The sequence below is a fragment of the Aulostomus chinensis genome, chromosome 14, assembly GCF_037954235.1.
Source record: "Aulostomus chinensis isolate RoL2024-O1b breed Wild chromosome 14, RoL_Achi_v1.0, whole genome shotgun sequence".
Classification (NCBI taxonomy): domain Eukaryota; kingdom Metazoa; phylum Chordata; class Actinopteri; order Syngnathiformes; family Aulostomidae; genus Aulostomus; species Aulostomus chinensis.
In genome coordinates this window covers 1,705,699-1,968,836 of record NC_141333.1, presented here as the reverse complement: position 1 = coordinate 1,968,836, position 263,138 = coordinate 1,705,699, and the positions used below count along the sequence as shown (strand labels likewise).

The 263,138-nt window shown below is 47.6% G+C and overlaps 9 protein-coding genes and 4 long non-coding RNA genes across 15 annotated transcripts; 7 read left to right on the top strand and 6 right to left on the bottom strand.

The window, feature by feature from the left end:
* The first annotated feature begins 21,175 nt into the window (after positions 1–21,175).
* Positions 21,176–27,594, top strand: LOC147249399 (uncharacterized). Its single transcript, XR_015119356.1, has 3 exons — positions 21,176–21,470; positions 26,185–26,329; positions 27,194–27,594. It is a non-coding gene; the product is annotated as an uncharacterized LOC147249399 (long non-coding RNA).
* A 41,308-nt stretch (positions 27,595–68,902) lies between these two features.
* Positions 68,903–71,932, top strand: atpaf1 (ATP synthase mitochondrial F1 complex assembly factor 1). The gene is made up of 9 exons (XM_086224986.1): positions 68,903–69,131; positions 69,350–69,458; positions 69,561–69,623; positions 69,811–69,873; positions 70,119–70,169; positions 70,277–70,324; positions 70,411–70,506; positions 70,768–70,875; positions 70,944–71,932. Exons 1-9 carry the CDS (start codon positions 68,923–68,925, stop codon positions 71,142–71,144), a joined length of 948 nt encoding a protein of 315 aa, XP_086081112.1. The 5' UTR covers positions 68,903–68,922; the 3' UTR covers positions 71,145–71,932.
* A 2,593-nt stretch (positions 71,933–74,525) lies between these two features.
* Positions 74,526–90,439, bottom strand: rhpn1 (rhophilin, Rho GTPase binding protein 1). The gene is made up of 16 exons (XM_086223612.1): positions 90,224–90,439; positions 90,002–90,094; positions 87,590–87,705; positions 81,116–81,244; positions 80,324–80,399; positions 79,688–79,765; positions 79,351–79,475; positions 79,083–79,249; positions 78,336–78,523; positions 78,098–78,254; positions 77,860–77,985; positions 77,543–77,737; positions 77,379–77,455; positions 77,157–77,303; positions 76,421–76,573; positions 74,526–76,336 (listed from the first exon to the last, which is right to left on the bottom strand). Exons 1-16 carry the CDS (start codon positions 90,245–90,247, stop codon positions 76,124–76,126), a joined length of 2,064 nt encoding a protein of 687 aa, XP_086079738.1. The 5' UTR covers positions 90,248–90,439; the 3' UTR covers positions 74,526–76,123.
* Positions 90,440–94,045: 3,606 nt separating this feature from the next.
* Positions 94,046–101,471, bottom strand: LOC147249396 (uncharacterized). Its single transcript, XM_086223723.1, has 3 exons — positions 100,721–101,471; positions 99,242–99,331; positions 94,046–97,518 (listed from the first exon to the last, which is right to left on the bottom strand). The coding sequence occupies exons 1-3, from the start codon at positions 101,106–101,108 to the stop codon at positions 97,286–97,288; spliced, it is 711 nt and encodes a 236-aa protein (XP_086079849.1). The 5' UTR covers positions 101,109–101,471; the 3' UTR covers positions 94,046–97,285.
* A 20-nt stretch (positions 101,472–101,491) lies between these two features.
* LOC147249395 (uncharacterized) lies at positions 101,492–122,203 on the top strand. The gene is made up of 3 exons (XR_015119164.1): positions 101,492–101,599; positions 111,790–120,848; positions 121,674–122,203. It is a non-coding gene; the product is annotated as an uncharacterized LOC147249395 (long non-coding RNA).
* A 50-nt stretch (positions 122,204–122,253) lies between these two features.
* Positions 122,254–125,059, top strand: LOC147249394 (uncharacterized). The gene is made up of 3 exons (XR_015119151.1): positions 122,254–122,621; positions 123,655–123,727; positions 123,795–125,059. It is a non-coding gene; the product is annotated as an uncharacterized LOC147249394 (long non-coding RNA).
* tut4 (terminal uridylyl transferase 4) lies at positions 124,750–143,295 on the bottom strand. 3 transcript variants are annotated; one of them, XM_086223347.1, is made up of 30 exons: positions 143,143–143,295; positions 140,725–141,283; positions 140,488–140,639; positions 139,566–139,682; positions 139,293–139,470; positions 139,118–139,206; positions 138,943–138,994; positions 138,500–138,569; positions 137,879–138,005; positions 137,166–137,285; positions 136,099–136,293; positions 135,846–136,020; positions 135,168–135,754; positions 133,543–133,693; positions 133,236–133,322; positions 132,771–132,874; positions 132,619–132,676; positions 132,360–132,463; positions 132,173–132,262; positions 131,093–131,206; positions 130,904–130,981; positions 130,613–130,790; positions 130,476–130,523; positions 129,891–129,973; positions 129,656–129,771; positions 128,747–128,913; positions 128,503–128,600; positions 127,861–128,413; positions 126,185–126,313; positions 124,750–125,294 (listed from the first exon to the last, which is right to left on the bottom strand). In XM_086223347.1, the coding sequence occupies exons 2-30, from the start codon at positions 141,200–141,202 to the stop codon at positions 125,206–125,208; spliced, it is 4,587 nt and encodes a 1,528-aa protein (XP_086079473.1). In that variant the 5' UTR covers positions 141,203–141,283; positions 143,143–143,295; the 3' UTR covers positions 124,750–125,205. The 3 variants fall into 3 exon arrangements, with proteins under 3 accessions (XP_086079473.1, XP_086079475.1, XP_086079474.1); XM_086223348.1 differs by having other exon boundaries at positions 124,751–125,294; positions 128,759–128,913; XM_086223349.1 differs by lacking the exons at positions 140,488–140,639; positions 140,725–141,283; positions 143,143–143,295 and adding an exon at positions 139,921–140,063.
* An 850-nt stretch (positions 143,296–144,145) lies between these two features.
* On the top strand, positions 144,146–149,356 carry gpx7 (glutathione peroxidase 7). The gene is made up of 3 exons (XM_086223350.1): positions 144,146–144,442; positions 146,478–146,739; positions 148,909–149,356. Exons 1-3 carry the CDS (start codon positions 144,311–144,313, stop codon positions 149,070–149,072), a joined length of 558 nt encoding a protein of 185 aa, XP_086079476.1. The 5' UTR covers positions 144,146–144,310; the 3' UTR covers positions 149,073–149,356.
* Positions 149,357–159,057: 9,701 nt separating this feature from the next.
* LOC147249391 (phospholipase A2 inhibitor and Ly6/PLAUR domain-containing protein-like) lies at positions 159,058–165,366 on the bottom strand. Its single transcript, XM_086223947.1, has 5 exons — positions 165,293–165,366; positions 164,817–164,918; positions 164,560–164,727; positions 164,367–164,483; positions 159,058–163,627 (listed from the first exon to the last, which is right to left on the bottom strand). The coding sequence occupies exons 1-5, from the start codon at positions 165,342–165,344 to the stop codon at positions 163,332–163,334; spliced, it is 735 nt and encodes a 244-aa protein (XP_086080073.1). The 5' UTR covers positions 165,345–165,366; the 3' UTR covers positions 159,058–163,331.
* A 7,352-nt stretch (positions 165,367–172,718) lies between these two features.
* Positions 172,719–174,501, top strand: LOC147249390 (uncharacterized). The gene is made up of 4 exons (XR_015119202.1): positions 172,719–172,774; positions 172,853–172,940; positions 174,050–174,162; positions 174,319–174,501. It is a non-coding gene; the product is annotated as an uncharacterized LOC147249390 (long non-coding RNA).
* A 1,315-nt stretch (positions 174,502–175,816) lies between these two features.
* Positions 175,817–177,716, bottom strand: LOC147249389 (antiviral innate immune response effector IFIT1-like). The gene is made up of 3 exons (XM_086225114.1): positions 177,664–177,716; positions 177,285–177,313; positions 175,817–177,144 (listed from the first exon to the last, which is right to left on the bottom strand). Exons 1-3 carry the CDS (start codon positions 177,714–177,716, stop codon positions 175,817–175,819), a joined length of 1,410 nt encoding a protein of 469 aa, XP_086081240.1.
* A 721-nt stretch (positions 177,717–178,437) lies between these two features.
* Positions 178,438–196,010, top strand: pomgnt1 (protein O-linked mannose N-acetylglucosaminyltransferase 1 (beta 1,2-)). Its single transcript, XM_086224539.1, has 22 exons — positions 178,438–178,564; positions 178,735–178,973; positions 181,686–181,788; positions 181,882–181,997; positions 182,260–182,325; positions 182,399–182,512; positions 183,520–183,637; positions 184,671–184,769; positions 184,866–184,993; positions 185,444–185,514; positions 189,265–189,340; positions 190,096–190,179; positions 190,336–190,377; positions 190,609–190,667; positions 191,815–191,887; positions 192,267–192,395; positions 192,577–192,702; positions 192,829–192,893; positions 192,984–193,028; positions 193,139–193,274; positions 193,622–193,731; positions 193,872–196,010. The coding sequence occupies exons 2-22, from the start codon at positions 178,854–178,856 to the stop codon at positions 193,951–193,953; spliced, it is 1,962 nt and encodes a 653-aa protein (XP_086080665.1). The 5' UTR covers positions 178,438–178,564; positions 178,735–178,853; the 3' UTR covers positions 193,954–196,010.
* Positions 196,011–198,420: 2,410 nt separating this feature from the next.
* Positions 198,421–209,923, bottom strand: tspan1 (tetraspanin 1). Its single transcript, XM_086225467.1, has 7 exons — positions 209,867–209,923; positions 206,736–206,942; positions 205,652–205,726; positions 200,011–200,109; positions 199,563–199,706; positions 199,137–199,220; positions 198,421–198,563 (listed from the first exon to the last, which is right to left on the bottom strand). Exons 1-7 carry the CDS (start codon positions 209,921–209,923, stop codon positions 198,504–198,506), a joined length of 726 nt encoding a protein of 241 aa, XP_086081593.1. The 3' UTR covers positions 198,421–198,503.
* Positions 209,924–263,138: the final 53,215 nt, after the last annotated feature.

The window sequence follows — 263,138 nt, the reverse complement described above, 5'->3', positions numbered from 1 at the left end:
ACTTAAAACAACCCTCCCAGTTTCATCAGTCAACACCAGTCCTGCTAAAATATTGCCAGTTTTGAGGAAACCACAACAGCGACACCTCAAACGAGGCTCAGATCAGTTCCTCCGAGGATGGAAGCGGCGGTCGCCATAGAGATCGTAGATGTGGGCGGCCAATCAGACGACTGATCTGGTGGTTCGTCTAGTAAACAGGTTCACTGCGGTGTATTTCTACATGTGGAGGTAGAAGTTTAGGGTATCCTGAAAGTTTTCCTCTGTCACATTTATGAGTATCACAGTGAGAAGAAAGCGTCTAAATTCAATCACGGCGTGTGACAGAAGCTGTCAAAGTTGGAGGAGGCGACGGCACGACGTCGTCTTTCTTCTGCCATGTAAGTGTAACTGGGCTACACTCAAAGCCAGCGCCTCTCAAAGCTTGTCCTCATTTACCTGTTTAATACGGAGCAGAGGAACCGTTCTGCGGGAAGCCAGAGATGAGGAGAAATAAAGAGCATGAAGAAGTGTTTGTGGTGACGGAGTGCAGACTCAGCGCTGCTGCCGGCGTAGTGCTGAGACTGTCGTGGCAGCCCTCACCGAGCGGTGTGAGCCGTCAGAGGAGACGAGGAGGAGGAGGAGGTGAGGAAGAAGAGGAACTGGAGGGAGTTGGTAAGAGAGAGGAGCTCCTTGTCTGACATGTTGCCTTGAGGTTTTTTCTGTGGTGAGAGATGTTGGCAGTTTGGGGCCAGCTGCTCCCGTCTGTCGCACCGCCGCGGCTGCCGCCACGACTCGGCTTCTTCTTCTCGGTGGAACATCGGAACAAACGTGGATTTATGTCAAATTAATGGAATCAAACCTTCTGCTTCAGACCGCTGGTTCTCTATGGGGGGGCTCACCGTCGTCCCTGAGGCTTGTAAAATGTTTTTGTGACAAAAATGTAAGAACATTTGAAAGGGTTTTTAATATCTACCGCCTGTAGCGGTGATGAGTCCCAGCAGAGTTTGTCTGAGGCAGAGGCAGGTCACCTCGGTCTCACCTTCAGGCGAGGAGGGACAAAGCTCTTCGTGGTCGCCGGCCATTTCACTTAGAAGTTGCTGAGAGAACCCTCCCGTTTTAGGAGGCTCTTCAGGAGCGTTTGAGGTTCGTCTGAGGCCTGGGAGGCTTGTCAGTTTGATTTTTTACGTTACCTCGTGAGAATGTGTTTCTTTCCTTTATTGAACTTTCAGGCCCAAAGTTCATGTGTTGGCTGTGACGGCGCAGTTGTGGAGCCAAAGCTGGCGGCGTATTAGACCACGCCCTCTCCTCTGTCAAACGGACGGACCAGACAAATGAGGCTCATGTAAGGAGAAAGTAGACGAGAAACTCTCAGAACTGCAGCTTGTAGTAAGTCATTAGAAAGGGGGAGGCCACGCCCACAGCTGCGGGGGCGCCGTGCACGCTGAGCCGAGGCCCACCGTCTGTGGTTCCGGTGTCCGGTATGAATATTCAGCCTCATCACAGCCTCACGTATTCTGTCCTCATGGTGATTCCACCACCTGTGATTCTCAGCAGCTGTTGACATCCACACGCGATCAGGACCCCCAGGTCAGACCGGCCTCCATGGATCAGTCACGGTCCACTCGCCCTGTTCACATGCATTAAACTTGCATCGGCCTGATGAAGACTCAAGAACAAACACAGCAACCAGGAAGATTGAAGAGTTCAGCTTCTCTGCTTCTTCTGTCCATCTACCACCTGCACCCTGCCTCAACATTTCTTTCCTTATTCTTTCCACTCTTCTCCTTTTGTACCGTGCCTCTTCCATCCTCCCTTCCATCCTCCCTTCGTCTCACCTTTCATCCTTCATGTCTTCTTTCTGTCCTAACTTCTCGTTTTCCTCGGTGAACTCAGACTCGGCGTGATTTCATTTCACTGTGTAACTCACTTCATCTGAAGTGCAGTCATTAAAGCAGGAGCTGCTTATCTGGGATGGCGTCCTCTTGTTGCATCATCTCGCTCTGCTGGCGCTGTGTCATACTCCGAGATCCTGGTTTTCCCTCCAGCCCTGTTGACTTTGTCCTGGGAGCAGAAGGACGAGCCACATCTGCAGGGACTCGTCTCCAACCTCTCTGATGACGGAGCAGCGGTGCGTTTGGTTAAAACTTCAGGATTTACGTCCGGAGCGGAGGAGAGGTGGAGATTCATCAAACCTGTCAGCAGGGGAGTGGGTGGGAATCCCCCCTGGAGGGGGGGCTCGCCCCCAGCTTGATGAGACAGATTCATCTTCCACATCCTGTCAGACCAACGGGCCTCCATGGTTACGTAAGGAGCCGGACCAAAGAGGAGCGCCGGAGTAGAGAAGGAGGGATTGAGGGAGGCAGACAGATGTCTGCCATTCTGGAGGGAACAGTTTTCAGTTTCTTCTGTTCGGTCTCGTGCACCAACATTCATCCACCCCTTTAAACCGGCACAGATCCGAGCTCCCAGGTTCTCCTGACCCGTAAACCTGCTGATACCAGCTCATCGAACCTGCTCCAGCTGTGAGGCGCCAGGAGTTTCCCCTCCCATGCCTCACATTTAACGCCATGGCTGCTGTTAGACGGCGGCGGCGTGGAACATCAGGGCTTTCCTCATGATTGTATGAACCTGAAAAAGGGTCAAAGGTCAGAGGATGTCCTGCCTCCAACAGACTGTATGTGATCTGTATAGTCAGAGAACAGAATATTTTAAGACTTTTATGAGTATCTGCACTAAATCTGAAACATTATCTTTACATCATGAAGGTCCATTAAAGATTTCCAGAGAAATTTATTCAATTTGGAAAAATCTGCTGTGAGAAAGAAGGAAACGGGAACCTATGACAGGTCCCTCTGTGGCTCAAGCTCCACCCTCCACCCCTCTCACCGACATCAGCCTGGTAGTTTTGATGTGACAACAGTCAGACTCCTTGTTGGAGGTAAATATTCTCTTCACAAGTGTGTGTGTGTGTGTGTGCGTGTGCGTGTGTGTGTGTGTTCCTGCTGCAGTGTGGCGGTTAATAATCAGACAGACGGGATGTTTCTGCTCTGGTCTGATCCTGCTTGTCATAGAACCATCTGATTAAATATTCATGAAGCACACAGCATCTGTGTGTGTGTGTGTGTGTGTGTGTGTGTGTGTGTGTGTGTTGGGATGTGACAGGGGTGTAGGTGAACACAGCGGGAGGTCAACCTCTGGAGAGAGAGAGAGAGAGAGAGAGAGGGGGGGGGGAAAGGTGCTGGGTTACCAAGGAGACAGTTCTCACTCCTGCCTGGCAGAGTGACACCCATCGTACACACACACACACACACACACACATACACACACACTGCATACAAATTGATATTAAAAAAGAATGTATTTGAATAAAGTCATCATTAACTTAACTTAATTTATTCCAGTAAGACCTGCAGCGACCCAATTCACAGCGCCACCTCTGGTAATAAGCAGTAAATGCAGCTGGTTGCAAGCTGACAGATCCAGACGACGTCACCTCTGTCACCTCTGCCCTCTCTGTCCTGTTCTCACCTTCTCTCACCTGGGAGCTTTTCTTGCACACACATGCCTCATTTCAGCAGCTGTTCATGATGCAGGAATGTGTAGTGACTGGTAACTCAGAGTCTCAGGCTCGGCTCACGCTAAGGACGTCAGCAGCTCCTTGCTTCTCTCATCAGAGGTCAACACGTCACCCTCCAGGTAAAATGCTGCGTTGCTTTTGGAAGTGAAAAAAATAATTCAACTTATTCGATGAAAACATCCCAACAGGACAGCGCTGAGCTGCTGAGGCGTCCTGTGGCTTGCAAACCCAAATTTAAAGTTCAGCTCAACCTAACCGGCGTTGGTGCAGCAATTCAAGTGTTTTAGCCCGCAGACGAAACACTCCACAGCGAGCACGACCTTCCCCCTCCCTCACACCTGAGAGTTTGGTCACCTGTGTCACTGACATCCTCCCTCAGGCTTCCTCTCCTTCTCGTTTCATCCTTGTTTTCATCCGCTCATCTACTTTATGTGGTTCATTTCTCCGAACCACACACGTTTATTTCTGCTGCTACTTTAAAAAAAAAGTCTTCAACTGCAGTCGTGTCGTGACGCATCACCAGGATTTCTCTCGTCCTGTCTCCAATTAGGAGCTTATTTCCCATGATGCCTATTGTGCTGTGACTCAGTCCTCAGAGAGTGAGCATCTATGCGTGTGAGTGTGTGCGTGTGTGTGCGCGTGTGTGCGCGCACTGATGAGGACATGTACAGTCAGCAGGGATTAAACACAAGATGAGAGGGAAGTCCAGGCTGAGGAGGGAGAGAAGACGACGTACACAAAGAAACCAAACACAGCAGGAATCACACAAGAGTTTTAAAAATGATCAAAATTAGATGCATGAAATATTAATGAGGGCCGGCGTGGCTCAGAGGTGGAGAGGCCGTCTAGCAACCGAAGGCTCGCTGGTTCGATCCCCACCTCCACCGGTGACCATGTCCAAGTGTCCTTGAGCAAGATACCGAACCCCTAACTGCTCCTGATGGCCCTGTGACGGACTGGTGCCCCGTCCTGGGGGAGCCCCGCCTCTCACCCAATGTCAGCTGGGATAGGCTCCACCCCCGCAACCCTTAACGGATAAATGGTGAAGAAAATGGATGGATGAGTGGGTGGAAATATTAATAAAGGTATTAAAATGTGACTAACAGCAAGATATCAGCGTGAGGCACCGGAGGAGGAGTCAGCAGGAAAGGTGAAGATGGAATCTTGCCAGACCACTCGCTGAATTATTCACACCTGGCTTCTCCACACCTGTCGTCTGCTTTCCTCCTAATCCTCCTCAGCCTCCCTTGGGTTTGGTCTCCTCAGGAACAGAAGCTGAAACAAACAGCTGATGTTCCTGCTGTTCCTCAGCTCCATCAGGCCTTTGTTGTGTTGGAGGAAGTTGGCCCGGACTGTGGCTGGACCGGCCAGCCTGCTTCTGATGAATGGATTCACTCCCAACTGAGTGAATCAGGTTCAGTGTGACAGGCCCGTGATGGACAGGTGGCTCTAATGGCCACAGTCCATTTGTCCTCGCAATTTTCCTGAATTATTGAAGGCGGGGCTAAATCCAGGTGCTGTGAATAAGTGACAGGCGTCCCAGCCTGTACCTGAAACAGGAGTTTTCTTACTTTTCTTATTTTTCTTACTTAGCAAATTCCCTGGTTTCTTAGAATTCCGAAATATCCAATTTGAGTTCATTTCATAGTCTAATCTTGTCAGATTATAATCTGGTGTCCAATTTTTTTCATGGATGTGTCAGGTATCAAGGATCCTTTAACTCCACAGCATCGGAGCCCTGGAAGCTCCTCTTGTGTTGAAACTGTGTTTCACGTTTGATAAACTACGTCGTAGATTTGCTCCTCCTGTTTTCAGACGAGTCGCCTTCTGACGGAGGCTACATGGACATGAACGTGGACCACCGACATGAAGACACCGAAGCCCCCTGAGGTGACGTAGACGTGATCTAATATTTGTTTCATTTTCTGTCCGTCTCCTTCTTGCTCATCCGCTTCCTCGGGAGAGAATTTGTTCAGTTTGGGGAGACGAACGCACGGAAGCTGCAGGTTCATACGCCGCTAAAATAGGACATCCGTAGAATCCTGCCCCGAACATTGAAAGTAAGGAGTGATACACAGCCACAGCGACCTTTAGTGAACTTGCGCCACAGTGTTGTGCTGCGCGGCTGAAAGCATCACCTGACCCCTCTTTAAGTCGCCGGGCGTGTTCCCATACACGGGTCATCATCCCTCCAGAGAAGTGCTTGTCAGCAAACCCAGGATCTCATCAATATTAATCAGACTTGGTCAGGGAATGCATGAATTAGACTTCATAAAAATCATCATGGGCATCATCTAAGGTCACATGCCTGCATGGTGACTTGGTGTAACAGCCCCCCCCTGCAGTGGCGCCTCTCAGCTGGATGAAAATCATAGCTGAAGCAGTTTAAAAATAACGTGTCTCAGAGATCGTTCTAAAGTGGGAGGTTCTGAACAATTTCAGAAGACCCTGAGTGAATGGAAGTGAAAGCATGAAGATGACGCACGAGGGCTGAGCACCCGATTCAGAGTCCCAGGCTTCAGTGTGTCCACAGTGAAACGCTGAAACGGCGTGAAGCAGCAACAGAGGAAGTAGAAGCAGGAAACATGGCAAGCGGACCAACATCGTCCCATGTCAGCAGCAGCCCAGGTGAGCGGTAGCAGCTCTGAGTCAGAGACCCCCTACTGAGACCATTTTCATTAAAAAAAAAAAGGATGTGTAAAACCAGAAATGTCACAAACACCCAAAAGTGCAGAATTTGTTGTGGATGGTTGAAGTTCTCGCCAAGCCAACCTGAGGATGTTCCTGCAGTCTGAGGCACGTTGGTAGAGACACTCACCGACAGAACCGAGGACGGGAACACGGGCAGGACTGGTTTGAACTGGTATCACTTTGTCCCGTGGCAGGAAATCAGCTCGTATTGCTGCAAAACTCTTGGAAAATATCACGTTTGACCCAGCAGCATCTCCTTATGTGTGCAGAAATCCAGAACACTGAGGCTGTGTGTGTGTGTGTGTGTGCGCGCACGTGTGCGTGTGTGTGTGTGAGTGAAGCCGCTTAGCGAACGTGTAAATGTGAGCACTTATGTCAGTGTAAACTTGGAAAGACGAGAGCAGCTTCAAGTTCATCGACGCCCTCAGTGCTCGGTTTCTGAACTGGACAGACGTTGTGTCAGCAGGTTGGTTTAAGAGAACACACACGTACACAACAGCAACATCATCACACAAACACACACGCGCACACACACCGGCTGAGCAAACAACATCACCAGCACATAAACAGGTGTAATCAAACGCACAAAGTGCTGAAGAGGGTGGAATGTGTGACGTGCATGATAAAAGGAATCTCTGAGCACCTAAAAGACCACAGAAGAAGAAGAGAAGAGGTCCTGGCCTGAGGCTTGTTAGTTTGTGGCTCTAACAGCAGTTTGTTTGAACCTCTGTGTGGCCTCTTTTCTTATTGACAGCTTCTCTTTCATCACCCTGCCACGCTGCAGGGCCTCGGAGGGGGGAGGCGGGGTGCTCCTGAACGGGATGGGGAGGTGGTCCGACACAACCCGCCCCCCTCCGAGCTGGACGCTGCACTGAAAGCGCTGATGGTTGGGTAGCACAGCTCTCATTGTGCTGAAGTCCTGTTTTAAAATGCTGCGTCTGCCTCCAACACACACACACACACACACACACCCATCTCAGCAAAATACACACTGGGCCCGTCGATACACACTCGTCACCTGGTGCTGGCAGAGGAGCATGAAAAGCCTGAACTTCACACAAGTGTGAGCTGGCATATGAGTGTGGATGTTACACACGCACACAGACACACACACACACACACACCAGACCCCGCTTTCGGGTCTGAGGACGTCTTGATTCGCTCCTCACATACTGACGTTTGGTCAGTTGCTCTTTGAGTCGCTGTGATCTTCAAAGCCGGCTGCCACTCAGGTAACAGAGGCTCAAGTGAGACTGTTGTTTGACAGCAGCAGGTGTTGTGTTTGCTTCTGCGTGATCATCAAACTGGACCCCAGCAGTTGTGTTCAGATGTGGTTGCTAACGGTTACGCTGACCGAGCTACACGTGGTCAACCCCGCTTCTCTGCTTCACTTCCTCCGTCGACACTTTTCCAACCCCACTTGAACAACCACAGCTGTCACACATCATCGCACACTTGTTCCTCAGGACTGATTCGTTTGTTCTCAGGCTCATATGTTGAATGTTCAGAACCGATGCTTGTGGGTTCCTGCAGTGTTCCGGTTCCACTCGTAGCGCCACTTGCAGGCTGGCGTGTGTCGGCGAGGATTATTTACAACCCTTTCAAGTTGGTCAGGGCAGTTTTATAAATCGTCACGTTCAAAGAAGAACACGTGGACGGATCAGGGCTGCAACAAGTCATCGATGAGTCGTCAACTATTAAATTAATCGTTGAGCTGAACAGTTCGACTCCACGTCCAATTCCAGATTGTCTGGTTTAAAGAAGTCTTCAGTGTAAAAACATCTCCTGTCTTCATCCCTGTGACAGGAGATGGAGTGTGTGTGTGTGTGTGTGTGTGTGTGTGTGTGTGTGTGTGTGTGTGTGTGTGTGTGTGTGTGTGTGTGTGTGTGTGTGTGTGTGTAAGAAGGGGGTATGGAATCCCAATGCTGCATCTGGTGTGATGTTGACATTTTGCTGGTTTGGCATTTTAACATGCTGCTGTTTGCAGTGTGTGTGTGTGTGTGTGTGTGTGTGTGTGTGTGTGTGTGTGTGTGTGTGTGTCTTTGGTTGTGATGAGTGTGAAACTGTAAAGATTGTGCACTTTCATATTGATATCTCTTGATCTTATTTCAAATTTATTTTCAAACACAATCAATTAGACATCAAATGAATACAAACTTGAAGCTGACCAACTGAAGCAGTCGACTCAGATAAACACTGATGGCTTCCTCCTCGTGTGAGGGAGTGTGTGTGTGTGTGTGTGTGTGTGTGTGTGTGTGTGTGTGTGTGTGTGTGTGTGTGTGTGTGTGTGTGTGAGTGAGAGTGTGTATGTGACAGTGAAATAATGTGCATGTGTAGCGCTGTAAATCCCCTCTGTTTGTCTGGTTTCCCCCTCATTAGTGAGAAGGAGTTAACGCTAGCACAAGTGTCCTGCGCTGGACCGTGAGATTAGTAATTAACGGCGAGTCTAACGAAGGGAGAAAAAACAACACCTCGACAAAGTCCGACCATCAAGCAGCCAGAGCTGCTGACGGAGAAACTTATCCACTTACACTTCCAAACTCTACCCAGGGTGCACAGTCCTGTAGGCAGGAGCGTGTGTGTGTGTGTGTGTGTGTGTGTGTGTGTGTGTGTGTGTGTGTGTGTGTGTGTGTGTGTTTAGGATATTTTTATCCAGCTTTTTTATGATATGGAGGGTAAAAAGTGCAGGAAACCCAAGGCACAAAAAGACAGAAATAAAAGTCTTAGATGAAGAATTGAAAGCCGTAAGAGAAGAAACAACACAAAAGTGTCAAGTTAAAGTCCAACATGTGAACTCAGTTCCAAAGGTTCTGGAGGTCCGGTTCTTAACCAGAATAAATGAAGACTAGCTTAACCACTATCAGGTCTACGGGCCTGATCTGGGCCCCCTGGACTGGTAGGAGCTCAGAGAATTCTGTCCCAGTGTCACTGACCCTGTTATTGACAATAAGGTTCCATTCTGTTCTGTTCTGTTCTCTTCTGTTCTCTTCTGTTCTGTTCTCTTCTGTTCTGTTCTGTTCTCTTCTCTTCTCTTCTCTTCTCTTCTCTTCTCTTCTCTTCTCTTCTCTTCTCTTCTCTTCTCTTCTCTTCTCTTCTCTTCTCTTCCATGAAGTGAATATTGAATGCTTCATATCAATCAAGTTCATGCACTTTGTGTCTATTTCAAATCTCTAAGATTCATTTTTAATTTCAGATTTCATCACAGCATCAGCTTTCGACCAATCACACGCTCCGGCCTCTCAATCTGGTAGAACCTCTTCCCGACCAATCGGCCTCTCGCACCGTCCAGCTTACAGAAATCCCAGAAATCCAAGCGGATGGAAGCTCCCTGTGGTTAATGATGTCACAGGCTGATCCATTCCTGTGTCCGCTACGCTCCCACTCAAATCCCCCACAGTTCCCATATGTGCTCCATGATAAGTCCCATCATGCCTTTCAGCTGACCCTCCTCTGCCCCGCATTCATTTGGCTCTGTGTCTCCCTGAGCCTGGATTTGGGCGAACGGGGGCAGGTTTGGAAGGGTTAATGGGAAGCTGAGAGGGAGGAGATGAAGGAGGGAGGAGAGACCAGTCGTTTAACTCACCTTGACAACAATTACTGCTCAATGTTCGCGTCCGGAGGAGCAGGAGGCATCCTGGGAATCCTTCAGCTGGGATGTAATGGGAGGAGACGCACGCCGGCGCTGAGAGAATAATCGCTTTTCTGTCATTTTCTTTAAAGTCAGACTGTCCTGCAAAGGTGGAAGTGCTGAATTTAATCCTGCAGCCGCTCATCCTGAGTTTAACAGTCCCCCAAAATCATTATAATCTCGCCATTCTGCCTTTGCAGTCTTTCACATTAAAGCCGATAGGTGTTTGATCTGATTTGAGCAGAATGATCTGAATGGACGAATGACACGAACGTGCTGGTGAGAGAAGAGGGCGATGGGATTTTTTTTAGCTCCGCAGTGAACTTGACACACGCCTCCAAAGCCAACAGAGGAAGCTGAGAACATTAGAGATTCGTCCCTGGAAGCGTCTGAAAAAGACTGAAGTTAGCATGACGGCTTCATCCGTGACGCACCTGGGTGACACCTGAACATCCACCGGCAGGTATTTCTGTTTCCTGTCATCTGTTCTGTGCGTATGACGTACCTACATCGCATCTGTCTCTCTGCTCTCGACCTTCATAGGGTTCTCTGACGTGGGCTGGCGGGCTCTGGAATCAGGCACCACGACGTCATTGCTGGATCTTTGTAGCCCTGGAAGTTGCCAGGTGGAGCCCGAGAACCTGTGCAGTCAAACTCCACCGTTGCCTCAAGAGACCTGTGAGTTTGACCGCGAAGCAGCACGATCATAAAAGTTTGCATCACATTGATGTTGGTTTGTTTCCAGCTGCGACTTCGATCTGCGTGTCCCTGCACGCCTGTGACCTCCAGGGTGAGGAGGGCTTTAGGGAAGCAGGCTGTTTGGTCTGGTCCTCACTTCCACAAGCAGCTGTTTTTAGGGTTAAGGTGAGGAAATGTTAGAGCTGCAGTTGGGATGTTGATGGCTTTCACAAGTACTAACGTGTGTGTGTGTGTGTGTGTGTGTGTGTGTGTGTGTGTGTGTGTGTTTGTGTGTGTGTGTGTGCGTTCGCTCCTGAGGAAGTGGTCCAGCCTCTACCTGGAGGAGTGAGAGAGAGAGAAAAGTGTGTGTGAATAATTGATAATAAGTAGATTTCAATAGGCTGAACATGTCCCTCCTGATGAGCGACCCGTCAATCAGCCGGGACCTCCTTGTCACTGGACGGGGGGGCGTTGGGGTGCTGATGGACCAGGCAGGGACGGAGAGAGACGATCAGAAGAGGCTGCTCGAAAGCACCTGGAGACACTCAAGCGTAACGTTTCTGCTCGGACCTCAGGGACGTCAAAACCAAAACACGTCTGGAGCGGAACACGGTGAACCCGGGCCGTGACGAGGAGCTGAATTAGAGGTGGAAAGTGGCTAAAAAGCTCTGAGGAAGTTGCTGACGGAGGCGGTCGAGTGGCTCAGCTCTCTCAGGTGGCTGCCAGCTTCTCCACCTTCCTTCCAGGCCTTCATAACTCTCTAAAGTCTGTGTGTGTGTGTGTGTGTGTGTGTGTGTGTGTGTGTGTGTGTGTGTGTGTTTGCGTAAATGGCAGCAGCGACCAGCCGTCTCGTCGACCAAATGGGCCTCAGCTGTCAGATGTGGTCGAGCTAAACTGAGTTTAGGGGAGATTAAGGCAGAATGACATCCTGTTTGCTTCAGTCTAATCCTAATCTAATCTGACGGAGCTGCGAGTGGGGAAATGTTGTGCTCACTTTACCTCCTCGAAAAACTTGATTCACATTCCTCCATCATGTCAGGCAACACAGGTGAGTTGGTGTCGGAACCCTGGAGGGTGAATCCATGAACAGGAGTGTGTGGGAGTGAGAGGATGAAGACATGGATGGATTTATTGATGGAGGAGTGATTGGATGGATGAGTGAGTGAGGTTTATTGATACCAAATAGCCCAAAGAAAAGGAAGGATGGATGGATGAATGTCTAGAAAGTTGATTTGGAAACTATAAAGATGGACAAGTTGGGAGATGGAAAGACAAGGATGAGTGATTGATTGACAGGAAGAAGAAGCAGTGGGTTGGTCAATGATAGACTGACGAATGAATAAAAAGGTGAAATGATGCAAAGCTGGATGGGTTGATAGGCGGATGATGGACAGATTTGTCAGTGGACGTAGAGGTAATTGATGAATGGAAAGATAAAAACAAATGATTGATAGAAGAATGGACGTGTTGATAAATGATAGGAAATGAAGAACAGAGAGAAAGATGAAGTGATGAGAGGAGGGCTGAGGGATGCAGGCCTGACAGATGGATACACTGATAAATAAATGGATAGATGAATAAATAGATGAATGATTGATGAACAGATGAATGTTTGGTGTCCCATCAGAAGCAGAACACACGTTCAGTAACACATGGACCCCACTCGTTCTACATGGACTGACTTAAGTGCTCCTCTTTCACCCCCCTCCCCCGTCACCACACACACTCACACTCCCTCACTCACTCACACACACACACACTCACATACACACTCAGACACTCACTCACGCACACACACACTCACTCACACACACACACACATACACACTCAGACACTCAATCACACTCACACACACACACACTCTCTAGGCGTGGCGTGTCTCTGGTATGAATTTTTCACGGTGGTGATCTGGTCTGTAAGTGGCCGACCCTCGGCTCCGTCTCTGCTGGGAGCTTCTGCACACATGTGAAACACCGCTAACAGCTGCCCAGGGAGGAAGAGTGTGTGTGTGTGTGTGTGTGTGTGTGTGTGTGTGTGTGTGTGTGTGTGTGTGTGTGTGTGTGTGTGCGCGTGTGTGTGTGTGTTCATGAGCGTGTGTCCTCCTCTGGGCTGAGAGTGAAGGAATAAATAAATAAAATATCCTGTTCCCTCCCTTTGTCATCTCCCTCAGTAAATATCTCCTGAGCTGCGCTGCCACACTTGAAGGACCAGATATGTGACAATGACACCTCCTCCTCCTCCTCCTCCTCCTCCTCCTCCTCCTCCTCCTCCTCCTGTCCATCTCCTTCATCTCAGTGGTTCATGTTCTCTCAGGTGAGGGCAGACAAACAGTTGTGTGTCCTTGACAATCTTATTGAAAAACTCCCTCTCCTCCTTTACCCCCCCATCAACTCTCCTGAGTGCAGGGAAAGGTCAAAGGTCAGTTTGCTGAGACTTCCAGCTTGTGTTCTCCTCTGAGGCTGCAGGCGCCGGATCACTGACTCAGCCATTGCGCGACACGGCAACATTATTTTAAATTTTTAGGGAGATCCTCATGCCTCAAACCGAGAGAGCGAAGGAGGGAAACATGAATCAACAAACCGCCAACGATCCTTTTTATGAATTTAAGTTCTGGCATTGCATTCACCAGTTCCTTCTCTGAAAGAAAATGAGCGGACCCTGGGTCCATTATGGGGCCTCTGCGTTGAAGCTCAATATTCTGCACCCGAATCTATCACAACATTCATCACATTTTCAGAAAAAAACAAAAAAACTGAAGACAAAATATCATAAGGAGTTGTTTTAGGCCAAAAGAAAATGGTCAAAATATGACTTGAGCAATTATTTTAAGAAGGTGAGGACATGAAAACGTACCTCTGCCTCTGTGGGGGCATGAACATGACAATTTAATGAGACAGTTTGGTTTTCTGCCCTTGAAATAAAAACAAGTAAGCAGAAAGACAGCGCGGCGCTTCTGTGTCTGAGCATCCTGCCTCAGTGACCTTTGACCTCCACACTTGCGTTCCAGAGACGACCTGAACAGCCCCCGGCCGAGGGGTTTAACTGGTGTGACAACATGGAAGAGTGACAGTATCACGTGATGGAAGAGCTGGAAAAATGATGAACACAAGATAGAAACAAGTGATGGCATCGTTTTCCCAACAGACACAAAATCAAGAAAAACTGCGTTTCGTCTCTGAGAGCGTCGCAGTTCATTCGCCTCCTGATTCACCTCTAATCTGCCAACTTGAGTTTGAGGTTTAATCTGAAGTGTGCTGCAGGTGGGTGAATAATCCCACATGGATACCACAACATCGACGACATCTAATATCCGCAGAGGCAGGATCAGTTTCAGATGCGCCGAAAATCTCATCTTCTGACCAACGGACGCGTCAGCTCACAAAAACTACACACACCTACAGCTCAGATTAGCGTCTCTAAAGCAGTAAACACGGTGTGTGTGTGTGTGTGTGTGTGTGTGTGTGTGTGTGTGTGTTCGTGTGTTTGTGACATCACTTATTCATGGCCCTGCTGTCTCACACTGGTTCACTCAGGACCGTCGTCTCCACTCGCTGGTTGAGAGCCACTGATCTGTATTTCACGATCATGTGCTGCACCATGTCGTCACGGTGACGAGAACTCAAACAGGGTCTTAATCAGTGGGATGTGTGTTTCTGTGGATGTTTACATAAGTGTGTGTGTGTGTGTCTGTGTCTGTGTGTCTGTGTGTGTGTGTGTGAGTGAGAATATCTGCTCAAATATTGGCAGCAGATCAATTTTGTCTGTTAACTCACTCTGTCATAAATGTTGAACTTGCATGATCGTCTCTTGATCAGTGTGTTTGCTTCTCATCAGCACACACACACACACACACACACACACACACACACACACACACACACACACACACACACCCTGATCGTTACCCCTGATTGTTTTGTTCTTCATCACCACAGAAAACGCGATTGTGGACTTCCCTCTGCCTCGCACGGCGTTCTTTTCTTCCTCCTCCAGAACCTCCAGCAGCCTCTGTCTCTAAGCCGGTGAGAGCGCTCCTCTTGATCCCGTGGAAGCCGTTTGAAGAGTTTCAGTCCTTCTTGCTGCTCTGACTGACAGCCGGGCTCCGCCGGCCGGTCGTTGGCCTGAATCCCCGGCTTTGGGCCCCTCGAGCCGGCTCTCATCCAGGCCTGATCCCACGAGGAGAGCGCGGTGCCGTCAGGAAGGATTTGACAGTCCTGCCTCATCCCACGGATGTCCAAAGTGCTTTCACAGTGGGTGAACGAAGCCCCTCCACCCTCGCTCCCTGCTCCCCCAGCCAACCAGAGAGCAACACTGTGTGTGTGTGTGTGTGTGTGTGTGTGTGTGTGTATTTAAATTCAACATGGCCCATCTGTCAATATATGTTTGTAAAAATGCTCAAATCATACGTCAGATTCCTCTGGGATTCCTACGTGGGTCATTGGGAGCCGTGTGGTTCAGCATGTTATCTGACATTCGGTGGCCATCTTGTGTTTCTGTGTCCAGCCACATCTCTTGACTATTAGTTAAAAGTTTTCTTGTGTACTTGGATGCTTCAGAGGTGTTTGGTCATGAAAAATGTCCTCACAGGTGTGGAAAGTTCAAGACGAACTCATGGAAATGGAAAGATGTGCACGATTGCTGTGATTGTGTTTTTGCTGGTGCTGAAGAGGTTTTTTCACCTGCGTTTTTTGTGGGTTTAGTGACACGTGGAGTTTACCAGGAGTGAATGTCCATTCAGCCTTTGTGTTCGTTCGTGTGGGAACGTGTTCACATGTGTGTTTCTTCCTCTGGTTTAGCCAAACTTTTGTAAATGGTTCAGAAGATTCAGAGGCAAAGTTATGTGTTGGGGTTACTCTCCACCATTTAAACGTGTGTGTGTGTGTGTGTGTGTGTGTGTGTGTGTGTGTGTGTGTGTGTGTGTGTGTGTGTGTGTGTGTGTCAGGAGGCAGACAGGACATTGACCGGGTCAGGAAGTGGCTGCCGTGTGTAGACAGAGGAGCGTGAGCTGAGCTTCATTGATAAAAAAAAACCTCCTGGCTGGAGCAAGGGATGGAGGGAGGGATGGAGACACTATGGATCCAGTATTGGGACAGGAGTCCAGCCATTGATCAGGATCACAATCAATCAGGAAACCATTGAGCAGCCGAGTCCAAAAATAGAGCAAACAAAGCACCTGAGAGTGGAGCAGGAGGTCAACCCTCACACCCCGATCGCCCGGGGCAGGAAGTGGATCAGAGCGCCACTGTTCACCTCAGAGAAGTGTTTCATAATGGCTTATGGTTTATGCCACTTGACCTTTGACCCAAAATGCTATTGACATGTTTGGTTGTTCTCAGGTCAAGCCCCCTGGAGCCAGAGGCCTCCCAGCTCAGTTGATCCAGGCAAACACTTGAACTCTGCTCTTCAAACTTTGCTCCAGTCAGATCTTTACAGCCTCTCTCTTCTTTCCTTTTAAGGAGAATTTCCTTCCAACACAAACTGTTAAAAGGGATATTAACTGAAACTTTATATTTTGGCATATAAACATAGCAAGAGGACGATTGCAGGCAGCATTTGACCCTGGACCATCAGCTGCCTCCAGGCTGCGGTGTGAGCGCTGGCTCTGGTTCTGCAGCGTTCTCTCTGTGTTCCTGCAGATTCTCCACACAGGAAGCAGTCAGAGGCAAGACGACTCGTGTGCGTCTCTTTATCCTGTGACTGTCTAAAATGTGTGCCTCCTGCCCCAAACACACGGTGAGGACAACTGGACAGCAGTTTGGGACCAGCACGACTGAAGGAAGAAGCTTCTTCCTTCGTTTTCTGCATCTCATCAGTTCCAGAAGTTTCTCCAGCGCTTGCACCCTCTAGAAAACCCAGTTGCTTGCTTCCTGTGCATATCTTAAGTTTCCATCTCAGAATTAAACTTCATCACATACGTGCGTTACGACAGAGAGAATAAAATCTTCCCCTGAAATGAAATATCACTGTTAAGCTGCTGCACTTTGTTTTGGAGCCAGCGAGCCGGCGGAGGTGCCAGCAGAGTAAATCTTCCTGGGTTTGTGTGTTAAACCCTGGGAGAGCGAAGGAGGCGGCCGGAGGAAGACTGAGGGGGGGAGGGTTAAACGAGGCCAGCGGTAAGATGCCTGGGTCCTGCCCGTTGGAGATAAGTGTCCATCCCCCTCATTCTCAGAACCTGAGAATATGTAGAGTATGTATATGATACGGAGATGCTCAAACACACACTCTATCTATATTATCTGCTGGAAGGGTTTACACACACCTCACATCTAGAGGCTAACGTGCACATATTTCAACTCACATAAATGTATCCGAAGATAGCGTTTAATGTGGCGAGGACACCGCACATCCGGCGGTGGCTGTGTGGAAAATCGGCCTGACTAAGCTCTGAATTTACATGCCTAAGCAAAGTTGTTAACCCTGAGAGGCAGGGCCAGCGAGGGAGCTAATGGGATTTCTCTGTTAATGAAATTTATAAAAGCGAGTGAGAGAAACAGGGAGGGAAAGGATGGAAAGCAGGAAGAAGCGCTGGAAACGCAAAAGACCAGGCGGCTCCTTCGCGTTGTTTCTGACGGGAGCAAAAGTGGAAGTTTCCACCTGTTTGGTTGGAAATGAAGTGGGGGGGGGGGTAACATTCATGCTTCCTCTCATTAAAGCAGCTGATAAAAACACATGATGCTCCTGGATCATCCATCAACACTAATTTACATATTTTTGGGGCTCAGTGATGACATTGCTGCCATGTATCAGAGTTTCTGGAAAGCCATTAATTATGTAAACATGTCACTTCCTGTTGAATACATTGACATGATGGCTGGCTGATGGGAACATGCACAGATGAACTTTAAGCTCTGCATAGTAAAAGTAGTCCCTCCATCCTTGTCTCTACCTGAGCATCTCCTACGGAGCGCCGGCCCTTCAATGTGATGACACGCTTAACTCCAGGTGAAGGAGTCGAAACAGCAACAGCGGCGCCGCAGTGGTGAAGTTCACGGATAGAACTGATGTTGCTAACGAACAAACTCAAATCTTCCAGGGGAAGACAACGTTGTCTTTGGTGTTCCGCTGGAATAAAACCAGTAAAGAATGCTGAGAGATGAGCGTTCTCATGGCGCCTTCTCTCTCTCTCTCCCTCTCTCCCTCTGGAGGAGAACATTAAAGACAAACCACACCACTTTTCTCCTGTTACAAGTTTCCACTTTGGATGCAAAGTTTATAAAAAGACAGAAAACAATTCACAGCAAACAACAAAAAAAGATATGGGTAGCTGCTCTCAGTGCGGCATGCTAATGCTCACCGTACTGGAGACTGCTAGCTAGATCAAGTTGGAGTTTCTCCGAGACTGAAGTGCAGACGTCTGAACTGCCGGGGAATTTCTGGATGATTTGAGCACGCGAGGCCGTTGTTGATGGCACCGACTGCAGCTAGCATGCTGGCTACTGGCCTGCTAGCTGGGTCATGCTGAGGTTAAACATGAGATGTGAGGTCGTGTGAGCTATTGGTTATAGCACAGTCGTTTGACTTCCTCATCACTGACATCAAATGCTGTGATTGGCTACAGATGAGGACCCGCTCTTTGTCAGCGCTCCTGAATAATGAAGGGAAACCAAACACAACCCAGAGTCTCCGGATGGTTGTGCTTTGTCGTTGTGAATGGAACATGGTGGTCTGGGGTGTGGTGGCAAGCACCCGCGTTCTTGTACTCTTGACTGATGGATCTGGTGATTCTTCTGCCTGCTGCAGTACAAACAGCCTGTTTGGGACAAATAACACAACTTGAAGTTGAGCAAACAGGAAGTGTGATTGACGGGCTGGTTGGGTTTCGCGCTGCCCTCCGGATGTGTGAGCTGCATCTCTGCCTCTCAGCGCCAACCCAGCAGCAGCAGGAGCGTCTCACCGCCAGTTTGTCTTCCTCCTGTTTGCCCCGGAGTGAGTGGGCAGAAGATTGTGATGAGCGCTGAAGAAGAAGAAGGGGGCAAGTGTAGAAGTGAGAGAGGGGGTGTGCTGATGGGGGAGGAAATAACCCCCGAGTCTGCACATTCTCCTGCACAAACACACACACACACACACACCTACATTTTCCTGGGTTTGGTTTGCTGTTTTAGTTTGATGCTGAGGCAGATTTCTCCAGGCCCCCCCCCCCCCCCCGTAACACACACACACGCACACACACCCCTAACCCCTTAGCACCTCTCACCCTCCGAACCCGGCACAGTCAGCATCGGCGTGGCGACGCCAATCGATGCTCCGCGCCCCGCTGAGCGTGTCCGCAGAAGGCCGAGCGAAGGGCCCCTCCGCAGGGGATTGTGGGAAATCTGATTTATGATGCCCGCAGTGTTGCTGACCACTAACTTTTGCTCTCTCTCTCTCTCTTCGTCTTTCCCTTTGTCTCTTCTTCTCTCTTCCAGTCTCGCTCTCTTCTCCGTGACTTACCTGTTTAACCGCAGAGTGTCGTTGCTTTATGAAAACGAGAGCGAGCGCTGAAGAAGCATCTGGAAGCTCAGAGAGGAACTGCAGAGAACAAAGACTCGGGCTAAAGTGAATTCCCCAGTGGGTCAATAAGATGGGACTCTGGGCAGAGGGGAGCGGCCGGCGGATGAGAGGAGTTTGTGAAGGAGGATGGTGAGATGAGGAGGTGGAGGAGTGGAAGATGATTCCATTTCATAGGGATCTGCCTGCAGAAGGTGGAGGATGTAGAGCGGATTTCCACGGCTGCTTTGGTGCTCAGCCTCTCTCATCTGCTATCGTCTCTGCCCTCCTGGTGACGCTCGAACCAGCGAGCAGTACCAGTTCAACTCAACTGGACCTGGTTACATCATCACCATCAACACCATCATCACCATCATCAATACCATCAACACCATCATCATCACCATCATCACCATCACCATCACCATCATCACCATCAACACCATCATCACCATCATCACCATCAATACCATCAACTCCATCATCACCATCATCAATACCATCAACACCATCATCATCACCATCATCACCATCACCATCACCATCATCACCATCAACACCATCATCACCATCATCACCATCATCACCATCACCATCACCATCATCACCATCAACACCATCATCACCATCATCACCATCATCATCATCACCATCACCATCACCATCATCACCATCAACACCATCATCATCATCACCCTGCCAGCGCAGAGACTGGGTGACGTAACGAGACTTGGATCCAGAACTGGAGCTGCTGTAGACTCAGGACCACAAGTCATCACAGGCCCAGCGCTTCATCCCCAAACCTCCAGAAATGTCCTTCCTGGAACTGAACCGGATCCCCAACTTTAAAAGCTGGAACCTGGAGGCATGCAGAACCAGAACATATCAGACTCAAACCCTGAGACTCGATCGCGCACTCACTCGCTGTCACGGTGACAAATGACAAACGCGGTTTATTTACAATCAGTTGTTTGTTTGTTTTATCTAGAACAAGAAATAGAACTTCAGCTGTTTGTTCTTTTGAACTACTATGAGTTTGACCTTTGACCTTTGACCCTCCCTGAGAATCAGCGCTGGCACATGCAGGCTAACAGCTCAGGGTTTTCTCTGACCAGATATTACAAATAATGTTCAACAGACCCAGTAAGAGAAGAGACCCGCGACTGCCCGTATGAAAGGTGGATCTGAACCTGTCCAGGTGAAGGTCAGATCTCAGGTCGGGGGCACGTAGTGCAGCTGACTGACAGCCAGGTGACGTAAAACCAAGCGAGAGTCTCCGTCTGACCTCTGACGGTATGAACTTGTGTTGATCCTTGATGGACACCCAGGAGCCTGAGGAACCAGTGTGGTCACCACTGCCAGGACCAGCTAGTGAAAGGATACTACCACAAAAAGAAGTTAAAGCTTTAGTTTAGCACGTTTGTCTCCATCTTCTGGCAGTGACAGGTATTACAGCCAGCTGTTGACCAGCCCACACCTGAGGCATCTCTCAACCCTGGATCCCTTTCAAGTTGATCCATTTTGTCTGATGACGTTAGGAAAGAGATGAAAATGTTGATGCACTCTGAAGTTAGCACGCCGCTAACGGGAATCCAGACGGAGGTGGATCAGCTCACTGTCGTTGACAGGACTTAGCTCGGTTCTGATTGGGACCCTGAACTTCCTCCCTAGCTTGCTTCCTATCGAGGTTCCAGGTCTGCATGCAGGCCCGGACACACAGCAGTCAGGATGCCGCTGGAGCCTGAGCACAGAGTCTCATCAGACAGTCTGAGTGTGTGTGGAGCTGCAGGGGGCCGCCCAGCCCCCCACGGCGTGGGAGACCCTCTTCTCCTCAGGACGTTAATTCACTAACTCCTCCATCTCAAGAACACAGTAAATTAGAAAGTTAACGCGCTGATGGGGCGGAAGATTGCTCTGCTGGGCTTTTGAGTGTGTGTGTGTGTGTGTGTGTGTGTGTGTGTGTGTGTGTGTGTGTGTGTGTGTGTGTGTGTCAGCATTAAACGCAGCTCCCCAAACAGCAGGTGATATGCATTAGGCTAATGTGTGATTAAACACATCCATGCATGTGATTGGTTGATTTATGTGCTTTGACAGACGTAAGTGGTTGGTTTTATAGATCAGTCGAGGCGGGTTGAGGCCGGCGATACATGCTCGTTAAGATAATAAAGCTTCATGATTGTCATTTTTAACATACGGGGGGTTTGGTTAGTTAATTCTTAATTTTCATTTCCATTCCTGGTTAAAGGTTAGAGCCATGGCTTCAGATGTGTTTCCAGGGGTACAGTCCTCTTAATTAGGAATGATGTCTACTTCCTGTTTTGGCCTGTCATCAGGTGACGGTCAAAAGAAGTCGCCGTAGCCTCAGTGACATCACCCACCGAAGCTCTGAGTTTCCTATTTACGACAGCGCCATCTTGTTTTTTGCAGCCAAAAGTGACCGGCACAAGAAGGTGAGGCTCTCTCCATTTTCTGCTGGTAAACGTCTGCAGGCCAAAACATTGAGCTGACCTGGTTTTCTTCTTCTACTTCTTCTACTTTCTTCCATTCGCCTGAAACCACTTGATGGAAAAGTCTAGAATTCACCTTTCATTTTTGCGGCGTCTCAGAGATGTAAAAATGCACTTGGCGTTTGATGGAAACGTGGCCGATGATGTCACGTCACTGTGGAAGCTAAACTTAAATGATGTGCAAACAAAATACATCATGGAAGCTCTCTCGCTCTCTCCCCTCTCTCTCCCCTCTCTCTTGCTCTCTCCTCTCTCGCTCTCTCCCCTCTCTCTCGCTCTCTCCCCTCTCTCGCTCTCTCCCCTCTCTCGCTCTCTCCCCTCTCTCCCCTCTCTCGCTCTCTCCCCTGAGTTGTAATTCTATAATCACTGTGAAAGGGAGATGTATATTTAATATCTCATCTTGCTGTGCTGATGATGTGGCATGTTTTGAAACATTGGTTTCATAACTATATCAATACCTCATCTCTTTTTCATGCCATTGATGATTGTCTCCCTACAGAAGTAACATCCGCCTCTGAGGCAAATAGAAGCACTTAGCTCGACTTATTTCAATACCTGATTGAAATCTGCTGCTCTGCTTTATTAAGAGTTCATCAGGCTGACACCACGGCGCGGTAGGAGGGGAATAAAAAAAGTGTGTGGTCATCTACCTGAGGAGGAGGTGGACGGACTTCACGGGACGTTAACTTGATGAACGGCATGCAGATTTGCACATTTACATTTTGTCGCCATGCTTGTTTTATCTGTCGTTTATTGAACCTGCGCTGGGGGAAGTTTGTTTTTGTGCACTCTGCTTTGAAATTAAGTAGTTGTGACATCTCTGTTACCCACAATCCCCTGCGGGAGGAGCTGGCTGTTAGCAGTCGCTCCCTGGTGGTGGCTTGGGCTTTACATTGTGTTGCTGCAATTAGAACTCAATTAGCTGCAGAGTAAACACGCTAGTGGAGGGAGAGCAGTTAGCAGATGTAAACGGGCCTGATCTCTCCGGGGCCTTGTTTGAGCCGCCATGTCCCGTGTGACTGCAGCCTCAAGAGCCAGATTCAATCAGCTCCTGAACACACACACACTCACACACACTTTTTAACACACATAAACAGGGAGTTTGAGCCGGAAAGGCAACAGGGATCTTGGAAACACACACACTGAAACCATGGCGATGCACCATGAGGCGTTCAGGTGCCTTTTTAATGCTGCAATGTGACGATTTTACTTCCAAACAGCTTTGGTTGACGGGACACTTGGATAGTTTGTCCCAGTTCGGGGGGGTCCAAGTGGATCCCATGAAGGCAGCTGTTGCCGAGATGAAGTGGTTGTTATTCCAGTGACTGCAATGGGATTCAGACGATAGCCAGCATGGCTGTGAGACAGAGAGCAGCAGCCGAGGTCTGGGAATTAGCAGCCATGTTTAAGGCAACAACTTCAGTTATTTTAATGAGACGGAAGAACATCTTTGGGTGTTGAATGGCGAGGGTCATGGAGGTCATCGTCCCTGAGGTCAGGGGTCAACGTCAGACATTTAGTTTTCTCTGCAAGTTTTGTTGTGCTTGGCGAGCTCGAGTGACACGTTGCTGGTCGGCAGCTTGGTGAAAGTATTCTTCCTGCATCTCTTAAGTCTCTCTCTCTCTCTCTCTCACAGCTGTTTCTCCTTTTTCCTTGTTCGCGGTAGTGAGCTCGGTGTGGACACGTCTCGAGACGTGAACATGGCGCCTCTACTGGCGTTTCAAACGCACATGACTCTCGTCTCCAGCTGTCATCCGGAGCCAACCTCTTTCTTTTCGGGAAGCTTTCATTCCCTCCTCCTCTCCCGTCTTTATTCATCTCCATCTCAGCTTATTCTCATGTTCTGAACTTTCTGCTCTTCTGTTCTCGCTCCTCTTTGGTCTCTCCTCTTCTTTTCTTTCCATCCAATTTCATCTCCATCCTCCTCTCTCTTTTCTTCTTGCTCACTTTTTTCTTTTCCTATTGTCACCTTTCCTACTCTGATCCCTTCTTTTCTTTCTGCCCCTCCTCTTTCCTCCCTCCTCTCACCCCTTGTTTCCTTTCCTTCCTTCTATATCAAATCCTGCCCTCCTTTAATTTTTCTTCTTCACTCCATTTACTCATCCATTCTCTCCTTCCTCTTGTGTATCTCCTCTTTCATGTCATGTTTGTGCCATCTTTCCTTTCTTCTGTCTTTGCCCTCCCTTTCTCTGCCCTTCTTTTTGACTCACTTCTTCCGTCTCCTTGTTGCCTCTCTTCTCTCCTCTCCTTTTCCTCCTCTCACCTTTCTTTTCTTCCTGTCACCTTCCCTCCTCTGATCCCTTCTTTCCATTCTTTCCTTATGTCATGTCCCTCCTCTGTCCGCCCTCCTCTCACTCCTTGTTTCCTTTCCTTCATTTCCTCTCCTACGTCTTATCTATCTCCTCCTCTTTCTTCTCATGTTCTTGTCACCACCCCTTCCTTCTCTCATCTTTCCTTTCTCCTCCTTCTTCTTTACATCCCCTTATCTCTGCTCCGTCTCATCTCCTTCCTCTCCTCTCCTTCCTCTCCTCTCCTCTCCGCCGGGTCGCTGTGCTTGTCGCGGGTGATAATCCGTGTCACGGCGGCTGATTGGGGATTAGGACTAGCAGTTTATTCACGGCAGGGAGAATGATACAGCGCTTAGTGGCAGCGGCTCCCGCGGCAGCCGCTCTCTGCTGAATTAGCAACATGTTTGAATGAGATAAAAGAGGCAGCTTACCCCACCGCACTCCTCCACCTAATCCCTATACAGCTGTGAAATGAGCCGGCCGGCCGCTGCACACCTACACCCACGCCGGCCTCTCTCTCCCACACACACACACACATCCCCACATGCTGTTTATACTGCACCTACCTGCACACACGCACACACTCACACTCACGGCTCTTAATTCCAAACTAAAAAGCCCCACACGGCTGCATCACCGCTGCACAAACCTCTGAATGGCGTATTTCAATAACAGAAGATGTTGGAAATTCTAGTGCCCAGAACTTTGTCAAAGATACACACAGACCTGCACAATGATTTCCATTGACTGGCGGCGGCCCTCAGCGGTGTAGAATATAGAAACGGGAGGATTCAGGCCTTGTACCAAGATGAACGGTCCAGAATTCCAACATTCCTGAAGAGTTATGACAATTTAATTGATCGTTTATTGGTGGAATACGATCACATTTGACTGGGTCACTTTCATGTCGTCCAAACTTGGCAGCGGCTCCAGATGAGTCACGGCAGTTTGAAGCCAAATTTTAGTTTTATTACCTTCGCTGAGGAGGTCACGTCTTCTCTGCTGTTTGTTTGTTTATTACACCAAAACTATGAAGCTGATTTCCCTCAAACTTGGTGGAGGGGGGCGGCACGGCCCAAGGAAGAGCTCCGTCAAATTTGGGACAAATCCGTTTACCGCAGCAACAGAAACGTCATTTTCCTTCATCAGAGGGTTTGGCTGACTTCGCCTTGGCAGAGGTGCAAGCTGTCCTCGTGGCCTGGAGTTTTGTCGTCTGTTTTTACAGGGGCACAGTTAACCCTCTGAACCCGGCGGCGGTTCCGGGCGTCCTGGCACATCTCTGCTCCCCGTGGGCTCATTTCTGACGCATAAAACCTGAACCTCTAGCATGGCAGTTGTGATGTCATCCAAAGGTTCCGCACAAAATTGGAAGAAGGTGGAATAAATATACAAGTGGCTCCAACACGCCTATAGATGTTACAAGTGCTGAAATATGTTGCCATGGTTACAGCCTCAACAAACGTCCTGCAGGTGAGATGGATTTTCCTTAAAATACTGTCACGTGACTGCTGCTGTCAGCCGGGTCGGCCGGGACTTCCTGTGCAGAATTTCACGTTTCTCATTGAATGCAGTTTGGATTATTTATTTATTTTTGGTCAGACATTTTTATTCAGGCCAAGTTTCAATGATTTACCATCTTTGTAAGGAAGAATTTATTTTATTTTCCATTTTTTTATCAATTGTGTGATTTTGAGTTGGGGGGTTAGGGTTCAGTCATCAGTGGATGTGGGCTCAGTCAGCAGAAGTGGACTCATCTCATGTTTGTCTGCCTCTTTGACCTTTGACCTCTACCTTTGTCCCACACACATTATGCCTGGTTCTAATTATGAAGTCATTGCTGCGTTCTGAGCCTCACTTGAGATGCAGGGTTTTTGTTTTTTTTTCCCAGTGTCCACTTGTATGTAGTTTCACCTCCCTTAGTGGAAATCAGCTGATTACGTCATTTATTTGTTGTTTTCTACATGTGATTAAGCTCTAAAAATAGCCTCCCGCTCCTCGCCACACAACAACACGGAAACCAGCGGGAGACGAAGTGTTGTCCATTTCACTAATGGTTGTGGCCAGGAGGGATTGGCCATCCCCACCAATAAACCCGGCCGTATATCTCACTTCATTTGGCTCGCATCGTGTCAGCAAAATACAGCAGGGAAATAATAACGCTGGGCTATCTACATATGGAGAAGTAATGAAGGAGAGAGGGAGGAGGACGAGTGCAGGAGTGGAGAATCAGCGCTCGTATTAGAACTGTAGGATTTGCAGTCAAATCTTTTCTGCTGTGAGGTGAGCGAAGGTGATGCTCCAAAAAAAGCTAAGCAAGCTTTTTATTCAGCTGCACTCGTTTTTAATTCGCACCGTCCTTGTGTCTCCAGATTGTCATCCTGCACTAATAAACCAGAGGAAAAGGAAACGGGGAGTTTAACTCGGACGGTCGCAGCTCATCAGAAAGTGAGATGTCCTGAGATGCCAGGAGAGGCTCGGCCCGGGGAACCCGCGGCCGCAGCGTCTGATTGATTTGTGAGTGATAAACACACCTTCGTAAAGCCAGCGAGGGCTTTAACTGTTGTGTTGCTGTTAAAGCCGAGCAAGAAGAAACCGCATGTGAAGGTTTTATTCAGTTGTGCATATTAATGGTTTAAAAGTGCTGACTGGTGTGGAGGCTCATAGGATCCTAATCAGGGAGGAACTAATAAAAGGAGATGGATTAGTTCCCTACAATCAACTGAAACTAGTATCACCGGAGGAGGGAGAACCGCGCACTCTCAGATACGCTTTTGTCTTGTTGGTGGTTTGTAGGCTGAACGTTTATTCAGATGAGGACCAACCACATGTGTCTCTCTCTAAAGCAGACGGTGTATTTTAGTGAGGCAGCTGCCGGCGCTCTCGCCTCCGTGTTTATGCTGCAAACTCTGGTTTGTGCGTGGTGGCTTGTAGCGGAACCCTAACGGGACCCGGAGACGCCGCTGCGAGCGCAGAGTTCCTCAGAATCACTGACTCATGCATTCTATTTCCTCTTCTTCAGATACATATTGCTATGATCCTGCCGTCCTCTGGTGAGAGCGGCTCCTCTCTGATTTCCTCGCGTGCGTGCGTGCCTGCGCGTGCGTGTGTGAGTGTGTGTGTGTGTGAATTCTTTGTCTGGGGCTCAGAGGCCACGTCAGTGTCACCTCCGAGCGCCGCGCCGCCTCAGTCATCTTTGGTTACCGACGGATAAGCACTTTTCCCCTGATTGGTTTAGCCAGAGTCTCTTAATATCATATTGATGATAATTTCCCTGTAATGCGCCATTTGCACTAATTGTGATGCAGGGAGTGAGTAATGGCATGTGACTGCAGCCGCTCCCCAGCCACTCCTCAACACTTAATCTCCTGATTGTCCCAGAGAGACGGAACGTGACAAGATCGCCATAAACAACCCGCCTCGCCGCTGAGAACACACACATGCACAGGACGACCCCAGCTCCTTCGCTCTCCACTGACCTCTGAGCAGCCCCACCCCTCCCCTCTCACCGGTTTTATCTGAATCTCTTTCTTGACATTTCAACTTCAACAAATCCTACGAGTAAAAATATCGTCTGAGAACAATAAGGACCCCGTTGGCCTGGGCAGCAACGATCAGATGTTGGCCCGATCAGGACGCTGTCATGGATTCTCCAGCCACCTTCACCTGGATACAGCTGACAAAAGTCCGAGTTGCGTTCATGTTCCTCCACGCCGTCACCTCGTGTGCTCCAACACAAATCCACGTCACAATGTAGCAGCAAATATTTGAGAGGAATTCATGACCCCAGTGAATAAATCCTCTGCTGTTTCAGTGTCAACAAACATTTCTGGCTTCATCTGTTTTTAAAGATCTGCACATCACTTTTTTCAAATTCTTTTGTAATTTTGAGTTTCAGTCCTTGGTCAGATTTTGCTCTTCAGCACGTAAACAGGCGCATCCACGGAAGATTCCAGAAGAAAGTGATGTCAAGTGGTGATTGTCTGATGCAGAATCAGGTTCAAAGCCTGAGTCTTGCCCTCCGTGCGTCTCTCCTCTTCCGTCCTCTGACTGAGCCTGAAGACTCTCATCTCCTCATGTGACTCCTCCTCAACTCAAATAAACTTGATTTATCAAATAAGAGACCAGAAGTATGGTCGTCCACGGCGCACGGACACACAGAAGTAGCTAAATATGCTAATACCACTTAAGCGAATGAAATGCCATGATTGGCTGTTGGAGTTGAACCTTTGAACAGTGACCTCCTGCCAGGCTTCTCTCCATATGCAAACCATTTACATAAGAGTGCATCGTTTGAATGCATTTTTTCAGACCCATCATCCAGCTTCTAAATCCTCCTCTACCTCGCTGCAGCGTGTGTGTGTGTGTGTGTTCTCTGTCTTACACACACACACACACACACTCACAGGTGACAGTTGACCAGCTGATTTTCTTGTCTTTATCTGAGCGTCGGGGGGTGAAATCGATGTCGGTGGCCCATCTTTAGCTCAGCAGGGGAGGGGAGCGTCCACGGAGCCCAGCAGCAGCAGGACGTCCGTAGAAACGGGTAATTCTGTTGGTCATAGTTAGCAACCCGGAGAAAAGGAAAATTATTTCTTGTCTTTATGAATGAATGAGATTTATATCTCGATGTGAGGGGAAGAAATTAAAGATTTGAATGGAGCCAAACGCTATTTTCATCGCCTGGATTGTTTTCTCCTCCTCTATTCGCCTCTAAGAGCTGGAAAAGAGGATGAGCTGCTGGTTGGGGGTGTAAAATGAAGTGCAGAGGGTTGAGTCAGGGACTGTTAACCTCAGGGGAGGTTCAGAGCATCGGACCTGATTCCCAGGCCATCTCATTGTTCACGGCGCAGCTGTAATTTAGTAGGAAAGCGGCGTCAAAGCACCCATAAATCCTCCAGGTGCCGAAAGCGTCCCAATCTCAATCTGTCAGGGAGACACTGGTCAGCCAGTAAATACCCATCGCCTGCTCTCCTTCATGTGATCTCACACACACACACACACACACACACACACACAGTTTTGTTTGTGTGCATGTATGTACTTTTGTAGTTCTACATGAGGAAGCTGCTCTGCTGAGGTGGCAAGTTTGCAAGATGAGCGCCAAATGCACAGATGTGCGAACACCCTCAGCACACGCCGACATATGTTACTGTACATGGCGGCGCTCGCGTCTGCAGCTCAAACAAAAAAGATTAAAGCTGCACTACGCTCATTGTTCCCATTCCAGCCGCTGCTGGAGGTCTGGCGTTCTGCATTGCACATTTACTCTTGAACGTGTCGGTCATATGAAAGTGTTTAATGTTCTTTTATGGCTTCAGTGGCTCACGTACGGAATGAGAAGAAAAAGGAGAAATGAAGACTGCTCTGTACAACAAGCCAGCGTTTCACTGACAACACCGGTATTTGTTGGCGGTTCAGTTCCGGAGGATGACGGAGAGATTCCCTCTGCGTTGCTGCGCAAAAAAGGCAAAGCGCTCTGAAGAAAGATGACGGCAGCAAGGTTTTTTTTCTGGAAGAGTGTTGAAACCTTCTTCTCAAACAAGAAACAGAAACAAAACTATTTGGAGAAAAGAAAGAAGTACAGAAAAAGAGGAAGAGCGGGGGGGGCATCAAAATTATTAACAACCAGTAAGAATAGAAACCAAGCTATTTACAGCCAGTAGTTCTCACCCGTTACAAAAGAGCGCCTGAATGGAGGGAATCAGGGGAGGCAGAGGTGGCCTGGAGTTGGTCAACATGATGTTCATTCCTTCTTTCTCTTCCTCTTCCTGACTTTCAGATCAGTTCTGGTCTGAAGGAGCCAGCAGGGTATTTGAGTTCACACGAGGTTACCAGGAGGCGACGCCACCTCGCTCGTCACTGACCCTGAAGGCCCCCCCCATACACACTCACACACACACACACACACACATACACAGGAACACAGGTGTTTCAGGTGAGTCTCTTATGACCCCCGGTGACCTCTGAGTTTCCTCAATGTAATTGTTTCAGCACATATAAACACACCAGCGCACGCACACACTCACCACGCAGAGACGCATCCTCTTATCGATCAATAACATTCATAGATTGTCAATTACACTCGAGAAGGAGAATGAATAGGATTTGCATATAAAGAGGCAGGTTTACCCAAGCGCTCCTGGAGCGCCCTGAAACTGCTGCTGTCAGCATGCTGACCGTGTGTGTGTGTGTGTGTGGGAACAGTTATTATGTTAACCCATCACACTTGATTACAGAGATCAAGGAACTGATTTTTGGCTCGGATTCTTCTTTTGCCTCCAGTTCAGAAGTAGATTTTATGAAGTGGAGCTCTGCTGTTATTTTGGAATCTTCAGATTTTTAAATGTTGTATTCTATAATGTAATAGTGCGGGTGCTCAAAACCTCTATCTGCACAGTCAGGAGGTGGCCCACAGGTGGAAGTGAACGTGTCCATCAATCCCGACCTTCGGTTGACCTCCAGGTCTTTGGCCCACATCTCTGCCAGGAGATGTTTGCTAAAATTTGCGCAGTAGAGAAGCACCAATCACTGCAAGCAAAGATCAGCTACTGACCTAAACCTCCAGAGGTGCTAATTCATTGTCTTTCATTAGCATGCTAACACTAGCATGGAGGCTGCACGGTGGTGCAGTGGTCCTCACTGTGGCCTCACAACAAGAAGGTTCCAGGTTCGAGTCCCGGCTCGGGCGCGGGATCTTTCTGTGTGAGTCTCCATGTTCTCCCTGTTCCTGCTGGGTTCTCTCTGGTACTCCAGCTTCCTCCACAGTCCAAAGACATCAAGAGGGGACCAGGTTAATCCAGACTCTAAATTGACCGTAGGCGTGGCTGGGAGAGCCAATGGTTGTCTGTCTCTATGTGTTGGCCCTGCGATGGACTGGCGACCTGTCCAGGGTGAACCCCGCCTCTCGCCCATAGATGCTGGGATAGGCTCCACCCCCCCGCGACCCTTGCTAGTAAGGAATAAGCGGAAGACGACGATGGATGGATAATAGTTCTGCTCTTTGCAGTTCTTCCATGGGCCGGGGTCAGAAGGTCAACAGGGATCAGGGAGGTTAAAGTAATGCCAGGCCACACACACCTCAGGGGTCATTCAGTGTCAAGAACCGGGTTGCGTCACCTGAGGCATCTTTTGCTGTTTTTTCAGTGTCCGCTCGCAGAGGGACACAGAAATGTGGCCGTGATTCTCGTGGAGGACGAGGACAAACCAGTGACTTCCCACTGACACAAAGAGACGAGACATTCATTGACATTCGTATGTGTCAGGAATGATCAGCTTTATGCGGCTTAGATGACCACAACCACTCGTCTGACTGGAGAGGTGGTCTGGCGCCGTGCCTCCATGTTCATCCTCGGCCTCTGTGACTTCAGTCCGAATGGTTCTGTGGATTCATTCTGTTTCCTCCACATCTAAAGCCTTTGGACATTTGCGAGATTCTTTTCCTTCCTCCTGCTGCAGCGATGATTTTTGGACTTCTCCATGAGAAACCTGCTTGGTTCATTGAGGAAACAAGTGATATCGGAATGAAGAATCCGACCGAACATTCCATTACAAATATGGACGTTTCAGTTTCTGAATCCCAAAAAAAATCAAGATTTCACTTCTCATCCCTGTTAAAGACAGATTTCAAGTGATTGGACTATCGTTTAATCAATCGATTGATCGTATGTTCCTCTGTTGGTTTCAGCTGCTGTGTGTGTGTGTGTGTGTGTGTGTGTGTGTGTGTGAGAGAGAGAGATCTCTTGTGAGTTCACACTCATGTGAGTACGTCGCTCTGTGTTCCTGAGTCACTGTAGCATCGTGGGGGCCAATTAGCGGGGTGGATTATGTGTCTGAACTCTGGTCCAGAGGGAGGGAAGCCAAACCACACACTGGGGGGGGGGGGGCACACAGATTACACGCACCAACACAAATATGTTGCTTCACTGTACCACGACTGTAATCACAGCAGCAAAGGACGAACTGCTGAGGAGGAGTGTGTCATGACTAAATGGACGCGTAGGGGAGAAGGGACTGTTTGGTTTTATGCAGTAGTTTCACCAGTGGAGGAAACAACCACGTTGGTGTGAGTCCGTCAGTCTGAGCAGGAATTCAGTCTCAACACGTGTGAGGAGACATTAAAGACTCCGAATCCTGTGGTCGAGACGCCAGCAGCTTCAGAGTTGTTCTGACACGTTTCCACACAAACCTGTTGGGTTTTTTTAAGTGTAGCTTAATGTGGCTCGATCCAGACTGCAGGGACAGGAAGTTCAGGCTTCACTGTGTCCAATGGGATTGATCGACTTGTTGTTGATTGCCATGGCGACACCCAGAGAGCGTTTGCTATCTCTGTTCTGAGCAGCGGCGGTGGAGGCCTTGAGTGAGCTGAGGTGTGCTGCTGGAATGTTGAAGGATCTGCAGCATGGAGCTCACGTTGTGGCCTTGTTAGGAGGTCCTGCTAGGCTAATCTGCACCAAGTGAACTGAAGGGATCAGACTCACGGTCTCGGGGGGGGGGCGGCGGGGGTTAATATATATGTGTCTGGGAGACGGCCTTTTCATCCCCCTCCTCCCTTCATCCCTCCCTCCAGGCACACCCTTCACTTTACACTCAATCTGTTTCTTTTTGTCAGCCATCCTGGTGTGTGTGTGTGTGTGTGTGTGTGTGTGTGTGTGTGTGTGATGTTGAACCAAGCAAACCCCCCCATGTGCGCACACACACACACGCACACGCACACACACCATGGTGCATTAGACTGGTGATTTCCCTCCTTCATGCCTATGCTATGGCCTTATTTATCATAATTCATCATTTTACCATACCCACTCCCCTCGCCATTCACAGGGGCATTATCATATTGTGGTGTGGCTGCAGGGCGTAAAGCACAGAGGGCTGTTGTAACACAGCACATTGTGTCTAAATTCCCCCTTTAACTAGTTCATCCCTCCACAAACAGCTTTTAGAGGCTTTACAACTAGACGTTTTTGTCAGGGAAATATGGATATAAAAGCATAGGAGTAAAGGAGTGGGATATTTATGATCCTGTAACGTGCCATCTCTGGCTACTCAGCCTCAGGCACCCCTAATGGCCGCCATTCCAGAAGGCAGCAATAAAACATAAAACTCTAATGCATCATACAGACTTTTGCATGTGTGACATTTTGGAGAAACGCCGTCGTTTCAGAGGTTATGACATCAGCCGTCTCTAGATTTCGCTTCCAGCGAGGCGCTCGTGTTTTCACTGGCGTGTGTTGGTGAGCAGATCACACAAAAACTACAAGACTGATTTACACTCAACTGCTGGAGGGGCGGAGCCTGGACCAAGGAGGAGCCTACTCCATTTTGGGGCAGATTAGTCTCTCATTAGTGCGCTCATCTAATGTGTCAACCACTTACGGTTTCCATATTAGTTGCGTGTTCCTTTTATTTTATTTTTATTTTTTGGTAGTTGAACAATAGACAGGGAAAACGGTGTGTTAGCATTTTATCAGAATTCATTCCAGAAGGCACTTTTCAGGCAGACAAATCAGGAGGTTGTGCACTTGACCCGCCTGGAAATCACAGACGGCGTTCGTGTGAGTGGTAGAAGATGACGAATGACGACGACTTCGAGCTCCGCTCTAGTTTAACGACCTGAAACCAGGCTGATCCGCACATCTGCAGCTGGTCATGAATGGTCTGGCGAAGGGTCCCTGGCGAGAGCGCCAGCGAAGCCTCTTTGAAACCCTTCAAGGAATCCTAGCAGAGCAAACTCAGGTGACGATGACCTGCTGCCACGGTTCCACTGACACAGAGATATCATGTATATCATGTGATTATCTGAGCTTCAGCAGGAAGATGAAGATGCACTGAAGACATTAAACCCCCATCTAACAGACCCTCATCCATGCTAACACACACACACACACACACACATACACACACACTCATTCCATCAGTATTACTTTGCTCTCTAGATCCTAATGAGAAGAGAAAAACCTAATTTGATTCATCGCAGCCCGTCACTCACCCCCCCCCCCCCCCCGTGGTCATGGGCTATTCCCACCGCTCTGATTATTGTTAATCTCATCATATGTCTCTTTCCGCTCAATAAAGCCCCCCTCCACCATCAGTGCTCCCCATTTTCACTCAAATCAAATTGTTGCCGAACATAACCTGCCTGAGCCCCGGCGCGCTGCTGCAGTAATGCAGTTTGTCATAATTAAGTGCCGGGCCTAATTAATTAAATGGTCAGAGGGCTAATCAGTGCATTCTGAGGCTGCACTGCTGCATGATGGGAAGGAGGGAAGGATGAACTGAGCCCGAGTGACGGATACCGCTATTGGCGGTTCAGGCTGAGCAGCAATGACAAAGTTAATTGTGGCAGCATCTCGTTTTGGGACAGCTTGACTACACACTTAGAGTACACATACACACAAGAGGCCATTTGCAGCAGGACACCGTGCACACGCACACACACACACACACACACACACACACACACACACACACACACACACACACACACACACACATGCAAATGTGCAAGGCATCCCCACTAAAACACACTCACGCACACAAACAGCACTGGCCTCCAATCCAACCGTCACATTATAGTTTTCATTGAATTGCTTGAATACACAGAGTGTATTGATTGAGTAAATGTGCTAATGAAGGTGATGCCCATAGACAGTTCATTAAAGTTGGGCTTGATTAAAAGAGAGAGAGCCTGATGTAACCCAGTAGTACCTTGAAAACACACACACACACACACACACACACACACGGTTCACTGGTCTGCATTTTTTAATCTCTGGACTTCTACTGAGCTGCTTCGGCTCTGATTTCACCTCCAAGTTTCAGAGGACAACTTCTGAGATGCAAACGTCAAAACTCATTACTCTGAATCCTGGAATTCAGAGTTTAGAGTAAAGAACTCAGGCGCAGGCCACATTGCGGCATCAGGTGGACGACATCTTGGTCGTGTGCTCCCATCGTACCGCCGCAGCCAACTTAGCTCCACCCTTCCTGTTGTGGTTGTGAAACAGTTCATAAATCTCTCTAAGCGTCACACACCCCTCGCAAAATGACTCGTTCTACGATCAGTGTTTGATCCATGTGGTGTGTTAGCGTTTGGAACGTCTAGAAGAGCCCTGCGTTTGTAACGCGTTGATCAGACACAAACGATCTGGTGGGAAATTCACAGATTTACCTGGCGGCTCATTGAGCTCGTCGGGTGACGGCTTGGATGCAGAGGAATGTAACTTTCAGTGGTGAGCGAGGACGCTCCGCCGCTCGCTCGTGCAGAGTGGATGAGGGGATCAGCAGCGCCGGCGTCGTGTGAGTCTGAGGCGTCACCAAGCGTCTCAGTCTGTGGTGAAAAACTTTCCTGCTGTTTAAAAGGGAGAAACATTGAATTGCACTCAGCAGAAGCAGACAAGAGGTCCCCCCCTCAGAGCGTTGCTGTGCCATCACGTCTGCTTCACCTCTGATGGGCCGCGCGCTCGCACATCTGCCTTGATGACTTTCGAGCTGACGACGCCGTCCGAGCACCGACGACACCCCCGATTGTTCGATGTTTAGCTCACGTGAAAGATTCTACGCACCCCAGAAGTTTGCCCGCTCTCCAGTTGGTCTCAACCTGCAGATGGTGTATCGGCGTAAGATCTATAAACAGCCTTTATCGATTGATGGCTTGGCAACGGTTGAAACGCTTACAGCGCTTCACGTTTTTATGTTGCATTTACTCATCCTAATTCAGCAGTTGGGCCCCCCCCATATGCACTTCATTATCATCTACAGAGTGAGTTTTGTACTCGCTTTTATGTCATGTAATATTTCATCATTCTCTTTACAGTGCGTGAATCCTCTTTCCTCTAATTTGTCGATTGATGCTGTGTGTCGTGACCTGTGCACCCTGACGGACGCTCGTTTGAGCTGAAAAGCATCGGCCTTGATTTTTAGTCTTTGGCAAGGCGTGAATTTTAATAATTAATAAGTCTTTTATATGCACTATCAATGAAACAGTTTTCCTGAGGGTGAGGGTGACAAACTTAGAGGAAGAAAGAAAAGAATTGCAGCGGAGGGGGGTCATGGTGACTGTCCTCCTTCCTGGTGTCCTCAGTGTGCGTCGTCGTCTCTCTTCACCCGCCCTGACGCTTACTGAAGGTCTCTGGTGAGGGAGCAGAGGGCCAAGGCTCTCAGCAGGCGGGCGGGGGGGCTTCCTCAGAACTCAGGAAGAGACCGCCGCCCCTTTTCCATTAGGAGAAGGATGACGACGATCCCTACCTGACCTGGGAGTCACCACGTCCTCTCAAAGACGTAATGGTGCAGCATCTGTTGGACGCTGACAGGAGAGAGTCGGTGTGTAGCCTTTTTTTTGCTGGTGGAGAAGCAGAGGCCTGCGCTCAGTCGAGTGTCTTTCTGTCTCTTTTATTGAGTAACCGCCATTTACGTGCTGCGGAAACTCGTTTTAATTATTAAACTTCTTCTTTGTTCCTCACCGCTGAAATGATCAACACCTCTTAATACTCACACTTTAATTAAAAGCACAGAGTCTGCATGCAATACATCTTGTGAATATGAGACAGGAAGTGAGGCGGAGGCGGGTGCTGCTGCTGGAGTCCACACGTTAAAGGTGTGATCAGAGTCAACATCAGGGCCGCTTGGACCTCTTGAATAAAAAGGACAATGTTGTGGGGGGCATTAGATGCCCTATGTGCACATCGTTCTTTCTCACCGAATGCAAGTGTCCATATACCCATGCCCCCCCCCCCCCCCCGTCCTCTCCTCGCCCCTCCTCGCTGAGGGCATTGTGAGAGCAGTAAGTGCTTGACCGCGGAGGGGAAGTTGGCTCGGAGAATAGGAAATGCTTTGCACAGCAAGTCAGGGACTAAAAACTTCACTAAGTTTCTCTCCATCCATCCTTCCTGCCTCCGTCTCTCTCTCTCTCTCTCTCTCTCTCTCTCTCTCTCTGTCTCTCTGTCTCCGTCTCCTACCCTCTCATTTCTTCCCTTGAAATTTCTCTTAGGAGATTATCCGCAGGTAAGCTTGTTACCTCTGCCAGCCTGCGTCAGCAGCTCTTCTCCCACACTGACCACTGAGGGATGAGGAGGGGCGCTGGGAGAGAGGGTGGGGGTGGGTCAGCGAGCTGAAGGGAGGAGGTGGCGAATGGCGGGAGACAGGGAATGGGGGGGCACTTGCAGAGACGGATTGGCGTGAGGGCCTCGGTACTCACCACTAACACACCATGACGACATCATAAGGCTGAGCAAATGACTCCGGGGGGGCTGGGGGAGGAGTGTGACACAAAGCAGTCCCCTGGTGTGTGTGTGTGTGTGTGTGGGGGGGGGGGCTCTTGAGCTGTGGTGACCAGGTAGTCAGACACGCAGGATTGCACTCAGTCACAAAGCAAATTAATGGAGACGACAAACAGAAGAAAGGATATTACCACATTTCAGCTAAGCTCTACTGTGTGTGTGTGTGTGTGCGTGTGTGTGTGTGTGTGTGTGTGTGTGTGTGTGTGCATGTGTGTGTGTGTGTGAGAGAGAGAGAGAACCAACTCTTGATGGAACACCCATACTGTGAGGACATTTGGTTTTGGCTGATCCTCAAAGCTTTTAAGCAGTAATTGAAGGTCTTGTGAAGAACTTGGTTTTAGGGTTGGGGCTAGAATTAGGCTAGGGTCAGGTTATGTTTAGGTTGGGTTAAGGTTAGCTCATGGTCAGTGTCAGCACCTGGGGAAAGGCACCAGGTCCATCCATGATGTTTAATGTAACACCACAAACTGATGGTGCTACAGGGTGCTACACATGAAATGCTACACACTAAAGGCTAAATGCTACACACTAACGGCTAAATGCTACAAGCTAAAGGCTACAAGCTAAAGGCTGGTGACTTTATGCATTGTGTTCGTCTCCAGCACGTATCAGGAAGTAAAATGGTTTCAGAAGCCACTTTTGGACAAATTTTCGTGAGGACTCTTTGTTCTGTCCTCACTTTTTAACAGTGTTCTGATTTTTCAATGAGCGTGTGTGTGTGTGTGTGTGTGTGTGTGTGTGCGTGCATGCATGTGTATGTGCATGCGTGTGTGTGTGTGTGTGTGTGTGTGTGTGTGTGTATGTGTGTGTCTGCACCGAGAGGCTTACCAAAGCCTTCACAAACAGGGTTTCCCCTTCTTCCAGGCTTTGGGGATGTGGAGGAGGGATTGGAGGTGCTCTTCGGAAGAGTGGAGAGATAAACGGGAGAAGTGAGGAGGATGAAAGGGATGTATTCCTCCAGACATGGAGGAGAAATCTGCTCAAATCTTCCCTTGTTGGAGGAGAGGGGAGAGGGATCAATATCGTCGCTCTCCTCTATGGGCTGAGCCTCCTCTCCTCTCCTCACCTTCCTCCTTCTCACCTTCTCTTCTGTCTCATTCCCTTGAAAATTTCAAATGTGGTTTTAAGCCAACAGCCCAGCTGTTTCGACAAGACGACAAACTGAACTTGGGAGGGTAAAACACACACGCACACACACACACACACACACACACACACACACACACACACGTGAATGTGTTCAATTAATAAGCCAGTTTCCTTTTGTGTCACTGTGAGTCCCAGAGGAGGGCAGACAGGCAGAGGTGGAGAGAGGAGGAGGAGGAGGAGGAGGCAGGTTTCAACACCATGAGGAGCGATGAAGCACCAGGGTCACCTGGGAGCCCCGGGGCCGAGGGTGCCAGCTACCTGTCATGAATGACTCAGTCTCCTGCGAATCACTCCAGTGAATTCATTAGCAGGTGGAGCTCCTGCATCCTCGCCGTCTCATCCTAATTAATTGAAGAAGGTGAGATGGAGTTAAGATCTGAAATAAACTCCACAGCTGGAGGAGACTGACGAGGAGGGATTCACTACTTTGCCTCCTCTCAACCTCGAGACAGGAAATGTAATTCTGAGTCTCTGAAGGAGGACAAATGCTGCAGGAAGAGTTTACAGCGAGTATGTGACACCATCCATGCCGATGGTTGGTTTGCTGATGGTTTGAAGTTCATCATCAGTCAGTTTTAATTCTTTATACGGTTTTAATTTATCTTTGGAACGTGTAAAGACGTCAAAGAGGAGCAGCAGCTTTACGCTCCCGTGCTGCTGCTCTGGAATCAGAAGTTTCATTTTTCCATGTTGTCAGTTGTTTGTCTGTCTGTCACGTTCTTCTACACAATATCTCAGGAGGCCTTGACGGACTTTCTTCCAATGTGGTCAGAGGTCAAAGGTGACTGTCACCTCTCATGGATGTTGATTCTGTCCCATCTCATTATTGTGATGAGGTCACGCGTCCTGGAACTGGAGGATGAACTGATCTCATGCAGCAGACAGACACCTTCACAGAGGCCTAAACCATGATGAGGTATTTCTTGTCCCAGCCAGTAAAAGTACTGCATTTTTCTCTCCATACATACATGAAGTGTAGCGTAATCTACTGTAGTTGTCGCTGCCTGTGGCATTCGGTAGGTCCCGTGTGTCAGAACTACATTTCCACTCACCACTGGTGTGCTGCACCGCTGGCTCCCCCGTTACAGTGGTAAGTGACTTTGGTTCCTCCGGTAGTTCATCAGTGAACTTTGAGACTGGTATTTAACAAAGTTCTAATCACAAGTGCCGCCAAATCAGCCACGGCCGACACTGAAGGGACATCTTGGTTTGCATCAACACTTGCAGAGCATTCGATTGGCCCTCGTTCTACCTGCTGTGGCGGCGGCGTGAGCACCGCAGATCTCTTTGACCTAGACACGAATGCTGATTGTAGCTTTTCCATCAGCTGAGTTCAAACTCCAGATGTGAAGTGGATCTTCAGGTGATGGGGAAGCTAGGAAACCCAAGTCAGGCTGTGACCTTTTAAGCATCTGCAAATACAGAGACCAAGCGTTTCAAGAAAAAACTACAAAAATGGCATCAGATTATGAAAAAAAACTATTTTCCTTTGACTTCAGAGGCCCTGGTGGAACTTCTTCCCTGCTGGCTCCATTTTGCTGACCACTGTGAATAGATTAATGAGCGTGGGATCTTAGAAATGTTAATTAATTTGATTATGTGCGCAGAGGGGAGGGGTCTCTGGTAAGGTGGAGGGGGGCGGGGGGTGTAGGGTCCATGGTTTTATCGAGGGGGGGTGGCGCTCTCTGCAGAAGATGAATAGGTGCTCTGGCTTGAGCTGCTGGCAGGCTGGACTTAATATACGACATGTGCTGCCACATAGTCAATGCGCTTTTAATTCACCTCTTACTACACACACGCGGACATTAACGCTCCCGCATGCACACGCACGCTCAGGGCATTCATTATGCCTTTTACTAATGGAAATCTAATCATTCACCCACTTGCTTGTTTACACACACACAGCCCCGAGCTTTATTCATCGCTGATATCCTCCGGTGTATTAATACAGAGCCGCAGGGCTGCTTTGAAGCCTCGGAGCACAGCCAGACTAATTGTATTAACCAACCCAAAGAGAGGCCTGCGAGTCTGACCCCCTGAGCTGTTTATGACCCTCGGATCAATCCACCTCCTCATTCCTCTGATTTTCTCCTCCTCCAGTCCCACACGACCCTTTCTGGTTGAAGGGGAACTTTTTTTTTCTTTTTCTTTTTTTTTATACACCTCCACCCTATTTACCTCACTGATTTAGTGGAAGTGAGTGATGGAAATAAACATTTCTGGAGTCAGAGCAGGGTCAGAGCTGCCTGCAGCCTCAGAGCACGTTAGCATGTAATCCACTGCAACAACTGGCTACTGTCAAGTTAAACTCACTCAAAGTGCGTGACTCTAATTGTTGTTATAATTGTCTAGCAGAGAGGAGGAATGAACGTCTCTGCACCTTCAGCTTGATCCCACCATATTTGTCGTGGCCCCTGAAGAAATCTGCCGAGAGGTTAGACGCTGCACGAAGGGTTACACAGAAAGCATAACTCATTTTGTGTTCTTTAACCAGGTTGACCTCTGAGGAGAGGACGAAGCTGCTGCAGACATTTGTTTCTCGTCTCCGAGGTGTCGTCAGACCCTTGGACCACCCTGAGCCTGTCCAAACAAATGCACTTTTAGTGGGTGAAATCTGACAGTGGCCAGTTGCTCCACTGGATTGCAGCGCTGCTCCTCCTTCATTATGGAGAGATTTGAAAATAAAGTTTGTCCATCACTCACGTGGACTAAAAAAAGTTAGGAAAGCAGGGTCCAGTTTGAAAACTAAAAAGTTTCCCTTCCAATCTGCCCAGCAGCCTGCTGTCTAATGGCCGTCATCGCTATGTGACCGAGGCCTGACGGTAAAAACGCTGCGCTAAATTGGAGCGGAGCAAACAAACAAGAGCTTTACGGCTCGGGCCTGGTGATGCTGATAGCGGACAGCGGTGACGGCCGTTTGGTGTCTATTCCTCTGACATTTTCATTTCATATTTAATTGCACTCTGGTGATTATGGCACTTAAGGTTTTATTCAGCGTTTATCTAATGGTGCTCCGCTGGCAGCGTGGTGACACTTTTTATTTTATTTGGTGCTCAATCAGGCTGAATTTACTGTTCCTGTGCCTCCTTCTATTGTACATGGCATTTGTGTTGTATGAAAAGGCTGGAAGGCGTTTTCCTGTCCGGTGTGTTTTCTTGGTCTCGGGGCAGAGGAGTGTAGATTCGTAGGAACGGATCCAGGATATGTCAGACGCATAAAGTTCGGATGTTCTCCCACATGGCGTTCTGGCTGCAGGAGATGATGCCGGCGTTTAATCTTCTAATCTCGTTGGTTAATGAGCATCATCGAATCTTAACAAATACATTCAGACACCTTAGCACAGGTTTTATTAGACGCACCAGAGACGAAGGAGAGCAACAAGGCAAGGAGAGAGGAGAGGGAAGCTTCTGACAGGGACACGGACCCACTGGACCCCTTGTTGAAATGGTTAGCAGCTAGCAGTTAGCGTCCAGGATAGTAAGTAAGTAGGAAGTATAGAAAGTAAGTCACAGCATTTATCTCACCTCCTTGTGTTTATCTTAAAATGACTAATGAGAAGTTTCAGCTTGAACATGTAAGTGCTCACCTCGACATTGCATCGTCCCTTTGCTTTACTCATTCAGAAACATTGAGCTGCATGAAAGAAGATGCAGAACTTGTCTCCTTTTCATTTTGACTCATTCTTCCTCTCCTGCGACTGGTGGCGCTGCCCCCTGCTGGCCAACACACAATGCAGGTTGGCATCTACATGGGCTACGTCCACGTCTGTGGGAATTCAACTCCATCAGAAGTTGGGTCAGAGGCAGGTGGGGTTGTTTCAGCCCTGTCACCACGGAGACCGCCAATCACCACAAACTCAGCGTCACCGTGGAGACAAGGCCAGGCAGGGCCAGGGCAGCGCTTGTCACAACGGACCAGCGTCCTCACCTGGGAGAGCTGGGAGACATCACCGCATCAGGACAGTTGGAGGAGAGGGAGTAGAGGAGGAGGAGAGAGGATGGGTGGAGGAGTAGGAGAGAGGAAGAGGAGAGGTGGAGGCAGGATGGAGGGGGCGGGGCCTCCTGATAAGAGTCATTAAAATCTTTTCATGTAACTGTTTGTCATCCTCCATATTTGATTTGTTTACAGAATTAGAGAAGAGACAATAACAACCTCAAGCTCCTGTGTCCTCCTCCTCCCCCACTCTTTCATTCCACCTCCTACCGCTCTCTCTTCGTCGTCCGTCACTTGTCGTCTTTCCATTTTTTCCTCCCTTTTGTCTTTTCTTTCTTTGATCTATTTTCTATCAGTGCTCTCCTTTATGTTTCCATCTTTCATCCTCATTCTACGACTCTTCCTTTTCTCCATTTCTCTCCTTTGCTTTTCTCCACGTGTTTCCTCTTCTTATTTCCTCAGCCTCACCCCTTCATTCAGTACCTGGCCTGCATCCCTTCATCCCTGGGAGGAGGGCTGGTGTCTGTTGTTGTGCGCGGCGTGATCACATTAGCCTCCTCGCCGCTGTCCTGTCTAGAAGGAAGCGAGCGCCGTGACAGCTGCTGCTGTTTTATTAATCACAACTCATGACTTTAAAGCAGACAAACACATCTTCTGTGGGACGGCCCATTACCCCTCTGTTGTCTACCTCTTTTGTCTTCACTCCATCTTTGGGAGAGGAGAGGTAAACAAATCCCTCCGAGGGAGAGGAGAACTTCTCTGTCACGCTTCCCCTTTCCTGTAAGGAAATATCAACTAGCTAATGAGAGTGAGACGCAGAGCTCACAGGGACGATGTCGGACGAGGGTGGCGGTTCTGCGGGTAGGATTGTTCCTGAAGGTTCCACCGGTGCGAGGACAGAGAGCGTGCGACGCTATCAGTAAGGCTTTAATTGAATGGCATTTGTCATTCGAGGTGATTTACACAATAAAAATACTAATAAAAAAACCCGCCACCGTCTCAGAACAACACACACGCAGGCAAGGAGCTGCTGTCAGTGACTGGTGTGAGGGAGGGGGAGCAGCGGGAGCTCCTGGTCCCACTGGTCTCTGAACCCAGAACCTTCTGGCTTTGTGGTAACACTGCAACCCACCAAACAACATCAGAATAAATCCAGTGAAAGTGAAGAAGTGAGGTCGACCCTCTCCTTCGCCTCCACCCGCCCGACTCAGCGAAGTTAGAAAGTGATGGATGTGCAGGAACAAACTGCCCCCCCCCCCTCAACTCACTGGCCAGTCTGAGGGTGGGACATAACCTTGCCATGTAGCCGTCCCCTCGAGGACCCGTCCAGTCCAAACGAGTCTTGGACGGGTGGACGGGTGTGGGGCCAGCATAGATCTGCCCCTGCCAAGAAGGAACTGAGTCAGAAGACCTCACTGCAGCGGCGCTCCAACCCTCAGCTGAGGCGCCCTGAAAGAATGACATCACAGACGCTGGCGCCTGCGGAGCGACTCGACCGCTGGTCCTTGATGTTGGGCAGATTCATGGTGAGGGGGCTCAGGTGTCTGAGGCCGCCTGCTGGAGCTGCTCTGGGCGCGTCCGCCTGGTAGGAGGCCTCTGCAGCAGCCCAGCTCCACAGCTGACCCAAGTTCTGTCTCTCCAGGTGACCCAGAACCCGCTGGAGGGCTCATAAATGTCCCGCACCTGGGGCTCCATCCGCTGCCACCATGACCTGACCTAGAATAATGACGGATGGAAGATGGAGAGGCTCTCCACAGTAGAAAGAGGTCCAAGCATCATGGCGGCCATCCCTTCACGCCCCTGCCATGATGAAACCTCATGATGTTTACATCGGTGCTGACAGAACGCTATAAATATCAGCTGTTTCCATCTCGTCCCTCTAATCAATGAGGTAAACCAGCACATGACTTGTGGGCTTGTGCCCTACATCAGCGCTCCGCCGCATGTCTGCAGAACTTCGTCTAAACGCTCCGTAAGCACTTTAGCACAAACGCTTGTTCTTTTGGTCTTTTTCTGCTTTCTTGTTGTTTTGTTTCTCTTCCCCCTTCCTCTCCCCCTCCTTCTCTTTACCTGCTTTCTGACGCTCATTAAAAGAGAAAAGAGGGGGAAACATCAAGAGAGGGAAGCGAGGCAGTCTCACGCTCGCCTCTCTCCAACCTGCGGTCACGGCGCAGGGAGGTGCGCTTGTTATCTACAGACTCTTCTGTTTTCTACTCACCAGCCATCTCATATACAGACGATCAATTATGGATCAAATGAGGGCTTCTCTTTAGTTCAGTTTCCTCCTCATGCCTCACACCGTCCTCTGGTGCTCCGCAGAGACGTGGTCCAGGTCCCAAGCCAGGACTGAGCCAGGTCCTGAGCCAGGACCCGAGCCACCAGCCTCACGAGCCACCATGACGAGGACTTTAGTCAGATGTTGCAGTTTCCTCTCTGCCACGTTTGGCAGGTCTTGTTTAGTGGGAGATGATAATTCCTCTTCCTGTCCACCTTCTCTCTCTCTCTCTCTCTCTCTCTCTCTCTCTCTCTCTCTCTCTCTCTCTCACCAGTTGGCACACATTTATCATCTTTATCCTCCACTTCTTTTTGATCTTTTGATTCCTTTATCTCTTTATTTTTCATCTTTTTCAATGTATTTTTAATGTCTTTTTTATCTATAATTGCTTTCTCTTCTTGCCATTGACTTCCTTCGCTCTCCTCTTTCTCTTTTCTTGCGTTTCTTTTTATTCTTATTTGTCTTTTTCAGACAGCTGTTGTATTCTTCATTTTCTGCCTTCTGTTCTCCTATATCTTTCTTTTTTTTACTTCCTGTTTTCATCCTCTCTTCATTTTCTTGACATTATTTTCTTCCATCTTTCCCTTCTCTCTATTTCTTTCCTCATTTTACTGGTGCTTCTTGTATATTTGTCCTTTTATTTGCTTTCCATCCTTCATTTTTTACATCCTACTTTTCTTTTTATTTCCATTTTTCCTTCTTTGTCTCTCCTCTGATTCTGAACTGCTTTCTTCTGTCGTTTTCTTTCCTCTGGACCGTCCATCCTGCCTGTTTTCCTTTAATGTTTCTTTGTTTTACTTCCATTGTCCTTATTTGCTTCCTCTTTAGTTCTTCCATCTGCCTCCAGATGGTTTTACTTTTCTTTCTCAACTCACAGGAGAGCATGAAAACCCCCGGTGTGACGATCTTAGCCTAATTATTGATGTGTGACAATATTTTAGTTTACTTTTGGAGAACTGTAACATCTATGTATGTTTGTTCTGCAGTAAAAATATTCAGTTACTACTACAACGGGATACTGAAACATAACTCTGTGTGTGTGTGTGTGTGTGTGTGTGTGTGTGTGATTTAATCTCAGGTCTCCAGCTGTTTCAGTACAACCCTCTAACGTCACACTCCCCCTCCACCTCCCTCCACCTCCTCTTATCCCCTCCATCGCTCTCATTCATAATTTATCCGGAGGCTGCTGATTTTTTGCCGACACGATCCCAGCAAACACTCTCTCCAGTTTCACTCGGCCTGCGTGCTGCGTGGCCACTTCCTCCTGCAACAGGAAGCAGGTGTCGATAAGTACAGGAAGTGAAAACTGGCACCGGCCTCAGGTGAGTCTGTCCTCTTAGGTGTTGGATATCCCTTACACACACACACACACACACACTCTCTCTCTCTCATACTCACACTCACACACACACACACACACACACTGTAAACACTACCTCTCTTAATCCTGCTTACACGGAGGCTCTAAAGGATCAGTAACGTTACACCTGAGCAGGTTCTATTTTTACTCACTTACCTTTATTAAATCTATAAATACTTCTGTGACCTCCTTCATTGTTCCCTCATTATAAAGATTTAAATAATCTGAATATCATTTGTAAACTATGTTTTCTCCTTCCTGCCAAACTTGATGAAACCCTGAAACATCTAAATCTTTGCTGCACCATCGCTGCCTGCACCTCTGAGCTGCTATGGACGCCTCCTGTCTCACTGTTGATTTTTAACTGCCGTGTTAACTTGTTGTGTGTGTCCACACAATGAAGGCTAAAGGCTCGCTCAGCGCTCAATGAGGAAAAAGTAACCAAAGTTGTGAAAGTTATTTAAGATTCAATTTTCTTTTTTCAAAACTTTTGCTCCTCCCACGTTTGATAAAGTGCCTCCAAAATGGCTCTGCCGCATCTTCGGTCTGTCCGTCTGACGTGTAATGAATCAAAACTTGAGCCATAAATGCATCAAAATATTGTGACAGAACCGTGACAGAAAAAAGCCCCAGCGTTGTCACGGTGACTGTAGCGAGCAACGTTTGACTCACCTGTGAGGACACAAATGATTGGCTTCTATCGACAGGTGGGAGAGCTGCATGTCTCAGTGGAGACGGAGGAAAACCTACCGAAGACACTCGTGTTTTTGCAGGTTGGCCCTGGTTTCTGGTCAAATGATCTCTTTGAGCCTGTGAGGCTCACACAAGCCACTCGGACCTGCAGGTCATCAGACGCTGCAACAATGAAGCGTTCATCCTTTATTGATGGGATCAGAACAGGATGTTTGACGCGTCTTCAGCTATGCTGCAGCGTGAAAGTCATAAACCAGTAGACTCAATAAGACGCACGACAAAGTCGCATGAATTAAAGTACAACCAACAAACATGATTAGATTTAACTGTTACCAGTAAAACAACTTTTAAAGATTTAATTAACTGTAAACCCACCTTTTATCAATGATGGTTGTAATCCGGTGTGTTGGACCTGCTAGGCCTCACAAAGTTTTACGCGTCAGATAATTACCCAGGCAAGAAGTGACGACACGTCAGTGAAAAGCTGGAGATCTGTCGGTGGAAGCGCTCCCTGCGTCAGGACTGAGGCTGAGGGTTCAGAAACCTACCAGACACATTTGCAGTTTATTCAAGTTAAGATCCAGCAGCCAACCAGCAACCAACCAGCAGCCAACCAGCAGCCAACCAGCAGCCAACCAGCTGGACAGCCTTGGTCTTCTCTCACCAAGTACGACTCATCCAAACTACATGTCACACAAAACACAGACGAACTCCCGACCTGAAATGAAGAACAGAAAAAAGGAGGAAGGGAAGTAATTCAGTTCATAAAAAGTGAGTTTGTCTGCAGTGCCCTCAGATATTACAAAGCGCAGTGAACTCAGGAATCCATTTCATTGACGTTTTCATTGGAAGTGTTGAGGGAGGACGTGATGTGACCGTTCCAGCTGCACCTGTGTTGGATCGGCGCGGGAACGATGACGTATTCGTCCAAGCTCAAACTCAGTCAGGGAGAATCAGGAGGAATCTGATATGAAAAACGGATGTGACTGATCACGTTACAGTTTACACAGTCAAACTGTAATTAAACAAGCCAGCCGCGTTCCATTTGCCTCCATTTGCTGGGATCGTATAACTGATTTGTAAAAGCGCAAATCAGCATTTCTCCTCAGGGCAGCACTCAGTAGCCACAGAGTCTCACACCCGCTGCTTCCCTCCACCACCGTAACGTTTGATTATATTTTATTTTGCCTGACACGCAGAAATCGAGCGGTTGGGAATCTGAAGCTGACTTGTGAAAGTCTGCTTCTTTCTAAGCCAGTAACCCTTTTCTTCTGATCCAAACGGATCCTCATCAGTTTTTAAAAGATGTTTGTTGCTGCCTGTTCAGCGGAGGTTTGACTGGACGTAGGATGGCATTTCTAACGTGCGGTGTCCTACTCTGTTAGTATAAGAGCAGGAAGTAGCGGCAAACCCAAACACACACCTGTTCACCCACTGCTGGGAGACTGAGGTGTGTATCCCGTCAGAGAAGAAGACGGCTGCGCTGAAGTCTGAGGACTCTCCATGATGTCAGAAAGGTTTTTCCACCCTGAGAAGTTCTGACTGATGTCTCTCCTATCACAGGACTCAGGTCCTCTCCGATGGCGCCGCTCTGCAGCCCCACAGCAGGTGAGTTATTCATTCAGCGCGGGTAAACTCGACACTCCCGGACTGTCACCCTGAGCTCAGATACTCTTGACTTTCACTTGCAGCAGTCGCAGCCGGATGGATTCATTCTCAACAGTTGATGGGACACGACTCCCTGATTCTCCTCGACCTCCTTAACACTCAAGACTCTGTGTGTGTGTGTGTGTGTGTGTGTGTGTGTGTGTGTGTGTGTGTGTGTGAGAGTGAGTGACAGTCGATCCGAGGTGTGTTTGAATCCCACCAGGTAGATTTGTTCATTCTGTGATATTCCAGCGTGGCTGCGGCCCTCCAGAGGCAGACGCCACTCTAACAACAGGATCCCTGAGAGGGTTGTTAGCCGGCCGTTTCAATTAAGGGCAGAAGAAAGCTGGAGACTGGAGGCGGGAAGAGAGTCTGATGGTGTGATTATGAGTCTCGCTGTCAGTGACGGAGCTGAAAGAAGGAGCAGGACGGGACAGAGATGGTGAGTGGAGGCTGGACAGAAGAGGTCCAGTTGGGCTTTAACGCTAATTTTACTGACTCATCTTTGAAAGATCTTTTTTGGCTCTTTAAACTCACATTTCAGGAGTTTAAAGAGCCTAAAATAGCATAACTATTAGGTTCTAAGACTCATTTCACCCCAGGACAACTCAGCGGAATGTTTTCTGGCCCTCTTCATCACATCACTTATCAAACCATTAAAATAACGACATGAGAGGACCGGTTTGGTTTGGTGTATTAAAATTTGTGCTTCAGAAGGCTTAGTCAAACATCACTGTTAACTGCCTCCTTCAACTATCATCAGTAAGAGGATGCTCATTTGTCAGCAGTGTTGGTTCGTCACATTCGTTCCCGTCTTAGACGTTATGTACTTTTGCGGTACCTCACATACGAGGACCTTTGCTTTCCTTGCGCGTGATGCTGTAGTTCAGCAGGTGACCCCCTCTAATGATCCAAATACACTCAGGAGTGTAACGCGGCACCTCACCTTCCAGAGAGAAGACGCCACAGGTAGCATCTCCTCCACCCCGTAACCAACAAGCTTGGTGATCTCCCTCCCAGTGACAGCTGGGAGCACGCGCCAGTCAGCCGTCTGGAGACTGAGGAGGAGGGAAAACACATTAGAAGTCCATTCATTCCCTGTGTTTGGTGATGGAGGCTCTCTGGACTCTCTGGGTTCACGTCAGACCCTGGACCAGGTGCACAGACGACCCTAACCTGAAGGAGGCCCCCTGAAGACGAATGTTTCCCTTACCGAAGGTTGGTTCCTCACTTGAGTATCTGGACCAAGACTTTGACATTAGAAGACACAGCACCTGTTCCTTCTGCTGCTGTGGTTACACGCCCCTCACCTGACACTGGGCGCAAGTATGGCCACTGATCAAGGACAATCTGGACAGAAGATGAAAATGTTGTTTAAACAATATGGCGACCTTCAAGTTTAGAAGCAGTTTTCATGGTAGTTTGTTGCATGGCACTAAAGGTGTTCGGTTGTTGCCATGGTCACCACCAGCACCCGCTGACTCCAAGCCTCCCAAACAAAGTTCAGCCGGGCTGCGGTGTGACGCCTGTCTTCCTCTGGCAGGGGCCACGTCACTTCTTAGATCCTGAACCTGACGGACCTCTGATGACCCGATCACTGCCTTCCCAACATGCATCGCACCTCCCCTCTCACCTGCCTCCCCTCCTCCCTCTCTCCCAACATGATGGCATTCCCCCAGAGACAGTTTTTCCGTAGGGTTTTCAACAAGCGGGGATGAGATGAACTCCACATCTCTCACCCGTAAAGAGACGGAGTGAAAAGCAGCTGCCTCAGCACCTGCCGGCCCCCGGTGAAAATCAAAATATCAATAAGCTCTTATAGCATTAAGGAAAATGCCTAAATCTGACACTTTCTCCCCCTCCATCCCCTCCTCGCTCCCTTTGCCAATATCACTCAACCACTTACACTTGGCATGGACCCACTGGAGAGTTTTACATGTACATTAAGAGAGGCTTTCTGCCTCTATTTGTCCTCCTCCTCCTCTTCCTCCTCTCCACTATATCTATTAAAGTAAATATACGCTGGCTGGGCGGTGACACATAGTCCATCCTCATTCATTTTTGAGCAGGTGATTGGCAGGACTTGAGTTACTGCCACAGTTAAAGAAGAAGACCACAGAAGTGTTGCCCTGCCTGTCTAATAATAATGTATTTATGATTATCACATTCGGGAAATTGTGAGGGAACAACGTAATCTGGAATACGGCAGGGATCAGTCATGTTTATTTAATTCATAACTGTAAAAGCATATCGTGAAAAAATGCCCTGCCAAGGGATAAAAGAACGAAGAAATGATTCACATAAAAGGGCTGGAAAGTGGGCCGAATAAGCAAAAAAGATATCAGCGAGTGAGAGGAGTTTAAGTAGGGGATAAGGTGTGGATAGGAAGAAAGGCTCGGGGCAGGAGGAGGAGGATAAAGCCGGGGATGATGAGGGACAGAGAGTGAGTGGTGGTAAAGCTGAATGATTGCTCTGTGAGAAATATTATTGATGATTCAGGCAGTGTGAATTATTAATGGAGAGTGAAAAGCATCTTTGAACGTGTCTCTGACATTCAATACTGACAGAGATCAATGAGCTGGCGTGGACACGAAAAGGCGAGATGAAGGGAGGAAGGTGGACAAGTGGAAAATAAAGGAGAAGAGAATAGAGGGGATGGTGTGTTTGGACAAGTGGAGTCCTTCAGATGGGAGCTTGTCTGAAAGGTTTAGGAAAGAGGAAGGAGGATGAGACGGCCAACTGCGAGGGGTCATGTGACAGTGTTGAAGGTGATTGGTTGTGACATTGTCTTGGGTTTAATGCTCCTCCTCAGACGCAGGAAATAGCAGAGCAGCTCCTCCCTCCCCCAGTGTCTTAGAAACTGTCTCCTGTCTGCTAGACCGCTCTGTGTCTATGTGTGTGTGTGTGTGTGAGAGAGAGAGAGAGAGAGAGAGAGAGAGACGATCCATCCTCAGCTGAAGTCATGACCATCGTTTCTCTCTAATCACACATGGTTATAGTTGCTTCCAGCGCTTCATCCTCTACACGCCCCATTTATGAAGGAATCTCTCACTCATGTAAAGTTGAACATCGTCAGCGTACATCAATCACAGCCGCCCTCCAAGTTACACCCTCACAACCACACCGCATTCACAATAGTGTTTTGAGTGAAACAAGTTTCATTTTCTTTTTTCACATGGATTCACTCAACCAGAAATAGAAAATGATTCTTTTGTTTCAGGGCCTTTCGTTTTTTTTCTGGCTGTGATATAATATGATATACTGTATTGTCCCTGGGGGGAAATCTGTCTCGAATGCTGCTCAGATCGATGAATGAAAGAAACTACAGTATTTATGAAGAAAAACAGCAACTCCACCAATCCCAACAATCAAGTGCACTTCATCCATGTAACCTGAACTGAAGGCACCTGGTGGTAAAACACGACTCCTGCACGTCCCTGCAGCCTTGAGCTGCTTAGTTTAACAGCTTAATAGAGGCAGGAGCAAATGGGACGAGCGTCGTGATGACATGCTTCTGCTTGGGAAAATAAAAACAGATTTTTATTTTATCATTATGGATGATGCACAACATGGCTGTTCACATATAAAACATAAACGCTAACCAGTTCTCTAGAAAAGAGCCCGGAAGAAGAGCGAAGGGCCCCTCGTTTTCAGAGAGGCTGGTTGTCGATGTGTAACGTTCCTGAGGGAGAGATTCACGGGGGGTTGTTACGCTCCGTGTTCGTCCTCTCCTCTTTCACTGGGTTCGTTCATGCAGCGGAGATGTATTTGTTTGTAGAACTGTGGTGTCTTGTCATGCCGGATGGGATGAGCCAACGTTTGGCCTGACAGAAATAAAAACAACAACAGATGAAGTTGGTTAGGTTCAGGCAAGGGAAGGTCTGGGTTAATAGGAAAAGACCGCGGTTGGGATGACCCTCCCTGCTGTTGTTGCTTGTGACGTCTGATGCTTCTGGAACACTCGTGAGCTGTGTTGGAGTTTTCTTTGCTACTGAATGCCCTCAGGTATCTTGAAAAATGTCAGAATAAGATATTATTAATGATACTTTCTATGAAGAGAATCAACGCCAGCTCTTATTTATGTGTCTAGGATACAGTTGACAAAAATGGAAACCTGTGTGTGTGTGTGTGTGTGTGTGGGGGGGGGGTCCTACAGGAAACAGACTGATCCTAAGGGACAGACTGCCAGGGCCACTCAGCTGCTCCCCCAAAACACAAACACACACACACACGGCGTTCGTTTGGCCTTTAAGTCGGACCACCGTGACATGGACGTCGCTGGGTCTGACACTAAAAGGGGACAGGGCTCAGCTCCTATCGTCACGGTAACACGCTGATGGGGAGACAGACGAGCTCCAGCCGCCACACCTGATCATGTAGCAGCATGGAGTTTCTCGGAAGCAATCACACACGCACGCACGCACACACACGCACACACACACACACAATCAGTGTGAGGGGTCAACATAGCTTTATCAGTGCGTGTGTGTGTGTGTGTGTGTGTGTTTCAGGGACAGCCACATTTGAAAACGCATCAGATGCTGTGAGTGGTCGTCCCACGCGCCTCATCACCTGCAGAGTAAACGTGGTTCTAAATGGTGACGAACATCCCTCCTGTGTTGCTTAACCATCAGGTATCAGGTGACGTTGTGATTAGGTACTGATGTCATACTGGTATCAGCCCAGTTCTCAACAAACTGGATTGGATACTGGTGAGAAAACTGGCCGATCTATCAGCTGTGGTTCTATGGTTTTTGACTGTATGCGGACGATGTGGATCAACAAGTATTTCGAACCTGCTGCTCGCTCTTGATTATTTCTTTAGCTTCATGCACTGACACCATCTCAGTAAATGTATATGAATGCATTTATGTGTTATGGTTTGTCTTAAAATGGTGTGAGAGCCATGGAAGAGAAAAACCCCAAGCCAGGGAAGCAGCTGCAGCTTCCATGCTGTTTATGCGTTGAAACGTAACTGAAACCTGAGTCATCGGCCGCCGTGCGCAGCGTATGAATGTTCGCATGAATGTGGTTGTGAAAGGGTGACTGCGGCTTCACGTTCTTGTGCTTCCAAGGTAAAAGGTGTGATAAAAATTAGGCCTTTTACTGCATTTCTCCGACCATAGATGGAAAAACTACTGCCCGCCGCCCCTCAGCTCCACCTCTTCCTGCGTCTGCTGCTGTCTGTCACCTCTGAGCTTTAATAGAAAGGGACATGTACGATTGACCTCGCACTATAAGCACTAACAGACTGTCTGGGCCCTTTATGGCCGCTAAAGAGAGACGGACTATTAACCTTCATCACCCCCTCCCTCACCCTCTCGCCCCGTCACACTCCCCTCGGCCCCCTCGTCCACTCCACCATCACTACCTGGAATTAGCTGGGGAGGGGGGCTGCAGAGAAGGTCTCCGGGGGTGAGAGAAAGGGGTTAAGAGCGGGGTCGGTGGCTTTATGTGACATGGTGGTTTTATAGGCGTGTAGGACAGCGATGATCGCACGGCCTGAAAGTGCTGGGTTATTGGATTGATACACACAGCTGTGAGCGTGGCAGAGCTGGTGATGACAACACCAGCGTGGGTTTGAGGAGCAATGATGAAGTGTGTGTGTGTGTGTGTGTGTGTGTGTGTGTGTGTGTGTGTGTGTGTGTGTGTGTGCGTGTGTGTGTTTGGAGCTGATGATGGGAAAAGGGGCTGTTGTGATCCATCTCACATGACTCTTGAGGATGAAAGTAGTGAATGAGTGCAGCCAAATTCAGAGTGAGAGAAAGCAGGGCGCTGTCCTCCTGCGCACTGGTTTATCTTGAGAGTTTTGAACTGAATAAACCAGTGTTGCATATTTCAGTCAGAGGGTGGCAGTACAGGGAATGTATCAGGCAGCGTAGAAGAAGAAGACACCCTTGAACCATGATGTTGTTGGCTCATGGCTTTAGCAGAGTGAAGCTAAAAATGGAGAGTTCCTGCGTTCTTACCTCCAGTTGGACCAGCTGTAATAGTTCTTAGATGCCAGTTACTATTGGACATGTTGTTGATCCTCCAGAGATGAAGACAAGTTTGTAAATAACCAGGAAGACGATGGCGGCGGAAGCAGCTGGTCAGTCACATGACTCAAAGATACGATGCATCAGAATTATTTGAATTTGTTTCCATCTCCTGCTGTGTGCTTTAACAACCACCTCAAGACAGCTTAATGCTCATCAAAATCACTTGAGATCTGCTCCCCCATGGCTGCTGCTGCTGCTGATTGATTAAAAACATGAACGAGAACAAAACACAACAAACCTGGAGGGTGGAGGCATCCGTCAGGTTCTCACCCCCGTCTGCACTCTGCCTTTGACGAACCGCCACCAGTTAAGGGGAAACAAATTGCCCCTCATTTGGGAGCCATTCTCAATATGCATCATTGGCCTGCTTCATTTGGGGGTTCGTGTGTTTTATGTGAGTGTGTGTGTGTGTGTGTGTGTGTGTGTGTGTGTGTGTGTGTGTGTGTGTGTGTGTGTGTGTGTGTGTGTGAAGGAAGGCGTCACTTCACACACACACTCAGAACAATCAAGAGAAAAAAGTCAGGGAGGCAAACATGGATCTCAGACAGCAGTGGAGAGTGGCAGAGGAGTCCCCATAAAGCCAAGGTTAATTCCTCTGCCTCTTCATCCATCACTGAGCAGCTGGGGGGGGGGGGGGGGGGGGGGGCGGTGTGGACGGACCACCAGCCATATATATATATATATATATATATATATATATATATATATATGCATGCGCGCGTGTGTGTGTGTGTGTGTGTGTGTGTGTGTGTGTGTGTTTAAGGAAAGAAAGAGGGGCGGTGAAGAGTGTTTGTGTGTGAGTGGCCGGGGGGGGGGGGGGGGGCCTGCATCGCCCCATTGTCTCCCCAAGCACCCATAAAGGGCGTAGGAGGCGAAGGATCATAAGCCTCGTTTGCCAGGAGTTATGGCTGCCGGCAGAAGGAGAGCCAGAGCAGGCAGGCCTGACCGATAGCTGCTCGATGCAGTTGTCACGGGAACCGGCAGGTGCTGCTGCCAGCGGGGTCAGGAGGGATCCTGAGAGGATGTCAGCCAGGACACCATGGCGCTGTCTGAGGGGGCGGTAGAGACGTCACTGTCACTGGTGATCAATGGTCAGCTCGGGAGGGGGGGTGCAGTTAGTCACCCACCAGGAGAAACATGGAGGGTGACAGGTAGATTATTCTGGTGGCTGGGAAGTGATGATGACAGGTAGAAGGAGGAGTCTGGCCGCTTGGGTCTAGGGGTGAAATGAGGCCACCCCCCGCCCCCACCTGCATGCAGCCCTGCAAACTGCCTGATACAAGAAATCAAACCGAGTAGAGAAGTGTGGAAGTTACACAGTGCCCTCATGTTTCAGTCTTCAGAAGTTACTGGAATTTCGGAAAAACGTCTGAAACTCTCAAGTTTCTTGTGGCACCTCAGTTGTAGTAATGAGCAACCCCCCCCCCCCCCCCCCCCCCCCGCGGGGGCGCCATGTTGGTCCTGGGAAGCGAACCTGCAACCCTCAGCTCCTCACAGGGCGAAGACTGCAGCGTCGTGTGCAAACAGATCATGACTGTAAGAACACGCTGCATCTGCTGAACGCATGGATCACGTTTACATCACGGCTCCGTTTGGAAGCTCAGCACAGAGAAGCGGTTTGTGTCCCTGCTCATTGGCTGAGGGCCGTCACGCTTTGTTGACACGAGGATGAGCTGAAAAAAAACGCCATTTCCCAAATGAACTCCCGGCACCTGTTCAAAGAAATTCCCTAAAATCTTTAGTGCCCAGCTGACAAAGTCAAGAATTTGAATCCATTTGTTGACGTTAACTCACAAATCACTTCAATAACTAGAAAAGTCTCGGATGCCGTTTGTTTCTATCTTGCCACATGAGAAAGGGATGAATACGGTTTAGCTTGCTTTCCTCCTGGCCCGTGTCAGGACGAGGTCGTTATATTAATCCACGCTGAGCTCATTTGGTTCATTCTCTCTCTCCCCGCTGGTTTTCTTTCTCCCTCTCTTGCTCTGTATGTCTCCGAGGGTCATTTGCCTGTTCAGATGAGATTATGAGCTATAATGGAGGAGGTGTGGAGTGCTGAGACAAGGAGAAATGGCCCTCGGTGCAGATAGAGGCTTTGATGGTTAGTCGATAGCTCTCCTCCTCGTCAGAGCGCGAGCGGGAGCATGGAGACGGCCGCGCATGGACCTTGATATTTAACTGTATAGGAAATGCATTATTTTTGAGGATTACCTGGAACGTTCTCAGAAAATCGTTTTAGCATGAACTAACCTTGAACATTCCCACACGTATGTAAATGATCGCCATCGGTGGTAATCAGTGAACGGGGAAGCCTTGAGCGTCTTTAATGTTTCTGAGAACACTTTCGATTTAAACGACATTCAGTCGTCAAGAGCCTTGTAAGACGAGGAGGAGGGTCACACTGCTGCTGATCCCTCCTCTCTCGCCATGATAATTCAGAGGAGTTTATTCAACAGACCTTGTTGTGTCGTGTCAACCCGCTTTTATTGCTTTGACCACTGGATCAGTTTGAGCTGCGTTTCCAAAGATGTCAGTCAGAAAAATCCAAGCTGCTGACCGATGAGGGGCCTGAAACCTGAAACCGATTTCTTTCTCTGTGATATTCAGCAGATGAAAGTTCCCGTCTGGGTGAAGGCCGAAGCCTCTGCTGCTGTTCAGGCCTGTCTCGTCGTGAGTTTTACCGTCTGTCCATGTGGAGGTGGATCAAAGACGCCGTGACGTGAAGCTCCTGAGGGAGGAAGCTCGTCATCAACGCTGACAGGAAGCATGAGTGACACCTGACACACGGTGAGTGCCGTCTGCTGCTAACGGCTGCCACGACAGGATGCTGACCTACCAGATCTGACACAAACACGAGCAAACACACCGCAGCACGCCAGAGCCACAAAGCTGCAGGGGAGGGTGGCGAGGACAGTCACATGCACAGGTACGTTCCTGTGCTTAGGCCCTGTAGTTGGCCTGTTCTGGTTGTCTCAGTGGACAAAAGGAGGGAAGAATCTGTTTATTCTTTGTTCGCGTACTTGTCTGCAGACATTGTGTTACTGGAGGATTCCACTAGAGGGCGCGCCAGGCACATCTGGAGTTGTTGTAAACACAAAAGAAGAAGGCAGCTGCTTGTGGACGCAGAGAAGCCCGTCAGTATGAAGCTACACGTGGAACACGTGTTTCCTGGTGTTGCGTGAAGCGGCTCAGGCACGTCTGAGGACGTGCACAACCAGCCCTCGATGACGTAGCAGCACGCCGGTCTTGGTCAAAGGCAAGGACAGGACCGGGCTGCAAAAGAGACCACCAGACATGCTGGATTCATGGGAATCATGGGAGTTGGAGGCAGTGGTTCAAATGTTGGACTCTTAAACACACATGGACTTTGTCGTCAGGCCACTTCATTACTTCCCATCATGATGTTGCTGCTTTGACATCAATAGAAGGTCTTCACGGTTGAGCCCCCAGCGTCGCCGCTCCCGAGCATCTCAGCCGACGTCTAATTCGGCCCTGGACCCGCCCCCTCTTCTGCCTCCGCCGCTATGTTGTGCGTGCAGAGTTGTCGTTAAAGTCCTATGTGAGAATGTGCGTTAAATGAATGTGTGCAGTGAGCTGAGTGAACATGCATCACCGCGCGCTGTTAAATGCATGAAGCCTACCTGCTGCTCATTCATATTTATCTGCTGCACATATGCATGGGACACAGCTGCTGCAGTGCGTGGGATCGGAAGCGCCCAGATTTCGGAGCAGCGGTGTTTTTATTTACGTGTTTGCAGACATTCTTCTAGTTGACGTGTGAAGCCGCAGCGCCGTGGTTGAAGTGTGCACGGTTCAAGTGAAACTCCCAAGAGATGATAAGGAACTGCCTGCGCTTTCAGTGTGAGGACACACACACACACTCACACACACACACTCACACACTCACACACTCACACACACTGCTCCTGTCATTGAGGATATTGACTTGGTGATCAAGGAAAATCAAGGATTATCTTAACCTCTGCCCTGCAGCTGCTCAGACTCCACAAACGTGCACAGCCTCAATGTCACCAAGGCGTCACTGCAACCAAACGGTGGCTGATTCAACTGAAGAATTCCTATCATTTCAAGAACACAGTTTTCTTTTCATCTTCTACATTTTTGCTGATTTCTCAGTGTCTCTTTATTTTCAAAGAGCAAATCTTTTATTTTTCCCAACCCTGCAGGGCACACATGAACACTTACAGAGCACGCTTGTAACTCCAACTGAAAAAAAAGACACAACCAGGTGGACAAACACTGCCTCTCCTTCCCCACCCCCACCCCCCTGCTATCATGCCTCCCACCACATCTCCCCCTCCCCATCTCTCTGTCTCACTCCGCCTCTGACATCCTGATCAATTCCCCATCAAATCCTAATGCTGCGGTTTAACTCAAGTGTGGCATCTTAATTAGAACGATAACTGCACACTGTCAGGGTCATCGACTGCGCTGGCCACCAACCAATGCCTCTCATCGACAGGCTGCCAACGCTGCGAGAGCCTCTGAAAGCAGGGGACAGATGGACGGAGGGGGGACGGGGAGGAGACAGACGATTAGAGAGCGTGGGTGAGTAAAACTAAGACTAAATGACTGTGGTCACCACCCTGGGTAGCATTTCCCCACGTGTGCGTTAGCAGGATGGAGGGAGACCTTTGATGGAGGTTCCAGAAAACACGACAGCAGAGGAAGGAAATGATGTCAAAGGATGAGTTTTGTTTCTGTGTGTTTGAGATTAAAGGAAGTGAAGCAGCGAGGACTGCAGCGAGGTTCTGGAACGTTCGACAGATTCTTCCTGTACGTTCCTGCTAGCACAACAGTTCAGATCAACCCAAACGCCTCCTGGTTCTCCACCAATTATTGTTTGAAAATAGTTTTTTTCAAAACAGTATGATGTCACAGTGAAGCTGACCTCTGACCTTTTGGACGTGAAGTGTCATTGTGTGTGCCTGTGAGCGAGCTGGCAACCTGCTAGTCAGGGGCAATTAGGCCACAGCAAGTTGCTCAAGGACACTTCAGCATGGGCTCGCGATCTCTGGTCGCTGGGGCGGAGCCATGACATGGAAGGAATCTATCAGGGAATATGATGAAGGTGTGTAGAAAATGGAGGAGGAAGAATGTAGAGAAGGAGAAAAGCATTAAAACAGAGGAAGGATGGAAGCAAGCTAAGGAGAAAGGGAGGGTAAAGGAGGTGTAGGAGGACACGCAGCAGTCAGGGATTCCCTTCTTCATCCTGTCAGGTGACGATTTGTCCTTTCTTCTTCTGTCTCTTTTTTTAAAAGGAGATGAGGGGAAGAGAGAAACATAACGAGTGTGTTTCCCTTTTATGTGACAAATAAAGAAATCAATAAATCATTGTGCGCCTTTGACAGGTTGTGGCAAGGCCGTTCCTCATGGGCTATTTATGAAGCTGTCGCCGCCGTGCGTGCGTGTGTGTGTGTGTGTGTGTGTTTGTGTCCATGTGTGTGTGTGTGTCCATGTGTGTCTCGGCTGGGTGGTTAGTTGGTGGGCCGGAGTACTGTCTGAAATATTTAAATGTTTGCGTGCATTTCACACCGGACCTGTGGCCACACGGAGGGGACGGCAGCTCCACATGAGGGGGGCGAACATTCCCCTTCTGGTTGGGTTGGACAGATGTGTGTGAGACTGCCCCCCCACCACAAACGCTAGAGATGATGCATATCTGCATGGGGGAGCAGAGGCTGGTGGGACGGGTCCGTCAAATAAAACCTGATCGTTGCTGCAAGGTTTAATTCTCACCAACCACTACTTACTCGCCGCGCTCAGGTTTTACTACATGGCGACCGTAGAAGTACTTCCTCCCCTCCGACTCAACTGACTGGAGCTTCCAGAGCTCCTGGGCCGCTGGCAGAAGGCTCACCTCAGAAATGATGTGTTACACACTTATTTTTAGGTCACATTTTTTAAATAAAGCTGTGTGATTTTGAATAATTCAAGTGTGTAACAACACAGCGATCGCTTTCCCGGCGCCGTGCTGCGTCCCTCTGCGTCTCTGAGGTGGAAGTAGTTGATTAATGAATGAGAGTTTAACTCTGCCCAAAAGCTCTCTCTCTCTCTCTCTCTCTCTCTCTCTCTCTCTCTCTCTCTCTCTCTCTCTGTCTCCATAACCTGCTGTAATCCAGCTATTACAGCAGATTATCCTGATTATTACTCCACGAATGTCCCTGCAGCCCCACGGCGCAAATTACAAAGGGGGTTGGATGTAAAATTTGTCAGTGTTTAAATTGAGATAATCCCAGAATGAGAGAGATTATCCCCTAAACCCCCGAGTGGACGTATTAGCTGCTCGGTCCCCATGCAGGTGATCTGCTAATCCACATCTCCACTTGGTCCCGACGTGATCAGCTCGTGAGTTGGGATCTTGAAAAGATCATTCACCAAACAAACCTGCCAAACGTGGAATGTGGCTCACCGCTGCTGAGTCACTGTAGACGTTCATCTGACAAACGAAGCCGGTTCAACACGCCACCTGTGTCGCTGGCGTTCTTCACCTGGAGGAGTGGGGGGTTCTTCTCTATTCAGAGCATAAATCTGCTTCCCTGCTCTAAAAAGACAACTTCTGATTCCTGAAAGATCCTGAAACCAACAGCTTTAGCAGCTTTCTAATATGAGACGGTGATGTCATCACGTGTGTCTGCAGCGGCGTGGACCAGCGAGGTTGTTCAGAGGCTGCTTTACAGTAAAACTGCTATGAGGTTGTTGGCATCTGAGAAAATACAATGATGACCATCATATTCAATTAGAGGTCAGAACCTTGGAGCCAAATGGTGGCGTCTGCGTCACGTGCTCGTTGACAGGGACTCTTCTGTTCAAAAATACAGCGACATCATCACCAACCACAGGAAACTCTACGAGTGAGAGACAGATGAAGTTTTGCTTCACTCCAAAGCAGCGGTTGTGAGAGGGAACATCACGTCCGGGTCACACGTGGGAACGTCAGCTGACGCTCCAAAAAAAGCCGCTGATGGGCTCGGACATGTTGTATTTTTGTCTTTGTCCTTCTGCTCTTGTCGCCGTGGTGTTGAGGCCCCTGGTGGAGAAGCGGCGATGCCTCCTCGTATCTGCATCACCGTGCTTTGATTGACTGATAGGCAGCGCCTTGAGCAAGGCAGTACTGGAGTAAATGGGATTATGAGACACGTTCTAATGATGTCAAAGCAAATCTAACATTGTTCCTGCTAGAACCATCAGCAGAACGTTATCAGAACAAAAGAACTCCTCCTCATACGTGAATACACACTGTGTGTTAATGCTACAGTGTTTATGCTGTGTGGTCCGTCTGGGGTCTTCATCTGAACTTTTAATGCTAATGCTGCAACACACACTCACACACACTCACACACACTCACACACACTCGCACACTCACACACACTCGCACACGCACGTTCACTCTTAATGTTAGTCCTGTTGCTGGGGAAGACCTTGAGTGACCTGCACTGACTTCACCCCCGTCCAACACCTCTGAGAGGAACTGGATGGAACGCCGGCGGCGAGCCAGGTCTTATCACCCGCATCAGTGTCAGACTTCACACTTGTGGCTTAAAGAGAGTAAATCTGTGCAGCCAACAGCTGGTTGAGTCCAGGAATCCTGGAAGTCCTGGAAGACCTGAAAGTCCTGGAAGACCTGGAGGACCTGGAGGTGGTTCTATAGTTGACAAAATTCACACTCGTTGATGAGAGATTTTAAACACACAAGCTGAAAAAGTACTGGAAAGTGTTCTATTGTAGTGTGTGTGTGTGTGTGTGTGTGTGTGTAAACACTAGACGAAGCAGTGTGAGAGCTTGCGGCAACGCTGAGATTTAAACTCATTCTGTCTACAGCTCCATCAGATAACGAGCTGAATCAGCACACACACTCACTCACACACACACACACACACACACACACACACACACACACACACACAGAGTTAACGTGAGCATACATCTGACATTCATAAAGGTACAGGAGGGGAGACAAAGACCGACAGCGAGCGTTTTAATGAGCACCAGTCAGTTAGAGACGTGACTGTTGCTTCGCCGGCGTTGTTCCTGCCGGCTGCTGCTGCTGCTGCGGCGGCGGTGGCGGCGGCGGCAGCTGAGGGTCCTCCATCACAAACATGGCGGTCACATGTCCTGCTGTGCTTCACTCACATTTCTTGAGTTGTTGAGGTTTAGTTGAAGGCGTTCAATGTTTTTCCTTCATGATGATGATGATTCTTCTCAGTGTTGAACTCCAGCTTCATCCACGCTGTGACACCTGCACCTCCTGCACCTCCTGCACCACCTGGGATCTGAACCAGGACCCATGTAGAGCCTCTATAGACACAGAACCAAACCGGACCTGTCTATTCTTTGAAAAATGCTGAAACCAGGTCGACTACTCCATGCAGAACTGAGGGAAGACGGAGCCACACTGGTCCAGTGTGTCTGGTGAAACACCTGCACAAGATGGCGGACAAATAACCACAACCAGAAGCACTAACGACTGCGTCTCTACCTGGTCAACAGGGGTAATTAGTGATGTCACAAATGATGACGGCTGCACGAGTACAGAGTTTCTGAGAGATTCTGAAAGTAAAGAAGAAAAGCCTTCATTTAACCTCCTCCCTCCTCATCCTCCCTCCTCTCTTCCTCCTCATCCTGCCTCCTCTCTTCCTCCTCATCCTGCCTCCTCTCTCCCTCCTCATCCTGCCTCCTCTCTCGCTCCTCATCCTGCCTCCTCTCTCGCTCCTCATCCTGCCTCCTCTCTCGCTCCTCATCCTCCCTCCTCTCTTCCTCCTCATCCTGCCTCCTCTCTCCTTCCTCCTCATCCTCCCTCCTCTCTCCCTCCTCATCCTGCCTCCTCTCTCCTTCCTCCTCATCCTCCCTCCTCTCTCCCTCCTCATCCTCCCTCCTCTCTCCTTCCTCCTCATCCTGCCTCCTCTCTCCTTCCTCCTCATCCTCCCTCCTCTCTCCCTCCTCATCCTTCCTCCTCATCCTCCTCCCTCTCACCTCATCTTGTTTTCTTCCTCTCTTTAGCGAGGCAGCTGGATCACTTTCAGAGCTGCGCTGCTGGCGCTAACCACACCGTGACCCCGCTGACCCCTCTTATATCTGCCGCCTTATCTCTCCCAACCCACAACAGCACCCTGCACCTCAGCCCCTCACCGCCATGCACCCTCTGTACCTCCCTCCGAGGAAGGGGAGGAGGGGGAGGAGGGGGGGGAGGCGGTCAGTGACACACACAGCTCCAGGCCTGTCCCTGCTCATTTCAGGTTAGCTCGTCTGCATTAGCGCCAGCCAAAGTGACAGCTGTCAGCGCCACTGAGCGCGTTCCGGATGCTCCCCTTCCATCCGTCCTTGGAGTGAAGCCAGGACGAAGGAGAGGAACAGGTAGAGGGAGAGGTGAAGATGGAGGAAAAGGTAAAGGAGAGGAGAGGAGAGGTACTGATTGAGGGAATGATGGAGGAGAAGGGGAAATTAGGGGAGTAAAGGGGGTAGATGAGAAAAGAAGGCAGGAGACAAGGAATCATGGGAGGAAGTGGAAGAAGAAGAGGAAAGAAAGTAGAAGAAAGTGTAGAGAAAAAGCAAAAGTAAAGGAAAAGATGAAGGGGAAGGAAATAGGAAAGATGACATAGAAGAGGAAATAGGAAAGGAGACATTCAGAACCTCTCGTATCCTCTTTTCTGTACCGAGACACATAAAGGAAAAAAGGAGTAAAAAGGAAGATAAAGAGAGGAGTCCAGGGAAAACAAAGGAGAGGAAAACTGATACGATAAGAAGAGGAGTTACCATGGAGGAGCAGCGGGTTGATGAAGGAGAGATTTAAGAGGAAGAAATAGGCTGAAAGCAGGAATAAAGTGAAGAGGCAGTGAGGAGAGGAGGGAAGGAAACAAGGAGACGAGAGAGAAAAAGAAACGAACTCAAAAGAAATCCAGATGAGATGATTGACAAATTCATTTTAATCTCTTATCGATTGATAATATTTCAATAAATGTAAAAGTTTTTTTAATCAATGCACTCGATCAGGCCTCTGGCCCGAGACGCGGGCGAGTTTTCTGAAGGTGTCGGCTCACCGGGACCTGCTGCCTCTGCTCCGTGGCCTCGGAGCTCCGTGGCGTTTATGTGCGAGCAGCGCCGCCTGCTGGCCGAACGCAGCAGTGCCGGCGACCCGCAGCAGCCCGCCGCAGTGCTCTCCGCTCCGCGCTGCTCCGAGCATCGCGCCGCTCCTCTTCCTCCTCCCGGAGCTCCACACGAAGGCGGCGGCGGTTGGGGTGAGTCGACCAGCTGCTCTTCCAGCGCTCACAGTTCAATTGTACGGTTTATTTATCCGCTTGTTGCATTTTCAAGAAGCTAAAAAAAATCCAGGGCTGAATATGAGCGAACGGTTTTTAAGAAGCCTGCAAGCACGCACGGTCAAGTCTTGACCTGCCTGGACTGGTGTCCCGACTGGCTGTTTGTCCTGTAAATCAGCTTCTGTGAATAATTCTCTGAAAAGATGACATTTTAAGGGATTTTTCTATGGTTTCAAATTAGGATTTATTTGATTTATAATCGTAGATAATTTGTCTAAACACTAAATATTGCCCTCGAACTCCTCTTTGAATTTTCTGATATTTTAAAATGACACGTTGTCCTCCTGACTTTCGTTTTCTATTTTTGTTTCAGCAGTTTAATCTTTTTACTTATTTTGTTTCAATTATTTTGTTTCATCTTTTTACTTACTTTGTTTCATTTATTTTGTTTCATCTTTTTACTTTGTTCCTTTTATTTTGTTTCATTTCTTTTGTTCCATTTCTTTTGTTTCATCTATTTCCTCTTTTGTTTCTGGCTTGTGAGAAAAACAGTTGTCACTCGTTTCTGAAGCAGAAGATTCTAATAGTGCTGAACATCTGAGCCGCTGCAGGAGGAAAGGACCTTCACCATTCACTGTTTTTATTTTTACGTGAGTTTGCAATGTTCTCTTTCTCTTGCATCCTCCAACGCCGCCGCCGCCGCCGCTTCCCTTCTGCTGCAGGAGCTTCATGTCTTTCACTGAGTGAGATGAAGGCGAGCAGCTCGTGCACACGACTCATTAATCGCTGCTGTAAAACATCCCTGGATGTGCCATCGCTCTCTGTGTGGTGTTTGAAGTGTGTTTGCAGGATGTTTGCAGGGGTCAAAGGTCAAGTTGATGACCCTATAAATATCTGCAGTCTCAGACCAGGAGAAAAAACAGTGACATGTTCTCTCCTTCATGTGTCCGGCATGAACTGGCTAACATGCGTCACACACATGCCCTAATAACTCTCAGCATGAATAAATAACACACACACACACACACACACACACACACACACACAGCTATCGGCAGAGCAGCACAGTCAGTGTCTTGATTCCTAGACAGACACACTCATGCACTTTTAATGGGATCCCCTTTAAAATGCTGGGATTCCTCTGCCAGCCTTTTCCACAGCTGAGAGTGTGTGTGTGTGTGTGTGTGTGTGTGTGTGTGTGTGTGTGTGTGTGTGTGTGTGTGTGTGCAGGAGGTGTGGATAAGGGTCATCCTCCGACCCAGGGGTGCTATTTCAGCTAGCAGAGGGAGGGCTGGTGAGTGGTCCCAAGACCCTGAAACCCCAAGGCTTGAAATGAAACCGCTGGATGAGGCAGAGCGGCGGCGGCGGCGGCAGATTTGCTCTTCAAATGAAGTCGTGCATGTTTGCATTGTCCTACATTGCAGCTGCATCACACACCAGGGGTGCATTTAAACTCCCTGCTGCCTTTTTCTCCAGAATAAAAGGCGACTGACTGACCCGGAGGACGCAGCCGACACGTCTGTAGTTTGAAGTCAAGCAGCCAAAGAGAACAGACGTCTCATTCTTCCAGCTGAAGTCTGGGAGAAATTATGAGTGACATGGCGAATCGTGCAGCCGTGACGGACAAACTACAGGTGTGAGAGATAATAAAGTCAAGCTCGATGTGAGATCTGTCTCAGCTCTTTAAGGACTTCCTGGATTCTTTGATCTAGAGATTTGACGCAAAGCAGCGAGAGGTTTTTCTTCTTCAATTCTCCCCAATGACGATGTTTTCCTGACACTGCGGCGGCGTCACAGCCGCCTCGATGCTTCCTGCGCCAACGCTCGCACGGTTGTGGCTCAAATGAAGCGGCTTTAAATCCAGTGTGTAGTTCCTGCCATTAGAAATATTAAAGCTGGGGTGTCTCTACGTGAATCCCAGCTAAACTGAAATATTCCAAATATTTCTTTTTATCCAAAAGATGAGAAGAAGCCAGCGACTCAACTGGAAGACTTTTACTTCTCCTTTTCTCTATAAACCTCAAAAACTGAACTAAACTCCTGAAACCAGGAAATGTTTTCATTCTTGTCTGTTCTCTGATTATCGGTCTCTCCTTGTGTACCTGAGCTCTCTGAGCTGCTCTCACTCGCCAGTTTCCACTCTGGGTTTTTTTTTCTCTCTTAATTCAACTGAGGTTGGACTTTTGGGCTGCAATAATTATTATTTCTAATTAAATCATTATTTTTTTTGAGTAATCTGTTAAACATTAAGTATCTTTTTGTATCGGATCAAAAATCAAAGCTGTTTAAATGGAACAGCGGCCGCTCGTCACACCTGAAGCTGGAAGCAGAGATCTGAAGAGGTGATGACATCACTTCACTTCCTGTGAATCGGAGCGACGAGACTTTGCTGCATCACGGAAGTTTGTGTCCATAAAAGTTCCAACTTGCTTCATTTCTGCTCTAATAGGCTACATTGCTTTTATTTATTCTTCTACGTTTGTGTGCAGAGTATTTCAAATTGTTTGATGCTTACAGTGTGTGTGTGTGTGTGTGTGTGCGTGTGTGTGTGAGTGAGAGAGAGAGAGAGAGAGAGAAACAGATTGAATAAAAAATGAACAGCCGGAGCAGCTGTTCCATATTTCTCACACTGAGAGCACTTACAGGCTGAGATCTGTGCGTGTGTGTCGGCTGTTGTTGTACGACGGCGCCCGCAGCAGCAGAGGAGCAAATGTTTGTGGTTTTTGCTTTTGCTTTATTTATTTATTCATTTATTTATTTGTTCTCTGGTGAGCGGGATTACCTCTGAATTATGGAACAGTCCCCTTTCTCTCCTTAAGTAAAAAATAACATCTGTCCAGCAAATGGAGAGCTTAGTGTTTCTGTATAATTAATGGTAAAAGCCTCCAGAGCCGCACATTAAATATACATCCTGCATGCAGGACCCCCATAACAAAGAGAGCGGGAGAATGCAGGAGGAGGAGGAGGAGGAGGAGGAGGAGGTCACTGAGAGGAGAGGAAGAAAAAACAGAAGCAGAGAAATCTGTTGAACACAAAATAATTCGATGAGCTTCAGTGGCGGTTCCTTTTCTGTGAATTCATCTTTTGGTCTTCACCTTTTTTCTGACTGCATCTTTAAGTTTTCGGTCTGAACTCCTGCGGCTGCTTTGGTTTCTCATCCCTGATGATTTCAGGACCGACTCACAGTTGCTCATTTTTTCGTGGCTCCGTCAGTGAACGTAGCAACTGAAGAGTAAATAACTTTCATTTCTACCGGTGGAGACGCTCGTCCGGTCGTTGCTCTCTGGTTGGACTAAATAAATGCGTTCTCTCAGCACGCGTCTGCTCCTCAGAGGTGATGTCATCACCCAGTTCGAAGGGAGATTTTTACTGGAGGGCACAAGATATAACTTGATCCCTCAATTTAGTTGAGTTTTTTCCCCCCAGGCCAACAGATAGAACTTGCTTACACACATGAATCAAAATGTCGGAACAAGTTGTGATGTTGTGGCCACAGCTTAAGTCTGCTGAGGCGTGAATCATCAGAGTTTCATAAACCAGCAGAAAAACAAAAGTGTGAAAATAAAAAGGAAATTAACAGAAGGACTGCAGCACATGCATTTTTAATTACAGTCCAGAGTTAATGGAACCGTTTGTTATGTATATGTGTTTCATGAGATGCAGTGTAGAGAAACCACACACACACACACTCCCAGATGCTTTGTTTATTGATCAGTGATTGGGAAATGATTGGCTGTTGGAGGTAAACACAGAAACACTCATGAAGGAAACACACACGCCTCATGAAATTTACTGCCAACATGACGAAACACACACATAAACACTGGTGTGAGTCAGCGCGCGCGGGCCTGTTGAGCGTGTTTATCTTCTCATTTATTCATCTGTCAATCCCAGCTGCGCGCGGAGGCCGGGGGGACGAGGACCTCTAGCGGCCGCGGCGTGTCAGGACATCCACGAGTGTCTGAGTGTCTACAAGAGTCCCGAGAGACTCAGACACGAGACCTCAACTCTCCGTCAGCATTCTGTCACTCACTCACAGACACTGAGACGAAAGGGACGGCAGCTGCTTCGTTCATGACGTCATAAATGAAGACCGTGAGGGCCAATTCTTGTTTCATAAACAATGAGCTGTTACGTCACGTTTATTGAAAATGATTTTAAAATCAAATAGTTATTTTTTTAATTTGACATGACCTCTTTAATATCATGTTTTGTTGTTTTATTATATGTTGTCTAATCCAAGAGATTTCAACAAAACCCTTAAGTTCAACGAATATAAAATATGCACTTTAATATTTTTTTCTGTCAGTAAACCAACCAACTTTGTAATTTTCTTTCTTCCCAATCGTTCATATTTTCACACGTAAGATATTGTGATGTATTAAATACAGCTTAAGTTTATTTGATTTCCCACGCGGAACAAAGGTGTAAAGCAGCTGCGCGCCGGACCTTAATAGATGTGGGACGATGGGAAGATGGCGGCCGCCTTGGTGCAGATGTCGTGCTGGTATCGGGGCATGTTAGCGGTCAGGACGGCTGGTATCCGGCCGCTGATCCCCGGGTTGGTTCCGCCGCAGTTCCGAACGTTTTCGATGCGGAAGGACCCGGAGCTGGAGGAGAACCCGTTCTACAGCCGGTACCAGGACAAGATCCAGAAACTGCGCAGGTCAGTCGGCTAGCTGCTAGCTGCTAGCTGCAGTCTACTGGATCTCCGGGTCTCTGGTTTTACCTCCGTCCGGGCGAACTCCGGTGTGTCCTTGAATATTTACAGGAAATTCCTTTTGTGTGAAATCAGGTTCATAATGAGATCATTTAAATGTGTGCGTCACAGCTGAAGAGGCCGAACCCAACGCGCCATGTCTGCTGTCTTGATTTTGGTTTCAGCACCAAACCTGAGGAGTTCAAGACTCGACTGGAGAAACGGCACGAGATCAAGCAGGAGCAGCTGGGACGGTCCAAGCAGGCCGAGTTCGTGAGGCTCATGGAGCAGGAGGTGCAGTAGCAGGGTCTCCTTCATCCAGGTGTCGCCTGTAACCAGGCAACAGTGTGACGGCATTGACAGAAAACACTTGTGTGGATTTGTCAATCTCTGCAGATGGAGAAGCGAGACAAGATGGCCACCAGTGATGGAGCATCAGGAGGTTTCACTAGAAACAAGGTGACACGACACACTTGCCGCTGCTGACGAGTCCATGTCTTATCACCTGACTCGGTTCTGTAGCAACACCTTCTCCTGTGTGGGGGGACAGAAACTGAGCAGCATGACAGACTGAGACAGGAAGTTGAGCTTCAGTGTTTCCAGGATGATGATGATGATGACGACGGTGTGACTTGTTCTTCATCAGACACTGGGCTCCATCTTAAACCTGGAGATGATCCAGGACAAGACGGGTGAGGAGATTGCTGAGGTGAGTCTGATGGCGGCGAGGTGGGAGCAGCGTTAGCCTGGTAACTCCAGGCTCCAGAGCATCAGGCCACACCCACGAACGATGCGTTCAGGGACCACAGCTGCTCCTCATCAGTTTGCTTCTCACCTCCACCAAGAATGAACCTGTCTCTGCTCGCTCAACCCACCAGCAGCCGCCTGTCACCCGCATCACTTCCTGTAATGTGTTTATGCTCATTTTAACGTGGTTTTGTTTCCTCCATCCAGCTTTGGATGAGCTATTATTCCACCAAAGACACCGTCAGCGCCGTCATCCCGGTGAGTCCAGCAGGCTGCGGTGGCGTCAGACTACCTCAGGAACTTCTGAATGTACTTGAATATTCAAAATGTAGGATTGTAACAGTCCTTCATTCCTCGCTCTGCAGTCAGAGACGTACGAGCTGATTATCCGCCGCTCGAGGAGCTGCCCGATGGTGAGGTCACCGCAGACGTTCCTACAAACACGGCGGGAACGTGGGTTCTTCTTGTTCTCAAACTCTCTTGTGGTCTTTGTCCTCAGTTCCTGTTCGCATTGCCTCAGAAGGAGGGTTACGAGTTCTTCGTGGGTCAGTGGTCCGGACACGAGCTCCACTTCTCCTCCCTCATCAACATTCAGGTGAATCCAACGTGAGCACGTTTACGCCGTGGCGCTTCACCAGCACGTCCGCTGTCTTTGGTTGCGTCACCTCCTCTCTCCCACGACTGATGCGTGTTCACGCCTGGTCGTGAGAGGGTTTGTTTTAAATGTTCAAGAGGAATTAACTCAAGTAAGACCGTTAAATACGCTGGTTATGAACGTAGCACCGCCATCAGTGACATTGATGTCTGGTAGCTGGTGAGGTTGTAACGGCGGTTGTGCTCTGCTGCTGGCGTCCAGACGCTGGGAGAGAACGCTCCCAGTCAGTTGATCCTCTACCACTACCCGGACCTCCAGTACGAGAAGGGCGTCGTCCTCATGACAGCCGAGTTGGACCTCAAGTTCATTGTAAGTACCGTGTCAGTAAAAGTTCAAATTTAAGACGGATATATAAACCCTGACCCTCCTCCCTCCAGACTGCCCACCAGGCTCAGTGCTTGGCCAATCAGGTGCAGCTGTTCTACGCAACTCAGAGGCAGGAGACGTACCGATTGGTGGAGACGTTTAACCACGACCCAAGAGAGTTCAAACACATGTCGGTGATCGCAGAGCTGGAGCAGAGTGGGCTGGGGCCGGCGCTCGCCCCTGCAGCCGTGCGGTGTGACCCGAAGGACTGAACTCAGCGTCGGCAGCCTTCCCAAGAACATCCCAGCTGCCGTTCACCGGATTTACCGCCGCGACTGTGAATCCAGCACATGAACTTTTGAGGAGCGCAAGCGGCTTCTGGTGAATCATTTCCAGGGACTCGACCTTCTCGGCTCATCCACACGTCTTTTCACTGCCAATAAATCTGTGACCACAAGAACATTCTCATGATAAAAATGTAACGAGTTTCCTTTCCTCTCCATCGGCGACGAAGGTCTCCGATGGACGAGCAGCCCTGGAATAACCGGTAGTGTCGTTAACCCTCCATGCCGGAGGAAGTGCTACGGGAGAAATAGACTCAGGAGAGACGAGCCCGACTGGATAGTGTGTGTGACGGCTCGTGGAATTCCGGATTGTTGGAATTTCGCTGGGAGTAATCCAGTATTCTTTTGTGTGTCCCTTCAAAAATTCCAAAGTATTCAGTGTTAACAGGAAGTACACGAACCAAATGAGGCAAAACACTTCGCTGTAAAACTTTAAACTTTAGTGACCGAGACTGACAGGAGTAGTTAGAGAATTTTAAGAGTACTATCATGAGAGACGCATCTGATTCAAAAATGATATTTATCATGTAGTTACATGCTTTCACAACAGTTCTGTGCTCAGTTTACAGTGACCTCTGCTGGCCAAGACATGTAAGGACATTCAAACAACTACAGCTGATATTTCCTGGGAATTTAGCACTACAATGTTCATGTAAAACGTGAGAAGCAATGACATGAAATAAACTGTCCTCTAGTTCTCCAGTAGTGAAGCTGCTCTGGTTCATCTTCATTCTTTTGGAACATTTATTGTGTTTTACAGAAGAAAACCAACCCTCCAGCAGCGCGAGCTGTGATTGGCTACTGAAACGGTGAACTGGAGGAGAGAAGATTGGCTCCTCCCACCAGCAGAGGCAGACATCCCCATGCACCAGGATTCCCACATGAACAAAGTCACTTTAGGATGACAACAAGCTTGTTTTGGAAAATAAAATTCATATAATTACATGATGATAAAAACAAGGTTTTCCATGAAAAACTTCTGTTACAGAAAAACAAAGTCTTACTTAATCATGTGTGGAAAAAAAACAGAAAACTTCACCGCCATGGCACAAATATCTTACAAACAATTTCTACACATTCTAGTCGTATTCATTTTCTCCACCAAGTTCAAACCTTTACCCACTAACAGAACTAACGACCTGGCTGGCGCTCCTGCTGTTGGCTGGACTTCGTCTCTGAGCTCTCAGAAACATGGAAAGCCGGACCAGAGGTCACGACCTTCAGCCGTGTCTCCTGCAGGTCACGGGACGTCACATTTAGGTCACAGACACACATCTTAATGTGAAGGTTCATGATTGCAACGTTGCGTCCAAACTACTGAGAACATCTTAAATTCAGTGCATTAAAAATACCAACGTTACGTCAAACCTCTGAAGTGCTTTAACTCATCCAGGAAACAAACGTAACGGCGACATACGTCATCAGCAGTCCAACGCGATGGCGAAGGGTCGGTGGACGAGACAATTATTAAACCTGGGCTGCGTCAGAGGATCAGTCCAAATTCTCAGGAACCAAACTTTTACCAGTGAGCAGCACAACTCCACAGGGATGGTGTGATTTGTAGTCCAACAGGAAGTCAACATCGCCGTGGTTCCTCTGCGAGCAGCCAATAGGATCGTTCTATTTGACTTTGGACGACTGGATCAGAAAATCAGCTGTGGAGAACAAAACCCCACTGACTCAGACACCAAGGAACTGCACGTTCAGCAACAGACTTCTGGCGTCCTGGACTCGTTCCTGCGTCGCTGGTTATTGAGCGGCGAGGAGTTCAGGGGTCAGAGCACTGATATTTGATGAATTCTGTGTGCAACCACCAAAGCTACAGTGCAGCACTCTCATCTCCAGCATCCACAGGCGGCGGCGCCGTCGAAGCTGTGGAGCGACGGATTCGTTCAAACTGGCAAAACAATGAGTCGCTCCACCAGCAGAGTCTGGTCCTCCTGGTCTGAAGACATCTGGAGAGCCTGAGAGCCGTGGGACTGCCGATTGAGCCAGAGAGAGCAGGGGGCAGACAGGAAGTGCCCCACTACAGCTTGAATCATACACCCGTTCATGTAAACGTACTTACACCTTTTGTACAACGAGAACAGGTCCAGTCAGTACTGCAGTGAAACCGTAGCTCCCAACACAAAGGGTTTGGACACCAGCCGGGAGTAAATGTTGCTCCCTTTCACCATCCACCAAAACAAAACCCTGCATGAAGGCTCCTCCCAAAAACTGGAACCACAAGTCGCAGGAACTTTACTGAGTGCATCTATGAGGGTGTGACGTGTGTTCTACTACTACACACCATCTGTCTACATGTATTTTCAGTCTGTGGGTAATTTGAATGCAGATGCCAAACAAAGTTGATCAGAAACTAACAGCATGGATCATATCGTGCTGATCAACAGTCAATGACACCACCAGCTACAGACGCATCCACCACGGGGGTCAAGTCCTGAACGAGCCCCAGCAGTAGCACACTGGCTCAAGGAAATGTGGCGAACAGGAGGTGAAGCAACAAGATAGGAGCGGGTCTGACTTTGATACCAAAAGAAGCTTCAGAGATGAACGAACACCTCCATGTTTGCATCTTTGTCCACAACCTGTTCACCAGTTTAGTCACAGAACAGAAGTTCCGATTATTTTACAAACAGAGGAAACTGTCTTTCCCACTTCCACAACCAGACACGAATCGCTCACAAGGTCCCGTGTTGCTGAGTGAATACTGGTGGTGTCATTACTGGTTGAAGCTTTAATATGCAGCACAATTCCAGCTTTGATGAGCCGTTTTAACGAGGGACGAGATTCATTTCTGAATTCATTTAAACCATGCGATGGTCCCCGATAGTGATCGATATATTCAAGATATACATATACACATACTGCATATACACATATATGTATATGTATACACAAGTATATACACACATTTTTATACATACATATATACACATGTGTATATATACATACATATATATATATGTATGTATATATATGTATGTGTATACATATACATACATATGTATATATACATATATATGTATATATACATATATATACATATATATGTATATATACATATGTATACATATATATGTATATATACATATATATGTATATATACATACATATATACATATATATGTATATATATACATACATACACATGTATATATGTATATATATGTATATATATGTATATATACATATATACATATATATGTATATATACATATGTATATATATACATATATATATATACACACATACATATATACATATATATATGTGTATGTATGTATACACACACATATGTATCTTGTCAATGAAAACTTTATGTAACATTTATCTTTTACTCAAACCCAAAGTTCATTACGGTTCAAGCTTCAAGGGATGAGCAAGTTCAGGATCACCAGGATGAGCAGACATGAGGGGAGACTATCAGGGCGCCAGAGTGTTCCACATCGTAGCAGTAGAGAGAGAGAGAGAGAGCGTGTGTGTGTGTGTGTGTGTGGTAATCATACTGTAACATTAATGTAAAGCAGAGCTCAAACTGAATGATAATGGAATGATGGTTGCTCTGCTATTAACATTAAACTACCAACAGGTCACCTGACTTCCCTATCAGATATTTTCAGAATAAAGTTCTCCAAGCAGCTGTTGTAATCAATAATAAAGCCTTATTTCCTTTATTATGAAGGCAAGATTGCTGCACTGGAAGTGATTTTGCAATTAACTGATCCAGGATCAGGCCTTACAAGGCAGACATACAAAAGAAAATATTTCCAACAAAAGTAGAAAGTCAGTTTTTGTTTTGACAAATTGTCACATTCCAAGTTTCAACAGTGATTTGGTGTCACACCACTTGAGAAGTCACGCTCCCTCCTCGTGGAACCGGAGCTCACTCCTGCTAGCTTGTAGTGCTTCTTTCAGGTATTCGAAGTATTCTTGGAAGTTGCCTCCATCCCAGCATGAAGGCTTTCACAGTCGAGCCAAAAGTCTGTTCCCCTCATCTTAAACCAGGCTTCCCTCCCGGTCCAGCAGTAACGGCGTGCTAGTTGCTAACAGTCGTATCATCTGGAGCGGCGCAGCAGAACGACGCAAATTGACGGGAACGATTCATCAGTGATCAATAATTTATTAAGAATTTTGAAGAATACTTGAAATTTCTTGGATCAAAGGAGGCCTGCTGGCTATTGTTGCGTCATGATGCCAGAGCAGTGAGACATCAGACCATCAGGGGGCGACGTGCAGCTAGTTTGAGGCGAGAGGAGGAAAGGGGAAATGCTCCCTACGAGCTGCTGCTGATGTAAACATTCAGAGGTCAAGGCGATGAGTGGTGCGGACCGTTTCAGACAGAAAAACAAGGTTCATTGTGAACACTGAAGCCGTGTAGAAGTACAACTACACAACAACCACAACGCTGTAACGTGTAACTGCAACGACGGGCACACGTCCCTGGTTAGCGTAGCTCTTCTCTGAACGCCAGATAAGATTAACATTAATTACTAAAATAGTTAGTTAACCAAGTTGAAATTGAGAGGGTGAATACTAATACTTCCATGAATTTATATCCCAGACCAGAGCTGTTTTTTCAGTACTTGACAATTAAGACGCTGGGCCTGACTCATGGAACGCTCGTGTGCACAGTCGCGCTCCTGAGAGCGTCCAACGTCTCCCCTGCACCTCTCACCTGTCAGCCACTCAGGCTTGCAAATACTTTGCAAGAGGTACAGTACTTGCTACTCTATCCTGGTGTTTCTGAGGTAACACCCGTGTACTACTTGTTAGCAGGTGCTACACCTGGCATGAATACTTCTCTGTGCTGCATCAGTGAGGTCATCACTACGTGAGGCGGTTCCTGGTCCGGCTGGGTCTCGGTCCGCTGCTCTGCTTCCCTGAGTGGCTCCTCTGCAGGCGTCTCAGTACAAGGCCTCAGCGTCTCTGATGCTTCCAAACGACAAACTGAAAGTGCTTCCGAGTCTCTTTGTCACTCCGCTGCCTTCCCTCTTCTTCTTCTTCCTGTTCCAGTTCAACAAGGAGGCGGAGCTCTGTCCCTTGGCCCCACCCATCACACGCTGCCGTGTGTTCTCTTTATCGCTGTTGTGAGACAGCATGATGGCTCTCCGCTCCACCTGCCACCCAAGACACACATGGATCACTATACAGGTGTGCACATACACATGCTGGAAGTGTCCCAAACACACACACACTCTTACCTGTGTGTCATGTGAGTGTAATGTGACCACGCTAAGCTCCACCCCCTGGTCGCTGCTCGTCTTCAGCATGTTCACCACCTCACTGTGTTTGGCCCACTTACAGTCCTGCCCGTCCACCGCCACGATGTAGTCCCCCTCCCTCAGTCCCGCCTCCTGAACCCCACATAGACACACACATAATAAAAACAAGTACAAACCAGAGATGGACTGATGTACGTTTAGTTACTAACAAGCTTGCAACAGAAGCGCTTGACGTCCTGTCAGAATTTTCAAGTTTCTCAGAGCAGCTTTGACAAAATCATTGTTAATAAAGCATCGCTGCTTTTCTTTTGAAGGCCACCCCCACCACTAGAAGTTAATTAGCAGGTAACTGATCCAAGATCAAACTTGACAAGGTCAAAAATAAAGAGTCAAGTTTCCTAATCCACCCCTCAAGTATTTTATTAACAGCAAGCAATCGGCCCTCAAATGCTCTGACCCACTAAGACCAAAATTTGTTCATTTTTCTTCAAAATTTTAAGCTATTACAGAAAACAAGGTCTGATTTAATCAAGACAACACCCAGGAGCAGATTTGGTTTTAGTTTGTTTTCACGAAGGCCGCCGGCTCCCAGCCACTGACCGCCTCCCAGCCACTGACCGCCTCCCAGCCACTGACCGCCTCCTACCAGCTCCTGGGCGTTACTCTTCTGCTGAAATCATGAGCAGCACAGCTGTAGATCTGAGCTCGGTCTCACCGCGGCGCAGCCTCCAGGGACCACTCCAGCAACCAGCACGGGGGAGTCTCCTCTGAGCGTGAGGCCGAGCCCACCCTCTCTCCTCTGCAGGCCGATCAGACGCACCGGGCCCCAGCGAGCTCTGGCACAGAACACCGACAGAGGCCCCTGCGGCCCACGGAGGCGTCATTCCAACATCAGCTCCAGAACAACAACGGCTCTACCGGGTCTTTGTTTACTCACCAGTCGCTGGAAGATATCAATGACTTGGACAGTGGAGAAGTTGATGGGGGTGATGTCTGGTTTCTGATGAGTGACAGCTGTCACAGACGGATCAGTTCGATTACTGACTGATAGATTATAGATGTGTACATTCACCTATGCTGCTGCATCCATACCACACTCACACTGGATCTCTGGAGCCTCTGCGGTTTCGTCAAAGTCGTCTTCACGGTCCAGCTCAGAGTACTTGTCCAGGGAGCGTCTGTGTGTGACAGACAGTACGTCCTGCAGGATGTCCATCTTTCTCAGGATTTTGCACAGACTGTGGACACGCATGGCCTCCTCATGTCGGATTACTGCGCGCCGCAGGTGAGCTTTACCTTCGCACATTAAAGGCCAATTAGTGTTTTTGAGAGTGTGAATCTTGTGGTTGTGTAGGTAGTTGAGAGCCGCATGGATACGCAGCTTAAAGCCAGACTCCATTCTGTCCATGGGCACTCACCAAACCTTCGTCTTTTCTCCGGGTCTCGTAGAACCTGGCTGAGCGGCGGTCCAACAGGAGTGTTGATGTAGAACGTGAGGAAGGCCTTCTCTGCTTCCTCATCACAGTCGCCTCCCTCCTCAGACACTAAACGTTCCAAAAATACACAAAGGAACAGCTGCCAAAATGTAAAGACAAAAAAAAAAAACACAACTGGAAGATCAATGCAAGCCGCCAACATGAGTGTGTCGTCACGTACACGTGTGGTCACAGAGTGCGATGGCGGCGTAGTAGTGAGAAAGAGCGCGGAAGTGTTCCGATTTGACCTGAACCATGGACGCCCACGAGAAAGGCACGTAGTCCTTCATGAGTGGCTGGGACATGGTCTGCTGCACCAGCAGGTAGACGTCCGACACCTGCGGGACGAGCAAGCAGCTGCACGCCTGAGTATCACCTGATCGCAACTATACACACCTCAACCACAGATCTGCACTCACCCGTGCTGCCTCTTGTGCCAGGCGGAGCTGGGAAATGAAGCGTGTGTCGTGTGTGGTGAGCGTGATGCGCTCAAACACACACTCCTGGACCTGGGCCACCATCAGCCGGACCAGCATGCAGAGCGAGGGCCCGCTCATGTCCAGACTCGGAGCGTTGGAGAAATTCTCTTTCAGGTAATTAAATGCACCTGAACAGAAAGCAGACACACAGATTTGCCAAATGTGTTTCACTCAAGCTGAAACAAAAGACAACTGACAGAACACAAATCCTTTATGGTTTCAATGAAACACCAACATGCCAGAGCAGCATGTCTCTTATTGTAAACTGTTGACATTTCTGATACAGCATTGCTCTGCTGCTCCTCCAGGTCTTCAGGTGGTTCTCATTTTTCTATCCAATCTCAAAAGGTTAATTTTGTGCTAAATCAGTTGAACAAAAGAAACAAACCCATGAACAAGCTGCAAAAACACAATCACTGCGTTTCCATGTCACTGTGGAAATGTGCATCTGGTGGGTTTCCATTAACCGGCATGGAGGGAATAAAATAAGTCAATGTTGCTGGAGAGACACGTGATCATTGCTCACAGATATCAGCTGGTATTTGACATGTTGCTGCTGTCCAGAGACGAAGACAAATCTGTGATGACGACTTTTAACGCAATCCCCTGTTGTTAAAAGAGAAGTCTGGATCCTGATTATCACTAAAGAGATGAACGAGTGATGAGGAGCTGAGGTCTGCTGGGTACCTGCAGCTCTCTGGAAGGCATCTATGGCTCGGTCGATGCCCGCAGCTGCAGAACGATCCTGACGTGCGCCGATCTGAGTGTACAAGGCCGCGACGTTGAACAACACACTTCCCTTCTCGAAGGCCAACGCACGCTGACACGACGGGACACCCGTCAGAGAGTCGTACCTGAGAGAGAGTGGGTATTAATGAATGGATGAATTCAGTCACAGGTTTGTATCGAGCTATAAAACTGCAGCTCTCTGAAAGGAAACGTGTTCAAGCGTTACCAGTGGAAGTGCACACCCAGGTTCCTGTGCAGGGGGAAGAAGCGCTGGTCCAGGTAGTACAGCTGGTTGTAGTACTCCATCAGCAACTCCAAGCCAGTCTGGTTACGACTGGGGGTGCGCATAGCCTGAACCCACAAGAGCAGCTCAATGTAGACAGACAGTAGCGAGGTCTTCGAGGTGATCAGTGACACCAGTGGATCTTTTTTACTTTGCCTTTTCTTTTTCAGATTTTCAAAAACATGCATCTATTTTGCACACAACGATTTTTAAAACGTGACAAACTAACAGATGCGCTACTGAACTACAAGTACGAAGCGTCACGAGTGAGTTCACGAACCTGTCGGAGCTCCATCAGCTCTTTGATCTCTCTGTCGTAGACGGAGCTGTCCTCTCCGTAGTGCTCACAGATGAAGTCCTGCCAGGACACGGACACACACACACACACACGGACACACACACACACACACGGACACACACACACACACACACGATTATAAACCTGAGTCACAGCTGAAAATGAAGAGCTAACATGTCTGTAGCTGAACTTTGATCACACTTTTGAAAAGTCATCTGGCAGCGATTGAACTAGAAATGAGTTTTTGTCTTCCGTGTTCACACCAGCTGAGAGAACGGGAGGGATTCAAACACTTTCATGGTACCTGAACCGAAAAAAATCCAGATCCCAAAAGCCTCATCACATCCAGATTGTTAGAAATGATGACTGGACCTTTTGACCACGATGACTTACTACTACTACTACTACTACTGATAATACTACTTATGCTACCGCTACTGATCTTTTATCAAACTGAGCCAATCAGGCTGATGGTAATCAGTGCTTCTGACTGTAATAATCACTGCTTGTCAATGATGTCAGAGGTTTTTGTTAACCGTGGTGCTCCTCTATTCTTCTGCTCAATCATCTGGCCAGTAGAAGAAGAGAAAATGAGAAGAACAAACGCTGCTGTTTCACCTGGATGGAGACGGTGAAGTCCACTTCTTTGGTTTCTTTCAAGCCCAGTGGGATCATGGGAACGTTGACAGCCTCACTGTGAAAAGATTTAAGGCAGTTTCTGTCTTCGTGTGTTCCAACTGTGTCACGAGAATGTAAATATCAGCATGTTCACACACATTACAGCGTGTCCATGATCAAGTCAGCTCAGCCATCTGCTTCATCCTGCTAACAGAGCTCGGGCCACGCATTAACCCTCACGACCCTGAGCCCCCCAGCACCATCGCCCCCCTCCCATTAACAGACACATATGTACACGTGCAACGGCGTCTCTAATGACCCTCTAATCAGGGGACTTATCCCTCTCATGACCCGCGGCTGACCAGGACAAATCTGGCCACTGCTGACAACAAGCACGCCTCCAGAAGTGTGAAGACCCTCGACGCGGTGCCCTGGAACGCTACACCAATCAGCTGATTTCTCAGTCAGCCAGTAGATAGGACATGACCAGTTATTCTTTTAAGTCATTCAAAATTTAAAAAAACAACAAAAAAAAACAGTTTTAAAGAGTCTATTCTCTGGTGCAGTGATGATCTGCTCCTTAACATCTGAAGTCAGAGAGACAGAGGAAACGAGGAGTTTGAAGAGGCACAATTCACTAAGAGGTTTGTGATGTTCGAGTGTATAAAAACACGTGCATGAATGCAGTCGAGGTCAGAGAAGAACTGCCTTCATCTACTATACAGCAGGCTGAGTGTAGTGGTGATGCCTGGGGGATGTTTTATGTCAATGCTAACAAAGATGGCCGTCTACCTGTCAGTCTGGTACACCTCCATGTTGCTGTTGAGCTCTTCCAGCTCTTCCTTCAGCAGCTGCAGGTTGGAGTTCACGAAGCTGAGCTCCAGAGCCACCGTCTCCCTCACCTTGTTGTTGGTCGTCGCCCTGCACATCAAGACACACACGGCTGCTCAGGAGTTCCCTGACAAGCAGAGTTCTCATTCTTCAAAACCACTTCCATCTCCTTGTGGTCACAAAAGAAAAAAAACATCCTAGCAAACGTCAAAAAATAAATGACAAATAAGTCCAGTTGCTACTGGGATTTTGCTCTGATTTATGGTCGCCACTGCTGGTGAGAGCTTCTCAGCCAGGTTGGCGCCGATGAGCCATCTGTGCTGTGCACTGCACGTCCATCAGGTACACACCACCCAATACAACTGCCACTGAACCTTGGGTTTTGGTGTTGAATGGATGGTTTTTTTGCCTCCCCAGTAGACATTCGTACAAACCAATAAAGGAACAAGCTTAAAACAAACTAGACTGTGCAACTAGAAATCCCCCTTGAAAACTGTTGTTCGTGTAATTCTGCATTAGAGTGGAAGATTACTGACACCACAAAAGTATTATGATGGAATTCCTTCTTTAAGAAGAAGCCAGAAACACAGCCTGTTCCTGCTTGTGCAGCCATTTCTGCAGCCTCAATCATTCATTCAAGCCAGGACTCTCCACGCCTCCTCTGGGCACAGGGGGAGGGGCTTGCTGCTGAGTAAAGCCGGCTCACACTTGCTGTGAGGTCTGAGGTCAACAACACACAATGTTCCTGGAAATGCGAGGCATCACTGTTTCTGTGGTAACTGATGCTGCACGCTTTGCTGGAACAGCAGACGCAGAAAATTCCCCCAATTATACTTCATTAAAGTTCAGCGGCTGGACAACGTGATGAGACGGAGTCTGGAGGACTACGAATCCTGGGTGACTCACTGAGTGAGCCCAGCTCAGCAAACTGCATTTAATCAGTTAGTTTGCAGGAAACTGTACTGATTTCATCATGACATCAATAGGACTTTCAACTTGAATGCATCTTTCAAGAGGACTTCTTGTCAAATGTTAATTTTCAACTTCATTTTCATGCCAACAACTAAGAGCAAGAAATGACAGCTGCAAATGCGCCGCCACAGGCTGAGCAGCCAGAACGAAGGAACTGTTCTTCTGAGTTCCAAGTAGCGAAGAGGGAACAGTGGAGGTTCTGAGGCTATGAGATGCAGCAGACGCATTTTGAGGTGAAACAAGGAAAAAGTGCAAGCCGAGCTGAGTTGTGGGTTCATGTGAGTAAAAGATAAATCAGAGGCACATCCAGTTCTTGCTTTCATTTCTGGTTGAACTGCTGTGGATCAACGGGACGACCTCATATTAAACTGTCTCCACACGAGGGTCAGTAAACAACTGAAATACGGCGGGGAGGTGTGTAGCCCAGCAGGAAGTGGTCATCTCCTGGTTCCTCCACCAACAGGAAGTGGTCATCTCCTGGTTCCTCCACCAACAGGAAGTGGTCATCTCCTGGTTCCTCCACCAACAGGAAGTGGTCATCTCCTGGTTCCCCCACCAACAGGAAGTGGTCATCTCCTGGTTCCTCCACCAACAGGAAGTGGTCATCTCCTGGTTCCTCCACCAGCAGGAAGTGGTCATCTCCTGGTTCCTCCACCAGCAGGAAGTGGTCATCTCCTGGTTCCTCCACCAACAGGAAGTGGTCATCTCCTGGTTCCCCCACCAACAGGAAGTGGTCATCTCCTGGCTCCTCCCCCAGCAGCCAATAGGATCGCTCCATGTGATTGTGGTGATTGACCAGTAAATCAGCTCTGGTGAACAGAAGTTGATGATCTTCCAGGTTCAGTTCATCAAGATCATCTTCACTAATGAACCAGCAGTTAGCAGTGCTAAGCTAACGTTAACGCGTCCTCAGCTTGTGTTTTCCTTCAGGTTCCATGACGGCACTCCGCTTGGCTAATCGACTGTGGGTGTTTGGGTGCAGCAGCGACTTGCAACACAACAGAAAGATTGAAAAGTGAGAAAATGAAAGCGGATGGTGGGGACTGTTGATAGTAAAAGAACAGGTCAGTTTTCCGGTATGGATTTCTTGTTTTGTTTTGTTTTGTTTTTTTAAAAAATCAGACTGATGAAGCAATTGAATTGAAAATTCTTCCCTGCGCTGTGAGGTAATCAATAATTATCAGCATCATCGGAAACCCAACATTTCTATCAGGATATCTCTGGGACCACCTGCCACTCGTACTGGCCACGCCCCTCATTGCCCATTTTTAAAACCCATCTCAAAACCTATTTTCATTCCCTGACCTTTGACCCAGCAAGGCACATTGCTTCTGTTGCACTGTTTCTAACTGGTTTTTAGAGTTTGTTTCATGTTTTCATGACTCTTCATGTACAGCACTTTCGTAAAAGTGCTTTCTAAATAAAGTTGAGTTGAGTTGAGGATGTATTCTTCAGGGATATCACCCAGGCCGAGGGGTCAGGGGTATCAGCCTCCAGTGGAGGGAAAAAAATGTAATTTTGTTGTTTTAGTCACATGACAAAATTCCAAACACCGAAAACTCCTGGATGAAGTTGCAGATGCAATTCTTTAAAACATCTGTCCAGTTAGACCATTTTACCCTCACCTCTCTTCATCTGTGCCTCCCTCCCTCACACACACACACACACACACACACACACACACACACACACACACACACACACACACACACACACACACACATATATCTAGGATCAAGCCAAGGGCAATCTGATTAGTCAGCTTTAAATGGGCTGCCAAATATCCCCTTCACACACACCCACTTGCACGCAACTGCTACAAGTTGTAGCAATGGAGAGGAAAAAAAAGCGTGTGTGTGTGTGTGTGTGTGTGTGTGTGTGTACACACTCGCAGAAAGCACTGATACTGAAAACCAGTTTTCTTCAGCTATTATTTTTGTGGTAAGAGCAAAAACTCACTGATGTGAAAGACAACAAAACCTGCGAGAGGTGGTTTTTGTCCTTCAGCTGAATTCCCACAGAGGAAAACCCTGCAGTACAACTCATGAGGTCTTCATCACCCAATCACAAGCCCTGATGAGTTACAGCCCCCCCATCTGTAATTAGCATCTTAACATCCCACCACCTCCCACCCTGCTACACTCATACCATGACCCAGTTCTACAGCCCAGTGAGTGAAAGAGACAGTGAGACATGTTTTGTGTGTGTCGACTATTCCAGTTGACCGGAAAGGGGGAGGACGAACACACAAAAAAAGGTCTGACAGTGCCAGACAAATAAGTGGGGGATGAGCTTGCCGGAGCTCCGCTGGGAATCTCTGCATGGGAGCGGGACGGGAGGTGGACACAAAGCCAGCTGATTACAAGGCGGCCGGCTGCGCGGGGGTCCCCTTTGTCTCTGTGACCCACCGTCCCAATAGAAAGGGCAGGAACGCCTGTTTTATTTCCCCTAAACTGAGTCATCACCTTTTTGCCTGTCAGCCTGCATCCAGTCAATAAAGGAGTTGGGAGAAAGTCCCAAATTAAGACAAATTCCTACCAGTTACAGATCTGAAGTGCTGGCTGGTTCTCACACTGGAACTGATACTGATGCTGGTACCAGGTACCAGGTACTGGAACCCAGCAGCATTTATTTTGTGTGTGGTGCTTGACTCCCTCTGTAACGCCACTCTAAACTGCAGCCACACATCCAAAAATGTGCAACTATCGTTGTGTGTGAACTTTTCACACGGCCGTGTTTGTGTGTGTGCACGATATGAATCGTGGCGTTCCTCCGCCACAGCTGACGGTGTCGGCCACTGGGGTTTAGAGCAGAACTATTGGACCTGGGAACCAGGCGACAGCAACCAGAGAGACACCAGAGATGAGTTAGCTTGACACCATCACGAGCAACAAAACTGCTCAACTTCTAACCAGGATTTTCAGAATAAGGCCCTCAAATCAAGCTCTGACAATAAAGGATAACAAAAAAAAACACAGCTGCTTTTAGTTTGAAAGCCAAATCACTAGACTTGAAGTAACAACGCCCTGAGAAAGCTGGTCATAGATTAGAACCTATGTAACAACCAAAAAGAACCCAACACGACTCCAGCTCTACGTGAGTGCTGTTGAGATCACGCAAGACAGAATGGCAACATTTTCACACTGTAATGTTTCCCCGTGAACAACACGACCACCGTCACGCTGAGGTTTCTGACTTCCTAAAACTCTCCCATCACATTACTGCTCGACATCGTCAGAACGACATGCTGGAACCTGCAGCAGGGCGACGCCACACGGTCTCTCTCTCTCTCTCCCTCTTACCGTGGCTTCAGTGGAGTTTAATTCTGATTGTGTCTTTCTAGATGCTGACAGGATCTGGGCTTCAATCACCAGTTCTTTTATGACACATCGATCTACTGATCAATTTTGCTGTCAGCCGTGTCCAGTCGTGTTTCTGTTAGGAGTCAGGAGTCCCGCTGCGTCGAAGAGAGACCAGCCGGTTATTTTCTAGTGTTGTAATTGACCCTTTTATTTTATATTTGTAGAGTTTAAAAGAAAGACGAGTGTCTCTGTTCATGATGACGATGGAAATCACGCGTTTTTCTGAATGCTGCCCAGCCTCCCATGTCCCTCATTCTAGGGAAGAACTAGTCCTCGTTGGATTCCTAGTGTCGGTATTCCATCTGTGAGAAACTTGATTAGTTTTCAACGGCACAAAGACGTGGTGGGACGATGTTTGGTGGCTGCCGTTTAATTAGAGGCAGCGCGGTCAACTGTTGACCTTATTACACTGGGATGCAGCACCGCTGACGACAGAGACGGTTCCTCCTTGCCTCCTTAAGTGGATCCTCCTCCTCCATCTTTATGAGAGAGGAGGGAGAGGCTGCGACGCCACGGTGCATACTCAGCTACTCATGTTTGAAAAGTTCTCTGACCCGTCAACATCAAAAGTGAAGTGCAAATATCTGAATACATATCAAATCTACCTGCAACAGACATGAGAAATGGTTGAGGAGGAAGAGGGCGAGAGCGCCTGGATCAAGGCTGACGCGAATGTCCACCGCGTGGATGCTTTGATGTTCTGCCATCATTTCATTAAAAGCAACAGAGCTCCAGACCGCCACCGGACAGTCGACTGCTAGTTGCTAAGCTACAACTGCTGCCTGATGTCTCAAAAGTCAAACACACCACCTGTAATCCTCCTCATCCTCTCTTCCAAAGTCGGCCATGATTAGTAGCAGCAGTCGTGCTTCTGACAGTCAACAAATGTTTGGTTTTGTTGGCCGCCGTTACGTTGGAGCTCTTCAGCATCTGCGTCAAGTCAGTGCGCCCAGTCAGGAAAGTAGTTCCGGCTGTGTATCGGACTCAAAACCAACAACCTCTTGTAGCGATCAACACTTTTTTCCCGGTGAATCTTAAACACAACTCTAGTTCTATTCCTGCAGGCAAAGACCTCTGTGGAGAAAAGTGTCTTGGCTGACTTTTGAGAGGTCCGTCTCTCCTGCCGCGCTGCCAGCGAAGCTAACAAGCACTCAGCTGTAGAGTTGTGATCCACAAAGCTTCAGACGCAGAATGAGCTCATTTCCAAACGTCCGCATGCTCCTTTTATTTCCCTCGTTCCTGTTCTGTTTTTGGGGATCAGCTTGTTGCTTGAGGACAGTAAACCAGCACTGCTCTGGGGTTCTAGGAGAGTTTTGTTATTGTGAATTTAGAAGAATAAACAGCATCAGGAGACAAGAACACACACAGAAAACACACAAGCACCAACACATGTTAACGTGTGTCTGCACAAACAGGGAACACAAACAGCGCCGTAAAACTGGGCGGTGCTGGTGTGTGTTTTGGAGGCGAGTGACCTCTGACCTTTTGCCATCACAGGATGCCACTAGAAATGTGAGGGAGGCAGCAGATGAGCAAAGAGCAACAAACCCGGCGAGTCCTGATCCGCTTAAACCTCCACGTGCTAGGAAGAAGCTGGTCAGACTTTTCCCTTTCAATCAAAAATGCATAATAACGGTTTCCAACTGCCCGTGAGAAATGGAACACAAGGCTTTTCTCTGGATGTTTACATTTATTATCTATTATTTTGTTCATTTTAACCCCTTAAACACAGGCCAACAGCAGCACATCCTTCTACCGCTAATCCTCAGACGATAACTTGTGTCTGGGATTTGATAAATGATTCACTCATCCGCCCTTCAAGCAACACAGAGCAGGAACGCCTGGCTAAAAAGAAATTTAGAAATGAAGAAGAATTTTTTGAGAAAATGGGCAGATTTTGAGCTGATAAATGCTGGGCGGCGTTTACTGTCAAAAAGAGCTCTGGCCGAAGGAGGAGACCAGCGGAACCGGCTTGTGAGAAAGTGTTGAACGCTTCAAAGTGCAGTTCTGCTGAGGTGCATTCAGATTTCAAGCACATGCTGAGGTTGACAGCCAGAATAATACACCAGAACATCAGGGTAGGAAAGCGCTTGACCCTCACTTGAACAGGTTCTCTGCTCCGGCTCGCATGCGCATCTCTTTGTTGATTTGCTGGTTGATGCGAGCTCGCCGGTGCTGAAGTTTGCTGCGCTGCGTCTGGGCCAGAGGATCGCTCCCCTGCAGAGACAAATAGAGGAGAAAAAGAAAGTAGGATTACCACCTTGTGGTCGTACACCGCTGCCGGCCGGTCCTGCTGTCTGCCGTGCTGGTCTGGACTGGTGCAGTCCAGTGTGCTGCATGTGGTGCGAACCAAGAAAAGGTTTTAAGGGCTCTCACAGAAACACGGATCTCCTCATTGTTCCCTCCAGTTGCTCCTTGGATGGCGTGGAATGACAGCCAGACAGGGATTTTCACACAAAGTTATGATGAAAATAAATTTGTAAATAAAATGTCACCAATGCATTTCATGCTATTAGACTTTTGGGTGGAAGTTTGTCATCGTGGGTTCAATGTACTGTTGGAGCAACCACACCCTGGTGTCCTGATGGGTGCCAGTGACCTCGCTGGGTAAACAACATGGGCACTGGGCTAAAAACAACAACTGAGTCAGTTGGAAATGAGCAGCGCTTGACGCTTGTGTTCAGCTCACAATACCTCAGAAAAGACTGAAATCACCCGTTAATCTTTTGTAATCCAGCTGGTCATCGCCTAACCTGATGATTCCGTTCTCTGTCCAGCACGTTTCTGAAACATCAGCATCCGATACAGAACCCGCACGTTCCTGTCAGCACACACCACGATAACGTGCACCAGAACCACCAAGAGAAATGAACTCAAGGGAACTTTTGCTGGAACTTTCCCGGCAGCTTCAGCCTGGATTCAACCCAAACATCAACCATGAGTAACTCACCGCCTGATTAGTAGAATTTGTTGGAAGCAATCAGAGGTTTATCCTGGACAGCAAACTGCCGGGGAAGGTTACCTCAGGTGAAAGCGTCTGTGCCTGCCACGGATCCTGAGAGGGAAGCTTAATGGTGCTGGTAATCTGACGCGGTGCAGCAGGAGGGGAAGCTTCTCCTCAGCAGGACATGATGTTTAATAGAGAAATGACCTTGTAAGATGTCAGACAAGGTATCTGTTTGAAGATTTACAGGCTTCTTCAGGCAGGGTTCAGCGGGCAGCGAGCCAGCGACGGCTGCCCTGCAGGTCATTATTCAATGTCTGCTGAGCGAAAACCAACACTGTAAAACACGGAGCATGTAAATATGTGAGCGTGACTGATGCGGCAGCCCTACTGTAAACAAGAGGGGTGCTCCCTCCTTCCCCCACCCCTCCCACCATCGCCGTGTCTCACATCAACTTCAACATGAACAATTCTCCTTCCTCTGGCTCATTCCCTCTCACCCAGTTCAAGATGTTTGTTTAGCAGGCACTCTCGTGGAGTAATCCTCCCAGTGCCAGTGTGGATTAGACTCCTGGCCGAGTTCCCTACCTCTGCTCTGTCGTCAGGAGGGAGCAGGACGGAGGCGGCTCGACATCTGTGCACATTAAGCCCTGATCAAAAAAACCTTCAGGTCCAGGTGACTGTCCCTCCACACGCATGTTGTTTCATAGCGACGCCGGTCGACCAATGCAAAGACGTTAAGAGATACAACGTCTGTGTTTCCGCTTTCATGGTTTCCTGAGAAATTAAACAGTAACTTTGTTTTATTAGCATGATGTGAATTCTTCAAGGACGACGATAATATCAGTGCGTGATCAATATCAGCCGATATCGGTCGTTTATCAAAAATGAATCTGTGTCTTGCCAGTCTTGCTCAAGCCTCCTCATCTTTGCTCAGGAGGAAACAACAGGGATGACATGGCTTTTCCTAATGTTTTGGAAATGGAGGAAAATGTCTGTTTTTCACATTCACAGCTTGCATGTGGTTTTCAGCGTGAGCAAGCTGTGAATATCATGGAATCTGTGTTTGCACAAAGCATCTGGAAGGAAAAGCGATCGGCCAAATCTACTCCACACAGGGCTGCAGCTCAGTCTCATCATCATTAACCTGCCAGTTATTTCATCCCATAAAATGTCAGACAAATGCAAAAAAATAAAGAAATAAGTAAAAGCTCATCTCATTTTTAAAGGCTGTAACTTTACCAACCAAAGTGACTGTTCACGCAGCTTCTTCTGTCCAACAACTCTTCACTTTGTGTTATAAATAACAAATAAGTAGCACAAATGCTGGAATATGGGAGTGTGGAACCAGCAAAAGTTTTAAATTTAATTTAACAATTAACTGATGACAAAATAACTTCCTAACTAATGACTAACTGATTGTAAAATACAAATGTGAAAGTAGTAACATCCAGCATCACTAGAAGTTCCACACTTCTCTCCGTCCCGTGGCTACAGACGCCGCAGCACCTCCTCCAGTCCGTTACACGCGGGTGTGGATGAGTCCGAGAGTCCGGTTGGGTGTCTCACCTTTCGGATGCTCCCGTTGTAGCTGCCGCCCTCCGAGGGCAGAGTCAGGAGCATATCATCGTCCGAACCGCCGTCGGACGGGGACACCTCGCACTCCCTGTAGGAAATGACCGAGGTTCTAGGGTCACTACCTCCACCACCACTTGCGTTTTTCACACTTAGCTTGTAAAAGTCGACTAGCACTTCTCAACTAGTTAGCTAACGAGTCGCGTTTCTTCCCACTTGCCTCGTCGCGGGTTCCTCCATCGTGAAGCAACAACGCCGCCGGACAAACGGCTCCTACATTCCGCCAAGTCGCCCTCCAGCTCCTCGGTTAAACACGGGAACAAACGAACCTCCCAGGCTGAGCCCGAAGTACACTGGAGCCCTCAGAACAACAACTCCTGGTCGGTCCACCTCCTCAGCAACGCGGCTCTCGGGCTTGTGTGCAGCTGCTAAGGCTTATTCACGGAGGATGGCGCGAGGTGCGGAGCCGGCCAATCACCATGCAGGAGGCAAGAGCGACAGCGGTGCTGACGAATCACACGGAGGATTACGACTGAGTGACACCCCAGTCCGGCCAATCACAAGCCATTCAAAGCGTCCCTCTGCTACCCTCGCCGTTACTATGGCAACGTCAGGGCTGTGGCTAGTGTGTACTGAGGATTGTGGAGGGGCACGAAACATAAACTTCACATAGTATACACAGGTTATTAGTAGTAGTAGTAGTAGTAGCAGCAGCAGCAGCAGCAGCAGTAGTAGTAGTAGTAGTAGTAGCAGCAGCAGCAGCAGCAGCAGTAGTAGTAGTAGTAGCAGCAGCAGTAGTAGTAGTAGTAGTATCATAGTACTACAAGTGTCTTTATCTAATTATAGAACCCCTTGTTGCGTTGCAGTGTATTATTGCAGGGGTTCACAAAGTAGGGTTCGGGACCTCTGAGGGGAGTCGTCGGGAATCAGAAGATTTCTACGTATTTAAAAAAAAAAGATATAAACATTTTTTTTTTTTAAAGTCTGGAATAAGAGACTAGAACGGAAGCGTGGTCCGGCTGAGGCAGCAGCAGCATCCTCTCCTGTAACGACTCATACTGGAATGATAATAATAAGTTCTACTTCATTTGAAGAATGCAAAACCGTCAGGAAATTAGCAAATAAAAACACTGTCAATCAAACAACGCAGATATGAAGCACATGAACGTTCTTTAAGAACCAACGTGTGTGTCTAGTGGCACCTAGTGACCAAGTTTCAGATTGCAGCTTCTTGCAGGTTACTTTGGTGTCACTGATAACATCTGGAAAAGGCCACGCTGATGTTTGTCAGGGATTTTTTTCCCGAATGTTGTAGTTCCATTTTATATCTTCTGATGTGTTTCTAATTTCTGTCTTCTAACTGATACACAGTCAGCGGCCTCAAACCCAGGAAACAACAAGAGAAAACACAAAGAAATACACATGATGCCAAAGGAATATGGAATAAATGTTTGTTGTTTTGGGGGGTGATGCGAGGAGGGAGACGACTCCTAACATGGGGTTTTCCAACGTTTTTATGGTCTGAAGTGTTTTAGCTAAAAAGAGACCTTTGAAATTTGACACAGAAAACAAAGAGAAAAAAGAAAAAGGTTTTACTCAGAAAGTCTCCTCACGAGATGGACATCATTCCAGAGTGGGAACTCCTTCTCCTGTGTTCACTCCACATGGTGTCTAACACAATCCAACAATATCTTCATATTCTCTTCACGTGATGATTTCTAAGAATAAAAGTCTTACCAGGGGTTGAAATACAGGTGCAGTACTTGCCTCTGAGATACTACAGCGGTTTGAGGGGCGGGGCCGTGCGCTGTGTGACATCACAAATCCTGAGACAGTCGGACGAGCGCCAGCAATGCACCCTGATGAGCGGTTGTAGAAAAAACGGAGTCCAAGACAGACGGAGACGTTTGAGGTCATGATAATTTAGGGCATCGGGGTTGTGTTCTGCTGTTTGTCCACTTGAGGGCACTGTTGTCACTCTCATTTCCTGTCACAACTTCCAGATGCGCCCCTGCAGGGTCTCTCTCTGTCCGACTGCATGATGAGGGAATTGACGTGCTGGGAACTTTACAACTAAATGGCGTGTCGGGATTGTTGGAGGTCAAACTGATGATGACGCCTCAGCCCGAACAGAGTGAGCTGACTGATGAGGCAGGCGACGGAACTGCCGGAGCCTGGTGACCTCTGGCTCTCACACGCACCAAACTGTCATCCTGCGATGAGGATTTCAACCAAAGTGATGACATTCAAGTTCCGAGATGTTCCACGCTCAGAATCCAAACTCTCTGCTGCAATCACAGCTCGCTCGTCTGTTCGTGTGCCTGAGGGACATTTTCGAACAATCAATAATTGAGTGCGCTTTGCTCTCCCTCTAAGCGGGGAGGAGGAGCAGCTGTCACAGCACAAACCTCCGTGTTTAGTTACGACTCTCCCCCGAGCCAGGAGGGACGACGCATTTTAATCACCGTCTTTCCAAACGCCACCAGAATTTGAACCCTTGACATTTATGACTGCTCCTGGCCGTGAGGACACCGTGGACAGGGACAACTATAAGCTGTGGGACAGAGCAGGGTTGGGCTCAGCGACCCGCTCTGCCTTCTGTTTGATGACGACAGAGGAGAAGTTGGTCTGGTGAGATAATTCGAACGTCCTCAGCTCAAAATTCAGGCTCTGATCGGATAAACTCCATCGGTCAACTGGCAAACGTGACGTCATCCCACGACACGTGTCTCAGCAGAGAAACTCCTCTGGTTCACCCAGCTGTTCTTGAGTCTCCCTCTGAAAAAACAAAAACCTGCCCTTTCACAAGTTTTTATTGCTTTGCCGTCTGTTGTTCCCAGGGACGCCGCGTGTCCGCCGTCATTCCTGCAGACTGACTGTGCGACTGAGGGATGAATCAGTCAAGACGGGCTTCCTCATCTCTGGTGTCCAGGCAGATTTGAGCTGCTGCTGCACCAAACTAATTTCCTGCTAAAAATCCATAAAGTATCAAACAGCAAGTGTCTCAGACATTTTACAGATATTTTTGGCTTTAGTGTCTCTGGAGCTGAGAGTCTGGACAGAAGTGATCAACCACACAGCAGAGTTCAGTCACCAGTGCATGTGTTGCTCCACAGTTGGGAGCACAAAGGAGCTCTGCATTTGAGCATGAGCTTAAAAAAACAGGCATTAATCACGACTGATTGGAGCTGCAACAAACCTCAAGAGAAGAAAGAACTGTCTCACCTCCCTGAAACACAAGAACATACAAACGCTGCTGAGATGCAATCAAACACAGACAGGCAAAGCTGGGAGTTGCAGATTCGTGGCTGCGCAGCGAGGAACCAGACCAATCATGATGACGGCGCTCGGGACGAAGCTGCTGGGGGGTAGGAGGTGGGAACAGATGGTTACCTGGGCGGGCGAGGCCCCGGGCGATCCTCGCTGCCCTTTCATTAGCTGCTGTGTCCTTAAAGCTGACATGCACCGGCCGCAGTGAGCGGAGGGGGCACCAGCTGCAGCAGGCGGCTGTGGAGGTGCAGCACTCAGCCTCAGCAGGCCTCACCAAACCCTGGCCTTCGTCTCTGTTTGCCGTCGCTGCAAATGAGAGGTGAGATTGAATCAATCAGTGTCACCACAGAGATCAACCAAAGGGCCAAGTTGCTCCAGCGTTTGTCCAATCACAGCTTGGCAATCACCCCCATGTACATGGAAAAGCTTTTCCTTCTCCACGTGCCGACCACGTGGCATCATTCCCATCCCGTGATGCACAGACGTGGATGAGGAGCCGATCAGGAGCTCAGATGAAGCTCAATCAAAAGCCGCTACCGAGGAGGCGAAGGAACTGGATGTTCAGCGATGACAACTTCTGATGCTGACGAAGCTCATGAAGCACCTGCTTGATTAAAGGAGCTGCAACTCCTCTCTGACACGAGGCCAACATCAGCTTTTCTACCCTGAATGGACAGCAGAAACACAAACTGCACATTGAAAGGCAGTCACTTGGAAATGATGAGCCACTGAGACACAATTCCACTTTCATTTATTAGACGACCCCAAAGGAAATGAGCTTGTTTGCAGGTTCCGAGCGTGAGGCTTCCCGTGGAAGAGGGTGACTGCTGCAGAGCCCAACACCTCATGACATCACCCTCAAAACAGGAACCCTCGTGTACCGTGTTGGCACGTTCAGCCACAAAAACATGACACCAGGGTGGGACGATCCATCCATCGGCACGACTGCAGCAGGATGCAGCTTCCCTGCTCGCCTGCACGTCATTTTACTTCCTACCTCGTGCGAGTTGTCTTTTTTTACCATGAATGACGACTGTGTTTGTCTGTGTTGCCCCCCCCCCTCCCTTCTTGGTGGAGACAATTAAAGTTTTGGTCAAAAATAAAAATAAAAACAAAGTTCTCTTTCTCACTTTAATTTCACAAAAAAGAACTAAGTTAAATCATGAAGGTCTGGTGATGGTGACTCATTTGATGGGTCTGCAGAACGTTCTAGTTCCCTCCTTGAGTGGTGCCCCGCTCCTCCAACAAGTCTGGTGAAAACCGGCCTTTAAGGTTTGAGGAAATCCTGCCGACAGATAAACAAACGTCACAAAGGACGTGTCCTCTTTGGCAGGGCTGGGCAATAAACGGTACATACATGAAGTTGAGCTGATGTAAGATGATGGCGCTAGAGCTGAACACGCTGACTCAGACCTGCAGCAGAGACGTGTCAGCATGGAACTCCTGAAGCGTAAACGCCACCATTCGGCTCTCAATGAAAATGAGAACAACGGCACAAGAATGACGGCTCCGTCCAGGAACAGGAATCCTCACAGCGACGACGTCAGTGGTAACGTGCTGTTCTCCATCTGTCGGGCCATGAATCAGAGCGATCCCTCCATCAGCTCCACCAAGGTTGATCCCTTCCCTTCGATCGTTGAGCAGCTCTACTGCAGCACTGGAGCTGCGGCATAAAGAGTATTAAACGATTGTTTATTCGTCTTAATTGAGGTAAGGAGCCGCCCACCGCGCAGACACGCAGAACTGTGACAGACGCATCTCTTGACTTCCTGTCAGACTGGATTCTGACTTTAATCGAGGCCCTGATTTTTGAACGTTCCCTCTGTTTCTGTTCACTGCACCCCAGAAGCAATGAGCGTGTTTCCTTAAATGCCTGGTTTACAAGAGCGGTGTGAGCGGAGTGTAACAGTCACAGCATGCACAGAACAAAGCGCCACTAGTCGCAGCTCCGAGCGGCGTCCCAGACTCAGCAGCCGCAGCACGTTAGCCCTTGACAGTGAGGTAATACAGGTAAACCAAGGCCGTCTCCATCAAATATTCAACGTTATAGAGGATAAACACACACAGAAGTCAAGCAGTCAAGATGTAAGAGAGGAGCTTCAGTTTTTTAAACCTGGGTCCTTTAAAAGAACCGTTATGAAACTGCTGCAGTCGGGAGCAGAGCTGCCTGCAGCCCCAGAGCTCGCCAGCACGTCTTCCAAGGGAGCAACAGGCTACCGTCAAATTATGACTTCTAAAAGTTTCTTTGTTCCGACAGGCTCAGGTTGTCATCGTGATTGTCTGACAGCCCATCGGAGCGGAGGAATGAACGTCTGCAGCAGAGCTCGCTCCTCTCAGAGCAGCTCTGCTGCAGGGTTTCTCCTCTTGGCTGACCGGTGGAAGCGTAGGCAGCACAGCCAGCGTGCCAGCATCCACCGCTCGGCTCTCGGGAGACTTCAGAGCGAGACGCCACAACACAGACCCCAACAAACACGGACACACTCAGCTGAGGGTGCCCACAGACACTCACACAGCCTTTAAATTGGAAAAATGAACACCCACTGGGCGACATGCTGGCAAGCTCTGGTGCTGCTCAGGACTGCGGCCGTTCCAGGACTGGTTGTTTCCTTCACTCAGTAAAGAAGTCAGGAAAGTAGGGCCCAGCTCAAAGTTCCTGATGAATGCAAACAATCTGGAAGGAACTTCAGCGTTGCCTGGATGAACTCATTGGTCTGTTTCTTCTCAGGAGTGCGATGGCTCCATGACGTTATTGATTTTTTGCATTAAGGAGAGCTCTGACAGGTGCGCTTGTCTTTGTGTAGAGAAGCATTACGACACAGAAAGTAGACAGAATGAAGCCTTCTGTGTCTCTGCAGGTGATACAAAGTATAACATCATTACACATCAGGTGCGTTCCAGTGTTATTCATCAAGGGAAATAAGAAGGTTTTTCATAAAGGTGACATGTTTAACCATGCTAGCAGCAACATTACAAGAAGCACGGACCGATGTGCTGTACATTGAGACTGTCTGTGTTTAGAGCGGCGGTCTCCCATTAAATACTTCAAGTGATAATTCCCCCCAAAAAGCAGATTTTGCCTTTCAGGTACTAACAAATACAAACCTTGAGCTTGAGGTTTTTTCTATCCTGCATTACTTGCTCTCATTAAAAGTGCCTTGCTTCCCAGCCCTGGAACACAGTAGCAGGTTCCACGAGGGAATCACCAGCTCCTGCCAGGAAATCCCAAGTGTTCCCGCCGTCCATTTCAGACACCTTTGTTTTGGTGGTGGATATTTATACTATGGAGGATATTTTTGATAGTATAAGCTTGTGATATGTGTCAGTGTACGGTATGACGTTTCAGGTACTACATGCATCTTGGCCCTGTTGTGCAGTAAAATAACTTCAGTATATCGATTATGATGATTGTTGTATTTCTTCTGTCTTAGCCTGGTGGCTAAAATCTGTCATATTAACACTGGATCGTGTAGGTGTCCACGGTGCGTTTCCCCATTTAAAGAAATAAATCTGAAACCTTGATGACCTCTGACGGCAGGAGGAGCCTGGTGGCGAACCACTCCAACAGCCGTCAGTCTCCATCGGCTTCCAGCTAAACGCGTCTGGCTCTCTCTGCATGCCAGAGCCACCAAGAAGGAGCAGGAGGAGAGAGATCTTTTTGATGTCAAGAAACCTGTTAGTGACAACTTATTAGTCAAAATGCACTTTTTGGGTGGAGTATCACTGGAAGGGTCGCTAAGACACGAATAAGAAAACACTTTGACTGCTTTTCCAAAAACGCCACGGCCTTCTCCTCCAGTCAGCCCCCGGGGGGGTCAGATGCTGAGCACCGCCATGGATCGACGCTCCAGCACAGCCTGACAATGGAAAGTCTCCTCCTGCCCAACATTTCTCAGGTGGTCTAGCCCACCTGCAGGTGATGACACAGTGGGTAGAGCTTCCGCTCATAAAAGACGTGTAAATCCACTTGGACAAGCATTATTCCTCCCTAAGAAGGTCAGAAGGTCACGTTTAAGTCCCGGAGTGAGCGTCTGGGGGTCGGTGCTGTAGCGTCTCGTCCACGGTGACCACGGTCTCCTCCGTTCTGGTGGGACTCAGGCAGTTCGTGTGGTTCAGGGATATGTAGCTCATCTCCACCAGCTGGGGCGTCTCAGCCAGCTCGTTCATCTCGTTCAAGCTGGTGCTGATGCAGTTGATCTCAGCTTTGCGGCGGCTGGCACCTCGACGAGAGCCAAACACCCAGTCTGAAGGACGAGAGAGACGCGGGTGAGATGCAACAAGAGAGGGAGACCCTGACACAAGTCGCGAGTGACATGGCGAGCTGGCACGGAACCGATGGTTCGCTTCCTCTCATTTTGTTGTTTTCTGTCAGTATTTAATATAAAGCCTCTTTTCTACAGACCCAACAGATCCACGACCACCGGGTTTTGAACTGCTGTGGGAAAGTGTTCAACCCTGGGTCACATGACCTCACAGCAGACGAATCAGGAAAAAGTCTTTGTGAGTATTTACAGTGTGTAAATTGTTTGTGTTGTTATTTTCACCCCTTTGTGCCACTGACAGGAAGGAATTTCGGTTCTAGAGTCTGAGTCAAACACACATTTGGAAGACCATCTTTGAATCAACATCATGAGGCTCTTTCTCTCGAAGCGGTCGTTTCAACCCAGTGTTCGTCCCGGCGAGAGCGCCGCGGTTGCTGGTCACTGTACGATGAGCGGAACCTCGCTGCCATGGAGAGAAATACAGAAATGTATAATGTGGACAAAAGATAGAAACTGCTTCTTGAATTCATAGCTACAAAATATAATTCGCTCCATCACAGTAGATTTTTTGAGGCCACGAGATATAACTGGTTCCCTCAATTTAGTCGTTCCTCAGACATGGAGTTGTGTAGCTGTCCTCAGTCCTCAGGTGCAACTCTGATCTGCAGTCATTCATTTAGATTTGGAGTTTTATTGCTGATTGAATGAAGTGTTGGAGTTCCTCCTCCACAACTACAGGTCGTGAAAACCTCGGCGTCCCCGGGGGGGCGGAGCTGTAGAGCGTGACCACACACAAGCTGGAACACTGACGTACGGGGCGGAAACAAGCAGGCCGAGTATTTAGAACATGCTGAGAACAAGAGTGCCAAATTAATCTGACGGAAAGTTATGACGAGTTCAGCCTCTGTAATTCCATTAGAGGCAAAGCAGCAGAAAATTGTTTCTGGGGGAGACGTCTGCTGCACAGAGCCGTGTTGAACTGGGACACATCAATCATGCTTCTGTCAGATGAGGAGCTGAGATTAGTCCTGACAGTCGTGAGAGGGAGGAACGGACAAAAGGTGGAACAGGATTCCTCAGAACCGATTCATCACCAGACGGCCTGGACAGCACCGAGCCAGCGGGGCGCTCCAGGTCCCAGCACCAGAGGAGCTGAAATGACGACCAACCAGTCATGACCGACTCTTAGAACTGGGAATCATCCAGATTTGTGACAAACGGAACAAGAACCCTGATTGGTCACATGTGAACAACTGAGGCAGCAGCGAGGCCAGATTATCCAAACCAGGTCAGCTGAAGTCTTGTTTTAATCTCTCACTGCTCGATCAGACGGCAGCAGGTGCGTCGAATCAGCCAGAAGCAAAGCTGGCGAGGGCAGAGACAGAATCAAGCCTCAGAATCACTCGCTCGACACCAACAACAGGCCCTCGCTGCTCCGCCACGCCATGAGTGAAGCATCACATGGATCCCAGGATACCACACACACACACACACACACACACACACACACACCCTTCACATTTACACCTCAGCAAAGTGCCCAGGAGCCCAAACGCTGTGTGTGAACGTGTGTGTCGTTGGAGGTCAGACGTGCTGCAGCCCAGCTGGCTGAAGACGACACCTGAGCTCCTCACACGAGGTCAGAGTGTCTCTGTGGCAAAGCTAAGTGCTGCAGGCTTCCACCCGTGTGTGCTTTGCTTTTTACCTGGTTCACTGCTTTCACCACCACTGCCGCCGCCGCCGCCGCCGCCGCCGCCGCCGCCATCACCTTCAGCAACCATCGACCTGCCTCCACCTGCGAGCAACGAGCAAGTGAAGCAGTCAGACTCCCTGTGTGCCTTGTGGAAGAAAAGCGCTGGTGGGAAACGGCTGAGCTAGAGGTCACTGAAGCTGGGCAGGTGTGATGATGACGACGCTCAGGTGTGGGGCTGCTGGCGCCTCAGAGCAGCGGGGGGGGGGGGCGGGGTAGTTATTTTCCACAATCAAAAAGAGATGCAATTTATTACAAAGATTAACAGGTAAATCAGCCATGCCTCAGAGTCGAGATGCTGAGACGTGGTCGCTACGTCTGATCCATTAATCCTGACATCCTTGAGGACCAGAGCGGGAATTCTGGAGAAAGTCTGCATCAGGACTGAGTGCCTGCTTGATTTGAGCCTGTCACAGTGACCTTTGACCTCTACAGTCTCTCAGTTCATCCTTGAGTCCCAGGGGACGTTTGTGCCAAGTTTAAAGCAATTCCTTCCCGTTAACGGCCAGAAAATACAATCCCTCCAGTCAACAGCCGTCACCGGCAGGACAGCCGCCCCTGGTGACCTTTGACCTTCAACCACTAATCAGTTCATCTTTGAGCCAAAATTTGAAGACTCTCCCTCACAGCGTAGCTGAAACATCCCAGAAATGCTGTGACGGCTCAGCTTGAGGTGATTTACAAGCTGATAGCAGTTGTCAGGTCATGGGGGGACTCGTGCCCCGCAGGGGTCCTCACTCAGGTCAGGCGTCCTCATCGGACCCGGTAGAAGCACTGAGTGACATCACCTGATGTAATGAGACGACTATCAGGTCAAATCATCGCCGTGAGACGAGGCAGCTCCTAAAAATAGACTCATTGTGTGGTTGATTCATTCATTATGTATCGCTCACAGGAAGTTCTTCAAAAATAGAGAAACAGCAGACCTGCCTCCGCCCCCCACGCAGGTATCAGGTCCAGCTGAGTCATGATCCAGCCGCTTGGATGTCAGGTTCTCCCTTAGCTTTGGAGAATGGTGAATTACTCTTTTGATGGATTCCTACTTCATCGATGCTCATCTCACCGGAGGAACCTTCAACTGCTGCTGATGCAACGTTCACACAGGACAGGAACCTGATTCACGTCAGGATGCGTGAGACAGGACCTGCTCTCACCAACATGCTGAACTCAATCCCCCAGGCCCGTATCCATCCCATCATGAACAAGTATGACCAAATGTCCAGGTTTAGTTGATACCAAAGGAGCTTTTAAAACAGTAACAATTCTGTTTATTTCCAAAAACGTTTGTTTAAACACAGAAATCTTTTGGTGTCCTGGTCAGGACGAGACTTGTGAAACTGGACAATACACGGACCAGTGACACACACACACACACACACACACACACACACACACACACACACACACACACACACACACAGGGGGGTCACATACCTACAAAGTCATTAACCACATCCTTCACCAAGTGTCCAACTATCGCGTACGCCACCGCCACCACCACCAGCGCCGCCATCACCAGGTACAGGACCGCCTTGGGCAGCGGGATCGGGTCCCGCGCCGGGGTCCGGTCGTCGGTGTACACCAGGTCACCCTCCGAGTACGAGTACTGGAAGACGTGCTCCATGCCCGAGGTATGGTCCGGGTTGAGGGGTGGGTTGCTCGCGCTCACGGCGCCGTCCGGCCGCAGCGCCGTCACCACGGTGGTGGTCACAGCCTCGGCTCTGTCGAGGTCGACCAGGCCGGTGGTTTTGTTCACGAGGGGCAGAATCTGAGAGAGGAAGTAGCTCCAGTCCTTGATGGCGCTCGTGTTGCATAAGAACATTGTTTCGGGGAGGACAAAACACGCCGAGGCTCCAAACTTGGCTGGAAGGTTGTTTTAGCGACCGGTCCCCCCTCAGCCAGAGTCCCCGTCCCACAGTCAGCTCATCCGGAACTCGCCCCGCTGTCACTGCTGAGACGCGCGACGCGTCAGTCACAGCCCGGTGGCGCGGCTTTTACGCGCCGGCAGAGACGGATTTTCGCGCGTCCGATCTTCCCCCAAACGAGGAAAAACAACGCAGAACCGGAGCAGCGGTCGATGTCACCCAAGGAGAGCGACGAGCCTCCCGCTCCTGACGCGCGTAAACGATGGACGGACGCGCGTCTGTGACGGTGTCTCCGGCGCGTGGCTCGCACCCACCGAAGATGATAATTACACGCCGGTGCGGAGGATCCGGTAAACCCGCAGGAGTCACGACGCCTCTGCTGAGGTCCGGTGGGCCGGCGGAAGACCAGAGACTCCGGCACCCCTGGCGGAGGAGACTGCAGCCTGCGGTGAGTCCAGGTCTCTGTACTGGTTTGGAACTGAATAGCAGTCACTTGGATGTCTGGTGGAGAGATGAAAGAGATGAGAGAGATGAAAGAGATGAGAAGGATGACAGAGATAAGAGAGATGCCGCTCTGTGACGTCACCTTCTTAAAATAATTGACAAACTCATTTTTTGACAAAAATGAAATGAGAATTTTTTTTTCCCCAAAACAACTCCTTACGATGTTTTGCCTCCAGGTTTTTTTGTGTTTTCTGAAAAAAAAAACCTTGAAAAAAATGACTCAGGAAATTATTTTAAGAAGGCGACGTAATGTTACACTCAGCAGGCAGAATTTATTTATTTATTTCTTGGGTCATAAAAATTACACAACTCAAAACTGAATAGCAAAGACATTCAAAGACAAACTGAAGAGTGAAGGGAATGTCAGGAGAGACGTTTGTCTGAGGGTTTGATGGAGTTCCTCAGTCTGAAATACGGATAAATGAAGCTCGATGAAGCCGGCGAACAGCAAATGGAGGGCGTCCAGCCTTCGACCAAGCCAGGAGGGAAAATAACAGGGGTTAAGGGCTACAGCGGAGACCAGCTGGGTCTGGAGGGAAAGTGTGGGCTCTTTTATTGCTACAGTTTCACGAGGGCGCTTGGTGTTGTAGAAATGTGAGTGACATTTTTCAGGAGCGTGTTGATTGTGAACCGGAATGTTTGAATGTGAGGCTTTCTGGGCCTGCACGCCATTGCTGTGACACCACTCATGAAAACGGCCATTTTGGACCTGTTGGAAATGCAGCAGGTCTCTTAAGACCCAAGATGTCTGTCTACCTTGTGCAAGATGGCAACCAGTGACTGACTAGCGAGCAACACGGTGAGGCGTCGCTCCTGAGGGCGAGGCAGACGTGAACAGCTGAACAAGTCCAGACTGATTAGCATGTGTGCAAAGACACAGAGGACCAGAAATTTGTAAAGTCAAGTGTTGAGTCGCTAGAAACTCCAAATGAGAAGTACTGTGACTCTCAAGGTGACCTTTGACCTCCACCTTTTTTTTTTAGGTCATCATCACAGTCTGTAAACATGTGAGCCAGAATTTAAGCTGTTAACTCAGCGTTCAATCACCAATAAACACCAGACTGGTGGATGGTGGAGGTTCAGGTCTACATCAGATCCACCAGTAAACACCAGACTGGTGGATGGTGGAGGTTCAGTTCTACATCAGATCCACCAGTAAACACCAGACTGGTGGATGTTGGAGGTTCAGTTCTACATCAGATCCACCAGTAAACACCAGACTGGTGGATGTTGGAGGTTCAGGTCTACATCAGTCCACCAGTAAACACCAGACTGGTGGATGTTGGAGGTTCAGTTCTACATCAGATCCACCAGTTACACCAGACTGGTGGATGTTGGAGGTTCAGGTCTACATCAGATCCACCAGTAAACACCAGACCGGTGGATGGTGGAGGTTCAGTTCTACATCAGATCCACCAGTAAACACCAGACCGGTGGATGTTGGAGGTTCAGTTCTACATCAGATCCACCAGTAAACACCCGACTGGTGGATGTTGGAGGTTCAGTTCTACATCAGATCCACCAGTAAACCCCAGACCGGTGGATGGTGGAGGTTCAGTTCTACATCAGATCCACCAGTAAACACCAGACCGGTGGATGTTGGAGGTTCAGTTCTACATCAGATCCACCAGTAAACACCCGACTGGTGGATGTTGGAGGTTCAGTTCTACATCAGATCCACCAGTAAACCCCAGACCGGTGGATGGTGGAGGTTCAGTTCTACATCAGATCCACCAGTAAACACCAGACCGGTGGATGGTGGAGGTTCAGTTCTACATCAGATCCACCAGTAAACCCCAGACCGGTGGATGGTGGAGGTTCAGTTCTACATCAGATCCACCAGTAAACACCAGACCGGTGGATGGTGGAGGTTCAGTTCTACATCAGATCCACCAGTAAACCCCAGACCGGTGGATGGTGGAGGTTCAGTTCTACATCAGATCCACCAGTAAACACCAGACCGGTGGATGGTGGAGGTTCAGTTCTACATCAGATCCACCAGTAAACACCAGACTGGTGGATGTTGGAGTGGTGGAGTCTTAAAAACCTGGGTTGCTAACAAGAGTCTAGAGGAGCCAACAGAGGTCATGGTGGTCATTAAAGGTCATCAGAGGGAAAACACAAGAAGCCTGAAGCTTAGTGGTGGTGACCTTGAAGTCATGTGACCCTGGTGTAGTTCCTTCATAGGCTACCATTAGCTTAGCACTGCTAACCGTAGCATCCAGGCTTCCAGCATCATCAGAGGGTTCATTAGTGAAGATGATCTTGATGAACTGAATCTGGAAGATCATCAACTTTTGTTCACCAGAGCTGATTTACTGGTTCAATCACCACAATCACATGGAGCGATCCTATTGGCTGCTAGGGGAGGAACCAGGAGATGACCACTTCCTGTTGGTGGAGGAACCAGGAGATGACCACTTCCTGTTGGTGGAGGAACCAGGAGATGACCACCTCCTGTTGGTGGAGGAACCAGGAGATGACCACTTCCTGCTGGTGGAGGAACCAGGAGATGACCACTTCCTGTTGGTGGAGGAACCAGGAGATGACCACTTCCTGTTGGTGGAGGAACCAGGAGATGACCCCTGCCTGTTGAACAACAAACGAAGTGTCTGTCACCGTGTAGCTATGATACATATTTTTATTCTTGTGGGAAAAAAACGGAAGGGAGGGGCTTTTCAAACATGGGCGATAACGGATGTTTCCATGGTAACGACTCCCAGTGTAACACACGTTGTTCCAGATTCCAGACGTCCGTATGTGGGTGCCTCCTTAACGTTACATTACAATAACAATAAACATTGAGCTCTGAAGGCCGCGCTGGCGTACCCTGTGACTCACTGGATGTCGTGATTGATTTAAGGGTCAGAGAGTCTGCTGCATTTCCTCTGAGCCGATCGTCGAAGGGCTGATGTGATCTTAATTGAGTCCGGGTCGTCCTCCCAGGAGAAGAGACACCCTCAGACCTGCCGAACAGTCCAGACAGAACAAACACCACCGGGATCCAAACACCGACGAGTTCCCTCTGGCGTCAGCAGCGCAGCGACAGGAGACTTTGCTCTTGTGGATGATTTTTATTTTCTTCTCACAGTGATTTGAGGGACGCCTAAATAGCCGCCATGCATGTCAAAGAGGCCATCACCACGGAAACCACGGTCATTGAAACTCAGTCAGAGTTCATTTGAAATTCCCAGTCTGATGCTGCATTCTAGGCATCACGGAATTGGGAACTTTCCAGTTGAAAGAGCCGATCTCAAAGCGATCCTGGTGGTTTCCAGTGCTTGAAAAAAACCTGAACATGGTGGACTGGAACGCACTTGATCTTTGTGGCAAGTGGAAGGAGCATCCAGGAATGCAGCCATGTTGCCTGGATAGAACGACGAGCGCCATGGCACGCGTATGAATGTCAGGAGCAAATGTTTGTGGTCGTAGAAACTGTTCATCGCAGCTGTAACGGGGATCCACATTCACGTTAGCTGAGGGCTAAGTGGGCGTAGCAGGTCTCACGATGGAGCGCGCTCAGTACGCATCCACCTGTCTTTAAACGATTCACTTGAGCTTTCGGTCGAAATCATTTTTGTGTTGATGTTAAATGTGAAACTTGGAAAACAAACAACCAATCAAACAGCACAAACGTGAAAGTCTCAGTTGCCGCTCCCTCCCTCGCCATCTCTTCTCCCCGTCGCTCAACCGCAGGCATCATTTTACTTTGGCTCAGCTGCTGAGTGCAGTTTGAAAGCAGCAATGAAAGAGGAAAGAGGGAGTAAGGAGTGAGCATCCTCTCTGTTCCCGTGTTAATCAGCAGGGATTGAGAGCCTGTGATCGAGTCCTGCTGAATAACAAAGAATCTGTGTCTGCGCGGCTCAGGCTTATCTGGCAGCCTGATGAAAATTACCCCTCGTACTGGACTCATATACTTTGATCAGATATGACCCGAGCCAGACAAATGCTCGATTCCACCTCCCCGCTCATCCGTCCCCTCCCCCCCTCCTTCCACCCGGCCGGCTGAATGAAGCTCTCTTGTGTCACTCGTCTAACAGGCGGCGGGAATGAAAGTCATTTCCTCTCCCTAAAACCATCAAGGTCACTGTGGCTCTCTGGTGGCAGATCCTAATCCTCAAACCCTTCAGGTGAGCTGAGAAGCAGGAAGTGGATTCACTCTCAGCTCACATTCTCCGTCATCCTTAGCCGACCTTTACGTTGACATTTCCTCTTCTTGTGCTTCTTTACTGCTTCAAACACAGTTTCTAATACACAGAAGGGAAGTTCCTTTTTTTTAGGTTCGGTTTTCTGATCCATGTGTTTGTCCGCCCGCAGTGTTACTGGGTGGAGGGGTGAGGAGCGACACAGCTACATCTCACACAGGAAGCCCGTGTTCTCCAGCGCCACCTAGTAGATGCAGGAAGCGACATTTGCACCGAAGCGTTCATCTGCTCCTTCATGTACATTCGCATCCGATCAGGCCTCTCCTCCCTCGCTCCTCCCTCAGGGCCAAAGGTTCTGTGCTCTCCGATTCCTTGTTTGGCATGAAGGTCGGAAAAAAATCAACCTGAAAAAATAAGCTCTTTCGAGTACAAATGAACCAGTTAGTATTCGTTCATTCCCCTGGCTCACTCACTCACTCACTCACTCACTCACTCACTCACTCACTCACGAATCCTTGAGGGTACAAACGGATGCCGTCCTTCACTCCTGCGACGTGTCAGGTGCGACAGCCCTGGTCTCTGTGAGGAGTCGATGGTGCAGATGTAGCTGATGGAACTATTTACAGTTGCATAGTCAAAGTTTAGTTATAGTTTTGATGCTTACGCCTGCCCCCAGTGCTCCGCCTCCATCGCTCTTCTTTAGTCCTCATCAGCTGTGTAGATTTAGCTTGGAGACGTTCCTGGTCAGCAGCTTATTTTCCGCCATGTTGTGACACAGATGTAGAGGTTTTGAGGCCAGCTGTGAGGCCCGAGGCCGTCCTGGAGGACAGCCGCGTGCCGGTGTCAGGGAGAGGTCACCCTTCATCTTCTCCTCAGTGTCTCTCTGGATATTCCGCAGGTAAATAGGACACTCGGCCATATTGATTTTCCACCAATGAAATGAAATTGGTTCGATGCATATTGAGGTTCTCTATCAAATCCTCGGCATCGGCTTCACACTGGAGGTCAGAGGGACGTCGGCCTCCCGAGTCGTGTTTGCACCGACGCTCGTCTGATCATTTGACCGCGAAATGCACGAACACACAAAGCAATAAGAGTCCGACCCGGTGAGCATCCTGGGCCTCACATGAATTTACATCTGCTGGCTTGCAGCATCGCAATTCAGATCTGTGAAAGGATTTGTTTGAGTTTTGGTGTCTGTCAGCTGGACGCCAAAGATTCAACAGCTTTTAAAAGTTTCTGATCGTGAGCAGTGAGAGTGGAGAGAAGTTCTCACGTTGGGAAAACGCACGATACAAAGGCCTGAGATGAAGCACTTCATTCTCTACTTCTGTTTCCTGCAGCTCTGGACTTCTGTACAGTAAATTCATTCAACCTGAATCATCTCTGTTGTATGAACAACGCTGTTGTTTGTGAAATGGAATTGATAAGAAGCTTAATATCTGCCACGTATTAGAGTGGTTGTTTATCTTACTTTGAATAGTTTGGGGAATATTTAGGATAACACACTCCAACTGAAACCACAGGCCCGGTCGTGTCGCTGCTAACTGACGTGTTCTGCGGTCCGACGCTACGTAGACCTGGTTCTCCTCGGTGGAGGTGTCTGGCTGCAGAACCACAAGATCCCAGTTTGTCTTCCCAGCGCTGCGGGAGCATCAACGATCAGGTTTCTTGTCTCGCTCGTGATCGTGTCTGTCACTCCCGTCTTTTCGGTGGCACATGCCGGCCCTGAGGAGTTACAGGTGACACTAAATCGGGGTTTAACTCCTGATCATCATCCTCTGCTCTGATAAAAAGACAATACTTCTACTGCAATAATCTCATGTCAGGGATCTCCTTTCAGTGGGAGATTAATTTAAAAAATGGCTCTTTGTATTATGGGCTTAATTTTTCAAATGGAAAAACACAGGGGAGCATGAATTTAAGAAGTGAGTGAATGTGTGTTGTATTTGATTTTCAGATGAAAAGCGGTGAGTGGATTGTTTTCAGGTCGTGGCAGCTTTTCTAAAGTCTCGTCCCCATGTCCTGCCCAGGGCGATGGCCTTTGCTGGCGCCAGGTGGTCTTTTTATGCCGAGGACCAGCTGACACTTGGCGACTTGCCGCTCACCTTTGAACTATTGTATCAGCGCTAACACCTGCGACCTCACGCCGGTGGCAGCACACTGGGGGCCGGCTCAGAGATTAAAATAAAGCAGCCACTGTTCAGTTCCTGCATAGACGATGAACAGCGGCTGCTAATGTTCAGACATCCTGCTGAGACCATCCGGTTTGTGGCCAGAGAGACAACTGGAAACCTCAGCATCTCCTCCTCTTCCCATCCACGGTGGTCTTGCTGATACGGGACATCCGTTCACGAGCGCCGTCCAGGCGTCCCAGACCTGCCAGGGCCTGCCAGTTCTGCGGACACATGCCAGTCTGGACCCAAACCCGCTGTTGCTCCATCCAGTGCTGAAGACGTTTCTGCGTGTCTGTGTATTAGTCGGACTCGACCGACCCAACAACCGTTCATGCGATTGGCGCTGAACTCGTCACGGTCATCGTTGGCGCCTCAAGGATGTGAAACGCTCAGTCTGAAGTCTGGGTTCTAGGGGGGTGTGGGGCCTGAGGGTCTCGGGGCTGAGACAACAGTCAGGATTTTGGATAGTTTTGATTGTGTCTGTAGGCTTGTACACAACCTGCGGCCCCGCCCTTCAAATAGCAAGCACAGCTCTTGATGAAGGGGCGGGGCTTAACTACCACTTGGGAGGTCATCCCTCTGACTTTGTTGAGTTCCTAAGCCTTTAAGTCAGGATGTGGACGCAACATGGATGCTAGAAAGAAGATGAGATTGTATCCAAAAGGTCATTTGAAACTAAAAACCCTTAAAGTTGCCGCCACTTGCAGTGTCTCGTGAGTCCAGACGAGCACTGAGCTGAGAGCTGGAAAAGACCGCATCAGTCTGGAGAACTAAATCCTCTCCAGGCCTTCAGAACTGATCTCATTTTATAGTCTGGGAACCGAAGTATTGTGAATTCTTGAACAGTATCGAAGACTCACCCCTGCACTCTCCCTTTCTCTCCAGCCGAGGCTCCCACGGGCGCCTCCAGGATGATAGCGCTAATTACTCTCAGCGATGAGTCCATGTCTGTCCCACAGTTGAACCGGAGGCTCGGCACAGCTGGCACAGGGAGTCCCCCTCCCTCGGGTCAGCTAATGCTCCCCCCATGCCTGCTCCATAACCGAGCTGCTTCCTGCAGAGGTTGGGTGATCGGCAGAGGTGGCAAAAGTACACGTGTGTGTGAAAACGAACTCTGGTGAAAGTAGAAGTACTGCTATCAAATAAAAGCTATTTTCTATTAATATTCAACAGACAAAAGTAATGAAATGAGATATTACAGAGTTATTATACGTCCAGTGTGTCTGGGTCCTTCTTGAGTCCCAGTGAATGTTCCGGTTTCCTCGAGGAGGGACCGTGGTGAGTCAGATTTTGCCACGTGAGTTGTGATGTCACAGGGAATGTTTGTTCTTAAATCTCTGCTCTCGAAGCTGATGGGGGGGGGGGGGGCATTTGAAAACTGCAGTAAGACGTACTGCGATTACTTTGAACCAAAGGTGAACTCTTCGTGTGACAAATTGTTAGAAAATCTGTCAAGATGTGGTGTTGACAAGTGAACAGCACGAATGGATGGAGCCCACAACATGACGGCGTCGCAGAGGCAGCGATCAGTCACAGGATTTTCTTCTTATTTTGTTCTCCTCTTGAGGACAGCAACATCTGGCGTGAGGTCCGGCCCTCCGCAACAGAATCAGGGGCAGTTTTTATGTCTCCATCAGCGTGAGAGCGATGGTCACGCACAGTAAAGTCCCAGTGAATGACTGCGACCTTTCTCTTCATCTCAGCTGATAGCAATGTCAGTGTGATCGATACGGCATTAATGCCCCCCCCCCCGTGCTGTCTCCTTCCGACCTGATCAGCAAAGTCACACTCGGTCTTGTGGCACCGGCGTCATGAATCATTAAAGAGTCCATCTCTCTCCTGCTGCTGCTCCTGGCCCCAGGGTGGAGGGTCTCCCTGACATCAGCCGGCAGCTGAGGAACGTGAGGACGTTTCCAGCTCAACAGGTGGGCGTTCATCACGCGCTGCCTGTCCGAGGTTAAGCTGTGAGAATGTTTAATTACTAACGAGGAGATCTGTTCAACTCAATATATGTTACTGCAAATGTTTCCATGTCTGAGTCAGGAGTCTTTCTGCTCATGTAATTGAGGGTGCGAGGGGGGGCTCGCTGCGTCGCCCCTCCTCCTCCATCACAGATGTCATAATGGAAACCTCCAGAAAATGGAATTGTTTCCAGGCCGTCTTTTCCCTGATGGAACACATTTGTTTCAGCACTCTTCCCCCTCAGACGTCCTTGCAGGGAAAATTGTATGAGCGAGACAAAATCTGTTCTCTGAAAATTTAATTATCACAAATGGCGAGCTGAGGGTTTGCACAGGAGGGCGGCCGTGTTCACTGGCTGAGGGAGATTCCCCCGATCCGGGCGCGCACAGGCGTCACCTTGAATCAGCGTTGAGGCCGAGGGCGTCTCTCTATCAGTACCCTGACGGCATCTCACACCGAAAGATTCATGAGCCACAAAAGCAGTTGGCAGTCATTTATTTCTGGTGACAGCAGAGCCTCTGAAGCCTCAAACCACCAAACATTGCTGCCTACATTACCCACAATGCATACAGAGCACTAACAGCATGGTCAAAGCATTATCATGAGGACATGCTGGTGATGTCCATGACCCCCGTGTGCTGGGGGGTGCGAGGGCCCACAGCAGCACTCTGTAACAGCCCACTGGGAGTCAGCTGGAAGCTTCCGGTGCGTGGCGTCCTAAATGTTTGAGAGCTTCAGCGCCTTCAAGTGCTGACGGTTCCAACTTTGTTTTCATTTTCAGAGGCAGATGAATCATCAGGGAGGAGGGCAGAAACAGGACACGGTTAATTAATCATGTGATCTCGTAATTGACTCGTCCTCATCAGGATTCTGTTCAGCAGCGGCGCTGGTGTGGTTGTTATGTAACCGGCTGCAGTAGAACTCATCTCTGTGTGCGTGGAACCTTCCTGGCGTGGTGGTAGTGGTGTCAGGTTCCCTCCAGGTGAGCCGAGCACACGCTCCTCCATCCGTCTGCTGCCGCGTCTGATGGGGGATAACGGTGGTTAGGACAGAAATAGCAAGCGTACGCAGACCAGGATGTCAGGACGGCAAAAATGATGTTCGGTAATGTGGATTTACTCACAGCAATCACGTCGGTTTAATTTCATTACGGTGACACTGATGGAGGGAGCCGGCTGGCCGGCCGGCGGCAGGGAAAAGTCCCTGACCTTGCAAAAGGAGTCGGACTAAAATTGGATCCCTGCAGGAAACGTACGCCGCCATGATCTCCCCAACAACCATTAACATCTCAATTTGATGTATCTGCTGTGGAGATTGTGGATTGTGTGCGTGTGTGTGTGCGCGTGTGTGTGTGTGTGTGTGTGTGTGTGTGTGGACTCAGTTGGAAGGTGTTAATGAGCTCAGATACCCGAGTGGAAAGACGCCACGCGACGGTGCGGCGAGGGAGCTGATGAGCTTCATAGCTTTGTAGCGTCCACATTTCAAGACTCAGTTATTTTCTTGTTTAAAATTCATCTTCTTGTGGCGTTGCAGTAGACGGCGTGTGATGGAGCTTCCTGAGGGAGAGGATGTACGGACAGTTAAGTGGAGTCTTGTTCTGACTCCACAGAAACCCCAGAATGGATCTGAGGTCAAGTAAGAACGTTGAGCTCAGAGATCTCAGCCGGATGGTCGGTGTTCGGTTTGCATCGCCAGCGTTTTCCACCTGCACCACCACCTGCTCTGAATGATCAATACTGCTGGATATCAATACTCAAGGATTGTTTGGAAAAGCCACCACCCCACAGGCTGAGCCGCCACCTCTGGTACCGGGAGCTTCACTCACTTAAACACCTGTTTCATTCTCACAGCCTGGCGGCCGTCACTGAAGCGGCTGAGTCTGGGTGTTGGACGCGCAGAACAGACACGTGGCTGCATTGTGCGAGCCGCACGAACCACTGCTGCCTCGTCCTGGTTCTTTTTACCAGGCAGGTGTGCCTGCTGCTACAGGAAAGGCAACAATTCTTCAGGTAAATTAAAGATTTTTCTTACAACAAAAAATCCTGCAGACTTTTACAATATCACTTCAAGAACATAACTTTTAATCGGTTTTCCTCCAGAGAGTTCAAACCTGTTCAGTTTGAGTAAATTGGCCTACTTGGAGGCAAAAAGGGCCAAAGAAGGAACTTTTATCAGGCAAAACAAAACAAAAAAGAGGCTGTGGGCTGCGAGGCTAATGCTAACGCTAACTTGTTGGAAAACAAAAAAAGCAGTAAAACCCTGAACAACCCTTGGAAGAGTTGCGTAGTTTCCTGTCACACAGCTTTTAGCTGGGATTTTAGTTTGAAGTTAAAACATAAAGTTGTATTTTTGCTCTCTACTTAACTCCAAAACTCTCCTGTGACGTTGGAATCGATCCGCTGACTGACCGCTCTTACAGTTGAGACAAAAATAAAGACAATTCTAAGAGGTTTTCGCTCAGTTTCCAAAGAAAATGTGGCTGTGTTTGTTCAGTTGAACTCACTGGTGGAAGCAGACGGGGAGCTGTGAGCGCGAGGCTGCTGAAGCCGGGGAATGGAGGCTGCTGCTCCTGTCTGGCTCCCAGCCACCAACTCACAGCGCTGAGGAGCTGTAAAAGAGAGTTATAATGTTGTGGAAGACCTCCACTCGTGTGCTTCATCGACTCTCACCTCCAGCAGTCGTTAAAGTCACGATGGCGCAGGTTAAATCACCGAGCAAACTTTAGAAATGGTCACAAAGCCAAAGCGCATCATGACGTCACCTCCAGGAAACGGCAGGCGTCAAAGCCTCGGACGCGGCAGAAATAAAAACCCATGTCCAGTAAAGCTGGTAATTGTTTGTTTTTTTACATGAGAGTCAATTGTGAGATGGTAAAAACCACCGAGCTCATGAGGGTCCCAGGTCCTGACCCAGCACGAGACCTGGACCTCGGACTTCCTGTTTATGAACAATAACTTGTTAAGCGTAAACATAAGCAGACGCCATCTTTAATGACTTCAGTGGCCCGATGTGTGCTGAAGGTGTAAAGATGCAGTGAGATGTTGGAACCCAGGGTGAGGCGAGGCTGTGGATGTGTCCCGTCTAACAGCACAGAGATGCTGCACCCGAAGGTGGCGCTGCGGAGCAGTTGAAACCCGAACTGAATTGAACTGAACCTCTGAAGACTTTAGAGACGCAGTCAAGATAAAGTACACATTTTCATCTCATAGTAGGTTTGCGTTTCCTCCAACGGGGGCAGACGTTGGGTTTGGAGCGTTGGCTGGAGGCGGCAGCTCCCTCTGGCTCTGACGTACGGCCCCGTTGGCCTGATGACCAGCGCGGTGCGGTTGTGCGGTAGAGTTTGGAAGGCGTTGCTGTTCTGCAGCCTGACCTGATGATCATGTAGCTCAGACCTGAGTGACATTCATCCATTCTTAAACTCACTGGTCCAATTAATAAACACATGACTTCTGATTGCTGAACTGATGAGCACGCCGACTCCTGCTGCACCAATAAGTGACAAAAGGCAGGAAAAAAGGTGGAACAGGAGGACGCAGCATCTGGCTCTTTCACACCTCATCGAGTTGATGGAATACTAATAAAAGCCATATGACAACAGCATACTAAGTGTGCAATTAATATTCTAAAATATTCCCACGCCGCATGTGGCGGGGACCTGCTCGAGACTTCCTCGCTGGCAAAGTGACGGCGCTGTCTCTGCAGGAAAGAGGAGATGTCCTTATTCACCTTTTTCCCGGCCTCCTCGGTCCTCTGCTGCCGGATGCTCCGAGCACACACCGCCACGTCTGTTGTCCCGTCGCCTGACAACCGTCCCTACAGCAGATAAATGCTCTCCCCTGACAGCTGAATGACCAGAGGGAGCTGATCGGTTGATTTGGAGAGGAATCAAAACCCAGACTGGAGAACTGTGGTTACAACTCAACCCAAGAGAGTCCAGGTGAAGATGTGTCCATGCAGACGAAGGACGCCACTGAAGGAGGTTTTTAACGATTCAGGAACCGCTGCACACCTCGTGACTGAGGTGACCTGACAAAGTCTGCATCAGGGGGCAAGTTAGCCTGGGACCACCAGGTCAGCACCTCATACACCACACGTTACTGGTTACTTTCATTTGAAAGTAACTGCGCCAACAGCGCTCAGCTTCACAGGCCATTCCTCTCCACAATAAAGCTGTAACAAATGAATCTGATAATATAAGAACAGAAACTCTGATATTACCAAATTTCTGCTGGCGACCCGTCCAGGGTGAACCCCGCCTCTCGCCCGAAGTGGATGGATGGATGGATGGATGAATATTCCTCTGTACTCTCACTGTCACGATGTACATACACGCGTCCGTCCCCTTGTCATCAACGCCACATCTCCAGAAGATAATTTCTTCACATTCATGGAAAAATGTCCACTGGGACTCAAAGAAGATATTTTGGTGGTCAAAGGTTCCTGTGCCAGGCGCACAACATGGAGGCAGGTCACAAAGACGCAGTCTTTCTGGTTCCCAGGCCTGGAAGGTGCTGACTTTCTGTTGGCATCGTTTCCATTTGAACAGACGCCGCTCCATCTCAGCGTGATGTGGCGGTTCGTCGTTTCACCTCTTTTCATGAGACACAGTCACAAGTCACAGCCGCCACAATAAAATACACCATCAAGCCTTTCAAGCAGATGTTGAGCAGATGTATCGGTTGCGCTTGGTTTGGTTTATGATGCTATTTTTGATTATGATGGGACAGTTAAGAGAATCGTAACCTGTGGGATTGTTTTTTTTCTGCATCCGCTTCTCTCTAACAACTCTCACACAGCAACAAAAGAGGTTTGGAGATGTAAGAGGACAATCTCTGGAGGCGCACAGACACATTTATTATGTGTGTCGTCTCCCGGGATTCCTCTGCTCCGCCAGACAGATAAGAGGCGGCAGAAGAAGCCCGGAAAGGCCTCCCATGATTGTCAGCTCCTGAAATTCAGAGCAGATTTACGTCAGTCTGCCGTGAACGGGAGGCGTCCTCTGGGCTCACCCCTCCCCCCCGTGATGTGCTGGTTTAATATTTCAGTGTTTGTCCATGACAGGAAGGAGACTTTATTAGTGAAATCTAGTCCCATACTTGCCGGGGTGGAGGAGAAATGAGTCTGCAAACTGCAACCTGCACAGAGAGGCTCCTCACCCTGATGAGTCCGAGATTTTCTCTTGATAAGTACGACTCGGCTCTGTTAGCGCCAGTGACATCACAGCATTCCAACCTGCTGCTTCATCCAATCACTGACGAGTTCCCCCCCCCCAAAAAAAACAGGGAACACTGAACTAATAGAAAAAGAGTAACCTCAAAACCCAGCTAGAATAAAACATTTGAGTTTCATGTTGGACTGAAAGCAGTCTGATATAAACCTGATTAAGACAGAAGAGGAGCCCGGGTATGAGGTGTGTTTGTAGTCCAACAGGAAGTGGTCAGGGATGAGGTGTGTTTGTAGTCCAACAGGAAGTGATGATGTCAGGGATGAGGTGTGTTTGTAGTCCAACAGGAAGTGATGATGTCAGGGATGAGGTGTGTTTGTAGTCCAACAGGAAGTTAGCCTGTCAGGGATGAGGTGTGTTTGTAGTCCAACAGGAAGTTAGCCTGTCAGGGATGAGGTGTGTTTGTAGTGCAACAGGAAGTTAGCCTGTCAGGGATGAGGTGTGTTTGTAGTGCAACAGGAAGTTAGCCTTTCAGGGATGAGGTGTGTTTGTAGTCCAACAGGAAGTTAGCCTGTCAGGGATGAGGTGTGTTTGTAGTCCAACAGGAAGTTAGCCTGTCAGGGATGAGTTGTGTTTGTAGTGCAACAGGAAGTGGTCAGGGATGAGGTGTGTTTGTAGTCCAACAGGAAGTTAGCCTGTCAGGGATGAGGTGTGTTTGTAGTCCAACAGGAAGTTAGCCTGTCAGGGATGAGGTGTGTTTGTAGTCCAACAGGAAGTTAGCCTGTCAGGGATGAGGTGTGTTTGTAGTCCAACAGGAAGTTAGCCTGTCAGGGATGAGTTGTGTTTGTAGTGCAACAGGAAGTGGTAAGGGTTGAGATGTGTTTGTTGTCCAACAGGAAGTGGTCAGGGATGAGGTGTGTTTGTTGTCCAACAGGAAGTGGTCAGGGATGAGGTGTGTTTGTTGTCCAACAGGAAGTGGTCAGGGATGAGGTGTGTTTGTTGTCCAACAGGAAGTGGTCAGGGATGAGGTGTGTTTGTAGTCCAACAGGAAGTTAGCCTGTCAGGGATGAGTTGTGTTTGTAGTCCAACAGGAAGTTAGCCTGTCAGGGATGAGTTGTGTTTGTAGTCCAACAGGAAGTGGTCAGGGATGAGATATTTCATACTACTAAGAATGAATTCCTGTCAAAGTGACTCCACTGGCTTGAAGGTCCGCTGTGAAGTAGAATCCTCTATTTTGGTGCTTTTGCCAGCTGCTCTGTTGCCGCGGTTATTATCTGCTAAGCTGTCAGCGCTGCAGCATCATAGCGAGCGGCCTTTTAAAGCAAAAAGCAGGTCACTTTGAAAGCTACAGGCGCTCCCTGTCCACTGCAGAGGGGTCAGGGAGAAGCAATTTGCATTTTAACAGCGAGAACAGTGTCAGTGGAATGTTGCTGCTGCGTGGAGCTCCCTGAAGGGCGGAGCTGAGCCCCCGATCACGTTTGACATCCTCTTAATAGAGAGGCATGGCCACGCCGCACTGATTTATCACATTTAGTTGTTTACTTGCCTGAACAGACGTCGCCTCTGCACATTCTAAATTATTTTAGCTTAACTGGAATACAGAATATTCTGATTTGACCTTCAGCAACATGCCGCCATAGCGCTCCGGTCCTGCTGCTGTCTCTCCAGGTCAGGAGGACGGAGGCTGATTGGATGGGTGCTGCCATCGGGAACACAGGATGTTCTCTGAATAATGAAATTTAACCGTCATCACCTTAATTCAGACGACGTCTGAGGGATGAAAGTCTGTATTGCTCAGGTCATGTCAGAAGGCCTGTGGGAGGACCTGAGCTGCTGCTCTCATGGTGATGGGATTGAACCACAAAACACAAGTTCATCTTCTGTTCTGAAATTGTGCCGCAGTTTGAACTTGAATGTGACATTTTCAAACACTTCCACATCCAGGATGCAGGATGCAGGCCTGACAGGTATTTTTATTATTTCTTATCATTTATTATCTTTAGTTGGACCTCCTTTGGTAGAGCTGTTGTTTCAAAGTCTGAAACTCCTTCTTACATCATGAGTTCACAGCGAACCGTTTGGAAGACCTTTGATGGAGCTATGCTAACACTTCCCACCCACTACCATTCATTGTGCTAAGCTAACTAGCACAGCCCTCTGCTCCCTGACGACGGTGCTCTGTCTTCTTCTCTGTCTCTGAGGACAACTTCCCCAAAACCTTTAATGTTTGAGTTCTCATAAATTCATACTTTTTTTTGTGTCAAAGAAGTACTTCAGCCCCAGCGGTGTACTAATACACAGACGTTTTGCAGTCCCACACACTGAAGGACATGATAATGTCACATATTTCCCGAGCAGGTATGTCGAGCAGAAGACATTTATAAAAATGTTAAACGACGCTGCCATGTGGGTCGGAGGGACCGGTGATGGATGGCTGCGCCGCGGCGGGAGAGCCGGAGATCCTGGACGTGACGCTTTGATCAATGCGTCTCTGCACAGATTCAACCAGGAGACGTAGCGGGAGCCATGTTGAGACCCCATCATTTAACCCCACGCGTCATTTGCACGCAGGAGAAGGTTAACGAGACAGCGATAACCCATTACGTGATCAATCCATCACTCTGAGATGGATCCAAAACTCTGAAACTTCGGATGAAACCCCGAGGAGCTTTTTTCTGTTTTGTTTTATTCCTCGTTGTGCCGTCCTGGTGTGATTTGTCGGCTTTATCTCGGCAGAGGGGTTGAACAGGCTCCTGGGAGCATGTTTAGACAGCCCGGACATCCATTATCGGACCGAGGCAAACCCAATTTAGAAGCTGGGCGAGAGAATTAGTCAGGAGGAGAGGAGAGCGCCGTGATTCTGAGGCCTCCCCCGCCTCCCGTCGCTGCTCTTTAATTGGGCTGCTAATCAATTAAAGCTTGTGAGCAAAGATCCTCTGAGCCCAGAGCACAAACGAGGCTGGAAGCCCAGTGAGAGGCGACTGAACGCATCAGTTGGACACGTGCCCGCTCACTCTGACCTCCGGTGTGAGCAGCGGCTACGCACGGTCACATGACCTCCCTTCAACCTTCCACTTCCAGTATTTATTGTTGCGTTTATCTTTTCCTGCTATCATTTCTTAGTGTCTGGAGCTCTAAAGACATGTTGTAGTTCTCCTATTGTCTTCAAGCTGAGAGCGAAGGAGGACTACTACTACTACTACTACTACTACTACTACTACTACCACTACTACCACTACTACTGCTGCTGCTGTCTCACTCCAACATTTCACTCAAATAAATCAGTCCATCTGCTACAGAAGTCATAAAATTATAAATTACAACACTGCTTCCCACACATGGGGATGGCTAATGATACTACGAGTACTACTACCAGTACTACTGGGGCTGTGCAGTAACATCAATACAGATAAATATCACAATATATCACAGTTCTGGAACAAAAACATCGACGGTGGCTACACTTTATGTGATCAGTAACTATGTACAGCCTCATAGAAGTAACAAGGTATTTTTACTTGTGTACTGCACTAAGTATTGTACAGATACCTCAACATGAACGAAACTCAGTATCAAAGTTTTGACTCAGTGTGTGTTGATTTGTAAATATACTTATATTTTCAGCTCTGGTACTTGTTAAATTATGAGCAGTATTGCGATATTTATTGTATTGCAGTAGATTGCATAGCATGATAGTATTATATTGTGGGGTCCTTGCTAATACCCAGACCTGAGTACTACTGTCATTGTAGTAACTCCATAGTACTCCTCTCTGTGGTTCACTGATTTGATCTTTTCAGGCATAAACAGAATTGCGAAGGACGACCCGCCAGTGGTCACATGACCGTTCCTGAGCCCTGCATCTCCACGTCCTCCAAGCAGCAGACTCTAAATGCACTGCAGCGTCATGTGAGCGCGCAGAAGCAGCAGACGCACCTGGGAGGGTTCCGGTGTGGTTCAGCCCGGGTCCAGGTCTCAGTCCTGCAGCTTTTCAACCGTTTCACCATTAACACTTGTGACTTTACCACTGGAGCCATAACCAGACATCCAACTGTGTCTGGACCGCCGTCAGCGGCCGTTTCCACGCTTATTAAGACGGTTTAGTAATTCCTGCAAATAGCGTGGCGAGCCGGCGCTGGCGGCGGTCCAGACCCGAGCTGAAGAAGTACAGTGGTGCGCTTTATTCTCTGAAAAGATTAGAGGGCTGCGGGACTGAGTGACTCTGATTTCTCCTCCAGGTATAGACTAATTAATGTAATTAGGCTCTCTATCGGCGCTCAGGCCTCTTATCAACGCCGCTTCCTTATCGCTCCTGGAAATTTAATTAGAAAAAAATCCTCTAATTAATGATTTTGTGAAATTAAAGTTAACTTGAACCAGTTCAGTCCCCTGTCAGAGCTGTGGACCGACGCGCCTGTCCAGCTGCGGTACTTCTCTTCCGCTCAGGTCAAAGGTCAGATTACTTTGCAGATTAAAATTTTACATTCAACATAAATCAAACTCGTAAAAATATGGCCGTAAAAATTGTGTGTGTCTTGAATGTCAGCCTAAAAATGGGTTTGTTTACATGTTGGCCCTTGTGAGGTCATGAGGCTCTTCAGCTCTTTTGCCTGGGATGTTTTTGTGGCCTGATGAACGCTGACCTGGATTCTGCAGTTCGTCGCAGACGTTCTCCTCCCTCCCTCCATCTGTTCTCACCCTCTCTCTTCCTGGTCACTTCTCTGTTCTACATTTTCACAAACTTTTAATAATGCCAGCAGATTCAAGCGCAAAACACACAACCATAAATCATAGGAGTGTGAACTTGAGAGTCCTCTGCAGAGCGCTGAAGGGTGCTGGAGGTGTGTGTTGCACTATGAATTGCCCTGTGTGTGAATGGTGCTATACAAATAAATTTGCCTTGCGTGTGTGTGTGTGTGTGTGTGTGTGTGTGTGTGTGTGTGTGTGAGGTAACCATGGTGCAGAGAGAGCAAACAGGAAGCCTGCCACCTCAGGGAACTTCCTTGGAGACAGACGAGCTGAGCAGGAGCTGACGGTACATGTGAGCAGAGGTTGTTCCAGAGGTTTGGGGAGACCAGTTTGCTGCTGCTGCAGGTGTGACGGCGACCCAGAGACCGGAGGTTTGAGCGCCTCAGGCCAGTGACCCCACCCCGCCCCCCCATGGCTCAGAGAAACTCTCCTGGAGGTAAAGCAGCTCCCAGACTTGTCGTCAAGATCGTCGGAGGCAATCAAGTGCGGCGGTTCGTTGAGGAGCCAGAAGTGTGAGTCTAACGACGAGGCTGATTCAGGATCAGCTGAGGCGATTTAGTGAGGTGGTGTCGCGATGCGTTGGACCCCTGAAGCGATGCACAGTGAACGCAGTGAGGTTCACTTTGATCTCTCTGAAAATGCGTCATGAAGCTGCTTAAGAGAAACGTGTGTTCATAAGAGAGGAAGGAGGTCGTTTTATGATTCCTGGTCATTTGGGAGCTGGTTGAGGTTGAACTGGGATCTCAGCGGTCCTGAGTGAGCCCACTTGATTTACTTTGCCTTGCATCAAAGTTTCATCGTAGCAGTGTGGTGCTAAACCGACCTCAGGAGTCAAGTATTCATGTTACCGCCGATGTGTTGCTCCTGGGCAGACACACACGAGACACGGGTGAAGATCCTCTGGTGGAAGCTTCCATTTACGACTTCCAGAGACCGTCAGAGAAACTGGACGTGTCACACCGAGTGGAACCTGCCCTCTGGGCCGCGATCACTCAGGTAACTGACGAGACCAGAAAAAGGCAGGGAAAAAAACGAGTTCAGACTCAACAGTTGTTTAAAAAAATAAAGTCCCACAATGTTTAAACCGCTTGACTTTTAACTGCCGCAGTAAAACATTTTAACAAAGTTGATTCAGCACAAAGGAAACAAGGAATAATTTAAAATACGAAGAGAGAGAGGAAGGATGAATGAGCAGTGTCTGAGAGAACACACAGAGACTGAGCGTTAAAAGGAGAGGAAGATGAAGGCAAAATAAGAGAAATAAAATTAAAATATGGGAAGAAGAGGAGAAAAATTGAAAGCAAGATGAAATGTCCAATTAAACAGACACATAAACGTATAAAGTATAATAAATTGGATTTAAAAGGTCATGAATTTGCTTTTATCACTTAAAGAGAAATAAAGGCTGCATGAGGGGAGGGTGAGAGGAAGATCTGGACTCAGTGATGGAGGGGAGATGGATTGAAGTCTGTATCTATAAATGTGTCACTTTAATTTTGCAGTCTGTCTTAATATTCATTATTTCATAGCTGATATTTTCTTCCTTTACATTTGTCGTCACTTGGTTATAGATATTTAGTTGATTGGCCCTGCTGTTTTCATCATATTTATTGGTATTCTCATTATAATTGGTGGTATTCATATTATAATTCATTCCTATTCATTTGAATGTTGGGCCGTGGGCGACCTTCTGACATGATCATGAAGGAAGTGAAAGAATCCAGCAGCAATGAATCACCGCATCAGCGAGGAGCGCGTCTGTTAATTCAGAGTAAAACAGTGAATTCCCAGCGGCACTCACGGTGTGGTGACTCCTCACAGGTTCCCGACAGGCTGTGTGTGACAGCGCCCTCCGGTGATCGCTCCCGGTCCTTCATCCACCCCAAGACTCTCGGCACCACTGATCCCAGTGCAGCAGCACTGGAGACACCAAAGCCGGTTCTTCTGGGAAGTATAAAACCTTAACTTCTGATTCTTCTCAAGCACTCACATCGAACTGAGATGTTTTCCTAAATCTCCCACCGCGGACCAACCTGAGGTTAACGACAGCAAACTTAGCAAAACCTCCTTCAACAACCACACGTCGGCCTCTTCTTCTTCAGCCTCTGCTCACGCGTGTCACTGAGCACGCATGGTTGGATTCAGCTCAGTTGGGTTCATGGCACAATTTTCCTTCCATGTGAATGCGGCCAAAACAAGGAAACGGAGTTCTTTAGGAACCGTGAAGCCGAGTCAAGTCCGACCTTCTGGAGATCAGTTCATAGATTCTGAGGGCAGCTGGAGGAAGAAAAGTGTTGGTTCATTTGATGAGGAGAACAGAGATGTGGAGGAGCCGATTGCAGCAACGTTTAACAGTAAACATGGAGAAAACGATTAAAAAAAGGGGGGGGGGGGACCTGCCTTCATCTCCCAAGGTGCCGAGGGCTACCTATCCAGACCTGTAGTCAGCTTCCTTCTGTGGTGCTGCTGTTTGTTCCGCCATCACGGGAGATAAAGCTGGTATTTCTCTTTGGGTTTTCTCAGAGAGGAGCGTGCGAGGAGCCAGATAAGGCTGAGCTGGCCGCAGCTATCGGTGCCGAGCTGTCTGATGGGCAGCTTTCCTGTCTGACATCAGCCGAGAGCGAAATGGCATCTATTGATGGAACCGTCCGAGGGACACTCAGTCGCTCAGAGATCACCCACTTGTTCCTGAAAAACAATGTTCCTCTGAAACTACCGACATTTTCTCTGCTCCTCCAGATGTTTTCCGATAAAACTGATCCGGACCAGGTAAAGAAACGGAGACAAGACAAATGCCTGCACTCTGTCTCTAAAACTGTTTAATTGCAGTCATTGAATCCTATTTAAAGTGACGATAATCTAACAATGGCCAAAATAGTCAGAATCTTATGTAATACTAAATTGTCAAGTTTAAGGCAAGTTGAAGCTACACTCCACAACTACAGGGGGCAGCACATTACCAGGAAGTGGGAATATCCACCACTTTTCTAAGAATGCTAACTTCCTTAGCATGGCTGGAAAGCCACGATGTGAATTTCAATTATTTGTCATGGCTGGAAGAATTACAGGTAGATGGCAGACAGAGGCGGCTGAAGTTAGCTTCCTCTGTAGCATGGTGAACAGAATAGTTGGAGCACAACCTCAACGGTTCTCAAATACCGTTTGTGCTGTTTTACCGGGTCTTAGTGCAGTTGGAGCAAACCAGGCTGATTGGTCAGATTACCAGGATCTGTTTGGGCTTCTATGACAGGAGAACACCCAGCAGAGAGGCGAGGGAATCCATCAGGGCTACATGCTAAGCTAAAGGCTACCATCCTCCTCACGGACATGTCAGCTCAGAGCAGTAAACTCACATCGATGCTCAAAAACGGACACATTCTGTAGGTTTCGGGTGTCAATGAGACAAACAGGAAGCATAATGGTGGTGACCCTGAGGTCATGTGACTGTGGTGTCGTTCCTTCATAGGCTAATGTTAGCTCAGCACTGCCAACCATTGCTTTTACACTTCAAACATCATCAAAGCGGTCCGAGAGTGAAGAGGATCTTGATGAGGAAAATAATTAAGCTGATTTTCTTGAATACAAAACCAGTTTACCGTCCCACCGGCGGCTGGTGTCACCACTACAATACTGGTCCCACAGTGCTCTGTGCCCACAGAACCCAAAATTCAGCTCACGGTGGCACTGGGAGGGTTGGGTCGTAGAGTTCCACCCTCGTGCTCATGCTAAGGAAGTTAGCATTTCACTCACACTGGTCTGATGAGATTCAGGGCTCAAATGTTCAGGCGCTTGTGCTTCACAGGTTCATTACAGAGAACTGCTACAATTCTTACGGAGCTCTGCTTCCACGGAGGAACGCTGGCCGTGACTGAGAGGTAAATCAGGACGCTTCTACATCACCTGCTAACGGACGCCACACTCAACCTCTTCATCTCTCTGCAGCTGAAGGGGAATCCCAGAATCTATGAGGCCGGCAGAACCACGACCATCGACACTGTCCACCCATGATACCGTTACTGATACATGAAACCATTGATCTGGATGATCTGGACATCGGTTGTCTTCTCCCCTCATGGACATTTGTGGACGTAGGGGAGAACAGGGTTAGTTGAGCCAGTGGGTATAAACCAGAATGATCATGTGACCACAAATTAAGGAGGTGCACTTCACGTTACTCAATTCCTCCTGGGCTGAAGCGCATGGAGAGAGAGGTGAGAGAGCAACAGGGTTATTGTCATGAGAGGATTTACCGTGTCTTCAGTTCTGCATCTTAGATCAGATGGATGATTGGCGTTCTTGTTTATTCAAGACAGCAGAAGCTGCAACCCTAGAATCACTGCCTCACTCCTCTGCCCTGCTCTCCCCTGCAGCAGGAACTCAACGCCTCACTAATTACATTCCTGAATATTAAAGATGACCTGCCGCGTCTTCAACACTAACTGGCCACTTGATGAGGGACTCTTCGGTCGTGCCGGCTCTCTTTTCCCCTCAGAACTGCCAGGATTCTTGGTGTCGCAGACCCAACAAGGTCAGACAGGGAAACGATACTCAAAAGATTTCAGTGAAAACTGCTAGGAAAGCCTCTCCCATTTGCTGCCCATCCAAACACAGCAGTTCAACATTGGCAGGACTCAATGAACCTTCCGTCAGCGCCCTGGAAGCCGCGCCAGGACGTCCTTGAGCTGCTGCTAGTGAGTGAGCGTACCGTTGGGTTTGTGGAACTCCGCCGCGGTAAGAAGTGAGTAAAACTTTAAACTTCATGACCTGCAGAGTGGAGCCAGTGAATGTTGAGCTTGTTCCGCTACAAAAAGACCAGAGGACGAATCGGGAAGAAACAAACGGTGCTTCGTTTCTCTATTTGTTGCAGGTGAGAAGAAAAACAAAAAAAACAACGTGTTTGCTTTTTTCTTTATTTATTTTTTTGTGTTTTTAAGATTTTTTTCCCTAATATTTCTGATTTTTTTCCCTTTTTCTTGCTATCCCTGCGTTTGGCACTACATACTTAGGGTGACATGTTAGGTTGTTTTTAAAACAAACGTCTATTCAAAGCCTTCGTCTTGCGGCAAGCAATGTATGAATACAGCTAATAAAAATAAAGGTTTACATTTTTCCTCCTTACTTTACACATAAAATAAAAACACTTTTTTGGACCCCCTCAAAAATGGGGGTATTAAAATATTTGACATTTGTATCACAAATCAATGTAATGAGACAAAAAATAAAACATAAAAACTGTACAAAAATGATAAAATTCATTTTAAAAATCCTTGTGATCAAATGATGCAAAGAGTATTTAATTGAGTTTGCTTGGTTATGTTACTGACCAGGAGCCTGATTAAAAAGAGACGCAAGTTCACTTCTTCTGTTGGATGAAATTCAGATTGACTTGATGTCTGACGTGAGGGACCAGAGGGAAGTTGGGGTTGGGATGCACCATGGAGCCTGAGGACAGAGGGGAGAAGAAGCACGTCAAAGGACAGGTGACTGAGTGAGGTTTAAGGTCAGTCCTCAGGTGGGTCACCTGACCAGAAACCATCAGGTAACCCGGGTTCTAAAAACTGTCCACGGGTCAGGAGAGTTCCTCCGTCTGGGTTGTGAGCTCCGGCGAGTTCCTCCTGCAGCTGCTGGGACTTCTCGTTGTTTCAAAGGGAGTGTCACATTTTTACTGTGACAGAAACGTCACTGTCCCGGTCATCCAATCACTTTTGAGGAGTAGCGGGACAAATACCAGGAACACCAACCCTCACGTCCTACACGTACAAGTGCAGAGCAACAGTAGAAGAGCTCATGAACCAGAAGTCTCTCCTCCCACTAAATCTCCCCAATGAGCCGGCGGGTCGTCTTCCCTCCACCTCTCACAGATCAGAGGAAGGAGCTTGTGGCAACACTTTTCACTTCCACAGACATTCCTAAAATAGCAACTACAAGACACAGATCCTGCAAACACTCCCAGCTGGGCCCTTCAGAACCAGCACCTGCCGCCTCCGCTGAAACGCAAAACTCGAGGCCTCAGCAGGTCCAGGCTGCCGGTCCCTCTTGTGTTGCCCGTCCTCGGTTGTCCAAGGCAATCCATGTTGCCATGCGGGACAAGGAACCACACCGAGCACAAAGGTCATGTGCTGAACTATGTCATTACAGGTCAACAGTCCTGATGGTGGCGCTACAGCAGCCATCTGAGGTTTAAAACTGACCAGAATCAATCAGTTCCTCGTGTCCCAGTGCAGTTTAATACATCGAACTGTTGACTGGGTTTTGCTGCTACTGGAGACAAGAGAGAACCAAACCATCACTTTAAACAGCAGAACCCAACCCTGCTGGTGTGTGGAACTCACCGCGCTGGATGAAGTTCTGAGGCAGTCGGTAAGGCCAGGAAGGAGACAGCGCGAACGGGGGGGTTTTATTGTGCTCCCATAACCGAGACCCTTGGCTCACATCCAAAAACTGGGCTGGGTGACCCGATTCTGGACAGGTGAGATCAGAACACAGACGGTCAAACACTCACAGAGACCACAAACACAGAGACAACCATCAGCTCTCCAGCATCCAAACAACCGGGAGACTTCCTGGGGAGAATCTGGAACCTTGTAACCACCTGGTGCCCCAACTTTGGGTAGTTTCAACTCCCGATTTATCATTTCAGGTTAGAATGAATGAAATCTGACAGAGCGGCTAAAACACTGCGGCAGGTTAATACTGTATATTGTACAACATACAACAATCCCTCATCCCTGACAGCATCACTTCCTGTTGGACTACAAACATACCTCATCCCTGACAGCATCACTTCCTGTTGGACTACAAACACACCTCATCCCTGACATCATCACTTCCTGTTGGACTACAAACACACCTCATCCCTGACATCATCACTTCCTGTTGGACTACAAACATACCTCATCCCTGACAGCATCACTTCCTGTTGGACTACAAACATACCTCATCCCTGACATCATCACTTCCTGTTGGACTACAAACACACCTCATCCCTGACAGCATCACTTCCTGTTGGACTACAAACACACCTCATCCCTGACATCATCACTTCCTGTTGGACTACAAACATACCTCATCCCTGACATCATCACTTCCTGTTGGACTACAAACACACCTCATCCCTGACATCATCACTTCCTGTTGGACTACAAACATACCTCATCCCTGACATCATCACTTCCTGTTGGACTACAAACATACCTCATCCCTGACATCATCACTTCATGTTGGGCTTCAAAGACACCTCATCCCTGACAGCATCACTTCCTGTTGGGCTACAAAGACACCTCATCCCTGACATCATCACTTCCTGTTGGACTACAAACATACCTCATCCCTGACAGCATCACTTCCTGTTGGACTACAAACACACCTCATCCCTGACATCATCACTTCCTGTTGGGCTACAAACATACCTCATCTCTGACATCATCACTTCCTGTTGGGCTACAAACACGCCTCATCCCTGACATAATCACTTCCTGTTGGGCTACAAAGACACCTCATCCCTGACATCATCACTTCCTGTTGGACTACAAACATACCTCATCCCTGACATCATCACTTCCTGTTGGACTACAAACAAACCTCATCCCTGACATCATCACTTCCTGTTGGACTACAAACACACCTCATCCCTGACATCATCACTTCCTGTTGGGCTACAAACACACCTCATCCCTGACATCATCACTTCCTGTTGGGCTACAAACACACCTCATCCCTGACATCATCACTTCCTGTTGGACTACAAACATAGTTCATCCCTGACATCATCACTTCCTGTTGGGCTACAAACACACCTCATCCCTGACATCATCACTTCCTGTTGGGCTACAAACACACCTCATCCCTGACATCATCACTTCCTGTTGGGCTAGAAACACCTCTCTATTGATGTTCATCTCACATTTTCCTAAATGAAAATCAGAAGCTTCTCCTGTTTCCACCCAGGAAGGCACCCAGAGACGGACCTTCACCCACACTGTGCCACCACACTTTACCCGGTGAATACCTGACTTGACCACACTTCCATTGCCCATCAGTGACCCAGGTTGTGTCAAGTGATTGTGCCAGTGGCCTTCCCGTCCCAGCCCTCCGATGCCTAGCTGCCGCCCCGCGGGCTGGGCGAAGATGATGCTGGGGTCATTCAGGTTCATGGGGTTTCCCCCGGAGCCCGTGGGACTGCCGTTCCCAGATGCTGACCGCAGGGCAAATTTCAGGCCAGGCGGGGACGGGGCGGTGGGAGAGGACGTGGTGAGGACCGGTCCATGAATGGGCCAGGACGTGGAAGGGATGTGAACGGGGTGATGAGGCTGCCCCTGTGACTGGTGCTGGTGGGAGGAAAGAGGCCCCAGTGCAGTGAGCGTCCCTGGGTGGTACTGGCCCGGGTGGGAGGTAGGGAAGCTGAAGAGAGAGAGGGGGACCTGGGGGTGAGTGGGCTGTTTAGGGGGACCTGAAGAACTGGTCTTGTTGTGGGAGGGCTGGGAGGAGTTGGAGGATTGGGAGGAACTCTGAGGGACAGCAGTGGGCTGTGGAGAGTAGGGCGGAGTCTGGCGAGTGTCCGACTATCAAGAGGAGGAAAGTACGAAAATACAACAAATGAGACCATCTGACAAAAATGTAAGAAGGTAAAACACGTGGCTGTTGTACTCACACTTTCAGACGGTAGCCGGGTCCTTCCAGGACAGTCCCCCCCCGCCTGGGGAATGGGGATGGACTGGGAGCTCACCATCGATCGTACCATGTGAGGAGCTGGAGGACAGCAACACCAGCTTCATTTCAACAGCTGTGTTAGTTTCAACATGGAACATCAACTTTTAAAAGTCCCTCTAAGTCAGAACACGTTCCCCCAAGGCAGAAATACCCATGATGGGATTTTCTCATGAACTGATGAGTACCTCCGTGGTTACCTGGCGCGCCAGTGCTCCTCTGTTTCAGATGGCGGTACTCGGGACAGTCCCGCCGTACGTGGCCAGTGTCCCCACACTGGAAACAACGTCTGTCTTTCGGCTCGCGCTCTTCTTCCTTTACGTCTTCGTCTTTGTCGTTCTCTTTCTTCTTCATCCTGACAGAGAACGCAAATAAAATGGTTACAAACGTGACACATGCAGACAAGATAAACGGCTTACACACGTAACAACACTTGACTACACGCGTGTGTACGTCACCTACTCTACGAGCTCCTGTGGGTGCAGGCTGGGTGTTACAATCACACAGTCGAAACACACAAACTGAAAAGTCAGAGCTGCTGAGAGGTTTTTACCTGGTGACATTCTTGTCTTTTAAAAAGAATTTATTATCAAAAGACAACACGCATCAGCATCTTGACACAGCAAGACAATCAACCCATGATTACGGGACACTTCAGATGTCACCAGGCTTTGTTACCACATATTCCCCTCTACTGTGTTCATTACGGTAAAATACGTGGATGCTCCTTGAACTGGGGAACACGTGCGCTGTGGCCTGGATCAGGACTGATGTGTTGATGGGGTTTGTTTGCTGGTAGCGAATAAAAATGTGCTCAAACGACGAAATTGAGTTTGTCTGAGTTACATCTTCGCTTCCTGTAAGACTGAACCCAGGGGTAGAAAACCTCACGTAGTGAAGAGTGCATCTGTGCACCGCAGCGTTTCATGAAGGAGGCCTGACGTCGATCCACTCCATTCTCAACCCTAATATCCTGGATTTGATCTCCCCAGCACAAAACAGTACTTCATTACTCCTCAGTACGGCCTGAGTATATCTTGGTGCTCTGCTCGTACAGCAGCATCAAGGACTTCTGCGATTGAGGGAGGGGGGACAACCTGCGTCTCTTGGGACAGTCCTTCATGTAATGTCCAATCTTCCCGCAGATCCTGCAGCACCTGTCGTTGGGCGCCAACTCGCCGTCTGTTAAAACCTTTGAGTCAAAGAAGTAGTCCTGCAGCAGAACACAACAGAGGAGATCTCAGCCATAGGAGCACTCTCGCTCTCTTCTACCGTTTATTCAAGTGCGTGTGTGTGTGTGTGTGTGTGTGTGTTTGGGGGGGCAGAACGTACCACTTCAGTGCTAGGGACGGGGTAGAATGGTGTTCCAAACAACTTCCTCCCATTTATAAAAGCCTTCATGATGAAGTTTGTCACTGGAGGAGGAGAGAGTTGTGACGTTATCACAGATTTGAACCTACGATGACTCAGAATGACCCTTCAGTTTTAAAATGGCAACACCGCTTTTGAACGTTTAATAAAGTTTTTGTAAATTCTTGTGGAATATTACTTCACAGGCTCCACCGTGGCCTTCTACACCCTTCGCCACAGCTGGAAGACGGTGGGTAAAGAGACTTATTTATTTATTTTTAATTATTTATCCTCATTCAAGTTAGCGGAGAGCTAACAGGAAATAGTCAGCGTAATGCTTTGGTACTCTGGCCATTGAGCATGCTCAGTGTATCCTCCCTATGTGGCTCCAGACAGCCTCCATCGACTGGGAAGCACAGAGAGTTTCACCAGGCAGCGATGAGCCGGATGAGCACAGCGAGAACTCGTCTACTGAGGGATGTTCACTTATACCAAAAACAGTGCTGCATTAAATTATGACCAAAGAAATGAGCGCCTGGTTTTGATTGGTTAGAATAAGGAACTTACTTTTGCGAGAAACTCCAGCACCAAGATTGTGATTTAGATCAAAAGGATCTGAGAAGGAAGAAAGACGAGTGAGCAGAAACGGTCAGAAGATCAGGATGTTTGTAACGAGAGCGGGAGAGGTGGTTCCACGCCAGCACCTTCGATGGCGATGCATTTGCTGGTCCACTGTTTCTCAAAGGTGGTGAGGCGTTTCCTTTGGCGGATGCTGATGACGTGCTCTTTGAAGTCAAACTCCTCCGTGTAAAAGCGAAGGAGGCCCAACCACAGCTCGCCCACTGACTCCGTGTTGGGCTGCCGTTCCGCCAGACGGCGACGCTGTGGAGGCGTGGACAGAAGCGACACACGTTGTAATCAGGTAAACAACAGGATTGTGTGAAAATGGCAGCAGCAGATTAAAACCCCGTCAAACCTGCAGTTTAAAGACTCACCAGATCGTCGAGGTCATCAAAGAAGAAAGCATTCCAGCCGTCTACGATCCGCTGAGGAACCGTTTTCCCGTCAAAGATCTACAGGGAAACAGGAAGTGCTCATGATTTTCAGCGCAAACCAGTAAACGTCCATTAATGGTCTAAGAATGATTTTGCTCGTGTATAAAAGGTTTCGCTGGTTCATCGAACCTCCTGCAGGACGGGGATGACGGGTGGCTGCCTCTGCTGCAGGAAGTAAAGCACCATCAGGATGTAAGCGTAAGATGAGAGACTTCCTCTGGACGCATCGCCGATGTCACAGCGCTGTGAGCAAAGAGGCCAGTTAGTCACGCAGCCGCACGTCGTCAACACAAGAAAACTCACCATTCAGCTCATTACTGACTATTAGCAACCGCTTGATTTATAGTTGTGCCGTAGCCTCATCACATGCCCAACGCCACCTGCCCTGGCGTGGCTGCAGGAACCTCCACATGCTGCTTGGAAGTGGGGCTTCTATGCAGGAGTTTCTTTGAGTACTTCAACAATGGCGGTTAAAAATTGAGCGAATATTTTTGGAGTCTGAGCGAATAAAAAGTGGAGGATGAAATGTAACGTAATGGCGTCCATCAAGGTATCAGGCGGAGGCTCACACATCTACAATTACATCCAAGGAGACACTCATCGGTCTGTGCAGCCCCGCGTACCCACGGATTAAACGCACAGTTCTAACTCAGTGCTGTTTTGATGTTTGGTTGTTCCGTTAAAATGGCCTCACTCACGCCGCCAGCTCACTTCTACATCTACAGGCTCCAGTAAAATGACAAAGCTGAACTGAAATCAATGAATAAAACTCTGGCGTAGTTTCGCCAGTGGCATCGTTTAGCCACTTGAACAACTAGAGGGCACTCAGAGGGCGTGTACCTCCGCCGAGGCAACCTCAAGCGAACACGTGTTAAAAAATATTTTAAAAAACGTTTAACAGATCTGCCCCAAAACGTAAAGACCACCCCTCCACATTCAGATTCTGTTTCCTCTTCATCCTGATGACAGACATGAAGACGGCGTCTCTTTGGCAAACTGATGCTTGCATCATTGGGAACTCTTGACTTTATTTTCCAAGAACTTCAATAAGAGTTGAGGGACAAATGGATGACAGACGGATTTGCTGAAGGCTGGTAAAATCGTGCCGACTGGCATACAAATTCTGGGATGTGGAACCGATATCAGGTCTTCCCCGATGGCGCTGGGCTGTGAGGCGCAGGCCGGTCAAGCGAGAGATTTCTCAGCTACCTTTGCAAACACCTTCATGGTGTATCCCAGGAACTGCACTCGAGGGTCCAGGGCTGCGTACGTAGCCAGCATTCTGGTGTTATGTTGAGCCTGCAAATGAAATTGCCAAGAGCTCTAAATAGATGAAAGCAGCTGACATGGCAGATAAAGACAGAACAGACAGTGGAGTGAGGTCTCGGTCGCTCACCAGGGTGTTATAGAGGCTGATGTCTCCCTCCAGGCCACTCTGTCTGTGTTCAAACTTAACAATAGGCACTTTAGCTGTTGTGATAGGCAGGATGTTCCTCAGACCTGAGAGGTGGAGCCGAGGACAAAGCACAACAGGTCAGATTCAGTTAAAGAAAATGTTTATAAATGGAGCAATAAACATCCAAAAAGGCAAGTCAAAATTTGACAGACCGGAGAGGTTTCTCACAAACCAGATACTGACTGAAAGGTTTACTGACCTGTATGCTTCTTTAGTACTTTGGCGAGGCCTTCAATGATCTCCTTACAGTTCAGCCTCTGTTAGATGGTCACAAAATAAAATTGGACATCAGATGAGGCAAACATTCACATCTCTAATCCCAGAGAGAAGTAACATGAGTAGCCTGCCCACCTCCGCCGTGTCATGACCCTCCAGAGTCATGCAGATGTCAAGGTCGCTGTCGCGGAAACCGAAACCATTCTTAGAGGAGCCGAACAAGCACAGCTGAGCTTTATCTGCACATCCAGACACGAGAGGAAACTCACTGTTGCGTCATCACCAGGGTTTCAAGTAATACAATAATATATATGATAAATAATAAATAATAGATCTCAAATAACAGCCAGAGCTTCAGTCTGCTCGCTGGGTTTGGAGAACAACCCCCCCCCCCCATCCAAATTCAAGCACTCTCAAGGTCCCAGACAGGCCTGGAAATTACACTTTTCAACTTCCATCACCTATCAAGGTTTTTTACGACCATGTGAACCCTGAAAAACCATGAAAACAGCAACAGTAGCAAAGTAACGTTTAGCACTCAAGTGTAGTAAGCAGTACATAGCAACAACAGACCAGCTGGTCCTCGGGCCCGGTGCTCACCGTTGTACTCTATCCTGATGAACCTCTCCAGGCTGGCGAGGATCTGCTCCCTCTTCTGCTGCTCAGCATGTGAAGGCGACAGCTCAACTACAACAGACGACGCGTTCAGTCAGACGATACTGAGGATGTGACACTGATTCTCTTATACAGTTTACTTGAAGTGTTTCGCTCTTCCTGCCAGCTTCAGTGATACTCAACATGACAACAAGTTCACATTTATGCTTTACTCTCCATTCCTGATCTCTCTGGGAAGAATCTCTTCAGTGATCGATCCTCTCAACACACACAGAACAGACTGAATGCGTACAGTAGCAGAGTTTGCAGAGCCCATCCAGGATCTCTCTGAAGCGGTCGTTCATAGGAGGAAGAGGCTTCAGCTCAATCTTCTTGAAGTCATCAGGACACTCGTCCTTCAGGTGACCGTCTCGTTTGCAGATGCTGCACACCACATTTGGAGGCTGCAGCAAAGAAGAGCAGGAGTTAAATCACTTAACAACAAGATAATGGATTAATTTACAATTTAATTCAAATTGATAATTTAACTAATTCATTAAAAACTGTTGCAAACATCCTCCAGCTGTGGCTAGACTGTGTGAGTGTTTTTATTCTCCCTGTGGGAGGAAATCCTTTGTGATATGAAGCGAAAGCTCATGATTGACGTGTTCTCATGGCGCGGCTGTGGGCACCGCGACCATTCTGGCTCTGGACCTTTGCTGGAAACATTGTTTAGCACCTTGAACGAAAGGAGGAAGTTGCTGAGGCCTAAACTTTCCCTCATTCATGTCCGTTATCAACGGAGGAGCAAATGGTGCGAAGCTCTCCCAATATGGCCTCCTAATCTTCTGTCCACGTGATGTACGTGTCACCTTCGCACTTTCAGACACTAAGTCACGTAGGTTGAGGAATCGCCTCGTACCTGCGCCCCACCACACGTTGCATCAAAAACTGAGCTCAAGCCATCGTGAACATCTCACCTACGTGGCACGCACCATCATAGCTGAGGGCTGCTAAACTGAGGTCAGCAGTTGGGTTTGAAAGTCTCAGGCTGAGATCTTCAGGGACTTTGAAGGCAGCTTCACTGTAGTTCGTGTTTAGTACATCCAGAAAGGTTAAACATGACACTGACAAGACAACACACTGAGGTCAGTACACTCATGGAGAACTGTTGGGTGGAGGTTGACTGAAGGTGTGAGGTGCTGGACCTGCTCTGCTTGGAAAGAGTCAGGAGAGAACTTTTGGTGCAATATGGAACTACACAAATAAACCTGACCTGACTTGAAGAGTAAGATCATCCAACCAGGTTAAAGGTGCATTACAGCCACCCAGGGACCTGGAGTTGCTCCACTCCCTTCAAAGAGATCCTAAACTTTAGTATTACTTCTTACTCCACACTTGCAGCTGCTGAAATTCAACTACCAGACAGTTTAGCTCTTGAAGGACATTTTATTAAGCAGTGGAAGTGAATTGAGAGGTGCGTTAATCACCTCTGAACAACAAAAAGAGCCTCCATCAACTCAGCCCCAGTTGGCAACCCTCAGAGGCAAATTATACACATGAACGTGGAGGAATGCGCCTTCTGGCAGCGGTGCTGTCCTCGTCCTGACAGGACCGGGAGTTCGTCATCAAACAGCCTCCGCGAGCAGGAGCACCCTCAGCAAAGCCCTGACGACCGAGCTGCTGCTGCCCGTTTCCCTCACGGTATAAAGCATCTATTCTGCTTTCTACAACCTTCAGGTTATTCCAACAGTGTGGCACTCGCATCGTTTTCTCTCAGGGAAGTGCTCGTTCTACTTTTTCACTATGTTCAACTCAGGAGGGGCGGGTGTCATGTGTGGCACCCAGCTGGAAAACTGAACCGGTCGGTGTAGTCACAGCACAATCTACCGAACATGTACTTTGTTCTTGTTTCTAACTGATGAAAGGGGGCCTTACCTTCCCACCGGTGAAAATCATCTTATCAAACACATAGTGAAGATCGTCTGACGTCACGACCCTGTCTCTGTCAGAAACACTGCTCTCCTCTTCTTCTTCTTCTTCCTCTTCCTCCTCCTCCTCCTCCTCCTCCTCCTCCCCCTCCTTGTCACTGTCCAGCAGGCCGTTGGGGGAGAGGGAAGAAGGCATTGATGGTTGCTCTGTGGGTTTGTCCCCTTCACTGAGGACCATGTCCATGAGGCTGGCATGTAACATCACCTGATCCCTCTGAGTGAGATGATCTGAGCCATCCTCATCATTGCTCTCAGGCTCCACCTCATCCTTTGACCCCTGGTGCCCCCTCTGAGCTCTCGAGTCTCCTTTCCCATCGTCCTCTTCCTTATTCACACATGCAGCCTCCTTCTTCTCTGCTCCTTCCAACTTAGCACCTTGCTTGCCAGCCCTCTTGCTCTTCTGGTGCCCCCCAGTGCCTTTTCTCTGTGGGCAGGCAAAGTATTTATAAGCAGTACGGAATCGCTCCTGTATGTACTCGAACACCATTTGGCTGTTCAAGCTTCGCGCGACATTCCTCTTCAAGGCAAACGGGTCTTTGCAAAAGAAAAAAAACAACAAAAAACACTCAGAGTCAGTTTCTTGCATTTATCTGGACAAGCATGACCAACGTGCTCGTGGGCTTACCTTCAATAGCAAGCCTGCGACGGGGCCAGTTCTTCATCTCCCTGGAGAGGAGCTCCTTCAAACGGATGCTGATGATGTATTCTTCAAGAGCAAACTCAAGCGTGTAGAACCGCAACAGCTCCAACCACAACTGGCCCAGGGACACCTCTTTACCCAGGTTAGAGGACAGGTTGGTCTTTTAAGAAAATCAATGACACAGTTACCATCATTATTCACTAGATTCTTCTCAAGCATCCGCGACAGTCGGACTCACCAAGCCCTCTGAATACTGAGCGTCCTCAGCTTTATTCTGCTCTGGTTTGGCTCTGCCGTCCCCCCTGGACTCACTTCGGTTCTCCCCCCGTCCTTCCGTGGAGCTCGGAGGTCTGTGCTGCCACTTGACAAACATGTCCAGCACGATTCCAGTCAGGTGATACTCATCCACGCGTTTCACATCAAAGCCCTGGATCTGAAACCGACAAACAAAAACCAGACAGAAAACTCAGCGCAGTTTCTGGATTAAACAGCAACCGCAGGTGAAACAGAGCTGGGATCAGATTTATCTTCTTGTCAGTGAGAAAGCAATAACTGGAAACGCTGCTGCCAGAGGAGATTCTGACGGAGACGCGGGTCAAACTGTCCATTTTACTGAAAAATGATTTCTAAGGCAACACAGACTGCTGACTTTCCTGCAGTTGATCATGAGCGTACACACATGACATGTCAAAGAAAAGGTCTCTGAAATGTCATATGATAGAGACACCAACTAGAAACTGAGCTCAGAACAGCAACTGAACACACAGACTGGTGGGGGACAGGAGCCAAAGATCATAGAGGGGGTGGATCATATAGAAGCCGTGAGCTCAGGTGAGCGCTGGCCACACTTCAGCCTCCCTGCTTGGTTTAAAGGCTTTTGCAGGGATGCACAATATTGGAGCTTTGGCCAACATCCGATATCCCGGTGTTTTACAGCTGATCTGCCTGCAGACGGGATAAACTGATAGATATTTTCTGTGCCAAAAAGTTTAGACCACATACACTTTTTGTCAATTATTTGAAAAAGCCCAATAATCACACTTCAGAACTGTCTGCAGACATCAGAGGAGAAATCCAACCACCGAAAGCCGGGTTTGCTTAATTTGTCATTTGTTCACATCTGTCCTTTTTTTAAAAATTAACTTTATTGTCTTTCCCAGGTGGGACAGACATCCGCCTTTGACAAACCTCATTTATACACTCAACTCACAGACACTCAAAACACACGTTGGAGGCAAATGAAAAGAGAACTGTTTGAAAGAGCATGACTGCGAGGTGGCCACAGCAGAAATACAGCAGACCCACCCAGTAGCCCAGGTAGACCGGCAGGATGGGCTCTCTCCTCTGCTGCAGGAAGAAGATGACCATGAGGGCGAAGGAGTAGGAGGGGATGCCGCCTTCCGCCTGGCAGTCAATGTGACACAGCTGCAGGGACCCGAGAAGAAGAATCAAAAACCAAACCTAACCCAAACTCTCACGCCTTCTCAGACGAAATCCACCGTGTTTAAGGAAATATGTGTGTGTCATTCAGGGCTTCTGTGTGACGAATGAAGTGTTTAGGTTATCAATCCAGCATCATCATTATTATTGTTGTTATTATAATTGTTATTATTCAGCTGTGTTTATTCATTTACAAGAAACATTATGTGGAATTTTATTTATTTTAATTTTATTCTTATTCATTATTTGATGAAAAAAAGGGCATATTTTTATATGACGTTTTTACTGTGAGACAGAATTCTAATACTTGTATATTTTTCCAGACATGTTTGAGTTAAGGATTTACAAACGTTAGTGGGAGGAGCCAGGGGCCTGTGAGCAGGTCTGTTCTCTCTGAGTGAATTTCTAGTATTTTCATGTCATTTGACAAAATAGCAACAAAACAACGATTCTCAAAGGAGCTCCTCAGCAGGTTTTCCACATCATCAGTTCGTGTCAGCAACTGAGCTCCATCAAAATAGTCTTGCACACATAAACGCTCTTTAACAGCTCTTCTTTTTCAGGCAAGGCAGCCTCACCCTCGCCCAGTAGCGGAAGGCCAGCACCAGCGGGACCAGCCTGGGCTCCAGCTTCGCCAGGGTTGCCAGGTGATTGGTGGTGAGACAAGCCACGTCGTTGCCTGCGCTCACTTTGCACAGCAGGCCACTGCACAGGAACAGACAAGTGTCGTTAGAACGAACCCCAACTTGACGGTAAACTAGAGGTTGAAAACTCAACTGTGTTCTTGTTTTAATGCGGTTTACATCCAATAAGTGGCTGACAATGGAATCATGGATTTCTTGGGACCAATGCCAGCCTGACTGCCAATTGGAGTTGGGAGTGCAGGCATCAAAGGTCAGGCCAGTGGGAGGGCTTATGCACTCCAACAATGTGCAGTTATACTAAAATGAGATCATCCCACTCAGCTGACTGAACCCAAAGGTCCACAGGAAGCTTGCACAACCACATTCCCTTCTTACATTTCATGAAAAGCAACAAAACTGTTTTCTACATGTAAAACTTGCATGGGCTGAGACGTGACTGCTTTCATCCGAAACCATTTCACAGATATTTGTTGATACACACCAAACATCGGTGAGGACTGAGTGACAAACATACACGTCAAGAACAAGGACAACTGAATTGAAACCAACACTAACCAGCTGACATCCCGACAGAAGACGGCAGGAACTTTGGCATGAAAGTCTGACACAACGTCAGAGAACTCAGCTGGAGGACAGAGAGACGGAGATATTCATTACATGGATTCAGACGACTTCAGACCAGCACGTGTTGTGCGGCTGTGTGCTGATGAAGCTTCCTGCCAAAACATGGGATGGGACTGTTTTCATGTAAGCATTAATACAGTTAGAGCAAAAAAATATCACGAAAAAAATACAGTTACTAAAGGCCACCTCTACTCAGCAGTTCCCAAACCAGCAGACCACATACGTGTCCGAGTACAAGCCGGCGTCTGAGCCTGTTCAGAGCTGCGGTGCACCACCGAGTCATCATTCTGACAGGTTAGCTTTGTAACAGATGATGTGTGAAATCAATCCTTCTTGATGATGTCGTAACTCTGGGGACGTTTAAAAAGACTCACGGCTGTTCTTGAGGATTTCCAGCACTTGAATCAGGACCTCAGGTTGCGTCATCTGAGCAGAGAACAACAAGGTGAATGTTCAGCCTGACACTCGTCTCAGTGTGTGTGCTGCGTGTGTCAGATCAGGGGCTATTCTGATGGCGGCGTCATGTGTTAGCGTTCCAGGCAGACTCACCGAGGAAGGATAGGTGACATCAATGTTGACGTCACTTGTCTTAAAGGCAAATCGTGTGAGACATGAACCATAGAGACGGAGAGAACAAGCTGGAAAGCCAAAGAGGAGGTGTCAATATTCACCAATGACAACATCTCTCTGGACTTCTGGAGCCGGTCAGGTGTCAGAAACCAACCTGAGAGGTGCTTCTTTATGATCTCCTCCATCCTGACCACCACGGCCTTCCGCACCTCAAAGTCCTCCTCCGAGATGCCGTGCTGCCTGGCGGTTTCCTGGACGGCTGCGTCCACGGCCCTCAGCTGCGCGGTGGAGGGAGGCGGCAGCGCACGCAGCTCGTTCTCTTCCTGCTTCTCCTGCAAACACCAGAACCAGAGAAGCTTCTTACTCACTGGGACCCACATTTCTAGCCGTTCAACAGTCACCCGTGGTTGGCGGGTGAGTCACGTACCATGATGTTCTTCTTGTGTCGCTTCTCTTTGATGTGTTTGTGCGCTCCTTGAATGTTCTCGATGTGCACACAACACAGCTTGCATAAGTACTGGTAGTTTGGGTACTCGGGGGACTGCTGCAGAGACACAGCCAGGCAAAGTTGGTTAGCCAGGTTTATATCAACAAAATAAAACCCTGACAGACTTAAAGGCAGGTCATTGTCTTCACAGTCCCATGAAATGAAAAATCAACGCTCCCAGTTTCGATCCTGTGTTCACTGATCCTTTATCTCAAGAAACGGCAAAAACAAATCAAAGCGATCAGAATGAAGGCTCTGAATCCCCGTCTTCTCTCTTCCTGTACAAAAATCTCACATTAATGCCTTCAGACGTTTCCATTTGTTTGTCCTGAGGCAACACGACCATTCCTGTCAGTGCTGATGTTTGGTGGGATGAAGTTTTCCTTTGGGAATCAAACTCTACCACTGTACATCACTCTCACATCACCACTGCAAAGAACACAGGAGAACACTGATGAGGTTTGGTGTCACCCACTTCTACTCTACTTGATGAATGATCTGAGATTCCTCCCATCACAAATGCCTAATTAATCAATTAATTCCAGCAGTCATGTAACTCGTTACTTTTAAATGTAATATTATAAAACACTGTTCAAGACCTTCCGTGAGTTTGAGTTAAGTCTTTTATTGAAAACTAAAAGTCTGGTTGAAATCAGGACTACAGTTAATAATAGTTTTAATTGCTGATTTGATGTGATTAATTATTAATTAAGTGATTAATTATCCATCTGAGGATCGTTAGAAACGTTGTTTTTGTCCCTCAGACGTCCTGAAAAGCCAAAGCATCTCAGGTCAAAATGATTCGCTCCCTGCGGGGGCTGACAGGTCCCCCCATCACCAGACGCCTGGGTTAGTTCCTCACTTTGAGCAGCCGGTGGATGTAGTCTCTGTAGAGGCGCTCCTCGGCCTGCCGGAGGCCCAGCTGCTGGTCCGTCAGCAGTCCGTCCTCTAAATTGGGCCTCACCTCTGAAGCGCCCTCGACACACTGATGCATCAAAGCTGCTGCTTTCACTCCTACTGACACAAACAAGACAAACACTTCACCAGAGAGTCACAGAGAGGAGCGTGTGCAGAGAGAAGAACCGCCTGGCGCGCCCACCATGAGACTTCTCCTTGGTCAGAGCTGCTGTGGCGGTCCTGGTCTGCTCCGTGAGGCCCTTCTCAGGTGTTCTAGGCACTACAGGAGAACTGGTCAGTCTGTTTGTGGAGGGGCTGCTGTCTGTAGAAAGAGACGCCCTGGAGTCAGGAGTCGCCAGCTGCTGTTGTGGACCTGCCACTTTTCCTTTCCCCCTCTCTCCAGAACTAGTTCTACCAGTCAGTCTGGTCAGCCTGGTGGCCCGCCCCCTCCTCTTGTCCTGGGCATCCGTGGAGGTCTTGCCTGGCCCACGCGGTGTTACCTGGTGGCCTAAATTATGTTCATCCTTCGCAGTGGCGGGGTTGTCTTTGCTGCGGTAGGCGGACTTGGAGCCCTCTCGCTGTGCGGGAGCGTCTTTGTTGGGTTTCTCGATGGGTGCAGCTTTGGCTCCTCTAGGCTGAGACGGTTTGACTGATTTTACCGGACTTCTGGACTCATCCATCCCTCCTGCACTGCTGCTGCTCTCGTCCCTGGTGAGTCTACACCACGTTGAGGACAACCAGGGAGACGGTCCACCTAAAGTCTGCGTTAACAACAAAGCATGGTGATCACTTCCTCTCATTTGAGGGAGTTAAACAACCAAATATTAACTTGCTGTTTGCTCAACCCGAGGGTTTCCCCAGGGCCCGACTAACCATCACTTTCACCATCGCCTGCTTCGCTGAGTATTTTCATGACGTGAAAATATTAAGAAAAAGACATTCTTAACCCTTTTCCAAGAGCCCAAAGTCACATGTTTACAAGGCTTCGTCTGTCCATCCAACAGTCAGAAAAAAAACCTGAAGACCAAGAAACAGATGCACTCGTGCTCCTGATCAAGACGGATCAAAGTGTCCCGGGTCATTTCAATGTCATCTCCAGGGGAAGAGCGATGGCTGAGTAACAGTGAGTGTCGACCGCGCCTCAGCAATCAACCACAAACACCTCACGGCTGGCGCGTGCAGTCCTCGCGTGCACGTTTATTTCTCTCTTCTGGGATTTCATCTTCTAATCAAATCAGAAAAGTTGACAGCTGGTAATAAAACGGCAGCGGTGGCAGGGGGAAACCCTGCTGTGCATGTAAATAAGGAATTATTTCTTATTTTCTGCTGGAAAACAAACAACTCAACTCATCGAAATCATCCAGCAGTCAAACTTTCCACCAAACGTGGGATTAAACAAGCAGTTTTTAATTCTGATGCTGTCCTCTCATCTATTCCACACACAGTGTCGCTGCTTTAAAAACAGTTATCAAACTTCCCATCTGTTGCTTGTGAGGCGTTTATTTTTTCCCAGCAAAATAACAGACGAATTAAAGCAAGAATTTTCAATCTGTTGTGAACAAAATCAAACAAAAACTGTAAAATATGAATCCCTCTTGCCCTTAAAGAAGGCACACGCTCATTATCAGCTTCAAAGTAAAATAGCAGACGCCGACAACCAGGCCGTCCAACATCACCAGGACTGAGACGGAGGCATGAAGCTTGGCTACGCTGTAAAACTGTAAAGTGACTCTTGACCTGCTGGCAGTTGCAACTTAGGTTCTATTTTGATTAAATGTGCAGCCAAAGATGACGACGAGCAAAGACTTATAGGCTTCAGCACAGCTGTGTGCAGAACTACCGGGGGGGGGGGGGGGGGGGACTGATGCGTAGTGGATCTCTGAGGGGACCACAACAAACCCTCCAAGCACTTCCCCGACCTTGAGTTCCAGAATCTCCCAGACATTCCAGGATCCGTGGGAACGCCGATCCTGCCGTGATTCTCTCTCTAAGTCACGTCTGCCGAGGAGGACTTGGTGGATCCTGAAACCACTCAGGGCCCCGCGTGGATCCCGCACAGGTACCTGGCTCCCCTCCGCGCGGGCACACGCAGGTGTTGCGCCTCGTCGCTGTGCTAGCTAGCAGCTAAAGCTAGCTCTGCTTTTATCCCGGGTTTGTTTACAGTCGGGATTTCGAGTAAACTCGGGCTAATGGGGTGGGAGGGGGCGCGCCATTAAAATGCGTGTGTGTGTGTGTGTGTGTGTGTGTGTGTGTGTTGGGGGGGGGGGCGCAGACTTCGACGCAACACCTGTATTCAACGCTGAGTTTGCGCTCAACTTCCAAAACAAAAGCGAAAGAAGATGAACCGCGACGCGGATACTGGCAACCTCCCGGGACAGCTTCTCCGCCACCGTCCGAACCAGTTCCCCGCGGTACCAAAACCATCACGCCGACTTCTGGAGACTCTCCGCTGCCTCAGTGAGCTAACCGAGCTAACCACTGTGCCCGGTTATCAGGCTCAGCGAGAACGGGAAACGGGAAATTAATAATACTGGCACCTTGTTGCCTCGCAGCGGCGAGCCTCTCCCGGCAAAACCCCGGCTTCGGCTGTCAAAAGACACAGCGGCGCGTGCTAACTTACTGTCGAGGTCTGAGGTCGGTGTCGGATCAGGGTTTAGTTGGCTCCATGGTTCAGTTCTGCAGGATGTTTTTCAAACCCCACGGCCCTGGTCAAAACAGCAGTCGTTGACGCCATGTTCATACATTACCCCGGTGCATTGTGGGAGCTCCCTGATGACGACTAGGAGGGGCGTGTAACCGTGCTGCGTTCATGGTCACGTTCAATATTACCTGGTTGATTTATTTTTATTTTTTTGTTCGACAAACGCCACAGAAGTTATGGAAACAAGTATTTTCGTGTTGATGCGGAGCTTCCAGGCCCAGTCGGGGGCCGAGCCTCTCCCCGCCTCAGCCTCCACACCTTCCCCCTCAGTCCAAGTCTCACAGTTGGGGCACAGAGAGGTTCTACGAGCCGAGGGCGCAGTGTCCAAACAAGATTCTGCAGCTGCCGAGCTTCGACTGACGTATATATATATATATATATATATATATATATATATATATATATATATATATATATATATATATATATATATATATATATATATATATATATATATATATACACATACACATAGGGATGAGGACCCCCCACCATAGACACCACAGTATAATAGCAAATCAAATAGATAATAAAATAATAAAATAGATATAAAAGCATATACTAACAAATAAGTAGAAGAAAAGTCCACTCGACCAAACACAACAGACTCGTTTACAAGAGTGAGTACTTGAAATGTATGCAGTATTATGCAGTTATACATATAAAACTATATTTAATTATGATGCAAGACAAGAGCACAAAGGAAGAAAAATCCAAGACAATATTAAATTATAAGTTGAAAACTGTCACGAATGTCACACTATAGATGCCATTCAAATTCTCAAAAATGATCAGTTTAGGCAGCGATACTCTCCTCTTGTGTTCTACACCTCTGGTGGGAGTGTCAGGTATAATTACGGTGACCTGGATGACTGACAATCTTCACAAATACATGATGCCATTCAAACATAAAAATTTTACACTTTTCTTTTCCGTGTCGTCGGCCTGAGACTTGAATGACTAAAAACGAGGCTTTTATTGTGTAAATGCAGCGTGCACTTCCTGCTCTTCCGGTCCGTGGCTCGGAGCGGATGCGCAGCCTTGGAGAAAGTTTGCCTTGTGTTGCGTTGGCAGTCTGACCGCGAGGATGCGCGCCGGGACGCTCGCCGTGCTGCTGACGCTCCTCAGCCTGGCCGACAGCAAGCAGAAGGACTTCTACACCTTCAAGGCGGTCAACAGCCGCGGGAAGCTGGTGGCCTTCGAGAAGTACCGCGGCTCGGTGAGTTCGGGGGGCCGAACAGCCGGGTTTTTGTTTCCACCCCGGTGATGCCGCTGCATCCAGACTCCCCCTGCATGTACAGGCTGAGTGAGTGAGTGAGTAAATGAGTGAGTGAGTAAATGAGTGAGTGAGTGAATGAGTGAGTGAGTGAGCAGTGTTGGTGTGATTTCTTCGCTCGTCACGTTGTTGTTTTTAGATACAAACGGATGTGTTGCAGCGGCGCCTCAGGTCTGCAGCTCGGGTGTCCCCCCACAGGAATCCCCGCCGGTCTACGTGGCAAGAGGCCTGCTGGAGCTCGTAATTCACACCAGTAGACGACGCGACCGCGGGTTTGATTCAAGCTGGAAACTCAGACGTGAATCAGCGCTTGCAGAAGGCGGCGAGCTGCGGGGGAGGTGGAGCTGAAGCAGTTAGTGGCGAGCAAATGATGTCTTCTTGCTGGAACAGGGAAGATGAGCCTGTCTAGTTTAACGTTTGATGAGTTCAGAAAAGAAAAGTCTGTCTCTTGTCAAGCAGCAGCTACGATGCACGGCTCAGGTTGTTCGAGAGCTGAGGGCGCAGCTGCTGCTTGATGCAGAAGCCACACCAATCAAACTTCTTCTTTTTCACAATCAAGGCCTAAAGTTCTCAAAGACAAAAGCTCACACTTGCACATCAGGCCGTGCTGGCGTCTTCCTTTAGTGCCAACTAAACGTCGGTTCAGTCAGCTGGGATCTGTCGAAGTGTTTGGAGCACAACAGCATGGATTGAGGGCTCCTCACCAAACCGTAACCTCAATGTTGAAAATGGGGGAGGGTACATGTAAGTGAAGTAAAATGGCCGCATGAAATGAATTAAAAACCTGTTTATAAAGCACATCCTTTGCTGTCGGCTCAAACTTTTCAAATCTAATTACAAACCTGACAGTAAGAAAGCAACTTTAGTGTGAAGCAGTGCCTCCACAGCCCACCAGGGGGCCTCTGGATCCCACTCAGATAACCCAGATAAGAAAATTAGGATGCCGTTCCGCCATCAGATCCCTAGAAACCTCCAGCTCTGTTGTTGATCTCTGCACTGTGAAGCTCTCACGGGAGCGTGGACTACTTTCACCACCAGACTTCACCTGACATAAAGCTTCTCCGGCTGAGCTGAAAATGTCTATCTTTAAAAACCCGAGTCCGAATACACCGGCGACCTCAGTGCCTGAATTGATTGATCGAGTCTGAATGCTTGAACCGACTCTTGCTGCTCTCGTCCTTTGCAGAAACTCTCCCTCAGTCTCTGAAGCATGAAGCCGTACTAACCTGCACTAACGTCCTGCACTCTCTGTGGCGTGTACCTGCACAGGTGCATCCGTGACCTCTACTAACACTCAAGATGACAAGGTAAACAACCAACTGTGAAGGAACCCTGGAGCTTTTGGGGAAATATGTTAATCATCTAATCTGAAGAGCCAGACCAGCAGACAGAGACCCGTCCCTCCTCTCTTGACGCATCAGAGCTCCAGACCTCCACGGACAGCTGACTGCTAGTTAGCTTAGCTGCTACGAACGCTAGCAGTGGGGCAGCAGAGAAGTACATCTGTAAAGTCATACACTTAAATCCAAGAATGGTCTTTGCCTGCTTTAGCTGAGCTACAGTTGTGTTTAACAACAACCCGGAGAAAAAAAGGTGAAAACTACAAGATGTTTTATCAGAAACGTAGCTGAGCCCACAGTTCCTCCTCATCCAGCAGGGATCCTCCTCCTCCTCCTCCTCCTCCTCCGTAGTCCCAGGTTTCTGATAAAATAACAGCATCTTGTACTTTTCAGCAGTTTTTCCCAGTGAATGTGAAACGCAACTGTACTTCTACTACAATACTGCTAGCGTTCATTGCCGCTCAGCTAACGAGCAGTGCGGCTGTGGGACCTTTGACAACCGTCATTGATTCAGTTCGCACTTGAGTTCCAGTGTTTTTACTTTACTGGGGGGAAGTTCAAACCAGTAGACATCCCCACAATGTGTTTGGGAGCCATCATGTGTGTGGAGCCTCATGTGGTCTGTTTGATGGCTTCAGGTGTCCCTGGTGGTGAATGTGGCCAGCGAATGTGGCTTCACCGAGGAGCACTACCGAGACCTGCAGCAGCTGCAGCGAGACTTCGGCCCGTATCACTTCAATGTCCTGGCCTTCCCCTGCAACCAGTTCGGGGCGCAGGAACCCGGCAGTGACAAAGAGATCGACAGCTTCGTGCGTAGAGTCTACGGAGTCTCCTTCCCGCTCTTCAGTAAAATCGCTGTGGTCGGAATCGGAGCCAACAATGTCTACAAGTACCTCGCTGGTGAGTCAGAACACAGAACCGGTTGACAGTACAGCGAGTAGATGCCAGGTGTGGCTGGTGATGTCGGTTTGGTCTGGATGTGGACCTGCAGATTTGGGCAAAGTGCTAATTTTCGCTGAAGTTTTGATCATCTTTGACAGGAAAAGGTCATCAGGGTGAAACCCCGTGTCCCGCTGGACGCCTGAGCAGAGGCGTGGAGAAACTGTCTCCCAAATCATAGTGTAGTTGTGTCCAGAGTGTGTGTTCCTGGATGTTCTCTGTCCTTATGTCCTCTGTATTTGTTCAGTAAAATTAGTCCCTGAAGCAGCAGAACACAGAATCTGGTTCAGCTAGAGATGTTCTCAGTGCAGCAGGAAGAACAGAACGTGTCACTCCTGTTTTCAGAGCTTTGATTTGTGTATTAGAGTTGGGTTCTAAGAATGCCTCTCTGAGATTAGTGAGCCTTTCTTTACAGCTTCAGACAGAGGTCTTGTCTCTGTCCTTTTGGACTTCAGTGCTGCATTTGACACCATTGACCACAGCATCCTGCTACAGAGACTAGACCATGAAACTGGGATTAAGGACCTGCCCTAAAATGGTTCAAGTCCTACTTATCTGACAGGTTTCAGTTTGTTAATGTTAATAATGACCATTCAGAGTACAGCAGAGTCACATATGGTGGACCACAGGGTTCAGTTTTAGGACCGATTGTCTTCACTCTTTACATGCTCCCATTAGGTGACATAATCCAGAAGCACTCGATCAACTTCCACTGTTATGAGGACGACACACAACTCTACTGGTCGATGGAGCCAGACGACACAAGCCAGCTTACTAATCTGCTAGACTGCCTGAAAGACATTAAGTCCTGGATGTCCTCTAACTTCTTAACGCTAAATTCAGATCAAACTGAGGTCATCATGTTTGGACCTAAACACCACAGGGACACCTCTCTAACCAGATCACTACTCTAGATGGCATCACCCTGACCCTGAGGACAACTGCAAGGAACCTTGGAGTCTTTTTTGACCAGGACCTTTCCTTCAGCTCCCACATAAAGCATGTGACCAGGACCGCCTTCTTCCACCTGCAGTATCACTAAGATCAGGAACATCCTTTCCCAGAGTGATGCTGACAAACTGGTGCATGCATTCATCACTTCTAGGCTGGACCACTGCAACTCTCTCCTGTCAGGATGTCCCAACAACTCTCTAAAGAGTCTCCAGCTGGTCCAGAACGCTGCAGCCAGGGTTCTGACGGGCGTTAGAAGAGAGAACACATCTCTCCACTTTAGCTTCTCTCCTTCCTGTAGGATCTAGAATCCACTTCAAAATCCTTCTGCTGACTCATCAGGCTCTCAATGATGAAGCTCCATCCTCTCTGAAAGAACTCATTAGTCCCTACTGTCCCACCAGAGCACTCTGCTCCCAGAATGCAGGTCTGTTCGTGATTCCCAGTATCTCTAAACCAGACTGGGAGGTGGAGCCTTCAGGTACCGGCTCCTCTACTGTGGAACCAGCATCTCTCCATGGGTCAGAGAGGCAGACACTTTAACTACGTTTAAGTCCAGGCTTAAGACCTTCCTCTATGACAGAGCCTTCAGTTAGGACTGGTTCAGGTAGCTCTGAACCATTGATAGCTATGCAGCTACAGGCTGAGACTGCTGGGGGACACATCAGGTTACATGGAGCCCTCCCCTCCTCTCCTCTCTCCCCTCCTCTCCTCTCTCCCCTCCTCTCTCCTTTCCTCTCCCCTCCCCTCCTCTCCTCTCTCCTTTCCTCTCCCCTCCTCTCCTCTCTCCTCTCCCCTCCTCTCCTCTCTCCTTTCCTCTCCCCTCCTCTCCTCTCTCCTCTCCCCTCCTCTCCTCTCTCCTCTCCTCTCATTACTTGTTGCACTTTGTAGTTTAGCCTTGGTGTCTCTCAGTCTCTCTGTGTTTCAACAGATCCACCAGAGCTCCATCTTTCTGCTCCAACCGCCGCCTGCAACGCCCCCCCCCCCTTATCCCCTACTTTTACACCGGCCCGCGCTCCCCTCCCATGAACCAGTCTACCATCCAGTCCCCCATCAAGCTGGCTGGTGGTCCACCATATGTGACTCTGCTACACTCCAAAGCAACTCTGTAGTTGCTTCAAAGAATGATGTTGAAAAATGAAAAGCTGTTACTTCATTTTATTGTCTCATTCCCCACAGAGGCGTCTGGAAAGGAACCAGACTGGAATTTCTGGAAGTATCTCATCGACGTAAACGGAAAAGTGGTGGACGCATGGGGACCAAAAGTTTCTGTTGCACAAATCCGCCCCAGAATAGCTGAGATGGTGCGGCAGATCATCCTGAAGAAGAAAGAGGAGCTTTAACCTCCTGTTGGCACAGATCTGCGCTTTGACATTTCATTGAATCTGCACATGAACCAAAGAGCGAAACCACGAGTTTGAAGTCCCAGGGAGGAAACCAGCTTGTTTTCTGAAGCACTGATGGAACGCCACTACGATTTTCAACCCAATGTTGAGTTTCCAATCTGATTCAATGCAGCCACATTTGATACCAAAGAAGTCCCATCGACCTCTCCGTGTGGATTATGTGTTGTTGTTTTTTTTAAGTAATTGTGGAATAAATTACTGTGATGAAAACACTAACGTAGTTTTGAGTTTATATTGGGTTTGCTCATCTGAATTTTGCCAATTTAAATCATGTTTTTCTTCCCTCTGTGTTGGAGTTGTGTAGAAACGTAAGTACAGTATGAACATGGCAAGGACAGGGGTTCTCAAAGTGTGGGATGGGGACCCGTGAAGGTCCCTGAGAATCGACACAGAACCTGACTGCATCCCTGGTCTTCCCGTGTAAACGCTAGCACTTAACTTCAAAAAAGAATTTGTTTCAAACCCCTTTTTTTTCTTGCTAGTTTCCTCAACATTTTATCTTGACTTCAGTATTTGCAAATTTATGTTTAAAAATGTAGTTTTGTTATTTTTCTTGCTAATTTACTCGTGGGCCTTTTCCCATGTTGGTGAAATAAATCAGCTGACTTTGCTGAAGAAAAAGTGATGAACAAAATTAGTAAATAACAAAATAATATTTCATTAAAAAAAAAAAACCTACAAATATTACATTTAGTTTTAATGCCCCCCCTCAAAAGAAACAACAAAACATCTATACAAACTTTTAATGGTACATTATGGATTTTTCCCTCTCACAATGTTGCATTAATTTCAGACATTACAATTATTGGTGTATTTGTTAGTTCCCCTCTTCTGTAGGCCTGTCCCCTCATGCAGGCACATTTATTACATTGACGTCATCTGGAATTGAATGTATAAGTAATCTCACATTATAAATAATGTTGCACCGGTATCTTCCTCACCTCCACTCTGACTCCGCCCCCCTTTCATCCTGAATGTATGTTTCTCAGCTGACACTGATGGTGCTGAGCTGTCGGTTCTTAAAAGGGACATTTCTGAGCACTTCAGGAACTCACCGGTGTTCCGGTGAGTTCCTGCAGGTTCTAATTGAAGGAATGAGTGAGGAGGCCCAGCAGGAGAGGCATCAGTCCCAGGCGCAGACAGCCAGGACCACTGTTGCTGGTGGAGTTCCTGTCCGACTGTGCTGTAACGGGAATGCCTGATGGTGGGGGAGGGAGTGATGTTAGGGTTGGAGTAGCTGAGGTTGGGGGTGGATTGGGTGAGGTCGGGGGTGGAGTGAGTGATGTTAGGGGTGGAGTAGGTGATGTTGGTGGTGGTGTAGTTGAGGTTGGGGGTGAAGTAGATGAGGTTGGGGGTGGTGTAGTTGAGGTTGGGGGTGAAGTAGATGAGGTTGGGGGTGGTGTAGCTGAGGTCGGGGGTGGAGTAGATGAGGCTGGGGGTGGTGTAGCTGAGGTCGGGGGTGGAGTGGGTGAGGTTAGGGGTGGAGTGAGTGATGTTAGGGGTGGAGTGTGTGAGGTTGGTGGTGGTGTAGGTGATGTTGGGGGTGAAGTAGATGAGGTTGGGGGTGGTGTAGTTGAGGTTGGGGGTGAAGTAGATGAGGTTGGGGGTGGTGTAGTTGAGGTTGGGGGTGAAGTAGATGAGGTTGGGGGTGGTGTAGTTGAGGTTGGGGGTGAAGTAGATGAGGTTGGGGGTGGTGTAGTTGAGGTTGGGGGTGAAGTAGATGAGGTTGGGGGTGGTGTAGTTGAGGTTGGGGGTGAAGTAGTTGAGGTTGGGGGTGAAGTAGATGAGGTTGGGGGTGGTGTAGTTGAGGTTGGGGGTGAAGTAGATGAGGTTGGGGGTGAAGTAGATGAGGTTGGGGGTGGTGTAGTTGAGGTTGGGGGTGAAGTAGATGAGGTTGGGGGTGGTGTAGTTGAGGTTGGGGGTGAAGTAGATGAGGTTGGGGGTGGTGTAGTTGAGGTTGGGGGTGAAGTAGTTGAGGTTGGGGGTGAAGTAGATGAGGTTGGGGGTGGTGTAGTTGAGGTTGGGGGTGAAGTAGATGAGGTTGGGCGTGGTGTAGTTGAGGTTGGGGGTGGAGTGTGTGAGGTTGGGGGTGGTGTAGTTGAGGTTGGGGGTGGAGTGTGTGAGGTTGGGGGTGGGGTTGTTGACGGGTCGGTGGTAGGTGTTGATAGCGGTAAACAAAAATTGGTACCACAACAGGTGGGTCCACCGCTGATGTCACCGACCACGTTCAGGAAAGGTGACGTGCCAGAGGCTGCACACAGATTTGTTGAAGCGCAGCCCATCACTGTCCGGGCGCTGGTCCCCACTGTCACTGTGAGCAGAAGAACTACAGGCTCACTGACGGTCCACAAACGACCCTGGACAGAACCTTCACTTGAAGAAGACCCAACACCTCAAAACGGTCCGTCACACTGAGAAACCCCCAAAAAAAACAGACCAACTAAAACCTCTCTGGCTTCACGGTGACGCAGAACCAGAAGTGTTCTAGAGGGCTTGTGTTTTTGTTTACTAGCTAGCTTAGCTGTTGTTAGCCCTCAGTCTCCTTTAGCTGCGAGCTACATAAACGTGGCTGGCTCCTCCTGGAGATACAAAAACATAACACAGGAGAGAAAAAGGTCTTTGTGAGGTCAAAACTCCCGTGCGTGAGAACTTGAAAGACAAAACACCATTTTTTTGGGGGGGGGGGGGGTGAAGTCTCACTTTGAAGTGAGATAATCGTGTCTTATGTCAAAAGATGTGGCTGATGTTGGTGTCAAAAGTGTCCATGACCAGGTCTGTGTTTTGGAGGAGTGATACGCTGCACCGCTGTCACACCTCATTAGTCACTGTGACTGCGGTGCTCGCCACTGGACAGACAGGTTGCTGACAATAATCACACGCCGTCATGCAGCATCTCAACATGTTGCGCAAACACACTAAATAGGTCAAAACTCAAACTCATTTGAGGTCAGAAGGAAATGGTTTAATTGGCCTAATGGTGTTGTTAAAAGGCCTTTTCATTGCGCATCCCCGCCTCCTCCTGATCGGTGTTTTTCTTGCTTCACTCTGACGTAAAGTGTCACTCTGCCACCCGGTTATGAAAAAGTAATTAATTACTAGGGATCCTACATAGTTAAAGAAAAATATCAGACAAGTGAAGTAGCAAATGCGGTGAGTTACGTAAGATTGTTTTTATTTACAGCAGTTATTTTTATGATGTTGGTTTGCCTGTTTGTTTAACCTCTTGCAGGCCAAACTGAACATCGTGCTAGGGTGCATTTTGCCCCCAGGCGAAAAAAAAAGTCATTTTGAGGCAGTTTGAGTTCAAGATGTCGAGTAAAGACTCACCAGTGGCCTCAAAGCATTGGTCCTGTTCTCCTTTACATTGTAAAACTGTGGTGCAGTTGGGGGTGGCGGCGTCACATGTGTAACACTGGAGGTCGTTGCTGGCCTCAAGGCGTGGGACTGAAGAGAAGGATGACATTGATTACAGCAAGAGTAGAAAACAGTGAATTTATTGTTTACCAATCGCACATCATGAGGAAAAATGCAGTTTTCCAAATGTTTTAGATATAAATAAATGTTACTTTTTCAAATTAATAATGTTAATATGGGTTTTAAATGGGTGGCCCGGTGGAGCAGTGGTCCTCACTGTGGCCCCCAGCAAGAAGGTTGAGGGTGGAGCCCCGGCTGCAGCACGGGGTCTTTCTGGGTGAGTCTCCATGTTCTCCCTGTTCCTGCTGGGTTCTCTCTGGTACTCCAGCTTCCCCCACAGTCCAAAGACATCAAGAGGGACCAGGTTAATCCAGACTCTAAATTGACCGTAGGCGTGGCTGGGAGAGCCAATGGTTGTCTGTCTCTATGTGTTGGCCCTGCCATGGACTGGTGACCTGTCCAGGGGGAAGGCTGCTGGGATAGGCTCCACCCCCACCACCGTCAACAGGAGAAGTGGGGGAACATGGAGGGATAGATGATGGATGGATGGGTGGATGGATGGATGGGTGGAGGGATGGTTTTTAACAAAATGTGAATGCCATTCACACTTGTTTTTATCCTGATAGTATCATCAGTTTAGTTCATTCCGAGTATCAAGTCGTATTAACTTCCTAATGAAATGAAAAAGTAGCAGCCATTCATCCAAAAGTGTATTTTGTCTTCTAAATTCTCCTAATAAGAGTTTTGAGCTTCTAATGAGGTTTTTGCCACCTGCTTTACTTATTTGTCACTCCAGAAAGCAGAAGGAGCCAGCCACGTATATTTAGCTTGAGGATAAAGGAGACTTAGAGCTAACAGCAGCCAAACGATCCAAAAATGTCTGATTACAAAGTCTCAGAGTTGTCGTCGTGTAATCCCTGTCTTCTTAATCCAGCTGCATGCTCTGTAATCCCCCAACCCTTTGACTGCAGCCAGAACAACACGACCATTTTGCTATTGTTGGCCACCGTTAGCTTCCAAGCGTAGCTGGCTCTTTCTGCAGTAATTAGGCAGGTAAAATGCTTGACACCTGTTTAGGAGTACTTGAAAGGCAAAACAGAGTTCTGGGGGGGGGGGGGCGTGTCACTCTCATATGGGCATTATAGTTGTATTCAGCACAAATACTATCAGACACATCCTAGTGTTTTTGTGTTCCTTCATAGATGTGTAATTCATCAGTATTTACGAGGTACAGGTTCCCCGTTGCAGTTGTCCGTGTCGCAGCACTCAGCAGATGCCACAGCACTGACACTACCCAGGTTAAACGAAAAGGTCTGCGGGCTTGTGGTTGGACACAGCTGGGGTGATGCACACGCCCTGAAGGACTGTGGCCTCTGTAAAACTCCTCCTGAAGTGACTGCAGTAATAAAAGTGTTTTTAAAGTACACTGATAAATATATACTACATGTGTATGATCAACAGTTTCCATCTGAAGTAAACAAACATGTTGCTATGTCACTAAGCACTACTGGGAAGAAACAAATACCCAGGATGGAGGCGGTGATGCACTTGGTCTCTGCGAAGCATGGTTCTAATTCTGTGGTGGAACAATCAGCGTTTGTGCAGGTGACGCAGTGGAGCCCTGCAGCTGCAACAGGGAGGAAAAGGACTCGTTTATGCCAGGGTTACACCTCGGTTCTACCGTCCAAGCTCCACATGACTCTTCTGTGTACATTAGATATGTATTGTATGTATTAGATATGTATTGTATCTAACTTAAGCAGTCTTTTCATGTCATCAGGTCCTTTTGTCATTATTTATTCCTCATCATTCCTCATCTACCTCTTTAACTAATTTCTGATCCCAAACTTTTCCATCTTGGTTGCAGTATCGCAACTGTCGAGCAAAGTTGTGTCCCTGTTCCTCTGCACACGAATCATTACAGGCAGCCTGGTGGAGCAGTGGTCCTCCCTGTGGCCCCCCAGCAAGAAGGTTGTGGGTGGAGCCCCGGCTGCAGCACGGGGTCTTTCTGGGTGAGTCTCCATGTTCTCCCTGTTCCTGCTGGGTTCTCTCTGGTACTCCAGCTTCCTCCACAGTCCAAAGACATCAAGAGGGACCAGGTTAATCCAGACTCTAAATTGACCGTAGGCGTGGCTGGGAGAGCCAATGGTTGTCTGTCTCTATGTGTTGGCCCTGCCATGGACTGGTGACCTGTCCAGGGTGAACCCCGCTTCTCACCTGAAGGCAGGATGGCCAGCAGGTTGATGCGTTCAATCATTATAATGACTGATCTGACGTTTTACTGTCTGAACTAAATCTGTAAACGCTGAAACTCTACAGGAATCCAATAAAGACACAAGTCTGCAGTTGAAGCCTGATAGGGAATTTCGTCTGGTCTCCTTTGTCTTAACTCTCTTGGTCTTCACCCTCATAATTCATCTGTAAGGTCAAGAGCTGGTCAGACCCCGGGCCTCGACCTGAGGCTGGGAGTGAACCGTGGCGTCTTCCATTCTGCTGACACTTCCTGATGCGTAGCTGTGTTTAGAATGCGTGACGTCGCATCTGTGTAGAACATTCTAGGTCACATGGTGCTGGATGTTCCAGCTAGGTGTTACTGGTGGTGTCTGACATCACTGGTTCAGATGTTCTGGGGGGGCGACTCAACCTCATCTCACAGCCAACCTGATACCTCTGATGCGGACGTGTAAACCGTCTCTGAGACTCCAGCCTGCTTCTGCTGTCTGACAAATTCCTCCGTCACACAAAATTCCTCCAGGATGACCTGATTATGGACTTTAAATGATTTCCTTGTTCATCGTCAAAAAATCGTTCCCTGGTGTGTATAGCCAATTAAAAAATTATGCAGACACAAAGTCACTAAAATCGAATCCAGCCACTCAGCAAGTGCACCACAAGCAATGCAAGAGGAGAGCCTCCGCAAGGGGCGGGGCTCACCTACTGGGCGCCACTGCCAGAGCCTAGCAGAGGTCAGCGATACCCCTGATGTTGCTCACTGTTTCAGAAATAATTACACTGCGTTGTTCTCTATTCGTCTCTTACTATTTCTATAACTTGAATAAAGTCTGACAATATTTACCATTTTCCAACCAACTGAATATGTTTTAGTTCTGTACATAAACCAGGAGAAAGAGTCATAAAGAGTTACCTGAGCAGCTGAGTGAGGCGACGAGGGCCAGTGCCAGGATGAGCGCCAACATGGTCTGCAGGTTGACGCGCTACTGATGGAATTCCTTATAAAGCGCCCAGGTGCTCTCATTCCCAAGGATGCGGCTAACCAGTCTGACCAGGTTGCATCACACGGCGCTTCCATTTCGACCAACCACTCGTAATTACCCTGGTTTTCTGGATTATTATAGGTCAAGATCAAAACACGATCAGGAATTAATTGGCAGGTAAACTGAGTGAGCATGAGAAGAAAAATGTCAAAATTAAGTTTCACACAGAGACACTGTAACAGAGCCAACAATTACATGACCTCTAAATAATGTAGACAAATTTAAATATATTTGCTTAAACTGTAGTTAAATTTATACATACATTCACTTAAAATAGAGTGCAGGACACACAAGGCAGTTGTAATAAAGATGTTTCTGTGGCAGTTCCCAAAGAGGTAGGAAAGGTTCCAACACTGTATTCAGTTCATCAATGTACTTCTTTAGTGTTAGTAGCGGTACCGGGATCTCCTGCTCATGCATCCCAGGCAGAATCGATGACTTAGCTGCAAGTCACCTTATTTGACCTCGTGAACATCTGGAAGTAGTAAAAGGTGTTTTACAGAGGGGTCCCACAAATCTCCAAAGCACCAGGATTAGTTGGTGCCATTGCGACTCTAGGAAGGAACTTATAAATACTGGAGACAACACAGATCGACGTTCCAAGATATAAGACAACAGAAGAACACTTCCTATCAGCAGTGAAGCACAGACCAGACTGTTTAAGAGTGGACAGGTGAAAAGGTCACAACAGGGAATAGCGGGAGTGTAGCTCATGCTAGCATCACTCCCTCAAGCTAATTAAGTCAGAACAGAGTCCACAAGAATGTCTATGGTGGGATGAGGCCGTGAAAGATAAGAGCATGGCCGTAAATCGGAAAGAGGTTTTAATCTTCACAGCTGCAACAACAAGGCCACGATGGACCAGAAGGGACTGGCATGGGGTCAGACAGAAGATCCTGCAACAGACATGAAGATCAAAAATACACACTTGCACGCAGAAGCGATCACATAAGCACCTCCTTGTAACACATAAAAACTGGAGAAGATAGTGAGATCGTGGGACTTCTTGCCCCAACGCCAGGGACGACGCATCTGCGTATGCTGACTCCAGCATAGGGGAAGACGATCTCCAGAGCTCTGTATTCTTTCCTGTTAATCTGAATAAATTCTTTTGAACCAACTGGAAGGTGTCCTCTCCGGATTTGGAACAGCGCAATACATAGACTCTGTGGGTCCTTCTGATTGATTAATAATGACTTGTTGAAAAATTCCTACAATAATTAAGCTGAAGAGCAACTTTTATCCTGTGGCCATTAATTAAATTAAGGTGAACAAGTTCTAGTTTGAGGGCTCAAAATAACCACGCGGGCAAAGTTACGTCTGGTGGCCAGTAATTCATTAAGAGGAGGGAACAAGTTTCATCTGGTGAACTGAGACGAACTAAACTGTTGTATCTGGGGGCATCAAAGCTCCTTTTCTCCTTTTGTGACTCTCATTGTAGAGCGGCACCCTTCGCTCTTTGATGTCATCAAAGGTGGTCATGTGAGTCGCTGGTCTCAGTTTTGGGTCGTTAGGGGGTCGTTGGGATCACCTGAGTGAAGGTGTGAACGCTGGCTGCTCCTCCTGGTGAGGATCTAAGGTGTCTGAGGCACCTAAACTGATTGTTCTTGAGTATCATATATTTGATCTTTTTTACCTCAGTTATTGTACTGATGAGTCCATCTTACCTAACCACGGCAGCTGTGGAGGGACAAACATAACAAAACAAAACCAAGTTTTTGGTTTCGCTTCTCTATAAATTTCTATTCTTACACCTCCTAGTTATTCCTCCTGTCACCTACCTGTCGTCACCTCCCCTGTTTGTTCGTGCTCAGGTGTGTACCAGGCAAGGTGGGGATGACTCACCTGGGGGCAGCCAGCCAGTCTTCACTCAGCCCTGCAGTATAAAACCCTCGGCGCTGCTCTTGCCTGCGTACCTGTTGGGTATCACTCACCTTCAGCTTCTCTCTTTCCCTCCCATGAATCTGTGAATGCAGGACTTCCATCCATCAGCCCACGCCGCCTGCACATCAGCCTCAGGTGCTGTAGATCCGAGAGGGCGCAGGCATACAGGAAGCCAGCAGGTGGCAGTGTTTTCAAGCCGACTCATCCCGGCTGGAACTGTGACGACAGCAACACCTGTATGGAGGACGGGATGTGATCAGGAGAGGCTTCTGCTGGGGAGCCATGACCAGCCAGGTAGTCCAGGGTGTAATATTACTGAGAGGAAATCATCTCTTCAACAGCTGGGATGTCACAGGACTCCAAATAAATATCAGACTTACTGACTAGTCACTGTGTCACACCGGTACCTCAGTGTTTGTTGTGTTATGGAAGTGTGGCATGTAAACACTGGTAACGTCTGAAACACTAAAGCAATTTAGAAAACTAAAAAAAAGGCCAAAATGTGTCTTGAGTCTTTGAGAAGTCAAAGCTGTTCATCTTCCTACTGACGGCTGAGACGTTCACTTATCAGTCTTCACAAGTGCTCGAAGTGTGTGTGTGTGTGTGTGTGTGTGTGAAACCAACGCTAAAAGGCAAATAACACATTGAAAGATCATAAATCCTTTCATTTGGGAACAAGGGGCATAGCTGAGATAACTAGAATGGGAAGTAGCGGAGTGGGGAGTGTCCCGGAGCAGAAAGAGTTCACGCTCGCAGCTGCAGGAGCTCTGACGGCGCGCTTCACCGGGTCATACGCCTGGATGGTGATGTCAGAAACTGAATTCTGTAATCATGATTGAACAGATGAGATGGAAAAAATGAGCCGCAAAGCAGAGATAATGATGTCTTTTAGTTACCAGGCCCAATAAAAAACCAGCACAGCTGTGAGGGGCTTCGGAGTGAAGCTTGCTGAACAAAGATGCTTCGTGTCCTCAAGTGTTTTGAATCAAAGAATCCTCTTGGAAAGTGAAGGCATACAGGGGTAAAGGAATCCTCGCCGGCACTAGTTTTCCGCTTCCTCTGACTTTAGCATGGAGACATTGGTGATCTTGTTTAGCAACAGAAGTTTTTGAGACAAAAACACTTCTACATTAATTACTGTGGTGTGTTTCTGTTGTTGAGCAAAACAAAATGGCTGGTATTAGCCACAGAGCTAACGGTGCTAACGTGCTCCACTCTGTTGTGTGTTAGAACAAATGCGTAAATGATTCTTTTGGCTCTGTTGGGTTTTTGTTTTATCTCCAGAACATTTCTACTTTTACAGGAGAACCAGATGGAGCAAACACCTGCTACAATATTCTCAGAACATCCTGAATGTTCCCACCACGCAACGCCCACTCCAGCTCTCTCGAACAGCGGCTCAGGAATGTCCCTGGAATGTCACAAGTCAGAGTCTTTTACAGCAGCTGAGGGAGCGGTGAAAGTTTGCCGCTAGGCTGGATTGGTCATCACGCTACTCATCGTGACACTGTTGACCTAACTGTGAGGACCGGAGAGGATCAGAAGCGGCGCTTTCCCTCCTCCTTTGTGACAGAACATTTGCACCATGAGGTCAGCAATGTGAGATATGCAGGTCACTTCGCTGAGAATGATTGACAGGACCCAGATTCTCAAGCTGGCACGCTGCAGAGACGTTTCAGAGCCGTAAGAAAAATGGAAAAAAAAAAAAGTTGATTTGTTTGAGTATTTATATTTATTAGCAATTTTGTTTTTATTAGCAGATCAAAATATATGAACATATGCATCCCAACACCTTCCTCTCTGCCCCCCCCCCCATATAATATTAACAACTTTACATAAATAAATGTCATAAATGTACATACTGGTGCAAAATAACAATAAAAATAAATAGATTTTTAATCGCCAACAGACGAGGGAATCTGGTGTGACTGAAAGTGAACTGGAGGTCAGAGGACATGTTAGAAATGAGGGAATAGATGGAAGATGTCGAAAGCAGAATGAATATTTGAAACGGTAGAAGAGGCAGAAAGGAGCTCCTGTGGAGGTGGCAGTCAAAACCAGTCCAGAGTCGGAGTGATGTCACGCTCCCTGATGAGATTAAAGGGCCTTCAGATTTGAAGAAATATTCCAAAAGCTGAAAATTCTAAATGACATAAATGGCCGAGGTATCAAAAATAATGAGCCAGGGAGCTGAACAGTTTGATAACTGAGTAGTTTTTGTTGCTGAAGTTCTGATTTCACAACGCGCAGAGGACAATTAGGGTAATGACTGAGATAATAGCACACCTTCATGGATAAGATGCAAATTCATTCAATGGTAAGATACTGAACAAGGAGAAAAGAATCTGGTTCGGCTTCATGTATGTGTGATAAGGCTTCCCTGGTCTGTAATTACAGCACAGACACAAATAACAGCGTTGCCTCGGCTACACAACAGCAGGTGTGGCAGGCAGCGGCTGTCACCGTCTCTAGAAACACAACCAAGCTGCATCGTGAATGAAAAAAAACAAAATAACATGACCACTGAATTATTTCAGAAGAATAATTAAATGTGGACGATTAAACCTCAGACCTCTGATGCCAGAAACTGAACCAGTGAATGAAGTGATACCTGACAGTTGTGTTGACCTGCTGAGTCTCACTGAAGCCTGGCTGGTGACGATGAGGATGCTAGTCTGAATGAATCCACTCCTCCAGTTACAGGAACACTCACATTCCTCCAGGCTCTGGCCCAGGAGGTGGCGCTGCTGCCATTGTTGACACCAGTTTAGTGATAAATCCCAAACCAGAAGAAGTTTCCATTCATCTGAAAGCCTGATTCTCAGTTTGTCTCCTCCAGCCTGAAAACTCTCCAGCCTCTCTGATTGATGATTGAGGACCGTCCTCCTGGTCCTGACTCTGGATTCTGATCTGAATCCTCAGAGTTTCTATCAGTTTAGTTCTAAATCAGATCAAGTCATGACTGGAGGAGACTTCAGTATTCATGAGGATGTTGATAACCACAGTCTGGTACTGCATTTCTCTCTCTTCTAGACTCAACTGGTGTCCATCAGTCTGTCCATGAACCCCCTCACTGACACAACCACACCTCCACCTCCTCCTAACATGTGGAACTGAAGCTGAACATCTGGTTGTGTTTCCACAGAACGCTTTTATCAGACCACCAATCAATCACTTTGGAATTTGGACTGATCAACTACACTCCACTCAGGAAAACTGTGGTTTCCAGATGTTTGTCTGATCAGGCCACACCTGGATTTAAGGAAGTGGTTCCAGTGGCGCTAAATTCAGTGTCATGTCCCACTGTAACAGAGGACGCTGTTGTCCACCTTAGTCCCTCCCAAACTGATCATTTTATCATAGAGCAGCAGCACCTTAGCAACAACTCTGGACTCTACTGGCCCACTAAAACAGAAAACTATGAATCCAAGGAAACAAGCACCTTGGTACGGTTCTGGAACCTGACAGCTTCAACAAGAAACCCAGAAACTGGAGAGAAGATGGAGCTGCTCCAAACTGGAGGAGTCACATGTAGTCTGGCAAGATGGCCTTAGAACCTAGAAGAAAGCCCTTGGTAGAACCAGACGACTCAGCACTAAAAGAGGAACACAAGAACAACCCAGGTTCCTCTTCAGTCCTGGAGCCAGACTGGCAGAGAGCCACAGCTCTACTGAACCAAGTAGTCCTGTTTCCCTGGGCAGCAAAGAGTTCATGGACTTCTTTAATGACAAAATTCTCCTGATGAGAGAGAAACTTCTTCTCCTGCTGCCATCAGCTGACAACATGGCTCCTAGAACCCAGAACCTTAGAGGCAGCTGGAGGACCAGACACACACTTGGATAGTTTTTCTCCCATCAGCCTTCATGAGCTCAGTTCAACAATGTCCTCCTCTAAACCTCCAGCTGTCTCCTAGACCCCATCCCAACTAAGCTGCTCAAAGACTCTCTCTCCTCGTTAGCCCCTCCCTCTTAGATATGGTCAATGTGGCGCTGGTATCTGGTTCCGTCCCTCAGTCCTTTAAAGTAGCAGGAATTAAACCCTTCTCAAAAAACAAGCCTGGATCCAGAAGTTCTACCAACTACAGACCAACATCACATCTTCCTTTTCTCTCCAAGGTTCTGGAGAAAGCAGCTGCTAAACAGCTCTGGGACTTCTCCACAGCAACAGCTGATTGGAGGATTCAGTCAGGTTCCAGGTTCATCCTAGCACAGAAACAGAACTAGTCAAAGGTACCAGTGACCTCCTACTGGTACCAGATGAGGGACTGGTCTCTGTGCTGGTCTGATTAGATCTCAGTGCAGCTTTGATACCATTGACCACCATATCCTTCTACAGAGACTGGAACCTGTCACTGGTATTAAAGGAACCACACTAAACTGGTTCAGGTCATATTTACTAGGTCATCTCAGTTGGTACTAGTTAATGATGGTTCCTCTGAGACCACTACAGTCAGTTGTGGTGTTCCACAAGGGTCTGTGCTTGGACCAGTCCTCTTCACTCTGTGTCTGCTTCCACTAGGTCACATGATCAAGAAACACTTAATGAAGTTACTTAATGTCCATCAGTCTCTCCTCCTTTCTCTCTCTCTTTATCTCTGTCCCTCTCTTTCCTTCTGTCTCTCTGTCTTCCTCCATTCTCTGTCTTTGTCTCTGTCCATCAGTCTCTCCTCCTTTCTCTCTCTCTTTATCTCTGTCCCTCTCTTTCCTTCTGTCTCTGTGTCTTCCTCCATTCTCTGTCTTTGTCTCTGTCCTGCTCTCCTGCTCTCTCTCCGTCCCCACTGATCCTGGATCTGCTCCACCTTCCTGCCTGGTGAAGGGAGGCTTTGGTGGCTGCTAATTGTTGGGTGGAGGTTCATTGAAGGAGTGAGGTGCTGGACCTGCTCTAGCAGCACAAAAACAAAATAATGTCAGAATCTCTGCTCTGATTTGTGATTGTTTCAAGATTATTTTAATGACGATTACAATATTTCAGGGTGAATTTCATGAGCAGAAGAAGGAGGTTGATCTCCATTTCTACATACAGACGTTTGTAATTTTCTGTAAAATGGAGTGTACGACTGAGAGTGTTTGGCCTTTTGTTGCTGGGCGCATTGAGCTGGGGGGGTGGACTCTGGCTACACACAGGAGGATGAAGAGGAGGTGGTGCAGAAGCATGAAGGATAGACAGGATGTGTTTGGCTTGATGGTGCCAGCAGCCATGTGAACGCAGGACAGAGGACAGCGAGTAAGGGGAGTGTTCCTGTGGCTGGCAGGCATCAACCTCAGGGTCATCACATCTGACAATCTTTTTCCACTGAGAAGAAGAGGAATGTCAGGCATTCTGTTTGAGGTTCTAACCGGAGGGGTTTGTGCAGGTGTAGCCTGCCTCAGGTAGACAAGCAAAGTTCCACGCTGGCCTGGAACTTGTGATCAGATTATAGAGGGAGAGGTGAACATGCTAGTGAGGAGGCTAGCATGTCACCAGCATGTCTCTACCAGCTGTGGTGAGTGCGATAAGATGATGTAGGATGACATACAATCGTTCAATAAGAATGTGTTGTTGCAGGAAAGATGGTGTAGGCGGTAAGTTGGTTTGAAAGGTTCCCTCAGAGTTCACCGGTACTTGGCCCATGTTCTCCTGGGTTCTATTTGAGGGTGCAGATAAGGAGTCCCAGCAGCAGATGGATCATACTCAACTCTACACCGCAAGCAGCGCTGTCAGTTGATGTGTTATTGCAAGTAGATGTTGGCTGGACAACAGGTTCCATTGTCGGAGTGTCAGTTGGTGCTGAGGAGCAAAAACTGGTCCCACAACAGTTTGGTCCACTTCTAAATGTACCAACATTGTCCATGAAAGGTAAACTACCCAGGCTGGCAGCAGATGCGCAAAGGTTTCTCGAGGCGCAGCCAAAGGCCGAAGCCGTCTCGGAGCCATTTGTCACTGTAGAGGAACAATCACAGTTATAGGGAGAGTTAGTAAACTTTCCCCAGCAGGTCGTGTTCAGATCTTCTCCTAAGAGGAAGGAATCAGTATCAACCCTCCGATCTAAAACATTACGAGAAATTACAAAGTAACTGATCAGCTAATACGCGTACAAGAGCTGCTCTTCTGCTCGCCAGCAGCAACAAATGTCAGCAGAATAAACCAAACGATGGGTGCAGTTATTGCAGAACAGAACCTCAGTGACAGCATTTGAACAAGAATGGCAGGATGCACAAGCAGTTCAAGGCATTTCCAGCATTGCTGCAAATGGATGCGATATGTGACAGCGTCATATGATTTGTTACCCAGCCTGGCTGAGGGGGTCTGTCTGCTCAGGCAACTGCTCCACCCTCTCATACTTGTTTTAGCCGGCAGGAGATGGAGGCGTAGCTGCAGAGGTACTGATGGTATTGAAAGTCTAATCTTGCTCGGCTGGTGTAAATCTGTGACTCTCAGCATCTCACCCTTCCAGGAAGGTTGCCCCCGATACAAACTCCATCCAATGTGTAATGCAGAGAGATTCACCTTGAGGTGATGAGCTCTGTGAGAGCTGAGAGAGCCAGTTTGGCGAGAGGTTTTCCTTCTTAGGGAAACAGGAGTAGCTACAGGTATCAGTCACCAGCAATGCCCAGGCCAAGTTTGATGAACAGGAGCTGAGCTGACTGAGTCACAGACAAGTTGGAGAATTCAGACTCACCATTTGCTTGAAAGCATCGGTTCTCTGCTCCCTGGCACTCTAAAGTCGTTCTGCAGTGGGAGCTTCTGGAGTCACAAGTGTAACACTTCAAGCCGTTTTTGCCCTCTTCAAGTGGGACTGAAAGAAGGGATGACATTATTGTTACAAGAGGGAAAACTTCCAAAGTGGATTCTGTCCTCTGTCATGACTGTACCAGCTATGGTGGCGGAGTTGCAGTTGTCCTCGTTGCAGCAGAGGCCCAACGCCGCCGCGCTTGAATGGCCCAAGTCGACCGCGTACGTGTGGAAGCCTGCGGTTGGACACAGCGAGGCTGTCGCACACCCTTTGAAGAACTCCGTGGTTGTGACACCTGATAAAGTGGCTGTGAATTCAAGGTATGTTTTGTTTTAAAAACGTCAGAACTTTGCAGTAAAAATATTCCATCAGCAAGTAGAAGAAAACAGCGACTACCTCGACCGGAGGCAGTTATACACATCCGCTCTGAGAAACAGGTCACTGAGGCTGTGCTTGAGCAGTCATCGTTCGTGCAAGTCAAGCAGTCAAACGCTCCAACTGCAACCGGGAGAGAAAGCACTCGCTGACATCGTCATCACAAGTCAGATGTTTTGGCTGTTTTGTGCTCCAAGGTCTAAAAAGCCTGAAATTCTTTGTATTCTGGTGCACAATTATTTAAAAAGATGGATGAACAGGTTAAACATGTTAAGAGTGTCTAATATGCAAAAGACGTGTGCAGAGAAATTTGAACGTATTTGAAATGCTCGTATTATTTCACTCCGTACTTGACTTTCGAAACCAAATCAGTTTGTTCTGTTTATGACAACACAAACAGATGATCTCATCAGTTTCAGCTGAAAACGTAGATGAGGTATTTTAGAAAAACAGACATCTTTTTTCTCTTGGAAAATGCAAATAGCAAATGGCTTTACCGGTGCTGAGGAGAGCCCAGGCGAGAGTCAGCGAGAGGCTCGGCGATGTCATGATGTCCAGCTACGTGCAGAGGACGGTGGATGCTGCTGCTAATCAGCCTCCGCGGCACTGCAGGAGTTTATAAGGCATCCAGTTGTTTGAATTTATGACAGAAGAATGTGTGAGAACCAGAGGGACTGGATGTGCTCTTACGCTGACAGTGCCATCATTCAGGCAGTCGCCTCCTCCCTTGTATTCAAGACGTCAACATACCTTGACACGCCCGCTCTGATATGATTCAACATTGTGTTCTCTCAACGTTACACTTTTATCAGTAGGAACAGCCAAACAGTCCGGCTGCAGTTTACATCCACGTCTCTGGTTGTAGTTCAGACTTAACAGGAATTCAAGAGTCTTTAGTCCTGTAAGTGGCTCATGTTCTAGAAATTGTTGACACCATAATATAGTGTTAACGAACCTTTGCTCCCATTCACAGCACAATGGACGAATAAGGCAAGCAGAAATAACAACCAAACAGGTGTTTTTTTGCTTTGTTTTTGTTTTTGTTTTTTTAAAGATATTAAATATCTTAAAGAAGTGACAACATAATTTAATGAATGATTGATTCAATACAAGAAAATTCTGACTTCATGATCAATATCCCTGCCAACATTTGAGTCATGACTCATGACTCCTGGTTTGCCCCCACTCTTGAACAAAGGGCACCACCCGCCGCCGCCGAAGTTTTACGGTATTTAATCGGTTTTGGGTGATTTTTATGACAGTTTGCGGTTGTCTGTTCCCCACACAACTGCAGCCCCCAGAGCCCCACCCTTCCCGTGCTACCCCTGGAAATGCTTTGAAAACTGCTTTGATTTTTCCCTCTGTTTTGTTTTCTTTCTCTTTTTTTCATTCCGTGAAAGCAGAACAGTGTGGTTTTAACCAATCAAAACTAACAATGCTGGTAACGTGACCCATGTGTCCGTCTGTCAGCCAACCAGAAACGCCTCGCATGCGGAGATGCGCTCATGGGCATGACTCTGTGTCAAGGCGGTTTCACACTGAACGCGCAAGGCGCAGGCTGCGTGGGGGAAGTCCATTCATTGTGTATGTGGGCGCGCTGTGATGTCACATGAGCGCAAACTAAGCCCAGCAACTCGGTAGCGCTGCGCATGCTTGCACCCCAGCCCGCGCAGCGTACCGCGTCTGCCACGTTCAGTGTGAAACCGCCTTCAGACGTCGTTTTCTTTATTTAATATGGTATTTTGACAGCTCCCTTCTCCTCCTTTTTTTAACGGAACTCCGTTCTGGCCGTGAATATTTTACTGCAACTGTTTTCTGGCCCATTCCGGTTCACTTTCACCCTTGTTTATAAATGAAGAGAAACCAGATCATATTGTTTATCTCACAGATCAAAGTGTCCAGCCCACTTTATCAAATAAATACAATGACTGTTGCCAGTGACAAATCCCAGCGCATCAGTCAGACATGTGGATGCTCAATATTGCAATGTGGTTCTATTGATGCCCGAATAGATGGAGACTATAGCCGCCACTCCCAGGCTGGCTCCACCTCCCCCCAGGCCTGCTCCAGCACCTCAAAGATCTGCTCCACGTCCTCCTAGTACTGCTCAACCACTTCCCTGACCTGGTCTACCTCCTTCCAGACCTGCTCCTTTTCCATCTTCACGGCACACACATAGTGCTAACCGCTAACTGCTTAGATTGCGCAAATACTGTATGACCCCCAGTCCATCTTCCAGTGAGTGTGGAGCTAAGAGTTTAGCATCATTAGCTCTGTCATTATCAGCTCTATCATTAGCTCTTAAGGTCAAATTCCAGAAGGAATCTGAGTGAGACATTCTGTAAAGACTCCTGTTGAATTATTGCCGTCTAGTTGCCGTTGACACCCAGCTGTCTCTTCTAGTGCTGTCAATGATTGTTAGTCCCTCACATGTGCTGCTAAACAAATTACGTGTGGTCAAACAACATTTCACCCTCAGTGTAGAGTCAACAGAGAAGGCCTGTAGTTTTGTGAGGGTGTTTAAATGAGCACTGAGACTTCAGGGCACTTCACATCCACTCAGGCTGCAGCAGAGGAACAATGACGCTGCTCTCACTTTCATGTCATTTAATGCTTGTGACTCAGGCGTTTGGATGTTTGCCTCCAAGGCTTTGAAGAAGTCTTTGAAGGCAGCCACAAGGCCTCGGTACTTCACCCTGAGAAACACTCCCCCTGAACCAGAACCACGACATTGTCCTAAACCCGGCCGACCAAGCGTTGCTGCAAATAACTACATTTCCCGATTAGCAGTTTTTGTTGCTATTTTGCTATCTTCTAACTGATGTCAGCAGTCATATAATATCCAGATATTCAATGGTTATTCATTAAACTTAAATGTCAGCAACCATCTGACCTGGGTTTCCTTATAGATTCATAAAATATGCATGAATCAATGAAACAGACGAATAAAAGGAATGTTGAAAGATGAAAAACAGAAGATGTTGCGTGTGCAACTGTTATGCAACGCAGGAGTTTCACGGTGTTGAATATTCAAGGATCATTACTAATGACCGTGGCCGCGTCTGCCGTGGCTGAGTCCATCATCCCTGCTGTGTTTTAGAATGAAAATAAAACAGAGAAAAATCACAATCAGAAGGATTTGCTAGACTTTGACCTCCATGTATCAAAGGCAGCAGGTTTGCTTCCTTTCCATCAGCAGCCACAGTGACTGAGGATGCTGTGTTCTTAACACAGTTTGACTTTATGGTTAATGATTTGATTAAATTACAGCAATAAATGACAACAATCCACCGTTTTGCCTGTCAAGAAGCCGTCAAGATCTGTGCCATCAAGGCTGTGATGGCGCCTTTGATGGGTGGTGGTCATATCATGTTGTTAATTCCACTGATGTGACACAGCAGAGGAAGGACCGAGACCCACGTCACTCATCTGGGCAATGTTTTTACAAACTCAGACAAAGTATTTGGTCATGCACACACTATTATCCTGCCTGTACTTTTTATATTCCAACAGGGCGATGACGTGAAACTGGCTTCAGGCAGAAATCTATTCACTCCTGCTGGTGCTGTCATGAGTGAAGTGGCTGATGACAGCTTATGCTGCTGGAATGTCAGCAAGCACATTCATTTACTCAGGTGCGGTTAAATTTCAAGGTCCTCCACGTGTTCATCCGGCCGCTGGTTGTGTTCCGCCTCATCAAACATCCTCAGATTCAAAGACATCACCAAATACTGCCGGCGTCTCCAGCTTCCCTCCCGCGTCACCTCTCAGTTTACAGACTCTCCAGGTCATCCACCAGTATAACCGCCCACCAGTGTTACCATCCACCAGTATAACCGCCCACAAGTGTAACCATCCACCGGTGTAACCACTCACCAGTGTAACCGCCCACCAGTGTAACCATCCACCAGTGTAACCGCCCACCAGTGTAACCATCCACCAGTGTAACCGCCCACCAGTGTAACCATCCACCAGTGTAACCGCCCACCAGTGTAACCATCCACCAGTGTAACCATTCACCAGTATAACCATTCACCAGTGTAACCATCCACCAGTGTAACCATCCACCAGTGTAACTGCCCACCAGTGTAACCATCCACCAGTGTAACCATTCACCAGTATAACCATTCACCAGTGTAACCGCCCACCAGTGTAACCATTCACCAGTATAACCATTCACCAGTGTAATCATCCACCAGTGTAACCATCCACCAGTGTAACCGCGCACCAGTGTAACCATTCACCAGTATAACCATTCACCAGTATAACCATTCACCAGTGTAACCATCCACCAGTGTAACCATCCACCAGTGTAACCGCCCACCAGTGTAACCATTCACCAGTGTAACCGCCCACCAGTGTAACCATTCACCAGTATAACCATTCACCAGTGTAACCATTCACCAGTGTAACCATCCACCAGTGTAACCGCCCACCAGTGTAACCATTCACCAGTATAACCATTCACCAGTGTAACCATCCACCAGTGTAACCATCCACCAGTATAACCATTCACCAGTATAACCATTCACCAGTGTAACCATCCACCAGTGTAACCATCCACCAGTATAACCATTCACCAGTGTAACCATCCACCAGTGTAACCGCCCACCAGTGTAACCATTCACCAGTATAACCATTCACCAGTGTAACCATCCACTCTAACGGGAGCTAGGAACACCGTCAATGAGCGTAGGAGCTGAATTCGTCATCTGGCTGCAAACCTCTGTTTCTTGAGTTGTTTATCAACATTTTGGCAATCGAGTATTGTGACTGATTTGTTCACTCAGAAATTGAATGATCTGTGTTGTGCGCGTGTTTTTTTTTATTTGAAGTTAATGCAAAATTTGTGTGTTGGTTTGAAAGATTGAATGAATGAAGGTTTAATTTTGAACGCGGAAGTGAGGAAGTGAAGGAAAGCAAACATTTATGTGTTAGTTTTCTGTATTTGATGTCTAATAGAAGCCTTCGGAAAGATCGCGCTCAGCGAAATCAGTCAACAAAGTGAATTAGTGTTAGAGTTTCTTCAGCAATTTACATGGAAAATAAACATCACAATGAATTACATGATCACATTTATTGTTTTGTCCAGAAAAGTCCAACATTATTTCTACTGTGTGTGTGTGTGTGTGTGTGTGTGTGTGTGTGTGTGTGTGTGTGTGTTATAGTCATACTGATACAATCCTTAATAATTCAACTTTTGTGTTTCATGTTTTATTTCAAACTTTGGTGCTACATCAAGAGTTTTTGAAGTCAGTCTCGATTTCTTTACCTCTGCTGCCACTTTTCCTTTACGGAACAAAACGCACATCCACTCAGGATACATGGATGCACGTGTTCTTGTTCACACATGGATTGTTTACTGGTTGTTCTACAGGAACGGTGGATGGTTACACTGGTGGATGGTTCTGGTTCTTCATCCCAACCTGACTTTGAGTTCCACATTCAGTCAGTTCCTCAGTTTCCCTCCACAGATTGTTGGACGTGTGCTTTTAGCTGTTGTCTCAAATTGAAGGTTCCCCTCAAACCAGTAACTCCATCATCAGCACCAGCCTGAGCCTGACCACACCTGCGCGGACACTCAGACCAAGAGGAAGCAGCACCTGGAGCACGTCCATAGGCATTGTAGCTAGATAATAGCGCTGAATCAGCATTGAGCGCCGCTCGCACCTCTGTCTGCATGGCGGTTTGTGTTGGAGCTGTGATGGTTTTTAAACTAAATGTATTCATATCTGCATCCATCCGTCCATGACTTGAGGAAACCTTATGACGTGTGATTGGTACTCAACCAGAAGCTGGACTCGTCTGTGAGTCCATTAGAGGCTGAATGCAACCACAGAAAAATGAGTATTTGGTTTTTTTTATTTAAACAGAAATTCTCCCCCCTGGGGAGGCCCCCCTACTTTAAAGCTGTTGACCCACACCAGCTATAAACCTGCTGACCCACACCCAGGCACCACACGTCCTGCTGGGGCGTGTGGTGCCTGGGTGTGGGTCAGAGCTGAGATTTGTTGCTCTTGTTATAACAGCGGTGAACTGACTCATCCAGTCACCACTTGTCCCTGCAGCAACAGGACCCTGGAGGAGCTGGTCAATCTGTAGTTCACGACCTGAGAACGGTCGTACCTGTAATTATTTTTTTAATATTGTGAATTAACTCGTTTCTTCAAATAACAAAGTTGGTTTTCTCATGACAGCACTTTAATTTATTGGCTTTTTTTGAGAAAAGGGACAGAAGTTAATTATCTCATCATCTTGGGGCAACAAGTTTTGTCGAGAAAGTCAACTTGTAATTGAAAGGAACTCTGACTAAATAAGATAAACAACAAGTAAAGTTATCTCCAGCGAACGCGTCACTAACAGTAATTATGATCTCAAACAGAATGCTAATTAAAGCTGCAAGCAGCGTTGTTAGGGCCTGAGCCCCCGCGCGGCCGTCCTTGACACCGGCCCGAATCCAATGGTGTAATTGGCAAATAGGCCTTGTAGTTTAGGAGATACGAGCCTCAGTGCGCTGCACAGTGTGAGTGCAGAGCTGAGAGCCGGCCCTTTAAGAGCCCCTCCCTTCTCTGCTCGCTCTCTGCCATCTCTGTCAGAGCTGAGAGCAGAGCTGAGAGCAGAGCTGCCAGCTGGCCCTTTAAGAACCCTTCCCCCGCTGCACTGTGTCTGATCTGTGCTGGAGTGGAGAGAGTGGAGGATTAAGAGAAATGTAGTGTGTAAAAGGTGAATAAGTCGGCATACGTTGGTCAAAAGTCACACAAAATACCATATTTTTGTAGGGATTTTTGTCAGGAATACAGTGGTGTGTTTTTAAAAGCTGTGGAATGTATGGTGTAGATGTGAGAAGCATTTGTTTGAGAGTATGTACCCTGAGAGGACACGCTCTCCCCATAGACTTCCATTGTAAGGCGAAAAGTGTCTCCCCCACTTTGACGGCTCATAAAATCCAAACCGAGCGCGTAGTATATTAGCCTTGAACAACTTTTAATCAGCACAGTTGGGAGAGTAATGTGTGAAAGTTTGGAAGCCCTGGCATTTACGGTTTAGGAGGAGATAGATTTTGTTCGGGGCGCAAAATTGTCCAAAATTAGACATTCGTGTCCAAATTGTGGACATCCTGTTACAGTTAGGTCAGGGGTGTGAGTGTATGATTTATCCGTCTTGATGAGACGAGGTCAATGGTGTTTGTCCCATGTCTGTAGGACATTCCTACAGTCTGGGGCGTGGTTTTTTGTGTATGTAGGTGGCGCTATTGAGTAGAGCGCCTCTTTTTTTTTTAATTATCGAATTTTTCGCCGCACCCGATGTGCTTACCAAATTTGGTGAGTTTTCATGCATGTTTAGGGGGTCAAATTTACTTTTGAAGTGGCGAGTGTGACTTCGAAACATAATAGGGCCTGAGCCGGCCCTAATTAGATGATGGTCAATTAGCACACTAATTAGCCACAGCTGGGGTGGAATGTTGAGCTTGTGGGACAAACGCTTACGAAGATCACGGCAAATCAAAGTAAGCCTCAGTGGCCTGAATCAGGTTTAAATCTAAAATGTCTCTAAACGATATTACGACCCTGTGATAAAGGCCTGACATACTTTTGGACAAAGTTTTGAAAAATTCACTTTGTGACTTTTTTTTTTTTTTTTTTTTTAATGGTCTATGCTGAATCAGGCCAGGCTGTGGCCTCATTATGTGTTCCAGTTCCTTCACTTGGTTCCCAAAGGTGTAGCTGAGAATGAAAAACATCAATTTCTCGTTGTTGGGGATGAAATTCAAAGTGGGTTTTTTTGTTGTAGATTAGAGATTTAAACCCAGTGGTGCCAGAAGAGCTCAATAAACTTTCACAGGCGTTTTCAACCATGTGACCCGTCAGTGAGGTTGAAGGTGGAGTCGACATCTGCACTTGAATGCCTTCAGCTCAGGTTACTTCACTTGAGATCACAACTGTTTCATCATTAGTACTTCTAACTTTGTTCCTGCAGAGGTACTTTACCCAATGAGTGTATTTTACCACATATAATTAGCTTGAAGCTAATGGCAATTTATGGTTTACAAAAACAAGGCCAGCCCGGTGGAGCAGTGGTCCTCACTGTGGCCCCCAGCAAGAAGGTTGTGGGTGGAGCCCCGGCTGCAGCACGGGGTCTTTCTGGGTGAGTCTCCATGTTCTCCCTGTTCCTGCTGGGTTCTCTCTGGTACTCCAGCTTCCTCCACAGTCCAAAGACATCAAGAGGGACCAGGTTAATCCAGACTCTAAATTGACCGTAGGCGTGGCTGGGAGAGCCAATGGTTGTCTGTCTCTATGTGTTGGCCCTGCCATGGACTGGTGACCTGTCCAGGGGGAAGGCTGCTGGGATAGGCTCCACCCCCACCACCCTGAACAGGAGGAGAGGGAGAAGATGGAGGGAAGGAGGGATGATGGAGGGATGGATAGGTGATGGATTACAAAACAGCAAAACTACACAAAAACATCAGTTTTCAAACTCAAATTAATTTTCTGGTGTAATCCAGGTCTTCTTCATCCAGCCGTACACTCTGTAATCCACAAATACTTTGATTAAAGCAGAAGACCAACAAGAACCGGTCCAGTTTGGTGCTACCTTGAACGAGCGCTGACGCTGCTGTGAATTATCGTTGAACCAGAACATTTCGCTGGGTTTGGAAGATGTGGGGTTTATCAGCTGACATGCTTGAGAGTTTCTTGCTCTTGTTAGTTGTCAGTCTCTATTAGCTTAAAGCTAAATATATGTGGCTGGCTCTTTCTGCATTCTGGAGTCACACACTGGGTACATTTATGATTATTATCATTATCATTATTATCATTATTTAGTTGGAGTATTTTCTCTTTACTCTTTATGGCTGCATGTTTTTTCCCCTTCACGCTTGATTCTGTTCATAATGAAGCACTTCTAGTTTGGTGTACTGCTACATTTTACTGAAACCATGAGTGAATAAGAACTCCCTGATTCAAAGGGAAGAGTCGTCGTGTGTTAGGGTCAAAGACTTTCACCTTGCAGCTTTTGTGTGAGCGCTTCTTGTTGTGATCAGGAGAAACTGACTTGCTCTCGGTGGAGTCGTGCTGTGACATGATTGTCATGTAACTATGTTTGGCATGTGTCACACCTTCACTTTGTAATCTGGTGCACAGTGTGACCCAGTATAATCAATTAAAAACTTTAATAATAGAAAAGAATGTGATTGTTCATTTAGGTTCATGAAGTTTTTCACGCTTTGTTGACTTCTGTCAAACAACTCCAAACAGCGACCAGTCCAGAGACGAACCTGCACCCGAGCAGGAGAGCAGCACCACACCTGAACCTGACGATGACCAGTGGAGAGGTTTGGCCTTTGGATGCAAAGTCCCACCATACACAGGTAGACAATTCATGACCTTACATGAATTTTCATTCACCGTTCCATTCATTCATGTCGTTGTGAGTTCCTTGAGGTCGTGACGGCACAATCCCGTCATCCTGTCAGGCGTCTCAATAATTGCTGGTATCCAGAACCAGAACGAGTGTCTTCTTTCAGATGTTCCGTCAGCGTCAGAACACAGCTGGAGAGTTTTTGTTCTTTGAAATACAGAAAGAGCAAAGAACACCATGGACGGCTTTCCTCCACGAGCTTCAACCAAACACATGCGTGCACGTTTGGTCCTGAGTTCAAGGCAACTTCCCCCCCAGCAGATCATTGCAGAGTTGATTCTTCTGGCATTTCCCCAGAGAATTCCATTCCTTAAAAGCAGCTTAAAAACAGACAGACAGACAGACAGACAGACAGACAGACACACACACACACACTTTTAAAATGCTATATTTTCTGTCCATTATAACTTTTTGAGCCTCAATAAATTCTAAACATTTCTTAATTTGGCATTTTTTGATAACAAAACACGTATGAGGAGGTTCAGGTTATCAAATCAAATGTTGTCTATGCGTGTCATCGAAGAAGAAACTACAAATTCAGGAAATGTTCTCACACAAATTTGTAGGCCCCTGGCGTCTGTTGTGTGCGTCTGGTTACCAGTCACCGGCATCACCAGCTGTCTGTAACCACACTGACACGGTGATACAGGCTCATTGTTCTGAACCGTCTCTCATGGCCTGATTGCGATTGCTCCCACAGTTTTGTTCATACTCGGCTTACGGAACACAAGTTACTGACCCAACAGCGAGTGATAACGCAGATGCGTGTAACATTTCATGGCTTTGTTTGACGACGGAGTTTTGAAGGGAACTCAAAACCTGTCAGAAGCTGTGGTAAATCGTTAAGGCAGAGTGAATCGTTCCGTGGTTGCATTTGCACAGCGAGAGCACGGCTATCAGCTGACTTTCATTCTGAGCTCACAAACACTTAGTATCACTTTACAAGAACATTTCTTCTTGATTGGACGCCCTTGAGCTTGATTTATAGCTGTGTGTCAAATCAATGTCATAGCCTACGGCGTGATATGCAGTGACACATACCAACGCTTCTTTGGTCGTTTCTCATAAGCGTAAGTGAAGTCATAAAATTATCATGTGAGTACATGACATGTTTAGGTTGAAGCGTTCGTTGCAACCGGTACGTTCATCAGGTGACCATGACGTCTGCTGGCGACGTAAAGATGATGGACCAATGATGTGTTCACAAGGGACCTGCGAACACATCCCGTCAGTGTTGACGTTCCTGCATCTTTGCTGAGGTTCTAAACCCCTCAGTTAAAGATGCAGGAACTTCAAAACTGATGAACTCATTGAGAATCCAGAGCTGAATCGCTGCTTGGTCGGCTACTCGCTCGTTCCTTCCTGGTGCGGCGCCGCCTACAACGACAGCTGCAGCTGGTTTCCGTGGCAGCACTCAGTTTATGCCCCTGCTTTACACAACGCGGCTCCTGCTGCGTAGATGCTTCGACATTTGTACTTCTGCGGTGGTCTTGCTGGATCGCACTGCCATCTTACCATGGAAATGTCAGTTTGGAGCATTTCTATGCCAGCATGTTGAGTTTCTTTGTGTAATTTCGACAAAGGTGGAAAGTCTGGGTTTGGCTTTAGTCTTGCAGCTTTGCCAAAAACTCCTCTATTTCTCCACACATCTTGTTTCTGTTCCTTTCCTTGATTTTCTCCAGGATCCTGATGCTGTTCCCACGATAGACGGACTGATGCTGTATCGCCGCCGCCTTCATGTGAAACTCGATCGACTTGTAACTCTGCTTCTGAACAGCGTGTGCGTGTTTAGCGTAGCAGCAGTAAAGCATCTGTCTGTCTGCAGGCTCCTGCTCTCCCTCCAGCAACTCCTGGAAGATCTGGTCAGCTTTAGCTTGGCCGTGACTTGACTCTGCATATATGTTTGCAAGAGTTATTTTTCTTTTAAGTGTGGACTGAGGGTAGAGGGCGATCACCTCCTGGTAGAGGCCGATGGCTCTGTCCATCACGCTTTGCACTGGGGGGTTGTCACCGTGTAAAAGGACCCTCCATTTGTAGCAGATCGCAGCGCATCTCTTCAGGTAACATTCATCTGGATGTCTTTCCAAGGCCTCCTCTGCCAGATCGATGGCCTCATCCATCGATATGTAGCTTCTGTAGAACTTCAGTATGGGTTTGATACCACTGTAACTACTGACAGGCTTTCTCAGAACCCTTCTAGCCAGCTTCCGCACCTCATCTTTGATCTTTTGTCCTCTCCTTGCACATTGCTCAAGGTAAAGGGCGGTGAGGTACAAGTTCTCTGGATCATGTTCCTTGGCGATTTTCATTTTCTCAAAGACGTCCACCTCTAGTCTGTGTTTATAAGCACCCACCAATGCCAGCGTGTTGCTGGTGTGCCACTCTACCATGTCTGGCTTCATCCTGATGGCTCTCTGGAAGTATCCTACAGCCTGCATCTTGTTATTGGTGCCGAACTTCATCAGCGTCCAGGCTTTTTCCGCACAGATCTCTGGGTGGGGCTCATCCGGGGATGGAGATGGGTATTCGTTCAGCAGGGCGTCGACCTTCAACAGATAAGCCTGGCTTTCTGCTTGCTCTCCCAGGTGGAGGTGTAGCCAAGCCAGGTTTCCATAGTTCACAACCAGCCAGGGCCCCTCATCTGAGACGGTGTTTCTGATCTGGCGCAAGGCCTCAGCAGCCCTGCTGAAAAACCGCAGGGCGTCTTCTTCCAGGCCCAGCTGGTGGTGGATGAAGCCCTGCAGGTTGTAGATGTGACCCAGCCAGTTGTAGCCCTCCTCGGTGCCGATGTCCTCCAGCTTGTCCCTCAGATGGAGAAGCTCTGACCTGCTGGGGTCCAGGTCCCAGGTGAAGTGGCACTCAAGGACTTCCAGTTTGGACCCCAGGGTCGTCTGATGCTGAGCAGAGCTGAAGAAAAGAGGAAAAAAAAAAGCTCAATAAAGTACATTTCATGCAAATTAATCTGTGTGTGCTACACGCAGAAAAAACAAACACAAAAATATGATTAATATATATTCATAAAAATAAAAGTGTCCTTTTGAATGAGTTAATTTCCAGACTCCAAGCTCTCACGTCTGTCTCTCAGCCGCTGTTGTTCCTCCCTGTAAGCCACAGCGATGACACAGAAACTGAAAACCCTGAAACTGACACCATCATAAACACAACCTGGTCTCCAGCAAGGACTTTTATTTGTTCACTGCCTGAATTATGATTTTGGTCCACATGATAATCAGTCAATCATTCAAATGCCAGTGTTTCTTTCTATTCATTTTTTTAATCGCCTAATTTTCTTTTCTGAGGTCCAACTCTGACGTCTCCTGTCAGCTCCATGACGTAACAGTGTCTTGAACAGGCAGAAGCACAAGAATAAAGCAAGTGATGCTTTGAAATGAAGTGAATTCATAAAGTACAGCATATTAGCAGTGGTTCTGACAGTGAATGAGCCGCTCACCTCATCATACAGCCCTTGCTGTTACCGGGACTCCGTCTTTTCTCCAGAGACATTTTCGTTCTTTTGTAAGCTGCTGCTTTGGGTGCAGCTCCATAAAAACAGTAATGTTCAACTTTTATTGTGTTGTGATGTAATGTGGACAACCCTCTTTGGACTTTGTGGACTTTCTATTCCTGGTAACACAAAAGGCAAATGTATTTGTGTGGCACATTTTACAGAACAAACTCACGCAGGAAAGAAACGATCGCTGCATTTGTGGTGAAAAAAATAGAAAAAAGAATAATAAAAGGAACAAGTCATGGCTCAACAGATCTGTAAGGAGCTCAGGTGGTACATTTATCTCCATTTTTATTACTGAATGTATATTATGCCTGAAATTCATCCTTCCCCTGCCACCCTGAATGCAGTTGGAAGAATCGAACATTACTTTTTCAAAGTGGGAAATGTCTACCAGAAGAACAAAGGAAGAAGGAACTACAGGAGTGTAAAAACTAGAATAAAAAGATATAAGTAGTATAGGTTCAAAGGGTGAGGCAATCGTTACACAATTAAACCTGCAGGTCTTGGGTTGATTTAATATGATATAATATAATATATGATATGATATAATATGATATGATATGATATGATATGATATGATATGATATGATATGATATAATATATAGCAGCAAAATTGGGAAATAGTGATTTCAACGGTTGTCAATGACACTCCGATACAGTAGAGGGCGCTATGTGTGCTGTAAATTAGTTCTCGAGCCGCTAATACATACGTAGAAGAAGAACCAGCCAGCAGTGCGGACGCGGCATGTAGCTTGTAGCAGCAATAACTAGTGTTTTATTCTCCAAATCCTGCCTCTGGCTACGAATTTAAACTGAAATGCGGGATGTACTGAGGACCACGTAAGTGTTCAAATTGAGACTTGGACATAAAATAGACCCAGAATGTTAAAATTCAGCCCAGTGAACCGGCGTACTAATACCCTGCTAGCCAGTGCTAGCTAAACTTTGTGACTAGCTAAGTTGTAAGAGCACATTTGCCGCCGTGTGTGTGCTGTATTTGTTCCTTGCAGGTGACGATGTGACAGCCTGCTGTGTGTCGGTGGTGTTGTGGAGCTGGAACGACGACGACGACGAGGAGGAGGACCGGCGGAGGGTCTGAGGTCCGTGGCGGCGGCTGTTGGGGTCCGGCATGGAGACCTGGACCCCCAACCCCCGAGCCAAGCCTTTCATCCCCCGCCAACAAAGAAGCTTGTACCTCACCTGGAAGTACAAACTAACCAATAAGAGGACGCTTCGCCGCTTCTGTCAGGTCAGATGAAGCCAACTGGAGATGAATCCCTGCTAGTGTTGCAGCAGCAGCTCTGAAATATGAAATACCATCAAATATATGAGTGACAGGTCGAGAAGCTGCTGCGCGATAATCGTGTCCTCATCAGATATATTGACAAACATGTCCTCATCAGATATATTGATAAGCATGTCCTCATCAGATATATTGACAAACATGTCCTCATCAGATATATTGATAAGCATGTCCTCATCAGATATATTGACAAACATGTCCTCATCAGATATATTGATAAACATATCCTCATCAGATATATTGATAAGCATGTCCTCATCCAGATATATTGATAAACATGTCCTCATCCAGATATATTGATAAGCATGTCCACATCCAGATATATTGACAAACATGTCCTCATCCAGATATATTGATAAACATGTCCTCATCCAGATATATTGATAAGCATGTCCTCATCCAGATATATTGATAAACATGTCCTCATCAGATATGTTGATAAACATGTCCTCATCCAGATATATTGATAAGCATGTCCTCATCCAGATATATTGATAAACATGTCCTCATCCAGATATATTGATAAGCATGTCCTCATCCAGATATATTGATAAACATGTCCTCATCAGATATATTGATAAGCATGTCCTCATCAGATATATTGATAAACATGTCCTCATCAGATATATTGACAAACATGTCCTCATCAGATATATTGATAAACATGTCCTCATCAGATATATTGATAAGCATGTCCTCATCCAGATATATTGATAAACATGTCCTCATCAGATATATTGATAAGCAGGTCCTCATCAGATATATTGATAAACATGTCCTCATCAGATATATTGATAAACATGTCCTCATCAGATATATTGATAAGCATGTCCTCATCAGATATATTGATAAGCATGTCCTCATCCAGATATATTGATAAACATGTCCTCATCAGATATATTGATAAGCATGTCCTCATCAGATATATTGATAAGCATGTCCTCATCAGATATATTGACAAACATGTCCTCATCAGATATATTGATAAGCATGTCCTCATCAGATATATTGACAAACATGTCCTCATCAGATATATTGATAAGCATGTCCTCATCAGATATATTGACAAACATGTCCTCATCAGATACATTGATAAACATATCCTCATCAGATATATTGACAAACATGTCCTCATCAGATATATTGATAAGCATGTCCTCATCAGATATATTGACAAACATGTCCTCATCAGATACATTGATAAACATGTCCTCATCAGATATATTGACAAACATGTCCTCATCAGATATATTGATAAACATGTCCTCATCAGATATATTGATAAGCATGTCCTCATCCAGATATATTGATAAACATGTCCTCATCAGATATATTGATAAGCAGGTCCTCATCAGATATGTTGATAAGCATGTCCTCATCAGATATATTGATAAACATGTCCCCATCAGATATATTGATAAACATGTCCTCATCAGATATATTGATAAGCATGTCCTCATCAGATATATTGATAAACATGTCCTCATCAGATATATTGACAAACATGTCCTCATCAGATATATTGATAAGCATGTCCTCATCAGATATATTGACAAACATGTCCTCATCAGATATATTGATAAGCATGTCCTCATCAGATATATTGACAAACATGTCCTCATCAGATACATTGATAAACATATCCTCATCAGATATATTGACAAACATGTCCTCATCAGATATATTGATAAGCATGTCCTCATCAGATATATTGACAAACATGTCCTCATCAGATACATTGATAAACATGTCCTCATCAGATATATTGACAAACATGTCCTCATCAGATATATTGATAAACATGTCCTCATCAGATATATTGATAAGCATGTCCTCATCCAGATATATTGATAAACATGTCCTCATCAGATATATTGATAAGCAGGTCCTCATCAGATATGTTGATAAGCATGTCCTCATCAGATATATTGATAAACATGTCCCCATCAGATATATTGATAAACATGTCCTCATCAGATATATTGATAAGCATGTCCTCATCAGATATATTGATAAACATGTCCCCATCAGATATATTGATAAACATGTCCTCATCAGATATATTGATAAACATGTCCTCATCAGATATGTTGATAAGCATGTCCTCATCAGATATGTTGATAAGCATGTCCTCATCAGATATATTGATAAGCATGTCCTCATCAGATATATTGAGCTTAGCTCATCATCTTTCTACCATTTATGGTTGTGGGAAGATCCATGGATGCGGTCTGAGGGCTGTAACGTATTCATCCACCAGTCTCCTCAGTCATATTGTAGTTTGCGTTGATGAATCAGGTGTTAATTGAGGTTTGTCTCGTAACCTTGTGGCGGTGTGATGTGTGGCGTTTGCATGTCAGTGTCACTTTCTCCCTTTTTCTCTTTGGCATTGCAGCCTCTTTAAGTCACCAAGCCGGTTTGCCGTTTCTGTCACTTTTCTTCACGTTATTTATTACTTGGTTAATATAGCAACAGGGACTGCCAGCTGCCAATGAGGAAGAGAAATGTAAAGTGTATCAATTAATTCATACATGTTGATGTTGATTGAACATCATGGTTTTATACGTTTTGATGGATTCGCCGCATCGTGTGTGTGTCATTGGCTTCAGCTCATAGCCCCGTTGTGGAACTCATCTGCTCTCTCGGTCCCGCCCACAGGCTGGCGCTGTTCTCTTCCTGCTGATAACCGTCATTGTCAACATCAAACTCATCTTGGACACCAGACGAGTAGCTAATGAAGATGCAGCCGCCCAAGAATACGGTGAATTTATCATCATCTTCATCTCTGACACGCTTTTGTGAGGATACCACTCATGTTTGCGCTCTGCCTAAACTTGATCCAACACTCCTTCAGAGGATGCCATGCCCAACATGGAGACCCCTCGCAGGCCGGCAAATGGGCGCAAGGTGCTGGACATCGAGGTTTACTCCAGCCGATCCAAGGTCTACGTGGCGGTGGACGGAACCACTGTAAGTTCAGTAGCATTGCGTATATTCAGGGCTTGTTCAAGTTTAATCCAAGTCTTCTTTTTTTATTCAGTTGATCTGTGAGATCTGTATGCTAAACTATGCTAAGCTACGCTAAACACATCCTGAACGTTATGCAGTTCTGGAGACGAAGCATCTTGTCGTCAGACCCTGGATGAAATGGCAAACAAGAGTATTTATTGAAAGTGAAGCTGAGGACATGCGTGCAGGTGGAATGTTTTCCTTCTGTACTGGTGTCCTGCAGGTGCTGGAGGATGATATGCGGGAACAAGGCCGAGGCATCCATGTCATCGTTCTGAACCAGGCTACGGTGAGAACCTCGATGTTCTGGACACTAGGAGTGGGACTTCATGCTGTGACGGGTCTCTTTGTGTGTTTCTCAGGGTCACGTGATGGCCAAGAGGATATTTGACACCTATTCTCCCCACGAGGATGAAGCCATGATCCTTTTCCTCAACATGGTGACCCGCGGCCGCGTCCTCATCTTTACCATCAAGGTCTGTCACTGCCTCCATCTCAGCCATGATTCAGGTTATTGAAAAGACTTCGACTTAGACTTTCTTTATTGTCATTGCACAGAAAAACACAGCAGTGAGATTTTGGCAACGAAATGTCGTTGCTTGGCTTCCAGATTACAACAGAGATGGAATTGTGGGGCAGTTTAAAAATTAAAATATAGTCTATGTAACTAAAAAACAAGAGCTAATAATAATGAGTGCAACAGAAGCCACCTTTCCATCCAGTTGGGGTGAAAACTGTAAGCAATTTTCCAGGAAATCTTTTTCGTCGCTGCTCTGACTGTTTAAACCTGATCATTTGCAGACACCCTGATCTTGTTGAGCTCTAACAGCACAAACCAACATATTCACACAGTCCCACCTGTTAAAAGTATATTATTGGGATACTGTGACCTCAGACTCAGCACTTCCTGCCTTCATTTCAAATTAAAGCTTTTCGTTGCACTTAATTCCTTTATTTCCCATTCAGAGCCCAAATGCAGGTTCTTCTACTCTTGACAGTAACAGAAGAGTCATCCTGAGGAAGAAGACCTGGAAGAAGCATGATATCTCGCCCCGGTTCTTAGAACTGCAAGCTTCTTCTGTCATTAATTAGCTAGAATGCACTTTTTGTTACTTTTCCTTTTTTTTCCCTCGTCTTGTCATGTTTGGGGTTCAAATGAGCTAGAAAATTCAAAAAGAATCTGACAAAACCAAGATGTATCTGAGCCATGGCAAAAAAAACACACACACCTTGAAAATTAATGTAAAATAATGATGAAAGGGTCCCTTTGGAGTTAAATCACTTCAAACGGGATCTGGGACTTATTGAGGGTCCAGGACATGAAAAAGTTTTAAAAACTCTGCAGTAGCAACTGATTTATCTATGAAAATTGACAGGAAAGTCCTACATCTGATGAAAGATTCGCTGTGGATGGAACAGAGGCAAGCTCGCAGAGGGACTGGGACGATGGTGCTTGTTTGATGTGTGCGTGTTTGCTGTGCAGGATGAGGGAACGTTCCACCTGAAGGACGCTGCTAAGAACTTGCTGAAGAGTCTGGGCAGCCAGGTGTCTCTCAACCTCAGCTGGAGGGACATGTGGACCCTGGTGGTGAAGAAAGGAGGTAGAGCAGCGAGTCGAGTACACAAACCTCTGAAATGTCTCTATGTGTTCGGCCACCCACATCAGTAACTTGGATAATTTAGTATGTGAATCTCGCTGCTTTGGAAAAAATGGTAGTTGTGTTTACCTCCCTGAAGACTTCCTGTATCCACCGCTGTTTTTAAGTGGTCTGAGTCTGGATTTTGGGGGGCTTCATCTCCTTTTATTGATGCAAAATTGGTTCAGATGGGATTTGAAGCGGGCTGCACGGTGGTGCAGTGGTCCTCACTGTGGCCTCACAGCAAGAAGGTTCCGGGTTCGAGTCCTGGCTCGGGCGCGGGATCTTTCTGTGTGAGTCTCCATGTTCTCCCTGTTCCTGCTGGGTTCTCTCTGGTACTCCAGCTTCCTCCACAGTCCAAAGACATCAATTTGGGGACGAGGCTGATTGATTCTCTAAATTGACGGTTGGTATGAATGTGAGTGTGAATGGTTGTTCGTCTCTGTGTGTTGGCCCTGCGATGGACTGGCGACCTGTCCAGGGTGAACCCCGCCTCTCACCCGTAGATGCTGGGATAGGCTCCACCCCCCCCCCCCCCGCGACCCTTACTAGTAAGGAATAAGCAGAAGATAGCGATGGGATTTGATAGGATAGCGATTGAGGAAGTGCCTCGCGTGTTTATAGTTCAGCCTAAATTTTGCAAACCCTTAAATATTTCATGGGTGCAGTGACATTTCTGTGTCAATGCAAACGTGAGCTGCTTAGAAAAATAAAAGGAAAAGAGCTCACTAAAGGATGATATAATTAGTCAACTTTGAGCAGCGTTCATGTGGTCATTAACACCCCCAAGAATAAGGATCTGGTTCTGGTTCATGTTGATTTAAATTGGTTAATTCTAAGCTTTATTTCTCTGTTTATCTTTAAAAGGGTGAACAGACATTTCAGAAAATGTATGGTCATGAAAGTGTTGGAAGTTTCATGGAGTCATCATGGAAATTTCTCAGTTAAACTGTGTTTGACTCCAGCATTGTGTTGACTGTCCTGCCCTGTGTTCCAGGTCAGGTGTACGGAGAAAAGCACGCCAAGTCTCCTGCTCTGTCCACCTGGGGAGACCCGGTGCTCCTGAAAACCGAGGTGCAGCTCACTGCCTCTGAAGGTCAAAATTCCTCCATGTCACGTCACCAGATGAAATTATACGGCGTCTGCTAAATGCTGCTGATGCTTGATGCCATATTTGTAATGTGAAACACAGAGGCCGAGTGCCACTGGGCCGACACGGACCTGAACCGCCGCCGGAAACTCTTCTGCAGCAAAGTGGAGGGTTACGGCAGCATCTGCAGCTGCAAAGATCCGGCGCCCATCGAGTTCAACCCAGACCCGGTAGGACGCCGCGGAGTGTGATGTTCCTGTCTGACGGTGGGAAACCACACTGATGCCAAATATTGATGGTCATTAAAGCAGCAGCAGCAGCTGTGAACATGTCTCCCTGAGGTCCAGAGGCTCCGAGCAAAGACGCATCGTCGTCGTAGTTTGTTTCATGTCAGCTGTCAAACGGACCCAACAATCCAGCACATGGATGCTTCCTCAGTTACACAAACCCTGATGCATCGTTGGTGAATTCTTCTTGCGGTGTAGTGATTCTCACAGATTCGTTGTATCAGGACAGTACCATTGCATGGTGACCCGCTCTGTCCGCCCAGCTCGTGCTGGCACACGAGAACAGACACTTGGGAACTACGACACTGGATTTCAAATGTAGAAGACAAAGAACAGAAGCTGTGCTAAAAGTCTGAAGTCGCTTTTACTCACGGTTTCCTCTCTTCCCTCCAGCTGCCCAGCAATAATGTCTTCAACGTCCCTGTGGCCGTCATCGCCGGGAACAGACCAAACTATCTCTACAGGTAGGACGCTGACGGGGAACGGGACTGTTAAGATTCAGGACGTAATAGAATACAAGCTGACATGATCCATTCATAAAAGTTAATTTAGCCACAGGAAAAATCCTGAAGGGCTCTTTGTGTGTTTATGAACATGCACGTGTGCAGTGGGGCAAAGAAGCATGTGGCAGCTCCCGATTCTGCAAGTTGTCCCACCTAAAAAGATGAGAGGTCTGTAATGTTCATCGTGGGTCCACTTCAACTGTGAGAGACAGGATGTAAAGGAAAAAAATCCAGGAAATCACATTGTATGGTTATCAAAGAATTTATTTGTATAATGGAGAAAATAAGTGATCAATACCAGAGGTTCACCTCAGTGCTCTGGACTGTGAGCCTGGTTGGCAGTGGCAGGTCAGACGTGTCCTGCTGCGATCCTCTCAGGAGCTGGGATGTTTTGGGGCTGTCGCTGGGCAACACAGACAACTCCTTCCACAGAGTCTCTATTGGACTGAGGTCCGGAGACTGGCTGGGCCCCTCCAGAACCTTGAAATGCTTTTTCAAAGCCGCTCCTTCCTACGGACGGTGTGTTTGGGATCATTGTCAGGCTGGAAGATCCAGCCACGTTTCATCCTCAGAGCTCTCACTGATGGATGGAGGTGTTCGCCCACAATCTCACGATACAGGGGGCCCACCCATTCTGTCCTGAATACGGATATATGTGTGTGTGTGTGTGTGTGTGTGTGTGTGTGTGTGTGTATTATGTGTGTGTATTATATGTGTGTGTGTGTATTATATGTGTGTGTGTATTATATATGTGTGTGTGTGTATTATATATGTGTGTGTGTGTATTATATATGTGTGTGTGTGTATTATATATATGTGTGTGTGTGTATTATATATATGTGTGTGTGTGTATATTGTGTGTGTGTATTATGTGTGTGTGTATTATGTGTGTGTGTATTATATATATGTGTTTGTGTGTGTGTGTGTGTATTATATATATGTGTTTGTGTGTGTGTGTGTGTATTATATATATGTGTGTGTAATATATGTGTGTGTGTATTATATGTGTGTGTACGCATTATATATATGTGTGTGTGTATTATATGTGTGTGTACGCATTATATATATGTGTGTGTGTATTATATGTGTGTGTACGCATTATATATATGTGTGTGTGTATTATATGTGTGTGTACGCATTATATATATGTGTGTGTGTATTATATATATGTGTGTGTGTGTATTATATGTGTGTGTGTATTATATGTGTGTGTGTATTATATGTGTGTGTGTATTATATGTGTGTGTACGCATTATATATATGTGTGTGTGTATTATATGTGTGTGTACGCATTATATATATGTGTGTGTGTATTATATGTGTGTGTACGCATTATATATATGTGTGTGTGTGTATTATATATATGTGTGTGTGTATTATATATATGTGTGTGTGTGTGTGTATTATATATATGTGTGTGTGTGTGTATTATATATATGTGTGTGTGTGTGTATTATATATATGTGTGTGTGTGTGTATTATATATATGTGTGTGTGTGTGTATTATATATGTGTGTGTGTGTGTGTATTATATATATGTGTGTGTGTGTGTGTATTATATATATGTGTGTGTGTGTATTATATATGTGTGTGTGTGTGTATTATATATATGTGTGTGTATTATATATATGTGTGTGTGTGTGTATTATATATATGTGTGTGTGTGTGTATTATATATATGTGTGTGTGTGTGTATTATATATATGTGTGTGTGTGTGTGTATTATATATATGTGTGTGTGTGTATTATATATATGTGTGTGTGTGTGTATTATATATATGTGTGTGTGTGTGTATTATATATATGTGTGTGTGTGTGTATTATATATATGTGTGTGTGTGTGTATTATATATATGTGTGTGTGTGTATTATATATGTGTGTGTGTGTGTATTATATATGTGTGTGTGTGTGTATTATATATGTGTGTGTGTGTGTGTGTATTATGTGTGTGTGTAATATATATGTGTGTGTGTATTATATATATATATATATATATGTGTGTGTGTATTATGTGTGTGTGTATTATATATATATGTGTGTGTGTATTATATATATATGTGTGTGTGTATTATATATATATGTGTGTGTGTATTATATATGTGTGTGTACGCATTATATATATGTGTGTGTGTATTATATATGTGTGTGTACGCATTATATATGTATATATATTATATACAGTATATATGCATGTATATGCATATATGTATATTATATACAGTATATATATACATGCATATATACTGCATATATATATTATATACAGTATATATGTATGTATATATATACTGTATATATATTATATACAGTATATATATACATGCATATATACTGCATATATATTATATACAGTATATATATACATGCATATATACTGCATATATATTATATACAGTATATATGTATGTATATATATACTGTATATATATTATATACAGTATATATATACATGCATATATACTGCATATATATATTATATACAGTATATATGTATGTATATATATACTGTATATATATTATATACAGTATATATATATACATGCATATATACTGCATATATATATTATATACAGTATATATGTATGTATATATATACTGTATATATATTATATACAGTATATATATATACATGCATATATACTCCATATATATTATATACAGTATATATATACATGCATATATACTGCATATATATATTATATACAGTATATATGTATGTATATATATATACTGTATATATATTATATACAGTATATATATACATGCATATATACTGCATATATATTATATACAGTATATATATACATGCATATATACTGCATATATATTATATACAGTATATATGTATGTATATATATACTGTATATATATTATATACAGTATATATATACATGCATATATACTGCATATATATATAATATACAGTATATATGTATGTATATATATACTGTATATATATTATATACAGTATATATATACATGCATATATACTGCATATATATATTATATACAGTATATATGTATGTATATATATACTGTATATATATTATATACAGTATATATATATACATGCATATATACTGCATATATATATATACAGTATATATGCATGTATATATATACTGTATATATATTATATACAGTATATATATATACATGCATATATACTGCATATATATATTATATACAGTATATATGCATGTATATATATACTGTATATATATTATATACAGTATATATATATACATGCATATATACTGCATATATATATTATATACAGTATATATGCATGTATATAATATAATCTCCTGAGATTTAAATTCAAAGTTGCTTGCATCCGTGACGTTTGTCCCCGTTTGTGTTGCGCTTCCACTGATAAACGACTGCAGCTTTACGCTAAAAGAAATCAAGATAAACGAGGCCCTCACACGCTAACTACTCCTCTTAGTGAGTCACGTACCGGTTGACGTGACATTTCAAATTAATTGTATAAAAAAACAACCAAACAGCAGTTTCAAGAGTCAGCTGCCGTAAGCTGCTGAAGCATGAATGAAGACAAATGGCGGCTCTAAATATGAGGGAAATTACAATCCCCTTGTTAATTTAGAACTAATCACATCGTTATGTAGTCATGCAGAACCAAAAAATAATTACCCTCCTTCCTCTGTTGTGCTGAAGATACAATGACAAGCAGCTGTCGTCTGTTTCAGGATGCTGAGGTCTCTCCTCTCAGCTCACGGCGTCAACCCACAGATGATCACGGTCTTCATCGACGGATATTACGAGGTATCGTCGCTTATTCTCTCCTGTTCAGGCTTCAGTTCCTCCTGAGGGACACTGGCACCGGATAATCCTGGTGGAAGTTAGTCTTCACTAATGTCACAGCAGATTTCCAGGTCAGGTCCAGGGTCACTACCTCTCTCTGTTAATGAATGAGGTCACTTAACGAAGGTCACAGCTCCTCTCAGGAGAGACCGCATCACTGTCCCTCGCATCGTAGATATTCACCATCTATGGAACCTGCTCTCGGAGGCTGGATGTGTATTCACACCGGACTACAACGCGTGTACTGTGTGTGTGTATCAGTATGTGCTACTGTAGGTTTTATGTTCTCAAATTGGCCTCATTGCATTTGATTGTGTTGATTTATTTTCCCATGAGCACTTTAAGGGACAAGTGGTGCAAATTAACATTTGCAATAAACGCAATGGTTCTCGCGCCTTCATCTTCCCAGACCAAGTACATGCGGCTCGTTGTCACTGTCGCGTGGTAGTGGGCGCTATTGTGCACCTTGAGCACAAATATAATGAGCAAATTAAATCAAAATGGATGAACCTGCAAGGAAAGCTCTGCTCTTCCTTCGCATTTGTTGAGTTTTTCACAGTAAAAGCATGAATTATTCCAGGGTCTTAAAACTGCAACTCTTGGTAAACAAGCTGGAGGCTGATGAGGGACGAGTTTGTGTGTTTGGTGATGTAAGTTTTTCTTTTTTAACACAACCACATATCTGAGTGCTGACGTGTTGGGGTTGTGTGTCGTAGGAGCCGATGGATGTGGTGGAGCTGTTCGGACTGAAGGGGGTTCAGCACACGCCCATCAGCATCAAGAACGCCAGAGTGTCCCAGGTAAAGGGCGTTGACTCCTGATTCCACTCTCAGACCTTTGTTTTTGCCAGTGTGAAAGAGTTGATTAATTTCAAGTGTTGATGTTGGAGCATCAGCTGACATGGAGAACACGCCCCGTGACCCGTGTGTGTGTGTGTTTCTCTCTCTCACACACAGCACTACAAAGCCAGTCTGACTGCAACATTCAACCTTCACCCAGTGAGTTCTTACGCCTTGGCTTTGCTTCCTCAGTTTACTTTTCCTATTTAATCAGCATTTTCTGTGTTTTGCTTGATTGCCTTTTTACTGCTGATCATTATGATTAATTTCTATCTTTTATGTGTCCATGAATTGAACTAAAATACCAATAATCATAACAATCTATGAGATACAAGTATGAATTGATGAGTGATCGTTTCAGTAACTCACCCAGCATGTGGTTTTCCTCAGGAAGCCAAATCTGCAGTCGTCCTGGAGGAAGACCTGGACGTCTCCATCGACTTTTTCAGGTATGCAGCGGTTGATGGTCCTCGAGCTGGGACGTGTACGCTGGACCACCATGGAAATGTAACTGGTCCTTTTGCTCATATGTAACAAGGGATTTTTACATCTGCTGGTGTGGAATTCATTCGAAACTGTGTGTGAACAATTCAGAGATGGCCAGTGTGTGTGTGTGTGTGTGTGTGTGTGTGTGTGTGTGTGTTTGTTTGTTCTACTAAGCTTCCAAGAAACAGAAGGTCTTCTAGTGTCATGAGCTGCTGCTGTTTGGGAATGTTCTGGTTTCTCCTTTAGCGTCAGAGAAAACTTGGCTTTCACAGTCGTTGATCGCAGTGTAATTATCTGACTTTATGCAGTCCAGAATGTCAGAGGCGTAGTTGAGGCAGTAAATCTCTGCTGCTCTGTCGTACTGTTGGCACGTAAATGAGTAATTACTATAAATGATTCTAAAGTGATGATTAGTCCTCTACGGCTTTTACATAATGTAAAACAATGTTTTAATGAATCAGGTGGAAGCTCTTGATGGTCTCTGCAGACGCATTTCTGATCAAAGTGCTTTTGTGTTGAAGCCCAGTCAGAGCCTCCACCAGGGGGCAGTAGAGCCTCTGGGTTGAAGTTGCCCTCTGCTCAGTCTCTCCTCTGACAGGCAGTTGAGTCTTTGAACTGTGTTTGCGTCTGCAAACGGCGGCACTCCCTGGGGCCTGGCCACCATGTTTGAAGCTTCGACTTCAAATAGTGGCGAGTCTCTCGCAGCCGCCTGCTCGCTGGGGTTTGTTCCCTGAGACGAACCTCAGAGCCTCTAACTGACACAGAACCACCGCTCAGCGCCATATTACTGACATGCAGCAGGAGTTCAGGTCCCGGATGAACTGCTTCCAGCTGGAGCTTTGAAACAGTTTTTATTTCATCTTAACTTGAGAAATGCTTTTAGATGCTGTTATTAATATACAATCACATGGTCACAACACAGGAGGGCACCAGCAGCGCTGCCGTCAGCACCTGCAGCTTCCTCTGTGTGGTGAAAGTCCATTTGTTTAAGAGTGACAAAAATCCAGGTGTTGCTTGTCATCCCGTTACCTGGGCAACCAGGCAGCGATGACACTGACAGGTGTTGACCTCCAACTGGCTGATGTTACTGCTGTCCATGTCTTCCTGCAGTTTTCTGAGTCAGACCGTCCACCTGTTGGACGAGGACGACAGTCTGTACTGCATCTCGGCGTGGAACGACCAAGTGAGTGAGCAGCGCCTCACCTGTCCTCTACCTTCATCTCCACCTACACCCCCCCCACACGCGCACACACACACACACACCTGCTCGCTCAGGTCAGCTTCAGGTCAGCATGTCTGACCTGCTTGTGCGTCTGTGATTGAAGAGTTTCTCAACTATATGTCGATAGTTGCGTGACTGACACGTGAGATTCTCAACACCTGGAGGTTAACAACCGTCGGTGACGTCAACAGTAGCACGCCAGCTACCTTATCAGCTTCCCGACGACCTCGGGGTGAAATTCATCTCCATCCTTTCTTCCCTGCGTCTTCCTCCTGCAGCTGATCTGGCCGAATGTAACAGCCGGTACCTCTGTAACAGTGGTTGTGACGTTGTTGTGCAGGGCTACGAGCACACCGCCGAGGACCCGGCGCTGCTGTACCGCGTGGAGAGCATGCCTGGCCTGGGCTGGGTGCTGAAGAAGAGCCTCTACAAGGACGAGCTGGAGCCAAAGTGGCCGACGCCTGAAAAGGTGCCTTATTAACGAAGCCATTCATGCATGAGTCAGATGCAACAGAAAAGACGCAATTAAAATGATAAAATGTAACTCAAATAGATCAACAGCTCATCTTGATAGTTGTGTGGTTGTGTTGCAAATGCTACCGTGTGTGTGTGTGTGTGTGTGTGTGTGTGTGTGTGTGTGTGTGCTGTAGTTGTGGGACTGGGACATGTGGATGCGAATGCCGGAGCAGCGGAAAGGCCGAGAGTGCATCATCCCCGACGTTTCCCGCTCCTACCACTTTGGCATCATCGGCCTCAACATGAACGGATATTTTCACGTAAGATCTGGAAGGACGGAGCTTTTTGTTCCCACCAAAGGAGCCCTTGAGCTCGGTTTAACGTGATTGGAAGGATTCCTTGATCAGGTTTACAGGATCCCTCTTGATTCTCCTCTCGTCACACAGGAAGTTTATTTCAAGAAACACAAGTTCAACACGGTTCCCAACGTGCAGCTGAAGAACGTGGACAGGTGAGTGCGGCCGCGTCTCGTGAGTTCCAGGTTTGTGATGTCGTGACGTCTCTGACACACGTGACGTGTTCTCGTGTTCTTCCCTCACAGCTTAAAGAAAGACGCCTACGAGATGGAGATCCAAAATCTGCTTAAGTGAGTCACTCGTGAAGAACCACGAAATCAGTCACATGTTCAACGGTGAGCCCCTCCACTAACGTGTCTGTGTGTGTGTGTGTGTGTGTGTGTGTGTGTGTGTGTCCCAGGGAGGCAGAGGTGCTGGACCACACCAAGAACCCGTGTGAGGACTCCTTCGTGCCGGACTCAGAGGGGAAGATCTACGTCATGTTCATTAAGATGGAGGCAGAGACGGACACGTCCACCTGGACTGAGCTCGCTAAGGTAAACTGAGCCTGAATCAGCCTGAGAACATCTTGGTGTGGCGAACAGTAGCATCATGATGATGTTGCTGGAAACGTTGATCCCGTGGTGCCTGACGCTGGATCTCCACCCTGCTTCACCCGGGCTCAGGACCTCTCGTGCTCATCTTCGTCTCTTCCTGATGTTCACAACTCATCCAAGCGCCGTCTGATCGTCAGCTGCTGGCGGTTCCACGTATTTGATGCTGATTGTAGTATTTTAGTGCAGTATTTGAATGCAGGATAGTGTTCCTTGTGTCAGCTCCACGGCTCCGTACAGTGACGTTATGTGTCCGTCCCTGTCGTGTGACCCTCTGGTGTTGTCCTTAGTGCCTCCATGTTTGGGACCTGGACGTGCGAGGATATCACCGAGGTCTTTGGCGACTCTTCAGGAAGAGGAATCATGTCCTGGTGGTGGCGGTGCCCATCTCCCCGTACTCGTAAGTTCATGTCCGGCCTCCACGCCTGCGGCTATTGCGGATGCACGATAGCCTCGACTCATCATCGCCGAACATTTTGTTGTCAATCTGACATTCATGAGGTTTCCTCATCTTCATTTCTGATCTGTGTTCATGACCAGAGTGAAGAAACCTGCCGGTGTGATGCCCGTTCACCTGGAGCCTCCGCCCAAAGAGGAGGGAGCACCTGTGGAGCCCATGTAGAATGAACACACACACACACACACACACACACACACACACACACACAGGCCTTAACGCTTCTCCTCCCTTCAGCCACTAACGCCCCAGCCTGAGAGCAGAACTGTCTTCTGGGAAACTGAGTACTTTATTTAGTTTTTACTACGTCTGATGACTGAGGGATGAAACACTACAGTGCACTACTGAGTCCGTCCTGGTGCCCGAGGAGCCGTTACACTACAGAACTTTTGGTTTGGTGTGACTGTACAACCGAAAGACAACGATTTGTCCGTTGCCGTGACAACTGTGGGACGACCCGCCTCATTTCTCTCAGCAGACGTGGAATGGTACAGCTGACACGCTCTCCGGAATCGATCTGCTTCTAAACTACTGAGTGCTTTGTCCGTCCTGTACATACCTTTTAACTTATAACTATTTATTTTACATCCATCGCTCAAAGGTTGTGCCGTTTGTTTGCTTCTTCTTTTTTTAACTTTTATCAGAGTCAGTTCATTTCAAAGAGCCCAAAATTTACACATGAAATATTAATAATGTACATACTTGCCTCTATATTTTTTATAAATTTTTAAAAGGGTCCGCTATTTTTCAGTGTTGGAGAGGAGGACTTGGTGCCACGGCCCTGTGGGCTCCGGCTGCCCTGCTGCCTCAGATCTGCTCTCATGAGAGGCCACGGCTGAACGACACAGAACCGAACCGCTCACACATTCTAAGACCGTCGTTCGATGTTTAACTGTCCGATCTGTGGACATTTTTGTAAATCATGTGCTCGTTTGGTCAGTCTGCGTGCTTGTTTTGGTCTCCGTAGAAACTGGAGGCAGCAACCCTTGAACGGTATCGGCCGAGTTAAACTGGATCACGTTCTTGTACAGAGCAGAACTGAAGCACCGCGCTGCTGAGAACACTCAAGAAGCTTCTGTATCGGCTGAACTGCCTTGATTGACCTGAGCCTGAAGGCCACGTTGAAGTGATACTTCACCTTAAAGTCTGCCAGCCACGTGTGTTGAGCGAGAAGCTAACAGAGACTGACAGCCAACAGCTAAACTGTCAAGAATGTCTTTTCACAAGCTCATCATCCGGAATAACCCTCAATCATCATTAATCATTAATCCACAAACATTTTTGATCTAAGAACAAATAAAAGACACAAAATAAAGTAGCACTTCCAGGTGTGAGGGAGTGCATTGCGTGAGCTAGCCGTTAGCATGAACACGCGTTTGGTGTGACCAGCCAGCTTATTCAGCTGACCCAACTCCAGCAGGCTCATCTGCAGAACCAAAACCATAAATGTTCTAGGTAGCATGCGACCATTACCTGTCAGTCTCTATTAGCTTCAAGCTAAATAAATGTTGCTGGCTCTTCCTGCGTTCTGGGGTCATAAAGAAGTGAATGGAGGGGGTAAACTCCTCTTTCAGAGAATTTTGGGTGAAGTCACTCTCACTCGCTCCATTACACTTATTTCTTGCTTCGTTCTCATCTCAATGTCCTGAAGCTGCGCCGGTTGGTGAACTAATGGTGACGTCACACCGTGGTGGCGTGTGGTCGCTCGATGTTCCCTGAAAGCTGCCGTTTGAAGCGATGAAACGGCAGCAGGCGGAAGAACGGAGGTTTTAGGAAGAAGATCAGGCTCTCGGTCGTCATGGTTACTGAGGTGAACGCAATGAGCGTCCTGCAATCACCGTCAACAGCCCAGTCAAAACCCCCGTGGCCGCGTCCCTCCCCAGTCGTGAGTCGAGTTCATGGCCGCCACCACCACGACTCCAGCGGCGAGTGTGAGATCAGTGAGCAGCCAGGGTCCTGCTGACCCTGGCCTCCAGCAGCTCCAACCCTGAACCTGTGTGTGTGTGTATGTGTGTGTGTGTGTGTGTGTGTCCTGCAGTGTTCCAGCGCGTAGACTGAATGGGTTACAGAGGTAGAGCTGATCACTGGATTGTGTTAAATGCTGCAGTCGTTTACCTGAAGGTACATGATGATGATGATGATGATGATCCGGAAGTCTCAGAAACTGTTTGACATGTTTGAGTTCTTTACCTTTTATCATGGAAATGAATAAAATGAAAATTTTTGTTACAAAGGTTTCACTGTGTTCGCTTCTTCCTGGCCTGTTGTGTGTCTAGTGCTTGCATCTGTGAGTGTGTGTGAGTGTGTGTGTGATGTCAATAATTCATAGGTGGATGTATTATTAGTGCGTATTATTCATGGATAAACTCGTTTTCTGAGCTCCGATTGTCGGAGCTTTCTGCAGCCTGCAGATTTCCCAGAGGAGCTTCAGAAACTTGTGTGGCGACGCAAATACATGCAAATCCTGAGGATTTCTCCTGCGACGGCGGATGATGAAGGACAAACGTGGCTTCCTGGAGGTCGAGGTCTGACCTTCGCAGCCTGCAGAGCTCCGGATCAGGAAGATTTGTCTCTGAGTGACTTCACATCCTCTTACAGCTTGCGGCTGTGCAGCAGAGTCAGAGAGGAAGATGAGAAAGTTTTGTGTCGTGTTTCACTTTGTCTTCAACCTTGGGGAGCTTCCTGCTCAGTGAGAATCAGAGCCGTCCCACAGCTCCACCCAAAACTGAGCCCTACAGTTGGTTTTTTTCTGAGGTAAAAACTGGCCAACGTATGAAGGTTTTCAGTATGTTTCATATCATTATTATGAGGATTTTTTTTAATTTATTTTTTGTTTTACGTGTGTTGGACCAAGCTGATGTTTCTCTGCTGGTCTTTCTGGTCAGTTTGTGAGGTAAAATTCTGAAATGTTTTGTTTCATATAAACCATTTTAGTTCATCTATAAGGTGGGGATTCCTGGAGGTCTGGTGGAAATCTGGAGGAGGTCTCTGCTCTTCATGAACAGGAAACCAGCACGTGTTTGGCAGGTATGTGAGTCTGTCAGGCTGATGATGGTGTCCCTCGTCTCATTTCCCCCACGACCGACTGAAGCTGAAGAAGCTGCTGTTAACTGACTCAAGGTCGGGCTTCATTTGCTTTTACACACACCAGCTCCTGCTCCAGCTGCAAACCTTGTCATTTGTGTCTGTCAGTCAGAAATAAGGGGTTTTCATATGCTGTGTGTGTGTGTGCACACCTGGGTTTGTTACCTAGTGGGGACTCTGGTACAAACAGGGCCTTATCAGGACCTTGAGTCCTCATGTGGCCCAAAGACCATCTTGATGCAACATTTCTGAGTTCCTGGTTAAAATCATGTTTGAGTTTGAGCTTGAGTTTAGGTTAAGATTAGGTTTGGGTATTAAAACTGCATGGGAAAAGGAGTCAAACATGGTCTTAACAGCAGAAGAATGATTAAATGTATGTAAAATACAATCCAGCACTTCCAGCTCTGGCCAGTGGAGAGAATTTGCATGGAAGAATATTATCAGATTTTTCATTACTCCAAGAAGCAAGTTTAGACAGAGCGGCAGGCCAGAAACTGGATATTGTTGGAGACTTTGTCACAACCCATCAGCTGATCACTTTCATATATTTTGGAGCTGCCCATCAATCCAACCATACTGGCTAGAGATAGTAAAAGAAATAAAAGCAATACTGGGTTTTGAAATTGAAGACAATTTCAGTCCTATATATTTAGGTAATATTTCACCTTCTCTTAATGCTCATGACAAATACCTTCTTAAAATACTGCTTGTATCTTGTAAAAAAACAATCACTAAGAAATGGCTCAATAAAGAACCACCAACGAAAGGAGAGTGGATTTCAGTTGTTAAAGAAATATGTGATATGGAAAAGCTCACCTTTTCTCTGAGACATTGTATAGATGCATATCAAAGAAACTGGTGTAAATGGTTTAAATATATGAATATGGACACAACATAAAACTGATGCTACATATATTTTATTTTATTTTCTTGCTCCTTTAAAGTAACCCCTGACATGACATTGTACTCAGAATGTGTAAAACGTAGCGTATTAACCTTGACCTGTGACCTGTATGTTCTGTTTTACTAAAACAAAATAAACATAAAGTATAAAAAAAAAAAAAAGATTAGGTTTGGGATTAGTATTATTCTGCCCACTTGAAGAGAAGTCAGTGGAATGTCCTAATGTGTGTGTGGCTGTGCTAAGGTGTGTGTGGCTATTGTTAATCATGAAGCAGGTTCAGCTTTAAATACCAGACCTGCGTCTGCCAGGTCACTTGTTAACCTGACGCGTCGCTCAGGTGCCTGATGAAGAAACAAAGTCGATGGAAACGTCACATGCAGTTTTTTTCTTCCTGTATTTACACATTTTGCTCCGCTGGTCAGTATTGATTCTCCATCATTTCACAGATAATATAAATAATAAAATTAAAAGATATTTCAAACTGTAAGAACAACGAGAAAGAGTCGAATCATCAGTGGACACAGAAAAGAAATGTAATAAACCACTTCTGTGCGCTAAATATTTTATTAGAATTTGGTGTATTTACAACTTGCAGGAGCTCATTTACAGACGGGGTTTCATTGTAAATTACCCTGAAAGAAAAAGCTAAGATCCGGATACATACATACTCTAGATATTACTGATACACAGCTCTGCGTTGTGCTGGTGCGTTCCTCCCAACGGCATCTCAGCTGGTTCTGTTGTCCAGATGACAGTACAAGTACATGGACACGATCATGGCGGCGATCTAAGAGCAGAAGATCAAACACGTGATGTCACAGTAGCCAGGAAACATTTCTGGAGCTCAACTCACCGACTGACAAGGCAAAATACGTGATTTGGCTGACGTATTGATCAGATTTACTCGCTAAACTGGACACGTAATTATAATATTAATATTAAAAATAACAGTGTTTTCAGCCTCTACTGCTGCTGAGAGATGATGAGAGACATCAGTCGTTACTGCAGAGAACATTTCTGACTGATTCGTCTTTGCTGGTTTACCATCGGCTGAGTTTGTGGTGCGACATTTAGCCTCCCCTCCTGTAGTTTTTCCTCAGGTGCTAATAGGCTAACTTGCATGTTGGGAGCCAAAGATTTCAAATCTCACTGAGTAGAATTGTTCAGCTCCTGGTCAAATTACGTCATTAGTCAATCTGTCAGTGCGTGTTTATATTTTATGTGTGATTTCATCTAATAATCCACCCCAGAGGCCACGTGATTATTAGAGAAATATTCCTGACACTTCTAAAACAAGCTTCCAGTTTACGTTCTTGAATTCTTCTCGGTAGGACGTAGAGGAGGAACCATGTCTCCATACCTCCAGGACAGATATCCCCGCGGCGATGCCTCCCACGATGTTGGCGTGCTCTTTGAGGGCCTCCAGGATGTGTTCGAAACAGCCCTGAGAACCAGGAGTTGGAATATCAGCATCAGGTATCAGTGCAGTTGAGTCCAGAGGCAGCGACCATCAGTAGCACCTCACAGCAAACTCCCACTAACGTGATGCAAGTGAAGGCAGCGAAAGCCAACAGAGCATCGTCATGTTAACGTCTCCGGGCATCAAGTTAAACGCTTTGTTTTAGTGATGCGTTGAGCATGTGGTGTTCAACAAGCAGCAGACATCAACTCTGGGTCAAAACTGGGAAACTGCCACTACAACAGAGGAGTGAATTATGAAGTACTTGCTTGTCCAGATACTACAAACTACCTCAAAGTCGTCTCAGAAGCGTGTATAGATGGTCACCTGGACGTGGCTGCGCTCTGCTTCTTCAGGGCTGCAGGGGGCGATGTTGGTCCAGCAGCAACTCGGCGGCAGGCTGCCTCCATTCTCTTTCTCAAACTCTGAGTCCACAAAGTCCGTGTAGTTGGTGAAACCACAGCACTTCAGCTGGAACGCAGGAAAACCCACACCATCAACGCTCAATTCTGTGAGCAAAATCAACCCAAGCTGCCTTCCCTCTGGTGAGGACACAACAGTGATCAAGTGTTTATCCAGCTAAATCGTTGTGAAGGTACTGGTAAATAACCTTTCAACCGTGATACGTTATAAACAAGTTTAAATTTAAATTCTACACAGTAGAAATGTTTTTTTTTTGTAGTATTCTATTAAAACTGCACACAATGTCACTCAAACCAGTGAAAGTAACTAGAAGTTTTGCTTGTAAACTTGTTTTGGCTGTGAGAGCACAAACCTCGGTCATGGTGGCGTTCCAGATCTTGGTGACCACGGGATTATTGCCGTACTCGTTTTGTAGAGCCGGAGTGGCCCAGGCTTTGAGGATCCCCTCAGCCTGATGACAACACACGTGACACACACATGCTGTTAGAACGTGTCTCATGTCAAGGACACACACACAAATACACCGATGAGTTACGACAGTACCAAACGTTTATAAGTGAACCAAAAAATGTTCTGGATGTGTAAATTCAGCCTGAGCAGTCCCACCGAACTAGAGCGTCCAGGTTTCTTTCATCCCAAGAAAGTCCTGAAATAAACAGAACGTGTGACCTGCTGACAAGGAACATCGATTCATTAACAACAATCTGATTCACGTAAAGATCCACCAGGAAGTGCTCGTGTCAGGTTAGGATCGCTCCATGTGATTGTGGTGATTGAACCAGTAAATCAGCTCTGGTGAACAGAAGTTGATGATCTTCCAGGTTCAGTTCATCAAGATCATCTTCACTGATGAACCCTCTGATGATGCTGGAACCCTGGATGGTACGGTTAGCAGTGCTAAGCTAACGTTAGCCTATGAAGGAGCTACACCAGGGTCACATGACTTCAGGGTCACCACCACAAAGCTTCAGACTTCTTCTGTTTTCCCCCTGATGACCTTTAATGACCTCCACGACCTCTACAGTCTTGTTATTAGCGGACCTCAGGTTGCTATGGGTAATTTGTAGTTTTCCTGATTAGCGACGCTCTTCATGATCGTCCCTCTGTCAACATCTCCAACTGAGCAGCAGGCTATCCATAGTGGTGGGAGGGCTGTCATTGTAGGAGCTGCATTCTAGAGATTTGACAAAGTCCAACTATGTCCCACTGATACACACACACACACACACATTGGAAATAAAACACTGCATCTGATTTCCCGGGCAGGAGAGGTAATTCTCCGGGAGTCACCTATTCATCAGAAATTAAATAAATCTTCTCCCGCACAAAGCACCTGGGAAATAAACAGCCCAGCACCTGATAGAACCCAGAATAAATCAAAACCAGGCCGAGGTGTTAGCTCGTCCTCTCCCTCCATCCTCTCCCTCCGTCCTCTCACTCCATCCTCTTATCCCATCCTCTTCCTCGACCCTTTATGATGCTAAATGGTGACATTTACATATATATTGATGCTCCTGATGGCCTCGGCCTGGACACGTTTGCTCTGATATTCCTGTTTATCCAAAAGAATAAAGGCAGCAGTCTTTTGTTGTTGAGGAATTCCTTCACTCACACACACACGTGCGCGCACGCACACACACACACACACACACACACACACACACACACACACACACACACACAGGTTAGCATCCCCCCTCCACCAGGTCTGTTTTTTCCATTTTGATTAATAATCCCATCGCGTACAGTCACACAAAGACCCATTTGATGAAGTGTGTGTGTATGTGTGTGTGTTTTCTTCTACTGTATGTGTCTGCCTACAAGTGTGTGTGTGTGCGTGTGTGTGTGTACATTGGGAGGGTGGTGTGGGGGGTGCCTGAGGGGATGCTGGGATACATGCCACAATTAAAAGTGCCCCCCAAGAAGCTGGAGAGCGGCTGAGATCAGAGAGGGTTATTACCAGCCGGCTAATTCATCAATGTCACTCGGGGCCGCGCCTCGCCACATCCCGTTAAACACACACACACACACACACTGATACAGGGCAATACAAACTCACACACACGGTGAACAGGCAGTACAAAGCCTGAGCTGACACACACACACACACACACACACGCACACACACACACAGTGCAGCGATAACACATCTATCGATACAGGATTGAACAGGTACTCCTGGTGATGAACATCTTCTGCTTCATGTCTTATTGATCTCTGGAATAATTATTGATACTTTGTTACGAGACTCGTCAGCAGCTAATTGCTCTTAAGAGGCAAAACAAGACGCGAAAGGCTCATTATGACATGCAGGGGAACCTGCTGAGGACGTGGAAGGCCGGAGGACACACACGGTTGTTTCTGGGTCGCTGAGACACGTCCGCGCCAGTGGGACCCGTGACCACACGCTGCCATACGGGAGAATAAAGCCAGCGAACGAGAGACTCTCTCCCGCTGAGCCTTCAGACTTCAGGTGCAACCCTCCGTTAATGTGACATCCCTCTGCCCAGCAGGGGGATGTCAGACCTCATCCTGTTGTGATCCACGTTGTTGCCCAGAGGACTGAGGTGGACACGGCTTCTCATCCTGGTGCTAGTAGCTCCTTAGCCTCTTAGCTCGGGATCTTCCATGAGAATCAGCAACTCAAGGATGTTTCCTGCATGAGATTAATTTGCTGAGGTTAAACCCCAGTTCTCAGGTGTGTTTTCTGTTGCTGCCTGTGACGCCTTGCTCACTACACGTGTATCGATGGGTGCAGCGTTAAAGCAATTAATTGGAGCTAATCAGCTTCAATTGCTCACCGAAAGTGATCCTTCCTCCTGCCGATGATGAGAAATTAAAGCCAACAGTGATCAGTATTGGATGGTGTTTTTAGAATTCATTCCTTTAGTGAACACGAGTGGCGGCGTGATCTATTAAATGTCACATCACATCTATTTCTTTAATGCGTGGTGGAGTCCATATCAGTGGCGGTAATGAATCCCCTCCCCGGTCACTTCCCCACCCCTGGCAGGAGGAAGAACAACCGTGACCGCAGGCGGCCTCTCATAATGCCCGCCGGAGTCGCTTATTAAATCTCCGTTATTTCGACCACCTGAAGGTTATTGGCTCTTTGGTTAGATGAGCTGCGGACGCGCGGAGGCCCACAGGCAGATTTATGATGCGGATAAGTTGAAGACAATAGATCGGAGCTTTATTTATCGTTTCCCATCATTGTCTCGGCGTCTGTCTCTTACTTATATATATGCATATTAGATGTATGCATTGCCCATATTCATTACCCTGCTCCTGTTTTGTTTACTGGGTCTTATCAGCGCAGGAGATGGACAGCTGCTCTCACACTCATATCCGTCATGGAGATGATCATGTCCTCCGTGTTTGAACAGATGATGCTGCGACTAACAAACGGCGCCTCAGATTGACTCAGAATCATATCTGGGATCTCCTTAAAGGAGACAAACCTCTGAGTTATAGCTCGCATTTCCCTGAGCTCTGGACAATAGCTCAGATCCCTCTCTCTCCTGCTCTCTCTCTCTCGCTCTCTCTCTAGCTCTCTTGCTCTGGCTCGCTCGCCCGCTGGTGGTGTCTCACTTCCCACTTCCTCCGCTCGCCTCGCTCGGCTCCGCGCTCTCAAATGACAGGTGAGAGATGGGATAGATTTATATCAGGAGGACGGCGGCTCCTCCAAGGACACGCAACACAGGAACACAGCCGTTCAGCTTCTTTGTGTGAGAGAACCTGCAATCGGGACTAAGGAAACCTTCATCATCATCAGCATCATCACCATCACTAACATGAGCAGAGGAAGCGCCTCCTTATTGGCCAATTTTATAGAGTCCACCGCAGAAGAGTTGACCAGTTGAAGTAGCAACCCTGTGAGGGCGACGCACCAGTCAGCAGGTTGCGTCTGCTCCTGGGGAAGCCTCCCAGGAGTGACTACATTACCCACAATCCTCAAGTCCGTCAGATTGGTGGAGTGCGCTGACACTTACTGTCGGGCATTTTAAGTTTCCCGCCATCGTTTGAAAGGAATCTGCTTGCAAAAGAAGATTTCACCATCTTACCAGAAACGTGGAATATTTGGACGATGCGTTATTGTGACGTCATAACCACCAGGTGGAGCTATGACTCATCAGAGAGCTGACCATGTGACTCCAGTTACTACAATTTCCTGTTCTAGGGTCAGATATCAAACATGGCCACCTCCTCGCCACGGTAACCTCTCAGTCTTCACAGTAACATGTCACCAGGTTCTAAAGGAGGTTCGACCACGTATAAAATGATCTGGTCCACCAGGAGCAGAACATTAAAGTGTGACCATGTAACTTCCTGTTGCCACCAGGTGGCGCTGTGACTCCTCTGACCTAAATGTAACGGGTTCCTCCTTGGCTCAGGCTCCTCCCCCTCCAGTCTGCAGCTATGAATGAACTATGAGCGTCACACACTGCTCTTGGTGTAAAGTCTTTCAGCCGCATGTTAGCAACCACCATTTTAAAGAAAAATAAACACTTCAATATTCACCAGGGATGTGTTCACTGACATGTTTACTGATGTGTTTACTGACATGTTTACTGACGTGTTTTATATGGTAGAACAAAACTATAAATTATCAAAGGCCTTTGAATTGTAGGCGAGGGAAAATTCAACAATGCTAACTTTCATCAGTTTAAAGCTGCTCTGTTACCTCAAATAGATGCCTGTAATTACAACTAAACTAAACTAACTGCTGTACATCTCGAGACCACAAGAGATTAGCTGAGACTAGTCGAGACAAACTGAGATTAGTTGAGACAAACTGAAACTGGTTGAGATTAGCTGAGATTAGCTGAGACAAACTGAAACTGGCTGAGATTAGCTGAGATTTGCTGAGATAAATTGAGACAAACTGAAACTGGCTGAGACTAGCTGAGACAAACTGAAACTGTCTGAGATTAGCTGAGACTAGCTGAGACAAACTGAAACTGTCTGAGATTAGCTGAGACTAGCTGAGACAAACTGAAACTGGCTGAGATTAGTTGAGACTTGCTGAGATAAATTGAGACAAACTGAAACTGGCTGAGATTAGCTGAGACTAGCTGAGATTAGCTGAGACAAACTGAAACTGGCTGAGATTATCTGAGACTAGCTGAGATTAGCTGAGACAAACTGAAACTAGTTGAGATTAGCTGAGACTAGCTGAGATTAGCTGAGACAAACTGAAACTGGTTGAGATTAGCTGAGACTAGCTGAGATTAGCTGAGACAAACTGAAACTGGTTGAGATTAGCTGAGACTAGCTGAGATTATCTGAGACAAACTGAAACTGGTTGAGATTAGCTGAGACTAGCTGAGATTAGCTGAGACAAACTGAAACTGGTTGAGATTAGCTGAGACTAGCTGAGATTAGCTGAGACAAACTGAAACTGGTTGAGATTAGCTGAGACTAGCTGAGATTAGCTGAGACAAACTGAAACTGGTTGAGATTATCTGAGACTAGCCCGCTTACCCCAGTTGAATAGAAATCTCCACTCTCCACTTTCTTTATCAGGATCCCAGTGCTCACTAGCCTCCTTTCACATAGCTCATTTGAAATCCTTGTAATTATTATATGTGCCACTAAATGGAAATGGACCGTGTGTGTGTGTGTGTGTGTGTATGTGTGTGTGTGAGAGAGAGAGAGAGAGAGAGAGAGAGAGAGAGAGAGAGCGAGGGAGACACATATGTAAATAGGCTGTTTTGCATATAAAATGCTTTAGCTTCAATATTCCAGAGTAATAAATTGCTCAAAGTGAGAGACAGCGCACACAGCCGCCGGCGATCCCAGAGTCATTAAGTAGCCGAATGTAGTGAAGCGGACATAAAGCCAGTAATTCAATGATGGCTGCTGCGATGATGGAGAATTTACATGGAGATAAAATCGGGTGTGGGGGGCGGGGGGGGGGGGGGGAGTCAGGAGGATGAGAGGACGGAGGGAGTCAATTAAAAATGGAGGAAGAGGTGAAGTGGAGAACTTACGAATGAAGAGTAGGCCAGAGCCACGACGGCAGCTGCCACTTCAGCGATGAAGATGATGAGGATGATGGAGAAGAACTGCAAGAGAGGAAGGAAGTCGTGATAGTAACAGTTTAACCTCACGGGTTCAAAGGTCAACGCACCAGACAGGTGGACTCGTGATTCAGCTGCTTGTTAACTTGGCCTGAACCTTAAAATGTTTAGAAATATTAAAATACCAAAACCAGAATTTAACACTTTAATTGTAGCGCAGGAGCAATCCTGTCCAAGCAGCGTCACCTCTGGGAGACTGAAACAATCACAGTTATCAGTTAGTGGATAGATCGAGTATTGATTATTAGCTAAATGATGCTTTTACTCCCACTCAGATCAGTTTCATCGGACTGGTGGAGTTTGATGGATCAGATCATCGCTTCAAGTTTCTGGTTTGACAGAAAACGGTACCTCCTGCAGGTGTGGAATGTAAAAAAAGTATTTTTACTTAAGTACAATGTTGCAGTGTCTGTACCTTAGTTGAATGTTTGCATTCCGAGGTACAGTCATAGCTTCCTGGACACCTGATTGATCATCATGATGTCATCAGACCCCGTGGATAGACGACTATTTAGCCTAACTAGTGCTTACTACACCATGTTAAGAGCACAAAAGTAATCTATTACTTCTGTCTTCTGTCCTCTCGTCAGAGTCCTGTTGAACCACAGCGTCATCCCTTCAGGACAACGTAGACATGTTGGCGAATCTACAGGCGAAACGAGACTCGCTGCAACGGACTGAGAGGTCGTTAATCCCTCCGTTAATGGGAGTGACATTCACCGCTGGAGCGGCAGACGAGGAGGGAGGTGGCGGTGTTGAGGAGCCGGAGTGCGTTTATTTTTATCAGACTTGGGACCGGGGAGACGAGGAGTGTTGGCAGGGGAACTGCCTCTGACTTCTTTGGGGCTCACTTGGGCCAAACATTGATCGATATGGAGGACCATGCATTGTGCTAAGCTAACTAGCGTCTAACTGGGTCTCTAGACCTGAAGAGAGTTGACATGTTCCTTTAAATAAAAGCACAGCACACACAGGTGGGGTCTGATGCACCTACTGTGAGCAGCAGACACTTGCTCTCCTTGTGGGCCCCACAGCAGCCCAGGAGCCCCAGCAGCACCAGGACCGCCCCGATGGCGATGCAAAAGAAGCCCACGTTGACGAACTGCATGCCCTGACTGGAGAAGGGTCCCAGGAGCTGGAGGAAGGAGCCGCCGTCCACGCTCACCCAGATCCCCATGGCCAGCAGGGTCAGGCCGCCGAGCTGCGGGAGGATCCAAGAGCACCAGGAACATACATGAGGGCGCCGGTCCAGAGCACACGCAGCTGCTGAGACCGCAACGACCAGTAAAACACCAATCTAGTGTTGGCTGGCAGTCGTTCCGACGGGGTCAAGTCAACAGCTCTCGAGGGGGTAATTGGTTTGGGAAATGAGAGGCCATCTTACATCACTAACCCCTCCCGCCTCCCGGTGACTCCATGACACCTCAATATCCTTCCCTCCCTTCCCAGAGCCGCCGCCTCAGGCTTCCCATTATGAATCGAGGCCAAGCAGCAACTTGGCCCCTTTTTACCCCTCTAAATGAAATGACTGGCCTCTTCCATGACTGCCTTTATCTCGCCACTCGTGTCGCACCAGCATAACGGGCGGGCCAGAAATCCATTTAGGGGTCCTCCTGCGCTGGTGGATAAATCCAGCCGAGCTGAGGGATTAAGGAGTGGAGGAGACGCGCTTCCCATCCTCTCCGGTCGGAAGTGTTTCAGCTTTGCTGCTCAGAATTACTGAAACATGGAGGGGGTGCAGATATTACAGTGCTGTTAGTTTCTACGCATTGATTAACCTTTGAAACTCTAACACACTCACACACACACACACACACACACACACACACACACACACACACACACACGCACACGCACTCACGCACACGCACTCACACACATCAACAGTGTGTGTGTGTGTGTTTCCACTCACAGTAAACAGCGTCAGAAAATTAGAAAAATGCAGAATGGAAAATTTGAGTCAACTTAACTCCCGCCTGAAACGAAGGTGGCGTGGCAGGAAATGGAATGACCATTTGAAAATGGAGTTTGATTCAACTTCCTGTCTGGAAGCCCTGGGGAGGTTCGTATCCACTCAAACTGGAGGAACCTGCTGCCAACAAAGGAATTCATGTTTCACGTTACAGCCTGGAAATCACCTGATCTCTCGCTGTCGTCCCCGCTATCTCTCCCTCCTCACCCCTCCGCTCCTGACCTCCTCTTCCTCCTATTATCCTCCTCCTCCTCCTCCTCCCTTCGCCCTCAGCTCCTCGTACAGAGTGATTTCTTCTTCATCTCTTCTACAGAAACCATGTTTGAAACCTGATATTGTCTGTCAGGCTCCATCAGAGTCGGAGCAGTCAGGGGCCCCAGCGCTCGCCATCGGACCCGCGAAGCTCCACGTCTCCTGTCAGGAGCTGACGTCTCCCACATGGGAATCGGCCCCTCCCTTTCTGTGCTTTGTCTATTTTTGACTCTCCCCACCTTTCACCGGGGGCTCTCTATCCCCGTCTCCTCAGCCCTCTCCCTGCCTTCATTGCAGCGAGCGCTAAATGAGATACGACAACCATATTCCAATCTAAGTCAGTGTCTGCCGCCATCATCCCTCGGCAGGTGTAATTACACCTGGCACGCTTTAAGAACGGCTGATTCCGGTGATGCTGGATGTGAAGGGGGGGTTGAACACCCTCACGGCAAAAGGACTCCAGAAAATTAGGTTTTAAAAGTATGGAAGGGGAAGAAGAGGCAGCGTCAGCCTGTAGATGGGAAATGCAGCTGATTAGGGTCAGGGGGTTGAATAGGGGCCAAGGCCTCCGGGGGGTACAGATATAGAACTGGTCTATCCAGGCCAGGTGAAATGGAATTGGTTCTCTTTGCAAGAGACATGGGTTGAGTGTAAAACCCATAATCCTGGGTCGAGCAGACAAAGTGATTAAGTCCCGGCCGCCGACCTTGGAGCTGAACGTACAGCGCGATGACGGTTCTGACATCACCGCTCAGCTGAGTTAGCAGCAGCTCGTGTTTCCTTTGGACTGGAAATCACTTCGAACAGAGAGAACAATCGATATGAGCAAGTATTGCGCCTTTTTACAAAAAAGTTCTGGGGTTCAAAAGTTTTCTGGTGACCGTCTGAAGTCACCTGACCGAGTCTGATCGTTTCTCATCGTCGGGTGTTCAAGTTCTAACGTGCATTCACAACAGTAACCTCAGGAACATCTGTTGGTGAACGTGGCAACAATCAATAATCAATGTCATCAATTGAGGCAGCTGGAGTTCTTTCATCGTTTGCTTTGGGTTGTTTGTCCGTACGACCTTTTTTATTTCATCAGCGCATCATCGCTGGAACGCCTCAAGGGAATCCTGGAAAGTCTAATTCAAATGTGGCTCAAATGTCCACTGAGACACAAGGATGGCCTGAAAACTGCTGAGGTCAAAGGTCAGGGTTATTGTGACACAGGGTCATTGACTGAAGAGTTTTTTCATTTTATTTAACCTTTATTTGTACAGGTGATCTCCAATCCGACACTCCTCTGAGAAAGTCATGACGGTGCAACACTGAACTTGGAAAGCAGCTGAAGGGACCAAAAAACAAAAAAAACACGTGTTCTGCAGTAAATGGGCGTCTTTATGACCTGGAGAGAGTCGTTTCATCCTTCTGCTCGGCCGGCTCACATTTCTAAAGGACGTGCTGGTAATCAGAGTGACTTTCAGAGCCGCTGCGCCACATTTCTCCTGCAGCAGCAGCGATCAGGCAGGAAATGGGAGGAAAATGATGACGTACGCTTGCAGGTTCATCTGTGACAGTCCAGGTGGGCTCCGTTCGGCGGGAGAAATCCAGCTTACCCACGCCAAAGTTTCTCTCCATTTCACAAGCCACATTAGTTAACGACATTAAGCCAGAGATGTCGGAGCTGTTGAAGTTAATGAGATGAAAACTGCTCCGGCGGAGGAGAAGGTGCGAGGCTGAGGTCTGCTGGCTCCCTGAGCCGAGGTGCTGAGCGCTGAAGGGAGCCGCGAAATGATTTTTGACATTTTGTGTTGAAAGCTTTTGTTTGTCTTTGCTTTTAAGACTTCTCATGTACAGATCCATAAAGGACCCCCCCCCCCCCATATATCCATATATGTGTGCAATCACAGTGTACTCACGAAGATAAGCAAGTTGAACAAGACCATCATCAATTTGACGAATGTGAAGCAGCCCATTTTAATCTGTAATAAAAAAGGAGAAGATGAATCGTAGCATTTCCTCTTTCATCAGCCGAGACCTTCTATCTCACATGAGCACACACACACACACACACACACACACACACACACACACACACACACACACACACACACACAATTACATCCAGCCCACGTCCCTGTGAAATTACACAGCTGACAACGAAGCTTAATGATAACACAGCTGTGAGAAACAATAAAGATGTGTGTTAATGTGAGCGAGTGGCGCTCGCGCGGTTCCTCCAGGCTCACATCTCACCGTTGAGTGTTTTATTCATCCAGAGTCGAGCAAATCTGCTTCAGATCAAATAAAACGGCAAGAAGACGCGGGTCTCTTCAGCTCAGGTGTTGACGGGAGAGCAGACAGGTGCAGGTGTGTCAAGGTCTGGTTGTCAGTGAAGGGAGAGCCTACGGTCCCGAGACTGACTGGTGGGGCGGCGGTGGTCTGGGTGTGGTCTCAGGGATCCCGGTGACAGCAGGTGGCTGTTGTTCCTGGACAGGTAGACGGAGGTGGAGCGGCTCAGGTGGCAGCTCTAACCCTGCAGGTGCACAGCGACACAGATTTACAACGCCGGATCAACTTTGTTTGGATTTGAGGTGAGAAGGGACGCTGTCTTCAGTTTCTCAGCCACAATGGAGCTGTCAGACTGAGGGAGGGCGAAACGCTCAGGGCCTCTGAAGGAGTTTCATCAACACCTGCGTTTGCTCCCTGAGAGCTGCGAGCCAGAGCTGACGTGAAACAAGCGGAGGTGTGGACCGCTGCACCCCCTTGCGTGGGGCGGTGTCATGTGACATTGGCTCCATCTGGCTTACTTCCTGTAACCACCAGGTGGCACTATGACTTCAACTCTGCTTGTAGGTGTCTTCAAGACTCATCAAAGATGGTACGAAATGATCTGGTGAATCCACAAGAATTATATTTCCTGTTGCCACCAGGGGGCGCTACTAGCTGAATTCAGCACCACTTTTGTGGACAGATTGAACAGCACTGGAACCACAGAGCAGCAGCAGTCGGCTCCGTCTTGTAAGCTCCAAATATGGGCAGGCCCCCCCCCACACACACACACACACACGTTGTTGAGGGTCAGCTCATCGCTGCCTGTGGCTTTAATCAAGACCAGCGTGGGGAGGTACTGGGAGTGCTGGTGGAGGCGGGAGCCCCCCAGTGTTCAAACAGAACCGTGTATCTCGGTCCCTACAGGCTGTATTCCTCATTTGCAGCATATTACTGTTTTTCACTTCGTCCAAATTGGCAACAACAACAACAACAGAAAAACATCAATCAACTTTTGTTTTGGCTTCCTTGTCGAGCTCGTCGGGCTCCGGCGGCGTGAGCGGCGGGTTCATGTTACAGCGCCGCCGCCGTAGTTCTAATGTGCACAAGATCTCCTGTTGTCAAGCAAAGTTTCATGATTTCCAGCTCACGAGCATCTAAAACAATAACAAACCATCAGCGTTCTCGCCCTTTGGGTTTTGAACCCTAATTACTGCACTCAACATTAAATGTGAGAACTTGATTACACAGAAGTTTTATAACTTGAGTGTCTGTTTATGATCAGCCATTAAAGGAATGATGTCTGAAAGGCGCCTCATAGTTAAAACAACGGCAGCTCACTGGGATGGAACATAAAACGCAACCTTTATTACTAATTAGAGCTCATAAAAACAGCATCACTGCTGTAAAAATCAAACCACGCTGCAGCACTTTGCACCCGTCACTCTGTTTGCGTTCAGCTGCATGTTTGGCTGCTGCTCTCTTTTGTTTGTCCCTTCCTTCATTGTTCCTCAGGCTCCTGTCGTCGTCCATCCTCACCACTAGAGGGAAGTAGCGATCCGCAGCCTTGTTTTTGTCCCGCTGAAGGAATGTGCTCTTTGTCCTTGAAAAACAAGTGAACTCTCCCTCTGAAGGGTCTTTGTCAAAACTTTACTTCTCTCAATTCAAAAGCGAGTTGTTTTAATGGTTGCTGCTGCGTCTTTTGTCGGCGTGTTGATGATTCCTTCGTCCTCGCACCAGCGCTTGGTGGCTTCATGCAGCAGCACATTTCCTTTGTCTTCACCTCTCAGAAGATTCCTCTTCAGTCGGGGCTCGTTTTTCTCTGAGCTGCAGAAAAAAACATCTCATCAGAAGCCCAGCAGCCGTGCAGGGCCACCTTGTTGGGGAGTTGTGCCAGTTGAAGTCTCCCAGTAATATCACCTCACTGGTCTCATTGTGAGTTATGACAATCTCAGCCACACCGTCATTAACCCACCGCTCCTTAATCTCGCCGAGAGGAGCACCTGTCAGGCTTCGTTAGCCGTTACACCGTTAATAATATCTGCCCTTGTGCACGCCCACGCTCACACACTCACACACACTCACTCACACACACACACACATACACACACATACACACGCTCACCAGCCAAAAAGAAATGATTAGATGGGTGCTTTTTCACCAGCCATGATGAAAGCGGTGACGGGCCACAGAGATCCAGGGCGAGATGGAGAAGGTAAAAAACACAGGTCCTTTAATGAGGTTGGTTAGATGGAGTATTATCAGCGGCCCTCCAGGGCAGCCGCCACAGTTATACATCAGCTGCTGCCGGCGGTTGCCATTACACGCATACCTTGTAAATCCCCCGTGAGCATTGATTCATCCTTTAACTTGATTTTAAGGTTGACATAATATGTGCCCAGTAGGCTTGATGGTCTAAATACTCATTAAAAGCTCTCAGATTCTGGCTCGTGATAATCAGCCTGGAAATGAGGACCAGTTTACGTCCAACAGCAGGGACACGTATGAACAAGGTGTTGTGACACTTTAAATTTAGTTAAAAAATCAAAAATCATTCAATCAAAACAAAACCTGGTCAGTGGACAAGTGAAGGCATCTTTTCCACGGAGAAAAGCCTTTGTTTTGACGTACCTGATGCTATCAGAGCAGCTGCGCTAACCTCTGGTTGGTTGGAACCAGCAACTCATCCAGACCCCACTGGTACCTGCTCAGAGGAACCGGTTTGAACACAAATGCAAACTCAACACTCTCGTGACGCCGTGATCTCCCCCCATGCTAGTTAGCTTAGCACAATGAATGGTATTTGATGGAAAGTATTAGCATAGCTTGTCAGCTCAGCTTCCAAAAACTCCGCTTCATCCTCTCTTACCAAGTCGGTAAACATTTTGTTGCTGCTGACGATGCGTCTGATACTACAAGTATTTTAGTTTCATCATTGTTGTTGTATATCATCCTTGTATGATTGGTTGATGACCAATTATGGAATTTCCACAAAAGCCTCTTAAAGATCACATGACTTGACATAGCTACAGGAATAATTTGCCAGAAATCTCAAACTTGCTCATGCTAACAGAATTAGCAGCGGCGTGACGCTGCAACGTCCCGTGTTTGTCTGATCCGTCCACCTCTTCACCAGCTCACGACACACGAGAGGTTCCTGTGGCAGCTGATTTTTTTTTTTTTACACAAAGAACCACCGGATTCCCAACTGGAGAGGTTGTAATATCAGAACCTTTGTCCCCTGAGCCGCGCAGAACGATATCACATCCCAGAGAAAAGTAAGAGAACGGAGAAGTTGACATGTGGAGATGAAAGGATTTCCCCCCGGACAGATGTGATACGCTACTGGTGTGCGTGTGTGTGTGTGCGTGTGTGTTGAGCCATGCTACACACACACACGCGCACACACACACACACACACACACACACACACACACACACACACACACACACAGTCTGTCAGATCTTTTCTGATGTGGACCTCAGAGTTCATGACCTCATGAACTCTAAACCGCCGGGCCTCTTGTAAATAGCCTCCGGTCAGAGTCCTCAAAAGTGAGATGATGGTGATGATGATGATGATGGTGATGATGATGGTGATGTATACGCGCACCTATCCTGACCTGTACCCCCCCCGAGGAAGGACGAGTCTCTAATCTTGTTGTCCTCGGCAACAACAAAGGAGGCAGACCTGATAAATCGCTTGCCGCTCTGTCATCGTCTTTTGTTCACAACAACAATCGCCGGCCTCCGTCTCTATCAACCACCTAATTATTTCCACACGGCCGACGATATCAAGAGACTTCATCAAACCAGCGCTGCAGTCACTCAATTATTGTTCATAATCCATTATGTCGACATTATAAATTGATAATTTCCCTCAAACGAGGGATGAAACAGGCGGTCCAGAGTGGCGGCGATTCAGAGTGTCGATAGGGAGACGAGTACCTCTGTAACCTCCATTGTGTCTCCTGCTCTTTAATTTATCACACCTAAGAATTGCATATTAATTCACAGCAATCCATTAGGCCATAGGAGGGCTGCGGTCCATAAATCAAAACTAAAGGGCCGGCTAATTGACTCACACACACAGGGGGGGGGGGGGGGGGGGGTAGGTGAAGAAGAGGAGGGGATGAGGAGGAAGGGGTTAATGGTAAAGGACAGGAAGAGGAGGAAGAGCTGCGGCGGCGGTGTATCGTTGACCTGCGTGCCTCCTTTGTTCTATGACTGATGGCATTCGGTGATGACACACATTGCTTAGAAGCCCCTGTGGCCACGATCCCAGCACCTATAGGGTCCTGCTGCCGCCGCCGCCGCCGCCACACCGCCGCCACAGCAGCATATAGGGGCCAATCCTCGCAGGGCTCTTGGCTGTGCTGGTAATTAGCTAAAAGGGGTCATTTGTATGCAGCGTCTCTTTATCTCACTCTCTCACGCTCCTTATCTGCTTCGTTCTTGGTTTCTGCTTTCAGTTATCAATCCAGTTCCCCCTCGCCCTCGTCTCAATTTGTCTTTGTGACTGTAATCGGACCGGCGCTGCTAATTAGCGTAGCTCAGGTCTAATAAGTTCTCCGGGTTCAGAAACTTCCATTTCCTTTTCAGCGCTGCTGCTGATATCTAATATGACATTAAGCACCTTCAACTTAGTCTCTGGGTTCATTCATCTTTCACACTGACTGGAGAGGCTCTGGTTCAGCTCTGGCTGCGACCCGGCTGATACTCAGGCTGAGAGGAGATGGAGAGGTTCTGATCCATAGGATTACGGTTACCTTGAATTGACATGGAACAACAGTACAAATATACACTGATGCAAGTAAACACACACAAGACCATTCCTGGGTCGCCACGGTGACCGAACCAGGTGTTTTGCATTGTGGATTACTGATCGTACGGCCGGATAAAGAGGACCCGGATCGTACCGGGTCTTGCTCAAGGGCACCTCAACATAGAGGAAGTGAGGCTCGAACCAGCGACCTTTTGAGTACGAGACAACAAATTGACCTTTCGAGCCATGTGTTTAGCGTTGGAGTTGGCAGTTTGGCTGTCATTGCAACAACCCTGACTCTTTGGCAGACAAAAGACCGACCCCCCACACACACACGCGTGCGCACTCACACACACACGCACACACACACACACACACACACACACACACACACACACACTCACTCACACTCACACACACACGCACACACGCACACACACACACTCACACACACACACACACACTCACACACACACACTCACACGCACACACACGCACACACACTCACACACACACGCACACACACTCACACACACACGCACACACACTCACACACACTTTCTACTTTCGTTTGGTGTTTCTGCTTTGTTTGCCTCACCCTCTGTGCTTCTCTTCTTGTGTAGACCCACCAACACGTCACGTCCCTCTTGGCCCTTGTGCCCCCCCCCCCCCCCCCCGGTCCCATGTGTGCGGGGATTGATGGAGATATGGGGGGCTGTCATGCAGTAAATAGCGTGGACACTGGCTCCCTGCCACGAGATGGAAATCAGGTTTGCTTCTTGTGCTCTTAACTCTCCCTTCTCTCACTGCACCCCCCCCCCCCCCCGCCGCCGCCGCCGCCTTGAAGAAATGTTAAATACGGGGGGCAGCGAAGTCACTGTGAAACCATCCCTCACGCTGATGCACGAGCTGATCTGCAAACCCTAACAAAGGGCTTCCCGGCACATCGCTCCTGGTCCTCCTCTCCTTTCCTCCTCCGCTCTTCTACCTCCACTTCCTCTGCGGTTCTTTGTTGGCGGCTGAATGAGTGATTTGCCCGCGTGGTTTCATCAGGCATGCAAAGCGCCTCATCGCAGCATAATGGACACTGAGTCCCTCTGGCTCGTGAAAGGTTAATGCTTCGGATGATTGTAAATTGTTTGGCTATTTCCGCGGGTTGTGAAAAGGATAAGTCAACCATAAAATTTGATCGGCTGCCACCTCTCTCATCCGCGTCCTCCTCCTGCATCTGCAGCAGCCAGCATCAGCATCACTTCTCTCAATCATTGTAATTTTCCCTCATCTCTCCATCGCTGCCACCCTCATTTTCTGCCCATTTTTTTCAAGACTTCACTTCATTTTCACTTTTCCATTTTCTCTTTTGTTATCCAAATTGAAGTTGAAAGCAGATGCAATTTCATCAGCGCCCTCCGCGACCTATTGAGACGTGAGGGGAGGGATTGGGGAGATGCCTCCTCGGCTCCGAGCTGGGATTTTCAATGTGGGGCCTGGGACAACTAGCATGCTAGCAGGTAGCCAGTGTCCCGCACTGCCCTGCTCTCACATTAAAATAAGTGTTTACGCTGGCGTAAACTCCGGAGTTGTTAGTTGGGTTTGTGGCAGAGACGGTAACTCACCAGTTACTGGGTCTTCCTTTAGAAAGTTCAATGTGTAACATTCAAGTTTGAGCACCAGAACACGCCAGTGAGTGTGAGTGTGATCATTGGTTTAAAGCAGACAGCAGCAGGTTCCGATTGGCCAGGATGGAAATGTTATGATGCAGAATGACGGCTGGCTGTCACCTGGGAGAGTCTTTGTGTAAACGGCCTCGGGGCAGATGATCACCCGCCTACAGAACTGCGGTTCACTGCAGCACGCCACGGCTCTGGAGAGCACACGGCAACACACGCAGAGCACAGAAGTGCTGCAACAGTCAGTAGACGGTGTCCAGTAGAGCAGAGCGTTACCGGACCTGCGCGATGTCCGCCAGCTGCCTGACGGGGGAGCTGGAGGGAAGTGATGGCATCACATGTCGTCGTTAAAAACAGTCCTAAATAGAGGATATTTGACGCCCCACATTCTAAACAGGTTTCTCCAAACTGATGTTCCACGGGGCCGCAGATGACATCAGCAGCCAGGCAGGTGGCGATGTGGCGTTTACACTGGGGATCACTTCAGTTCCCGTTAATACACAAACACATCGCAACATGCACATCTCGGGAAAATGTCTGGTGATGGAGTGTGAAGGTGGGAAAAAAATGAACCTAATTGTTTATGTAATGACACCTGATTACAGGTCATATCACAGGTCACTTTCTATTTAGAGTACAAATAAATAACATTAAAAATGCACATTAAAGCCTCAAGCAGCTCCTGAGTGTTTTAGATGTGGCGCTGCTCTCCGGGTCCTGGCAGCTCAATCAATAATACACCAAAATGACATTTTGTCAGGAAGGGTTTTCCCTGCGGGGATTTACTTAGTGGATTCATGGCGCCCAAACGGAGCGTGCAGCCAGATGTGGCGTTCTAGTTCTAATTGCGCAGCAGGAGGCGGGAACAGACCTGACGGATGCTCTGACTGTCTCACCAAATTTCACATTTCTCCTCCAAATCATTCAACTTTTTGACCTTGGGACTTGGACAAGATTGGATCCGCGTGCTTGACAGAAAAATACAGCTTCAGGCAATAATTTATAACTGCGACTGGAGCGGAGCCCAGATGTGTTTGGGGGTTGGGAGTGGATGGAGGAAGTAGTAGCTTGCTATAGTTGGCGGGAAGATAACATCCAAGCACCTGACAGGGAACACAAACTCAAATGGACTCTGAGAGGGAAGAGTTTATTGAAACACATTCATGTGACAGAAATGCACTTACAGGAAAATATATGCAGTTCCATTTGTGCTTGTGAGAAGCCTCCAGAGGACGTGGCCATTAAAGGGAGTCCAGAGGAGCCTGGAGGAGTCCAGAGGAGCTCGGAGGAGTCCAGAGGAGCTCGGAGGAGCTCGGAGGAGCCTGGAGGAGTCCAGAGGAGCTCGGAGGAGCCTGGAGGAGTCCAGAGGAGCTCGGAGGAGTCCAGAGGAGCTCGGAGGAGCCTGGAGGAGTCCAGAGGAGCTCGGAGGAGTCCAGAGGAGCTCGGAGGAGCTCGGAGGAGTCCAGAGGAGCTCGGAGGAGCTCGGAGGAGCCTGGAGGAGTCCAGAGGAGTCCAGAGGAGCTCGGAGGAGCCTGGAGGAGTCCAGAGGAGCTCAGAGGAGCTCTGAGGAGCGTGGAGGAGTCCAGAGGAGCTCAGAGGAGTCCAGAGGAGCTCTTGGAGTCTAGAGGAACAAATAAAACACACACTTGCCAGCAGCAAAACAGCTCTCTTAAATTAAAATTTCAACTCCAGCTTCAAGAAGTATGTAGGACTGAATATATATATATATATATACATATATATATACAGTATATACATATATGTGTGAGTGTGTGTGAGATTTATTGTTTGTACAGTGCCAGTTGAGGCCTGTTAATCATATGCCATATATATACCCGCCATATATAGAGCCATATAGTTGAAATATGAATGCCATAAAAAGGATGCAAGACTTATGGGAGGGTGGAAAAAACAGGGAGTGATGTGAGAGCTGGTCGTTGATTGCAGGGAGGAGGGAGGGAGGGAGGGAGTAAAGAGAGGAGTTGGCAGTGAATCTCTTTGTCTATACTCTGTTTTTTCCCTCCCTCCCTCCGGAGCGAGCCAGTTCTGCCCTTGCAGCTTTCTGTTGTGTGTCTCCTGCCCTCGCCACCGGTCGTCCCCTGTGCAGCTTCAGCTGCTCAACAGATGGTCAGTTGGCTCATTAACTTTAATAAATCTAACATCAATTAGACCCGAGGTAATTGGGATGCTGCGGAGGTGGTGGGAAGGTAGCGGCGCCCATACAGAAGCTGGGGCTCCTTAATGAATGGCTCTCATTGCGTCTGAAGTGTGTGTTTGAGTGTGTGAGCGAGTGCCAAAAGCAGAAACCACGACAATGTCAGGAAGGATGCAGGGATGGACGGATGATTGAAGGACAGAGGAGACACTTCCTCTCACATCAGCCTGCCTTGTGCTTTCCTCCTCCCCGCCTGTCCTTTGACATCTTCTTCTCTTTGTTTCCCACCTTCACCTCTCATCTCAGAATCCATCTCGCCTTCTTCCCGGCGTCTCTGTCCTCCTCTGATAACAAGCTCGCTCCCCTCAGCTCCTCTCACAACAATACATCCCTCTTGCCACCCTTTCTCTGCCTCTCGCCGCCTCTCTCCTTGAACCTTTTACTTCATTAATCCTTCCTGACCCTCCATGTAGCTCACAGAGATGAGTAACCCGCCGCTGCCTTTGAGTGTTTCTGTGCAGAACATCATCACAAGTGTGTGTGTGTGTGTGTGTGTGTGTGTGTGTGTGTGTGTGTGTGTGTGTATGTGTGTGGGTGGACAGCTATCCATGTACATGTCAGAGGCTTGTGTTGACTCAGCCAATCAGAAGCAGATGCACCTGCCAACCTTCTTGTCCCAGGCTGCAGAGAAATGGTGTGTTTGTCCAGACACACACACACAACACGTGTCTAATTATGGAGGCTTGAGCTCGGAGCATCGTGGCCCACGTCTCCTGTCTTGAGTCTGAGCAGATTGTTTGCGTGGATCCAGCTGCAGGTCTCTGGCTGGACCAGCACGTCTCCACGCAGTTGGCGTCTCACAGGTCCACCAAAGGCAAAGAGAACGACCCCACACCGCCACGCCACGCAAGCGTCGTGTCAAATAATGAGGTGTTCAATATTGTGTGGAAGGTCATAACTGGCAACTCGCAGGGCGCTTGTCCATGTTAGAGTTGGTCCAGGACACGTGATTGTTGTCCGATGATGATGCCAGCAGACACAGAGACCTTTGGTTCCCTGGGCGTTTCTCTTGCTTTGCTTTAATAACCTGAGCTAATAACACGACCTGCGGCGGATCTCTGCTCCGAGAACAGCTGCCTTTTCTTTTTATCCATGAAAGTCGTTGAACAAGTGATGCGTATGTGTCTGCTAGCACTTTCCTGCTTACAGGTGGACCAAGCGATGGCGTGGAGGAAAACTCTCACAGGCAGACGTGGCAGAAATGACTCCAACATCTCTGCAGGTGCATGGAGGAGGAGCGTGGAGCGGAGCCGGGGCGTGGTGAGCACCTGTGGCAGGTAGCGCTGCAGTCACTTCCATGACTGCTGCAGCAGACGGAAACACACAGCAGGATTGGGAAGATGAGTGGCAGACAAAAGGCCTATAAACCTTCACAATCACTGGCTGGAGGTTTGATCACATAATAATCAAGAATGTCTGAGCTCCAGGAAGGAAACCCTCAGGGACGGATTCAGATTAAAGGTTAAGATAAGGACTTAATCGAGGTTAAAGGACCATCAGAATCAAATTAAGGAGAATTTATGAGGCTTCAACTCGTCGTTACGTTTTATCGCGTCAGATTTTCCTCCTGTGATCAAAGCACATCTAAAAAAAGACACGACTTATTTAAAGTATTGCACACTGGAGGGTGATTGGGGGGGTTGGAACCTGCGTGTCCCCCCCCACTGTCCCGTAACCTGCCTCCAGCACGCCAGCGCAGCCGCCTTCCCTCCACCTGCAAAGCCTTGCCACTGATGTACCTCAGCCCAGTGCAGCTGGCGAGCAGCCTTTTGTCTTTGTGTAAATATCAGCGCCGTTCTCTGTGGGCCACCATATATGGGGGGGGGGGGGGGGGGGTCTGTGTGTGGAGCGTGGAGGTGGGGGGGGTAAAGGAGGAGTGGAGATGACAACCATTAACAAGGGACTAGCCGGGTCATCCCTGATTTCATTAGACAAAGGGAAATGGGATGGAGGTGGCGGGGGTGGCCTTCTTTGTTCAACTTATATGGAGCCTAGAGAGCGCGGAAGCCCCGCCCCCTGTAGCTATAGAAACACATACGTGACAGATACCTGATCTTTTGAGAGTGAATATGATGAACAGGGTGTGAACGACTGCGGGGACAAGTCCCGCCAGTGCTGACTGATGACTCTGGGTTCTGAGCGGTTTGATTTCTGATGTTGGTGCAGTTTTCACAAACACCTCATGAAACGTTAGCGGGGGCTGCTAAGCCCCGCGAGGCTAGCATGCTAGCTAGGAGGCTACAGCCAACAGGTGCTGGTGTTGAGGAGATCTGGTGATCGCAGAGGGGAAACATTCCTGCGCCACCTTGGAGAACGTGTCCATCAGTGATTGTGAGTAAATATTGAAGGAACCTGACGCCTGCTCTTCTAGCCGCTAGCATGGCGTCCAGCGTGTTCCAGTTGTTTGTGTTTTCCTCTTTTCCTTGTTGTTAATTCAGGTGATTATTCATCGTCCTGTCAGTGTCTCTGGCACCTGTAACATCCTGCGTATGGAGGCGGGGCTTGTGATGAATGTGCTGCATCTGTACGGTCCATTTGCTCACGTCTGCGTGGGAATATCAGGCCAAATAAAGAGGAATGTTGGGCCTATAATCCGTGTCACGCGGAGAGGATAAACACTGTCAGGGAATCTCAGTCTCCTGGGATCCACCTGCTCCACAGACGCTTTCTTTATTCCCCTTCACTCTTTTCATCCCCCTCATCCCGATTCTCTCTCTCTCTCTCGCCGCCTTAGTGGCCTTTTCGTTTCCCGCTGAGGTTTCCACATTGAATCAAAACCTCATCTAATCCAACTGCTCCAAACCCACCAGGGACGCACACAGCAGCAGCAGGAAAACTTCAAGACAACGACAGAAAACTAACAACCCTCCAGGGCCCTCGTCTCCGAGGAGGGAGGTGCTGCCGCCGCCGCCGCCGCCGCCACAAAAACAAAAACAGAGGTAATTTGCAGGTCAACGTGATGACATTTGCTTCGGTGTGTGAGAACACAAGAGAATGGAGGCGACACTGAGGAAGAGCAGGAACACACCAGTGAGCCTGAGCTCCAAAGGAGGGCAAATGAAAAGCTGCAGAAGAGGAGATGCGAGGAGCTTGTCAGAGCTTTTGAGGGAGGAACGAGCGCCGCATCACTGTTACTGTGGCGTCACGGTTGGTTTACACGGTCATGTAGCTCAACTGGCCCTGACTCAAACCTCCAGTGTGGAAGGCTGGCGTGCTAGCAACAAGGCTAACACCCTATGTGCAGCATCAGGAGACGCTGCTGACACGAGAGTGAACGCAACATTTTCAGTTTATCTCTCCGGTCTCATCTGACCTGGATAGGTTTTATCGGCTTTGTTCATTTTCAGCTTTGTGACTTCAACTTCTTTCCTGTGTCAGTCAGGGAATATAAGTGTGTATGTGTGTGTGTGAGTGTGTGTGTGCCTGCGTGTGTGTGTGTGTGTGTGCCTGCGCGTGTGTGTGTGTGTGTTCAGTGCTCATCCTTTGTCTCCGCTGCAGCGATTGTGCCTCTCAGCCTGCTGCACTCAAAGCCTCATTGTTCCAGCAACTTATGTAACATCAGCTGTTACAAGCACATTGTTTTATTATTTCCCTGGTGGACATCTTTATCCTCTCTCTCTCTCTCTCTCTCTCTCTCTCTCTCTCTCTCTCTCTCTCTCTCTCACACACACACACACACGCACACACAGAGTAGATTATCTGCCTCGGGCCACATAAAGCAATATATGCAAGATCATGTTCACCCACAACAACAAACTAATGGAGGAGACGCTGGTGGAGCTCCTCACAGCTGCAGTCGTCTCTCTGGGTGTTTGGGTTGAATAAAATACGGTTAAAACCTTGTAACATCCTTGTAGGATGTCTTTGTTTTGTTTTTTCACAAATGTGACATACAGATGGGCGACCCGGTGGAGCAGTGGTCCTCACGGTGGCCCCCCAGCAAGAAGGTTGTGGGTGGAGCCCCGGCTGCAGCACGGGGTCTTTCTGGGTGAGTCTCCATGTTCTCCCTGTTCCTGCTGGGTTCTCTCTGGTACTCCAGCTTCCTCCACAGTCCAAAGACATCAAGAGGGACCAGGTTAATCCAGACTCTAAATTGACCGTAGGCGTGGCTGGGAGAGCCAATGGTTGTCTGTCTCTATGTGTTGGCCCTGCCATGGACTGGTGACCTGTCCAGGGGGAAGGCTGCTGGGATAGGCTCCACCCCCACCACCCTCAACAGGAGAAGAGGGGGAACATGGAGGGATGGAGGGATGATGGATGGATGGATGGATGATGGAGGGATGGATGGATGATGGAGGGATAGGCTCCACCCCCACAGCTGTTTGTCATGTTCGAGTCCTCACCAGGCTCATCAAGCTGGTCGTCACCAGGTTAACGTCTCCGTATTCAACAGTAGGAGCAGTTTGTCTGTAGTGACGTTCCCACGCCTACTGAGCATGCTCAGTAGGTAGAGCTTCCCTCAAGCCACATGCTAACTTGATTCTAGATCAATCATTTAATCAAACTTGTGGTGTCGCCTGATGCTAAAAATCATTTTACAGTCACATGAGATCAGTCAATAGATCCAATATTTGATCCGTAGAAGCATTGCTACGACGTTCAGCAAGTAAATTGAATTAAAACGTAAATCATGTTGATCAGTTCTTGTGCAGGAAAGTGGACCGGAACCGTAGTTCTGGTTCAGAAACATCCAGCCAAGTTTCCCTCGGCTTCAAAAGCATTTTGACCTGATTTCTTTTAACACTGCTGCTTGATGAAACTGTCCTCACCTCAACTCTCAACAAATATAAAGATTTTCTTTGTGTCCATATTTCAAGACAACTGTACTTAATTTATTTCTAAAAAAGTCAGTTCTTTCTGAAATGTGCTTTTCCTTCAAAACCCTTGACTCAAAATGAGCTTCCCGCTCAGAACCTGCCGCCATCAGGCTGAGGATGTCGTTCACGTCAACCTGAAAAACATCTCAATCTGCTGAAATTGTCTTCACTTTCCCATGAACTCACCTCCCTCTCTCTCTCTCTCTCTCTCTCTCTCACACACACACACACACACACACACACACACACACACACACACACAGGACTCTTCTCAGTGAGATCATCAGTTACACAGACACACAAAGTCATTAACATGGATAGATTGCAAGAATAAACAATCTGAATGTGATTGTGAGACATGAGGTGTGTGTGTGTGTGTGTGTGTGTGTGTGTGTGTGTGTTCCGAAGACCACCCCCGCTCTGTCCTATCACAGAAACACAACCTACCTATTTGCATGCTCACTGACTGTAAAATTGCCAAATCCCACCAAATCAACCCTTAACCAACAGGTCTAATGACTCCATGATTGTTGGGTGTTCCAGCGCCGGTGGGATGCGTTCAGGGACCTGCAGCTTGGCAGATGAGTGTGTGTTTTTGCTTTTTCTTATTTACAGAATTAAAACCTGGAGATACTGTAGGAACCCTCGGCTGTCTGTTAGTTTGTATGTGTCAGGTACAGTTGAGCTGACGCACCTGCGGGAGGAATACTGAGGCATCGACCTCTTCCTCCTGCGTTCTGATCAGAATTAGTTCAACGCTACTCAACATCAAGCTTCATCTCCATGCAACAGCTGGAACAAAGACTCAGCAGCAGCGATGTGGTTGTCAGTCCTCAAAGCGCCTCTAGGGGGCAGCGTTGGACATTTTTCTGCAGAGCACAAAGGACAAGGGAGCACATGGGCGCAGTATAGACCTTATAGGTGCAGAGAGAGAGAGAACAAAAGAAAAGCAGAGGTGCTCAGGCTCCCTTCCTCTGCATTCATGGCACATTAAAGATCTCTGCTGAAAAACATCCTCTCGAGAGTTGGGGCAAACTTAGATGTTGCTTCTTGGTTTGAAAGGCTCGTCAGACAAAAGGCCAACCTTGTCCTCGCGCTGCATGTATGGAGAACGCACAATGATGAGCAACAAAAAAGTAAATAGGCCCCTGTCCCTTTTCTTCTCTCATCGTCTCTGCTTTGTGCGGCGAGCGCCGAGAGGCTCACCTTTGCAATCATTAATCAGAGTGTACATGTCGTCTGAAAGGAATTTCTGCCACTATTATGAGCCGTTTGAGCTGAAAGTATGAAATCTGTGGGGATGTATGGAAGGAGAAGAATGACAGAGAGAGATAAACCTTGAGAAAACCTTGAAAGTAAATTGCAATTAAATGACAAAAAGATACATGAAGTTAGTCCTTTAGCCTGTTGATTAAAGGAACATTTAAATGTATTCTATATAAATGGAGGCCACCACGATAAAAAGATGTAAAGGTTGAGGAAACAAAGCCTGAGTGGAGTCGTTGCTCTGCTGCAGCACCGCATGGAGACTATTGACTTCTCTTTGCAGATCTTAAGGACCAATTTGGAGGGTGGAGCCAAACATTTTGGTTACTTTAAGACAAAACTTCAGAGTGCTGGATGAGTTTCGCTTCAGAGGAGAGTGAGATTTTACGTGGGTTCCGCCACAGTGAAACAAGTACGTGCCAGTTTGACCTGCAAAGCTGAGTCAAAGTTTACTGGATTTCAAGCTCAGAAACACGAGCAGCCACCAGCTGGGAGGAGTGGATTAGACGGCGTTCAGGGCACAGCGCTGCACCGACGTCCGGTCTAGTTCTTCTGAAGAGGACCGCTAGGAAAGCTTCCCAAAAGATTTGATTCATTTATGTTCAGGTAAACGGATTTGTCCCCACAGTTGGGTTCATTTTGAGGAACGAGGCTGGATTTGCTCTCAAGATGCGAGTCATGTGGCGTGTGATTAGATCCTCTGGCACATGAAGACAGATGGACTGGTCGAAGACACAAACCATTTCACTCTTGAGGTTAACTAGCTGGTCGGAGGTTAGTATTTGCAGAGAACTGTCACAAGAGACCCCGAGCACTCGGGGCCGTCTGAAGCCAGAGGTTTGAACGGTGATCCGGTAACTTCTCTCTGGCAGCGTGTCGTGTCTGAGCGCCGCTCCGCCGTGGCTGTGTAACTCTACTGAACAGCGCAGCCTGCCGTTATTGATAGCCGAATAACTCGGGCTGCATCAGGAGAGTCGGCGCTGAAAATATGGTGGTGCTTGCACCCAGCGGGCGTTAAACGTACATGTTTATTACAGCCGACATGGACGTGGCAAAGACCAGATCGGCCCTGCTGTGCTTCTGTGCGTCTGATGGCGTTATGAAGGCAACAAATCAACCTTAGTTCTGCTGTCTGATGCATGAGAAGATAACGGAACATGATGAAAACATGCGATCTGGTTGAAATGTGTGTGTGAACGCGTGCATGCTGCTGCGTTAGCGTTCTTCCACCCCTCGCACGTGAATGATACATTTAATATGGAGCCGCAGTCACTGCTGCTGACTCTGTGTTAGATGTTACATGTCTGCGTGATCAGAAAGATCCGTTAGGGCTCCCCTGCCACGCTGCGTGTGTGTGTGTGTGTGTGTGTGTGTGTGTGTGTGTGTCCGTCAGCCAGCCAGCCCCGGTATCACAGTCCTGCCCCTGGAGAGGCCATATATCTGCAGTCCAGTTACTCAAGTACAACTTTTGATGAGCTCGTTCCACCTCCAGAGACGTTCTACGTGTTCTGTGAGCTTCTGGGAGAACTTCTCCAACATGTTAAACTCCTCTGAGACCCATCTGGTGACCCGGCCATGGGGGCAGCGAGTCTTTGCTTTCCATTGGTTATTTGTTGACTCTGTGTTTTGCATTTACTCTTTGTTACTTCCTGTTTTATTTTGGAATATGCGTCCCTCTTTGTCACTCTTCCCTGTTTCTTCTTGTGACCGCCTGCCTCTGGTCAGCCACAGCTCGATTACAGATCGGATGATCGACCGCCGATCAATAAACTGATAATCAAATGATTCACGATGTTTCTGGATTTGACGAAAGCTAAGATGTTGATGATTTGCTGGTTTAAACTAAAATATCAAATATTTATGATTGATGGCAGAAGGTCTTGTTGTGGGCCGTTGGATGGAGAAAATGAAGTTATTTCAACATCTGGAAAATTGCAGCGAGCTATTTTCTTTTGAAAGGTGACAGAAGCTGGTGATACCAGTGAGGCAGCATGGAGCCGCTGCCGTGTGAAGGACCGAACCTTGGAAAAGTCGAGGCGTGTTTGCTGAGCGCGAGAACAAAAGAAAACCTCTTGTTCTGGAAAAATAGGAGGCGTTTCTGTTTTCGTGCCATAAAAGTCAAACAAAGACGACAAATGAAAGGAAACTGAAACTAATGAAGTATCAACCTGAATAATGCAGGATCCGTCGAGAGATCTTTTCCGTTTGGGATGGTTACTGGGGGTTCCAAACCCTTTGAGGTGTTCCACAGTGTTCCAAGTGCCTGCCGGAGCTTGTAGAACGCTGCCGCCTGCAGTTAAACTATTAATAAGAGAACACACTCCTTGGGCTTGTTTTTAATTGGGTGTGAAACAAATCTGCAAATTTACATGCAAATGACAACTTTGGTGTGTGTGTGTGTGTGTGTGTGTGTGTGTGTGTGTGTGTGTGTGTGTGTGTGTGTGTGTGTGTGTGTGTGTGTGTGTGTTCAGTGGGTCGAGTTAAAGCACCTCTACAGACGCGGTGGGGCTTTCTCTCTGTGCTCGTCAAGTTTATTCCTCCACTCGGCTGCCCAAGCGCCTGCAGCCAGCGTTGGGACCGCCGTGTTTCCAGTGACACCAGCTAACAAGGGGGCTGCAGCAAGCCGACGCAGGCTGCCTGTACACGGGGGAGCACCTGGGGTCGTGGATGAATATTTAAAACCACTTCCATATCAAATTAGATATGACCTTGGTGTACAGGCTTGTGCCAGATGAAACCTAAAATGAGCCTAATTTGCTTTCAAAGCCCCCTCCTCATCTGACATACAAATGCCTGGAAGGGTCCCCAACGCAGAGGAAGAATTACAGAAACCTTTCTGCCCCCCAGAACCTTTAAACTGCTCTTAACAACGTGGGAGGGACGGTGAAAGCACAGTGGAGGTTACTGAGCACCACAGTCACTTGTGCAGGCAGACTTATCCTGCAGATTTTTCAAAAATAAAAGGCAAATAATCTGAAGAGAACCATGATGGAACAATTCTGGACAGATGTTCGTGTCCCAATGACCAGCGTCACCTCCTCCATCTTGTTTCTGGGTATGTGGCGTTGGTCAGGAAGATGCTGGGCAGCAGACACACGAGGCAGTCTACGCAGGGCTGAATGCCGGTTCCTGAGCCATCCGGCCCGTACGCCACGCTGGGGTGTGTGCGTTATGGTAGGTGCTGGTGAGGTCCTGAACACCAGGCAATGACCCAATCTGGGGCAAGTCTAGCCTGGTATCTGTGGGGTCGGTGACTGACCAAGTAACAAACAAAACAAACAACAGAACCATGCCAACCGCCATCCAATAAAAAAGAAAGAGCAAAGGACAATCGGCCTTGTCAATCTCTGCATGAGGGAATTCTCTGAGCAGCTGCAATTTCCTTTGGATTCAGCCACCCGGGGGGGAGATAAGTGGACCTGGTCGGACAGAGATTTCTTCATTTTATAGTTCGACAGAAACCACACTTGTGAGTTGGGAAGCTTTGAAAAAGGCAGCTGCTTGCAAGAGGCTGAACAAGACTAAGAGGACATCATCACAGTGTAAACAGAAGTCATGTGACCCTGGTGTAGCTCCCTCATAGGCTACTGTTAGCTTAGCACTGCTAACCGTAGCATCCAGGCTTCCAGCATCATCAGAGGGTTCATTAGTGAAGATGATCCTGATGAACTGAACCTGGAAGATCATCAACTTCTGTTGACCAGAGCTGACTTCCCTCAAGCTCATCACACACACACACACACACACACACACACACACACACACACACACACACACACACACACACACACACACGTACACACACACACACACACACACAATGTAATTATGTAAACAAAGAGGAAAGACATTGCTGCTAAAAGCAAACAGAGGTGATATGACTTCATCTACAGTGAAATGCATTGCAGGAGATGTGCATCCAAAACACAAATACTGTACATGTGCACACACACACACACACACACACACACACACACACACTCACACACAAGCACACACACACACACACACACACACACACACACACAAGCACACACACGCACAAAGGATAAGAGACACTAGTGCAGTCTGAGCCAATCCCATTGTTGCTCATAGATAGAAGATGGTTAAAAAATGGCCAGTTTAAGAAGAAGAGAAGAAGAATTGCTGAAATAAAACACTGCCAACAGGCATATATATATATATATATATATATATATATATATATATATATATATATGTTTATGTAAAGTGAGTATATAAATATGTATATATATTTATGAGGGGCTGGAGCGGGTAAATCAGAGCAGTCTGAGTGCTGATCTACTCTGCAGCCGTGGCCTGAGGGGAGGCCGTTGAGGAGACAAATGGAAAGAAATAGAGTCTCAACAGTCAGTGCTCTGCCTTTATGCTTACACACACACACACACACGCACGCACGCACGCACGCACACACACGCACGCACGCACACACACACACGCATGCACGCACGCACACACACACACACACACACACACACACACACACAGTCACTCGGTGCCTCACCTCTGCTCCCGCCACACGACTAACAACCTCTGCTCTACCTGCGGAACCTTCAAACTCCAGTTGATGCGAACCGCCACAAATTAACTGATCTTCTTCTGACCTGGCGGAGGAAGCGTCGCCTCCCTGCTCCTCCTCAGTCTGGCAGGCTTCCACGCAACCAACACAGCAACCAGTTTCACCTGAAACCAGGGATTCCTGGATCTCCGTTGTCTCGGTCGACACTCGACTGACATTTTAATCCATTAAAAGTCACATTATTGTTAGCGTTGTTACTGGTCAGCTGCTTAGAGCGTGTTGGTGATGTCACGCTCCTACCGTGACGAGAGTTGGCCTTCCATCGCATCTTGGTTGTATAGAGAAAGATGCAGAGACAGTTCCAATTTCAATGAAGCCCCTTGTGATGCGTTATGGGGCATCAAATCTGAACACCTTGTTAAATCACAAAACTACAGAGCAAGACGGTCAAGAGAAGGAGGCAATAGAAAAGAAGAGGTGGAGGGAAACGAAGGAGAGATGAAAGTCTCCTCCGAGGGGGAAAGAAATGGCAGGTTGAGGTGGAAATGATTGAGCCTTGACCTCGGCTGGGGGGGCCGGAGGGGCAGAAGACGTGTTTGTCCGTTTGACGACGGATGCTGTATCGCCTGGCGCCACCAGATGCTGCTCTTTAGAATCTCCATGACTTTCAAAAATGAGTGAACAAAATTAAAAAGATATCCAGAAATCCTCCCGCGAGTGTTTGTTAGTTTCCATTTTGAAAATATAATGTTTTGAGAAAGGGGCTGACTGGACGTCACTTGCGGTCATCAGACATCCAGGCGGTGGTGGTAAGTGACCAGAATTCCGTGTCATGACGTCGGCTGGATGTAGAACGCTCGTGATATCGGACTAAAATACCACTTCTATTGCGCTAATCATTGTCAGAACAGACACAGTGTTTGTTAATACAAGCATCGAGTGGCCGACGCTGAAACGGTGTAGATCACCTTGAGGACTGCGAAGGTATTACCTCATCTATCAGCCTGCGCCTGCTCATGCCATCTTGTAATACCATTTGGAACCTCAAGAGGTGCTATTGGCAGTATTGAACCATTTCATCAGAAGAAGCAGTTTCCTGTTTCAGTCTACCTCTGAGGTGTGTGGGTGTGGCCTAATTTGGAGGGAAATGTTTGGAGGGAAGAAGCAGGAAGTAAGTGGCGCTCTGGAACAGTTCTACGAGTAAAGTCAACTTTGACTTCAGTAGAAGTTTAGAACTCTTCATTGAGCTGAGGACCACAATTATGGAGCCCAGGACTGAATGTGGACTCAAGGCCGGGCTGTCTTTGTCAGGTGAGTTGGATTCTGCTGGGCCTTTTTTCTGCCTGTTGTCAGTGACTTGCTGGTTTAAAGTGGAGCAGCTGAACTTGTGGATGTTTGGTTTGGATTATAAAGGCTGAACGTGGTGGCTCAGACCTTTAAACCCAGTTAAAACCCATTTGGCTTCAAGAGAACTGAGGCCCTCCAGCGCTAGCAAACTCCTGCGGGCCCCCCTGCGCTGCTCTATCAGCCAACCTCACACTACAGGCAGTCCCCCCCCCAGTTTTAGCAGTTCTGTGTACCTGCCTCTACTGTAGTTTGTCTCTACTTCCCCAGCAGGCTCTTGTGTTCTAATTCACCCTTTACATTCAGTTCTTTTCACAGGAACATGAACAATTCAAAGCAGCGCGTCCCTGATGGACACAGAACCGGCTCGCTGATTTGATCAAAGCAACAGTACAGTGACAGCTTCTTGAGGGAATTCTGGGTGGCGCGAGGCGCTGGTTCCCACCGCTGCCGGGGGGACGTCAGCTGCCGCCGCCGCCGCCGCTTTACGTGTGAGCTGCACTGATTTGTTTAATATCGGAGAGTTTGTCAGTTTATGATGCAGTTGAATGAATGGAAGAGGAGGCTGTCCCTGTTCCAAGGTTAGTGTGGTGCTCTAGTTAACTGTGTGTGTGTGTGTGTGTGTGTGTGTGTGTGTGTGTGTGTGTGTCTGCAGGCCAGTTTGCTGCTGGGGTCTTAATTACCCTCCTGGATTGTTATAGGCAGAAATCTAGTGGTGTCCCCAGGAGATGGTATTGATAACTGTTATATTAATGGTGTCAGGCTCCGTGTTCACTCCACAAGGCCTCGGGGCTCCGTGTTCCTGGTGCGAAGGCTCCGTACATGCATGTAGGTAAAATGATTGGTTTTCTATGTCGATGGGTCATCAGAGGTCAATCTGATACTGATGTTATATCAGAGTGTGTGTGTGCACGTGTTTACACATGCTGGATGGTGGAGCCTGCTTCATGTCCACACACGGCTGAGTATCGCTGTCGTCCGTGGTCACCATGTTTATAATCGGGTTAGAAAAACATTTTTTTTCCGTTTTAATCTGAAGGATAAGATCATTAAGACTTGTAAGCAACCTCGAAAATCTCAGGGCTCCCAGAAAATCTTGATGGAGTCAGCGTTTGCTGAACGGGTTTATTTCTGCACCTCAGGAACAGAAACGCACACGACAAAAAAACCCAAAACAAGACATGGTACCAGGACAAGTCATGTGATGCATCCGCTGTAAATCGCTTAAGATTTCAAAAATGTGGGCAAAACGCTGAAGCTTCATAGGATTTGCATACATGGATATTTGTGAATCCACCTCCTCCTCCGCTGTGGCGCTGGCTGCTGTCGTTGTTTGTCAGCGTGTGACATTGCGACCGTTCCGTGTTGAGGTCTTCGGCCAACTCTCCGTCTCTTCCTCTGACTTTGCAGCCATGCGTTTTCAGCTCCGGTGCTGTGGAGCTTCAAGAGATTTCAGCTGCCTCAGTTTGGAGATGAACTCTTGTTTGTGTAAATACGTGCCGTCTCCACGGTGGTGACCTCCAGTGACCTCCGAGGGTCAGCGCGGCAGGGTTATTACTGTAGAGAACAGCAAACATTCAGCAGGGATGTAAATGCCACAGCTGAATAAACCAGGTTTGGATGATTGCAGCAGCAGTGCACATGCATCAATACATGAATGTAATGTGTAATTTACATATGTAAGATTACCAATTACCTTTTGAAGCCCGTTTCATTATGACAGATATGTGCTGCTGCTGCATTTTTTTGTCTTCTGACACATCAGCTTATATCATGAAGAATCGAACCATTTCAAAGATTTGCAGCCGTCCAGGGAAAAGGTCACTTGTAAATTACACTCATCGCTTCCAGAGGATTGTTCTGCTGCATGTTTGTACGTTGCTGATGAATAGAATCAGTGGATTGGAATAAAGCACGACTGCGGTGGAGGTACGACAGCTGTTCAGCAGGTTTAACACAATTTAAATTAAATTGTGTTTCCATTACAATCAGCCTCTATTACCAACAGTATTGGTCATATAAATGCAACTAAATTAATGTTGCAATATTCCACAACCATTTCCACATCCCCCATAAAAACATGGAAACTCAATAAGTAAATGTTAATACTGCAGCTTTTATTAAAATGATGGATGGAAGTGTAGACGAGCGCAGTGCCAATTGTTTTTCTTCGGGAGCTTCCATCCATCTACCTCAGTAAATAATATGTCCCTAATGAGTTCATGGTCAAAATGTTTTTTTTCCAGTTGTCTTCAGGGCGTGGCTACTGTGGTGATCTGTCCTAAATATGCCTAAATATGGTCATTTGCAGTTGTTCAAAAATAAATAAACAAATAAAGCAGAGAAACTCCCAGATGAGGCTGAACTTCCTCCCCAGTACCAGAACTCTGACACTGGACGAACACGCAGGACCTGTATCAGCACGTCCATGCACACCTCCGATGACACATCATTCATTCATTCTCCCTGAAACGGGAGCCTGCTGCTTCCCAGTTAGCTCAGTTATCGCGGACTACTGTTACATGTAGTCCATAAATTCCTCCTCACTGCTCTGAAACGGTACACCAGCTTTAATCTGCGTCCACACGTCACACGAGGTGAATTATTTGTGCAGTTAAATTACATGTAGATTCAATGTGAAGACAGGAGTATTAACACGGGCAAATCAAGTAGATGTTTGTTGCTGGCTCACGTGATATCATGAGGCGTTAGCAACGTGAGCGCTCAGTATGAAAAGCTAAACTAACAAGCAGCATTGACCTGTCAGAGCACAGAGTGCACAACATATAAAATAAAACGCTCCTCTTCTTAAAATGAGATTAAGCTAATGCCTAGTTGGGCTAGCACTAGCCCAAGAGCTAGCTGTGGCCTGTAGCCCCAGAGCTAGCTGTAGCTCGAGAGCTAGCTGTCACCTGTAGCCCGAGAGCTAGCTGTCACCTGTAGCCCGAGAGCTAGCCCCAGAGCTAGCTGTCACCTGCAGCCCCAGAGCTAGCTGTCACCTGCAGCCCCAGAGCTAGCTGTCACCTGCAGCCCCAGAGCTAGCTGTCACCTGCAGCCCCAGAGCTAGCTGTCACCTGTAGCCCCAGAGCTAGCTGTCACCTGTAGCCCCAGAGCTAGCTGTCACCTGTAGCCCCAGAGCTAGCTGTCACCTGTAGCCCCAGCGCTAGCTGTCACCTGTAGCCCCAGAGCTAGCTGTCACCTGTAGCCCCAGAGCTAGCTGTCACCTGTAGCCCCAGAGCTAGCTGTCACCTGTAGCCCCAGAGCTAGCTGTCACCTGTAGCCCCAGAGCTAGCTGTCACCTGTAGCCCCAGAGCTAGCTGTCACCTGTAGCCCCAGAGCTAGCTGTCACCTGCAGCCCCAGAGCTAGCTGTCACCTGCAGCCCCAGAGCTAGCTGTCACCTGCAGCCCCAGAGCTAGCTGTAGCTCGAGAGCTAGCTGTCACCTGTAGCCCCAGAGCTAGCTGTCACCTGTAGCCCCAGAGCTAGCTGTCACCTGTAGCCCCAGAGCTAGCTGTCACCTGTAGCCCCAGAGCTAGCTGTCACCTGTAGCCCCAGAGCTAGCTGTGGCGACATTTGACTGCCCCTTTGATCCACTGTTACTGCTGCGTTGCTTTGCGATGTGCGATGGTCAGGTAAGCCTGCTGGCTTTAATCAGAGGCAGACGATTCAGACAGATTTGACAATCTGAAACCAGTTCTTAACTGGAACCGGTTCACTTGATTCCCTCCGCGATTAACAACTTGTTCCGTGCCCTCTCACAAACCTTTGTTGTATTTGTATTCTGAAATATTCCATAAACCAACAACAGAACCCGAGTACATGTGACCTCCTCTGATGAGATGTTTTCGTTCAAACAATTCCACCTTTCACTGAAACTGTGAAAAACAGATGCTATCACATTAAAATAGCCTTGGTTTAATTTCTTGGAAATAGTTGAAATAGTTTCCCTCCAAACAGATTTATTTTAGAAGCAGAGAGGGAACACTGTATGCCTCGCTCTAAATGCTTCCAGCTCTCAAAGCTTAATGTAGCCTACAAACACTTGCCTCAATGCCAAATGTATTTAGTCATGAAAAGCAAACTTTTCCATCAGATGAAGCAGCAGAGAGGAGTCACTCCACATCTTCTCTGCAGCGTGATTTCCTCAGTGAAAGGCCAGAATAAACGTCTCTTTGAGCTGCTTCATACATGCTGAATGATCATTATGTGGTCAGATGCGGCCCCAGCGAGGGGCCGTATGTCATATATGATCTGCAGGGCTGAATTAATGGCTGCAGAGTGGTGAGGCTGCCCTGCGCTCAGCCTCCGTCCTCCTGCAGCAGCTCTGACTTCACGCTCTCATTAAAGTGTTGCCGCAGCTGCTCGGTTCCTGAACTCTGACTGCTGTCACGCTAACGCTGGGCAGCGCTCATCGCAGGGCGTTCCCCCGGTGGGTATGCGTGCACGAGGCTCCGGCTTGTGTCTGCACACTGTGACTCTGAGCTGAAGTAATGCTGGGAGACGTGTGCTGCACTCCACCTTTATTTTGATTTTCAGCACCATAGATACCAGCAGATGGAGGAGGGAAATACTTGCATACTTGTGGCGCTGTGTTTGTCCAGATTTTATTTTAAATTCAAAGATCATATCTGAGGTCAGTCATGCGCATCCTAAGTGGGCAATGCGGATCGTAGCAAGGTCAAAGTCTCAACATCAAGAATGTAAGTTCTCTCGTCTCTCATCTAGAGCGTTGGTCCTGGTTAGAAACCCCGTCAGTCAATCGGAGTCCTTGAATGTGACGGCACAGTTAAACTGGGATGAGAGTCAAAACATTTCCTTCCAGGAAGAACTGCTCCAGTGCTACAACATTGTTCTACTGGAATCAGTACAATAGCAGACAGTTGAGATATTGAGGTTCTCCCAGTTCTCTCTCTCTCTGAAGGACAACCATGCCCCCTTGCCACCAAGTTACAACTCTCCAAAGATTTTAATGAAATGAAACAGTTCAACAAACAAAAATACATCAATAGCATCGGTAGCTTGCTAGCAGCGAGGCATGCTAATGCTAGCAGGGACTGCTAGCTAAAACATACACACAGTTTTTAGTTCCAATCAAAGCTTTTGTGGATTACTGAGTAAACGACTGTACAAAGAAGATGTAGATTATGGAATTGAGAGTCTATACATTTTTTGGACATTTTAGCTTTTGTTAGCCGTCAGTCTCTAATAGCTTCAAGCTAAATATAGTTTACGTGTACTGTTGGGGTAAAAACTGTTGTTGTGAGCTCTAGGTGCCTCTTTGTGAGTACTTGAAAGGAAAATAACCTTTTTTTTTTTTGTGAATCACCAAATCAGAATCAGCCGCTACAGTGACGAATGCGGATGGTTTCCTTCTTCCATGTCACGTGCAGAGCAGCAGGTGCGTGAGGAGGTTCTGGTGGCGGCGCTGCAGCCCACTTCAGCTGCTCAATAAAAATTCAAGGGCACAGCAAATTACTGTTTGCTTGAAAATGTCACTGAGTCATTCACATTATAATCACAGAGGAGTTCCAGCAGGCTTAATGGGGTGTATTGCTTGGCTCTAACTGCCTGTGCTGAACCAAACATTTTATTACCCCATAAAGTGAATTTTAATGACTGCAGTCGTTGCACTTGACTTTTATTTTTGTTTGGATCTCACGGTACCTCAGAGTTCACCGGGCGGCAGCCCAGCTGATCGTTGTGCAACTGCTAGCCCTCTGTGAGAACGCCAAACTGAGCCCCTCTCAGACACAAACAGCAGCAAGACCCCGGCCCACGTCACGCCTCATTTACAGCTGAACGCTCCCAAATCCTCCGCCTCGCTCACAGGGCGGCTTGGACCGCTATCACAGGTGAAAGCACTTCTCCCCTTCCCATGACCCCTGCCCCAGGCCACCCATCTCTCCTCACGTGCAGCGAAGTAGGAGAATTAATAATCTATTAGACGTGTTTATGTAAGCTAATGCTAATGGTTTCTCACTGAAATGGAGGCTGACTCCATTAGCGTGCCTCTGCAGCAGTGGTGATGGATGTGACCCTGGTGACGAGTTCCTGTGCACCATTTGACACAGATTTCATTATCGCAGACAAGCTCATACGGTCCATCTGTCTCTTTCTCTCAAGGTCTCACCGTCTCCGTCCCATCTACACAAAACATAATGGTCGTATTGGATTCATAACAGCAGCCAGGACAAGCAATTAGCCCGCGCTAATGCGCTGCTCTTCGATTCAGCTCCAGCACGTGTTTGCAGGCCTCCAAACTGATCAATATGGCTCCAAGAGGCGCTGAGGAGGGCACCAATATGACATCATCACTCAGGCAGGTTTGACAACGCGGAGAACAAACTCTCCAACTGAAGCAGAACAGTAGAAGAGATCCCTTAACATCTTCTTAATGGAGGCGTTATGGGACGAAGGAGAGAGTCTGGCGATGATCCACACTGTTGGGATCTGCTGGTCTCCACCTGTTGAGCTTAGCTACATGTTCTGGTTCCACCTGCTCGGATGTTTAACCCTCTGAAACCTCCACAATCTCACCGTAATCTTACCTGAATCCTACGAATGTTCCGGAGTGACCAGGCACCACTTAACCTACAGAGTGTATTTTGCCTTTCAAGTATTCACAAATGTAGTCAAACATTAATTTAATTATCAATGACACAAACTGTGACTGATACATTTACACATCTGTGAGCGTCTCTACATTCTGAGCTTTGTGGTTGCCGGCGGCGGTGGCGGCGGCGGCGGCGGCTCACTGATCTCATCCTCTCTTTGTTCAGTTGTTCTTTTCATCCTCCTCTTTTTCTTTCCTCCTTGAACCACGCAGGCTGACATTTCCATGCCGTTGTGTCGGCGACTCCATTCTCCGTTGCTGAGAAGCACTTTACATTCCAAGACATGCATCAAGTCGTTTCTCCGTTCACGAGCCGTAATTATATTCTTCTTTTACTCATGCTTGTCCTTTTATGTATAGATTCAACACAAAGCCCTCGACATTAAAAATGCATTCAGCTGAATAAAGTTGTCAAGCTGTCTCCTTCATCACCGCCGTCGTGCGTCGGCAGGGAGAGACGGTTGAACGTGGTGTGTTTGCTCTACGGGGCAAAGATTTAATGGCTTTCCCACAGCTTTGCCAATATTGATCAAAATACTAAATAACCTCTTACGACACTCCGCAATTTGCTGCAAAAATAATAAATCGTGAAAAGAGCTGCAGATGCATTTAATGAGGCCAATCGAGGGGCACAGGAATGAATCTTAGAATCCGGAAATAAGTTGTTGAGTGTCCAGTTTGTCTTCATACTATTTTTTTCATTTACTGCATTAAAGTGAGCAAACACTTTCAGTCCTTCAGGATGTGAACGTGTAAATCTGCCGTGTGTAATTTAGCGTCTCGCACTTGGAGAGCAACCAGCACCGGTGATCTCAGAGTAACGCTGGAGCCGACCCAGATAGCAGCCCTAAATAAGAGCGTATGATAATAATTCATCAGAGCATGTAATGTACAGTTCATGAATACACAGATCTATACTGGGAGTACTACTACCCCCCCAGTGAGGTAAAGAGCCAGTACTGTAGTTCCAGTCAGGCTGTAATTTATGTCAGCTTGATGGCTTCATCCAGCGTAGTTCACCAGCACATCAACCGCTGCTGGGCTGTCACATGACCAGCAAGGAAGTGAGGAGGTGGGTTTTAAACCAGGATTCCCAAATTTAATCCTCAGCTATCCCACTTTCGCAGCCATCGGCCATGCAAGAGCTGCAGATTTTGAGGTTTTCGGCACCCAAAAATGATGTCTGACAAAAATATTGTGTTATTCATCCGTGTGACTGGTTGGTAGCCAACTAGTACTGGTGAGTCCAACCTAAACCAGTGAGACGATAAACTGGACCCGAGGGGGCTGTCATGGTTTTACTGGAACTGTCCAGTCGCTACATTTGTACTTTAATCATACATATACATTAAAAAATAATGCTAAACTAAAAGGATCTGTCTCACAAGTTCTTTTAAAGGTGTTTTGAGTAGGAGAAGGAAGTACTTTTCTGCTCTGAAGTACTCAGAATGTTTCTGTTTTAATCCAAAATGCAGTTCTACTGTTGCTCTGATCGTTTCAATGCTTATTTTATTACCTTGTTTAAATTGTTTCTTTTTTTTTATCACTGTTAAGTATTGCACTCTGACTCGGGGTCACTGCACAGTAATAAACATCCACCCAAATATGTTCACATTATTAAACTCAAGGATTCCTCCACCTCCACATCATTACTGCAGAGCTCCGTGTTGAACATATTCACACGTGTAGCCGCCGTTAGCTCCTTGCTACAAGGAAAGCAATTATCCTCCATCATCCCTCATTCGTGCAGCAGTGGGATGACCTCAGCAGATATAAAGAGTCTTAATGTTCTCCTGTTGCTGAGGATGCGTCCGACACGCTTCCTCCGCTGCTGTGGGCCATCACAGGAAACAATAAAAACACTCCTGCTGACCTTTTACAGAATGGGATTTGCTCTGAATAAAATGGCCTACCTGGTTAACGTAGTTCCACATTGCACCTGGGGCACGAGACCCGTTTGTCTGTGTGTGTGGGGGGGCGTAAACAGGTGCCACCTCCGGCTCACCCCCTCCATCATGGGGCTTTAATAGGACATAACAATAAGGGAGGCGCGGTGAGCCCACCCAGGGGAAATCAGCACCACTGTACGCCGGTGTCACCCGCACCAGAGCGAAGGACATGGTCGCAACCTAATTTTATGTTTTCTGCAGCGATGCTGTCTCCATCATGACTGTAAACAAAGACACGCTGAAGTCACGTGTGTCCAAGTATTAAAGTGTGTGTGTAGGTGGACCATATGTTGCCCGCCGCAGCGGGACTTGTTAACGCGGTGGCGCTCCTCGTGTCCTCCCCTCAGTGTTCATCTTTGTCTCACCAGTAACTTCCCCTCTCATCTGCTTCATCCGGGCCTTGTTCTCCAGCGCGCAGCGTTCTCCATCAAACAAACCCAGCGCCAACACGGTACATCGAGCAGGACGCTCATCCTTTCACTAACAAGTTCACTGATGAATATTTTAATACGAACTTGGTTTGACATCACGATTGGGGATGCACAACAATATCGGCACATGATCTGATCGAAGGACGGATATTTGTCATGTATCTGCGCCCGTCCGATGGTCGATTTCCTCTTTTTGCTCATCACTGATCAGGAAACGAGCACGTACAGACTTGTGTTTTATCAACCACATGACTTGTCTCTTACTGTGGCTATTCCAACGCTGACCACATGCGGTAAGTTGAGTTAACCCTGTGACCAGAGACTAGATTAGTGCAGCGGGAGTGAGTCACGTGCTGGCCAGGAGGTGTAAATGTTGTCCATTACACCTTTAACCCCCAACTGTGCAATGTAAGGTAGTGGGGTTGTTGACAGGTTTTTCTTTGTTAACATATTGGAGTCATTTACCGATGGTCTACAAAGTAGGCGTGTATATATGTTGAATGTACAAACGTTACATTATCAAACTCTGAAAATCAACAAGCTCTGAGATTATTGACCCTGCTAGTTTAGCAGGTTGTTAAAGATGATGGGACAGGTGAGAAACAAGTGTGTAAGGTCAAAACAACTGGCTTGTCGGTAAATGTACAGCACGGAGTGACGTTAGCTTAGCTTGGCTAATGGAAGCAAAGCAGCTCAAACGCAGCGATAACAATCATACAGTCTTGCTGCTTTAATTCTCTCGGGACTTTTGTAGGTAATTCATTCGGCATCATGTTAAGCAAGACTGACAAAAGAATATTTACTAGTATGGATGGTTCAGACGGACCTGACTGCCTCTGAATGTCAGGCTAGCACGGGAGGCTTCATAAGAACCTCACAAATCCGTTCTGAGACTGGAGAAAGGACACGAGGGGAGAAAAGGAAAGTTGTGAGAGACCGTTCATGCATTAAAAAAAACAAACGTTTGAACAGCAAGCCTGTTATTTAAATACAAATTATCACAAAGTATTATTTATTTTTCTTCCCTTAATGGACTGATTTCACACCATTTTGCCCCACATTTCATTTTAAGCCATTTAGTCTGACTTAAATGGTGCATAGACGAGATGGCGAGTCCTTTTACATGCTAATCACTCATATGGACACACAAGACTGCAGGAGGATGGCGGTGGAGGATGTGTCATCTTGTCAGCGTAGATGATTTATGATTTTTCACAACTGAAGTCCACGGGAACAATGGAGCACCAGGAAGACTGCTGGAGTGAACACGAATGTGTGCGTTTGTTAGGTTTTGCACAATTAAAGGTGCGAACTGGTTGATTTTACACCCAGAGTCTCTGGCAGCAACTCAGGAACAGAAGGACAAATCTATCGGTGTCTTGAATATTTGAGAGCAAATTTTTCTCCTGTCACCTGATCTGTTGTCATACGCGTGGACCTCTGGTCGGGCCTGTGGCGCGTGGTACTCGTTGACCCCTCGATTGTGCTCCTGTCATTCAAGTGCGTCTGAGATGATTGACAGCTGTGGAGCGACGGTGACAAATGAGAGTGTGTTAAGATTGACTTCATGTTGGCCCCATTTTCCCTGACAGACGGCGCGACTCAGACATACAGAGACAAAAAAATTGCCACTTCAGCCTCTTTCAGGATTGGCAATCAGGCTCAACAAGCTCCTGAATTCCTTTTGATGTTGTTACAGCCGGTATTTTTGGGAAACCACATCAGACAGAGATGGCCAGAAAATGACTGCTTGTGGTGTTGTGCCTTTGTTCGATGGCAACAGCGACCGCTGATAGAAAGAGTAGAAAGATTCAGGGTCCTACAGGAAAACACATCAAGCCTCGACTGAAATGGGAGCAGTGTGACGAACGTCCTCCATCAGGCTCGTCTTCCCTTGAGCGACGAGGAGGAATGTAACTTACCTGGTTAAAACATAAGGGATGCACCAAATATGCTGATACTGACCTACAGCTGATGTGTACCAGTGTCGGTGTGATGCAGACACATGGTTATCACTGCTTAACATACGCGTGCTGACGTGCTTCATCTGAGAAAAATAACATTTTTGATTCAACATTTTTTTATTTGATTACAAGACCTTTGGGAAAGCCCATAAATCAGAGTTGATATCAGAGCGTTGGAGCAAACCAATTACATGGTCCTTTGTTAGCGTTGTTGTTTTGACTCCACCACTTAAACTCCACTCCAGCTCTGACGAGAGGGACTAACAGCACAGAGGCTGTCTTTAGAGAGGACGTTTCAGAACGGGGTCACTCTCTCCTCACACACATTCATATTCCGCCGTTCTGACATCCATTAAGTTTGCAGCAGTGGAGGCGATGCCGCGCGGACACTGCGATTACTCCATATTCAAGGCCATGGCTGGCGCTGAACCTGTGGCTTGGAATCCTTTTTAAATTTGCCATTAAGCTGTGAATAGGGCCGTGGGGAATGAGATGCCAGCGGCGTGACTGCGGCGGCGGGCCTGATGGAGAGCTGACCCTCCGCATCTTTTACAGAATCCCCCCCAAATTGAATGGTCCAGAGGTTGCAAATTGAGACTGCGCTTTGTGCGGCGGCTGATAGGACTCAGCGTGATTCATAGGCCTATTATCAGGCTCCTGAGATGTGAGCGAGCTGCGTCGCCGCCGAATCCCACACAGGCTGTAATGGTCCGAGAGCCACAAATGGAGACGTGTAGCGTGTTATTGTTGAGTTGATGATAGGATTCACATGCACATTATGGGAGCTCTTGTTACACACTGAAAGCTTTAATGGAAATGTGAGTGTGTGAGGAAGACATTTTATGAGACAGGAGATGGTCCTTTCCCTCATGTGTCACCTTTTGTCACAAGCAGTGTGTTGGCGAGTGTGTTTTCATGCTTTGGTTCTTGATCCTATTCCATTTTACAGCGTGGTCAGTGTGATTGTAATGTAACGAATCCAATCTCAGCCTGGCTTTTACAGCCTGTTACAGTGTGTGTGTGTGTGTGTGTGTGTGTGTGTGTGTGTGTGTGTGTGTGTGTGTGTGTTCGTTCAACCCCTGCAGCTACGCGGAGTTGTGTGATGTCACTGTGAGTGTTCATATCATTGGGTTGTTTCTGGCAGGCGTGCGTGATCACACCTCTTGGGTGCCTGTAGAGAGTTTTCATTACGGGGATTAGCACACAGCGTTGCTACCTGAGGATGCGCAGAATTTATACCCTAAAAGGAGCTGTCATCGTATTAATCCCGGTCTTCTGCATTTGCTAAGATAAATTGTAGACTTTCTCTGGAATAGGAGGCGTTCTGGAATGATTTAAAGAGTGTGACAGTGCTGTCAGCCCCGTGCCGAGGCCCTCGCTATGGCCCCAATCAAGCATTAATGGGCGAAGCGGAAACATCATGTGACAGTTTGGATTTCGCCAGCAGAGTGGAGGTCAAAGGCCCATTAGAGAGCTCTGAATCATTATGCTGGTGATAATTAATCCTGACCTTGGCCTTGGGGAAGCATTGAACCACATCCACATTGTGAAAGTGGTCTTCATCCGTCCAAGACTGACCGAGAAACACAAACTGTAGATACACAATGCGTCACGGTACTGTCTTGTTTGGATTCTGTTTTATTTGTATAATATTGCATGATGTTGCTGTAATTATGACGCAATTAAGTGGTGCGTCACTGTTCCGACACGAATGACAGTGAAACACTAAAAGTCACGTTGCTCTGAGTAAAACTAGAGGACCGCATGGCGCCTCCACGATGTGTTCCACCTTTGACCGCCACGACTTTTTCCGTTTATCTTTGTCCTACCCGACTTTTTTGCTTAATTTTAAGAAATTCCCTCAAGTCGTTCCTGAGATATCACGTTAAGGATAATAAGATGGATATTGCACAAGTGCGACTTCTCACCACTACAGTCTTCTCAGCTCACCCTTGAGTCCCAGTGGACATTTCTTCAAAAGAAATTCCCTCAAGGCATTCATGAGATGTTTCTGCTTCCTCAGGAAGACATGGGGTCTGACTAATATCTGGAAATTGGAGATTGCAGATTCCTCTGCAAAGAAACCCAGTGTACTGCTCCAACAAGTAGACTGACCCATAGTAGCAACTTGGTATCCAGTACGTTAGCCCAGTTAGCTACCACCGGCTAACATTTTTTGTGAGACGGTCACGTTTACAAAACCAAATGAAACAAAACATACGAACACTAAACTGGTTTGTGGCTCAATCATGTTGTAATTGTGATCTGTACCAAAAATGTTGTCCATGGACTGAATATGCAATTATATGCTAGTAGCAGCATTAGCATCTTAGCCCAGATCACATCGGACTACATTGTTCAGGCTTGCTTTTTGATTTGTTTTGGGGTTTTTAGAGCAATGAAAATAGTCTGTGAAAATACATTTATATTTATGTCCCCACAACATGAAGAACACCCGTGAAACACACACACACACACACACACACACACACTTTAGATGATGAGGCCAGGAGTGCTGCATGCTGCAATGACCGGTGTGTCATATTTCATCAGAGTCCTCTAACCCTCTCCACCAGCCGTGCATCTCTCTCTCTCTCTCTCTCTGTCTCTCTCTCTCTCTCTCTCTCTCTCACACACACACACACACACAGACACACTCAAACATATGAAGCCAAGCGGAGAATAAAGCAGAGCATGTGGGGATAGTGCTCTCATGACACAGTGACAGGACCAGCACCGAGACAAATGGACAACATTACTAGAAACATCAAAGGTGTGTGTGTGTGTGTGTGCACAGGTGATATCGGGGTTGGAATGACGAAGAGTGTGTTATTTGACTTCATCCCCCTTTTGTCTTTTTACTTTGTCCCAATTTGTCTTTCCCAGTGACCCCCCCCCCAGTCTAGGACATATTTGTGCTCCCCAGTCACTCTGCTGGTGTTTACTTGACTAAAAATGAGAAAGAGAATCTGATCTTTCCTACCAGACGTCTGGTTTCTGGTGGGAGAATTTTTATTTATTTATTTTTGTGTGTACACAAACGTCAGTCAGCAGAGATGTTCTGATCAACCCAAAACATTTCTGTTGTCATTTGTTGTGAAGCCCATTTCCCACTGGCCAAGAACCAGCTGGCGCTCGTCTGCAGTGGGACAGCGTTTAGAGGGTTTAATCATCAGAAATGTTCTGAACTCGACCCAAACTCTGAATCCGAACGAACGTGGTCACTTGCGTCAGGTGATGCAGTGACGTGTGTATCGTCTGTGACTGAGTCAACCTGTCTGGGTTCAAGTGGCGATCTACCAGTTGACACCATAACCACGAAACACCGCCACATTTCCCCTGTTTGCCTCCGCCGTAGGCTCTCAGAATACGTTTCCTCACATTAGCTGAACCTGACTGGACCTCAGCTGTAGTGACGTATAATAAAACATTTAATTTCCAGCTCACCATTGTTCCATTTGCTCTGGAAGATGCCGAACCCTTTTTTTAACCCTTAAACACATCGTTCAGCTGTTCAACAATATGGCGCCAAAAATACCCACAATCCCATACTGGCTCACAGCCACCCAGTAACTTCCTGACACCCACATTTCTACCCTGCTTCACTCTGATAAATATTAACGAACAGCAGTTGGACTGTCTGGAGGTTGTGGTCTTTTCTCTTCTTGCAGCAGTGCGGAAAGTATTTGAAGATTTGTGGGGTTTTGGTCTGCGCGGCGTGATCAGCAGCCGCTCCTGCCTGACAAACCTCCAGTCAGATGGACAGGAAGTGGAAAGGCGATAATGTCAGTGATGGATTCTGGCGCTTTATCCGGTGGCTTCTCCACACTCTCTTTTTCTCGGCTCGAAGGAGACTTAATTAAGTACGCAAAACATGGCGTACAGGAGTGAGTGGGCGTGAGGACGAGACCAAACTCCAGCAGCAGCCGTTTATTCACACTCTCCTGAAGCCAGATAGCAATTCAAAGTCTGCTTATCTCCCTGACATAGTTCACTCCATGCATTCTCTAACCACAAGTGTGTGTGTGTGTGTGTGTGTGTGTGTGTGTGTGTGTGTGTGTGTGTGTGTGTGTACATGCGGTCACAGGTCTGCTCAACTAATCGTATTGATTTTGTGCAAAAAGTCCTGAAGCTAAGCTAAAAACATTAAAGGCAGAGGAGAGAGGAGAGATAGCGGTGAGGAGGGATTATCTGTGAGCTGTGTTTGCCTTCTAGAGCTTCAATAAAAAAATCCAATCCAATATATTTTCCTCTTTACAGAGACTTCATAGCATATTTGTTCAAATCAAAGAGGCTGCAGAGGGAAAGTTCTCTTCTCCCCGATAAGCTGCAGGAACCATTTTGAAGGACGCAGCATGAAAGTGGTCTCCAAGGACCAGGATGAAATCGCTTGTTTTAAAAGGCAACATTCATAAATACTTGAGGTTTTTAAATGCATCACTGTTAGAGGGTCATACCCATTTTTCTCATGCGAAATTTAAGCGTGTAAATGTCAGAGAAAAATACACAAAAAAAAAAACTCAGGTCAGGCCAGTCACATCGTGCGGGCTTGTTGGAAGGCCGGCTCAACATCGGGTTTGCGACCATTTTGCAGTTGTAGTTCGGACGATCCTGTAAGTAATAAAAAGACGTCCTTCGAATCTGCGTTGGTCTCAATTATGAACCATTAAGAGTTAAACTTCTCCTTGAACGAGAACAGAAAACGGCCCTCAAGTCATTCATGTGAGAGAACGATGTTTACCGAGTTTTGCCGACTGATGCGGGAAGAGTTTGATTCATCAGTGAGCTCCGCTGGTGGCTCAGCGCCTGGGACTCATCCGTGGAAACCCGTGATTATCGTCTCGCCACGACACCGACATGCAGCAATCCTTCGCTGGTACGTTTTCGACGATGTTTGTTGAATGTGCAGGCACACCTGCAATTCTTTTTTTTTTGCAAAAACGGCAACTGTCGTTGGGCTCCATAACTTAAGAATTTCTCCACCTCCACACACCGTACGCAAAACACATCCATGGATTCTGCTCCGTCGCTCTGACTACGTCACCGTCTTCGTCACTCTGATTGGTCGCGGCACTATCCTACTGCGTGCAGAGGGAGTTTGTCCAGCCCCTCTGATTGAGCCCTGCCGATGGCGTGTTTCCAGACCAACACTTGATGTAGTTGCCAGGCTAGGTGATGGAGGCATTGTAGCACGCAGAACTCCATGGAAAAAAGATCAATTTAAGTGATTAAACCCCAAAATAAAAGAGCAAGGATGTAAAAATGTTTTGTGAAAGTCTGAACCTGCGGCGGTGGTCTCGGCTGCTGCGGTTGGTCTTTAATCAGTGGCGAGAGGGAGGTTGGCGATATCAAGGTTCCAGGTGGATGGCAGACAAATTGGTCCTGATTGCGGCGGAGATGCCCTTCACTGCTCCGCCTCCGTCAGCTCTCAGCCCTGCTCCTTGCTGAACACAATCGATACACACACCTGCTTTTTCCCCACTCTGTTGTGATGTAATCTTCCTCTGATGCACTCTCATTCATCCTCCTCGCGCCGGCCTCTCCGAGGAGCCTCCAGGAAAAAAAGTGGACTTCTGTTATTATTTTCTTATCCCGACAAGTAAATTAACATTCGGCCCTGAGTCATCCTCAACTCTCCAGTGTTGCAGAGCTGGAGAGCAACATAATCACAAACACACATTCGCAATTTTTTGTTTTCTACAACAGAATTTTAGAGACTGATTAAAAAGTCTTCTGCTTCCTATTTTAAATGATCAAGAATCTGCTGTGGATTTGTTCGTGCAGGAAACATGTTTGCACTGCAGTTGAACTGTCAGCATGACTCTTAAAGCGATACTTCATGCAAAACATGTATTCCACCTCGCAAGTACTTAGAAATATGTGTACTAGGTGAACTCCTGCAATAACTAACAACAACAAAACTGTCCAAAAAGGCCCCTTTACAAAGTCTGCAGGTCCTGTTAAAGCAGATGTGAACATGCGGGACATTTTTGGGCAGCTTTGTTGTTGTTAGCCGTCAGTCACCATTAGCTTCAAGCTAAGTGTACATGGCTGCTCTCTCTGCTTTCTGGAGTCACAAAGCAATAATGCATAAGGGAGAAACACATCGCCGTACATCTCCGTGAGCTCACTGTACTTTGTGAGTACTTCAAAACAGAAAACACATTTTTGATGTATCGCTTTAATTTCCAGATTTTTGTTTTATTCCTTTATCAGTGCAACCACAATGTCACTGGAACTAGCCAGTTAGCATTCAGGATTAACAGCTGCGGCTACTGTCATGGCTCAGAGAGCTCCCTCGAGGGCAGGAAGCTCCTGATCAGCACAATTGATTTGTTTTTTTGTGTCCAGACGTGGACGAACGACCCGAGGGGTGTTTATCTGTTCAGAAAACACACCGAGGTGAGAACAGGATGCACAAAAACAGATGAGTATTTCTTACAATGAATAAAACATTGACCTTTTATCCCATTTTCGCAAATGCACACTTCAAATACGTCCCTGCTGCGGACAACGGGCTTCATCACAGTAACAAAGTGTCTGGCGATGGTGGAGGCGCTGCGGCTGCTTCAGAGCAGGAGTTCCTCCTCGCGTGGTGGTTTCATGCTCTCACTGTAATTCCCATGAAAGAGGGAGATTGCAGGTGTGAATACAATGAATGCCCAAAACAACCAAAATCCTTCACTCGGAAGGAGATCAAATGCTGGGATTATGGACCCTCATACGGGACAAAAAGGCTGCTCTCCCAGCAGTGGGACCGTTATCAGATACACTGACAAAAGAGGTTAAGCTGCTGCATTAGCATATTTGTTGACACCAGACTGCAGGTCTGTGTCCGTGTGTGTGTGTGTGTGTGTGTGTGTGTGTGTGTGTGTGTGTGTGTGTCCGTGTGTTGAGGGAGGGAGAAGGGATTCGCAGTCCACCTCCCGCCTGCTGAGATCCTGATAACATCCACCTGTGTGCGTCTGCTTTGCGCCAACAGCTGGAGTCCACGTCATTTAATTAACGACAAGAAATTGCTTATAATTTGCACCACAATACCCTCTATAATGTGTCCTCCATCTCGTGGTGGTGAGGAGGGAAAGTGCCAATGTTCAGTTATAAATGGACAGTTTGTGAGTGACAAGTCAGTGAGTCCTTTGTCTTGTAATACTGGTTTGTTCCTTTGGGGGCAACAGTGAGTCATTGGTGAATGAGGTTTTGTCTGCAGGCTCGTGCTAAGCAGGTTAGCATTTAGGTGCCAACCTGTCACTCACTCGCTGACCCCACACACACACACACACACACACACACACACACACACACACACACACATCATGAACTCGTAGGTGCACACTTGTGAGCAGACAGACAGTTGCACACATCTAACAGGTGTTACACACGTTTCCATTACATGTTCCAAACACCGGCGTCATTCATTCAGAGGCGTGTTTCTGTTCTCCAGGGTTCCCTGTCGTTTAGCTCGGATCCTGAGGGGAGTCTGGTTCCTTGGCTGCTTAATACGCCACCATGCAAACCAGCTGCCAGTCACCCAATGATCAATATTCAGGAGTAATGGGAGAGTGTGTGTGTGTGTGTGTGTGTGTGTGTGTGTGTGTGTGTGTGTGTGTGTGTGTGTGTGACTCACTTCACTCTGTTTCTGTACATTCAACTGTGATCATTTAGCGGTTAGTCCTGAGAACACACACTGATAATTATGAGAGTGAGTTATCATAAGTAGGCTAGTGATGAGTCAATTAGTCACTAGGTGTGTGTGTGTGTGTGTGTGTGTGTTGGATGAAAAGCTATTAGCACAAGCTGTGAGTCGAGGCACACAGGCTGTAAAGTGTCATTTTGCAGTCTGTTTTTGTTTTCCAGCAGAATAAATGTGATATATGCACCAATTAGCAGCGAGGAGGGATAATCCAGGTGTGATCAATAACCTACGTTGAAATCCATCAAGCTGTGAACACGGTTAACAGGTATGTTGCCAGCAGAGTGCTCCGCTATTAGTTACACAAAAATCTCTGCATTGAATGAACATACCAGAAACAATCCAAGATTCAAAAAAATAAACGAGTAAGTAATGTTGTTTACATATGAATCAGGTATCATTAATGACGCTCCCGTCAGGCCGGGCTAGACTCCAGTGGGGGGGACCAGGGTGTTCAGCACAGACGGATATTAGCTTAGCTGCTTTTATTTTGAAGGTGCGATCACTGTTCTTGCTTGTTTCCTTATTAACCCTTCCAGTTTCCTGAGGAGCCCATGACTCGGGCCTGGAAGGAGGAACCAGGGGGAAGCACAAAACCTCATACATAAAAGTTCTTGTTTTTTAACCCTGCAGATGTGATGATCGGCGCTGCGGGGTGAGCTGGAGACTCGCGTCCCGGCTCAGAGACAGGATGGAGTCATCGTCTTCACAGTCACGTCCCAATTTAGCCCCCAGCTTCTTCCTGTGATCCGCTGCTTCACTTTGAATTACGGCGGAATGAATATGATGGGAGGATGAAGAACGGGATGGGGTGAGAGGTTCTGCGGAGTAATCAAGGGAGAGGGGAGAGATGAGAGGAAAATGAGGGAGTGGGAGAGAAGCGGGGGGGGCAGTAAATCAGTGTCTGTAAACAAGAGTGAAGGTGTCGGATCTGAGCGCTGAAGGGAGGCAGCAGGGTGCAGATGCCTGCTGCCACATCACATCACCTCAACGGCAGGTGTGTGTGTGTGTGTGTATGTGTGTGTGTGTGTGTGTGTGTGCGTCTGTGATTCCCAAATTTCCCCTGAGACCTGGGAACTTGTTGCTCATTCCTTCTGAGCATGTTCTTCCAGGATGGCTCTGTCACAGGAGAATATCAATTTTATTTTTTCAATCCAAAATAAAAAAAATCAATTTGCACAAACTTATTCAACCAAAAAGAATCCGTCAAAGTGTAAAGATGATCTGATAACGTTTCTCTTATTGTGGACACCGGAGTGCTGAGCAGTCAAATCAATACAGCCATCTAGCATCATAACGTCTCACCATCAGTATTCCAGCCCCAGCTATTGATACTGTACTGCAGTGTTTAGTACGTTATCGTAGCTACATCGTAGCATGTTATCATAGCATGTTATCCCAGCTACGCTGAAGCATGTTATTGTAGCTACATCGTAGCATGTTTTCGCAGCTACATCGTAGCATGTTGTCCCACCTACACTGTAGCATGTTATCGTAGCATGTTATCCCAGCTACACTGAAGCATGTTATCGTAGCTACATCGTAGCATGTTATCCCAGCAACACTGTAGCATTTTATCATAGCATGTTATCCCAGCTACACTGAAGCATGTTATCGTAGCTACATCGTAGCATGTTATCCCAGCTACACTGTAGCATTTTATCGTAGCATGTTATCCCAGCTACACTGTAGCATGTTATCGTAGCATGTTATCCCAGCTACACTGAAGCATGTGAATGAAGCTACGTACAGCAACAGTGCATCTTTAATCAAATCATCACTATAGCTTGTAATGAGAGTTTGAATGCATTATTTTTTATCACCGTTTGTGTGTGATCACTATAGAACGATGTATGTTCTACTACCCAGCGTGAATACGTATTGTTTTTCACCACACGTGTGCGAAGCATGGAGATCGACTGGTGGAAGAAATGTCTGTTACACCAGAAGCCAGATGAGTCGCAGCACCACCTGGTGGCAACAGGAAGTTATCACACGTTAGTGTTCTCCTCCTAGTGGGATGACTAGAACACATCAGTGGTCAGAAAGAGGTTACTGTAGCCAGGAGGCGGCCATGTTGGATATCTGACCATAGATCTGGACACTGCAGTAACTGGAGTCACATGGTCAGAGTTTAACCCCTAGCGCCACCTGGTGGTTGCAGGACGTGTACTTCCTTCGTGGCCCCAGAAATGATTTGCCTCCCAATGTTTAAGAATTGTCTGTTCCTTCTTCCTCCATCTGCTCAGATGCGTCTGACCTGTTTGATCCCATAACAGCTTTGACATTAAATAATGAAAACAGGAGCTCTGAAGTGCTTTGGCCTACATGAGTCTTACCTGCAAGGGAAAACCTGCTCTTCTCCCCGCAGAGAAATTATTCATAAGCAGCAAGAGGCAGAAGGAGGAAGAATATGCATCTCTGCTCGCTCCCTCCTCCTCGGCCGTCTTCAGTTCAGCCCTCTTCTCCTGACTCCCTCACCTGCTGAGCTCCAGCTGGCAAACACATCTTCTCAGCGTGAGATTTTAATTTGTCAGAGCTGTGAAATAAGGAATGAGAACCAGAACCTGGTACTGAGCAGCCCACGCGACCGAATTATGGCTTTTGCCATCGATTTTAGTGAGGTGACATGATATGGTCACTTCCTGTTGGACTACAAACACACCTCAATCCTGACATCATCACTTCCTGTTGAACTACGAGCATACCTGTTGCAGGACGACCACTCAGACCGCCGCAGAAGCATAAATACAGATTAATAGGTCACGTGATCAGGCTCCATGAGTCGTCCCCACATGGATGTTTGGTTGTAAAATGAGATTGCTTGCAACGTCTGAGTTGTGGACTCAAAGCACAGCCAAGCAGGAGAACCCAGAAAAGGCTGCATATTCACATTTGTTCAAAAACGTCCCAGTTGTGGGGGTTCGAGGTGTAGCATCACTGGAATGAAAACGGCGTGGATGGAGTCGTCTCTTCCCCTCCACCGACGGCTGAGGACTCCATTTCCTCCCAAATCTCTTGTTAATAAAAGCGGTGCAGTGACACCTCACGTGTTATTCACAAGAAACGCCGAGACGTAGGCTGGGACGCTAAACCTGTTTGCAGTGTAATATTCATTTACTGTGATTTTTTTTAAAATGGTTGTCAAAGGAACAATAGCAGCAGCTGAACCAGATCAAGCTGACACTGTTTAATAATCAATGCTCTCTCTCTCCCTCCCAGTTTTGAACCTCAGCCTGTGGTTATTCATTAAAAAAACCAAAGCTGTACATTCACATCCTCTTGTAGATTTTAAAAAAAAAAAAACATCTGAAGGAGGACGAGACTGAGCTTTTTGAGTCTTTTGATGACAGAAAGGAGCTTTATCCTCCCTCTCTTCTCTTCTTCTTCCTCCCTGCAAATTAGAACGTGACCCAATTTCTGTCCATTTTTAAGCAGACTCTTTTTCTGGCGAGGCGTCTGGGGGAGTTAGATAAAGCTGGCGTGGAGCCTCCTGGAGTGTGTGAGGGAGCTTCTCTCTCAGCCGAGTGGATCCTTCCATATCTACTGTATATGAGGCTCCATATGTTGGCTGTAAGATGCAGAATTCACACATTTACTATTGATATCACGTTGCATCATTCAGCTCTGGAAGGCAGGGAGGCAGATGAGGGACCAGATGAAGAAGAAGAAGAAGTCTTGAATAATTTTTTTTTAAGTCCTCCACTCCGATCAGTCCCTCCATTCTGAACTTTCCTCTCATTTCCTCAGACTTCCCGCTGTGACCTTGACTTGCCTCTCCATCCTTCCATTGGTCCATCCTTCCATTGGTCCATCCATCCATCGCTGCCGCGCATCTTCTTTATCACAAGCATCATTACCATGGCTTCATGCTGGGCCGCGTGCACTCGTCCGTTGTCATCTTGCAGGAAGGGCTTGGAGTGGAGGAGGACGAGAGCCGGCTGGAGAGCGGCAGAAATGGAGTGCAGCGGAGTGATGGAGATGTTGTCACGACGAGCTGCAGGATGGTAGGTGCTCCTCGTCCGTCAGGAGGAAAGGCGGCGGCGTCCTTGGCTGAGATGAGTTGCAGAGTTATTGACACACACAAGGAGGGTGTAAGTAGGCACATGTCCGTAAACCATCTCGCACGCGCTGATTCATAGCTGCAGGCTCGAGGATGAACTTGAGCTTGAGCTCAGCGATCATCTGAGGCGCCACAATCACGTCCTGCCAGGCGTAATGTGTTTCTCATCTAGAACGTCTCAAACAGGAAATATAGTACGTTATTAAAACCGTCAATCAGAAGGAAAAGGACGAACGGATGAACTCATCTGAGTCCTAAACGAATCAGAGGTTGGAGTTTGTACATTGATGCTCTGAAAGTATGGATGGACTCGTTCGCTGTCACTCTGACGCTCTTTAAGTCTCCCAACACGACTGAACTCAACTGTTCAACCTCCTGGCGTCACCACAACCAACCAACACACTCTCAGAAAACAGGCATTGTAGAAGTTGTGCGCTTTTGTTTTATGCAAGCAAAATTGTCAGGAACCTTTCCGGATCCGATCACATCATACTGCCGTGGTTCTCTCGGCTGGCTGGAGTTTTACTGGTTTTTATTTTTCCTCGTCATTCATTTTCACGCATGTAGACCTTCTGTCTGTCTCAGAACATAGTTCAAGACATTCTGCACGGCAACAAGCTCTTTGAAGCCCCCCAGTCTGGATTCAGGGAACACCATAGCACTGAACCAGCACTGGTCAAAGTCTCTACTGATCTTCTTACAGCTTCAGACAGAGGTCTTGTCTCTGTACTTTTGGACTTCAGTGCTGCATTTGACACCATTGACCACAGCATCCTGCTGCAGAGACTAGACCATGAAACTGGGATTAAGGACCTGCCCTAAAATGGTTCAAGTCCTACTTATCTGACAGGTTTCAGTTTGTTCATGTTAATAATGACCATTCAGAGTACAGCAGAGTCACATATGGTGGACCACAGGGTTCAGTTTTAGGACCGATTGTCTTCACTCTTTACATGCTCCCATTAGGTGACATAATCCAGAAGCACTCGATCAACTTCCACTGTTATGAGGACGACACACAACTCTACTGGTCGATGGAGCCAGACGACACAAGCCAGCTTACTCATCTGCTAGACTGCCTGAAAGACATTAAATCCTGGATGTCCTCTAACTTCTTACTGCTAAATTCAGATCAAACTGAGGTCATCATGTTTGGACCTAAACACCACAGGGACACCTCTCTAACCAGATCACTACTCTAGATGGCATCACCCTGACCCTGAGGACAACTGCAAGGAACCTTGGAGTCATTTTTGACCAGGACCTTTCCTTCAGCTCCCACATAAATCATGTGACCAGGACCACCTTCTTCCACCTGCAGTATCACTAAGATCAGGAACATCCTTTCCCAGAGTGATGCTGACAAACTGGTGCATGCATTCATCACTTCTAGGCTGGACCACTGCAACTCTCTCCTGTCAGGATGTCCCAACAACTCTCTAAAGAGTCTCCAGCTGGTCCAGAACGCTGCAGCCAGGGTTCTGACGGGAGTTAGAAGAGAGAACACATCTCTCCACTTTAGCTTCTCTCCTTCCTGTAGGATCTAGAATCCACTTCAAAATCCTTCTGCTGACTCATCAGACTCTCAGTGATGAAGCTCCATCCTCTCTGAAAGAACTCATTTGTCCCTACTGTCCGACCAGAGCACTCCGCTCCCAGAATGCAGGTCTGTTAGTGACACCCAGTATCTCTAAAACAGACTGGGAGGTGGAGCCTTCAGGTACCGGCTCCTCTACTGTGGAACCAGCATCTCTCCATGGGTCAGAGAGGCAGACACTTTAACTACGTTTAAGTCCAGGCTTAAGACCTTCCTCTATGACAGAGCCTTCAGTTAGGACTGGTTCAGGTAGCTCTGAACCATTGATAGCTATGCAGCTACAGGCTGAGACTGCTGGGGGACACATCAGGTTACATGGAGCCCTCCTCTCCTCTCCTCTCCTCCCCTCCTTTCCTCTCCCCTCCTCTCCTCTCCTCCCCTCCTTTCCTCTCCTCTCCTCCCCTCTTTCCTCTCCCCTCCTCTCCTCTCTCCTCTCCTCTCATTACTTGTTGCACTTTGTAGTGTAGCCTTGGTGTCTCTCAGTCTCTCTGTGTTTCCTCAGAGCCACCAGAGCTCCAGCCGCCGCCTGCATTGCCCCCCCCCCTTTATCCCCTACTTTTACACCGGCCCGCGCTCCCCTCCCATGAACCAGTCTACCATCCAGTCCCCCATCAAGCTGGCTTGCTCTTCCTGCCTCCCCTCCCATGAACCAGTCTACCATCCAGTCCCCCATCAAGCTGGCTTGCTCTCCCTGCCTCCCCTTCCATGAACCAGTCTACCATCCAGTCCCCCATCAAGCTGGCTTGCTCTCCCTGCCTTCCCTTCCATGAACCAGTCTACCATCCAGTCCCCCATCAAGCTGGCTTGCTCTCCCTGCCTCCCCTACCATGAACCAGTCTACCATCCAGTCCCCCATCAAGCTGGCTTGCTCTCCCTGCCTCCCCTTCCATGAACCAGTCTACCATCCAGTCCCCCATCAAGCTGGCTTGCTCTCCCTGCCTCCCCTTCCATGAACCAGTCTACCATCCAGTCCCCCATCAAGCTGGCTTGCTCTCCCTGCCTCCCCTTCCATGAACCAGTCTACCATCCAGTCCCCCATCAAGCTGGCTTGCTCTCCCTGCCTCCCCTTCCATGAACCAGTCTACCATCCAGTCCCCCATCAAGCTGGCTTGCTCTCCCTGCCTCCCCTTCCATGAACCAGTCTACCATCCAGTCCCCCATCAAGCTGGCTTGCTCTCCCTGTCTCCCCTTCCATGAACCAGTCTACCATCCAGTCCCCCATCAAGCTGGCTTGCTCTCCCTGCCTCCCCTTCCAGAAGCTTCCTTCTTCAACTGTTACTAACATTTCCATGTTTCCTCCATTCTGCATTGTAAACTGTTGTCTTGTCTGTGCCAACATCTCCTGCACGTCTGTCCCTCCTGGTGAGGGATCCTCCTCCCCTCCTCACCCTGAGGTTTCTCCCATTTTTCCCTGTTAAAGGTTTTCTATGGAGTTTCTCCTCAGTCGATGTGAGGCTCTGAGGGCAGAGGATGTTGTTATGATGGCATGAAGCCTGGAGACAAACTGGTGGGGAAAACGGGCCACAAATAAATTGCCTTGCCTTCTTTTAATGCTCACTTTTCTCAAACACAGAATCCACATGAAACTACAGAAGGAAACGTTACACGCACAAAAGTAAGAATTGCAGATGGATAGATGTTTTAGAATTCTAGCATTTTCTCGCCGCGTCCCCCGGGTCCGCAGCAGCAATGGGAAAAGGACACTGGGAATAATTGCTGCATTTAAAAGGCAACTGGGAATGGGGGACCTTTTCACGCCGTCCCTGAAGGCGTGATTCATATCTGCTGAAGCCCCAAGAGGAGAGCGCTTGTGCTGGGTTTCACGTAAAGCCGGGGACACCTGCAGAGGAGCCGGTGACAACCGGCAGGCTGCTGTGTGTTGTGTGGAACAGCTTCATGAATCCGACTCCGCATGTTTGGAGAGTAATTACAGGCGGCAGACATGTGGGTTTTGTTAAACGGTGATGAGGTAAATGGCAGCTTGAAAGGTCAAACAATTCACATTCACCGTCATGACCACGCTGGCAGATTTAGAACCAGATTTCATTTAAATTTGACTCATAAATGCCAAGCTCACATTATACACAGCAGTCAGCGGCGGAGGAAACACGACCCATGAATCATGTCAGTTCTGACACGAGCCGTGTTCTTAGTTCAGTTCTTACGAGCCCCCATTTAAACGCCCAAACCGTAACGAGGACACAGTCAGGTGCAAAGGGTTGCTACGTGGGTCTCGTTACATCAGAAGTCTGTTTTGGTTCATCTAAACCAATCAGCGTGTCATCTCCCATTCCCGTTAAAAGCCAGGTGTGGAACGTTGCTTTTTAAACTAGGGATTTGGCACGTTCAACAGTTTTCTGTTGAGGAAAGAACTTTTCCGCTCGTCTGTTCCAAACTCTAAAAGTTCCCTTTCCCCCGGAGATTTAGCTCGGTGGCTCTGATGTGTCCTGATATTTGCTGTGGTGATGTTCCGACTAGTACGGAAATGTTTAGTCATGTTCTCATCAAAGCGTTTTCATGCATGATGAGTTGTTGCTTTAGAAACAGCAGAATTAAAAAAAACAAAAAAAAACCCTCAGTTTTCCAAGAATCTGCTCGCTCGAGGTGGTTTTTGCCTTTGTTAAAAGACTAAATGTGCAAATACGGAAGTTATAAACCTCTTAATCTCAAACTGCGATGTAGCGAATCGTGAACTTCATCGTCTTCATCGAGATTCCCCGACAGCAACATGTCAGACACAAGCAGGTACCTTTGAGCAATTACAGCTCCTCGGCTTCAAGTTAATTCCTCTGTACTTCCTTCCACTTTTCCCTATGTAACATGTTTTATTTGCTGCAGTTGAATGCAACATTTCCAAAATATGCTTCAAATTTGTTTGACAATTTAATAGAGGCATTGTGATTGAAAGCAGTGGCAGAAGCTCCCAAACTGTGAGTCAGAAACTTTTTGCCGCGTGCAAGAATGTGTCCAGAGGTGGGAAAAAGAATGACAAACAGGCCTTGATCATTTCAAAAGAAACTACTGCGGTGTAAAAGCAGTGGTTGAGATCGAAACGTTGTTGTTGGTGAGGTTTGTTAGTGCGACAACGTCCTTCACAGTTCTGTGACTTCAGATTTATGATTGCTTTTCATCTTGTTTTCCACAAGCAAGTTGATCTTTGAAATGGTTCATCTGGTTTGTGCAGCAGAGAACTGCTTGAAAATACGTGGAAACAGAACAAAACCTCCGGTGAAAGGAAGTAAAGTGGCGTGTGGTTGGCTGCTGATGGGTGGTGGCTGCTTTCTCTCGACGTGACAGCGTGAAACAAAAGCGAACTTGAGTCTCGCAGTCAGTTTTCATTTGACAACTCTGCTGCACCGTCATCGAAGCCAGTGGACCCCAAACATCCTGCAGCACGCCACCATTCATCACCCCCGTCTCTCTCTCTCTCTCTCTCACACACACACACACACACACACACACACACACACACCCCCCGATGATTCAGTGTAAGACACACCACAACTGGACGGTTGTTACAGGAGCCCCCTCTCACCTCTGCTCTCTTGCAGTTGCTCTATCAGTTGGTATCGCGTCACGGTTCCGTTCTCAGCTGTGCTCCAGAATGGCGGTTGTTCTAGAACCACTAAACCAGATCTAAGAACCTCTAAAAAAAAAAGAAAAAAGTAATGATATTTTACTCGATCCGTGGCAGAATGTGGTGTCCTACTTTACAGGGAGGTAAAGAAAAGTAAAGAAAGAAGTGTTTTGTTCTCATAGTTCCACAATGTAACGTTAGCCGATGCAGTTAGCTAATGATTATTACTAATTAATGTTAGCTGCCTAAGCTAACACACTTGCAAGCTAACATCATCAAATGACTGATGCTCTTTACTCTTTTAGTTAATCACAATGTTTCTGATGTATATGTTTACCATTTATATTATCGTATTAAAAGTCCATGAATGGACAGTGACGAGTTGAGAACAACGCTCATTATCTGGATCTTAGATTTGGAAAGTGTTGATCTGGACTCATGGACTAATTGCTCAACAGGGTGACAACATTTCATTTTCTATCCATTTGACCGTGTTTCTGTCGTCGTCCTCCGCTTTATCCGGTTGGTCCGGGTCGCGGGGGCAGCAGCCTCAGCAAGGAAGCCCAGACTGCCCTCTCCCCAGCCACTTCCACCAGCTCTTCCGGGGGAATCCCGAGGCGTTCCCAGGCCAGCCAAGAGATTTAATCCTTCCAGCGTGTCCTGGGTCGGCCTCGGGGCCTCCTCCTGGTCGGGCATGCCTGGAAAACCTCCCGAGGGAGGTGTCCAGGAGGCGTCCTCACCAGATACCCGAACCACCTCCACTGACTCCTCTACAAGGAGGAGCAGCAGCTCTACTCTGAGTCCCTCCTGAAGGACTGAGCTTCTCACCCTGTCTCTAAGGGAGAGCCCAGCCTCCCTGAGGAGGAAACTCATTTCGGCCGCTTTTATTCAGGATCTCGTTCTTTCGGTCATTACCCAGAGCTCATGACCACAGGTGAGAGTTGTAACGTAGACTGACAGGTAAATTGAGAGCCTCGCCTTTTGGCTAAGCTCCCTCTTCACCATAACAGACTGGTTTAGCACCCGCATCACTACGGACGCCGCCCCAATCCGCCTGTCAATCTCCCGCTCTCTCCAGACTCTCGCTCCTCTGGTAGAATGTCCGAACGGCCCCTTGTAAAGGGCCATCCACCCCATTATCCCGGAGTACCCCCCACAGGATGCTCCTGGGAACACAGTCGAAAGCCTTCTCCAAGTCCACAAAACACATGTGGACTGGTTGGGCAAACTCCCATGCCCCCTCCAGCACCCTAGCGAGGGTGAAGAGCTGATCCACGATTCCACGGCCGGGATGACAACCACACTGCTCCTCCTCAATCTGAGGTTCTACTATCACCCTGACCCTCCTCTCCAGTACCCTGGTGTAGACCTCACCAGGGAGGCTGAGGAGTGTGATCCCCCGATAATTGGAACACAGCCTCTGGTCCCCTATCTTAAAGACGGGGACAACCACCCCAGTCTGCCACTCCATAGGCACCGCCCCCGATGTCCACGCAATATTGCAGAGACGTGTCAGCCAAGACAGCCCCACAACATCAAGAGCCTTGAGATACACAGGGCAGATCTCATCCACTCCTGGGGCTCTGCCTCCGCGGAGTTGCTTAACTGCCTTGGCAACTTCTGATCCGGAGATTGGATGACCCCCCCCCCCCCCACTCCCCACCACCGCCCCCGGGACGTGGTCAAAGCTCTGCCGGAGGTGGGAGTTAAAGATCGTTCTGACTGGTTCTTCCGCCAGGCGTTCCCAACAAACCCTCACTACTCGTTTGGGCCTGCCGGGTCTGTGCCTGCCATCTGATCCAATTCACCACCAGATGGTGATCAGTTGACAGCTCAGCTCCTCTCTTCACCCGAGTGTTCAGAACATGCGATCGCAGGTCAGATGATACGACTATAAAATCGATCATAGACCTACGACCTAGGATGTCCTGGTGCCACATGCACCGGTGGACATCCTCATGTTCAGACATGGTGTTCGTTATGGACAAACTGCCACTTGCACAGAAGTCCAATAACTGAACACCACTCGGGTTCAGGTCAGGCCTGCCGTTCCTCCCAGTCACGCCCCTCCAGGTCACGCTGTCATTGCCCACGTGAGCATTAAAGTCTCCCAGTAGGACAATGGAGTCCCCAGCCGGGGCACCATCCAGTACCCTTCCCAGGGACTCCAAAAAGGATGGGTACTCTGAGCTAGTGTTCGGCGCATATGCGCAGACCACAGTCAGGACCCGTTCTCCGACCCGAAGGCGCAGGGAAGCAACCCTTTTGTCCACCGGGGTAAACCCCAACGTGCAGGCAGAGAGTCTAGGGGCAACCAAAAAGCCCACCCCCGCCCTCCGCCTCTCACATGGAGCAACTCCAGCAAAACAGAAAGTCCAACCCCTCGCAAGGACTCGGGTTCCGGACTCATAGCTATGTGTCGAGGTGAGGCCGACTATATCTAGCCGGTAACGCTCAACCTCTTCCACCAGCTCCAGCTCCTTTCCTGCCAGAGAGGTAACGTTCCATGTCCCAAAAGCCAGCTTCCATGTCTGTGGTTCAGACAGTCGAGGCCCCCGCCTTGAACTGCCTCCCAAACCACATTGCACCGTGTTTCCATTGATGCTCAAATCACATTGCGTTGATGAACAAACTCACTCTGGTGTTTCTGAGATTTAATCACGAGGTCGGTCGAGGCAGATGGCCGTCCAACCGCTGGAACCCAGGTCTCCTCTGACGTTTCTTGCAGTTTGACAAAACAATTTTGATAACACAATACAACTTTTAAGCTTAAATTGTTAGAAAATAAGAACGCAGATGTGATTTTACAAGGTTAGGAAGTTACTTTTGTTTCCCCTCAACCTTGAATGTCATGTCAGCAAAGACTGCAGCACAAGAACTTGTGTTGCATCACACCTGACAAAACATGACTGGATGTGTGTTTGTGCAATCAGGTCCCAGCCGTTGGAGGCATCAGTCACTCAGACACATTTCCTGGCTGTGGTCTCCATGCGCAGACTCACCACCACCTCCACAGTGTGTGTGGAGTGTCGTCCTGTTGGAGTGCATGCAGAGAGACCTGACACCGGTCCTCTGGTTCTGATAAATAAGGATTCTATCAGTGATTTATAGGCCAAGTGTCACCCGGGTCACCCCGGCCAATAATCTGTCCAACCCCAACCCCACACACCCGCTGGTTCTTTCTCATTTCCTGTTGTATATCAACACCCCCCCCCCCCACACACACACACACACTTAATTCATCATGTCACACTCTGACAGTGTCACACAAAATCACACCACCTGCACTCACTTTTCTCTTCATACACACACACACGCTGCATTCTTACAAGCCTAAATATTTAATGAAAGCATGGGGCTTGCGTTCTGGAGTCAGACGGGATGCTGCTGCTGGAATATTAATCCCTGAGAGAGGCTGACGACAACTGCAACTGGCCTTTGAAGTCGCATCTCATCCCAAAAAAACGTAAACGAGGGAGATGAGCGGGACGGCGAGGCCAGCATGGGGACTCCAGAGAGGAGAGGGAGATGCATTAGCAGCCTCTGACGATTTCTGCTAATTGATAGCTCGCTGTGCTGAGGCATCCTGGGTGCCGTTATTGCAGTGGGATTTCTCGCTGTTTCCCTGAGGTGATTTGAGAGTGGAGATGCTGCTGAGTCAGCGCTCTGGCCTGAGGTGGGCGGGTCGCTCTATGCCGCAGGTGGTGGAGAGGAGCATCGGTCTGTTTGTCAGCCGCAGGATCTTTGATATAAATGTGAACAAATATGTACTTTGACGAGCAGAGGATACAGGACACACCCAAAGAAACTACTAATTGTGTGTACTTGACTGAAAGTTTGTTATTGTTTGAAGTGAACTCGATACTTCACCTTAAAGTTGTATTTGACCTTCAGAGTACTCACTAATAGGAGTCTTGACCTTCCGAGGACTTCTTTGTGACTCCAGATTGCAGAAAGAACCAGCTACATATATTTATCTTGACGGCTAACAACAGCTAAACTGTCCGCCGATTGTACGTGTTGCTCCGCCCCCTCCACCACTCTGAGGAGCCACATGCTTCCTCTGTGTGTGGTGTCAACAGCTGCATCTTTTCCCCAAACCCACCAGAGGAGGCGCTAGTGCAGCTACCAGCACACATTACCTGCGTCCAACTTCCCGCCCACAAACACGACCAATTGTGGCGCCCCACCACCGACACGGATGCAAAAAAATTAACGCAGCTCAACCAAGCATATCAAATACAGACATTTTATACCCGTTTGATGAAGAAATTTTAAAATACTTTACCTTTTTAAAACTACATTTTGTACTTTGATGAGCAAGTTCTCTGCAACTGCCAGAACTTTTAGCTTTCAACTGGCATCAGTCGGCAGTATCAGTGGGAATGTTCAGACAACAAAGGGTGTGTATGTGTG

Excerpts from the sequence above, each read along its gene's own strand:
- atpaf1 (XM_086224986.1), top strand. The coding sequence starts at position 68,923 with ATGTGGGACGATGGGAAGATGGCGGCCGCCTTGGTGCAGATGTCGTGC. Across the intron at positions 69,459-69,560 it reads TGAGGCTCATGGAGCAGGAG|ATGGAGAAGCGAGACAAGAT; the intron begins GTGCAGTAGCAG and ends CAATCTCTGCAG. Across the intron at positions 70,507-70,767 it reads CCTCCCTCATCAACATTCAG|ACGCTGGGAGAGAACGCTCC; the intron begins GTGAATCCAACG and ends GCTGGCGTCCAG.
- rhpn1 (XM_086223612.1), bottom strand. The coding sequence starts at position 90,247 with ATGGAGGAACCCGCGACGAGGCAA. Across the intron at positions 78,524-79,082 it reads TGCCTTCCAGAGAGCTGCAG|GTGCATTTAATTACCTGAAA; the intron begins GTACCCAGCAGA and ends CTTTCTGTTCAG. Across the intron at positions 77,738-77,859 it reads GGAGAAAAGACGAAGGTTTG|GTAAAGCTCACCTGCGGCGC; the intron begins GTGAGTGCCCAT and ends TAATGTGCGAAG.
- LOC147249396 (XM_086223723.1), bottom strand. The coding sequence starts at position 101,108 with ATGTTCTTATGCAACACGAGCGCCATCAAGGACTGGAGCTACTTCCTC. Across the intron at positions 99,332-100,720 it reads TGTGGTTAATGACTTTGTAG|GTGGAGGCAGGTCGATGGTT; the intron begins GTATGTGACCCC and ends CGTTGCTCGCAG. Across the intron at positions 97,519-99,241 it reads TGGTGAAAGCAGTGAACCAG|ACTGGGTGTTTGGCTCTCGT; the intron begins GTAAAAAGCAAA and ends CTCGTCCTTCAG.
- tut4 (XM_086223347.1), bottom strand. The coding sequence starts at position 141,202 with ATGGATGAGTCCAGAAGTCCGGTAAAATCAGTCAAACCGTCTCAGCCT. Across the intron at positions 138,570-138,942 it reads GGAAATCCTCAAGAACAGCC|CTGAGTTCTCTGACGTTGTG; the intron begins GTGAGTCTTTTT and ends TCTGTCCTCCAG. Across the intron at positions 130,982-131,092 it reads TCATCCCCGTCCTGCAGGAG|ATCTTTGACGGGAAAACGGT; the intron begins GTTCGATGAACC and ends GTTTCCCTGTAG.
- gpx7 (XM_086223350.1), top strand. The coding sequence starts at position 144,311 with ATGCGCGCCGGGACGCTCGCCGTGCTGCTGACGCTCCTCAGCCTGGCC. Across the intron at positions 144,443-146,477 it reads TCGAGAAGTACCGCGGCTCG|GTGTCCCTGGTGGTGAATGT; the intron begins GTGAGTTCGGGG and ends TGATGGCTTCAG. Across the intron at positions 146,740-148,908 it reads TGTCTACAAGTACCTCGCTG|AGGCGTCTGGAAAGGAACCA; the intron begins GTGAGTCAGAAC and ends CATTCCCCACAG.
- LOC147249391 (XM_086223947.1), bottom strand. The coding sequence starts at position 165,344 with ATGACATCGCCGAGCCTCTCGCTGACTCTCGCCTGGGCTCTCCTCAGC. Across the intron at positions 164,484-164,559 it reads CAACTCCGCCACCATAGCTG|TCCCACTTGAAGAGGGCAAA; the intron begins GTACAGTCATGA and ends CCCTTCTTTCAG. Across the intron at positions 163,628-164,366 it reads CCGATGCTTTCAAGCAAATG|TGACAAATGGCTCCGAGACG; the intron begins GTGAGTCTGAAT and ends GTTCCTCTACAG.
- LOC147249389 (XM_086225114.1), bottom strand. The coding sequence starts at position 177,716 with ATGTCTCTGGAGAAAAGACGGAGTCCCGGTAACAGCAAGGGCTGTATG. Across the intron at positions 177,314-177,663 it reads AGCAAGGGCTGTATGATGAG|GGAGGAACAACAGCGGCTGA; the intron begins GTGAGCGGCTCA and ends TGTGGCTTACAG. Across the intron at positions 177,145-177,284 it reads ACAGCGGCTGAGAGACAGAC|CTTTTTTTTTTCCTCTTTTC; the intron begins GTGAGAGCTTGG and ends TACTTTATTGAG.
- pomgnt1 (XM_086224539.1), top strand. The coding sequence starts at position 178,854 with ATGGAGACCTGGACCCCCAACCCCCGAGCCAAGCCTTTCATCCCCCGC. Across the intron at positions 182,513-183,519 it reads TCCTCATCTTTACCATCAAG|GATGAGGGAACGTTCCACCT; the intron begins GTCTGTCACTGC and ends TTTGCTGTGCAG. Across the intron at positions 192,396-192,576 it reads AGTGGCCGACGCCTGAAAAG|TTGTGGGACTGGGACATGTG; the intron begins GTGCCTTATTAA and ends TGTGTGCTGTAG.
- tspan1 (XM_086225467.1), bottom strand. The coding sequence starts at position 209,923 with ATGGGCTGCTTCACATTCGTCAAATTGATGATGGTCTTGTTCAACTTG. Across the intron at positions 199,707-200,010 it reads GGAACGCCACCATGACCGAG|CTGAAGTGCTGTGGTTTCAC; the intron begins GTTTGTGCTCTC and ends CCTGCGTTCCAG. Across the intron at positions 198,564-199,136 it reads CGGGGATATCTGTCCTGGAG|ATCGCCGCCATGATCGTGTC; the intron begins GTATGGAGACAT and ends TTCTGCTCTTAG.